The sequence below is a fragment of the Podarcis filfolensis genome (assembly GCF_964270895.1).
Source record: "Podarcis filfolensis genome assembly, chromosome: 17".
NCBI lineage: Eukaryota > Metazoa > Chordata > Lepidosauria > Squamata > Lacertidae > Podarcis > Podarcis filfolensis.
The window spans coordinates 29,525,428-29,813,785 of record NC_139621.1 but is presented as its reverse complement, the minus strand read 5'-3'; the positions used below and the strand labels follow the sequence as shown (position 1 = coordinate 29,813,785).

Below are 288,358 nucleotides of genomic sequence, written 5' to 3'. Positions count from 1 at the left end.
ACTGTCATGGCTGTAATGACAGACCTTGCATTCTTTGGAGGTATTCCAGGACTATGCTTCTTCTGAGAATACATGGTGCTAATCAGGTCTATGTACTAGAAATTATCTAAGAAATTTGCTAAAGCATGTTCTCCTTCATGGAGAGCACGGGTTGCGGTGGGGGCCGACAAGACACTCCAAAATTGTGGGGCGGGCTAATTGATCATTGGCCACTGTTGTGATTGGGCTTCCCTTGTTGTTGGGAGGAAGTTAATGTTGCCATTTTGTGATGGACTGCTAGAAACGTTAAAACTCCCTGCACAAAACGTAGAGCTTCCTCTTTTCGCTCCGTGCATCGGATTGCCTGCCCCCCCTCCCTATATTTGGGGTTGTTCGCATTGACCTTGCTATGCCTGTCATGGGGTTGTCTGCTCTTGGGGCAGGGGCCCAGTAGGAATTTTGTCCATTTGGCTGATGCCATTTGGTTTTTGCCTACTGCGTAGCAAATCGTCACAACTTGTAAGGTTGCGGTTAGGCATTGGTTTTTGGTTTGGTTGGTTGAGGGGCATGGATTGGCTGTGCCTGCCCCTCTAATGCTGCTGCTGCAAGGGTATTCCGTTAAAGGAATACAGGGGCTCACCATTGCTTTTGTCCGAACCCTGTCAAGGGGCTAGGGCCACGCAAGAGCCCCTGGTTGCATTTGGGGAGGGCTGAGGGCAGGTTCCCTGCTCCGTCGCTATCCCCAAAATGTATTCCCCTTTTCTGACTTTCGCAGGCTTGTGAAATGTCAGTCTGTCCCCACCAGGGGCAGATAGTCGCAACCAATGCCTAAGCAACCACTCACATTTTTGTATTTTAAGAAAGTTGTGGCCAAAATTATGCCAAAAACCTTAAACAAAAATTTATGTGTGATGTGTGAGTTATTTGGGGTGGCTTGGGGACCTCGACACACAAATGTTTAACTAACTACGGTTGCAATCCTACGCACAATTTCTCTTTGGAGTCAAGGGAGTTCTCTTCCGAGTAGACATGTCATACTAACTTAAACTTCAGTAACTATAGAGACAGAATCCAAATAGCTGCTTAAGTTCTCACAAGTGGCCTTGTTTTTAGCACAGTGAATTGTTTTATATACCCTCCTCTCCCACACCATTTCGCAAGTAGTTTGTCTAAAGTCCTCAGGCTCACAGAGCTACCTTTGTGATTTTAGCTAGACGATTTTAGGCCCCTGGATTTAATGGTTTGTTTGGGGGGGCAGGTGGTCTTAACTGGGGGGGGGCAGGCGGGCGGGCGGAGAGCACTGAGATGTCCATGTGTATTATTTCACTTGTGAAGCAGGTTAAAAAAACATTTCTCTTCTCTCTGCCACACCACCATTTTGTGCTTTGCACTGCCTTCAACGTTCCATGATGCAGCAAAAATTAAGCAAAGAAACAGTCTGCCAATGCTTTGCTTTTTTTAAAAAAGAATACCCTGAGCACATACAGTTTCATAGATTAAACTCACTTAAAAGTCACAGACCATCATGACTTCAGGGGTAAAATGAGGTGTGCTTCTGCTGACCTGAAGAAGGAAAGAATTACAGACACACACATGTATGTATGTATGTATGTATGTAAAAGTAATAAAATGAGCACCTGTAACTCCAAATATGTAACCACATCGGGCACCACATGACATAGCTTTTCTTGCGAGGAATCCTATTCGGAATAAGGGAATTTCCCTTAAAAAAGGGAAACGTTGACAGCTATGCCACATGACTCAGCATTGTTGAAACCCCAGTCTCTGGCAAGCAAAACTGTCTGGCTGAGAGAATGTTCTTAATAGTGTGATACTGAAATCCAATAACATGCTTTTCAAAAGAAGAAGTGTGCACCCTAGTGTGCCCATGCCATACCAGGTGCCGAAGCAGGAACTGTTTTCCACTGCCCCTATCAACTGCTGCTCCCTGGGTGGTCATTCTGGGGTTCCTGTGCTGCAGAGCTCTGAGCTTCCTCCCAAGGTCTAGCCTTAGTTGCACCACTGTTTTTAATTCTAGCCCACAACGGCAGTTCTGCGCAACATTTAAGCTGCTTAAATCTCCCTAGATTCCATAGGTTTCATAACTGTGTGCAGGATCACAACCTTTATGATTCAAGTGCTGTCTGTCCCATATGGATTGGGGATTTATCTTTCAAAAGCTTCCAAGTTAACAAGGCAGGCTTCTTAGTCATGCTCTAGAGCAGGGGTCAGCAAAAAGGAAAAGTCTTGTTTGGTATTGCTGGTCCAAGACTAATGTCCTTTTACTCTTGACTACTATTTGCTGGGGGGATCTGCATGGATACAGGTCAGACCTCTCTAGCTTTTGTTGCCAGAAGAGCTTATGTATAAATCCATCTAAGATAAGCATCTCGCAGGAGCCAATCAGGACCCAGATGGTGTTTATTCTTATACTTCCTTGGTTAATACATGGGACTGTGTTTCAGATTTATTTTATTTATATTGGAAAGAACACTAATGCTACCATTTTGTGCTAAACATTCAGATCATCTGCCACCTGAAACATTTTATTCTCTTCATATGATTTATTTGGGACAGAAGTTACTATAATATGAATGATCTGGTAAAGGGACCCGGCAGAATATCATTGTTGATCGTGATTTTTCACCAAACAGAAACATAACATATTCTGGGGTGCAAGTGCTCTTCAGAGTTAGAAAACTGGTATTAGCAAGGGGACTAGAAAATGCATCATGTAGATTAGAATATAATGGAAGCTGATGGGGCATTTTAACAGCTTTGAACCAGGAAATTCCCAATTCAAAATTTGCCTGTTATAAACTCACTAAGTAGCTACAGGCAATCTGCTACCTCAAAGTCCTCCCTGCCCCATCAGAATCTTAGCTTCTCATCAGAAACATGGCAATAACAATGCTAACCTATTCTGCATAACTATTGTAAAGATTAGTAAATGTATGTGAAATGCTTTGAACTCTCTGAAGTGCTAGGTACTATTATTCCACCATAATACAGATACAGGATATAACAATAGATAGAATACTCTTTTGTGAAAAGAGGCCAAAGTAGATAAGATGGCATGTGATAATGCTGAAACTATTTCAGCTGGAGAGCAAATATGCAAGCTTTTAAGTTTCATGGATGTAGCTAAATGTGAGCCTACACAGAAGCAAGCAGAGGTAGAACAAGGACACATAGTCCCCTTCAGACTGTACGCAATTATTGATTTCTTTGCCAAATGTTATGCTAACACCAAAAACCCAGCTCAAGCTTGTCTGCTGGATAGGATAGGATAAATAGGATAGGATAAATGTGAAATACTGGAAATGCTGGATAGGATAAATGTGAAATGGAAGGAACCTCTACAGCAAATTGCAGAGGGTCCCTCTACCTCAGGCACCCCCAAACTTGGCCCTCCAGCTGTTCTGGGACTACAGTTCCCATCATACCTGACCACTGGTCCTGTTAGCTAGGGATGATGGGAGTTGTAGTCCCAAAACATCTGGAGGGCCGAGTTTGGGGGTGCTTGCTCTACCTGCACAAGCCTCTCGTAGACTCCACTTTGGTATTAACAAGGCGGCCAAGGTTTGTGTGCAAGAGAAAACTCATAACATTTGGCCTGACAACCACAACTTTCATTTTAAAAGAAAAAGAAAGAAAGTATATCCAGGGTTTCACAAACTTGTTTCTCCAGCTGCTTTTGGACTACAGTTCCCAAATGATCCCTGAACACTGGTGCTGCTAGGTAAGGGCAATGGGAGTCGTAGTCCAACAACAGCTGGAGACCTAAGTTTAGGAAACCCCCTGATGTAGCGATTCAGATAGCAAAAGTGTGTGAAGCCTAGTGAAGTCAGGAGAGCCCTAAGAAGGCTTGGTGGGGTCTTTAGGAAAATATATGTAATATATAGGGTTGTATCCAAAGTGTTGATGTTTAGTCGTTTAGTTGTGTCCGACTCTTTGTGACCCCATGGACCAGAGCACGCCAGGCACTCCTGTCTTCCACTGCCTCCCAAAGTTTCGTCAAACTCATGCTGGTAGCTTTGAGAACACTGTCCAACTATCTCGTCCTCTGTTGTCCCATTCTCCTTGTGCCCTCCATCTTTCCCAACATCAGGGTCTTTTCCAGGGAGTCTTCTCTTCTCATGAGGTGGCCAAAGTATTGGAGCCTCAGCTTCACGATCTGTCCTTCCAGTGAGCACTCAGGGCTCATTTCCTTCAGAATGGATAGGTTTGATCTTCTTGCAGTCCATGAATCACTGCCTTGTTGTGGCGAAGGGGCTTGAATAACTCAGAGAAGCTATGAGCTATGCTGTGCAGGGCCACCCAAGATGGACAGGTCATAGTGGAGAGTTTTGACTAAATGTGATCCACCTGGAGCAGGAACCAGCAAGCCACTCCAGTATCCCTGCCAAGAAAACTCCATGGACAAAAACAAAAACAACAGGCGTATCCAAAGTAGCAGTAAGTATCTCACCGCATGACTTCTGCTTGTACAACAGACCTTCCTCCACCTCACTATTTCTGTTGTGGGTTTCTCCCCAACCCTTTGGAGCAGATTTGGAGATGGTCTAGGGGAGGGGTTGTCAACCTGGTTGCTACTGCCCACTAGCAGGTGTTTCAGGATTCTGGGTGGGCGGTAGGGGGTTCCAAGGCACAAGCTGAATCCTCCTTCCATTGAGCACTGGTGGGCGGTAAGGAAATTTTACCATCAAGAAAGATGCATTAGTGGGTGTTAGGTATAAAAAGGTTGACTACCCCTGGTCTAGGGTGTGTGCAGGGGATGGAGAGGGGAAGTCCCACTGCACAGGTAGAAGTCATTCCACTCGTGAAATTATTCAACTGGATAATAAATCACAGAGGGAAGACTTCACTGCAAAACAAATTAGGCAAATTTATTTGTGCATGTCACAGAATTCAGCTTCTTTTGATTTACAGTTTTGATTGTTATGTTCCTCTCCCCAGCTAAATATACATGCAACCCTAGGCAAAGGTAGTTTGCAAATTGCACCTGTAGATCTTTAGTACAGATGGGCTACTTTTGAATCAGGCAGCGCAATGCTACTCCCAAGAGAATCAATTTTAGGCTTCCAAAAGAAGTGATCCTCTAACTTCCTTCCCTTAACAACCTGCCAATTATTTGTATTTATTATCACTGCAGTGCCCTTACAAAATACAAAAACAGAATAAAATCAAATTCTGTGGCACTCAACATGGGACAGTAAGGAAAACACATATTCTCCTGCACCAGGACCTAATTACCAAGGGACAGTTTGCTTTCCTCCCTTCAGCTGATAAATTATAGTCACATCCCTGGAATCACAAATAGTCTAAAAGAATTGCTTGCCTTCGAGCTCAATTTTAAAACTGATTGTGTCCCCAGAGAGTGTTTAATCTTAAAAACAATTACAATTAAATAAAATGGAAGAGAAAAGTAACATGTCATGTGCTCCAGGATTATTTTCTTTCTCTCCGTAGTAATCTTTGTCCTTTGTGTGTTTTTTTTTAATATGCCATTGTACCTTCACATTTGATTGCAATAATTATGGTAAAACCCTATTGCTTTCAATGTACGGTGAAATCTGCCCCTCTAGACCCATTAGGTGGAACTACTTTGTTAGCTGCGATATTTTCCACAGCTGTTTAAAGCATTATGGCTGTGTTTCTCCCCAGAAAACAAGAGGTACAAAAAAAAAATGGGTACGGTGATGTTTTTGTTTAACAATTTTCTTTTGGAAAGAGCATGGAAGTATTTTATTTATTTATTTATTTATTATTATTATTATTATTATTATTATTATTATTATTATTATTATAAATCTGAGAATATGTTAAAATAGAAATGCTGGCCAAATATTGATGGTAGACTCTCTTATTATTTGACTGTGGTCAAATGTCGAATATTCTGAGAATGGCACTGTGTAGATGGCAGATAACCTTTATCATTATGGTAGGAGAATAAGAAACTGTCTTATACCAAGTCAGGCCATTGGTCTACCTTGGTCAGTATTCCAGGGTTTCCCAAACTTGGGTCTCCAGCTGTTTTTGGACTACAATTCCCATCATCCTTGGCCACTGGGATGATGGGAGTTGTAGTCCAAAGACAGCCAGAGAGCGAAGTTCGGGGAACCCTGGTCTACATCGACTGGCAGTGACCTACTGAGGTGTCAGGCAGGAATATCTCCAAGCCCTACCTGCAGATGTTGAGGAATGAACTTGAGACCATCTGCATTCAAAGCAGATGCTCTCCACTAAGCTACTATCCTCCCAAACAATCTCAAGTTTTCCTGAAAGATTTTGTAAGGCAACAGATTAACATTTTTTGAAAAGTTGTTCTTTTAACTAACCCTTTGTAATAGTCAGAACAGTTATCAGTAAGAGCAAAATAATAACACAGCAAAGGAATGCACCGTTAGCTAAACCTACACAAGACTGTTTCCTAACCTAGCCAGTGCTTATACATTTGCAGCTCCGACTTCAGCTCCTGAGCCCATTTGTGGTCTTCTCTTTCTTCTACAGAGCTGCAAGTGTGCTGTAAAATACTTTACTCTTCTTTATGAGAGCCAGTGTGGTGTAGTGGTTAAGAGTGGTGGACTCATAATCTGGTGAACCGGGTTTGCATCCCTGCTCCTCCACATGCAGCTGCTGGGTGACCTTGGGCTAGTCACACTTCTTTGAAGTCTCTCAGCCCCACTCACCTCACAGAGTGTTTGTTGTGGGGGAGGAAGGGAAAGGACAATGTTAGCCGCTTTGAGACTCCTTTGGGTAGTGATAAAGCGGGATATCAAATCCAAACTCTTCTTCTTCTTCTTCTTCTCTTCTTTATCCCTCAACCAAGTCTTCTCTATTCACCCATAAGATTCTCTGCTCCCCTCCTTTGGCCAAGCAGGGTGCGATTTCCATTTCTCCAAATCTGTCAAGCTTCTCACCCACCCCCCTGTTAAACCTTTCAGATCCATTTCCCCATAACTACCCCAAGTTCCTGTGTTGAACTTTCCATCCCTCTGTAAAAGTTTAAACCTCCTGGTCCAAACAACTACTAAAACAGAAAGCAACATTTTTTCCTTAACAATACAGAACTCAAAAAGTGGCTGAACAGTTCACATTGCTTCACCTATTCTGAGGGCTGGATTGGACAGGGATGGGTGCAAGAGTGGGCAGGGGCAATGACAACCCCTCCCCTCTCCATCCCTGCTCTGGCATATTCATCCTTCTTCGTCACCCTCTTTGCATATCTTTCTCTCCCTTTCTCAGTCTTTTTATTCCTCCCCTACTTTTCTGTATAGGGACGCAGATGGCGCTGTGGATTAAACCACAGAGCCTAGGACTTGCCAATCAGAAGGTCAGCGGTTCGAATCACTGCAATGGGGTGAGCTCCCGTTTGTCGGTCCCTGCTCCTGCCGACCTAGCAGTTCGAAAGCACGTCAAAGTGCAAGTAGATAAATAGGTACCGCTCCAGCGGGAAGGTAAACGGCATTTCCGTGCGCTGCTCTGGTTCGCCAGAAGCGGCTTAGTCATGCTGGCCACATGACCCGGAAGCTGTAAGCTGGCTCCCTCAGCCAGTAAAGCAAGGTGAGCGCCACAACCCCAGAGTCAGTCATGACTGGACCTAATGGTCAGGGGTCCCTTTACCTTTACTTTTCTGTATTCGTCCCCCTTTCCCTCCTGGCTGCCTCCTTTGCATGCCCCCACCTGTCAGTGCAATTAAGTTTTGGGGAAAAGTTCCCTGGAACTTTTTTCTAAGCCTAATTACCATATGGACAGGTTTTTTGGGGGGGTGGGGGTGAATCAATTCACAGGGAAGGATTAATCCTTTTCAGAAAGATCAAATTGCATAGTGCCTCCTCGGCACCTGCCCCTCCAAAATCTCCCCCCACATAGCACTTAAGCTTAGCAAATGAGATCCCATGTACATCTCTTCTGCTAATTGTGTTACACAGGAGGGTCAAGGAAGGGAAGACACAGGGCCCAGTACCAAAGAGGTTGTATCCTGTCTACAGGGCAGCAACTGCTGATCCCTGCATTAAACCATACAGTGGTACCTCGGGTTACAAATGCTTCAGGTTACAGACTCCGTTAACCCAGAAGTAGTACCTCAGGTCTAAGAACTTTACCTCAGGATGAGAACAGAAATCGCGTGGCGGCAGCGGGAGGCCCCATTAGCTAAAGTGGTACCTCAGGTTAAGAACCGTTTCAGGTTAAGAACGGACCTCCAGAACGAATTAAGTTCTTAACCAGAGGTACCACTGTAGTTTAATAATGAGATGAGCAAGTTGAGGCAAGCCTTCCCTCTCTGCTGATACCAGGAGTTCAGAAGTTTCACTTGCATTTTTGCTTATCCACTGCAGCTTGCTGTGTCACACAAACTGACAAATGGTGGCTAATGTTAGCTACGGTCTGTTTGAAACAAGCCAACTTGAAATCGTTTTGACATTTCTAAATGCAGTTGTATGGAATAGCCTGATCTTTTTTGGTGGGGGGGGGGAGGAAAGAGTCCATCTGTAGAGAAGGGAGGCAGGAGAAGATGCTATCGCAGAGAGCAGAACTACTGCAGCAGGTGGGAAAAGGTGTGGTATTTTCTACAAAAAAATTACTTGTGGATTGGAAGGTGGCATCTATAGGAAGCAGAACGTTCTTGCCACCTCTGCAGTCATTGCCTTTCACCACCTTAGATAAATATTTATAGTGATAGGAGAGAATAAATTCTGGTGATGGCTTCTGGCTTTATGCAGTGTGTAACGCACCCTTCCTCTGAGCAACTCTGGACAGCATATGAGAGATTATCCCTTTATTCTCAAAACAAATCTGTGATGTAGGGGGTTGGACTAGATGACTCCCGTGGTCCCTTCCAACTCTACAATTCTATGATTCTATGTAGGCTAGGTGACACCAAATGACTTGCAGAAGGTCTCTCAGGAAGCTTTATTGTTCAGTGGGAAACACCAAGGAAGCCAATAGGAATCCTATGAAAATCATGTCCTTGCAGGATTAAAAGTCTTGCTCATACAGTCTTAAAAGCTCTTGACAGGTAATTGAGATAGGAAATAAAGCTGATTCATAGCCAGCATTAAGATTTCATAGCACAAAAAGATTAAAATTAGAACCTGCCTTTAAGCTAACCAAGGATTTAATTTGTCTTCTCTCCTATTTCTTTGAAAAATTAAGAGCTCTGAAAATTATAGATACTTCAGCAATTTGTTCAATTAAGTGCAGTTAGCATGCATTAAAAACCCCTTTTCTCTACACTGTTTATAAAACAGACAGAAAGCAATCTTAAGTAAGAGATATTTCAGCAATAATAAAAAAATGCATTATGGGCATGACTATTTTTTGTGTGCATACAGCTGTTTCTTGGAAAATAACAGCATTTCTAACAAATTGAGCATGATATAGCTATCATGCACAAGGTTCTTAACTAGCAAATTCCTAATTTGGAAGAGTTATTTAAGATTGCAGGGGAAAGCAGAATTGAATTGTGCGATTTTGGAGTCAGTATAATTTTGCATGCATAGAATTCACAAAATGTGTTTAATTAGAATGCAAGCTTCACTGCACTCAGTGGGACTTACTCCCAAGTAAGCATGCATAAGGGTATAAACTGGCTTAATTTCTGTCAGTGGGGCTTCCTTCCTGTACTAAGAATCCAGATGCTAATATGCTAAGAATAATTAACACCAGAGCCATAGGTGTACCACTTCAAATTTGAGGGAGGACCGTGCTGCAACTGCATTTTGTGTTTGTACAAAAAGTTCACTATAAGTCTGATCTGAAATAAGATGAGAGGATAACAAGGAAAATAGTGGACTACAATAATTTGGCGGCAGCACCTGACTGTAAAAGGTGAGTGAACCACAAATGACAATTCCAGTGAAGGGTTGGTGTGAAAGCAACTCAGCACCTATTTATTTCCATTCTTAGTTTTAGATTTATTTTTAGACACCACCTCCACTGAATAATTATAAAGTTTTCTTTTAGTACAGCTGAGCTTGTGGAAATATGGGGGGGCACTGGTGTTGCCAGTGATGTTGAGCAAACTGGTCAAAAGAGATGAAACAGGGATTTGGGTATATAAATTAATTACCCTTTTACTAATTATCCCAATTTAGAAAGAAATGGGATGCTATTTTCTGTAGCTGACCTTCTAAGTATTCATGGGATAACTCATGTAAAAAGTATGTGATGAGCTGCTTTGAAGTAGGCTAGGATATAGGAAAGTCTTTTTTTTATTAGGTCTGCCTCCTCATGCAACTATTTATTGCTTGTTGGTCTGACTCTGAGTGTGCATTTTGCTTTTTTATTGTATAAAAAGAAGATAAAACACTGTGTATGGTATCCAAAATAGCTATTGTGGACGTAGCCAGGTAGATGTTAGGCTTTTTGCCTTTGAACAGCAGACATCCCCCACAGCACAAACTGTTTTTGAAAGTTGTTCCAGCATCAAAAGAGGATGCTGTTGAAGGTTGCTAACTTTTCAACTGCCCTTTGTTCTTGTAGTAATTAGCAGGTGACTATTCTCTATGCCTTGGAAAGCTTCACCCGCTAATTCCCACATATCAAGCTGCTGTTAAAGGTACCAGGACATGACATTGTTTTTTGTAAAACAGCACTGCTATTTGGCAATCCTAATGCCATGGGTCATGGAGGAGATTGTTGTCTGAGAAATGTTGTTCCTCAAAGAGCATGGAGCTCTGCTCATGTGCTTCTTAGGACCCAGTAATCTCTATGACTACAGTATTCACTATGAGCAATAATCAGATATACAGTGGTACCTTGGGTTACAGACACTTCAGGTTACAGACACTTCAGGTTACTAACCCAGAAATATTACCTCGGTTTAAGAAGTTTGCTTCAGGATGAGAACAGAAATCACGCGATGGCAGCAGGAGGCCCCATTAGCTAAAGTGGTACCTCAGGTTAAGAACAGTTTCTGGTTTAGAATGGACCTCCAGAATGAATTAAGTTCTTAACCCGAGGTACCATTGTATTGCCATATTCTGAAGAACAAAAAAGAGGACACATTTGCTGACTTCTGCTTTCAATTATGGATGACTCTCATTTTACATACCCATGAAAAAGAGGACATGTCCTGGAAAAAGAGGACATATGACAACCCTAACAGCCTGCATTACACCCCCCCCCCTTTTAAAACCATCTCTGCTACCTTACAGGAGGCCTCACTCAAGGTCATCCTCCATTGGCACTGAATGCCAACCAGGCTGGCAAAAATGAATCCCTCCCTTTCTCCTTCATGTTGGAAGGATTGTGGAAAACTTGGTTCATTTATTCACATTTAATAGGAATGTCCCCATGTTAAAAAAAACCTCTTAGAATAAAGTATTCTCCATTATACCCATAATTACAAGCCAACCTCTTTCTCCAAATCCTGCCCTGGTCCTACTATCTTTGGACCTAGACTTAGGCTCCATCCTGCACCACAGAGAACTAGTAGGCTAACTAGTAGAATTGTTACTCAGCGCAGCATGATTAGGGATAGCTCAGCAGTGGAAGAACCAGACTGAAGTACTCCTGAAGATATGAGGAAATATTATCTGGGATGCAGGAATGTCTGGGCATCTCACCAGACACAAAAGGCCATTAAAGCTGTAATGCGAAGAGTCACTTTCCAAGAAACTTGAACCCCTTTCTTTAACTATGTTAATGACCCAAATCAAGACTTTGTTATAGCAACTGCTCCATCTTCTCAGTGGAGAGGTTATGTTAAGCAATAGGTTTGAACACTGAATGTGTGAACTTATGTCTAAAGACAGAACAAATGTACTAGATGTACTGCTGAATAAATGTTTAATGGTTCTTGTGTTTGTTTAAAAACCAATAAATATTTCTTTTTAAAAAAACAAATAAATCCAAAATGCATATCAGACAGCTACATATCACTTTTACCAATATGGCTAGATACATTTCTTAGAGGAGTTCTGCACACTCTGGAGTCTTAACGCTTCCCCTTATACTCTGTAATGAAGAAGTATGAACAATGAGAATTAGAGGAGTACCAATTACCGCTTATCTTTATATTCCCTGTTGTTGTCTGCGGAAACTAAACAAACACAGGCTCCTCTCCTGAATAACAGTTAGCCAGGAGCCAAGGTTTTGCTCACGTCCCCACTGCAATTCATGCACTACTGCGACCTCCTTGCATTGCTCTTTGCCAGCATAAATGATGCTTCTGGACAGATCATGACTGGTGTTCCTACCAAAGGAGACCATCTGGAAATGCAATCAGAACCCACAACCTCAGGGGATTACTGAAGCCAGCAGAGCATGAAAGGAAGGCCTTGTGCCAACCACGTTTGGGCTGTGTCGTGACCTTGGCTCTGTGCAGCAATTACTTTGACCTTTTAATATAACTGTGTCAAGTGCAGTCGGATTTGCGGGCGCCGGTTCAATCAGCCGTCACCAGGGAAGCACAGGCAATGCATGCCAGCAGGTGCCTTTCCACCTTACGGCATCAGAGCACTGCAGAACAAAAAAAACTCCCACAGACTTAACAATCACTGGTTAGCATGTTAATTAAGCAAAAGCCACCATTAAATTGGCTTTGACTTGAGCAACAAAAGAGAGAAACAGCCTTGCGAGATCACGACCCACCTAAAAGCTTGGCCTCTGTTAAAAGAAAGGCGGATTGTTTGGGTGAAGTATTTGAGAAAGGGGGTGGGAGTGGGCAGAGGCTGCTTTCCCAACATCTGGGTATACCTCTAGATGTGAGCTTTATTTATTTTTTAAGGTTAATAGAAGATGTTGCCTGTTCTGGTGTTCTAGTATTGAATTGTTGGTTCATTCATTTCTGAACCTTATTTTGTTTTTGGCCAGGGTGAAGGGTGGGGAAGGGAAGAATACTTCCAATAAAAAATTAAACAAAAAAATACAAGAAATGCTGGTATTATGATTCCTGGCATGGCTATTTTACAGGTCTACACTGATGCCATCATGTACTGTATTGCGGTATATCTCTCTCTCTCTTTTTTAAAGCAATCAAGCACCATGACGTTGCACAAACTTCATTTACTGATCAAATGACAAAGGCCTAGTCTGTAACACTGAGAGTTTGTTGACATTGCAAATAAAGCATTATATTCTTGGATAAGAGATTTAGAAAGCTTTCAATCCTCTGCATGTCTGCTCAGAAGCAAGTTCCTCATTTCAGTGGGGCTTATTCTCAGGTAAGGACTGCAGCCTAATTCTGTTATATTGGCTGAACCTTGTCTAAGCTCTAGTGCATAAATGTGCAGATTCCTGGAGAGGAGTTTGCAGTCACTATGCTCCTCCCCAGTACCTTTTTTGCTGCTGTGCCACACCAAGCTAAACCAAAGTTTGGCTTCATGCACGGCATGGGGAACTAGATCTGACCAGTGGACCAGATCCTTACCCTCTCCTTCCACTTGCAGGCCAAATCTGACAAGCGTGTTGCCATGCTGTCAATCACATGATGTCAGATGATGGGACACTTTGAAGTGGAATGCAGCACGTGCAAAAAGCTCGTGGGCAACGCATTGAAGTACCACCAATAAGCTGAATGCGAAGTGCTGAGCAGGCCTCCCCTTGCAAGGGGAACTCACTGAAGAACTCAGTGACACAGCCAATCCCAATTCTAGTCTTTGCAGTCTTCATGAATTGCTACAGCGAAATTCAAAAATTGTTGCATTGATTGTATCATGTTCCTGAAATGTTAGCCTTCCCATGAGTCTTTGACCTGGGAGAATATTCCTCCACACTCTACAGCTGTATCCTAAAGTGGCACAATCCTGGGAGACACCTGAACTGTATGGTTTTCTGAACGTGTTTAATATATACATTTATAATAAATGGTCCTATTTGGGTCTGAGAAACAAACACATTTTATGACTGCTTTCTGCTTTTATGACAGTTCCACTACCCTGACAAACACCTTTGTTGTTGTTGCAATAACAGAATGTAAGTAACAAGAGCTGTCTAGACAAATCACATGCTTGTTCATGCTCTTATCTTCCACGTATCTCTGCTTATAGTTATTACAGAATGATTCCTATACTGGCATTATCTTAACCACATAATTATCCAGCACTCACAACTAATAAAACACAAAGCTTTCAATTCATTATTGCAGACTATCTGGGGGTTTGCCAATTTCCTTCAGCTATCTCATACTGCTTAAAAATAACCAGCCAGAATAACCTTGTGTAGAACAGTTCACATTTGCAGTAGGGTCTGGCCCACACATGAGGCAAGGTGAGGCGACTGCCTCAGGCAGCAGCATCCACAGGGGTGGAAGATGCCAATGTAGATCTTTATTCCCCTCCCCTGCTGTTCCTGATGTAGATCTTCACTCACCTCTTCTTCCCTTGCCATTCCGTGGTTCGCCCCAGAAGCCAAAATGTATTGAGTCGGCCTGGTTTCCAGTAGTCATACTGGGAAGACTAGAATTTGATACAAAGTCTTTGGGCAGTATGAGATAATTTGACCCAGTTCAGACTCAACATATATTGGCTTATTACAGTAAGAATTATCCTTCTATCCAATCGCTCCTTCCTCATGGCATCCCTCCCCACCTCACCCACACAATTGAGCAACTGAGAATTTCCTGGGCTATGTCATCATTATTTCGAAGAGAGTTGACAACACCATTTATCGAGAACCAGGTGACTACATTTTCACAATCAGAATGCACACAATGCCAGTCTAATATAAAAATCAAACTTGCAATAAACTTTTTAAAGTGACTGTTCCCAGGATACGCATATATTTAGAGGCACATAATCTTCACTAAAATTAGTCTGCTAACAGTTTTCGGTGCCTTCACTTTTGGGATGTGTGTGTGTTCAAATTAAATGTGAGGAATGGGTGTGCTATTGTGCTGTCATGTTTTAAAATATTTACAAGTATTCTCATAAAAATAACTGCCAAGTAAAAGTTTGAATTTGTTTGGATATGACATTTCAACCTCACTAAATGCATGGGTTTTTTTATTTAACCCCCTCCCCGGTCAAATGTTTCAGATTTTGTTTGTTTGCTTGCTTGTTTCGGGAGGAAAAATGACCATCTGGTGAAGTTCCACTCCATGGGGGCCTTAGGATGCATGTCCATACCTAGATTAAACTCTTTGTGCATGAAATCCAAATGTTTGCCGTGGAATGACCCATCCTGCCTCAAATTGCTTGTCCTTTCTTGGGAGGTTTGTAACATAGACTTACTGATTTATTTGAAACATGGATTTTTCTTGTTGTTGAGCCCTTTATCATGAGTTCCTGTTTATGAAGTAGATGTTGCAATTGTCCCTTCATGACTGATCTTCACCAAAGCAAGCAATTTGTACGTAAATCTCTTGTAAAGAGAGAATTACTTTAATCTGGTCTAAAAGAACCAAATGCAGATGGTTCGTCTGGGGGGAAAACAGACAGAAGCTGTGCAATCATGATCTGGTAGCTTACAAATAGTATTATTGCACATTACATAAGCTAAACAATAATTAAATACAAAAACCAAAGAAACTGGACAGTGAGGATAAATAACAATGATTCTTTTAATCTGGTACAAGATGATATCCACTAGGCTAGATATGTCAGGCTCACAGTTTAAGATTGGTGTGCCAGCTAGTGTATTCCTAGGCACATTTCTGTCTCCAGCCTCTCAGTTCTTGCCATTTGAATAGCAGAAGCCAAAGACTGTAAGTTAAGTTATACAGTATGATACATATTGTGTATCAAGGTAAATAGATAGCAAATGCATATTGTTGAAGACTAAGGAAGGTCGGTAATAATAATAATAATAATAATAATAATAATAATAATAATAATAATAATAATAATTTATTATTTCTACCCTGCCCATCTGGCTGGGCTTCCCCAGCCACTCTGGGCAGCTTTCAACAGAACATTAAAAACAGAATAAAACTTCAAACATTAAAAACATCACTAAACAGGGCTGCCTTCAGATGTCTTCTAAAAGTCAGATAGTTGTTTATTTCCTTGACATCTGATGGGAGGGTGTTCCACAGGGCGGGCGCCACTGCTGAGAAGGCCCTCTGCCTATGGAAACTTAATAAAAATTATTGGGGGGAAAAAGAAGAGAGAAGGCCCTCTGCCTGGTTCCCTGTAACCTCATTTCTCACAGTGAGGGAACTGCCAGAAGACCCTCGGCGCTGGACCTCAGTGTCTGGGCTGAATGATGGGGGTGGAGACACTCCTTCAGGTATACTGGGCCAAGGCCGTTTAAGGCTTTGAAGGTCAGCACCAAAATTTTGAATTGTGCTCGGAAATCTACTGGGAGCCAATGTAGGTCTTTCAGGACCAGTGTTATGTGGTCTCGGCGGTATTGTCAAATTCAATGGATGTTCTGCAGAAAGAGTATTTCTACTCAGCTCTCATCAAGACAGCTGTTCGCGGATCTCCAATGTCCCATCTGGTTTGCCGCTTATTCATATGCAAACTGCTGTTATCCTCCCTAATATGCTAGGGTGGGACTGTAGATAATAATAAAAAAAGATAAATATCTCCTTAATGAACTGGATCACAATGCAATGTTCAATTATGGGGGGGTGGAATGTTTTAGGATTTTTTGTATGTTCCCGGCATGGTGGAGATATGGCACTATTGGGGATACTATGCCAAAGGTACACAACTAAGGCAACTTTATCCTGGCATATCTGCACTGCCGGTATAATTTCATCAACCGAATGGCTGAAAATAGGCAGACCTGGAAGACATCAAAATCTTAAAGCTTCCTTAGAACCCACTCCTGGCTATTGTGGCATTATACTGATAAATGAGGTGGCCTACAATGCATCAAGTTCAATGCAGAAACATCTTCTCCCACACCACTTTAGCAGAGCCAATCACAGCACTGCAACACTAAATGACTAACAGGGGCCCCACAATTCAGATGATGGGGCAAGTGGCATGGGGATTAACCTCCTTTCCCTCCGTGGCTCAACTGGTGGTTTTTAAAGGCTATATTCCTACCGTAGCCAACTGAAGATTTCTTTCAGTACTAATTGAAGACGCACATATTTACCCAACCTAGCATCTGACAGTAAGGTTTTATTTATATTGTTCTTTTCCTGCTTCGGACAGTTTTATTTGTTTTGTAAGTGTAATGGTCTTTATTGGTTTTTATAATGGTCTATTCTAACATTCTAACCTGCCCTGGGACCTTATGGTGAAGGCAGAATAGGAAATTTTATAAATAACAGTGCGGAGCTGGTTTTAGGGTAGTGCGACTGCTTCGGCTGCACAGGGCGCTACACTGCAGAGGGCGCCACAACCATATTGTAGAATAGAGTGCAAGAAGAAGAGGAGGAGGAGGAGTTTGGATTTGATATCCCACTTTATCATTACCCTAAGGAGTCTCAAAGTGGCTAACAATCTCCTTTCCCTTCCTCCACCACAACAAACACTCTGTGAGATGAGTGAGGCTGAGAGACTTCAGAAAAGTGTGACTAACCCAAGGTCACCCAGCAGCTGCCTATGGAGGAGCGGTGAAGCGAACCCTGTTCACCAGATTACGAGTCCCCCACTCTTAACCACTACACCACACAGGAAGGAGGCGCTGAATTTTAGTGTTGCACAGGGTGCTGCTGAAGAGCCCAAAGTCCACCACTGAATGGTGCTGGTGGGAGGCTCTTTTGGGGGTGGAGGGGAGTCGTAGCTTCTGAAGGAAGCATTAACCTTTCCCTCTGCAGCTGGGGACCCCTCCACAACTGCCCTTTAGTGCTCACCAGTTGCAATTAGGCTTGTAAGAAACATATTGGCTCTACTGGGAGGCTTTCTTAAAAGCCCTAGCTGTTGTGGAGTTGGTGAGCTTCCTGGAGATTGCAACCAGAGATGGAAGGTAATTTCTTGCCTCCCCAGCTATATTCTTCAGGAAGATCACAAAAAAAAATGAAGATCCCTGCCAAAAAAAAAAAAAAGGTTTGGAAAATGTGAAAACTCCATTTTCAAGACTAATTGCTGCTTAGGGGTACATGTGTGGGATGACCACACTTGCAGGTGTTTGTGTGTGTGTAGTTATGGGCCATGCATGGTTTGCAGTGTGTGTGTGTGTGTTTGTGTGTGTGTGCGTGTGTTGCTCAGGTGAGGCATCTTCCTGAAGTCTTCCTCAAGGCACCACAGGAATCCTGAAACAGGAAGCATTTTGATAGAGCAGGCAAACCAACTCTTTCTGCCTCATGTTTCCTAGTGCAACATCTGACAAAAAAGGCCAAGCACATTTCAGCTGCGTCTCTTTCTTTCCTTGAGTACATTGACATTCCACACCTGACTCACTCATCAAATTGACAACACAGAGTACCATTCTCACATAGGCAGTTTTTCACTGAAGAATTCTCACAACATTCAGTTGAAGGAAAACAAATAACAAGTTGTGCTGTTTTGTATTTCTGGCTCATGCTTCCTAATTCTCCCTTGGCATTAATGGGCTTTCCTCCACCTCTAGAATCTCCACATTAAAGGGTCATGCTCTCTTGTAACTTCCAGTTATATTCTGGAGATCAGTATACCTTGCTCTTTGAGTGTGCTTGATTGAACTGGGGCAAAATGACCTATTGTGATAATGATCAAACTAACATATTATAAAAAAGCACAAGTTAATCAACCAACAAATTGACTTTTCCTTAATGCTTCTGTAATAAAAGGTTTAATGATAATTTACAACCACGTTGCTTTTAATTTATTGTAATTTAAGTGGGTGGTCTTTATGTATTATAGATGAGCTATACAATTTAAAAATAAAAATTAAAAGTTACTATATGTTTTTAAAATCTGTATTTTTAGACAACACACGTATTCGAATATGTATTTAAATACAAACATTGATATGATTTGTGCAGTGGAATTAGGAGTAACAGGAGCGATAAGTACCAAGAAATGCTTCATCTCTCAATATAACGTTATGGGTTGAATCCAGAGAAGAAGTGGAACTCAGTTCAAGCAACGGAGTCCAAGCAACAGAAGTTTCCTAGCTTCTCATTCCCACTCCTGTCCCTTTCAACCTTCCTCAAAGTCGCTCCTGAGGGTCCATGGGGGCTGCATTGAGTGCGGACTTTGGTAGTGCTGCTTCGCACAATCAGAAGCATCATTCTTCTTGCACAAGACCACTCTGAATCCATAACACAATCTTCTGCTCTAACAGAGCATGTTGCTTGGAACCCCAGATAGATAGATAGATAGATATATAGATAGATAGAGGTTTGTCTATTGTGCTTAGTCCAATTAACATAATCAGAACAGATAGATTACATTTTATTTTTTGAGTTGGTGAATGATTCACTGATTGTATTGTGAACCAAACTGAGTTTAATTGGACATCTTTAAACTTTCTAATGGCAGGGGAAAATGAAGAAAGATGCATCTGGAATAGTTTCCTGACAAAATGGCTGCTCAACTTCATTGCAGGTCAAATCAAAAGACGCATACAACAATAATGATTACATTTACAATTGCATCGGAAGGACTAAAATAATCTTTTATCTAAAATTGGCAGAACACAATAGTGATAAGAAAATTCGATATATCAGATAAGTAAGCTGAAGATTAAAAGAGAAAACGGCAAAATAAATTGGATGATCTGGAAAAGAAACATTATCATTATTTGTAAAATGGAACCAGGAGAAACAACATGATAATGCAAGGTTTCCCTGAGGGATTATATGGGGAGCAGCTTCTGCAAGTAGAAGTCAGAAGGCAGAGTGATTCCAGTGCTAAGATTGACATCCATCCAACAGACATCATTATCAAACTATTTAATAATGTTTCAAATAAGTTGATAAACCACAATTACCTAATTTTATGACTGGTAAATTTGGATGTCATCAGATAATAATATCAGATAATATCAAATGTATCACCTAGAACTTTAAGAATGTGGAAATTGTTAAATGAGGCCATCCCTATTTCATCAATAAAATATTGTTTTTTCCATGAAGTAGACAATAACTTAAATTATTGTTTTGTAAGTCATTTTTCAGTGGTTACTTATTCTTGCAGCGTGATTAATCTTTCCCAAATTTTTTTTTAATGGAGTACATTGTAATGGTTATAGGGGTTGCTCGTGCGTAAGTTACCTGGCTAGGTTGCCTGGTTAAATCTTTTCTGTCTGGACAGCCCTTCACTTCGTGGCCGTTTCAGTCGCTAGCAGAATCCGTCAGTGGGCGTTTCTTGAACTTCTTCCAGCAAAGAAGTTCTTTGACGCCAAGTCTACACCTACTTTCGCTGTGCGGAAGTCTTCTGCGCAGGGTGGGTGTGGGTAGCGGAGGACCCGTGCTCTCCCCGCTGGTCTCCGGCAAGGAGTCCTGGAGCCCCCTCGCTGATTCCCCCATCTGCCCCCCCTTTATCCCTGGTGTTACGCTGATTTCCTTCCCCAGCCGATGAGCTCCCTCTCTCCCTGCTGGGCCCTTCTCCAGCATCGCTTGAGAGCCTTGCCTCCACCTCTGGCTCCGATGTCAGTTCCCTGACATACGTGTTCTTTGGGTCTTTGTATCTATGCCTGTACCGATATTCAGATCTGAATATTATTCAGATCTGAATATTGTAAAATGAAATGTTACGATTAAGCTCCAGTGGTCCTTTTTATATTTGAAAATAATAAAGAGTTCTGATAAGGTTGGGGTTGTTTGTTTGTTTTGAAAGCCTCAAACATATTCTAAATTTGGGCTACTTCTATCACAAGTTTCCCACTGATAGTGAGAGAATGGGTATCACTGGGGTGGGCACTGGGGAGAAACACAGTACCCATCTATGCAATTTGCCTTGCCCTTGCCTCGCAAAAGCAACTGTAGTTCTCAGCCAGGTAACAGTACTGGGAAGGACTGAGGCACAGTGGGATGGCACATCCCTTGCATGCAAAAAGGTCTCAAATTAAATGTCTAGCATTTTCAGTCAAGGGTGAGAAAGAACCGATCTGAAACCCAGGAGAGCCACTGTCCATCGGTGTAGACAATCGCTGACTAAGTGGACCTATGACCTGACTGAAGCTGACGGCAGCTTTCAGTATTCATAGCTGTACCTGCTACTCCCTTGCCAGTGTCCCCACAGACCCTTGTATCACTACTACTGCAGGTGACTCTGAGTCCTTGTTTAAAGCTGAGATAGCTTGGCGGCCCTGTTGTTTCCAAGCAAGCAAACAGGGTTTGCTGGGACCAGGGTGACTGAGGAACTGCTCTTCTACACCTTTTATCCTAGTTTCAGGAGAGGACCAGCAGTCAGTGTTGGAAGTGGGATAGACAAAGGTGGTCCAAAGCAAAGCCCAAGCAGTCCCAGCAATGTCCTTGGTTGTTTAATTGCAAAATTAGTGCATCAGTATAAAAATAAAAAATCTAGTGCCTCATTTACTGCAGAAGTGTTGCAATGGCAGAGTTCTGCAACATCCCTAATTTCAGATTCCACCGTGAAGATGGTTAATAATTTTTCAAACTTACTAAATATAAGAAAATAAACATTCGTTTGCACATCGCTCTTGATAGATATCTCTTTCAAGCAAGCAAGCAAGCAAGCGCGCACACACATGCCCTGTCACTGCAGCAAAACCAACTTCTTTTTTTAATTCCCTGTTTACAGCAGGCACATTCCTCCCTTCTGTATTGAGAACTTTTTATCTCCAGGGACCTGCCTCTTGCTTGCTTGTTCATTCCAGCATCTGGCAAGCTTTGGGAATACACACAATTCAGCAAAAATAGATTGGCTTCAACCTACCAAAATCCTTCAGAAGCCAGGAAATTGAATCTTTTACATTGCAGTTTTCCTTTCTCTTGCTATAAGCTACTGTGGTAATTTTCCTGATGTCTGTGTCAAGGCTGATTTGTCACCTTGTCACCAGGGTTACATTAGAAACTTAATAGACTCTCACATAAACATTTAGGAGAAGGGGGGAAAACCTTCTGAATGGCAGTATTTTACAATATATACATTTTTCAACTTTGGTTTATAGAGTCACAAGCACTTCCTAGTTTGATGTCAAGATGCAAGTTTAAATCATAGCCATGCAACTAGCTAGCCCGAGACAATTTCCTATTAGAGAATGTCACTAATTGTAATTTCCCACTTCTGATGTGAACATTTGATCACCATCTATTAGCATGCCGGCCTTGTGTCTAGCTAAAAATACGAAGCTGACGAACGGAACTGGATGATTGGTTGTTCAGCTCAAGTAACGCTAGTCTATCTAGCCCTAACTGGCAACAGTTCTCTATGATTTAAGGTCATGTTTCTTGAGATCCTTAAACAGGGCTGCCTTCAGATGTCTTCTAAAAGTTTTTTCCTTGACATCTGATGGGACAGGTTTTTTTCCTTGACATCCACGGGGCGGGTGCCACTACCAAGAAGGCCTCTGCCTGGTTACCTGTAACCTCACTTCTCGCAGTGAGGGAACCGCCAGAAGGATCTTGGCGCTGGACCTCAGTGTCCAGGCTGAACGATGGGCATGGAGACGCTCCTTCAGGTATACTGGGCCGAGGCCATTTATAATGTGATCTCCTACATGATAATAGAATCTGCTAGACCACAGAGGTGCTACTTTGGCCATGTGATGAAAGAGATCCTTAGGAACAATTATAACTTTTAATCTGGTTTAGAGAAAAATTAGGTTAATCTGTAGTGCCGTTGTAAACATATAATTATCAGAAATGTGAAATGCATCTCAGCAAAGACATCACGGGCAAACATTGCATAATCCTAATTAGGAACAGACTGGTATAAAACTGTTTCCCTTTCTCTGTTTTTAGATCCCTGTGGTTAAAATCACAATAATTCTACATGGAGAACTGTGCCAAAAAATCAACTCTGTTTCTAAATTATTGGCATTCATTTGTATAACCTCTGACCATGCTATAATCTCATCCATTCCAATCTTATCCTGCCATTGCTGTGTCGACATGAAAATTACTCACCAGCTCTAAAAAAGAAACCAACTCCAAATTAATGAAGCATGTCAGGCTAGTTCTTAAAATATTTTCATTTTAACATTTAAGCTGAGAGTAAAATGGACTTGAGCACTTGAAGAAAAGGTTGCACAGTTTCCAGCACTACAATTCTATGAATCTATTCGTCTATAAGTTTAGGGGGTTTTGTGTGTGAAAATGCATGAACAAGGAATTATATGACAGTCATGTCTCAATGACAGGTTGCTGAGTTGACATGGGGAATGAAAATGAGAATATACCATTATTAAGACAGCATTGGGTCTTTATATCTAGTAAGGGATATGGAGGGAGTTTAGAATTTTAGACTTGCAAATTCTTTCTAATTTCCTTGTAGTTTTCTGAACCATATACTACTACTGCATGTTCCCCGGAGAGAATATCTTCCCTAGCTTTCAACCTTAATAAATTGCTTTGACATTGAACACTCAACAATTATGAAAAACTGAAAACTATGAAGAGGCAAATGCAAGTGTTTTATGCAAGTGTATCTTTGCTATAAAAGCAAATGCTATTTGGTCTCGCTTGCTTGTTGGCCAAGTATTCCTACTTTTATTTACAAAATAAACTCAAAGGGTTTTCAGAAATACACAAAATGCAGTTTTTTTTATTAAAAAAGTCAAATTACAATAAAACAAGGAAATTTAATCCACATTAAAAGCTTGGAAAAATAAAAAAAGTTCTTACTAGCCCACCTGGATCTTAAAAGAGAATTATGCTAAACAAACTTCTCTAGGGAGGGAGTTCCACAACTTGTATGCTGGGACAGATAAAGGGCCTGTCTCACATCCTAATCAATCAGATTCCTAAAAGTGATGGGAGGCCTCACATGTTAAATGCATGTACAGAAACTGGAGCCCCACACGCTTCCAAAGGGTTCCACAGCAGAAAACGGAAATCATTACTCATGACAAATCCAGGGGTAATGAAGGCTTCTGCACGACAGTTTTTGAGATTTTCTGCTGATTACATGCTAGCACTATGCATAATTTGCAGCTAAAAAAAACCCACTTAGAATCATAGAATGTATGGTTCTCTAGTCCAACCCCCTGCAATGCCGGAATCTCAACACTTTGATTACAATACAACCGGATTCTGTGCACTGTACAGTTTATGCAAATTTGGCCAACGTGCATGGCTCCTCTTATTCTACAAATTTTATTTTATTTTATTTTTTTATTTTATTTTATTTTATTACTACTTCTCGGTGAATCGTTTTTTGTTCAGCTTCTGCTTAGTCCTTGGGGAACAGGAAGCAACTGTACAGGATACTGAAGTTCAGCCTAGTGGTGGCGCAAGCCAATGGGGTGCGTGGGGCGGCGTGTGTGCCCTTCGCCCAGGGGCAGGGCCAGCAAGCCGAGGCAGGACACTCCGCGGGGCCTCCAAGGAGTCTGCCTGCCTCCTCCCACTCACCTGCCCTACAACTGAGGGGGAGGCAGCAGGCAGGCCGTTTGGGGCAGCGTGGAGCCTGTGGGCACACTGCAGGCCCCTTGGTGAGTGCTGCCTGGCATTTTGACACCCCCCTCAGTGGTGACACCCAGGGCGGCCCGCCCCCACTGCACCCCCTTCCTCCACCCCTGGTTCAGCCTCATTCACCACAAGAGGTCTTACTCAGCATCTCTAATAATAATAATAATAACAATAATTTATTATTTATATCCCGCCCATCTGGCTGGGTTTCCCCAGCCACTCTGGGAGGCTTCCAACAGAATACTAAAATACAATTAAACATTAAAACAGGGCTGCCTTCAGATGTCTTTTAAAAGTCTGGTAGTTGTTTTTCTCTTTGACATCTGGTGGGAGGGTGTTCCACAGGGCAGGTGCCACTACCGAGAAGGCCCTCTGCCTGGTTCCCTGTAACTTGGCTTCTCGCAGTGAGGGAACCGCCAGAAGGCCCTTGGCACTGGACCTCAGTGTCCAGGCAGAACGAGTCACGGTCAAGCGTATATTGGCAACAAGTTCAAAAATAATGAAAAGAAAAGCTGATATTTTCAGGCAGCTAAATTACGCAGTGCCACATTCTACAGCTATTCCGTTGTAGTGAAAATAGTGAAGAATACTATAGCACTTAAAAGGAAAACCTATGGATCCAACAGAAATAAGATAATAAAAGTTCAAACTGCACAATCCTATGCATATTTATTTGGGAATAAAGCTGATGGAATACAATGGACTTGTTTCTTAGTAAACATGCTTTGGATTGCACTGTAAACCATAAATATGGACAGAAGGTAGATGGGATTATCAAACCAGAGTATTTTCCAGTGTATGTCTCGTGCTTAAGCTGCAATCCTTTACCTACTTTATCCACTTTAGACAAACACGCCATTTACGTGCTGAGATTTCTAAGAGTTCCATAAAGCAGAGAGATGTGGTTTCCTTTTCATTAAATGGACAGAAACCTTGGTCTACCTGCCACAGTCTCTAAGAGCCACATTACGTGGAGAAACTGAACAAAAATTGGCATCCTTCAATAATGTTTCATATAAAGAAATGGACAGAGTTTGAATGGAATAGGCAACTCATTCTAATGTCTACAATACACATACGGAGGGCAAGTCCAGACGGTTGCTGGTTTTGGGTGGAATTAAATCACATGAAGACAAATTCACTCTTGCACAACAAGCCCCCATCTCCCCACCAGACTTTTCTGCAGTAAGGAAAGTGACAGGAGAACACGCTGGAAGATGTCGTCGATGCAACATCCCCACATGCAAATGAGGATGGATGGATGAATGAATGAATCTTTCTTTGCATCAGCCACCAGCCATAGCAATAAAACAAACAAAATGTGGTATACAGAGGATAAAAGTAAAAAGTCAATTATATAAAATACATTTTGAGCGTTAGGGTCAATAGTCAAATAATGGATCTTATTCTAATTGCCCCAGCTAAAAACCTTGCAACCTTTGCTGTTACCTGCTCATCTTGATCTGCCAAGAGAAAGGACACCGTAACAATGGTTGGGTGACCCGGAATGGATAATAATAGAGGGGTGATAACCTCACTCCTCAAATCTTTATAAAGAGTGCAAGCCAGAAGGACATGAGCCAATCAGGATCAATGCTCAATGCGCAGGTCATCTGGAAGTCACAGCACTTGCACACATACAATCACACAGGCAGAGATAAAGAATGCAAAACAAGCACATTAACTTCAGTGGGAGCTGCATCAGCAACTGCCAGGGCTGAACCACAGGTAGCACTGTGAGATGAGCTGGGTTTCAGGGCTTGCACCAGGGAATCAGAGTCAAGGGACAAAGTCAGCAGCTGGGCCCAAAAGAGAAACCAAAGCCAAACTCAGTTGTAGTGAATGGAAGTTCACAGCTCTCTGGCCCTGGTGGACCACTGAATTCTCATAGTAAACAAATATAGGAAGAATTCGTGTTCTCTTATGTTGAACAACATGGTCATCCTGTATAATCACACCCCCCCCCCCCGGTCCTGCCTTCTGCCTTCTACATAGTTCTGCCTCCTTTTTGTCCTTTGGCCTCCACTATTGGCTTTGATCCCCTGGTGCAACTCCTTTTTCCTGGCTCATCCCATATGAGCCATCCCATAAACCTGTGGCTTACCTCTGGCAGCATGCAATCTAGCTCCCACTAAAGTCAGTACAGCTGGTTTGCATTCTATATCTTCTGCAGATTATGAAATTCAATCTAATCTATGTTCCGCAAAGTAAATCCTTTGAGTAAATCTGAAAATCAAGTTAAAGCAGTCACTGTTTGTTTGTTTGCTTGCTTGCTTGCTTGCTTGTTTGCTTGTTTTTAAAATGAGCAGGAGAAATAGTCCTCACCCTTTAGGTTTTGTCTCATTTTAATTTGGCTGTGTCAGGGAAATGAAGCACGCTCATTTCCTGATGTAATTTTTCTTCTACAGCAATTTAGGAAAGCCTTGATCATCTGAATACATTTGGATATGTGTGAGGTTATTGACTAGCGATTGATTTAGAGCATCTGAAATTTGTTTTTAGTTGCATTTTGAGCTGATAAATTAATAATTACCGGGAGATATATGCGCACACATTTCCTTGGCTTTCAAATATCAGTGTCATTTATGGACATGAATAGCTGACAAACAACTAGCTGAACTTTGACTGACCTTTGGCTAAAGATTAGAAAACCCAGCTGTGATATTTATTTATCCCCAAGGGAAGTCCGAGAACAAAGTAAGTAAATACTTGTATCCCATTTGATGCCTTTACATATGTATGCATGAATTCCTTTGTATGTTTCAGCAGCTACATAAAAACACATGGATTTGAATATCAATTTGCATCACCAATTGAAGCTTATGTAAGCGCATCATTTTAAGTGGTGAAACTTAATTTTTGCAAATTTATTCAGTGACTCTTAAATATATGTTTTGGGGTGTGAGGAATTCAAATCTGCTATTATTTTTGTGATTGGACAACATTTAGCCTGGTAAGTCTATGTTTGATGAAGTACATATACAGTACTGCTTTTGGAAAACCAAATAATTTTAATTTTACCTTCTAAAATGATCAGGTAAATGCAATATAATATAATAACATAACATAACATAACATAACAACATAACATAACATAACATAATAGATTAAGATTAATACAAGTACTTGGTAATAATTTTTAACTATTTCTATGGAATTTTACATACATTTTCCTTACAAAGCAAAGCTGATTTATATTAATTTAGCCAAAATATATTTTGAATCCCCAAGTCATGTTGCAACTTTTTAAGCACTCCTCATTTTGGGAATTTGAAAAATTCAACACGCCCTAATACGGCAGCCACTTATTTATCGCTGAAAGAAGAAATACATAACCCAAAGCCTCTTGCTGTGAATTTCTCCTAATGCACCCATTTGTGCATGCAATTTTCCCTAGTATAATTAATTCTCGTATGTTGTTTTTACTGATATATGCATTTCCATGCATTCTTTATCCTAATATATGCATTTTCTACACCATACCTGGCTGGAGAACAGCCGGATTTGGAGAAGTGTGAATTCTCCTCTCTTTTGACTCTTTCCATTTAAATTTCAAGTGGACAGCCTTTCAAACAGAAGATGCCTTCAAAGAGAGGACTGTCCTCTACACATGACCACCTTAGCCCTGTGAAAAATCATGATGAATATTTGTGGGGGAGAAAGGTGAAACAGGAGCTACCATCAGTTAGTTGCCAGAGTCTATCCGACTCCTAATAGCTTTTCATGGAAGCTCTTAGAGGAAAACCTGGACTATCCAGCATGAATAGTGAATAGGCATCTTCCTAGCTTCCTAAGGGCATCTCTCCCCTACTTCCTTGGAGGTTCTCCAAGAGGGGTGAATAGTCTTAGGATTACTTAGCATCTTGTAGGTCTTGACTGGTGGTAGGTCTTACCTGCTCCTTAAGGCTGGTGTGCTCCTTGCATTCTGGTCCTCTGATCTTTGCACTCCCAGACATGTTGTTAGTGGCTGTTGCTTATCTGAACCATAATGGTTAGAGTGTTGGACTAGGACCTGGGAGAGCTGGGTTCGAATCCCCACTCAGCCTTGAAGCTCACTGGGTAACCTTAGGGCAGTCTCCATCTCTTAGCCTAACCTACCTCACTGTGTTGTTGTGAGGATGACATGGGAATATAAATGTAATAAGTAAATAAAATAAATAAAATAAAATAAAATAAAATAAAATAAAATAATAAAATAATAAAATAAAATTGAAATGAAATGAAATGAAATGAAATAAATAAAAAATTGTCCCCTAAGGAACCCCTGCTGCATCTGTGGACACGTCTACACTATGGACTTGTATCTCTTTTATACCAGTTTAATAGTGATAGCTTATGAAAGAAGAAACAGTAGCTTATGAAAGGAGAATAAGAATTTGGCCAGAGGGCTGAGAATCCTTTGCTGGGTATCCCAAACTCCCCTACATCAGAGAGCTGCAGCTCAGTTTCCAAGGCTCCTTGTGAAGGACTGTCTACTTGAGGTGTATGACCCAGTTGGGCTTCAAACAGGCTTTTCTTCTGACTGTGCATAGTTATTTCAGAATAAGGCCCATTGAACACAGTAGGACTTGCTTCCAAACAAACATGCATAAGATTGTGCTGCATGTGACTTAATTAACAAGGCAGCTCAGTTCAAAGACCAGTGGGCAGTAGAGATTGTTTAGGTAAAATTCCAACCAACGAGACGGAACGTATTGCCAAGTAGGAATCTGCAAATATTTCTACTAAATACATCTCACGCCTCATAACCTTATAAACCTAGACATAGGGAGCATATATAATGAACTTTATTATCTGAATTGCACTGAACTACTTACTTATTTCCACGAGAGACCGTACCATATTTTAATATGTTTCCTTGAGGAACATCTAATGCTGTAGAATTGCAAGACTTCAGTGGATTCACTTGAAAAATCACATCTATTTAATATAAAGATTCTCAGCCCCTCCAATATAATTTGTGTGTGATTCTTTCCCTCTCTAGAATAGAGCAATACAAGTCTCATTATTCTGTCTGCCTCCTGGGTTCTTTTTAGGGGGAATAAACCAGTCATAAAATCAAACTGCTGTGAAATGTAACTTCTGTGCCAGGGTGGGGAACCTCAGGCCCAGGGACTAAAGGCCTTTCTATCCATCCCACATAATTCTCCCTTCACCTCACCGCAGGCCACAGTTTTCTTGGTTAAGCATTATGTCTACACCAGGCCATGCTCTCACTAGGTGAATGTTCTGGGCAGTAGAGTTAGCAACTGGCCATGTAGCATCATGGCCACTGCTTGTTGCCTTAGCCCTGTGTTAAGATCTTGAGTTTATAGTGAGGCCTTAGTTTAGCTTGTTAGAACACACACCTATACAGAGGTACCTCTGGTTATGAACTTAATTCGTTCTGGAGGTATGTTCTTAACCTGAAACCGTTCTTAACCTGAGGTAACACTTTAGCTAATGGGGCCTCCCACTGCCGCCAGAGCACGATTTCTGTACTCACCCTGAAGTAAAGTTCTTAACGCAAGGTACTACTTCTGGGTCAGCAGAGTCTGTAACCTGAAGCACTTGTAACTCAAAGCGCTTGTAACCCGAAGTACCACTGAAAATGGGATATACTGGTAAATGCAATCAATCAATCAATCAATCAATCACCCACACCCTCCATCCAATGTCCAGGCAAGGAAGAAGCATTATTATAGCTCAAACATACATTCTAGACAGGCAAAAGCACCGCCAGGAGGGTACGGACCAGGACCAGTGAAAGGTGTGTGTTCTGATGCTAAACTTACCATTAGAACAGTTTTGTTAACAACTTGCTAAGATGGGTAGGGTTTGGGGTGCCAACTCACGGTGTAAAAATATAACCTAAACCCACAAATGCCATTTGCCATGTCAAATGTTAAGAGAAATAGTCTGATCTCCCGCTGCCCCGCTACATTAACAATGTAGGTTGCAATCCTATAGTCTCTTACCTGGGAGTAAGTCTTGTTGAATTCAGTGGAGCTTATTTCTGAGCAGACACGTATAAGATTGCATGATTATTAATTTTTTGCTGTTTTGGCACAATAGTTTCAGCATTTTTAAGCCCTACTACTAGGGAACATGAGTTTAGACACATGAGTTTTAAAGAAAGTGAGGGTAAAGATTCCTGAAATTTTAACAAAATTTCCAGGAGATCTTGCAGGTTTTGAATTCAGGTCTGGCATGTATCCCTGAATTAAGTAACAAGTGCTTGCTGAATTGGCATTCTACACATTAACAAACATTTTGTCATGAAAAATATAATTGCTGCATGCAATATAAAACAAAGGGAAAGACAGGAACAGCTCAACTGGGGTAGGGGAAGAATAGTAAATTATCAGTTTCAAGAAAGAAAGAAAAAAGCCTGTGGTCGTTATTTGAGATTCTGCCATCAATAACAGATGGGGGAGAGAGATACACAACTATTTATTATCCATTGATAGTGTAGCACAGAGGCATATAACCAAGCAATAAAAAGCAAGTGTTGCAGGTCTGTAATTGTAATGCAATAACGTTTCTGCTTCTAAATGTTTCCCTATCAATCATCCCTTGAAGAACAATTTTTCCATGAGATAATTCCATTGAGGAGCAGTGCCAGCCAATAATATGATAGCTTGGATGCATAGCTGCCTGCAATTGGCTCTGGACATGCCATCAGTTGCCACAGTGTCTGTTAGTCAACACCCTAAAGTTCAGCCTTCACTAACCAGGTGCCCTCCAGCTGTTTGACTGCATCTCCCATCAACTTGAGCTGGCAAAGGCTGCTGTAGTATTTTGATGTCCTGGGGTTTATTGCAGTTTGTGAAGGCTGTCTTGGCTAATTCAAATAAGTGTACAATCTTCACTGTTTTTGTTCCAAATCTATATGTTTTTCCTCCCAAGACAAGCTCTGGGGGGGGGGGGGGGATCAACTCTGCAGCTTTCGAGAGTGTTTTGAATTTAAAACCGAATAGCTGGATTTGAACAGCACCAATTGGCTAGTGCCTCTGACATTGCCTATTCATCCCTCCAAATAAATCGAGGGCAGTCTTGTAGCTATTTATTTTCTTTAAATAAAAAAGTAGATGAAGCATGAATGGCCACTTTAAAAAAATGCAGACGGCCTAAAGTAGGAATGGAGGGTCCAACTTGCTGAAATTCAGGTGTACAAAGTACATTGTGAAGAGACACTCACACTTTGAGTGAAGAATCCATTGTGACCCACTGTTAGAATGTTACACGCTTTCACAATTTATGTAGCAGTCATATTTGCTGAGGGTATTACAGTATAGGTATTACCCCAGTGCTTCCCATGGCAAATACATAAAGTGTGAATGACAGGTACAGTGGTACCTTGGCTTAAGAACTGCTTAGTTTATGAACAACTTGGATTAAGAATGCTGCAAATCCGGAAGTAGGTGTTTTGGTTTGTGAACTTTGCCTTGGAAACAGAACATGTTCCGCTTCCTGCTGAGTGTGTTCCATTTGTAAACTGAGTCCCCCGCTGCTATGGGAAAGCACGCCTTGTTTTAAGAATGCTTTGGTTTAAGAACGGACTTCCGGAACGGATTAAGTTCATAAACCAAGATACCACTGTGCTGCCTTTTAAGTGATGGTGACTAAGAAGAGTTTGGATTTGATATCCCGCTTTATCACTACCCTAGGGAGTCTCAAAGCGGCTAACAATCTCCTTTCCCTTCCTCCCCCACAACAAACACTCTGTGAGGTGAGTGGGGCTGAGACTTCAAAGAAGTGTGACTAGCCCAAGGTCACCCAGCAGCTGCATGTGGAGGAGCAGGGATGTGAACCCGGTTCACCAGATTACAAGACTATTGCTCTTAACCACTACACCACACTGACTAGCCTGTGGCCCAATGGGTGCATGCAGATTTTGGTTTAATTAGGTATGAGTGGAGGGGGAGCAAAAGGAGCAAGAGAAAGAGGAGGGGGGAAGCTGAAATGGATGGAGTAGTGAAAGGAGGGAGAGTGGGGGAAGGCCCTCTGCAAACCATCATTTCAGAGCCAGGCCACCAGCTAGAGTGACCTGTTCCCGCCCCCGCCCCCCCAGTCTGTTGGGTGTGAAAGAAGAGAAAGGAGTGGCAAAGAGTTGGCTCTGGCCCTCCCACCTCCAACATGCTAGCCTTGACAGATTATGCCTCAGAGAATATAACCCTCAACAGCAAAGAAGATTCTCCACCCACACTTTAGTTCAAGGCACCAATAATAGCTCTAGTAAGGCAAAGTGATTTTATCGGGGTGTGGGGTGGTTGGGTGGGTAGACACAATAATTGGAGTCACTATCCCAGCAAAAAACAGTAATTAATTTCTGGTTTTGTTAACAACTTGCTAAGATGGGCAGGCTTCAGGGCATCAACGCACAGAATAAAAATAAAATCTAAACCCGCAAATGCTGTTCACCATTCCTTTTTTATCTGCTTCTACACTCCATTGGCATTTAGAACAGCAATGCATTTCAAAAGCATTTTCCAATTCCGCGTAATGAACTCAGCCACAAGTAGGTATTTTGCTATAATGTCAGGCAAGAATTATATGAGACAAATTAAAAGGACCTGCCCGTCTCTCCTTTTATAGTCTGGCAAAAGAGTCGCAGAAGCAGACCACAATGTACAAAACACCAAGCAGTCTGCAACAATGATTCCCAAACCACATGCCAGGCCATATAAGTGTGCCTCAAGATGGCACAATAGCGCCAGTATATAACCCAGGGTTCCTCAAACTTGGGTCTCCAGCTGTTTTGGGGACTACAGTTCCCATCATCCCTAGCCACTGGTCCTGCTAGCTAGGGATGATGGGAGTTGTAGTCCCGAAACAGCTGAAGACCCAAGTTTGGGAAACCCCTGATCTAGCCTAACCTCCCTAATCAATTTTAGGCCTAGGAAAGCAGTAATGTTGAATGCCTCTACCAGGCATTGATTGTGTTCCCTACCCTGCTTCAGCCACCAATATATGGCTAAGGAAATCATCCTTGAGTAAAGATGAGAGAGAGAAACTTGTGTGTGTGTGTGTGTGTGTGTGTGTGTGTGTACTCAGCAGGAATCACTCTGATTGCACATAGGACTGGAGAGGTAAATAATTTTCTCATTTAAAACAACACTGTACCACAGCACCGGTTGCCTTTCTCAGCCAGATGCAGCTTCTGTCCCCTTTCCTACAATTGAGCTAACTGAGGCACAAGGGACTCACCTACATTAGTCAAAAAACAGTGTTTTGAATGCGTTATAAACATGTAACACCAGATGGCGATGGAGAGCAAATAAAATTTTCCATGGAATTTTCCCTAGCGGGTTTTTAGTTTTGGTTTGTTATGATTTAATTTCTGACTTATTTATAGTGGTCTGTCCCCCGTCCCCCCAGTGTATAGATTCACCCAAGGTCAGAGAGTTGCATTGCCTGAAATCATACAGTGCCTGAATCATTCTAGCAGTGGATAAATTTTAATAATGTTTATTTTAAAAAGCTCCTCTTGTCATATAAGATGACTCTTCTCCCCACTTGTTCCAAGTATTCATTTTGAAAAATGTCCTATATACTTTTCAGAAATCTATAAAAAATAATCTGCAATTTACAAACCATTTACTCCTCAGTTGCCTTGCGGTCTCCCAAAGCCTTTACTGGAATTTCACCCAAGGATATTCTTGGAAAAAGCAATTTGCAGATTGCACATAATAATTGGGACACCAACATCTAGCATATATTTGCTGGAGTCGTATGCAAGCATTCATTCATAGCAGCAATATGCACAGAAACGTGCACATATAGATGGACATCTTCCAGTGTTACAACTGTAAGTATGATGTCTCCTTGCCTTAAAATGCTCACTCCTGCCTCCCATTTGGTGTTATTTCCTCTCTGTACATTTTCTGTATTCCTATCCAATACTTGAACACCACTGAGTAGAATGTACCCTTTTCCTCATCTCTGAAAATCAGCTTATTAATGGCTTTGAAGGTCTGTCCCTTGAAACACTTTTACAGACATAAGGATCACTAATGCCTGCCATGTGTTGAGGGATGTTAAGGAGATTAAACCCAACAAATACCTCTAATAAAACAATGTTCTGCAATCAAAATGCATTGATCCAGCGACTTGTTCTGGGAACAACATACAAGGTCACTCTTTCTCATCTCAGTATGGGAGTAGCATTAGTACTAACACATACATACATCAATTAAACAGATTATGTTCTAGGAAGAAAAGCAAGAGAGGCAGTCTCTGTATAAGAATCTCTTTGGTTACGGACATCTAGGAGAATAAAGATGTAAAGATACCTAGCCAAGCAAAGACTACAATATGTTGAATATTCTGCTGTGGATTTAATTTGTGTAGTGGGGGACTTCCGGGGTGGCGCCATCGGCAATGGCGGACTCCCTCTGAACTGGAGGGACCAGCTCCGCGCGAAACGGGTCATTTCCGCTACGGTGAAGCGGGGACCCTTTAAAAAATCACAGGCAGGTGAAGCCTGTGACCATGGGACTCGGCGGGCACCTTTAGCGCCCCCCCAACCCGCAAAGGAACCCATTAACGGGCTCCGAAGCGAAGAGGGGGAAGTGGCGCGGTGCTGTGAGTCTACTGCTTTTTCCGTGGAGCGAAGCCGCATAGCCGTTGCCGCATAGCACTGCCTTTTTCCTGGGACAATTTGGCATCTAAAGAATCACCTGTGAGTACTTAAAACTTGAACAATTGGACTTTAAATAAGGACTGGCCAGTAGAGAGGAATTGGACTTAAAATTTACTTCAATTTGGTACTGAAACGGGAAGGTCTAAACAGGAAGTCAGCCTTCCGTTTCTTTGTAGTCAGAATAAAGCAAAGACAACGTAAACTAGAGCTTAGAAAATTACTTTTAAAGGATTGGCTTTCATCATTTAAAATCGTGGAACCCCCCTTCGGTAGCAGGAGAAGAAGGGGGATCTCTTTTTGGACTGTTTGAACCTGCAGAAGTGAGTTTAAAGTAAAGTAACTTTCCACCGTCCTGATCCTGGAGCGGAGTGTCAGGACTGACGTTTGAAGCTCATTGACCAGAGACAAATGTTTTTGACAGACAGCTAAAAGAAAAGTAACATAGTGACTCCATTGTTTCCTTTCGCATTTCAAAGGAACAAATATTGACTGAATATCTTAAAAAAGAAACTTTGTTGCTATTGTTCTTAAAAGAAAGAATAAACAGAAGTTTTCCCCCTAGAGGGAGACTGTGAAATTGTAACCAACTTCAAGAGCTTGCAGCTGTTACAGATTACAATCGTGGGAAAGGACTTGTGACCTTGTAGGACAATGTTTTCAGAAGCTCTGTTGGGTGCTTTCTGTAAAATAAATGCCCTATTGGATCAGTTAAGCCAGAAGATGGATTTGATGACTAATGCGGCCAGAAATTTTGAACAGGCAGTAGGAAACTACATGGAGCCTACCCAGGAACTAAAACAGGAGTGTGCTATGACAGCACAGATGAGAGAAGAGGATACTGCTGAATCCTGGGTGCTAGAAATGGAGGGAGTTGCAGCCCTGCAGGATCATGAGCCTTTGGATTTGATAAATGAATTTGGAAAAAAACAGATTTGGAAAGATAAAGTTTGGTTTGGTTTGGAAATGGGGGGTTGGACTGACCCTCCCATGCAGGGATGTTTGGACTTTCTGAGTCTGGTAATGGGCCGTCAGATGTTTGGAGCTGTGGGGGCTCTTAATTTTGGAGGGAATCTGAAACAGGTGTTTAAATATCACATGGAGTTTAGTCTGGACTATGGAAATGGGGCTGATCTGCTGAAAAGGGTCAAAAACATTACTAAGCTGGAGTTCCCACGAGTGAAAGGAAAATATGAAGAAGAGTCGCGGAAGGGAAGGGACATGGAAGAGACTTGAGGGCCTCGGATATAAGGATACCAGGTTAATGCGCTAGATTAATGGGACAAAAAGGACTGACAAAATCCGGGACCAGGAGGAAGGGACGCTGGATGAAGATTGGATTGTTTTACTTTTTTTTTCTTTTATCATTAGGACTGTTTTAAAATAATTGATGAATGTTAGAAAATTGTTGAAATGGAACTACTTGGTTCTAGTAAAAATGTTTAAAGAATTAGGTTAATGATATGGTTATGAGAAGTTGGTAAAAATAAGATTTAAGATTTAAGTTTTAAGGTTTGCTATAAGACAAGATGAAAATAGATTAAGATAATGTAAGGACAAAATATTATGAACTATGGAAAGGATTTGCTGTGATAATTATTAACCAGGATACAAGAAAGGGGAGGAGGAGGAGGTCAAAGAAAAAAGGTAATGAAAGTTAAAAATTTGAGAATGATGGATGTATTTTTTCTTTCTATTTTTCTGTTTTGTCTTTTTTCTGTTTTTTATTTTTTATAATTTTAAAAAATCTTTAATAAATATTATTTAAAAAAATAATAATTTGTGTAGTGGGTTTAATCTGTGGATTTAATTTCCAGAAATGGGACTGCAGTCAGTAATAAGAAATAACCCTTGTGGGTTGCATGTGGCAAAATCGAGCATGGTGTGAAACTGCAAGGCTACTGATGGGCTGCCATAGATAAGGGGATGGGCAGTCTTCAGCTAGGTAAGTTACATGACAGGTGAGGCTCTGTGGATTTTTCCACCATCAAGGGAAATCCAACTTGCTGGAACCTGGAAAACATGTTTCTTGGTGGTAAGATCCTGACTATGGAATGAGTTAGCCTATGAAATTATGCAGTCTCCTATGGTACCTGAGTTCTGACAACAGCTGGAAATATTTTTATTTCATCAAGCCTTTCTGTCTATAGTAGCAGAAGAACTCTGTCTTTTATCAGATTAGAGGTTTGTATGTTGTCTTTCAGATGTGTATTGTGTATATGTAATATGATATACCCTTTTTTAATGTATTTGTAGGTGGGGAAGGGGGTTATTGGTTTGTTTCTGTTCTTGTTTTATTTTGCATTTTGTGTTCTGATTTTGCATTTTTATGTTGTGAACCATCTTCAGATGGGGGGCAGAATACATATTCAATAAATAATAATAACAACAGTAGAAGAAGGCCCTTCAGCTTGCAATGTGCTCTGCAATTTGGATGAACAACACAAATGCATTCTAAGTTTATGTACACATTACCAGCTTAAAATGCAAGTAGGTCATTCATAAGAAATGACAAGATAGATACAGGATATGTGTATAACCAGTGCTTTTTTCTTTAAAAAAATGTTTAGGGGTACTCTCATTTTGACTCAAGAAAATCACCGGGAAAGGAAATGAAGCCGCCGTTGGAGGGGGTAACAACGAAACTGACCAATTACCATGCTAGATTCCAACTCCTACTTCACACATTAAACGCCCGCTTCCGTCTGAAACTCAGGAAACACCATGACAGGAAATGAGGCTGCCATCAGGGGTAGCAACGGAACTGACGATTCACCATGCTATTCAACGGAACTGACAATTCACCATGCTAGAGAAGAAACTAAAACTTTTAGTTTCTTCTCCTATTAGATTCACAAAATGTTTAGAGGGTATGCATACCCCTGCGTACCCCCAGAAAAAAACCACTGTGTACAACTCTTTCCAAACCAGCGGTGACAGCAGAGTAAAAAGAAGTATATACACAGCCTAAATGAAAGCCAGAGAACTGTGATACGAATAGAAAAGATAGGGCTTGTTGCTTTGTTTATTTACATTACGCCTGCACAATATCTAACCACTATATAGGAAGCAATTCATCACAGTGGCGTCGCAATGGGGGGGGGCGGTGTGCCCTGGGTTCCATGTCTGCGGGGGTGACAAGAAGGGGGCTCGGGGCGGCGTGAGTAGCCATTGCACCGTCATAGCCGCATGTGGAGGATCCTCCGTTCGTTGCTGCAGCTGCAAGCAGAGGATCCTGGCGCTGGCGGCAAACCACTAAGTACAGCGCAGGTGCAGCATCACACAAATGCACTGTATGAAGCGACACCGCACATGCGCTGTATAGCGGTTTGCCGTCAGCGCTGCTCCAGCACCGTACAGATGGTGCTGGGATCCCTCTGTCGCCGCTACAGCTGTCCGTACGGCACTGGAGTGGCGCCGGTGGAAAACCGCTATACAGTGCATGTGCGGCGTCGCTACATATGGCGCACGCGTCATACGTAGTGACTCCGCCCATGCGCCCTACGTAGCAACACCCTAATTCATCAGCCATCTTAGTAGGCTTATTACAGTCTGAAAACAAACTGCCCTAATTTTTAAAGAGCTGTGCATTTTGATAATAGCTACAAAACAGACCCAAACTCTAAATCTGTTTTAACACAGTTTTTAGAAATTCCCAGATACACCTGCAATGAAAAGGAGCTGCTTGTCTGAATTTATTTTATTTGGTTTGGTCAAGGGTCAGACATAAAAGGTGTACTAAAGGTAAAGGAAGGGTGGTTACAAAACATAAAAGGAAAAAAACAGAGCAGAAGGAGGTTGGAGGTTACAAACAACATAGCTTTTAAACAAGAAAGGTACTCCTGTCAGAAATTAAATTTAGCTAAAACCACCTTAAAAATGTATGATACCTTAAATATTTGATGCAGTGTTACTAGAAAGGGCCAATCCATCCTTTAACAATGACAGTACCTTTTGTTTTTGTTTTTTTATTTGAACTGAAATTTCATTTTGTTTTCACATTATTATTTTTTAGGTGTGTTTATTGAATTTTCAAAAGCAGCTACATACAAATAATACAAGCAATAAGGAAACAAAGGACAGAGGCTTTGTGGAGCTCACTGTTGCAGTTAGAATGAAATGAAGAGAGGGTTCAAGTACACTTTTGCAGGCAACATAACAAAATAGATTCCGCAATGCGATGTTTCGAAAGTTAAGAGTCACATATTGGTAAGATAGTCTTGCCACGTGGTTTTCACTTTATTTTTATACTAGTTCATGAGAGTTGCATCCATTACGAAATAACTTTTATATAATCATGGCATTGTTACATTGCTATTAGATGTTGTTACAAAGAACAGCACAATTTTTGATCCATCAATCTAAACTTCAATTCATCAGCCATATATGCAGCAGCCCGTTAGCATCCTCAGTCCCTTATGTATCTCATCCTGCCCCAATGGCATGCATCTTCACCTGCCCCAAAGAGGTGTGTCTTCCCCTGCCAGTGAATTAAGGCATGATGCACCTTAGAGGTGCGTCATGCCTTAATTCACTTGACGCTTTTGAATTATGGTGCTGGAGGAGACTCTTGAGAGTCCCATGGACTGCAAGAAGATCAAACCTCTCCATTCTTAAGGAAATCAGCCCTGAGTGCTCACTGGAAGGACAGATCGTAAAGCTGAGGCTCCAATACTTTGGCCACCTCATGAGAAGAGAAGACTCCCTGGAAAAGACCCTGATGTTGGGAAAGATGGAGGGCACAAGGAGAAGGGGACGACAGAGGACGAGATGGTTGGACAGTGTTCTCAAAGCTACCAGCATGAGTTTGACTAAACTGCGGGAGGCAGTGGAAGACAGGAGTGCCTGGCGTGCTCTGGTCCATGGGGTCACGAAGAGTCGGACACGACTAAACAACTAAACAACAGCACCTTGGAGTGGAGGTCATTCAAACATCCAAATAGAAAGCCCTCTCCCATAGTTCCTCATGCTATGGTCCTTCATAGACAAAAAGGCTTCTTCTGCAGATCTTAATACATCATCATCATCATCATCATCATCATCATCATCATCATCATTATTATTATCATCATTTGTACCCCGCCCATCTGGCTGGGTTTCCTCAGCCACTCTGGGCGGCTTCCAACAAAGATTAAAAATACATTGAAATGTCACACATTAAAAACTTCCCTAAACAGGGCTGCCTTCAGATGTCTTCTAAATGTCAGGTAGTTGTTTATCTCTTTGACATCTGATGGGAGGGCGTTCCACAGGGCGGGTGCCACTACCAAGAAGGCCCTCTGCCTGGTTCCCTGTAGGTTTGCTTCTTGCAGTGAGGGAACCACCAGAAGGCCCTCTGCGCTGGACCTCAGTGTCCGGGCAGAATGATGGGGGTGGAGACGCTCCTTCAGGTATACTGGGCCGAGGCCGTTTAGGGCTTTCAAGGTCAGCACCAACACTTTGAATTGTGCTCAGAAATGTACTGGGAGCCAATGTAGGTCTTTCAGGACTGGTGTTATATGGTCTTGGGGGCAGATTAGTATGGAGGAAGGCATTCTTTCGGGTATCTGAGACCCGAGCTGTTTTTATCTGTGGTTTTATTATTAGTGGGATTAGTATTATTGATTAGCTTTCTGGCATTTAAATGATACTTACACAACATATGCAGAACAAAAAGATATCTGAACAAGGACACCTTAGAACTAGAACAACAAGGTATATTGTGGCAGCTTTAAAGATGGGCAAAATTATTAATGCTTAAACTTTCACAGACTTATCATCTACGTTGTCAGGTGCATTATGTGGTATCCAAAGTTGACTGGTACATATACACATAGGTATATATTATACGGGCATGTAAATAGTGGAACAAAAGATGTCATTTCTCTGTAGAGGCCAAACATTTTCAACCAAAGTCCAGATGAGATTTCTCGATTGTGTTTCAGGGTCAGTGGATTATTAAATTTATTCAGTGGTCTTTAGTGTTTTCATTTGAGCCATTATGTTCTAAAACACCATGGATGTTTATTTCCTTTCTACTTCTCTTGTTATCCATGAAATTATAAAAATGCACAATGCAAACCACATTAACATCTCAGCACACTGAAGTACAACTGCATATGATTAATATTTATAGAATTGTAGGAAGGAATGAAGATTCCTTCTCGAAAAGCTTTTACTAGGTAACAGAATTAGGCTCAGGGTAACTGAGAGAAAGGAAGAGGGAGACAAGCCTGGGAGGTAACCAAACGAACATCAAGTGCACAGTAAAAGGAAATAAAAATAAAACATGAGGGCAAAGACAAAATACAGCTAAATATATTATGCCAGTGATCCAATTTTTTTAAAACAAAAACAAACCACAATTATTTCAAATCGGCCTCAGCAATATAGCATGCATTGTATTGTGGGCAGCAAGGATGAAGAAGACTTTCTGAAAATAATAGGCTTACTGCATGAAGACAAATAGATGGCAGTTTCTTGATATACTGCTAGATCTTTGCCTCAGTCATTCACTCCAGGCAACTGGGCAATGCTATAAACCATTCCTCTGATACGTGTGTTAAGGGTTCAATGGTAAACCAGCAATCACTTGTGGTAAGGATGGTGCCAGCCAAGCTATGGGGAATGTAGCCCTCCATATGCTGTGGTCTGCTAGGTGCTTGGCAACTGCCTCTCATTTTTCCAGTCCCAGAAGAGGTTTATAGGGCCCCCAGTGAGCTGCCATGTGGTTGGCACACTGGATTTGGCTTGATAATTCACAAATTGTGCAGACCTGAAAAACATGGCTTGTGGGAAACACCTTAAATCAGGATTTTCTGAGAGGGAAAGGGAAGTGTGTTTTGTTTTTTTAAAATTCTGTGTATCTTCTTATGACCTAATATGACACCACCGTACATGTGTGATCTCAGCTTCCTTTGTGACGTTTCCTCAAATGACCATTGCTAAGCAGTCTGATTTGTGGAGTTTTTCCACCAGCAAGTAATAATAATAAAACCACACTGAGATCAGACTGGTTTACGATAAAAAGATTCATGCTTAGAGCAACTCCAGTTCCTGAACCTGTCAGGATGCTGTCAGTGGATCCCAGTTGGTTGCCTAGGAAAGTATAAAGACAAGGAAAAGTTTCTTACTGTCCTTTTTTATTTGAATCTTTACAGAGAGAGGCTATAGAATCCAGCCTCTTGGATAATGGCATTGTCCCAAGTAAATCTCCACCCCTCGTCTCTCCCACTTCCTCATTCGTCATTCTTATTGTTTCCTCTACGGGTGCTGCTACATGCCCTCTGTCTTTGAGCTCTTTGCTGTCCTAGTTTTAAGGCTCACTGGGTTCTGGGAAATGGAGGGTCTGGAATGCTTTCTAATGACGTGTCAGCTGGCTGCCCCATGATTTCACAGCTTTCCCCCTCATCTGTCTCTGAGCTGCTACCTCCCTCAAACCCCTGCTGTAAATCTATATTGTCTTCCTCTTCCTCCTCCCTGGAGGAGTTAGGATGGGGAGGCGGTCTCTACCATTCCTCCTCTGCCCAGTCCCTGACAGAACCCAGGCCTTTTAGGATTGCACATCATTTCCAGTTTCCTAAACTGCTACCTATTAAAAAGGCCTCACTTCTGGAGGGAGATGGCAAGGATTGCTTGGGTGTTTCTAATAAAGATTTGGAAAGGTTGGGCTAGGCTGAAAGGTGAATGGTTTCACAGATAAATTAACAGGAAGTATTCGAAACCTGCGGGACCAGAGATTCTTAGAAGACTGGAATAAATATATGAACTATTTGAAAAGCAATTGTAATGAACAGATTACACTAGTAGGACTGCAAGAAATTCTGTAAGGAGGACTATTTGAAATATTGCAAGAAAGACTATGAAGAGAATTATTAGTTAATGATAATTAAGAGTAATAGAGAAATTAAGAAATGTAGAATAAGTGATAAAGAATGGAAAATCATCACAGGTTGTTGACGGAAGTCTAAAATATTGTATAAGTTAAGAAGTTATGTTAAATGATTGTTGGAAATGATATGTAGAAAAACCTATAAAAATTTATAAAAACAAAAGAAAAAGAAAGGTGAATGGTTTCACGGGGCTTCCTCTACTCCACACTGCTTTTCCTTAAAAGTAAGGGTTTTATGGCTAGCACTTTTTTTCGGGGGAGGGGGTGTCTTCAAGCTTAAACTGCTGAACTACCCATGGTGCTGAAATCTCAAACTGCAACTAGGGATTGTTGTTGGGGCATGGATTGATAATCTTCTCTGAGAAAGTACACCTGATGGGTGTTAACTACTATACCTTAAAATGTGTGAATACAGTAAACAAACATTTGCAAATAAATTTATTATTCAGGTATATTAATCGGGGAGAGAAAACTGACAGCAGCTCTCTGGTGATCAAGTGCCCAGCATACAACTCGTGACGTCATCAGGAATTTTTCAGCCTAAAACCTATGCCAGGCAGATGGATTCCAGCTGGGTTGCTATAAATGTAGTGATTCGGGGGATATGGCTATTCGTTTATCTGTTCAGCCCCATCTTTGATATTCCTTGATCGTTTGGAACTTCCAACATAAATTCATCTTAAGGTCCTGTGTGGCAATAGCAATTGCTTGCTTAAGTGACCCCAACGGCAATTGCTTGCTTAAGTGAAGCAATGGGGACTACCTTCCAGCACAAATAAAATAGATGTTACTCAATTTGCAAATGCTCATAAAGGGTATTAAATTCTGTGTTGTTAATTACCATGAAATAAAGAGAGAAGGTACCAAGTATCAAGATAAAGTATATTGGGTTGCCCCAAACATTTCAATTAAATCTTTGTTGGTGTGTCTTCTATGGCAAAAAAGCAACAACATTAAAAGATAGTTCAGCCTTATTTAAGTTAAGACAACATTTGTCTCCCATTGTTGATTATCAAGGAAATGTGCCTTACTATGATGAGAAGCATATTGTAGTCATTAAAAAATAGCAAAAAGAAAACTAACATTAATTAACACATAATCTTTTAAACACTGAAATGAATGCTGTGAACAAATTTGCTGAAATTGTTTCTTTTGATGAATTGAAGGAGAGGGGTAAAACAAAAAGGCCCCCCGTGGGATGGTAATTTGGGGGGGGGATAAAAACATAGCAAAATCTCCACAATTGCCTTAGTTATGTATATGTAGTGGGTTGAATGCCAGTGGCTTCCTATTTCTCTCCCTTCTGTGTTGGTGTGTGTGAGAGAGATAAAGATTAGTTAGTCAGCCAGCAAGAGCTCTGTTGATGAGCAGCTGGCCACTGATAGATGAACAGGGATGGACCGGCTACTGAACACTCATTGGCAGGCTGGTTGGCCAGCTGATCTGCATCATTCACCCCCAATGACCAACATGGAAAGCGGGAGAATTAGGAAGACACCATAGCTGCCCATCACACTACATATATAACTGAGGTGAAATGCACAACTTCCCTTGCCATTAATTTTTTAGCTGCTATGCTCCCCCTGCAGATGGAATGGTGTGTTGTGGGGAAACATTTTGCAACAGGGGAGCAATTAACTGTATTACTTTGCATATGCATGTTGAGGGTTGTCACAGGGTGCAGCGCTCTGTATTCCACCCTCCCATCTTATCCATAGGCTAGGACACAAGGAGGAAACTCTTCTCAAAACTTTTCACACTCCATCTAGAATATGCCCAAGGTATCAGGGATATCTTTTTCTTTCTTTTTAAGAACAATAAAGTTGTGTTTTGTTTTAATCTGCAGTCATGGCACAAAGAAAAGCCGATAGAAAGACTGCAGAAACATGCACAGAACAGAGGATTGAAAAACAAACTTGAAAATGCATGTTGATTCAGAACATGACACCTAACGAGATATTAAAGGTTGTTTGGTTGTTGTTTTTAAATAAAAATGCCTTTTGAAAATTTTCATTGCATGATTGGATCTTGTTCCACACATGCATACCCCACTCGGCTTCCCTTTGTGTAAGGATGACCAGGTCAGTTAAACAGGGTCTTCAAATGCAGGCTTTTTATTTATTTATAAATAATACCTTTTCTGATAGCAGATGCAGTGGAACAGCTACAAAAAGATATACCTGTAACTCAGAGTAATGTATCTGATGAAGTGGGCTTAAGTCCATGAAAGCATCTGCCTTGATAAATTTGTTAGTCTTTAAGGTGTGCGGGTGGTGCTGTGGTCTAAACCACTGAGCCTAGGGATTGCCAATCGGAAGGTTGGCGGTTTGAATCCCCGCGACGGGGTGAGCTCCCATTTCTCAGTCCCAGCTCCTGCCAACCTAGCAGTTCAAAAGCACATCAAAGTGCAAGTAGATAAATAGGTACCGCTCCGGCAGGAAGGTAAATGGCGTTTCCATGTGCTGCTCTGGTTTCACTAGAAGTGGCTTAGTTATGCTGGCCACATGACCCGGAAAAACTGTCTGCGGACAAAACGTCGGCTCCCTCGGCCAGTAAAGCGAGATGAGCATCACAACCCCAAAGTCGTTCGCGACTGGGCTGAACTGTCAGGGGTCCTTTACCTCTTTAAGGTGCCACAAGATTTATTTTTCAGTGCAATGTACTAATGAGGCTGCTCTTCTGGAAAATGCTAACCAGGTTTTGCATTTATACAGCACACTAAGAGTATTTCGTGAAGAGTGGTTCATGTATATTAGCTCAGAAGTCCTTGTTACAGGGCTGAATCATCACCCACATAATACTGATGAAGTGGAGGCTGAGAAAGAGTGGCTTACCTAAGTTCATATAGTAAGTTCATGGCAGAGATAATATTTAAATTGTGACTGGTCCACAGCCATGATGCTACACAAGTACCAGAACGCATGCAAAAAAGCTTTATCACCCAATGTGTTCAAATTAAAACCTAGCCTAGCCCAGTTAGCTGGATACCTTCTTCTTTACCAGCATAACAATGATCACCAGCCCCCTTTAAAAATCACTAGAGATTATATCGTATATCATTTAATGTCAGGAAGAAATTTGGCTGCATAAAAGCCCATGAATATTTAACATCTTTGTAAAATGCATTTCACATAGAGTAGGATATTCATAAAACCCTGATGTCTGGCAAACCCCTGGTCCACTGAGAATGAGAATGCGGTTTCTGTTGCCTTAACAACAGTGGAAAATATAAAGACTTTTTATTCTATGGCTGTAAAGCGCAGCATAAGCTAACGTTTTAACACCTATCCAAAGGGTCCTGATATTTGGGATGAAAGACCAGTGTTGGCTCCATCTCCTCACTGCCTGCATCGCTTCTAACAAGCCTGATGGATGGCACACGATGTGTTAACTGTTAAGGGCAAAATCCTCTGCTTGTCATTTGAGGCCCTGTCAGTTTCAGTGGCATGGATCACCTTCTAGTCCTTGCTAATAACCAGTGCTAGTGCACCAACCATGGCACTTCCTGCCTCAAAACTGGACTACTGCAATGTATTGGACACAGATGTGTCTCTGAAGACGTCCTTAAAACAAGCTACCAATCCTTTCCCAAGCTCAGTGGCTCCCCACGAGTGGAATGCTGTCCCCAGGGAGGTTCAGGGAGAACCAGTGTGGTGTAGTGATTAAGAGTGGTAGACTCGTAATCTGGGGAACCGGGTTCGCGTCTCCGCTCCTCCACATGCAGCTGCTGGGTGACCTTGGCCTAGTCACACTTCTTTGGAGTCTCTTAGCCCCCCACACCTCACAGAGTGTTTGTTGGGGGGAGGAAGGGAAAGGAGAATGTTAGCCGCTTTGAGACTCCCTCGGGTAGCGATAAAGCGGGATATCAAATCCTAACTCTTCTTTACCTGGGAACTTCATTACATATAGGTACCAAGCAAAAACATTCCTCTTATCCCAGGCGTTTGGCTAATTAAATTATGTGGAGGTTAGAAAATTATTGGCAGAAGGTTTATATGCCTGTCAACAAAAATATTTTTCTCTACTGCAGAATTTGCAGAGAGAAAATATGCAATAAGAAATATTCAGATAATCCTAAACCTGAGATACTCAGAGTTTGGCTCAATAGCAGCCAATTAACACTGACTGGAAACAGGGGAATAAAAAGTAGCATAATTCCTTACTTATGAAAAAGTTTACAGTGGTAAAAACTTGACTGTGGTGAAAGCTGTCATAGCAGAGAAAGCAAACAATACGTTAAAGCTAATGTAAATTACTGCACACCTCTTTAACCTCTCTTTTGACACCTGAGATGTGTGTTTTTCAGGAGCCGCCATATTCCTGTGTCTGTAATTTGTTTTAACTGTTTTTAATGTTGCATTTTAGATTGTCGGAACCCACTTGGGACCTGCTAATGAAGGGCTGGTAATAAATGTAGTAGTAGCCGTAATAATTAATAATAATAATAGCACAACTGTAGCATAAACAAAGATCCACAGCTCCCTGTCCAGTGTATATGGCAAATTCAGGTATTACTCTGTGTAATGTATGAAATGGCTCTCTGTCAGTACATACCTAGGGAAATTTATGGTTGCTAGCATGGAAAGAAAATAAATAAATGATTTAGTGTATTTTTGGTTTTCTATGGAAGCCGCCCAGAGTGGCTGGGGAAACCCAGCCAGATGGGCGGGGTACAAATAATAAATTATTATTATTATTATTATTATGAACTGGTCTCAGTGCTTTAAAATGTGTGAAAAGCGGTTAATCACAGAATCAAATGAGTAGCTAAGAATTTGTAAGCAACTGCTCATATGCTCATTAACTCAAAAATGTTCTTAATTTTTCAAAACCACTCTCGTATGTCAAGAAAGGTACAACTTCAAAATAGGAGAAAGCAAAAGCAACAGTCTGGACTGGAAGCTCAGAGAAACTGTAAACATCAGCTGAAAGGTTCTTTTTGCCACACATGTGGGACTAAACCCATTCCACCTTAAGAAAAAAGGAAATCCATTCAGTATAAAGAATGTTGAATCTAATATGACTCGACACCTGATCTGTTTCCCATCTTCCAATCCAAGGTTTTTAATCTTGGGCAAAAAGCAAAAAATAATTTGACGTAATTCTCCCAGTATGTGCACGAGTGCTTCTTGGTGGGCTGAAAGTGAACCTCCTCACTCTATTCTACGCAATATTGCTAAGATCCTTTTTCTGCCTTCCTTTCAACACACGATTGTCCTCTCCCTGTTTCCAAGGGGCATGAGTCATAATCTTCTCCTTGCTGTCCCCAAAGTGTCCCATGTCAAATCCATTTAAGAGCTTTCCACCTCACTGCCTCTTTTGTCACACTGATGTTCTTCAATATGCACTGCATCAGGCACTGCAGGTTGCATCCCATTAAATTCTACTCAGAGAAGACCCACTGAAATATGCAAACCTAAGTTAGCCATGGCCATTAACATCAGTGTGCCTATTCTGGGTATTCTGAGCCTCTTCACATATGAACCTGATAAGTGGCCAGTGTCAGAAGAGCGATCAGACTAGGAGGTGCTGGTGTCAGAAGCTGAAGAGATGGCAGGTTTTAGTGAGCAGGAAGAGTTTGTGGCAGAGAACAGTCCAGAAGAGGAGGTTGCAGAGCACAGGGGACCAAGGGGTATATGACTCAAGCTGGTGAGGAAGCCAGGCTGTCTCCCCGTCCTGTGGAGACCAGCTCCCTCCCTCTTGATCTCCCAGAATCTGAAAAGGTATGAAGAGGATGAAGTAAAGACAGGCAAGATGACAGAGCCTCAGGTTGCTTGGGAGAAGGAACTGTGGGAAGGCGGGGACTTTTAGTCCTCACAACTGCCTCATCAGGGCAAGTTCTATCAGGAAGAGTTGCTGTGCTCTCTAGGCTTGGCCTCTTGAGCTGTCTTGTTTATTTGATTTAACTTCACTGAAACCGTGTGAGTTATTGCTGACTTGCTCCTGGCATCTGATCCTGGCACCACATGATGACAAGCACATCAATAATAATGCCTCCAAGATAGGGGTGCATTGTTCTTCTGCACCATTTCTTGGCCATTTCTGGTGGTACTTTACTACAACAGGATTCTGTCTGGGGTGAAAACAGGAGCAGTACACAGGCTGTGCGCTCCATCTCCCACTCCTCTTACAGCGCAGGTTGTAGGTCATGGGTAGGCAAACTAAGGCCTGGGGGCTGGATCTGGCCCAATCGCCTGTGGACGGTTCGGGAATCAGCGTGTTTTTACATGAGTAGAACGTGTCCTTTTATTTAAAATGCATCTCTGGGTTATTTGTGGGGCATAGGAATTCGTTCATTTCCCCTCGCAAAATATAGTCTGGACCCCCACAAGGTCTGAGGGATGGTGGACTGGCCCCCTGCTGAAAAAGTTTGCTGACCCCTGTTGTAGATGAACCAGGAGATCCCAAGTCATAGGAGAAATAAGTGAAAGCACACATGAATCTCACCCATTCTCTCATGCAGCGTAGAATCCTGTGAGGAAAGGAGCATCCGAAACTAGAACAAAATGTTGGTACAACAGCCTTTTTGTACATCTTTTACCCTACGGGTCTATAATCCCTGATTATTTCTTCCACTATCTACAGAAGAACAAATAACAAAGGATTCTGAATCTATTATGTATCTTAAACAATATTTTCACTACATTTTAGCCTTTGGTAAAAAAACAGAGTGTAATTCTATTTTCCAAGGACAGCAGTTTTTGACCTAAAGCCATGTTTCGAATCGCAACAAAACAAGCAAACATACTTATTGCTACTGTTTGCTGATATTACAGCTTTGTTCTGGTTCATATAGAAACCTGCAGTCTTAGGTAAATGATGAGAAAGAACTGAATATTAGTGCCTGCTCTGATATTAAATATTGATTGAATTTTTTTGAGAAGAATAATAAAGGAATGTGTATAGCAAAAAGAAACTAGATAGATCTGGTTTGAAAGGTTGCAGAAACAATTCCAGTGGTTTCTTTTTACAGCATATTATAATTAAATATTGAAGTGAAGTCTGTTAAGTTTTTGTTCACACCACAGCTATCTTTTACACATATTTTGAGGTTTCTCATTGGCATGGCTTTAACTGCATCATTCATAGGGCTGAATGCTAATTAGCAAAGCTGTTTTTCTTGCCACCCAAGAAAACAAAAATATGACTTTCATTGCTTCTGCTTTAAAGTTGGTGTTTATTTTTACACACTACTTGGCTGCTTTGGAATATGTATAACACATGTGTGTGTATTTAGAGTGTATATAACAACAGTATATAACAAATTACAAATCTGGGCATGATCTAGTTCAAGTTAAGCAAAGTTTAAAAAGTCCACTGATTTCAGCAGGTGAGCCAAGTGGGAGGTTATAAACTGCCCTTCAAAGTTAAACAAGCAGAATGTCTTACAGAACTTCAGAGCATACCTATACTTTGAAAATCTTGAAGGGATCGAAATTTCTTATCTGTAATCACACACTGACTTGTTTATACAGTGGTACGTCAGGTTAAGTACTTAATTCGTTCTGGAGGCCCGCTCTTAACCTGAAACTGTTCTTAACCTGAAGCACCACTTTAGCTAATGGGGCCTCCCGTTGCCGCCACGCCGCCGGAGCACGATTTCCGTTCTCATCCTGAAGCAAAGTTCTTAACCCGAGGTACTATTTCTGGGTTAGCAGAGTCTGTAACCTGAAGCGTATGTAACCTGAAGTGTATGTAACCCAAGGTACCACTGTATTTTAATCCAAGCATTTGCTTCTGGTCCAAGCTTTCATCACTTATGTTAACCTACAGATCTCTGTATTTCCCCAAAATGTCTAGAGAGATACTGTGTCTGGGACATTATGTGTGTGTGGGGGGGGGGGGGCAAAATGGTTGCTGGGCAACCAAAAAGCAGCATTGCTTCAGCCGCCGCTGCCACAGCCATCAGCAAAAAGTAAAAACAAAACAAAAAAGCCATGCACAATCGCACTCTGAAGGTGCCAGAGACCGTCTCACTGAAGCCTTGCAAAAAAACTAAACCTGCTCTCTGTCTGGCTCATTTCCACCTGGTCTGGCAGAGTGGGGCCCTGACTGACTCCACCTGCAAAGGCTGCTCCTGCTGCCCAAAGTGCCTAAAGGCCATCAAGGTGGGGAACTGTTTAGGGGTTGTTGCTCAGGTCAAGGTTTGGTTATGGAGATGTTTTATTTTTGCTGTTGTCTGGGTTGTGTTGTTGTATTGTTATTATGAATACATTTATCAAGGTGAAATGTTTTCATTAGCTTATTGTTCACATGGCTATTTAAAAAAGTATGTACTTCGTCATTGTTAGTGAATTAACCTACTTAAATCTGTTGATGTTCCAAGCTGCGTTGAGAATGCATGATTTATCATGTAAAAGTGGCTGACAAATCAATGATCATGAAGATATGAGCCCATGTGTTAAAAAAACAAAACCCACTGTTGCTATTATGAGTAGACTACCACTGCCCACCCGCCCACCCTTGTTTCTGTAGCTTCTAAATTTTGCTCCACTCTCAGAATTCAAGTCAAAAATTATTGGGAGGAAGGGGATGCCCTGAAGAGTTTCCCAAAAAGGTTGGCCACCCCTGTGCTAGGGTGTACACAAGAGAATCTCCAACCCTGAAAGGGTGCATCCTATGGATCTGTTTCAGCCAACTTAGGTGAGATGATGTAGTTTTGAGTTTAATGGGAAAATCCATAGAGGAGAATTGCCAGTGAATTGTTGAGATACCTGCAGGCTGTGGCCAAAAATGCAGACAGATCAGGGTGTGATCTTTGGTGCTTTGGATGTAGACACAGGAGTCCAATAGAGAGTTGATTCCCCAAGGAAAAAGCTTTCTTTTTTTTTATAAATAATTTTTATTATTTTCCAATACAAATATACAGTTCTGCCAAATTTTCACAATTTTAGTTCTTTTTGGACTTCCTTCGGCTTCTCTGACAATCATCCATATTTATCTCTCAATTTACGCATTCCTCTGTTTATATTGCCATTAAACTTCCCTCCCACTCCTGTTTCTTTTTAACAATATATCTCAACTTTCACAGTGCTTCTTGAAATCCCACCAGTGTTGTTTGCACATCACATATTCTTTTCAGGTATTCGACAAATTTCCCCCAGTCCCGATGAACTTTTGGTCTCGGAGGTATCTAATTTTTCCGGTTAGTCTGTCCAATTCTGCATCGTCAGTCAGCTTCAGTCTCCATTCTTCTATTGTCGGTATTTCCTCTTGTTTCCATTTCTGGGCCAGTAGAATTCTTGCTGCTGTGACTGCATATTGAAAAAGTTTACAGTCTTTTCTTCTAATTTCATTCCCTGTAATTCCTAAAAGAAAGGTCTCTGGTTTCTTTACAAATGTATATTTTAACATCTTTTTCATTTCATTATAAATCATCTCCCAGAAACCCTTCACTTTCTTACATTCCCACCACATATGGTAAAACGTACCTTCTTTTTCTTTACATTTCCAACACTTGTTACACGTCTTATACATTTTTGCTAATTTTACCTGTGTAATATACCATCTGTAAAACATTTTCATAACATTTTCTTTAAGTACCGTACAAGCAGTAAATCTTAGATTCTCTTTCCACAGTTTTTCCCAATCCTCAAACTGAATATTATAACCAAAATCTCTGGCCCATTGTATCATTACCGATTTAACTTCTTCATCTTTGGTATTCCATTCCAACAATATTTTATACATTTTTGACAAAATTTTACAATTGTTATTAATCACATCTGTCTGGAACTTCGAATCTTTTTTTGCATAACCTCTTTCTTTAATATCTTTTTTAAACATTTCATTAACCTGAAAATAATGCAGCCAATCATATACATGTTCTTTGACTTGTTCATATGGTTTTAATTTCCATTTTCCTCCTTCTTTGATTATCAATTCACCATATGTAATCCAATTACCTCTCATATTTATTTTCTTTACACTCATAATCTCTAATGGCGACAACCAGTGTGGAACTTTCGGTTCTAATAGGTTTTTATACCTATCCCATATTTCAATTAGTGAACTCCGAAATATGTGGTTCCCAAAACCTTTGTGAATTGTCTTCTTTTCACACCATAGATACGCGTGCCATCCAAATCTGTTGTCAAATCCCTCTAAGTCTAATAGTTCTTTATTCTCTAATTTTATCCACTCTTTCAACCAGCAAAGACCCCCTGCTTCGTAGTAGATTTTCAAGTCTGGCAGGGCGAAGCCTCCTCTTTCTTTTGCATCCGTTAGTAATTTAAATTTAATTCTCGGCTTCTTGCCCTGCCAGATATACCTTGAAAGCACTCTTTGCCACTCTCTAAAGATTGCTACCCCATTTAATATGGGGATAGTTTGAAATAAAAATAACATCTTTGGAAGGACACTCATTTTTATCGTAGATATTCTACCCCAAAAAGATAATTTCATTCTTCCCCACACCTCTAAGTCTCTCTTTATTCCTTTCCAGACCAGTATATAGTTGTTCTGAAACAAGTCAATATTCCTAGGAGTTAACCAGATTCCTAAGTATTTGACCTTTTTCACCACCTCTATCTCTGTTCTATGTTGCATTATTTCTATTATACTTTGGTCCATATTTTTTGTAATTATTTTGGTTTTCTTCTTATTTAATCTGAACCCTGCCACACTTCCAAATTTCTCAATCTCATCCAAAACTTCTTTTACACTTTCTACAGGTTCTTCAATCGTAATTACCAGATCATCTGCAAAGGCTTTTACTTTATATTCGTTCTGACCAACTGTTACCCCTTTTATTAATTCATTTTGTCTCATTGACCTCAGGAAGACCTCTAGGACCATTATAAATAGTAATGGCGAGAGTGGACACCCCTGTCTAGTTCCTTTTGTTATTTTTATATCTTCTGTGGTCACATTGTTTACAATTAACTTTGCTTTCTGCTCTGTGTAAATTGCCTTTATCCCATTAAAGAACTCATTCCCCACATCCATAAACTCTAAGTTCTTCAACATGAAGTCCCATACAATATTATCAAAGGCCTTTTCTGCATCCACAAACATTAATATAGCTTGTTTCTCATTCCTTGCAGTCAGATATTCCAAAATATTAATTACATTTCTTATATTATCTTTCATCTGCCTGCCTGGAAGGAAACCTGCTTGATCTTTATGGATAATTTCTTTCAATATTTTTTTCAATCTATTCGCTAAAATCCCTGCGAATATTTTATAGTCTGTATTGAGCAGTGAGATAGGCCTGTAATTTTTCACTTGTGTTAGGTCTGAGTCTTGTTTAGGGATCAATGTAATGAAAGCTTCTTTCCATGTTTCTGGGATGTCTCTTTCCTTTAAGATGTTGTTCATTACTTCTTTCAATGGTTGCATTATAACTTCTCTCATTTCTTTATAGTATCCTGCTGTGAATCCATCTGGTCCTCCCCAAGGAAAAAGCTTTCATCAGGACAATGTCTGAGCAATTGACATTAAAAGAATAAGGAAATAGAGGGACTGTTTGCAATGAAGCAAAAGCAGAAAGCATTGGAGTGGACAGCTTAGTTTTGACTATACATTTTGCCCGCCTGGAAGGAGCTCGAAGAGCCAGAGCTTTCCCGCGCAGCTTTATCTTTCATGCTCAGCTTCTTAACTGCCAAGTATTTATCTCACCACTAAGCCAGCAAGGGGCACCTCTTAGCTTGCTTCAGTGTTGACATTAATGCACGCAGATGCTGAACTCACAATGGATCTGCAATCATTGGTGGCTAATGGCCAAGAGCACAGGAGGCCCAGCGAGTGGTATCATTTCATCCGCTTCAATGTTGACATTAGTAGTGCATAAATTCTGAACTCACAAAAGGTCTGCAGCACTTTCTGGCTAATGGGAGGATAAAGATTGCAGAGACACTCAGACGAGTCTCTCTAGAAATTAGCCTTCTCATTAAGAAACTGCCCATCGTGATATTGCTTGCTCCTTCCTTTCCTGCTCTTGTTTGGGGAAACTTTTTTTGACAGAAAGAACCGTGGATGTAGGGCACATCCAAGCAAGCAAGATATTTCCCATACCCATCTTTTAATTTACAAAGAGAATGCAAATTTTGCTTCAGCAGCCATACCACGAAGTTAAATTATGAAAATTATTTGAGATCAAGGAAGTTGAGGAAGGATTGCAGAAACATAGAAACAGTTTAAGAAGCTGTATGCTAACCTGCCAATAGCAGAAAAAGGAAAGATAGATTTCCATAATTCTTTTTATAATTTTAGATAATTTGAATTGTGTTGTTTTTACTTTATTCTGGGTTTTAATTGCCTTTATCTGTTTGTACATTATCTTGTTAAGTCGCTTTGAGGCTCTTTTTGTATAAAGCAACTGGCAAATGTAAATACTGCTACTATTAACTCAGGCTTTATATATATATATATATATATTTAAAAAACCTTGCTTTTATGTATATTGCACAGTATCAAACTACATGTTACAAGTTTTAAGATTAGTGCCTGTTTATTGCATGGCGATGTAACCATATATTACATAATAGGAAACAATTAAAAATGGGCCTCATGCCACGTAGTAGGGTTAAAGAAGGTGCCATATAAAGCGCTGGAGAAGTTTAAGATTATTATTTAACTGCAGTCTCCACCTTCTGAGCTGCTCTTGGAAGATGCATACATGAACAGGAGCTGGAAACGCATGAGCAAGATTGCTAGAAAGGAATGCCATTCTCATACATGCAAATAATAATAATAATAATAATAATTTTTCTTCCTCTCACTATTTCTTTGCTGTAAGCTGCTTTGAGCATGATTCTTTTTAGGGAAAAGTGGCGCAAAATGATGGTGATGATTTCCTCACCATTGAGGCAGATCATGGCAATAAGCTGGGGACGGTAATCTTTTCTGCTTTTTTATTTTATTGTAAATTTTATTCCTGCAAGTTTTTAATTCTGTCTTACTCCTTACCCATTCAAATAATTGAAGCATCATTGGTGATCATAAAATTATCTTCCCTGTTCCATCCCCATTAGTTCAAGAGCTCAGCATTTGATTTGATGCTGGTTCAGCAATACATTTCACAGATCCACAATTTAGTTTTTGACACAGTATTCTGTTTGAATGGTTCTAAACATATATGTCTGTATGTTGTTGTTGTTGTTGTTGTTGTTGTTGTTGTTGTTGTTGTTGTGTGCATATATATATATATGCACACTCCTCACTATTCTCCAGTTGGAAAACATAACACAGTGGTCAGGCAAGCTTTCACTATGTTCTCTATAATCCTGAATAGCAAACTGCCCTGCTAATTCCCCAATGCATTCTAGCTTTGCATCCGTTCAGTTTCACTGGAATTACCTTTGATCTGTAGGAGAGATACGTATGCATAGTAAAGCCTAATTTAACAGTGGATTACCTGGTAGACAGAACAGAGGTATGAATCATAGTAAATATATTTGTTCCTGCTTAAGCTGGTTGCCAGAGTTCAACACATTAATAATCTACTTCAGGCTTGATTATAGCAGTTAGCCTAAGAACATGGAGCAGAAAGCTCTTGACCAGATATGATGAAAGCACCAGACCATTAATTTTCACATCTAAAGCTTCTACATGCATGAGAGGGAGGTGGGGGGAAAGAGATTTTCCATCTTCCAGAGACAGCCTTTGAAATATATAGAGCAATTCTCTGCTATTGGGGATGTAAGCTGCAGGCAACATGGCTATGGTACAAAGTTTTGGATATATTAACGTTTTTCCACACCATAAAATCCTCATGCAAGGCTGAATGCGTGCCAAGGCCCCCAAGGGGGAGTGCTGGGCTGACCTCAATTTATTTCCCCAGGGGCGGACCCAAGTGATGCCCATGCCCCTGGGGAATCCCCAGGCTGGGGCCTGCCCACCATTGGCCAGTCTGCAGGCAGGCCTGCAGTCCTCCCAGCCAACCAGCCAGATTGCTGACATAGGGCCCATGGACAGGCTGCAATGCTGCCTGACCACTTAAGGTATTATTTTTATTACTATTGTTTATTAAATCTGTATACCGCCCTATACCTGCAGGTCTCAGGGCAGTTCACAACATAAAATCAAAATATAAAAACACAGAACACATAATGAAAAGAAATGCAATAATGCCCCCCTCCCCAACACATTTTAAAAGGGAACTGGTTGTCAATCGGCCAAAGGCCTGGTGAAAGAGTAATGTTTTTGCCTGGCACCTAAAGGTGTGTTATGAAAGCATCAGCTGAACCTGCCTGGGGAGAGCATTCCACAAACGGGGAACCGCTGTAGAAAAGACCTGTTCTTGCGTTGTGTAAGGTAAGTGGACTTCTTAAAACCATAGCCATGGCATGGGAATCAGTTCTGCTTTGTACAGTGGTACCTCGGGTTAAGTACTTAATTCATTCTGGAGGTCCGTACTTAACCTGAAACTGTTCTTAACCTGAAGCACCACTGAAGGAGCATCTCCACCCCCCTCATTCAGCCTGGACACTGAGGTCCAGCTCTGAGGGCCTTCTGGCGGTTCCCTCACTGCGAGATGTGAGGTTACAGGGAACCAGGCAGAGGGCCTTCTCGGTAGTAGCGCCCACCCTGTGGAACGCCCTCCCATCAGATGTCAAGGAAATAAACAACTACAGTGGTACCTCAGGTTAAGTACTCAATTCGTTCCGGAGGTCTGTACTTAACCTGAAACTGTTCTTAACCTGAAGCACCACTTTAGCTAATGGGGCCTCCTGCTGCTGCCATGCCGCCGGAACACAATTTCTGTTCTCATCCTGAAGCAAAGTTCTTAACCCGAGGTATTATTTCTGGGTTAGCGGAGTCTGTAACCTGAAGCATATGTAACCTAAAGCGTATGTAACCTGAGGTACCACTGTATATTCTCATTCTGCATCAGGAATGCCTCCAACCTGAAACCATATGCAACAGATGGGTTACACGGGTACTTTCCATGTCAATGTTGGCCAGAGAAGTAAATCACCTGCAAAATTGCTACTCTTGGCATCTCTAGGAACCAACGAAGGCTGGTCTGCAAGGGCAAGTGGGGGCACTGCCATAACCAGTTCAGCTTGCCTTCAGCCTGCCCCCACCTGCCTACCTCCTTACTGAACAACCAGTCTAGGGAGTGCTACTGGATCTTGTTAGCCTCCTTCTCCTTAGACTCAGTACTGCCCGTGTAGAAACTCAACATGGAGAAGGATGGGGCCAGAAGAAGAATGAGTTGGCTCCACCTATCATTGGCTCAAGCTGGCATCCCCTGGCCTTTTGCCCTACTAGTCCTAATAAAAACCAGCCTCTGCTGCTAGGAACCATGCAAAAACAACGCCCAAGCTGCAACAATTATATAAGAATCAGCCCTAAGTTGACCAACACTGCCATCAACAACACAGAACAGCGTTAATATTCTGTTCACGAAGAAAGTGTGATACATATGACTCTTGGTTCGGGGCTGAGTCAAAGCCACCCACGTACTCCATTTGTGATACCAGTGCAGAGATAATGTAGTGGGTGTTTTTTGTGTGTGTGAGAGAGAGAAACCACATTACTATTCTGCAAGGGGGATAGGACAGGATACATGAAATTCATTATAAATTCATGTGGAATTGTCTTTTCTCCTACTATCACTGCATACCATTTCAGTACTGTACTATAATTCACATTTTCTGTCCAAATCAGGAATATTTTAGATAAGAACAAACAAACAAAAAGAGGGAAAAGTTGTTCCAGCTGAAGTGGATAGAGAAATATGATTTTCAGAGTCAGTCCGGTATCTAGTTAGGTATAAACACAAATGTAAGAAATTTAAATGAGAAAAGTGTGATTTTTATATCAGTTTTTTTTTCAGGTTTGCAAAAATGACAGATTGCAAGGAAATTTACTCTTATGTAAGTGTTTATAAGATTGTAGCCTTGTTCACCTACATCTTTTGGATACTGCAATATATCAGTATAGAGCCTGGTTTGTGATGTGAAAATAAGGCTGCTGCTGGAGTCTCTTCGGAAATTTACAGCCATGTGTGTGTTTTTAAAACTGTTAAAAGGGATTAAGTGGCCTAGAGTCTCAATGAGCACAAGACGGAGAAATTTGAAGGAAGAATTGGCAATGTTAGGAAATTAGTTTGGTTACATAAATGCTGAGTGACACATGCAGCAATAAAGCAGTCAGACCAAGAAGCATGCACCTCCTAGAAGGATTTGACAATTCCAATAAATGATGATAAATGGTGATGTTGAATAGCAAGTCCCTAAGCTGCCACTGCTTCTTTCAAAGGCATGTATTTTAAGAACAATTTTCCCTGTGCTTCATACTTGAAGAGATATTTTGACTGAGTGCCATTCTCTGCATGCCCAGATATATTGATATTGCCTTATTAAAAGTTAAAATTGAAATGCTTTCAGCTTTTAAGCAAAATATACTTCCCTGGTGGCTTTTCCCTCCTGATGCAACAGTGCTGCTTCACAGTTCAAGTTGTGTCTGCAATAAGGTAACCAGGAAGATTTTGTTCATTTATTTTTACTACTCGGTTATGTATAAGTAAGACTGCTTTAAATTTTTGATTTCAAGTCAAAGAAATAATTGTGTAACTGATAGGACATGCCAAAATATTTCATTCCAAGTTGATGGAGCACTCTCAACAAGTTCAACTAAACAAGTCAACACCAAATATTTAAGGGGAGCTGTTTTCGCCTTTATTTTTTTATTTAGAAAAACCCCATAGGCTTAATTACTATGGTTTGGCTTACCTCCATGGTACTCAATGTGGCATAGATGCAACACACCCCCCCCATTTTAAAACAATCCTGTGAAGTAGGTTTAGTGACTAGCCCAGGGTCACATAACGAGTTTCCTGACCAAGGATCTTAACTTGGGTTTTCCAAGTTGTTGTATGACATTCTATACAAAGTAGTTCTCTTTAAAGTTCACCTGACATCTTTATTCATCACTTACAAAGCATATGCACCTTGAAATACATGCAGCAAGTCATACTGAGTTTACAAAGCACAGGTGCTCTTGAAATAAATGGCAAATAAAATGGCAGCCAGTAGACAGAAGTTCTGACCTAAACATTGCCAATAAGCATCTCAATTTAAAAGGTACTTTGCTTCTTATTATTTCTTACATAAATCAAGAAACTACCTCTTTTTATTTGCTTCCGTTCTTTATGACTCTAGTAACTTCCCATGCTCCATAGGTAACTGGACCAAGAAGAAGCTCATGGGGTGTTTTTTAAATAAATACGTAACAAATATATTTGTTGTGATCTGATGCTTCTGCAACTGCTAATCCAGAATCCGCAGGAAGGAAAACAACAACAACCACCCTCCTACGCATTAATTATGTAATGCAAAATTAGCTAGGAAGGACAGGTCTGAATAAAATGAAAAAGCAGGTATTTCCACCAACTGCTGAATACTTTTAAGATGTTTTCAGCAACTGTTTTTCAGTTTTGTGCCCCAGGCACAGAAGTAAAACCGACTGATTGCAAGGCAATTTACCATTAAACAAGGGTTTGTAGGATTGCAGCCTTGTTCACTGGGTATTTTGCAAACTTGAAGCCTTTTAGCTATTATAATTGAGGGATGTCGTAAAGGGATCAGCAGTCCTTGACAGCACAACAAAACCTGGTTGGAGACTGGTGATACTTTGCTCAGAAGTGAAGAAAGCAGAATTGTTTCTGACATATACAGTCACATTTCTGTATCATTCCTAGGAGGCGAGACTTCCAATTTCCTCCACAGATTTAGCAGTTCCAGTTTACCTTGCATGGCCAAGGAGTACCACCCACATACTTGCCTTCTGCCATTATTACAGCTTGCACTTCCGGAGCCTGAAAAGGGTGTTATGTACGTCAGTATGAATGATTCTTGAAATCCTGTATGCAAATCCCACAAGAACCCTGTGTGCGATACTCAGCTTTCATATATAGACTCCAGAGCCAAAGTTTTCAATTCAGATGTTAAACATCAAGGAAAAAATACTGTGTGCACAGATGCCCTTTTGAACAAAAATATACCCATTTGTCTTAGCAGGCCGGGGAAGAGAGATCTCTACTGTTAGATGGCTTTGGGATTATAGCTGTCTCTCCAGTGAAACTGATAAAAGTGGCCCATCGGTTTCATTGCTGTCACTTTCTTTTCTTCTTAAAGAAAAGAACTACTACCTTCACCATTGCTGATGCCCATATATGCCCTCTGAATGAAAATAAATCTGAAATCAACCTTTACTCTGGCTAAAACTGATCACATAGGTTATCTGACGGATGGTTTCTTTTCTTCAGGCCAATGGCTAAGCTCATTGTCAGTTGCAAGCCACCTGAAGCGCTAAGAAAACCACTCAAGAGTAAATACGTGTGCAGGCACTGCAGTTTCAAGAGCTCCTATTCAACCGCTGTTGCCCTCCCATCTCTGTGGGGACCTCTGCAGGCGAATGCTGCTTACTTGAGCAGTGGGCAACTTTGCAGGACAGGGACAGCCCACTACCACAGCCAGGAAATTCCTGCTGGGAGAGAGACACTGCAACCTCTCTCCCTCTGGTTGGTTACTTAGAACTCAGCCCGCCTGCAAGACTGGACCAATGGCTGGCAGGCTTGGGGCAGGCTTACTCTGGGGTGTAGGGGCCTGTCTGGGTCCACTGAGGACTCCAACTCAGGTCTGCACCCCGGAGATAAAACGGCACCCGCCTCACACCTGTCACCACAGTACCTTTTTAAATCCCACCCACCTACCACTCTCTAGTCATGGTCCAGAACTGGAAATGGTGCCTGTGATTCAGCATAGATTGCTACAATTTGGAGAGGGGGCAGAATCTGGAGGGAAGCTGCAGGTGGAGGTAATAAAGGAGTGAGGCAAGCAGTACGCTCTTAGCTGTGAGTCCTGGAAGACGTGCTCCCTGAACTTTAGTTCAGATGGAAGTCACCAGAGCATGGGCAACTGAGCCCAGGCTACCCTAGCTGGTAAACCAGCCTACGTTGGGCATCGGTACCCCTAGCCACATAAGCCACCTTTAGGCTGTAGCATTAAACTGGAATCCAGGAGTAAAATCATAGAATCATAAAGGGAATTGCTGTAGTTACATCTCAATCTCAATACGATTGAGAATTTCCAGAAATTGTGTAATACTGGGTTAGGGTTCCTGCCAAAATACAAAATGAAGTATCAGAATGCGATGAACAAAAGAAATGGAGTTACTAACAGCTGAGAAGCAGTGGTTGAAAAATAATCAAAGAGAAGTATAAGTGGTCTACACAAGCAATGTTGGCATCTATAAGATGCTTGTTTTTGTTGTTGTTGTTGTTTAGTTGTGTCCGACTCTTCGTGACCCCAATGCTTGTTTTAATGTGGTATTATAAAGATAAGGACTAGGGCATGGGATGAGGCACAAATCATGTACAAATACACAAGAACAGCCACCCCAAGATTGCATCTCTCTTGGTATACCAGCATGCCAAATGACAGAATTACTTGGATGTATGGAAAAATCCCTAACTGAAGGGTGGGTGAACAGAATGGAAGAACAAGATGTGCATAAATAAGGAGATCTAGATAGACAAGAGACATGTGCTTTAGGGATTAGTAATGACCTAGTTCAAACAGAGTGATGTGAATCAATATACAGTACAACTTTCTAGTTGGAATGCTATGCAAAGTGTTACTCAGAAGTTAGGTAGATTATCAGAATGGCTTTGGGTTGGCCTAAAGAAAACGAATCCTTCTTTTACAAATTCAAAACTCCACAGTCATGCTTCTGCCTCTTCATAAGCAAGACCTTGATTTGAAATTCATGTCAGCAATAAACAAACAAATACAGGCGCACAACAATTTAAAGCTTTGTCATCCTTTCCACCGGTTAGATGCACACCTATATGCTTCCCTGGCAATGACAAATCTTTGTAATAATCTTTGAAACAAGCTACAAAGTACTAAGGATGTTGCTAAATTGCATCTTCTGTTATGCCGATTTCATCTAACCTTATACTACTCAGTTGTATTATGAATGAAGCACCATTTACCTGAGAGGTTTTCCTCCAGCTTGGAATGTTGGATTCTTGCCATGCATGCATACAAAAACCCCCACATCTAATAAACCAAGCATCCAGGTGATGCTGGCGCTGTAAAAGCAGGACTTTGTAGAAGTCCAGGGCCCCACACAGTGCAATGTGCAGCTCATTGTGAATTGGAGCAGTGCTGGCTTAAGTGAAATAAGACATGTTTCCATCTAAAGAGGGGGACCCCTGTAAAACTACTATGACCAGAGTCTAATGTTATCTAACTGCGCTGCAGGAAATTATCTGCATGGAAGTTCTTTAATGCATTGCTAACCCTTTCCTCTTGATAAGTGTTTCCTGGATTGCTGTGCGAAGTAAATGACCAGATTACTGGATAAAGCACCCTTTATGCTTAGTGAGCATCTTCTGTATTTGGGTCCATCAACTTTCCTGCAGGCATTTTGTGGGGCTGCTGTCCTGCATTCAGATCTAAAACCTTCTCTTGTCTGCCCCCCCCCCGCCCACCACATTTTGCTCCTTTGTAGTTGATGCTGTGTGGTTAATGCAGGGCAGATAACACCAAACTACAGTTCCTAGGGGGCAATGAGATAATGTGCACACACTAACATTATCAGCTGGGAGAAAACTGTCAGGAAACACTTTTTCTTTTTTTAATGCTCTCTGAGACTTGTTTTTAATCAAGCGTAGAGGAGTTCATTCACCCATAGTGCAGCTTACTAATATTAGACATATAATATATTTATGACATTTTAAAAAATGGACTTCCAAGCAAATAAGCATTTAATGAAGGACATTTTCCCATTAAATGGTTTTAAGAATGAAGGACACAACTTCCTTGGCTATTAACAGAGGGATCATTATAGGACTTTCCTTGGCTATGCTTGTGTGATGGCCTGGGACTCAGGCTCGGACTCGGAACCGGAGGAATCTCGGTCCGCATCGGATCCTCTGCCTCAGGTGGCATCTGAACCAAGTCTGGGGCCTGATTCTGAAGAGCCCCAGTCTGCACAGGTTCCCCTGCAACAAGCACCAGCTGAGCAGAGTCAGGGGCCTGAGCCTGCCCTGGCTCCAGATGTGGTGATTACCTCGTTGCCCTCTGCTGGGCAATCACGTGCAGCTGCTCCAGATGGGTCAGGAGAGGCTGAGGCGGCCTCTGGGTCTAGTAAATCACCAACATCTCCCGAGCTGCAGAGACTCAGGTCTGAGAGAAGGAGAGACCTGAGTACTCGCAGGAGGAGTGCTCGCCTTCAGGCGAGACAGGGAGATTAGTCACCGGGGGATCAGGACCGACCGTTACCCTGTCAGAGATAAAAGGCTGCCAGACCCTGTCCCAGGTTGCGGGCGCAACATTGCTGCTACCTGCCTGTTACCCTGTGCCTGACCTAACCTGGTTTTCCTGCCTTGGCCCTGTTGGACTGACTTCTTGTGGAATCCTTGGGTTCGGGACTGGACCTGGACCGCATTGCTCGGGTTAACCCCCGGGCCCAGCACAGTTTGACTATACTGGCTATTAACTGGAACATGGTGTGCTTCCTGCCCCCCCCCATCCAACCTGGGGCTCTGAGGAGGAAGTCTACGTGAACCTGGGGAGGCACATTTGTTTTGTGACAAACAGGAAGAACCTAAAACAAGCACAGCAAATTTGTGACATTCACTATTCATACCAAAATTAAAGATATTGAAACAAGAATGTTCAGAATGTTCATGATGGATCTCTTCATTCATTTTCATTTACCCTAGCAGCAGCTTGCCTGTGCTGAGTTTACAGGAAAGAGGAATTTTTGGTTGTGCTTGGGAGAGCAGGTGGTTTGCTGCTGCCTATAAACTGGCGTCTTCCATTCAAGGCCCTGAACAATGGTCACTGGTGTCACCTTTCTCTTACTTCGGAGCCGATATGAGATGTGGAAGACAGGTAGGTAAAAGCATTTCCATTTTAAAGGCACGTGTCCATTAAGTGCTATTTGAAAGACATCCTATTTCTTGGACGGTGGAAGATGCTCATAGACAGCAAACCAAACAAAAAAGCAACAGTCACCATGTGATTTTCAGGGTTCTAAAGGCTACTGGACAAGCGTAATTATACCCACAAGCTTGGGAGAAAGAGGGTGTAAGGTCCCATCATCCACCCCACCAGGCTCTTAGCTTCTCACTCATATCACCCTGGTGTGTTGTTGTTGTTGTTGTTGGTACGTGTATTTGGCAAGGTGTCATTGACCCAACAATAGTTCATTGCTGTTGGATCTATACTGCACCATCCACAAATCATTCCACTTTATTTCATTGTTCTAATGAACCCTGTTACCACATTACTGCTGTCTGGAGGGCCATTCTTGCACTATAGCACAACAAAAGCGTAATGTTTGTGGCATAAAAAGTTGCAGCGTTTCAGCAGGGAGCTACAGGACACGCACTGAAACAAAGCATGATGTCCATCCAGAACCTTTGGCCGGTGTAAATAGAACTGAAAGTGGGATCACATATAACCAACCCAGTATGACCATGAGCACAGGTCATTATGAGTGGACAATGATAGGGCATTGGAAAGGGTTCTCAGTTGATTTAGGCATGCCCATCAAAAAGATCCCAAGTATCAAAAACAGAAGGAAGGGGAGACCTCACCTGGAACACAAGAGTGACAGCAACAGTCCTAGCAGATAATATGGGACTAATACTGAGCTAAACAGAGAAAGGCTCTGACTTAATGAGACAACTTCATATGCTTATAAGAATGGGAGACCCTGTGAACACATTCACATTGCTTCTCCTGCAGCCTCTTTCCCTTAATTAACAAAATTGGAACACAGATCATTATTGTTGCTGCTCACATTCAAATTTTCAACAGGATTTTACATTTTAAAAGCCTCTCTTCCAGCAAAACATGTTGAATGCTTTTCTAGAAAGCCTTATGCAAAATTGTGTTGCTGTTAAAAAAATAAAAATAAAAATCTTGTTGGCATTTTAATGGTTGAGTATTCTGTAATTGCAAAACACACTGCAAATAATTACCTGCCTGCCAACCTCATAACTGTTTTCTGTTTTTTTTTAATTGTCACCCATACTGATGAATGAACATTATGAATTATCAAGGAATCATAGGGCATATACACAATATAATTTATTCCTGAGTAGTTAACCCTTAATACACTTGAAGTGTCGTTCCCCCTACCCCACAATCATCAGAATGGTTTGGAAGTGGCAAAATAATGGATTGTGTATAATTTGCCAGTGGACTGTAGCAATGTTGGATGTTTAGTCACTGTACAAGAGAACGACAGGCAAAAATATTCCATTAAAAATGGCAACTCACAGGAAACATTTGCTGAATATTTCACCATCCCAGAACACTCACCCTTTAATAATAATAATTCCACTAATAACCCCTTGCCCTTTGCTCCTCAGACCTCCTTTTAAACCTATGCTTTAAGCACACTCGCATTTCTCATTTCAATGCCTGCTTTGCCTCTTTCCTTCAGTAATCCTGACTCTGGCCTCACTTACTTCTAAACTATCATCTGAGAGGTCTTGATATAAGGAGTCCTGTGGCATCTTAATCCATGAGCTATCATTGCAGTTGCAGTCAAAGGGAGTTTCTAGCCCATGCTGCCTGGCAGAGGATTGGCAAGTTGTAGTGCTTTTAGTTCCTACATTTCTGCCGTGCAGCCTCACTGTGACATCAGTGAAGTTCAACCACTAATCACCGCACCAGTACCCACCATAATATCTCCTAGGACATTACTGTATAGATGGGATTATCACATTTTAAAATAATGTCTGGGCTGGTCAAAGTCAGTTGGCGATACTTAGAGCAAATATGAATAAAAATATCTGCAATTAAATCAACAAAGCCTACTACTCACATCTTTATATTTGGGAAACAGTTCTTAATTTTAAAAAGAGAAGCAAGCAGCAATCTGGGCCCATGCAAATTTCAGAACATTGTCGAATCAGAAAAACTGTTCCCTGGACAGATAACTGAGTGACAAAATAAGATTTTCAAGGTATGAAGGCAACAAAGCAACCCTTATACATGATGGAAAGATTCCCTAGCCCACATTTCAATATGCTTTCCCACCATTTGGTGATCATTCTGCTACTATTAGGGTGCCTGCTAGCTTGTTAGGTTGGGACCAAATTATTGTTATACACCAGATCTGCACCATTTGCAACCAACAAGCCAAACAGAGGTCAAAACTTATGTTTGGTGGTCTGTCTTCTTTTTGCAGGGCTGTTATGTTCTTGGCAGACCTGAATAAATGACTGGCGAGGTTCAATAACATTCGCAAATCAAAAGTTGTGCTAGTATGTTATAAACAAACAAGAAAAAAGGCATCCCAAACCAGTAAATTGGTCAGATTATGCTTGAAAGGCACATCCTCCATCATTGGATTAGAGCTAAACATTTCCACAGAGATGTCAAGGATATCCTTCTTGGATTTGTCTAGTAAGAAACATGGAGGAAAAATTTGGAGGAAAAATAAGCACGGAGGGTCATATTTCCTCTAGATCAACTCCCATGAACCCATTACCATAGCTGACCTACTCTCTTATCTTCTCTCCCTTCTCAAGAGTAAAAATTTAAAACCTTAAAAATAAAAACAAGAACTTCAGAAATTGCAGAGAGGGTTTACTAGGAGCAGGAGCAGACTTCAGCAAGACATCATCCCCTCCCCCAGTTGTGAACTCACTCACATTTCTAGTTTTAATTAAAAGGGAATAACTGTGATCACATCTCCAAGACTGAAAAAGGAGATATTCTCCTATCCCTCCACACTATGTCTGGAAGTTAAATAGACTGCTATGCCACTTGAAAGGGATTTCTCAGATCAATATCTTCCCTCCAGCAATCAGGAGGGGTTATTCTGCATTAGTAATACAAATATTGATATAACCATATATAGCCAGCCTGCCTCCCTCTTGAATATTCTTAGTTAAAAACCCTATTGTACTGAAAATCTGTACATATTAAGGGAATGGATACGTTCTTGCTACAAATGGCACTAAGATGTCAACTTTCCATGAAGACTAGTGATGTGGGATTGAGAACGTATCATTTTTTTGTTTTGTTTACTGGAGTTTTATTTATTATTTATATTTTGTGAGTGTGTATTTAATTGGGAGTTATTTTTGTTTATTAGCTGCCCTGACTGAGACGCTTGTTAAAGGTCAGGATATAAATCTTTGAAATAAATATATGCTTTAAAAGAACCTCAGGCTAGGATAAATTACAGCACTACAACGAAGCACAAGCTTCTACTATAAGGTATCACGTCACAAAGATTGACAACTTATGACTGCACATTGTTGGGTCAGCTCTCTTGCACTAGCAGCTGATAGAAAAGGAGGAAATTGTCAGTCTTGCCATAGCCTGCCCTTGACTCATGAGCTTTTTCGCAGCTCAGGAAAATCATGGGTGTGAAGAAATATGGCTTGCACTATAGACGTCAAAGAAGAGCCAGGCAATAGGACCCAAGTTTTCTTTATGGATGTTTATAAACACTTGCAGCCGGAAGTGGAGAGAAGGGGGTTCTGTGGTACCTGACTCCCAGCAAAGACCTTGAACTCAGCTACATTAGTCAAAAAAACAGTGTTTTGAATCTGTTATGCATTCAATGGTCGTGCAACACCAGATGGCACTGGTGGAAAAAAATATTCTATGTGGTTTTCCATAGCGTTCCCCCCCTTGTTATAACGATTTAATTTCTGACTTGTTTATAGTGTTCTTTTCCCGGTGTGTAGATCTACCCCTAGCTGGTACTACAGGCAGTGTGTACTGTTGAACCTCCATCCTTATAGAGTTACTCCACTCATGCACTGCCCTTGCGCCTGCGCTACTTGTCTTGAGGACAGTGTCTGATCTGACATCACAGTGAGGCTATGTTAGAATTCCCCAAGAAGCCTGGTTCTGGGCTTGCAGGCTGCACTGTCATTACAGCTGCTCTGGCTGCTGTTGAATATGAAGCTATGGTGTCACAGAGGACTAGAGCTAAACAGCTGATTCATTAGGATTGAAATGTAGAGTCCAGAAACCAAACAACCAGTTTCAACTTCTGCTAATGTCAAGCAAATCTTGTATTTGTTGACATTGCCTTCTGATGGTGCAGGGTGTTTTGGTGGGGGTTATACAAAGAGCAAAAAAACTTTATTATTATTATTTTTAAAAAACCAACCTTATATACCACTTTTTAAAGATTTATAAATCTCAGAGCTGTTCACAGTGCACATAAAAACCACTAAAATCAATAAATAACTGCAGTTAAAACATCCAAATGGTTGTGAAACTTCAACAACTACAGCAGCCAGAACAAAAAGAAACAAGAAACAAAACAAAAAAAGCTCGATATCAGGAACTTCCAGGGTAAACAGAGAGGTTTTTTGCTGTCTGCAAAAGCCACACATCATTAGTGCTTGCTTGATGTTCATTGGGAGCTAATTCTACAAAATGGGAGCACAGTGATGCAGAGTTGTATACCTGAAGGAGCGTCTCCACCCCCATCGTTCACCCCACTGAGATCCAGCTCCGAGGGCCTTCTGGCGGTTCCCTCACTGCGAGAAGTGAGGTTACGGGGAACCAGGCATAGGGCCTTCTCGGTAGTGGCGCCTGCCCTGTGGAACGCCCTCCCATCAGATGTCAAGGAAATAAAGAACTATCTGACTTTTAGAAGACATCTGAAGGCAGCCCTGTATAGGCAAGTTTTTAATGTTTAATGGTGGCTGCGTCAAGGGCTGGTGTTTATTGGCTGTCGCTGCGTCAGTGGGGCAGGGGATTGGCGGTGGGAGGGACGCTCGGTGGCTTTAGTGATGAGTGCGAGCGGCAGCGTAGGTCAGACGGGTGAGCAACTTTCAGCAATTTCCCCTGAAAATAGCTCAACAACTCTGGGCAATCTCCCCCCATTTTCTTAATTTTGAATCCCCCAAAATACGGGGCTGTCTTATACACGGTGGCATGTTATACACAGAAAAATATGGTAAATAATTAAAATCTCATTCTCATGGTTTGGCTACCAAAGCATCTTCAATACTTTTATACAGAAAATAAATTTGGACATCAAAATCTATTTATGTCCCGCAGATAATCGGCACTACTTGGTGTCACGTGTATCAAAAATCCCTTGGATTGCTTTTACATTTTTAAATACATACATACATACATACATACATACATACATACATATATACTAGGTTTGCCTAGAGGTCTTTGTTTTTGTTTTGTTTTTTACAAACCTCCTTTTTGGATCTAGTATGCCTGAGCAAAAAACAACAAAAACAGGCTGGCTCTTTTGATAAGATTTAGGTGCCCTTAAATATGACATCCGGGGTAAGCCCTTTTTAAAGTGTGCATCTATCAGTGTAATATCAAATACCTAATCTTTAGTGGGTAAGCTCTTTTCTTTGTGACAAGGCACCACTCTTCGTATTTAATCATTCTTTTGGAAAATATCAGTCAGTTTGAGAGAGCCTCGTCTGTCAGCTCCACTGATTCACTAACTTTGTCAAAGCCATTCTGTGCCACTGCAAAAATACTCCCTCTCTGACCTGTCTTTGTTGCATGTGTCTTTTATTGGAGCTATTATAAAAGAGCAGCTCAGACAAAAGATTTCCCTGCCTCACTGGAGGAAAGTGATTGTGGCAAGTAAGTGATGACTTTCACCAGTTTTGAAAGCCATTCTATTTACTGTCTTTCCAAAGAAGAGTTTATATGTATTACTATGCCATCTTCTGAATATTTTTCAAATATAATGTTTACAACATTTTCTTCATAAAAGCCCCAGTGGATTCAATCACATGGTCCTTTGGAGAGTGTCCTAGTGGGCATCTTGATGTTTTGCCCATGGAGAGGGCTGTCCATTGTCAGAAATTCTTCCTAGATAGCAACAGAGTTTTCTGCCACCACAACCAGTGAGGTCAAGGAGAGGGTGGCTTGGAAATCCTGATTTAGAGCTTTGAATATCAAAGTGCTCTGAACTGGGTTCAGAAATAAACTGGGAATCATTATACAGTCATACCTCATGTTACGTTAGCTTCAAGTTGCGCGTTTTCAGGTTGCGTCCCGTGGCGACCCGGAAGTACCATAAAGGGTTACTTCCGGGTTTCACCGCTCGTGCATGTGCAGACGTGCAAAATGACATCACACACATGCACAGAAGCAGCGAATCGTGACCCGCGCGTGCGCAGACATGGTTTGCGTTCCTTTCAGGTTGCGAACAGGGCTCCAGAATGGATCCCGGTCGTAACCAGAGGTAACACTGTAGTTGGGAAAGTATTGTAGTAATAAGCTGCAAATAATTGCGTCCTAGCGCTACCCTGGCAGAAGCGTTATGCACCAGTTGCATTTTCTAAATGCTCTTCAAAGGTAGCCCCAGGTACAGCAGGTGGCCACAGTGTAGTCTGGCTATAACCTGAGAACGTGTGACAGTGGTCAGAAATCCAGTGTTGGTACACCTACCAGAATTGTGTAAAAGCACCTCTCCTAGGCTAGCACTTCGTATCTGGATATCCAAGAGCAAAGCTGGGCTCAAGAGAATTCCCATGCTTTGCACCTCACTCAACGAGTTAGTGCCAACTCATCTAAAACAGGGTAAATACCCTTCCCCACGTTATGGTTCTTACTGTCCAAAAGCATCTCTGCCTTGTATGAGAGTTAATGTGTTAACCATATTTTTAAGAGCCTAGGTTAGTGGCGGAGCGTATCTAAATATAGCCCAGGTTGGGCATCATCATCATCATCATTTTAAATTTGTATACCGTCTTTCTATCTTACAATACTCAAGGCGGTTTACAAGCTGAAGAAACAAAAAATGTACATCTTATAACACTCTAATGCAATACAAAAATGTGATAATAAAACATAACTTTAAAATAGGCAGCCTACATCAAAAAAGTAACATTCAACAATCATTAGAATAGTATAAAATAATAACATCAACATATAAAAGTTAAACAGAAATCCACTCAACAGTTACAATAAATAATATCTAAACTATAATCAATAAAACAACAGCAAGCCACAGTACATAAAACAATACAATACAAATTGAGAAGCAGAGACTAGAGGGTGGAGCAAGGCAGGTGGAAGAAGGCCTTGCCTGATGGAGTCTCTCCCCTCACAGCTCTTCCTCCAGGACCAGCTCCCTTATGAGGACTCCTAGGGTCGGAGGGTGGGGCAGGGCAGGTGGAAAGAGGCCTTGCCTGATGGAGTCTTTCCCCTCACAATTCTGGGGCACGGAGGATCATGTGGCCAGCATGACTAAGCCGCTTCTGGCGAACCAGAGCAGCGCACAGAAACACCGTTTACCTTCCGGCCAAAGCGGTACCTATTTATCCACTTGCACTTTGACGTGCTTTCGAACTGCTAGGTTGGCAGGAGCAGGGACCGAGCAATGGGAGCTCACCCCGTCGCGGGGATTCAAACCGCCGACCTGCTGATCGGCAAGCCCTAGGCTCTGTGGTTTAACCCGCAGCACCACCCGCGTCCCTTCAAGAACTGGTATTTTGCCCATTATCTTGTTTACTAACCCAACTGTAAGTATTAAATGAACGAAGAGAAGAAACTTGCAGCTTTCTTTTTTATTATTTTTAATTTTGAAGCATGGGAGCCTCTCGCAACTCTCACAGGCAACAACCCAAAGGGAGGGTTGTAAGAGCAGCAAGGGGAGGGGACACACACGCACAGCCGGCCTCCCATCGCAACGGTGTGTGTGTGTGTTCCTGAACACATAAGCTATAACTCATTCTCTGCAGATGTGGACTCTTCGCTCAGACCGACGGAGGGGAATCTGGAGGAGAGAGCGACACTTGTGCAAAACACACACACACACATCCCCAAGGAAGGACATTTCTCACACGCAAAGTGATGGGGACACGGGAGTTGTGCAGTCAAACCCCCCCTTGCCCCAGAGAGAGAAGAGCGGGCGAGGGGAGGGCCTCCCCTCGCCCGAAACTTGCAGCTAATATTTGCAGCAGTAAATATCTGCATATTAATATCTATATGCCTTTTGAAATATTTACATTAGACGTTGATTGTATAACTACATATTTATTGAATAGTAAAATAAAAAGGGGAAAGGAACACCTAAGTGGAAATAGTAAAATTAAATTTAAAAATCTATTGGGGATGTCAGATATTTTAAGTTCCCAAATGGGATTTTTACAGCTGAAGAATAAAGGGAGACACCAAGAGTGTTAACTGAGCCTTCCATAGTTCTAAAAAAGCGGGGCAGTGTTCCCAGAGAGAGCTTAAAATCACAACCTTCCTTCCGAAAGGAGTAGGTAATTTGATCAAATTGGCATTGAACTGACTGTTTGAAGACACTCAAACTCGGAACTCAAGGCATAAATGTACTAAGAGGAAGGCATGCCTGGCAAATCCACACCGTGATCAACTCCTGCCCAGGAACCAATGTCCCCACTGTGGAAGGACGTGTGGGTCCAGAATTGGCCTCCACAGTCACTTACGGACTCATTGTTAAAACCATGTTTATGGAAGACAATCTTACTCAGCTACAAGTGATTGCCAAAAAAGAAAGAGTTCTAAAAAAACAGGGCAGTGCTCCCACAGAGAGCTTAAAATCACAACCTTCCTTCCTACAGGAGTAGGTAATTTGATCAAATTGGCATTGAACTACTCTGTTTCTAGTGGGCTTTGCAAATTAACGTCCAGCTTAGCTAATATAATCCTTTTTGTGTGCTGCTTTATCTTGGGGGGTGGGCAACATATGCCTGCACACAGTATGTGGCACCCAAGACGCGTTTGTGTAGCCTGCAGGCTTTTGAAAGGGAAGAAATATTGAGAATGCCACTTTTCAATCCTTTTAAAGAACTTCTGTGATCCTCATAGTTGCTGAAATAAGATGGAAAACATTGATGGAAGTAAAGTGAGCAATTCAGGAACAAGAAGAAGCGCAGTGCACTACATAAACTCCAAATTTCATAGTTGAAAATGTCGCAAAATAATGATCGACCTTTCAAGTTCTCCAGAACTCTCTATCGGGGGGATTACGGGGATGTGGGACTCTTTCCTCATAAAAGTACCAAAAAAAAAAAAAAAGTTGTACGTTGTAGCCTTGTGATCTGCATTTAAACTCTTTCAAAATGGGGGTGACAGATCTTATTTGTTTCTGCTATGTATAGCAGGCATTAGGTCTGGCATCTACAACCTTTGGCCTGCCAAATGTTTTGGACTACAATTCCCATCATCCCTGACCACTGGTCCTGTTAGCTAGGGATCATGGGACTTGTAGGCCAAAACATCTGGAGGGCCACAGGTTGGGGATGACTGCATTAGGTTATATGTAGAATTTAGGAATAAAGAGGCAGTGGCTGATCCCTTTTTAAAAAAAAACAACAACAACCCCCCTAAAGGCCAGCTGTTACCCAGTTCTCTCACACACCTTGATCAAAACATACTGGTTCCTGATTAGGTAGAGTTAAAGTTTTATTTCATTACTCCTAAAAACACTTCCTGTAACATGAGTCTGAAACCAGCTCTTTCGGGGTTGGGGAGGGGAGAAAGAGAAACGAACTGCAACTCAATTAACAGGATTTGCCCTCAAGAGAAACCAGGTGATAATCAGCAAGCCTGATCATAAAAAAATGAAGACCACTTCACCCTCCACCTTTATACAGTTTGAAAAGACAACTTAGAATTACTCTAGTCAGTGCTTTTTTCTGGGGGTACTCAAGGGAATGCAGTAATGGCACTTTTTTCTTGAAGAAAAGCAATGGTTAAAAGTATGGCACTTACTGTAACAAGCTCATTGGTTTGGTGCACTACTGTTAATGTGGACAAGCAGTGTTTTGATGCTAGAGCCTGGCTTGTATCCTGGCAGTGCAGCAAAAGAGGAATGTACTAATAACTTGATATGAATCTTTTATGAAAAACTTTTCAGCAGTGTGCAGCCCAGACACTGTGGTCCAGCGCCGAGGACCTTCTGGCGGTTCCCTCACTACGAGAAGTGAGGTTACAGGGAACCAGGCAGAAGGCCTTCTCTGTAGTGGTGCCCGCCCTGTGGAATGCCCACCCTTCAGATGTCAAGGAAATAAGCAACTATCTGACCTTTAGAAGACATCTGAAGGCAGCCCTGCTTAGGGAAGTTTTTAATGTCTGATGTTTTATCGTGTTTTTAATGTTCTGTTGTGAGCCACCCAGAGTGGCTGGGGAAACCCAGCCAGATGGGCAGGGTATAAATAATGTTGTTGTTGTTGTTGTTGTCGTCATCAGTGTGCTGTGTGTCAGGGCTTGCAGCAAGGAAGGGGGTACAAGGGTACACATGTGCAGGCCCCGAGTCAGCACAGCTCTCAGACTCCCAGCATTCATTTCAGTCTCCACATCTATGCAGAGGTTCCCTCAGTGAGCGGAATGTCCCTTTTGTAAGTGGAAGAACTCTCCCTAACTTAGTGCAATATCCTTGCATGAGAAAAGAGACCTGAAATATGCACCTGTCGGCACAAGCACCGACCAATTTCTTGCACAATGTCTGCAAGAACAGGAAACTACACCGCATCTCAAGATGTAGGCTTGGTGCCAAGTCCATGTTGTGAAAAGTATTCTACGAGCTCTTATGCAACCATTTGCACAACAATGCTGCTGCCAGAATTTCCTTTACTGGTATTTCTAGCCCAAACCCATGACATATTTCAATAAAATATAAACAAATAAAATTAATTAAAGCCAAATTTAAAATGACATACAATATGAGGTTGAAAGTTGGTATGCACACCCACAACACAATTTTACCATTCAATTTCAGACCCTAGGTCAGGAATGGAGAACCTTGTGACCTTCCTGATGTTGCTGGACTCCACCTCCCATCAGCCCTAGCCAGAATGACCTATGGCCAGGAGTGATGGGAACTGCAGATCACCAACATTTGCAGGGCCACTTAGGTTCCCAACCCTGACTTAGCTCAACTCCCATTCACTGTGAAACATGTAAGCAACTCAGGAAACATGTGAGCAACTCCATAACATAACTTAAACAAAGCCTTTCAACATGCTGTGTTTTACTATTATTAATTTTTATTGCAGAGTGTTTATAATATCATACCCTCCAACATTTCTCCAGTGAAAGAAGTGCCCTATTTAACAACAACAACAACATTAATATTTTTATTATTTATACCTCGCCCATCTGACTGGGTTACCCCAGCCACTCTAGACGGCTTCCAACAAATATAAAAATGTAACAAAACATTAAACATTTTAAAACTCCCCTATACAGAACTGCCTTCAGATGTCTTACAAAGGTTGTATAGTTACTTATCTCCTTGCCTCGGGGATTGCATAACTCCAAAACCTCCAACATTTATCTGATGGAAATAGGGATGTCCTAAGGAAAAGAGGGACCAAATCAGGGATCAAATCAGAAACCATGACAGCTTCCGTAAATCCAGGGCTGTCCCTGGAAAATAGAGACACTTGGACGGTCTGTTACATGTCACTTTTCTAGACATATTGCATCCAAAGTGACCTACAGCAATAAATAAAAAAAACCCAGTTGATTCAGTCATGGTTTCTTACAACTGGAAACGTATATTCTTATTTAAAACCAGCTTGTGGTGGTTATGAAAGTTATAAAAGAAATCTTAACTACTTCATTGCATCGAGTCAGTTTTAAACAATACACAGCTCTTACTGAAAACTCATTTATGCTGGTTGCTTTCTCAAGGTCAAGATCTTAAATTAGTTCTAACTCTTTCCCTTATCCAGTTGGCAGTTATCTAGATCCTGTACATTTTCTCTTACGAGTCTCTAAGCTTTGAATACAGTAGCATTAACTGTTCTAACAGCAGCTTCTAATGAGGCAGTTTAGCACACTGCTAAATAATAAACCAGGAAGAGGGGACAAGGAAAAAGATGGTTAGCAATCATGTTAACAACATAGCATCACAAGAGGATGGAGTGTGTGGAGGTAGCTATTAAAGACATTTGCTGTGTCTCTATTCTTCAGTTCTGAGGCTCTCCTTCAACGCAAGGAGAGAGGTGCAGTTGCTTGCACAGATACCCATTAAAAACAAAAACAACACAACCACTAGAGAGCATCCTGACTGATATTAACTGGGTTATAATAAAAATCAATATTTGTCTCAACGTAATAGAAAAGTTTAAATGTATATAGAACTACCAGTGTATGAAAACTCACAATGAGGTACATTTACAGCAGTCGGCGTGTGTATGGCTAGCATTTAAAAATGTCATAGGAATTAAATGATTTAATTTATATGGTAATTTTGAAAAGCCTAATTGATTTACAACAACAACCTAAGTATCAGTAACTGCACAAAGACATGAACCCCCACTTTAGTAGAGAAATACTTGAGAATCTGCAATTAAAATTATGCTAGAACATAGAAATTGAGGCGAGGAGGAGTATAAGCTTCCTTTTCTCATTGCCACCATAATTTCTGAGGGATAGTGCTATTTTAAATATTGTTAAATATTATTTTTGTAACTACATATTTCCCCTACTGCTAATGTTTAAAAGAGGCCAGTCTATGGCAGTATCTAGGTAGCATCTTACTCAGTGGATGATTTTTAGAAAGTGTTTTAGGAACCAGCATATGTTCAAAGGGTTGTGGTGCCACGGGTACATGGTTGCACATGTGATGGGGCTGCCCCCAAATGAGAAAAGTTTGGTTGGAGATTTCACGTGTAATAGGCATAATTTATATGTACTTGTTACCAGATGCTTGAGGCCTGTTACTAATGGGCTACACCCTTGATAATATCAGTTGTGAAGATCATGATTTGATTCAATGAGTGATTGTGTCAGAAAATATTTGTACTGCTGATTATGAAATATACCAAGAATTATGGAGTTGGTTGATTAAACTATGGGATATAGCAATAATGCAAAAAAAGCAAGTTATTTAAAGCTAAAGTTAACTACCAGAGGGTTATATTTTCATCTAAGTGATATTCATTTATTATGTTTTAAATAATATGGGCAGATATACAGCTTGGAAAATATGGCTGCAGGAGAAGAAAAATATTTCAGTTTGGTGCAATGACATGTTTTCCCCCCAGATTTTTCCAGTTCTATCTTTGCTTTTATTTTTGTATTATGCATTTTATACTGAAAAACGTAAAGCAGGGACAGTTCTCCTTTGTAACACTAACTGAACGTGTCCATTCCTACCATGTTTTTGTTTCAGTTCACTGTGATAGGAAATGAACATTAGAAGAACCTGCTATATCAGGCCAATGCTCTATCTAATCCAACACCCTGTATTCACAGGGACCAATGAGATACCTGTAGGAACACACAAGCAGGACTCAAGCACAGCAGCACTTTGCCCAACTTGTGATTCCTAGCAACTCGTATTCAAAGGCATAATGCCTGTGACAGTTGAGATAGAACATCTATTGTTTAGTTTTCTCAAAGGTCACTTGGGGAGGATTTTAATCATTGTAAGACATGTCTGCTTTTTTTCCTATACAGGTGACTGTTGCATGTTTCTTTAAATAAGCTTTGGAATCTTTGCAATAACCTGAGTGGGTGTTTCACTCTCGATGACAAAACATTCTGTTTCAAACATTTTGTCAATTATCAGAACAATAATCTCACCATTGATCAGGATAAAACACAGCGGCTCTCTAAATTTACTAAATAAAATAAATACAACTGCATAGTCAAGGGTGAACTTTAAATATTGATGCAACTTGCTCCAAGAGATGAATTAAACATATAAGTTCCAGAAAGAAGTGAATCTTAATATATTGTTCCTCATTAAGAAGCGTTTGTTCTACACATTCTGTAGTACAATTCATTTTAGGTGTTTTAAGATAGTCACTCATGTTGTCTATGACTCACATTTTTTTGTTGCAGATAAAATAATCATGGCACATTGTAATTTAGATTCTCATTGCTTTTCTAAAGATAATCTTGGCACAAGGAGAAATATAGTACTGCAGTTCCGGAACATTACACAATAAAATATGACTTATATGTGGCAATAGACATAGAATAAACACTCGGAATCTCTAGATAGATAATTGCACCCATTATCAGAAAGCCTTAAAGGTATATTTTCAATCAAAACTAAATTAAACAATTGTGCAAACAATGGCTTTGAGTTTCCACACTATTCTAAAGTCTCTTTCTTTAATCCTTATTCCTTTCTTCCCAGTAAAGAAAAAGAAATCTGTTTTCATATTTATAATTACTAGTGATAATATGAATGTAGCAGATGGCAGCTTAACTGATTAGCATTGTTTGATTCGTAACTGGACAAAGTAACTTGCAAAACGTTTTCTGGCTTAAGAACCCTATTAGAATTGTTCCTTAAGACCACAAAAACTCCATTGACGTATCTCTGCAACCACTGCACATATGAAACAACATTCAGCTGGTTTTATTCAGGAAACTAGGTCTACTGAAATCAGTGAGCTTATTTCAGAGGTAGAGACACAAGTAGCCTGCACTACAGTCATGTAATCCACTCACTTAATCAGCAGTAGGATTTACATTCTTTAAAAAGTGTCTGTACAACGTACTGACAAGCAGTGTGCACTGCAATCTGACATTTCTGTTACCTAGGGTACATCCATATGGTGCTTATTTCAGGGATCAGATGTACTCAAGCAGCATTATGAGACCCACACAGTGCAGAAATGAAAAAAGAGGCAGAACACAGCAGCAGTATCTGCTCCTGGACTGGAGACTCTGTAGGATCCCAGCACATTTAAATATTGGATATCAAGAAGCTAGCTAGCCTAGAAATTTCCCCCTGTCATGCTCATTTTCTATTCACAGGGAATACATATATTGGGGCATTCAAATATTCAGTCTCCCTCACCAATAACCTGAGCTGGTACCAAGCTTAAGAGAGATGATTTGGAGATCTGGTCCATATGTTCTCTTTTTGTGATTTCTCCATAGGATACTGTGAACATAAAAAACAATTAAAAATAGTATCCTATTTTAATGTGGGTGATATGAGTTATGTACATATTCCCATAATGTACTCAGTGGCAGTAAGTTTCCTTAGATACTCTCCCCTTTTCTTATTTTTTCTATATTTTCTTATATGTATTTTACATTTGCACTTTGTTGGAACCAGTAACACACACACACACACACACACACACACACATACACACACACACACACAGAAGCATCTTGACTCTAAAATGTGGGACCAACTTGGACCCTGCTGAGTCTCTTTCCTCTTGTTGGTATGGTGATGTCCTAGATGAAATAAAATGTATCCCTCTTTTCTGGGTAGACTTCTCGCTGCTCCCACTTTTGAGCATACATAGCCACCATATGATGTACCCGTTTGTTTATGTTTAATATGGAAGCAATATTTAACTAAAACAACTCAGATTGCCAGCTGAATTACATAACTTTTAGTTGACTACTCCTCTACCATTTAACTGACGAAATGATGATCGATTACATTTAAAATGAATGTACAAAAGTGGCAATATATATACCCATTTTGAGATAATGAAGATAATTGAAGATTATTTAGAACTGAATGAGCTGCAGCTACCAGCCATTCTTAGAAAGAAAAGTGATCTGTTAATATTGTCTTTTTCATTTTGTTACAGCTGGGGTAGGGAACTTTTTCAGCCTTAGAGCTACACACATTTCCTCACAGGGAATGTTTGGGGCATCATATTCCAGTGCTAAGTGGGGCCTGAGGCAAAAAATGGGTGTGGCTTCGTACAATAGGCTACATTTCAGTCACACAAGTCAGAGACTTCTACAGCTGTTGACCCACCCACCTGCACCTCTCCATCCTTCTTCACCCAAGCATGCAGGAGGCGTTATCACAATTAAATGGCACAATTACAGTAGAGGTAAAGAAGGGTTCCGTGCAGGCCTGGTAAGGCATGTGACCTGGTGAAAGTCCTAAGGTTTAGACAGAGAGGCCTAGAGGGATGCATTCGGACTCTAGACCTGAGGGTTTTTATTTTATTTTCTTTTATTCATTTATTAAAGAAGACGAAGAAGAGTTTGGATTTGGTATCCTGCTTTATCACTACCCGAAGGAGTCTCAAAGCAGCTAACATTCTCCTATCCCTTCCTCCCCCACAACAAACACTCTGTGAGGTGAGTGAGGCTGAGAGATTTCAAAGAAGTGTCACTAGCCCAAGGTCACCCTTCAGCTGCATGTGGAGGATCCCCGTGACGGGGTGAGTTCCCATTGCTCAGTCCCTGCTCCTGCCAACCTAGCCAAACTTGCTGGCTTGGAGACAGTGATTGGATTTTTTCAAATGAATATGCACACCTCAGGCAAGGATGCTTCTCTCAATTTCCTTATCTGTCTTCTGTAACTCCAGGCTCAAAATCTGTTACTGGCACATTTATTTATTTATGGGGGTGGTGGTGGGATGGGGGATGGGGTGCATTCCAAATGAGTGTGATGGGAGATAACTTCTGAAATGTTAAAGATCTTTAAAGAGTTCCTTTAAAAAAACCTCTCGTGGATAACTATTGCATTTGCATGGAGCTTGTTCCAGCCAATCAGAAGGTCAACAGTTCGAATCCCCGTGACGGGGTGAGCTCCCGTTGCTCGGTCCCAGCTCCTGCCAACCTAGCAGTCCGAAACCACATCAAAGTGCAAGTAGATAAATAGGTACCACCCCGGTAGGAAAGTAAACTGCATTTCCGTGCGCTGCTCTGGTTTTACCAGAAGCGGCTTAGTTATGCTGGCCACATGACCCGGAAAAACTGTCTGCGGACAAACGTCGGCTCCCTCAGCTAGTAAAGCGAGATGAGTGCCGCAACCCCAGAGTCGTTCGCAACTGGACTTAACTGTCAGGGGTCCTTTACCTTTTTATACATATTTACCTAGGAAAGAAGCCCACTGAATTCCTTGGGACTTGCTTCAGAGTAGACATGCCTAAGCTTGCACTGATTTAGGGACAATGATATTTACAATATGCTCTTTTGAGACTTGTTTTGTTTTGTAAAAAAGAAAACAAGTTTGTTAACCTCAAACCTCCTGAGAACTGCATAACTCCTGTGTCTAGGAAGGTATGTATGTCACTTCCATTAGTACTGAGTCTGTCTAACCTAGTATATAGAGATGAAAATATACTCCCCAGAGTGGGTAAATAAGGAAGTGAACTATTTTTTCAGACAGCTTTTCAAATACATTTAAAATTGATTGTACATAAGGTTTCCCCAGGTGACTATATTTCAAGTTTTACTCTGTTAGATGAGACAGGATTGGGGGGGGGCACCCAAATAACTGTCTTGATAGATACTGAATCTGAAAGAATGTAAGAAGTTAAGTAAGTAATGAAGGCCCTCCTTTATGTGGCTTTTAGCAGACTCAATGCACACATTTAAACATAATACTGATGCACATGCAGGCTATCTTGGCTATTGGCTAAGTCTGCTTCTGCACTCTTATATGTAAAACAGGCAGTAAAGTTATTGCTATTCTTAAAGCTTACCACTTAATACAGCTTTATAAGAAATCTCTTTAGCTCTGGACAGAAAATCCTTTGCAGCAATATTTTATGTAAATGGAGGCACATAGTCAACATACACTGACAAGCGCAATGTTTTGCTTTTAGAAATCCCTCACAGTAGGTAAATGAAACAAGGCAACAAACTACAAGAAAGAAATAGAAAATGCAAATGACTGGATGCCTCAAAAACAGCAGATCAATAGGCACAAAGGGAATCAGTTCTCCAAATACCTGATATATATGAACACAAAGCAAGTTCATGCATGCTATTAATTAATCTTCTCCTGCAGGCCAAATCAAAACACGTAGTACAGAAAGAAGACGCCAACTTTAATTTTGGCTGGACTTAAGGCTGCTTTGCACGATTCAAGAGAGAAGTACACAGATGTTTCTTGGCTCATTTAGAGTCCAATCAAACAAACCCTGGGCCAGATGGTCCCCTGTAATCAACTGCATGGCATTCCCCTGCCCGTTTTTTCTTAAAAAGGACCCAAGTAGAAGGCACTGGAATGTATGTAGGACAAAGGAACGGGAGCCATCCACAGGGACTAGGAAGCTACACTGTATGAAACAGATAATCAAGGGATATGTAAAACATCTGTGTATAGTGGTGTGCAGTAACAGCTGGTCAACAAATTATGCAGACTGAAATGGTTCTACTTCTCAGCCATAACACTTCAGATTGCAGGTGTGGAAGACATGCTTCTGAATGCTTCTCCACAGACCAAACCGCTCCCCCCCCCCCATCTATGCTAATATATCAGAGAAAAGGGTTTGGTATTGTCTGATCCCTGGTTTATTACACAGAGTGAGCTTTTTACAGGTTGAGTCTTTTAAAAAGGCCCCGTAGAACATGTGTACTCTGTATCCACAGGGCCTCTTTTAAAGGACTCACCCTATATATCTGAACTTTCAGGAAATATCACACACACAGAGAGACATGTATAGTCTAATGTTGTACAGTCCAGAATTCTAGCACTTCGGTATTGGTTTTCTTTTAGGGTGGTAGTCAGCGCTGGCCAATAAAGCCCTAACGAACTGCTAGATGCAGCTATCAAGTGATCAAGATTGGGAGGAGAATGCCCACATTTACCAGTAACTGTTGGAAGGTGGCAATGGAGACAAAGGGCACTTCTGCCAGCACAGGGTAACTACACTGATATTGATGGGCAAGCCACCCCCAAAGTTGCTATATCAGTGCGGGAAGGGGGCCAATCAACAATCTAACACTTGCACATGGCTGCAGTGCCCACCACCTGCTTTCAATGCCAAATCCTAATGATTACCAACCAGTAAAGGAAGGAATTGACATCCCCCCCATAACTGATTGCCCCCCAGAAATGGCTGGCATTTTCCTCTAGCTTGACCAGCTGCTGCCAGTGTTAGAGAAGAATCGTAGTAAAATATGCACTGCGTGGAGAATGTATGGTAGCTGGCAGCATCTCTGATATTGGAAGCATATGATTTATATAGTGTGGACTTTATGCAACTAATGAGAGAGTAAGAGTGCACACAGCTAATCATTTGTACATTACAAAACAGGCAGATAAACAGCTTCTCCTTCATTAGGCAGCTTGTGTAAGTTTTACCGCAGCATGAAAAAAGAGCTTTATCTGACTGCTTTGATCTCTGTATAATCTATAACCCATGATGTCAATAGAACATCTTATTTTGAGTAAGGAGCAACCACATCATTAAGGTTTACAGTCTTTATCTTTGAGTTATGTATTACTCCTGAAATGCAAGTAACTTTCGTGATGGTTGAGATAATACCCCTTCTTCTGTGAGATTTTACTTCAAGTCAAAAACCAGTTTTCTCCTACAATCCTGAACTGGGAAGTGCAGGGGGGGGATCCTCTATATTTAAAGTATGGTGTGTGGGGGGGAGAAGGTTGCTATTAAAAATTACACTTATAAAGAGAAAGGATTCATTCCTTTCAAAATTAAGTAAACAACAACATGAAATTAAGAACTTTATTGATAGATGAAATAAAACATACCAATCTATAAATAAAATCTCCCAAGCATGAGACCTAGTTATCTAGATTCAGAAGTTGGCCTTTTGAATATATGGTAATGGATGTTCTCTGTAATTAATACACCCTGACAAACCATATCAACCACTAATCATATAGTGAATCTATTCTAACAGACCTCACAGCTAAATATAGATTAAAACTCAAACTATGGGTACAGCTTCTCAGTGTGCAAGCAAAACATGGTTACAGTTATTCATCAGCTTTAATTTTACGTATGCTCAGCACACCAATCACTAGATGCAGTGGCCTCCAAAGGCAGCAGTTTCTATCTTCTGTTAATTCACACATCATAATTAGTACAAGCAATAATTTACAAGCCTATTTTAAACATTGTTTCTGATTCCGAACTGCTGATCAATAGCAATCCATGGTTTATCTGTTCAGGCATCACACTAAACTGTAGTTAAACTTCCATTAGTCATGATTCAGCATGGTATTAGAACTGAACTGCTGAGTTTGAAGCTAGAGATTTTAATGCCATCTGATATTCCATTTAACACTTCTCCACCATTATTCACTAAATACTGTTATAACAGATGGTTTACCCTAGTCCTTGACTTGAAAAAAAACGTTTAGGGCCTCACTGCAGTGTCTAGAGCATTTGGAGCTCACCAGGTTTGACTTTTATGGAAGTCAAAGGCTGTCAGATGCTGAGAAGTCGCAGCAGCAGGGTAAATTCAGTTTATTACAGACTAAGCAAAAGGGGTGGAATCCTATCTTAAGATGAAAGGAGGCAGTAATCCTGACTCAGTAACTGCCTTAGATAGATGGTAAATATTTTAAATACATAAACAAGCATCAATTTATGGACAGAAAGGGAACTGAGACATCAGCAATGATACATCAGCCATTCTCTCATTAATTTTTCTGGGAATGGCTAAACTCAATATGGTTAAGGCAAAAACCTGCTGAGAGCCCCCTCCACCTCACCAAAGGGTGTTATTCACATTTTATTACCTAATCAACAGCAGATACACACAGTTAACCAACACCACAACCTACATTTTAAAATTCAAGTTCTGCAAAAAAAAAAAAGAGAAATTGCCATCTTTATGTTTTCACATTTCAAGCTGAGAAGAAACTCGGTCATGCTGTATATGTTCATTTGCATACTTCAGGTCCACAGCAGGAAAAAGGGAACAAAAACATTCCACTCTGGTTAACTCTTATACGTTAACTCGCCTTTGCATATTTCCTCATTTTCCATAGAACGCCTCAACTACTGAAGTATTCAGATTTTTAAACACACACACACGTGTGTGTGTGTCTGTGTCTCAACAACAACATTGTATCCTACATGTAATGGAATATATATTTCAAGTTAGCTTGCAGATCACAGGAGCCTCAAAACTGTTGTGAATGAAAGTCACAGGAAAAGCAGAAGCTTTATTAATGTTAACACACCTGTGAGATGTATGACAATGTTTTGGAATAGACAAGAATAAACAGGATTCTAATACTCCCATAATTCTTCCCCCACACTTAATTCATATTATGCCAGTGTCTAGTTTTGTTTGCAGCAGCCCAGTTCATTGTTGTATCTTGTTTAATCACACCAGAAACCTTACTACAAAGGATTGATAAAGACATGGTCTTTTCTCACTGCACCATAAGAAAAAAACAACCTGATGTAGAAAAATGTTCAGCTTTTATATCAGCCAATATGTCAGGTCCCCGCAGAGTATTTCCCTTGTTTTACAGTGACATCTATCCGCCAGTCCTGGGGAATCCCGACGTCATTCACTCAACATCAGCACCGTTTAATGTGGACAGCTCCCTTCTGCAGCCATTCTGAAGTAATTTGGCACAGGGTAGCTAGAAAATGCCGAAATGATTATGGTAACAATTACGAATTAAACAAACAGGAAAACAGAAACCGATTGAGTTGAGGTGAAAGTACACAAAATGAAAAGGATCACCAGGATTCATGGATTTGGTTGGTCAGCCTCAGCAGCTCTGCCTCCAACAACCATTTACGTTCTCCCAGCCACAAAACAAAATCATCTTGAAACCCTCACGTTAACAAGAGCTGACAGACTGAATTTCAGGTGCTATAAAACAAGACAGGGCACTGCATTTGCAAACAATCCAGTTAAATCCAGTGGCTTTCATGAGTACTAACACATCTAGAATGGGAGGGCAGAATTACATCCAGAGGGCTGTTAACATTTGGCAGCCACTGAAATTCCAGAAGCTGGGGGAGAGAGAGCAATTGCTTCTTTTGTTGAGGGAAATGATTTTGGAGGCATCAGAAGACTTTAAGGGTGGACACAACGTGAGCACTTGAAAAACGGCTGGGCCCTGCTGGATTTATTTACAATACATATCCAATTCCCATATGCCAGAGGAGATCCAGGCAAGGAAGTATTCGCCACGACCAAAGAGCAACCTTTCCAGATACAACATGCAACCAAATTCTTCCTTCGTTCTTCTTCAAAAGCCTACAGCTTCATCTAAAGTTACACATCCAACAACATACCAACGTAAACAAGGGTTGGCAAGCATCACCCCACCAAGCACTTTCCTCCTTCTAAGAAAGCAAACACAGACAAACAAACAGCCAAGGCCTTTATTCAGGTGAAGTAAAGACACCCTGCCCGGCACCAAGCAGCCTTCCAGTTCCCTCCCTCTTTCTTGATGGCCTGAAATGCAGCCCTCCCTTAGCAAACTAACTAAAAAATAAATCGGCAGGAGAAAGAGAGGCTCCATTCTGTTGCAGTAATATACCCACTCTCCACAACCCCAAACTCGTAGCCTGCTTGTTGCTGTGCGTATAAGAGAGGGAGCTTTCGCAAAGTTTCCCACCCATGGCTGGCACCCAACTTGAACGACCTGCGATCCACATCCACCTGCAAATCGCTCCAAAGAGGAAAGACCCAGCGCGGGCCACAAGTCCCACACCTCGGGGACGGAGGTGGCAAGAAAGAGGGCGAGCAGCGAAGGAACGAGGAACCAACCAACCTCCTCCTTCTCCCCACCTTCGTCCCCCCACCTGCCCCGCAAAGCGGATGCGGGCCAGCCCAGCGCAGGCACCGCTCCTCCTTCACCTCCCGCAAGCCAGCTCACTTACCACATCCCCGGGTGCACAGCGCCCTGCTGACCTCCTTCTTGAGACTCCTGCCCGTCTCCAGGGGCGGGGAAGACGCCCGGAAGAGCGGCGAAGGCGACGGCAGCAGCAGCGAAGGCGCCCCAGTGCCGTTGAGGCTGGAGGCGGCGACGGGCTCCATGAAGAAGATGTAGCGGCTCTCTTCCTTGAGGCTGCTCCCGCAGGCGGAGCCGCGCTCGGCCAGCAGCACCCACAGCAGCCCGTCCTTGCGCAGCCCGCCGCTTTTGGCCGGCCACACCTGGTGCACGCGCACCCGAGTCACCCAGGAGACGGGCGGCGGGCTGGGGCTGGGCACCAGCGCGCGGGGAGCTGGCGAGGGGACTGTCCCTGAGAAGGTGGTGCTGGAAGCAGAGGCGGCGGTCGGCTGCTGCTGCTGCTGCTGCTCCGGCAGGGTGAGGAGCGGCGGCGGCGGCGGCGGCGACGGCAGCAGCAGCAACAGCGACGTCGCTTCTTCCCCTCCTCCTCCTCCTCCGCCGCCGCCTCCGCCTCCTCCTGGCTCCACCACGCTGTGAGCTAGCACCTTGCCCTCGATCACCACGGAGGCGCGCCGGGCCAGCCCCTGCACCGAGTCCACGCTGGGCGGCGAGGAGGGGCACGGCGGGGCCGCCCCCGCCCAGGCCGAGGCGCCCAGCAGCAGCAGCAGCAGCAGGACGACGACCGGGCGCAGCAGGCGGATGCCACAGCAACAGCGGCGGGGGGCCATGGCCGGCAGGAAACGGCGAGGGCAGCCCCGAGCTCTCTTGGCGCCGGTGGCCGCCAGCGTGCTCCTCAGCCTCGAGCTTCGCCACCTGCGCGCAGCCTGGCTTGGCCGAGAGGGAGGGTGGGAGGGGGAGGGTGCCGCTGCTGCCGCCGCCACTGCTGACTGAGGAGGGAGGAAGAGGAAGGCGGGAAAGCGCCTGAGGGGCGGGCGGCGCGGGGGGGGGGGAAGGGGCCGCTGTTCTCTAAGCCCCACGCGCCTCGCCGCCGCCGCTGCGCGCAGGTGGCGACCGTGGCCGGGGAAGACGCTGCTTGATATTGCCCAACTGTTAGCAGTCCTCTCTAGCCTCTGCCGCCAGGAGCTGCTCCTGCAGTGGCTGAAGTTGACTGACTGAGGAGGCAGCGAGAGGCCGGGAGGCGGCGGAGTTGCCGAGCTGCTGAAGGAGCGAGGCCACCAGCAGAAGCAGCAGCGCCGGCAGCCATGTGTTTCCTGGGCTCTGTTTACGTTGCGCGCGGGTTCTGCGGGCGCCCTCTTTGGCGCGCGCTTTTACCTCAGCTGCTTAGGCTGTAGGGGAGGGGGAGGGGCAGCATGTTTTCCCCTCACGCGCCACGCGCCAGTTTTAATGCTTCACCTGCATAGAAGCTCCTCCCCTTTCTGCCTTAGCCTGACCCCTCCCCCACTTCACTAATACAGGGATGTGTCTGAGGATGCAACGTGATGCCTGAGCTTAGGTGCTGAGTACCTCTGAAGCATTGCCTTCAGTCACCACTACGGCCCCTTGGAGTGTGGGCATGATGACACTATTCTCCCCCACAGTCACGTGGGGTTATTTGTGTGCAGCTTGTTTATATGTGTGCGTCTTGAGAGAGATGCCTTTCAAACCCATCGCTGATGTGTAAACTTGGTCAGGCGACAAGTGTGGGTGCAGCTGAACCACAAATTAAACCCCGGGTCTGTACCACTACCCATGAATGCTCATCACCTGACGACTGTCTTGAGATGATGGGCATTCATGTGGGTCCATCATTAAGACAGCAATCGTACGTCCACTCTTGCCTAGGAGCAGTGCTATTTTTTTAAGAAAAAGAGGTGTGGGAACTCAACACGAACTCCTACCTCTTTCTCTTAGAATGGTAATGGTCAGGCCCACCTGAGAGGTGTCAGAACTGAGTTCCTGTGAATTTTGGCAGAAAAAAAGTCCTAGAGCAAGCATCATTTAACTTGGAATTACTCCTGAGTTGGCCTGCATGGGCTCTGCATAGTGAATGATGCATCGTCATGTGGTGCCTTCATGCGACAATGAGAAATCGTACAACAAACACCACAGATGGAGCTCATTATTACACTTACGCTGTGTTCATGCTCCAAAGCGTTCAGAACACCTTACACGTGGTTTCCAGGTGAGTTTGGGCCAAAGCTGCTTAGCTTTAGGGGAACTTCAGTGGTGTCAGGTGTCTCCATTTCAATGGAGGTGATTCATACATTCATGTCCATACGAATCTGAACATATGTGTTGTTCAGCCCTTAGAATGCGGACCCATAACAAGCAGCCATCTAATCTGATGGAATTATGAAAAGATATGTTTGGCAACAGTTTGTACTCGTTTGTATATAAACAAGGAGGAGAAATAGAATGTGTTGGCAGGGCTTTTTCCCCCAGCCAGAACTCAGTTCTGGCACCTCTCAGGTGAGTGCCATTGCCATTCTAAGAAAACAAGGGAGATGTTCATGGTGAGTTCTGGCACCTCTTTTTCTAGAAAAATAGCACTGTGTGCCATTGTAATTAGACATGCATCTCTTGCTTTTCATCTCCCTTCCCTTTCCTGGTTGACCACTGAAGAACCACAACAGAAGCTTCAGCTATATTTTACCTTCCCCCACATGATCTTAGGAGCTTCAAAGTAATAATGTACAGTTCATGCAAAGAGCTCCATAGTGGGAAAACTTTTATCTGGATGCCTGTGTTGACATGAAAGGTAGTGCTCTCCAGACAGCAATTGGGGCAGAATTCCAGGGTCCCACTCAGCAAAATGAGCAGGAGCCCCACTACCCGCCCCCAAAAGCAGCAGGGCTGATTTACTACATTTTGAGAATTAACTGAAGTAATAAACATTACCATCTAAAGAGGTCCCTGCTCACACACAAATGTTATTTGAAGTAATGCCCATTACTATCTAAAGAGGTTGGAGAGGCATAAAAGCACTGGGTCCAGAATCTAAAATTACTTAACTGAACTACTGAACATGAATTATTTCTCAGTCCATATGCATCCATATATATTGTTTTGTCATATGCAGAGAGGGGCAGATAAGAAGCGATATGAAGAATGCATTTTGAGTTATGCAACTTAACTTGTAACCTCCCAGCTGAGCAAAAAGCTATCTAAATTATTATTATTTTTTAAAAGCTATTTATAAGCAAACCTGCCGTATAGAGAGAGAAAGAGAGGGACTGATCAGGATTTTAGCCAAGGGAAGCATATTCCTTCCATTATTTTGACAAACCCACAAATATATCTTATTTGATTCAAATAATTAAATTGTGAGAACATAGAGTGGAACATTGTGTTATAGTGGTACAACCCCCCACCCCCAAGCAAAACTGTAGCACATTACTTTGTCATCCTAGCAGCAAATAAAAATCACTTTAGGCGAAACTCTAAAAATCTGTCCCTGGCCATGGTAAGCTCAGCTGTTAAGAACCAAGCTACCCCCTGCCTGCATAGCCTCTTCCTGGATCACACTAGTGCTTGTAGGAAAACTAGGAACTTGATTTCAGAAATATCAGGTTCTGCTTAACAAAAAGACGTCGCTTTCAGAGCCTTCTGGATCCTGAGGTTCTGTAGCATTGTTTTGAAATGTTTTTCAGGAAACATTATCTGGAGGCATACCGTTCCTAGTTTTCTACTAGGGCAGCAGAGCAGCCTCTGCTGACAAGTGGCTGTAGCTGCGTTTCTCAGCCACTTAATGAGAGTAAACAGCCAATCAATACCAACTGGGCAAGGATGGAGGGAGAGCCTGCCCATCACGGCTATTGCATAAATATGTCCTCACTGCCTCTATAGCTAGCCAGATGTCTCAAGAGTCAAGAGGCAGTAAAAATGCCTGCTTTCCTTTAAGACAAATCTAGCATTTTCTTTGCTCTTCTTTCTCCCTCGCATTTCATCTGCAACAAAAGATCCCTCCTAAAGTGGATTTGCTGTATGTTTATGTGCAGAATGTGGCCGCCCGATTGGTCCCTAGTGAAGTACCAAATATCAGGGCGATGCCTTCTATTAAATCAATGTGTGCTTATGGAAGAATATGCAAATAACAGAGGGAGAACCTCTTTGCCAGGCATCTTACAGATAAGTATAATAAAGCACCGGGAACTTGTTCCATTATAACAGTATCTCCAAGCTTCATACAAATAATAGCATAATACAAGATAATTAAATGGGTTCAAATGATAAGAAAGGAGATGCCAACTAAACATTAGGAATAACTTTCTGACATTAACAGCTGTTAAACAGCGAAATGGACCCCCTCAGAAAGTGATGGGCTCTCCTTCACTGGATTTTTTTTTAAAAAAAAGGTTGGATGGCCATCTGTCAGTGATTCTTCAGCTGTGATTCCTGCCTTGCAGAGGGTAGGAGTAGATGTTCCTTGAGGCCCCTTCCAACTCTGCAATTGTATGATTATAAAATCAACTCACAATATGAAGAACAAGAGTTTGGATTTGATATCCCGCTTTGAGGGGTCTCAAAGCGGCTATCAATCTCCTTTCCCTTCCTCCCCCACAACAAACACTCTGTGAGGTGAGTGAGGCTGAGAGACTTCAGAGAAGTGTGACTAGCCCAAGGTCACCCAGCAGCTGCATGCGGAGGAGCGGGGAATCGAACCCGCTTCACCAGAGTACGAGACTATTGCTCTTTACCACTACACCACACTGGTAATAAAATCTTAAAAACGATCCCTTGGTCTAACCACAAAAAACAAAACAAAAAACCAGCCCCAAGGGGCGAGGGAAATATTGACTGCAAAATGCTAAGCACATCAACCACTCCATGTAGTGTATTTAGTTATTTTTTGGCGTAGGTCGCCCCCATGTATATTTTAGGAAGCATGCTAAACTTTGCCCAAAGCAACAACATACATATTAAAGTTAGAAAATGAAACTAGGGGTTTTTCTATCAACCAGAAAAACAATGTGTTTCCGTTTAGTGTTATGGGAGAGAACCATGTCAGCCTTATTTCTACAAATAATCTCATTAACACCCCGCTGTTTTTGCAAGGTTCAATCTGACATAATTGAGGACATTTTAAGAGCACAAGCTGAATTAAGATGCATATGGAGCCAAAGTGCCCAAAAGGCAAACAAGACATTTGGACCAGATGTCGGCCTTGGGGGGCATTAAGCAGCTCTCTGCTGGGTGCTCCCACTGCTCCCAGAAACTCGCTTCTATGGAAGTCCACTCAGTAATCTTCCAAGGTTGACTTATAGGTGACATGAGGACTTTGTTCTATAGTTGCCTGGCAACTGAAAGACGACAAGCACAAACACTGCTTTATCACAGAATAGCAAAGTGGCCAATTAGGAGCTTGACACAGGCACAAGTGCTGGTAAGGTTCACCCCCACCCCCCAAAAAACCTGGAGAGGCAGCAAGCCCTTAGAAAAGAAGGAAGCTGCCTGCCTGTGTTCCATTAAAGATACCCAAGTAGCCCTTTCTCCAGACAAACTTGCCCATACAAAATGAATGGAGCAGAACTTGGTGTTACAAAGCAGGCAGTGGCTTGGCTCAGCTGTCTGTGACTATCTGATTCAAAGGACCAGGAGGACTCTGCTCCGTGTTGCTAGCATTCTGGCTTGAAATGGTTGAAGTTCTCTTCCGCGATCAGCTGCTCTGGTGGCACAGAGAAGGGATCATCAGCTGAGGCTGATGGAAGCAGGAGCCCAACCACATCTGAAGGAACACATGCTCCCTGACGTGGCTTTTGGGTTAGCAGTGATACACAACAGTGATACACAAGAAAGATAAACAAAGGTGGTCAACAAAAGAGGTTTAAAGACTGTCCCAAGGCAAATTTTAAAAAAATGTAGTATAAAAACACCAACAATTGGGAAACACTGGCCTGCGAATACTCCAATTGGAGACTTTACTAAAGGTGTCATGGGCTTTGAAGACACTCAAACTCAGGATGCAAGGGAGAAACATTCTAAGAGGAAGACACGACTGGTAAATCCACACCGTGATCAACTCCCGCCCGGGAACCAATGTCCCCACTGTGGAAGGACGTGTTTATGAAAACCATGTTTATGGAAGACAATCTTACTCGGCTCTGAGTGATTGCCAAAGAAGAAGATGACATGCCACAAGATCTTGGGGTTGGGGAGGAACTTGAGGCTGGGGTGCAGTACTGTGCCATGGGAGGTACAAAATTTGTTGAGAACAGGTTTCCAAGACATCAACACATTGGATGCCATTATAAAGCTTCCTACATTGCTTGGGGTGAAATAAGGTGCCACAAAACCAGACTATGACCTTTCTTTCATTTATAAAACTAAAGCATTTCCCACTTCCATGGCTGCAAGGATAGATTTGAAAAGGTAATAGCATAAGGACATAAGAGCTTTGCTAGATCACAGTAAACATTCTCTCTAGGTCAGGAGTCTGTTCCTTCCATTTCTTATTCTTATTCTTGATTCCTTTCCTAATGGTCTCCAGCATGGAGCCCATCTTTTCACAGTGGACACACAGTGGGCGTCAAACTTTTCATTGAGTTATCCACCATTAAGATCTCTTTTCTGGACAGTCATTACCAACTCTACCCTCTGTCTTGCAGGACATCTTGGGGAGAAGAAAAGGCTAAGGAGAAAACCCTACACAAATCCAGAGTGGAGTTCCTAAGATGGTTGGATGGCATCTTGTATGTCTCCTTCCAGCAACTCCTGTAGCCAACCTGAGAGGTCTTGCTATATGGGCAGCCCAAGGTCTCCATATACACTTTCCAGGCTTGCTCCCCAGAGAGGTCACTTAAAGGTAAAGGGATCCCTGACCATTAGGTCCATTCATGGCCGACTCTGGGGTTGCGGTGCTCATCTCGCTTTATTGGCCGAGGGAGCCGGCGTACAGCTTCTGGGTCATGTGGCCAGCATGACTAAGCCGCTTCTGGCGAACCAGAGCAGTGCACGGAAACGCCGTTTACCTTCCCGCCAGAGCGGTACCTATTTATCTACTTGCACTTTGACGTGCTTTCGAACTGCTAGGTTGGCAGGAGCAGGGGCTGAGCAATGGGAGCTCACCCCGTCACGGGGATTCGAACCGCCAACCTTCTGATCGGCAAGTCCTAGGCTCTGTGGTTTAACCCACAGCGCAGCCCAAGGCCTCCATACACACTGCCCAGGCTTGCTCCCCAGAGAGGTCACTTAGGTGCTGCTAATGCAGCGAAACCAATTTGAGAGGCAACAGTTACGAGTTACCGGTCTCTGCAGCCGCAGTGGGCATTGTGATTCTCCAGTGGTTTGACATCACCCCTGGAGGTGCACTCCATTGTTTCTTGAGACAGATGGATGCCAGCAACAACTGCCAACTCAGTGCCCATCAGTGTATATGCAAAGTTGAGATTTGCTTTTCTTTAGAATGGCTCACTGATGTTGAACTGCATTTACCATACCAATGTTAATTGGTGCACGTTGCATTGTCCTATATTACCCCCTCAGTCACCACGGAGGCCCAATCAAGCACTGAACTGCATTCAGAATCCTCATGCTCCATTGACTTGCATGTAGACTGCTTGCACTTGTAAATGTTCCAAAACTTTTTTTTTTTTAATGCAAACAGGGATGCCTGTCTTTGGCACTAAATTTTGTTTTTTCAACCCCCTCAGCCACAGACTCCAGCAGCATATACCATTTTGCTGCAGGTCTCCAGCTGAATCCCTCTAGCAATGTGTTCTATTCCAGCTAAACAGAATGACATCACACAAGCAACATTGTCTGAAAAGACATGGAAACCAGTTTTCAAAAACAGAGAGATATGGTTTGGTCATTTTCTCTTCAGATTAACTTGAGAGGCTTCAAATATAATACACACCAGTGGAGAGCTGAATAAGGTTGATAACTCTCCAAGAATTTGTTCTTTCAGGAGCATTGTTATATATTAGCATTTTAAGTCAGTTAGTACTATTTAATTTGCAAGTGTAGAAACTGTGCATTGTATGTATCTAATCCTATTCTGAATCTTCATATACCATTAGCCTTCATACTGTCTCTTGGCTGATAACGAGTTCTACAGGATAATTGCATGCCAGGTGAAAAAAGCTTTATCCATTGGTTTGCTAAGATAGGACCTCCCGTCAGAAACAGAAGGCTTAGAATAGCCTCTGGGTTTAGTGATGGGACTGAATTAGTTGTCAGCATGCCACTTTATTCATACCATCTGCTTATCTTAAAAGAAGGGGAAAGACCACCTCTGTAGTCTTGGCTCCAGTGGGCTGCCTCCAATTATATTGCTCTTCTGCTTCTTGTCTTAGCCTGAGGCCCAATTCATATATGAGCTCAGCAATGTGGTTGCCACCTGCATTGAAATTATGTGGGCTCTGCTCCATGTGGCAAAAGTGATGTGTGAAACAAAACTGCTATGTAGTGGTAGCAATTGGAAGTGGCAACTATTAAACAAGCTGCCTCAAAAAAGAGAGGTTGCTTTAGTGCAGGGGTCAGCAAACTTTTTCAGTCCACTGTCCCTCAGACCTTGTGGGGGGCTGGACTATATTTTTTTTGGGGGGGGGAAATGAATGAATTCCTATGCCCCACAAATAACTCAGAGATGCATTTTAAATAAAAGCACACATTCTACTCATGTAAAAACTCCAGGCAGGCCCCACAAATAACCCAGAGATGCATTTTAAACAAAAGGATACATTCTACTCCTGTAAAAACACGCTGATCCCCGGACCGTCCGTGGGCCAGATTTAGAAGGCGATTGGGCTGGATCTGGCCCCCAGGCCTTAGTTTGCCTACCCATGCTTTGGTGTGGCTGCCACAACTGTATGGGAGGTGCCTTACTCATGGGTTGAAGCCAGACGGACTCTTAACCTTTGCATTATGGAATTACACGGGACGGATAAATAGTGTGAAAGTCTCATCAAAGTCCCACACCCTCAAGGAGATGCAGGAACTGTAACCTGGCAATTCCATGTGCTTCCACTGTCCAAATTTAACAGAGCTGCATGTCCCCCACTTCTGTGGGGAAATGGCAATGATGGCACACCAGTAGGAATACTGTGGACGTTACGCTTACATCTTTCTATCACTTTACTCAAGGAAGCCTCATTTGCTACGGTGGTGCCCAATCTTCAATTATGAGAGATCCTTTCAGAGATCTTCACTGTGCGCTTGGGATTTCACCACCCTGAATGAATGAATGAATGAACAAGCAAATATATTTATGTATGTATGCAACCATGTATATATGAATAACTGTATGCATGCATTACGTTTATATCCTACCAAATAGCTGTCAAAAGACTCTCAGCTAAAGAAATCAACACAGGAACGACGGCAACCATGCAGTGGACCTTACCCCGTAGCAAATGTGATTTGAGGCTGGAGAATTTGCCCAATATCATCCACAGTGATGACCACTGCAAATAATGCAATTTCCTCATTTTCCTCCAGTGATCCTTTCACACATTTGTGGCCTATTAGTGCAACTGCTGGCTGGTTTCCTCTTCCTAATGCATCTAAATAATGTTCATAGTTTGTTTTCATTATTTCCTCAAGTTATTTCTTTCTCTTTTGCCACTTGCCTTATTATCCGCATGTGTGTGTATTGCCAGGTTCCATTATAGTCTTGTCCATGGGTAGGCAAACTAAGACCCGGGGGCCAGATCCTGCCCCATCGCCTTCTAAATCCTGCTCACGGACAGTCCAGGAATCAGTGTGTTTTTACGTGAGTAGAATGTGTCCTTTTATTTAAAATGCACCTCTGGGTTATTTGTGGGGCATAGGAATTCATTCATTTTTTTCTTTCCAAAATATAGTCTAGCCCCCCACAAGGTCTGAGGGACAGTGGACTGGCCCCCTGCTGAAAAAGTTTGCTGACCCCTGGTCTTGTCATTTGGGTAAGAGCCAGCTTGGTGTAGTGGTTAAGAGCAGTAGACTCGTAATCTGGTGAACCGGGTTCGCTTCCCTGCTCCTCCACATGCAGCTGCTGGGTGACCTTGGGCCAGTCACACTTCTCTGAAGTCTCTCAGCCTCACTCACCTCACAGAGTGTTTGTTGTGGGGGAGGAAGGGAAAGGAGAATGTTAGCCGCTTTGAGACTCCTTCGGGCAGTGATAAAGCAGGATATCAAATCCAAATCCAAACTCCACTGAAAGAAGCTGCCTTGCCTTTCATAGCATCCTAGGCTATGCACACATCAGCAGCACAAAACATAGTGAAGTCATTTCCCCCTACTGTGTTTCAAGTCTCAGTTTCATGTTGCTATACATGCCAGAGAAGGGGCCAGGATGTCTTTACCTGGAGTGCATTACTTGCTTGGTTTCCCTGTTCCTGCAACCCCCACCTCCTATTCAATGAAGCTGCAATATCTGCTGTCTACCACTCATGTGCAACTGTTGTCTCAAATGTACACACCCCTGCTCATCTGCAAAGAGAATGTGGCCTAAGTTTTCAAATCAGATGAAAGCTGGTTTGAGGGGAAATACACCAAATAGCAGTAATTCTTAAGAAACTACAGGATGGCTTGTGGCTAATGTCATGTGTCCTCATCTTCAAACACCATCAGTGGGAGTAGACTGGAGCCAGAGTAAATGGTAATGTGTGCCTAGCCATTGATTGCTCATTAACCATGCAGGTTTACTTGTACTTTCTGCATTAGATACTCTGTCTGAGCTTCTATTTGTCTGGGTTTAAATACCCTCAAAGTGCCCTGAAGAGATTTAACCAACTTGACCCTTCCTTTCAAGCAGGGATGCCAACTTGAATAAAATATTGGGGGACAGGTAAGCCCCACCTCGCATCATCGATCACCAGATGTGCCACATACACACCATTTGAAGGGCAACTTTTGGGATGCCCCCCTCAAACCTTTGCCTCTAGGAGTTGGTGTTGCAATGTATGGAAGCACTCAGGAGTCAAGCTATATTTGAAGTAGGGCTTCATTTCAGTTGCAGTCTTCTTACATCCAGGAATCAGCATACACAGGTGGGATTACTTACAGGGGAGAAGCCAGCACAGGAAAGTCAACCATACCACTTTATAGGTAAAGGTAAAGGGACCCCTGACCATTAGGTCCAGTCGTGGCCGACTCTGGGGTTGCGGCGCTCATCTCGCTTTATTGGCCGAGGGAGCCGGCGTACAGCTTCCGGGTCATGTGGCCAGCATGACTAAGCCGCTTCTGGCGAACCAGAGCAGCGCGCAGAAACGCCGTTTACCTTACCGCTGGAGTGGTACCTATTTATCTACTTGCACTTTGACGTGCTTTTGAACTGCTAGGTTGGCAGGAGCAGGGAGTGAGCAATGGGAGCTCACCCCATTGCGGGGATTCAAACCGCCGACCTTCTGATCGGCAAGTCCTAGGATCTATGGTTTAACCCACAGCGCCACTAGCTGGCTATAGACCAGTTAGGCAACTCTCCACTTGTCTTGTGATGCTGACTCATCACATGATGCTGAGTCAGCATTTCCACTTAGCACAGAGTGTTAACTCCTTGATACCCACAACACTCCAACAGCTGGCTCCTATGTTTTAAGTGTATTTCAGCTGATGCTCTAACACTTGAGAAGTTCCCTCTTTTGAAAACTAAAAATGATCATGTTAGACTTTCTGGGCGATTTTTCATTCAGATTTATATTGAATTGGGTAGCATGTGATCACTGTTCCCAAGCAGTTTTGACAGCGCTTACATCTTACACCAGATCTAGGACACAAATCAGGATTAAGTTCAGGGTCATATCCTCTATAGTTGACTTCATGAATATGTGTTGAAAAGTACAGTAATTAATTGTATCTCAAAATATTATTTCTTTGTCATAACAAGAACATAAGTCATTGTGAAGATAATTTGTTATTACAACATTTTCTTTCTTTCTTTCTTTTAACAGCAAGTTGCTTTATGCATCAGACCATTGATCTATTTTTTCCATATTTTTTATTAAATTTTCTGTTTTACATTTTAGAATATTCATTTAAACAACCTTAAAATATCAATGACTTCCCTTCTCCTCTCTCCATGGTTCATTTTGCATAACATAAATCCCTGCATATTTTATATAAACTAAACTATTAAGTATCCCATTATTACATCCATCAAAACTTACTTACACTGTTGAATTTATCTTAATGCTGCCCACATTTTCAAATATACACAATTCCCCCCATATATTCAATAAACATTTTCAAATATTCTTTAAACATATGTTCTTCTTGTTCTCTTATTCTATATGTTAGGTCCACAACATACATTCCATCAGTTTAAGTTGCCATTCTTCTTTAGTTGGGACTTTGCTCGTTTTCCATTTTGGGGCTAACAAAACACGGGCTGCAGCAGTGGCATACATAACATTTCCACTATCTCAATATGTAGTTCAGTAGTACTTCCAACCAGTCTGAAAAGCACAGCCAAGCAACTGCCTACTTGCAAGGATCCAGTGAATCAGAAGTGGACAGTGATTTGTTTACACGTTGATGAGGACCTTCTGTGCTGTCACTTTCAAGAGACGCTATACTGAATCCAGATTTGACTTTTTCTTATTGATGCTCAATGGGGCTGCTTCCAGAAAAGAGGCCAGCTACACTAGAATTTAACTCATCAGGCATCTCAGTGAAGCAAAGAGGTTTTGCAATGGACTTTTCTTCCTTCATGGTGGCTCAGCAGTTATGCTCCCTTCGGGGGGAGCATGACCTACTGTACTTTCCTGTCTATAAGACACCCCCATGGATAAGACGCCCCCTAATTTTTGGGACGCAATATCAAGAAAATGGGGGGGGGGAGAGATTGTCCAGAATGGGAGGAATGCTGAAAAAAAGCTCACCCAAATTCTAAATGCTTGCGATCGAACGCAACACAGTAGCCTCCTATAGTATTTCCAGTCGATACCAGCAGCTGCCAATCACACGCCCGATTGCCGCAGCAGAGCCCAATCACCAGCAGCCATTGTCGCAGTAGCGACCAATCGCCAGCGGACATTCTCGCAGCAACAACCAATCACAAGCAGACATTGTGGCAGCAGCCTATCACCCACAATAACACCAGTGACAATCTACTACTCAAGACAGAAATCATTTCCACAGTCCCCTCCCTCTGCACTACTCATGTATAAGACTACCCCAATTTTTAAGCATTGTTTTAAGGTAAAAAAAACCACTGTCTTATAGATGGGACAGTATGGTAGGTGCTTAGGAGTGACTTCGAACTCTCCAGCCTTGTTCCTTGCCTGTTCACTCCTTGCTAATCCCAACTCACAGAGTGGAGAGGAACAGCAGGCCAGGAGCAATGGTTTTCTTCTGTGTGCAAATTGAGGATCAAGCCCTTGGCAATCACAAAAAGAAACGAATAATTTGCAAAATCTACTGAGGATTCAGCTTTGTTAAACGGCTCAGTAATTTCCACCAGCATTACTACAATGAGGTCTGATTCGCAGTGACATCCAAGCTTCAACATTGCATGGCTTGCCAATTATTTTAGGCTGATCTGAATGTGAATCTGAAAATTTCCCTTTATGCTACTATAGCTCTCCAAAACATATACTGCCCCAACAATTAAAAAGCGTTCTCTCTAAAATGTCCCCAGGCAATACCATTTACGTTGTATGTCAACTCTCTTTATATAAAAGAGTGCACTGATTATTTTGCTTAAAAGTTATACCATGTTTCCCTCATAATTGCATGTCTTATTGAATTCCACAATTTTTTGGGGTAAATTATATCTGCAATGCTCCACTAAAGATTAAAAATGCAACAATTAGGGCGACCCTATTCAAAGTAGGGAAAAGGTTGTGTATCTTTAATATGTGTATATAAGATGGATTTTATTATCCACAAGTGAAAGGGATGCTGGAAGAATTGGACCTTTGCATGTTCCTATATCAAATGACATGCTCTGCACTTTTTGGCACTCACTGTGCAGATGGAAACTAGACCGTCCACCGGATTTCACACATCTCTGAATATTGCAACACAATTCTCAGTAGTTTAAACAAACACATTTATTTGAGAGAAAACACATGCTTTAATATATATTTTGAGGGCATAAATATCAGGGGTATATGTAAAAGATACAGAAAGTCCCAAATCAAGAAGTAAAGCAAGGCTGCTTGGGACAGTTTTAAAGCTGTCTATGCTGTAGCAGGATCTCTCCCAAGTGCCTGAAACTAAAGTGTTAGTGTATATGTGTGTGTGATCCTATTGATTCTTCTAGACCTCTCAGCAACCTTCAGTCATAATCTACCCCGGCATCTCATTCTTCTGGGTCATTTTGCTGAAATGGGCTTGGAAGGCACCGCACTGAATCACTTGCCAACTATTTTATGCTGAACTGCATGTGAATCTGAAAATTTCCTCCCTCAGTTGTACCGTCTGTCTGTCCATCTATCCATCTGTCAATCTATCTGTCCCTCCCTCCCTCCCTCCATCCATCCATCCATCCCCCTTTCAATGCTTTTCAAAACATTCACCTGTAAAACACATTCACATGTAAAACACATTCACATGTGCCTTGTGTGTTCATCACTTATGTAAAGCCAGAAGTGGCTGGTGAGGAGGGGAGGCACCACACGCCTGGTCTTCCAGATTCTGAGTGCCTGCCACGTATTAGAAGAGGAGCGACAATGTGTCAGGGAGGTCAGTGTTGTGTTGGTGCATCAGTTGACCTGATCTGGTGCTCCCAGTGCACTGACACAGTGCTGACCTCCTTGCCACCTCATCGCTCTCCCTCCCAGTAAACAGTAGCGACTCAGCTGTCAGGAGGATGGGTATGCAGCAGTGTCCTTTCTCACTCACCACTCTTATATAAAACACACATTTTTGGGGTGCCCCCTTTTGTACACCAAAAATGCATTACAACATTCAGTCATGTGCATAATGTGTCTAGGAGCTGCATTCCAGTTCACAAGGAAGTTAGGGAGCATTGGATGAAGAAGTGGACCAAGTGTATCTTGTCCAGCCCTGGTATCAGGAATACTCATAGGTAGTACTATACATTGTCACTGCTAGAACTATACTGAATGTCCTCTAATTTTCTGTATTTGCCTCATATACAGTGGTACCTCAGGTTACAGACGCTTCAGGTTACAGACGCTTCAGGTTACAGACTCCGCTAACCCAGAAATAGTACCTCGGGTTAAGAACTTTGCTTCAGGATGAGAACAGAAATTGTGCTCCGGCGGTGCGGCAGCAGCAGAAGGCCCCATTAGCTAAAGTGGTGCTTCAGGTTAAGAACAGTTTCAGGTTAAGAACGGACCTCCGGAACGAATTAAGTTCTTAATCCAAGGTACCACTGTATAGTTAATCTAATGCAACTGATCAAACTGCCCATAGCTCAGCCCCTCAATTCATATTTGTATATGATTTTTTATTGTATAATTGCTGCCACCCAGTGCCCTGTTGTCATCCTGGCTGCTTTTTGGGGAGGCATCATAATCATCCCTCTCCTTCTTTACTTTTGTGGTTTTGCAAATACCGCTATTTAATCATGTTGACTACTCTTAACACTCTTGGGATGAGTGTGTGTGTGTTTGGGGTTTTTTTACATAAAAAAGATTGCAGAATGTGGCGAGTAGCCCTGGCTTTTAAAGTTAGAGGTGTATATTTTTAGGACTTGTCGTGAGACTTTAGGCTGAAGGGTGAGTATTAAACATTAAGCCCTAAACATTAAGGGTTGTATTCAGTGTGGTGTTATGTGAATTTTCATAGTGCATTTGTTCAATGGAACATTCTCCTCCTCTCCTCCAAATCTGATCTGATCTAGGAGTTCTTCTCATCCTCTGCAGCAGTTTTGGTGAGGACCTGGGACATGCACTTGGTGAGAAGGAGGGCAAATCCCTTTAAACAAGTGAAAATCCTTGCATAGTTGGTAGCAAGTGGGAGCTGAATACCATCCTAAACATGTTTCCTTTTCAGACATACTGAACAGATGAGTCAAAAAGAAGCCCTTTGTCCACCTCCCATGGATTAGAGCGATGTTTGTAAACTTCCGTGGACAGCTGAGATCATTCCGACAGAGTTTTCCAAAGGAATTTCCCTGTGTTCTCAGCCACATAATTTGCTCAGTAAAACCGGCAGCAGAATTTATGGCTTATCTTCCTCTGTTTCATTTAGCATTATTTAAAGACATGCTTATAATTCCATCGAAGCTAATAGGATTTCTGTTAAAGTATACATTGGAGTGTTTTGCTGAATCAAAGCCTTTGAATAGAACTCAAAAGCAGCATGTTTGTGTTTCAGCTCAGAATACTACTTTAAAAAGTGCCGCTGGATGAAAGATGAAAGCAGGCAGATTTGAAACATGCATTGGAAATGTGACTTTAATTGACTGCTATGATGACTTCGGCGCATCCTGGTAGGATGTTACATATGTCACCTGAATTGGGTAATTCATATCCTTTGATCATTGTTTTGGATAGCATCACCACATATCTGCAGTCAGCTTGTAGAACATGGGTTTCTGTGCATTTTTTTTTTTTAGCTTGACATCCCATTTCCAAAATTTACAGCCATTCTATTTGCTACTCTGTGTCATGTCTTCCTAATGTTTCTATTTGGATTAAAGGAACAACTCGCTTGGAAAATGCCATTTAAAAAACAAACAAAAAACCATGCTCATTTGCATAATCTGAATCATTACCTTCTCCTGCACAGGGTACCATAGCATTCCTGCTAATAATCTGCAAAAAATACTTTCAGCCAAGCAATTGGCCCATCAGTAGAACAGACTGTATTTGCCAGAATGCAGTCAAAGCTACATTTAGATCCTTACCATTATTTTCCCTCCCTATGCCTTGACACTTTCAACACAGCTTAACCTTGTCTCAATGCAGCCTCATCAGTCATGATTCATGTGTCTTGCCAGGATTCTAGCCCAGTAGGCTTATTCTTGAACAGGCAACTGGAGCATGCAGGGATTTGGTCTGTGCACCACTATGTGGCTCTTATCAAAGAGGGGGCTTCAGGGAAAACAGGCACATCAGCAAGGATGCATATTGACATTGATTGGAAAGGTAGTCCTTCCTAACTCCTTATAAGGGAGTTCGGGTCATGACTGCTGTTTGCTGATCCACCTGCACAGCTCTGACTCCATCTGCCTTTTCTAGGTTTCACAAAATGCTAATTTTCCAGGCACATCAGAAAACATATATTTTCCTATGGAGAATTAATAGGAAGAACACACTATTCTTGCATCAATACCTATCCAAATGGTTAAGGTAAACTGTAGAGCCTTATTTTGAGGGAATACGTTTTGGATTAAAAGTAAAGGGTGGCATATCTCAGGGCTGATTTTTATCCATGCTGCTCCTGCCCACAAGGCAGCTGCTGTGTCAGGAACGTGCCCCCCCCCCAGAGCGCAGTGGAAGACTCAGCCTCAGAAATTGAGCTAAGTAAGCAGGGGGCTGACTCTGCAGATGAGAGCTGGCTGTCAGAGTCTAGAAAGAGCAGCCTGCCCCCCCCCTTCTTCCCAGGGAAGATGCTGTTAGCTCCCAAGGAGAGGAAGAGTTGGAAGGTGATCAGAGCATTGCCAAGCAACCAGCAGATAAGCCAGAGTCTGAGGCTGTGTCTTCTGGGAGTGGGGAGGAGACAGGCCAGCCGTTCAGTCCCCGTACTAGGAGACTGGAGAAGCTCAGAGAACAACGGAAGGGAAGGAGAAGAAAGGCGTGGTTTTGGTGTTGTTCCTGTTGGTGGATGGACAATGATTCAGACTGATCAGCTACTGTTAATGAGAGCAGGTGGGGAGCTGATCTCTCAGTGTGTTTTTCTTGTAAATAAACTTACATAAAACTGATGGAGAGTCCTTGCTGCTTATCAGGCTGCTTGCCTGCCAGAGATCATTATATGCTGGTGTAAAACTAAAAACAACAACTTGAATCTCCATGCATAAAGTTGGAGAGCCTCTTCCCCGGTACATCAGTCCACGGCATGCAAGCACTTCCAGTATAATCCTGACATGGAGCTGCTGCATGAATTTTGGACAGTGTACAAAGGGGGAAAGGCCTTAAAAAGTTATTCTTGGCCTGTTACATGGAGCATCACCATAGGATTTTATTTTTTTTTGGAAGCCTTCTGACATCATCTTTAGCAGCATTGGAGCTATTGGGTATATCTCCTTTCCATACTGCTCATTGGACAGCCATGTAGGAGTGTCAGGCTTCAGGGAATCCAATCCCTCCCCCGGTGGCAGCCAAAAACCAGATAAACAAGAAGAGTTCTTACCATGTAATTTATTCAGTAGTCACAGAGAGAGAGAGAAAGGAGACAATGAAATAACGGCGTTGATCCGAGTAAAGTCCAACCCCCTCCATCTCTTCTATTCTACATCATCCCTATGCCGGCTGATCTGAGCTTTCTGTCTCTGCGCTTTCTGTTCTACTGCTCTCAATGCCCTCCTAGTCCTGGGAGAGGGGGGGCTCAGAAATGCTTTCCAAAGATACTCAATCTGTCAGCTGTCTCTCCTCCGGTGCTGCTTCTTCCTGCTCTTCCTCTCCTAATATTTCCCAGCTTCCCCCCTCTGCAACTTCTGAAATATAGCCTTCTGGAAACCACTGTTCTAAATCTATACTGTGTTCCTGTTCTCAGGAAGGTTCAGGAGAAGTGGGGGGGGGGGCTCCACCATTCCTCCTCAGTCCAGCCCCTGACAGGGAGGGATGCATAGTGTGGTTCTTTCCCACACAGGGAAATGGGGCAATACACACATGGTTTAAACCAGGCATAGGCAAACTCGGCCCTCCAGATGTTTTGGGACTACAACTTCCATCATCCCTGACCACTGGCCCTGTTAGCTAGGGATGATGGGAGTTGTAGTCCCAAAATATCTGGAGGGCCGAGTTTGCCTATGCCTGGTTTAAATCGAGTAACTCCAGCAAACTGAGATAGAAGCAGCACTATTTTTCCAGAAAAAGAGATGCCGAAACTCACCATGAATGTCTCCCTTGTTCTCTTAGACTGGCAATGATCCCCACCTGAGAGGTGCAGCAACTGAGTTCCTGCGAGTTCCAGCTGAAAAAAGCCCCTGATAGAAGTAGCAACTGGCATTTCTATTTAATTAAACACATTAACAAAAGTGTATTGCCTCACAAGCATTTGCCCAATTAAAAATAATAATATTTATAATGGTTATAAACATAGTTATTAATTCCTTCTCTAGGCAGCATGAGCTAGCTTGCAGCATGCTCTCTGAGGAAAGTAAATAGAGACATTTCCACAGAAAGCATTTGCATTCATTTCTAGTACTAGCTGTACTTTGCTTTGTAGAGAATGTTAACTGGAAAATTGGTCTCTCTCTCTTTTTTACCACTGTCACACTGACATTTAGAAAGAAATTAAGTGCAGATGCTGAAGAAATCATCTGGATGAGAAGTAATTTTTTCTTGATATGCAAAACTGAATTGATAAGATATTGAATAAGCACATAAATTACTTCTGCTAGGAAGATCTTGCCTTTTCAGGAAGGCTGAAAAGAAAGAAAATCAATATATAAACAAATGAAATATTCACACATAAATCTTAATCATTAATAATCTTTCTTGATACATGGCTGAAACATATTAACACTATGCCGTATATTTTATTATTTCTTTTTTTACAAAGTGTTTTAAATTGTGGAAAAGGATTATATTAATTTAGTGGGTATGTGTGAGTGTTCTGTGATAATATATTTTGCTACTGTTCCAGACTGCAGTTCAAACCCCATCTACCTGGGAGTCAGCCCCATTGAATTTTGCGTAAGTATAATTAGGTTTGCACTGTAAGTCTCCCTTTAGACTAGGTCTTAACAACATGTGATACGGCCAGTCAACATGTGATATGGCCAACATGTGATATGGCCAGTCAAATAGGCAACCCCTCTCCTCTGTTTATGCAGGCTGAGACAGGCAGCAACCTCAAGTCCTTGGTGGTGGACTTGGCTGGCCAACCTCTTTGGGTTGGTTCATAAGTTGTTTGGTTCAGATTTAGACAAATTCCAGGAAATATCTGAGCCCACAAGTGATCCCCAACTAATGCTCAAAATGCCAGAAGACAAGGTTTTCAAGTAATCCATCTCTTCTTAAGTCATACATGTTCTAAACAAAAATCCAAAACAACTTAGCTGTTGCAGGGCTATCAGTGTTATGGTCTTGCAGGATATTTCTGCATGACCAACCCCCCCATCCCCGAGCTAGTGAAGCAGTTTAAAACCTCATTCATTCGTTGAGAGGGGCTTAAGCTTGAATTCATTAGGAGTTGGGATCATTTACTGCTAAATCCCTATCAAAATGGAGACATAGCAGACAATAAATAATAATGACATTAATGCCGCAGTATTTACTCTGAACCATTTTTAAGTGAATTGAACACTTCCCCTTCCAATTAAAGGGAGGGGGGAAAACACTTTTGAAAGCCAGGAAAAGTAAGAAGGAAATGAAAAAGAAGGAAGAAGCTGGTGGGATGAAGAATGGGGCAGCTCCAGGAACAGATGAGGGCCACATAAAATGAAATCAGAGGCCATGTGTGGCCTCTCAGATGCAGGTTGCTCCCCTGTGCTCCAAGACATGTGTTAAATTGTTTCTGCTGTGTTAGAGCACTGGGGCTTGGGGGCCCTCAATGGGGTAACAAGTGCAAATAAATACAGCGGTACCTCGGGTTACATATGCTTCAGGTTACATACGCTTCAGGTTACAGACTCCGCTAACCCAGAAACAGTGCTTCAGGTTAAGAACTTTGCTTCAGGATGAGAACAGAAATTGTGCTCTGGTGGTGCGGCAGCAGGAGGCCCCATTAACTAAAGTGGTGCTTCAGGTTAAGAACAGTTTCAGGTTAAGAACGGACCTCCGGAACAAATTAAGTACTTAACCTGAGGTACCACTGTAGTTAGGGAAGCTTAAATTTCATAGGTTGATTTGAACCAACCAGCCAATTCTTTGGCTACAAGCTTCTGGTTAACGTTTAATCCTTTCCATTGCAATCTATGATGCAGATTTAGAACAAAATGCCTGTGTTGTGTTGGTTGGCTTCTGATGCAAGCTCCCTTTCCCCTGACCATGGGAGACATGGTTAAACATAGAGATTTTAGAAGAAAACTAATTTCTGACTTGATTTTGCTAGCATCACTTAACAACATTCCCCTCATTTAGCTGGATGGGAATATGTGTGAGACAGCCTGCCCAAATGAGCAATTCACAGCCATGGTCTTTCATGTGTGAAAGAAGGCTCCGTAGGGAGGTATGAGGACTGAGTGCTTCTCTCAATGCTTCCTTAAACCAGTGAGCGTGCTTGCTTGTGCCTGTATCTACGTGGATACAAAACTTGTTTGTCATTAACAGAGAGACTAAGCTTTTGTACAACTGGTTTAGACTAAGATCTTATACCAACACTTTAGCTAGCTCTTATCTCACCCCTCACACCACTTTGACATTAATTATAATAAGGGTGGCTTGTCAATGCATCTCCCTCTTTTTTGGAAATGCATAACAGGCCCCCCAAAAAAGAGGACAAAAAGGACATAGCGTTGTATGAAATTTGCATTTGCTAATTTAGTTACTGATGCAAATCTAGAAATAACAATTCAAGTTTTAATCAAAGTATTGTACATTTCTCCATATGAGCAATTACTCTGAACAGCCAACCACTAGGCTTCACTAGTTCACTAGGTTCAGTGGTAGGCAACTTCAAGGTTTCTCTTCTCCATTCCTAAGATTTTTTAAAATATTTATATCAGTCTGAATAGCACTTCAAATATAGAACTCATTTATATAAGTGCCTGTCTTCTGTAAGACATGACCACCCTCATAATAATAGCTAGCACCAATATTGTTAGGTAGCCATTATTTCATCAATATAGAGAATGTGCATTATTTCATGGTTTCAAGCAAGCAACAAAACTGCCTGGTCCTTGTGCTCATTTGCACACCAGAGGAGGAGTTGGGAAGCATCCACTGATTTTAAATGACCCATTGTTTCCTGTGACATCTGAGCTTGGGAAACTGCCTTATTTAAACTATAGTGAAAAAAGGTCACGATCAAACCATGGTTTCAGAACCATAGTTTAAACAAACCACATTTTCCCAAGTTGAATGACACAGAAAACTGTGGTTAGTTTAACATCAGAACCGGATGCTTCTGATTCCCTCCTCACAACATGCAGAAGAAGAGGTGAGGCAAGGCGAGGGATTTTGTGAGCCTGAGACTTGGTCAGGCATACTTTCCCATTACATCTGAACTGGGCCTAAGTGCATAAGCATTGTTTATGCCCTGGGCAGTCCTGGGCAGTTACTGTTTCCTGTTGCAGGAAGTGAAATGCAATAGATATGTAGCAATAGTAAAAATATATTATGTTAGTCCATAAAAAGGCAAGCCTTTTGGTTAAAATTTCTGTGGACAAAGACTTATTCAGTTCAGCACATCACTGAAATTTAAAGCAGGGCGTATTTGCAGCTGTGTAAAGTATGTGTTTGTTCCTATTCAGAAAATCTTCCTACCAGAAAAGGAAGCAGGCTATTACTTTTTCTGCTAATTCATGAAATCCATACATGGCTGATGACTCTATAAGCAATATATGGCTTCTTATAGTTAAATTCTTCAGAGATAGTCATGGATAGATTTCTGTTGACTTTCAGAGCTATAGTCTATTTCACATTTCAGTGATCTGCTTAACAGGGTGTTGGTTTCTAATAATTTTGTGTCAGACCAGAGCTTTTTATTATGGTCTGCTATAACATGTTTTATTTTTATTTTTATCTGATCTGTGTACCCAATGCATGTTTTATTGTTGATAATTTCACCTAATATTTCACTTTATTCTTCTAGTTTCCTGGGGAATAACTGTGTGTGTGCTCAATTGCAATGACGAATATATATGGTACAACAGATACATGGAACTGCTTCAGATGTGATGTCACTCTTTGTTTATATTTTTATTATATTCTTTAATTCTCTGGGTAACATACAGACAACTGAAACCAATTGAAAAGCATAGAAACCCCACATGACACAACACAATACTAAAATCAAATTAAACCAACCAACCAACACTAAAACAGCAAATAACCAAATTATACATAGAACTAAAAGAACCTTAAAAAGGCTAAAATGCACCCTAACTGCCATCAAAACAAATGCAAAAATGCAATATCAATATTTAAATGATATTATGCATAGGTTTAAATGAAGCTAAAGGGATATAAAAATACAATGCTGAAAGGCCTGGGAATAAAAAAAGAATTTAAAAAGCCATTGGCACCAAAAATACATTAGCATGGGCACCAGTCTAGTCTTTCTAGGGAAAACCACCCTCCAAAATGAGAGGGAAGGCAGAGAAGGGCCTGTGATGGAGATCTTAAGGCTCTGGTAGGCACATATGGGGTAAGGTGATGTTGATACTGAGGTCCCAAGCCACACCACCACTTTAAATTAGGCCAGAAATGGACTAGGAGCCAATGACAGTGAAGAAGAAACGCCACAATATGTTCTTAATTCACATTCCTATCAGAATTCTTGCTGCTAAGTTCTGCAACAGCTGTACTTTCTGGATCATCTTCAAAGGCAGCACCATGTTCATAGAAGATAGCTCAGTCTGAATACAAGGGCCATGGGTTTGAGTCCCATGTTGGGCACAAGATTCCTGCTTTGCTGGGAACTGGACTTGATGACACTTGTGGTCCCCTTCCAACACTACAATTCTAGGATTCCATGTACAGTGCATGACAGTAATTCAAGTGGGCAGTGCATGAACCACTGAAGAGTCTAGTTGGAAAACCAGTCTAAGCTGGTTAAAAGCACTCCATGCCACAGAGACCACATGAGCCTCTAATGACAGTGATGAATCCAGGAGCACCCCAGCAGGAAAACAAACAAACAAACAAACAAACAAACAAACAAGCAAACAACAACACCCAAAACAAACAAAACAAAAAACAGCCATCTGGACAGAGGAGCCACCTACTAACAGTGCCTCTGTCTTGTCTGGAACGGACTGAGCTTCAGTTTGTTGGGGGATCAGAAGGGGAAAGTTGGTTGCATCAGAACTGCTGTCCATCTCAGCTTGGTCCTGCTTGAGGGATGAGACAGAATCTTGACGTATAGATACGTTTGGGTCAAGCAAAGATCTGCCAGTGCCACCTTCTGGAAATGGCCACCTAAATATGAACACAAACTCTGCAACATAGTGCCACCCACACCCTAATTGGACAGTGTCTCCAGAAAGATACCATGGCTGGTGGTTTTGAAAGCAGCTGGGAATCAACAGACTCACACTCTCCGTCTCTCTACCGGAACAGAGATCATCCCAAAGGTGGCCAAGGTGGTTTCAGTGCCAAACCACATCAGAGTATTTTATTGATATATAACTTTGTGTTTTTACTGACATTGTATCACACTTTGGGACTGCTCCCCCTGAATGTGCACTCCCAGGAGAGTGCTGTGGTGCTCAGTTCCTGCTTGGAGGCATTTTGTTGGCCTCTGCGAGAGGAGGATGCTGGACCAGATGGGACCTTGGCCTGACCCAGCTGCACGGCTCTTCTTATGTTCTTATGTTCTTAGTGAATGAGAAATGTGTAGCAAATAAAGGGAAGGAAATAAATAAAAGCTAAGCTATTATGAAGAGAAAGAAAATAGAGAGGAGGAGGAAAGAAATAAGAATGGCACTATTAACTGGGCTATCCCTTGCTGTTGCAGTGGTGATGGCTGCCCATTCATCTGAAAACTGCTCAAGGATAGATGTATTTTTATGTAAGTAGGAAATGGAACTCCAATTTTGATCCAGAAAAAAAATCCCCGAAAGCCACCTGTGACCCAGGCATAAAAAAAATGGGAAATGCAACTCTGTCCTTTGAAACTACACCTCATTTTTAGGTGCTTCAGCTTTCCAATTAAGGATGGAAATGAAACATTGCGACAAATGAAGAGGAGACAAAATGTCTGCATTTATGACAAACAAATCTACGGCGAGAGAAGAGAGGTAATTTCAGTGACTGATGAAATCATCCTTTTATGATGAGCTGCGGGGTCTTCACTTTTGCACATGTGCTGTTTTATAAGAAAATGGGTCTTTAGAGGAACAATTTAGCAGGGATTAATCCCTGTGAAGTCTGAGTGAGTCATTGTGAGCTCCTGTTTTCATAGCTTACTTCCAACATTGAAAAACATCTCTCCCTCCTCACCCCGGCCTAGCTCCCAGTTCGCCATTGCACTTCAATGAACTCAAGCATTCCCTGGCATTGTTGGTCAGTGTATGCGTGTGTGTATATATAAGACTGTGCAGTGAAGATGCAGCTGCTTTCTGAACTCTCTGAAGTTGTTAAAGGTTGACGGCTACCTTACGGGTTGTCACAAATAGCCTGTCATGGAAGCTGCATGATTATGGCAGCCAATTGCAGAGAGCATCATTGGCTAATTTGCACGGTGGGCAAAATAGATAGGGCACTCATCCTCGTAGTGTCCTCCATCAAATGCGAATGTTCTGTGGTCCCTTGGAGTTCACATGCATTGCTGAGCTGCCCTGGTTTTGCATTTAAGAGTCCCTCCAGTAGATTAATTTGTGGACTTAAATTATTGCTTCACGCTCCCCCGCTTCCTTGAGAAGGAGGATATTTTAGGAGCAGCCATTACAGTGCTATCACATTCATGTGGAAAAGTACTGGAGGCTCATCTAATAGGTGTTTATTTACAAATTTGCAGGATATTTTTTTTTTAAAAAAAGAAATCTATAGGATGACAAAGAAAAATAGCCAGGCACTCAAGTGAGGAGCAGCAGTCAGCAGCAGCAGTGACAGTAGCATTTGTAGGGCATTTGCAGATCTAACCTCAGTCTCTACTTCCTGAGAACTGGTTACTAATCCAGCACCCAGTATCCAGACACACCTCCACGTTCTAAAATGGCAGGTACAGTGGTACCTCTAGTTAAGAACTTAATTCGTTCCAGGGGTACAATTTTTTTATTAAAATAAATAAATAAAATGTGTGTGTGTGTGTGTGTGTGTGTGTGTGTGTGTATAGACACATACATTTTTATTAATTTTTTAACATATCATTTCCAACAGTCCTTTAACATACATTCTTATCTTATACAATATTTTAGACTTCCGTCAACTACCTCTGAAGATTTTCCGTTCTTTATCACTTAATCTGCATTTCTTAACTTCTCTATTACTTTTAATTGTCCTTAACTAATAATTCTCTTCATAGTCTTCCTTGCAATATTTCACCGAATCCTCCTTACAAAACTTCTTGCAGTCCTGCTAGCATAATCTGTTTATCACAATTGCTTTTCAATAGTTCAAATATTTACTGACATATAAATGACACACAAAATAAAATAATGGCAAAAGTCCAGGAAATGACAGGGATACTGAGAACAATCGCCTTACATTTTCTAGTGACGGGCGAGGGAGAAGGAAGCAGCCAAGAGATATCAAATGTCTACACATTTCTGCTACTGAGCAATCAGCCTTGGAATCAAGATACATAGATGTTGTGAATGAACTAATTCTCTTTTTATTTTTTCCATGCAGGGCAAGGAATTTGTGAAGCCACTCATTAAGTCCAAGAGGCCAAGTGATGAGTCAGATTAGACATTGTGAGGAATGTAGACTGTCATGTAGGGCAGTAGTCTTGCATAAGTGCTCCTCATGCTTCCCAGAATCCCCTGGACCTCCAAGGTACATTATTGGCTATCACTTACAGGGGCCAAGGATAGTCTGAGCACAATGATGTTCAGTCATGCATCATTCTTTTACGAGACATCGCTGGGAAGCTATGAGGAGCACTTAAGCAAGACTACTGCCCTACATGACAGTCATACATTCCTCACAATGTCTAATCTGGCTCATCACCAGACCTCTTTGTGGGATGTAATCCATTGGTGCAGTCAAATGCAACATTCCTTATTCCTCCCCTCCCTGCATGTGATCTGGGAGATGGGCATGGCTCTGGCTGACTCCATAAAAGCGCTGAGTCATGCAGCCATTTTCTCAGTCTGTTTTGCCTTTCTATTGTCTTGATTCTTGCTGTTTTGTTGCTTCTCTCCTGCAGCCATTTTGTTGTCTTAATGTAAGTTTGTTGTCTGCTGGCTCTCAGCTAGAAGCCCATGAATTCAGTCTCCATATGAGATGAACTCACAGTTTCTTTGTGTAACTACCAAGGAAAGTCTGCCTTTCAGGGATCAAATCGTGAACTGAAATGTGAGTAAACCTTTTGTTACTTTACTCAGAAAGACTCTCATGTCTTTATGCTTTTAAGAGGGATTAAAGGGGACATCAGGAAATAATCTTAACTAAGAGATTCAAATGAATCTTCAAACAAGCTTCCAACTACCGTACTTTTCCGTGTATAACACACCCCCATGTATGAGATGCCCCCTGTTTTGGGGGACTCCAAATTTAGAAAATGGGGGGGGAGATTGCCCGGAGTTGTTGAGCTCCCCTCTCCGGCAGAAGCAGCCAAGCACCCACCTAATTGCCCCAGCAACAGCCAATCAACAACACAGCTTGCTGCATCCACAAATTTGGCATCAACCAATCCCAAGTCCACATCAAGGCACTACCCATGTATAAGAAGACCCACAATTTTTCACATACTTTTTTTGGGGGGGGAAAGATGGTCCAATACACAGAAAAGTTCGGTATACAGTGGTACCTCGGGTAAAGAACTTAATTCGTTCAGGAGGTCTGTTCTTAACCTGAAACTGTTCTGAACCTGAGGTACCACTTTAGCTAATGGGGCCTCCCGCTGCCGCTGCACCACTGCCGCGCGATTTCTGTTCTCATCCTGAAGCAAAGTTCTTAACCTGAGGTACTATTTCTGGGTTAGTGGAGTCTGTAACTGAAGCGTCTGTAACCCAAGGTACCACTGTATTGAGGGGAATTTGCTCTGCTACATCACTTCACTAGTGTGAGTGAGGGAAGGATAATACTTATTCAATATATCCTTCCCTACTATCTTTAACATTCCCACACTCTTGTCAAGCAACATGTCTTCTTTCACTGGGCATGTGGGAAGGACACATGGGATTTCTCCTTAGAACATCTCAACCCCTCCCAGTAGCTCTCACCCTTACAAGTGCATGAGTCTCTCTTTCTCCCCTCCCCCACATGAACAAATAATTCTTTTTATTTATTTATAGTAGCACAGAGGACATACAGGGTGACTCATTTCACATCTACTATTGTATAAAGTTGCCAAATGACTGTAATAAAATAAATCTCCACGAACATAAATATATTGAGACCAGAGTAGATCACTGCGGTAACATTTAAATGTCAATAGCTGTTACAATGAAATGTGCTTATTCAGAATAAATTTCCTAACAGGTGACTGGTGAGAGCTACACCTGTGAAATGCATTTGATTTGAATCAGAAAAACCACTTGACGCAAAGGCTGTCCAAGGTAGGGCATTTGTGCACCTATGTTAAGCAAATCCGTGCAAACATTTATTGTATCATAATATGTAATTATATTACTACTAGTAATTTTGCATGCCCCGAAGCATTAAAAATTAAAAAGAGCCTGCTGTTTCCCCCTGCATTTATAAGCTGCATGTTAATAATAGGCTGAAAGAATATCAAGAACATGTATTATTCCTTTGTTGATTTGCAGCTATTCAAGCCATTTGAATGCACAAAGCTAGCAAACATGTTTCTAAATTGTCCAGGCAGAAAGCTCAGCATTACACCTGAATTCGTAGAATTGCTTCCCATTATCAACACTGCAGAAGAATCTAAGTGAATGCTGAAGACAATCTGTTCCTCAACTGCATGGGGAATGTAGCTTATTTTAATGTATTACATATGAAAAGGAAGTGGGTGAAATTGTTCTTTTTACAGCTAAACCAAATTTGGGGAAATATTAACTACCATATCTTTAGGGAAACCCATGGTAGTTTTCTCCCATAGTAGATTGAAACAGGACTTAGAAATTAAGGCAGCAACTGTGATGTGACCCCACTTATCTAGGTGTAAGCCCCACTGAATTCAATAGGAGTTATTTCTGAGTTGGCATGGTTAGGATTGCACTGCAAATCATGAATTTTAATTGTAATGTAGCATCACACATTCTGTTGTAATGTTCCAGAAAACACACAAATATGCAAAAGCACTGGTCCCAATGCTGATCCTTGGGGAACCACGTTGATTGCATCCCTCCATCATAAGAACTATCCATTTATTCTCATTCCCTGGTTACTGTTCTTTAACTAGTTAGCAATCAATAAGGAGAGTCAGCCTTTCAACTCTTCTTAATTTAAAAATTCCCTCCCTTGTATTTGTAACGGTTTCACCCATTTAGCCCCTAACTTCTGAACTTTTTGCATGGTATCTGCAGCTTCTGGGCTCTGGCAGTCATTGTGGATGGTGGTGAGAGTGGCAGAAGTTGGTCTTACTCCTTCTCACCCTCAGTCTCTTTCTTTCATTTTGTTTTCCTCATCCTCCCCATTCCTGCAGAACTTGGAATTCTGCTATGGCCCGTGACGACAAGTGAGCATATATGCTTACTTCTGTATGTTTGGCACAAACACATGGAAGTGTTCTTGAGAAGGAGTGAACCTGCTTATCCCCTAGATTGTGGTGTGTGAACCAGCCCCCTAAACCCAGCTGATTTGCAATTGTAATTTTTAGCCTCATCTTTCTTGAGAGCCATTTCATGCATTTGGTATTGAATTCCTGAAGAGTGTTTAGGGACATTATAATCTGAGCCAGAGAAGAACCATGGAGGGCAAGAGTGGAGGGCAAAGAGCCATGGAGGCCCAGCTCAGAATATCAGCATGTACTCAACCACATCTAATTAGTATTCTGAACCAGGCAGTTATGAGACTCTGCAACATAACTCTGTGCAAATGAATTTGTTATTGGCCAGCTGACATGTGCTAATATTTAGCATCTGATAGCAATGCCATGCTTTTCTTTTTTTAAAAAAATAGCTTATAATTGCAGAATTATTAAAGAAAGAAAATGGGGAAAGGGGGAACCAGCAATGGGAAAAACACAAAGAAAAGGGGATGAAATTCCATCAGCAATGCTAAGCAATATGTGATTGATTACATTTTATAACAATTTACCTTTGATGCCTCTTAAAATCAAAACGATAAAATGACACCGAGACGTACAAAGCATCCAGATTTCAAATTTGGGGGTTAAGTCCGTGTTGAAAATGCAAATTAGAATGTCAAAAATTAACGTTTAAAATCTGACTTTGAAAACTGGGCAGATTTTTAAAAAAACAAACGTGCAAAATATTGATTTCAGCTAAGGTGGAAGCAGTCACAGCTCATGACTATGGAAATCTAAGTTTCAAGCCATTGGAATGTTTCACACATAGATATTTGGTTCATTTACTATTTCGGAGCAGAGCTGCACTTATCTCAAATGTGTGATTCCCTTCTGCTTTTGGTGCAGCCATACAATTTCCCCTGCTAAGCCCTGGAACCTGTAAAACCTCTCTCCCCCTGCCTCTTTTAACCTTTTGAAAACTAGACTTATGGCTTCGCCAAGGTATTATCATTTCCTCCCCCCCCCACCCTTTCTTCCCTTGTCCTGAGGGGAGAGAATTATAACCCAACATTTCCCCCTACAGCTATTCATAAAGAATAAAAGCAATGAGGGAGGATATAAATATATTCATGAATTAGTGCTATTAAAATTCTATCTGCATTAGATGGAAATAAATTGCACTTATCACACCCCCTGCAGCTGCCGGCCGTCACAGTCAGCTATGGGAAGCAAAGAGAAGGGCAGCGAAAGGAAGATCCTATCAAATTGGGTTGGTGTGAAAATAAATACACACACACAGCCCTGGAATCAGAATAATGAATGGTCCATATGTTTGCTGTAGGGAAAATCCTCTTCACTTAGTTTCTTGCTATCTATAAATATGTACCTTCCTACTTCACTTTGGTGCTGTTTTTACCTCATTCCACCCTCTAGCATACCTGAGTGGCTATATCAGGCATAGCTAATGTGGTTCCCTGTGGATGTTATGAACTACGACTCCCATCATCCCTGATCATTGGCAATGCTGGCTGGGACAGAGAGGAGTTGTGGTTCACAACATCTGGAGGCTACACGATGATGTGGCTGTTGTAAGGAAGAACTCAGATATGGACCAAAAGTGGTGCTGAAAAAAACAGCTGATCCGGGGTGGGAAGAGACTCGCTTTGGAGTTTTGCTCCAAGGCAAGGTTCTGTTTTTTTTTTTTAAATATTTTTATTCGAGAATTTTTTCCATATAGACATAACATACATAAACATACAAAGACAAAAACAAAACAAAAAAAACATGTACCATTTCATATCCTAATTTCTTGTACCTTTCTTCCCCGACTTCCTCATGCCTCCCTTTTCTGTATTCCAAATTCTTATCAATTACTCAGCAAATCTTCCCTTATTTTAATTTAGATTTAAACTAATCTTCCTTATTCTCCTTGTCTTAACCATTGCTAATAGTAACCATTTACTTTCCAGTCCAACATCATTCTAACTTTCATTAACTTTGTAATATTTCTTTAAATAGTCCTTGAATTTTTTCCATTCTTCTTGCGCTGCTTCTCTTCCCTGGTTTCGGATTCTGCTCGTCATTTCTGCCAGGCCCATGTAGTCTATCACCTTCATCTGCCATTCTTCCAGTGTGGGTAGCTCTTGCGTCTTCCAGTACTTCGCAATGAGTATTCTAGCTGCTGTTGTAGCATACATAAAGAAAGTTATATCCGTCTTTAACACCCCTTGGCCGACAATACCCAAGAGAAAGGCCTCTGGTTTCTTGGAGAAAGTATATTTAAATACCTTTTTAAGTTCATTATAGATCATTTCCCAGAATGCCTTAATCTTCGGGCAAGTCCACCAAAGATGAAAAAATGTACCTTCAGTTTCTTTACATTTCCAACATTTATTGTCAGGCAAATGGTAAATCTTTGCAAGCTTGACTGGGGTTATGTACCACCTATATATCATTTTCATAATATTTTCTCTTAAGGCATTACATGCCGTAAATTTCATCCCGGTGGTCCACAACTTTTCCCAATCAGCAAACAAAATATTATGACCAATGTCCTGAGCCCATTTAATCATGGCTGATTTAACCGTTTCATCTTGTGTATTCCATTTCAGCAGCAAATTGTACATTTTTGACAAGTTCTTAGTACTGGGCTCCAAGGCAAGGTTCTGAGGAACATTCACTGCATGTCATGACTGTGCCCCCCTTTGGCACCTCGTAAAAAATCAGCAAAGAGGATGGTGCATTTCACATGGGGGAGAAAAATATTCACAAAACCTGCACCTTATTCTGACTCAGCACTCATCTTAATGTCTTTTGTTACTGTGTACACACTAATATTTGTAAGCCTGTTACCTCATCAGGACATTTATATGCCACATGTGATAAATGGCTCTTGCTTTCAGAGCAGGTAGGCATGAATATTTGTTGAATCCCTGGTAAGCATGGAGTGAAGGGTCCATTTAGTGTTTTTCCTGGAACAAGGGGAGCTAAACTGTCAGGGACTGGGCAAAGGAGGAATGGTAGAGACCCTTCCTGACCGTCCCAGGGAGGAGGAAGAGGAAGACAGTATAGATTTGCAACAGGGGTTCGTGGGAGATCACAGCTCAGAGGCAGATGAGGTGAAAAGTTGGGAAATCATGGAGAGCCAGAGCAGCAGCTGGCTGGCATGTTCTCATTAGAAAGCATCCCAGACCTTTCATCTCCCAGAACCCGGCGAGCCTTAAAAGTAGGAGAGCAAAGAGCTCAAAGACAGAGGGCACATAGCAGCACCTATAGAGGATTGATGAGAATGATGGTGAATGAGGAAGTGGGAGAGATGGGGGTGGAGATTCACTTGGGACAACGCCATTATCCAAGAGGCTGGGTTGTATAACCTCTCTCTGTAAAGTCTGAAATAAAAAAGGATGGTAAGAAACTTTTCCTTGCTTTATACTTTCCTGGACAACCAGCCAGGAGCCACTGACAGCATCCTGACACAAACCATGAAACACCATTCTTCAAATAATGTCATCAGGTTAGTGCAGCTGATATCGCTCTTCAGAAACAATGCAAGAAAAATTCCACAACTGGTGGAATCTGAGCTACCTTTTAAGAAGATAGTAGGATCTAAAGGAGATGTAGCACTAATTTCTAAACACAGAGAGAAAGGTAAAGTATTTGGGTCCAGATTCTCTTGAATTAATTCATGTTTTCAGTTTGCACAGCTGAAATAAGTGGTTTCTGATTTGTTTGGGTAGACGGGGCATTGCTGTTTCTTTCTTTCAACCAGTCAAAGGGGTGGCACTGTCTATCAGCTTCCTTCTCCTTAGTCTCAATGTTGCACTTCTAGAACTCAGCAGACAGGAGGAAGATGGGGACAAGACCAGAATTATTTGGCTCTGTCTAGCATTGGCTCCCACACTGGCTATTTTTGTTTGTTTGTTCCCTGCCTTCTGCCCTATCCATCACAATGGGTACAGCCACCATTGGCTGCAATATTCCACCACCATAATTTTTCTTATATGAATTCTTCTTCCCACGGCAGTATCTGTAGCACAAGGCAGAAATGCTAATACACCACAGGACTTTAAAGTTTGCTCTCTCTACCCAAGCTGTCAAAACTTAACTTGAGTCTTTTGCACTTTGGCACCAGTGATGCTTTTTGTCCTGCTATAGTTTGGACTTACTGGAAGAAAAGCAAAATAAACAACAACACTGGCATCCACCAGTCTGTGCTAAACTCTTGGCAACAAACTGATTGGTGATGAAGTAGCTACAGATGACATCATTGTTAAGTGGATCAAATGGGATGAATTCTTTCCAGATCCTTCTTGGCATATGTTTTATGAGATGGAATTGAAGGTTGTAGAGTTGTAGAGTATATCTGAGACAGGGCTAGTAGGTTTGCTATCAAAATGCTTGGTACACAGTGTCCAGGCTGGTGTGTTTCTATCTTTAGATGGTATGAAATAATCACCTTCATCATTCCACCTGTATTCCACCTGGCTTTAGCAGATGAAGGGATCGGAAGCACATCCCACTTGATAGGCTCTGCTGAAAGACAGCAGAACTATTTCCATTCAAGCAGGTCATTACAGGAACTGGGCAGCTTTAAGAGCTGGGGTCAAGCTTTGCTTTTCCCACCTTCCCTTTTGCATTGTATTTTTTAGTTTAAGCCTGAACGCAGGGACTGTCTTGTTTGTACTGACCTTACTAAGCTGGGTTTTTTTCAGCCGAAGAGCCTGGTAAAAATGCTTTTAAACAACAACAACAACAACAACAACAACAACAACACTATTGATGTAATGCTTTGCAGAGTAACATAAGTTAATTATAGGTCCCTGCCTCGAGTTTGTAAGCCTGAGCACAGGGACTATCTTGTTTGTACTATCTTATTATGGGACGCGGGTGGCGCTGTGGTCTAAACCACAAAAAGCCAGGCTAGCTTCCTGCTGAGGTAATGTCCCTCAAATTATGAGCTATTAAGACAACAAAGGAAGTGGCTCTTGGCAGTATGGCAAATGAGTGGACTCCCTTCCCTCAACTCATTGGTAGTTAGAAAGACAAATTAGTTGAAGTGTGTGCTACCTAGAAGCCACTGAAACAGGGCTGCAGGCTAGGCAGTTGGGAGAGACAGAACCATGCCTGATTTCTGCAGGAATCAAAGGCTATGGCTATGGGAGAAGCAAGGCCATATTGAAGTGTTAATGCTGAGAGCCCCTCATTTGTAGGCTCAGGTTGTATATATGTGTAAATAAACCATATATCATAAAGACGCCACAGTCTCCACTGTCCCTATTTCGAGGAAACTGAATCCTGGTTAAGCACCTGGGACTCCTACAATCTCACACATCTCAGAGTTTGGCGTATGTGTGCAACAATGTGCAATAAAGCAAGAACGATTGCATCAAACAGAGACAAGGGCAGAGAAATAGCTGCGGGCGCTCTGTTGTTTAGTATACAGTCAATATGTAGGCCCATATAAACTTCTGTAACAACTGTAGAACCAATATGTTGGCCAGAAATATAGGTGTTCTGGACAACTGCGTATTGCAAATGTGGGAGGAGGCATACCCACCCTCTCTAAATCATTCCTCTGGGAGCTAAGTGTCAAGCGGCAAATCGCACAGCAGCTGAGTAATGGGTACACAACTCAGCAGCAAGGATTACAGCACCTTGGATAGCTCCATATGGGAGCTTTTAGCTGCAGTTCGGCTGCACTACTTGGCTGGCTCATATGCTCCCTGCAATCAGGATCAACCTGGCATACTACACAGACACAAACCCTATATGCCCTTACTACCAGGGCCTATAGAGCCATCCAGCCTTCATCATGGGGTTCAAGTTTGCAAGCCTTTATCAAATTAGTTTTCCCAGTGCCTCTCTTTCCTGATAAGCATTTTCAGGCCTTTTTAAATATAACATAATTTGATGGATGGCACACACTACTGATAATGGCCTAGTTCTTATAAAGAGGTAAGACGGTAATGGGAGGGTAAAGGGAGAAAACTTATTTGCAGAAGCTACTCTTTCTTGCTTTTATGAAGTGCTTCTTTTTCTTTCTGTCGGTATCTGCTCTGCATTCCATGCAATATTTTTTGGACACCTGGAGCAATGTGCCATATCTCTCCTCAGTTTTTACACATCTGGACAATCTGTCTGGTTTCACTTTGCCATTGCAAACCATCCTATGAATAAGTATCATCATTTGAAGCTGTCAGAGAGGCTACTACTGGTCGGCATATGAAATAGGCTAGCAGATATTGACAAAACATTAAGATGGGGCTGGATCAATTTGGATGTGCATTGATTCATGCAAAAATATTTCTAAAGGTCCATATGACCTTTCCAAGCATCTCAGTATAAAGGAGATAACTGGCTTTAAATAGACTTTTATTGTTTTGTTTAAAGTAGACCTGCAGTGGCATAAGGAAGAAGAGATGAAGAAGAGTTTGGATTTGATATCCCGCCTTTCACTCCCCTTCAGGAGTCTCAAAGCGGCTAACATTCTCCTTTCCCTTCCTCCCCCACAACAAACACTCTGTGAGGTGAGTGGGGCTGAGAGACTTCAAGAAGTGTGACTAGCCCAAGGTCACCCAGCAGCTGCATGTGGAGGAGCGGAGACGCGAACCCCGTTCCCCAGATTACGAGACTGCCGCTCTTAACCACTACACCACACTGGCGAAAGGTGAGACAGCTCAATAACATTCCCTAGTTGTTCACCTGGACAGTTACAGTTAGTTACCTTGTATTTTCCATTGGAAGAAAACTGAAATGGTCTCAATGCAAATACAGTCATACCTCTGGTTGCGAATGTGATCCGTGTGGGAGGCACACCTGTAGCAACGTGTCTGCACGCGCATGATGCCATTTTGTGCTTCTGCACATGCGTGAGTGCCGAAACCCAGAAGTAACCCATTCCAGTACTTCCAGGTTCAGTGAGGTCCACAACCCGAAAACGCGCAACCCACATCATTCATAACCCGAGGTATGACTGTATACTATTAAAACCATATATCTGAAAAGGCAGCTTACACACTTCGTTGATGAAAAATCTGTATACATGAAGCAGAGATGAAAGGAACTAAGTGATATTGTCTGTTGGTAAAGACAACACTTATCCTATTTTGCACCATCTTCTTTTCTGGAGCACAAGAGGGGCAGGGAATGGCATGAACTGACAGTCTCCTGTGCAAACTCTGGCTAAATAAATTAGAGACCCAAAAGAGCACAGCAGACAATGCTCTTGGTTGTAATTACTGGATTCATAGCCTGCCTTTTCTCCAAAAAGCTCAAGATGGGGTGTGTGATTCTCTCTACCCCCAATTTAATTCCCACAGTTATTAGCCAATTAGTAGCCCAAAGTATGTCACTGCTCCCCAAGCCAGGTTTACTCTTCAAAATAACACTTTATCAGGTGGATGTAGGACTTGCAGAGCAGGTGTTGGCTCTCCACTCTCTGTGTCGCTGCCTGGGCTCCTGGCAAGAGGAGGCAAGGTAGGCAGTTCCAACTGGGATACTCACAGAGATTGCCTTCACCTGGCAGTCTATTCCATTTTTATGACACTTGCCTAACCGTAAATTTCTGCACTACACTTGCGCTTTCACACGGCATAAAAGCTGCTTTCATAAATATAGCAGAAGACAGTGCTAATTTAGCAGTCCTTACTGTGTTCTTTGCTTCCAGAGGACAAAAACAAGCACCAGTTTTCAAATAACATGGAAATGAGTATTAAAATTGTGCCATATTCTGCTATATTTCCAGAAGTGGCTTTTACTTCATGTGAAAGCTCAAACACAGCACAGAAATCAACAGTTAGGGAAACATCAGGAAAACAGAATAAAGTGCCATGTGAATGTAGCCATAGCAGCCACGAATCCTCCTGACCTGTGGAGGCTGGTGGTACTGGAAAGCTAGCCTGGTGCCACTGGTTTCCAGATCAGCTACCTTCTTTCTCTTGGGGTGGCATTATATATTTTTTATTTATAAAATAATTTCTAAACCACCAAATCTATCTATCTATCATCTATCATCTATCATCTATCTATCTATCTATCTATCTAATCTATCTATCTATCTATCTATCATCTATCATCTATCATCTATCATCTATCATCTATCATCAATCTATCTATCATCTATCTATCTATATCTATCATCTATCTATCCATCTATCTATCTATCATCTATCTATCTATCTATCTATCATCTATCTATCTATCTATCTATCATCTATCTATCTATCTATCATCTATCTATCTATCTCTCTATCTATCATCTATCATCTATCTATCTATCATCTATCATCTATCTACCTATCTATCATCTATCACCTACCTGCCTACCTACTTACCTACCTACCTACCTATAATCATCATCTATCCAGAGCTTTTTTTCAGCCAGAACTCACTGGAACTCAGTTCCTGCACCTCTCAGTTGGGCACCATTGCCATTCTAAGAGAACAAGGGAGTGTTCATTGTGAGTTCTGACACTTCTTTGTCTAGAAAAATAGCACTGTACTCTGTCTCTGCCTGTCTGCCTACTTACCTACCTACCTACCTACCTACCATTCATCCCAGTTTCCAAGAACATGTTGCTTAGGGAGGCCACTAGGCTCTTCCTCCATGCCTCCAGACTGTTGATCTTCAGCTTGCCCTCTGTCTTACCAACTGCTGGCAGCCTGAACTTGTCAGGCTGCCTGTCCAAAGTATTTTACCACCCTGGGTCTCAGCACTGGAAAACTGAGGAGCAAACCCAGTTTCCCAGCATCTCTGATGGCAACAACATCCACACTCGCTGCTCTTTCCCCCGCTTCCCTGCAGCCTATTATTTAAGCATGTAGCAGCATGTTTGGTTCCCATTTGTCAGCTATATGTAAGAATTAGCCCTGAGTCGCAGTGTTTTGACTGATACTGCTATGATGTATTGCCAAACCTATCAGTGTCAAACGGCTGCCTAGCTCACCTTCCCTTCAAGCCACAGTTTTCCCCCTTACTGCAGTACACACAAGTCGAGTGCAAGAGGAGCTGAATTTTAATACGGAAATCTCTGTGGCAGGCTGTGGTGTGGAAACCATACTGTGAGGTGGAAAAGGTTCCTCCCAAAACAAGCATACCAGAACAATGTGTTCCTCCAAGTAGCAAATAATTACTGTTCTATAACTCTCACAAAGTGCCCACCATTATGATGGCTGAAGTGTATATCTGACTTGTATACTGCAAGGACCCTGGGTGTGTGCAAAAGGCATTCTGCTCACAATTACAAGGTATACACACCCTGCAGAGTTCCCACCAGTGAATTCCAGGCCACTCAGCTCCATGTTTGCAGGGTAGATTTTGCTCTCTCACTGCAACTGAGTGTCCGAGAGAGCCAGTGTGGTGTAGAGGTTAAGAGCAGTAGACTTGTAATCTGGTGAACTGGGTTCGCGTCTCCGCTCCTCCACATGCAGCTGCTGGGTGACCTTGGGCTAGTCACACTTCTTTGAAATCTCTCAGCCCCACTCACCTCACAGAGTGTTTGTTGTGGGGGAGGGAGGGAAAGGAGAATGTTAGCTGCTTTGAGACTCCTTCTGGTAGTGAAAAAGCAGGATATCAAATCCAAACTCTACTTCTTCTTCTTCTTCTTCTTCTTCTTCTTCTTCTTCTTCTTCTTCTTCTTCTTCCGAGTGCTGTGTTTCTGCAGCCAATCAAAAGCTGCACCTTGGTTTTTGAACTGTTTCAGGAGTCAAACAGATTCCTGGAATGGATTAAGTTTGACAACCAAGGTATGACAATACTGTGAACTGAAATAAACAGAAAAGCAAAGGTTTTGCCGGATATCTTGTCATAAAGATAGAAGGCTGCTTAGAATAACTTATGATCAAGTTTTGGAGCCTGTGGCCTTCTCCAGATGTTGTTAGACTTCAGCTCCCATCAACTCCAGCCTGCATGGCCAGTGGATGGTGGGAGTTGTAGTCTTTAAATCAGGGGTTGGGAACCTGTGTCCCAATGGGAGAATGGGAGTTGTAGTCTAACAAAATCGAGAGGGATACAGGTTTTCCAACCCTGCTTTAACCAAAAGATTTAAATCAATCTTTGTATCTTTCTTACAAAATATTTCCCTTCAAAATACATCACCGGCAAGAGTCCTGGATGAAATTGCTTGTGCCAGGTCTTCAAGCAGCTTAACATGAGTTGATAAAGTCTTTCAGAGCTTTGGTTTATGCACAAAAACATCATCTGTGAGCTATATAAGAACACCTTCCATTTGAGGGAGGGGGAAAAGGGGGGAAGCAAAACAGAAGTGCAGTCATGTGCAGCAAAACACAGACGTTTCATTAAAGAAAAGGCAGGCACATTATTACAATTTAGCTGTAATTTGTCATAGAGCTTAGAGAGCTAAGTTAATATTCTTAGCACAGAGCACATTTCTTTGTCACAGTAGTGTGGAGGGATACTGATGTTCCTCTTTTCTTGTAAGAAGAAAAATGTTTCAAAGCTATTTTTCGAAATGTTATCATGGTTGTGTCCTAACCTTCCTCCAAGGGACTCATTTATCTGCCCAACAGTCCTAAAAGGTAGGTAAGTGTGAGAGATGTGGACTGGGCCAGAACCACTGTTTCTTCCTCAGCACCTGAATCTTCCTCAGCACAGGTCTGCTACATCACAATTGCCATCCCTACATCACAATTGCCATCCCGCAAATCAAGTGAGGACATTGTGCTTGGATCATTCAGTTTACAGAGAGGGACAGGGAATTTAAGGCAAATTGCAGGGTCAGTTCTAAATGGTGTGAGGTCAGGGCTTCAGGAGCCCCCTACCCCACCCTAATGGAGCTATCATCCTTACTTTGCATGGAAAGCAGTGTGTGAGGATTCTCAGTTTGCTCATCATATTTTTTTCCATATGAAGAGAGCCCACTGTGGATGCCTGGCTCAAGGGCCAATCAAAATTCTGGAGCCAATGAGAAAGTGGCGCCAGATTTGTCCCTGCTTTTGATGACAAGCTTATAAGAAGTAAACCTTGAGATATAAGATCTATATATTATCAATAGGAAAAGGTTTATAATTCAATTCATGAAAAAGAAATGACGCAGTCTTCAGCATAAACGGAGGTAAAAGTTACAGCAGTATTCTCTGTCCAGCTTCTGCTGCTGGCCTTGTAGAATGTCAACCAAATATATGAACAGATAAATCTGGGGAACATTGCAGCACTTTGTTTTCCGTGGCAGGAGATGCAAAGCAAAGTAGCAAAAAGGGCAGGGTTGGGAGGGGGCGGGAAGTTCATTTTATTGGCTTATAATTCAGCAAGGTTTTTTATAGTTCAAATCTAAGTGATACCAGAGAAAGAACAGAAGCCTCTCTCTCTCTCTCTCTCTCTCTCTCTCTCTCTCTCTCTCATTCATATGTGTGTGTGTGTGTGTGTGTGTGTGTGTGTCACTGAGTAAATAAAATAATAATGATGTTAATAATACTAATTCTGCAGAGGCATGGCTAACCTTCTGAAGTTAAAATATAATATATATGTCAGCTTTCATTCTTAAAGTTTGCTAGAGGTAACACCAATAAGTGTTTTAATAACCAAATGGTAAATTGGCAGGGAGGCAGAACACTAGAACTGGTAAAGTATAAAAGCTCTATAATAAAATGCTGAATTCAGTACATACAAGGGCATTTAATTTTGAAATCTACAAAATCTAGATTTAATGATGCTGTGAATAGTGGGACACATGTTAATATCTTGCCACCAAATATCTGAATTCTGAATCCACCCAAGTTTGTAAAGATTGTATGAATTCGACTTTTTGAGATATAAGAAATTGTGTGATGTATGCATCTATATCTCTAGACAGACACACACACACACAATATTCAACAGTCTTAAAATACAAAAATAGGTTTTCAACAACAACAAACTAAATAAAACATCAGTAAAAACCAACAACACTGTTGTTGTCTTCATTGTTCATCTAAAAGGGCATTCCAGCTGTCCTCCTCAGCTACTGTCAGAGTCCATTGTTGAGCAGGACATCATGTCAGAGGCTACAGTGTCACTGGTTGGGCACTGAACCAGGTTTCTGCCTCTGACCCTGATGGTAGTGACCAGGGGACTTCAGAACCTGAGGTGGGCAGAAACCTGCTGAACTGGATCCCATAACACCAGGGTCCATAGAACCAGAACCAGACTCATGGGTCTAAGAAAGTAGGTACCTCCCAAATACCTCACTGGTCCAATGACACAGGAAGCAGGCCATAGTATGAAGAAGCAGGTCATGTTCAGGCTAGATGCATGGCCCTTTCTCTAGTTCTTCAACAAAGAGGATGGAGCATTAGAGTGTTAGAGCTTTGAAATACATCTGTTCAGCTTCAGTGAGTTGCTCATAAGAGCTGTCCTTGGTGCTACTATGTGCCTTGTCCCATGGGCTCCTCCTGGGGAGCAGCACAACATAGCCACAAAAAGGCCCTGTCTCATATACCCACTAACCTTGCTCCAGACAGAGGAGGAACACAGAACAGAGCCACCCCCAAAAATCTCAGTGGGTGGGGAGAATCAAGCAGGAGCCAGCAGGCCTTTCAATTTTGGAGCCAAACCAATAACAGCTCAATAGGTGATGACCATCACTTTGAATTGGGCTCAGAAACAAATTGGAAAGCAGTAGAGGTTGAATAATATTGGAATAATATATGCTATGAATAATGGGCCCTCAACAAGGCTCTGACAGCAGCATCCTACACCAACCTCAGTTCCTGAACGTTCTTCAAATACAGTTTTTTGAATGGCAAGTTGTAATTCCTGAGATTTCCTTTTCAATTAAAAGATACTTGCCCTGTCTGTCTAAGCATTGGGCCCCTCTAGAGGAGGAATCCAGTACCAAATCTGGTCTTATTTTTACAGTGTAAAATGTATGCAGTGTAAAGGGATTGTGCCAAAATTAATCAGACCTTTTGGGAATTGCTTTGCCAGATTTTGGCTGTTTCCTTCATCATCACCATAAGTTGCAATGATGTCATCCTTAAGCATACAGCACAAGGACACAAATGGGTTGCAAATATTTTGCAGTACCCTGTCCTGAGCATGCACAACTATAACATCCCACCAACCTCTCTGCCTCCCTTAGCTATTCCAAGTCAACCACCTTGGTCTCAAGGAAACAAACTTGTTCCTGGAGAGCCAGGAGTTCATTGCACCTTGGACATACCCACGGCTTCTGTCCAACAGGGAGATAGTTGTACATGTGACAGACAGTGCAAAACAATGAAAAGCATTTATCCTACCCCCACTAGCATTCTACCTGCATAATTGTTTCTGTAGTTTAAGTTGCTTTATTGAGAGCTTGGTTTTGCTTTAGGTCAAGGGATAGTGGTGTGCCCCAGCTTTGTTGCCCTGCTGCTGAACTTGAACATCTGCTTAACTCTTCTTCACCCTTTGTCAGATGGAGCTAAGGCATTTCATCAGCTAGGACTCCCTATAGCTCATGGAGGAGGCTCCCCTTGCTAGGCTGCTCTAAATTTATTTGCCTGGCTAGTTCCTCACTAGGTCAGGACGTATGGCTCAAATTCTGTTTATCCCTCTGGGAGTGGGGAATGAGCAATGGGTGCTGATTGAATGGGGAATAGTCAATGATTATTGAGTCACCTGGCAGTTGGCTCCAAGGGGGGGATAGGACTTCTTTCCTTACTGAGAAGGGGTCCTGTTTAAAAACTTTTAATAGTGCTTCTATTTTGTTTACTGGCAACAATATTCTAGCTCGAATAGAGTAGGCTGAGTAGACTAGCTGTGGCCATGTGGCATTCTTGGATCAGACAGATATCTTTTGTGATACACACACACACACACACACACACACACCCTCCAGTAACACCCTGAACTTCATAATTATGAGCATTCTATGGGGCCATGAAAATAATGTAATGTACTTATGCACAAATATTTTCCAAAAAGCTTTTGGTTTGCACATTGCTTGAGACCCAGAGCAATTTGCAGTCATCTCGGTGATCGCAGCACAACATCCTTGTCAGCAGTTTAACAAAAGGAAGACTTCATACGGTCAGCAACACAATGCCTGCAGTTCACAGCATTTCTTGTCTGTAATGTCTGCTAATTAATTTCTTCAGTTAATTGAAAAGATTGTCAACATAAAGCCAAGAGTTCGTGTGTGAGTTGAAGATTGGTGCCAAGATCTGCCTTAAATCAATTACAAAACTCTCCACACTATTAGAATAAAAGGAAGAGCAGAAATCGCTGTCACATAGGGTTTTTTTTTTAATAAGACTCTTTAAATGCTGCATTTTAAAGTGTACGCTTGAAAGGTACAATGCAAGCTTATACATATTTACTCAGATATAAGCTCCATTGCGTTCAAGGAGTTTGAAGTGTGCCACAAACCCTCATGTGCTTACAAGGTAGTTCTAGAACATCAAGGGAGGGTTCACCCCTCCTTGTAGTGAAATACAGTTCAATTACAATCTTAGAGGTCAGCCAACCTCCCACTCAGACACCACAATGACTGATGGGTTCTTATTGCCTATAACTAGCCAATTGGAATGTTTTATCATTAAGGTCCCATCTGGACTATATATTTAAGGCAGTATTATGCCAGTTTAAACAGTTATGGTGTCCATCAAATAATCCTGGGTGCTACAGTTGTTTGGAGACCATTATTTTCCCCAGAGAGCCACAGTTCCTAGAGTGGTTTAGCTGTCAACCCCTCTTTCCAGGGAACTCTTGAGAATTGCAGCTCTGTGGAGAGAATAGGGGTCTCAACACCATTAACAAACTACAGTCTCCAGGATTCTTCAGGGGAATCTGTAACTGTTTAAAGTGGTATGATACTGCTTTAAATGTATAGTGCGGAAAGAGCCTGCTGGCAAGTTACGATCCTGTTACGATCTCTCCTACAAAGATGTTCTTTTTGAGCAATACCAAATAAATGGTATGTGTCACTGTTAATTGCTTTACACTTCCAACATACATTGCTTGATCCCCATAAATGTTGTCAAGTCATGAAGCTATTGATCTTTAATAAGGACTTTATTAACATTTCCTATCTTTAACATCTCCTAGGGTGTAAGTACCCACACTGCAGTGTTTAATAAAGACTGTAGCATCAGTTCTCATCAGCATTCATGCAGCCAGGGAAACTCAAGCCAGAGAAGAGATTGCATGGATGCTGCAACACCAATGAGAATTTGTATTTAGGCTCAGACTAATTATGAAGAGAGTATACTTTTTGGTAATTTTTGGGCTCAGCTTCCAATTAGCCTGGAAGCTCCGTCCTGGTAAAATTTTGTACTCCAGACCCTCAAGTCCTGATCATTGGCTGAATCACCAGTTGAATCTACACTTTAAAGAGAAAAGTGGGAATTTGTGCTTCTTAACAGTATGAGCATACGTAACTCATGCTGTTATAGAATAGCACACTTTAGTTTTTAAGAGGTTTCGCCTTCACAGCAACCAGCCTAGGAGTGCAACCCCATAATGTTTTGTCCTTGGCAACAGATTCAGACCCTGGACCAGTTTGTACTAAGTTTGCCCCCCCAAAAATGGGGGGGGGGAGTTTAAAAGGAAGACTTGCATTAATTCAAGTCAATGATTTGGAAACATACAGGCCACAGTTTTTGCTTGCTTGTTCTTTGCTGGCCGCCAGATATATTTTTAAATTATGGCTGCCATGGTGGCTTGAAAGGCTTCTTAACAGAAGCTCATGCTGCCGCAGTTACTGTGTGCTGCATCCTGCAAGTTGAAAGGAAAATGGAAAGCGTTGCTAGGTAGCTGCTTGGCATGCTTAGGTTTGTCCTTGGAATGGGTCTAGCCACTTGAAATTCAATCTGGAAGTAACTCTGAATGAAGCGCTGAGAGGCCCAAATGTTTTATGGATGCTCAACAAGCTGAATCCAGACTCCAGACTGGATCTCTCTTGGGTCCCTGGCAAGAGGTGCTAGGCTTAAAGGCTGAAAACTCTGTAGCATATCAAAGACAACTGGTGGTTCCAGGATCAAAACAAAAAAATTCACTGGCCTCCTAGACAGTTAGATATTATATGAATACCCCTAACAATTCTCCAGCAAGTTAAAGTTTTGCCAGGTTTTTCACTGGCTACTGCTCCTCTGCCTTGAACTGAATTTTTTAATTGCAGGCATTTGCAGGTGACGATGCTTATATCCTTGCTGTGTGGAAGGCACTGTCTTCTAGTCAAAAGAGAAAGCCAGGCCACTTCTTTAGTTGGCAACCATAGTCAGCGGCGGAGCAAGCTGTTTGGGTGCCTGGGGTTGCACGTGTGCCCTGCACCCGGGGGCGGGGTCAGCCACCCATGGGGCGGGGCCCACCAGGGTAGGACACTCCGTGGGGCCACCCAGGAGTCTGCCTGCCTCCTCCCACTCAGCCGCCCTACAGCTGAGGGGGATGCAGCGGGAGGACCGTTTGGGGAAGCGCAGAGCCTGTGGGCACTCAAGCCACTGTGTTACTCCTAGGAGAGATGTGTGGCTCGGGCGCACTGCAGGCCACGCGGTGAAGAAGAAGAAGAAGAAGAGTTTGCATTTGATATCCCACTTTATCACTACCCTAAGGAGTCTCAAAGCGGCTAACAATCGCCTTTCCCCTCCTCCCCCATAACAAACACTCTGTGAGGTGAGTGGGGCTGAGAGACTTCAGAGAAGTGTGACTAGCCCAAGGTCACCCAGCAGCTGCATGTGGGGGAGCGAACCTGGTTCACCAGATTACGAGTCCTTCACTCTTAACCACTACACCACGCTGGCCACACTGGTGAGTGCCACTCGGCATTTTCTCACCCCCCTCAGTGGTGACACCTGGGGTGGACTGCCCCCACCTCACCCCCTTCCTCCGCTCCTGATCATAGTAAAATAGGGACTATGTCCAAAGCAGAGCTCCATTGGTGCTGAGCCACTTCAGTTTCCTCTCCTCCTGCTGCATGCTGGAATCAAATCTGCTAAGGGTCCCTCAACCCCTTTGAGCTGATTTTGAGATATAGAGGAGCTGCCAGGGAGAGTTCCATTCTGCTAGTGCAAGTCTCTTATGCTAGTGGAATAGGAGCATTGGAGACTGGCCTAGGGATGTTTGTATCCCCTTCTTACACCCCTTCCTCAAAAACATACTTACTTGACAGTAATTTGCATTGAAATCAACTATCTGCACAATCCTATGCACACCTACTCAGAAGTAAGTCCCACTGTGTCTCTAAGCAACTTTAGTATTTGAGGGGTGCAGACAGACATCCTATATCAGAGGACAGGGAAAGGAATAATCTCAGCTGGAAGGTGATGTAGGAGGTTGTGCTTTTGGTACAACACTTTTATTCTACTTCACATTATATCCTGGAAATCTAGGGCTGGCCCAACAGAAAGCAATTTAGGTAAAGCTTAAACTGTGACAGGAAAGACTGACATTTGCTTATAATTTCCGTGGACAGTTCATATTTTGAAAACTCTCTCCATAATAAGGAGAAAGCAGAGCATGAGTGGTGTTTGCTCACATGTTCAATGAGCAAACTGAATTGTGTGTCCAAAGTAAACATTCTTTGATCAGAGCTGCTTTCATTTGCAGGAACACATTTTTAAGGGCAAATGGACAGAGTTCTTCTTCAAAAGCAGCAGAAATTTGCTAAAATGTGAGTGTAGGATAGAATTAGGGGGGAAAGGGGATGGGGTGCTGAAATTTTATTTATACTGGTGTTATCTTGTCTGTTAACCACACTCTGGAAAGCTGTACAGTGGTACCTCGGGTTAAGAACTTAATTTGTTCTGGAGGTCTGTTCTTAACCTGAAGCTGTTCTTAACCTGAGGTACCACTTTAGCTAATGGGGCCTCCCACTGCCGCCGCACTGCTGCCATGTCATTTCTGTTCTCATCCTGAAGCAAAGTTCTTAACCTGAGGTACTATTTCTGGGTTAGTGGAGTCTGTAATCTGAAGTGTATGTAACCTGAAGCGTCTGTAACCCGAGGTACCACTGCAATTGCTTTATGATAGCCTTTTCCATCCTGGTGTCCTCCAGATGTTTCAGGTTACAATATTGGTTGGGGATTCTGAGAATTATATCCAAAACTTCTGAAGGGCACCAGATTGCAGAAGGCATATTATGGGATAACAAGGAATTTGTGGCTAGATCTCAAGCTCTGTAGTTAATCACTAAAATAAAATGTCGGCAGGGTCCCAAGGATGATATTTTTCACCCTGAGATGTTCTACTCTGCCACAGTGAGTGGCTGACTGAACTGTTCATAAGCTGGCAGGCTAAAAAGTGTCAGCTCTAAGTGTGAGAGTCTTCCAGATCTCAGTCCCAGAACTTGTTCTCAATGTCCTGTATAACATACAAAATCATCCTAAGGGAGAGTTCACCTGAGCATGCTCAGAGGCCATTTCTTGTGAGCCCTATGCATAGAAAGGCTTTCAGGTGTGATGATGTGCTTAATAGGTAGAGATGGGTGAATGTGTCAGTTTTGGCTTCCCTTGGTTTCTCATTTGCCCATTCTTTAGTTCTCTACATTTTGGCATCAATTTGTGATATATTAAAAATGTCCTGGTAAAAAATGGTCAGCATTTTAAAGTGAACTTCTGCTAATAGACACCCATGTGTGCAATTTTGCCTAAGACAAACAGGTTTGCAAAGCAATTTCCCAAATATATTGCTTTTTTGTATGTCATTTTTAATGAATACGGTATATGCATTCATATGCTCACTTTACCGTAGCAGATGGACTTTTCGTACACATTACTAGAATGCATTGCAAAATTCACGTAAGGGCAAATGTCAAAGGATGCTTGTATTCCAGTTTGCATATTACTTGGGAAAGTGTGAATTAGGTAGGTTCACCTTTCAAAGTCAACTGCATCAAATTTCTCCTCCATCCCTACTTAGAGGGAAATCTTGAGCTCTCAACAGCAAGTTATTTATTCAATTTACAAATTAAACGATTTAATCTATTTAATTTACAAATAATTTGGCTGCATTAATTGCTGCTCACAAGTTCCTCTTAGCAATAAATAAGGAGCAGAATTATATTTTTTAAAGCCTGGTTGTTCCCTTAGGAAGCAACCACTTATTTTGTTTCCTTGTACAGTGAGGCATTCTCTCTCCTTGCTACATACAGACAACAAAGCCCTCCTCCAAGCTCAACTGAAGGCTCTGGTTGCTCTGGAAGAAAGGTGAAGGCCAGGCAACAGCGGGTTATGCTGTTGTGACTCTCTCCCCTCCTCCCCACCCCGCTGCCGCTTGCCATGAGTGGAGAGCTTCTGGGCAAAGACAAACCCTGAGAACTTCCATCCAATAACAAGATGAGGAGGCTTTCCCTGGATACAGTGCATTGTAGCAACCTGAAAAGGTGTGTTTGTGTATTGCAGAGAGAACAAACAAACGAGGTGAGTGCATTGCTGCTCTTTTCGTCCCCGCTTCCCTGCTCAGTTGATCTTGAGACATTTTCTAAATTATGCTTGATCTTTCCTTTCAAGGTGTAATATTATATGTGAGGCAGAGCTGTCAGTGTGGGGACTACTTGCTTCAGAACTGCAATCTCTCTCTCTCCCTCTTTGTCGGAGTTCTTTCAAACGGATTCATCAGACTTGTATGTGGGAAGAAGGGGGCAAGGGAGTCCTTTGTTTTGTTTCAGGAAAAGTGCCTGGGAGCAGCAAGACTGACATAGGTTCCTCAGCCATTTCTCTGTCTCTCACTTCAGGCAATAGCAACCCCAGGCATATCTGTAACTTCAACTGCTTAAACTAGTTTAAAGGAGCAGAGCCCCTTCTCTCTCTCTCTCTCTCTCTCTCTCTCTCTCTCTCTCTCTCTCTCTCTCTCTCTCTCTCTGCTTTCTTCCCTCCCTCCCCTGGCAAATCTGCTTTCCTGCAATAATTTAAAAACAACAACTCTTCAGCCATTTCCCCAACAGCATTGCCAGAGGTGAGAAGCAGCTCTTGTTCCACTGAAGTGGGAAGAAAGAACATGCCTCCACACTGCCCCATTTAGTATCTGCAGGGGTTACTTCTGCATAAGGAGGGGAACTAGGCAGTGGAACTATTTCAATGGGTCCAGGACAGCAAGAAAGTGTGGGGCACTAAATTGGGGGTGGCAAATTTCTAACATCTAGCCCCCCTGCTCCAGTGGCTAGCAACCACTGCCACCACTGCCAGTGTTTGAAGAGAGGCGCATGGGTGTATGTGTGGATGCAAGGCCATCTAAGGCTTTGTTTTTGATATTAACAGCAGCTTGGTATCAGGGTACACAGTACCACTTCCAGGGTATGGCCTGCTGCAGGTAGTGGGGGTATCTGCAAAGTATTGACTCAGAGTATTTCTCTTTCGGGTTATCCCTTCAGGGAGCCACAGGGCAAGACCACTCCCTAAAACCTTTGTTTCTTTTTGCCACAAACTCAGCAAAGCTGTGTCTCGAATTAATTCAGATTGTGAATTAACATGATGACCTCAAAGTCAGAAGTACTTTTGCTATAGTTTGTTACTAGTTTGGCTGGAGAAACACAGGTCCCTACCTACACCCAAGCTCTGAGGCATCATAGAGTATGGGTGGTATGTTTCTCATCCCATTCTATTCACATGTTTTTGTTTCAAAACAACAACAACATGTAAACTTGCTGGCTTGGAGACAGTGATAGGATTTTTTCAAATGAGTATGCACACCTCAGGCAAGGATGCTTCTCTCAATTTTCATATCTATCTTCTGTAACTCCAGGCTCAAAATCTGTTACTGACACATTTATTTATTTATGGGGGTAGGATGGGGGAGGGTGGTGCTTTCCAAATGAGTGCGATGGGAGATAACTTCTGAAATGTTAAAGATCCTTAAAGAGTTTCTTTAAAACCTCTCATGGATAACTATTGCCTTTGCATGGAGCTTGTTCCAATTTACCTATTTAGTAAATGATACTTTCTTCCTAGCATTAGAAAATAAGTAAGTAAGTAAGTAAGACTTGAAATAGAACCCTACTGGATCAGAACAAAGGACCAATTTGTGCAGCATCCTTACCCTATTCTCATAGTGGCCGATCATAGGCCTATGGGGAAGTCTACCAGAACAATTCCCAGAAACTGGTATATAGAGTCCTATCTGTTCCTGTACTGGAGATGGAATACAGCAGGATTTCCCAAACGTGAGTTTCCAGCTGGTTTTGGACTACAACTCCCATCATCCCTAACTAGCAGGACCAGTGGTCAAGGATGATAGGAACTGTAGTCCAAAAACAGCTGGAGACCTGAGTTTGCGAAACCCTGTATACAGTCATCATGGCTACTAGCAAACTGTAGCTTCAGATGCCCTATGTTTAATTCACATAATACGAATAGGTCGTGAAAAGATATATATCCAGTCCCCTAGTATGCAAGGCCCAAAAAGTCAATGGATTTTTTTCCCTGGCAAGCAGTAGAGTCCTACAGCCAAATTATTCTGTGAACCACCCTGAGACCCCCGGGTATAGGGCGGTGTATAAATTCAATAAATACCATATTTTTCGTTCTATAAGATGCACCAGACCACAAGACGCACCTAGTTTTTGGAGGAGGAAAAGAAGAAAAAAAATATTCTGAATCTCAGAAGCCAGAACAGCAAGAGGGATCGCTGCGCAGTAAAAGCAGCAGTCCCTCTTGCTGTTCTAGCTTCTGTGATAGCTGCGCAGCCTGCACTCGCTCCATAAGACGCACACATATTTCCCCTTACTTTTTAGGAGGGAAAAAGTGAGTCTTATAGGACAAAAAATATGGTAAATAAAATAAAAATAAATATACCAAATCTTATATATTTTCTCGGAAGGAAATTCCACTGATTCCACTGCAGCTTACTTCTAACCACATCTGTTTAGGATTCCAAACTTAGTTTCCCCCAAAGCTGGGAAGACTTGAAACAGGACTATGAAGGAGCCCATTCAAAATTAACAGTTAACAATGCAGGAAAGAAAGGAGGGCGTTTGTATAGAACCTAGCCTAGTGTACTTACTGTAGGTAAAATATACATTCCTCACTCTGCCCACACCCACCACAGGCCTTTTGTCTCTGAAAGGTTGCCCAGAAGGAAATGAAGCTATCACACTGAAAAAGTGCCCCTACTCTGCTCTAGAATAAAGTGAGGATTTCTAGTTCTCTGGTTTAGCAGAATCAAGTTCTTCTTACAGTAGTTTACCGCACTGCTTCAGGTTGTAGGATTTGTTTGGACTATGGGAATCTATGCCAGTCACTTCCAAAAGAATGACGGTCAGATCCTTACGGCAATTACAGATCCATCTCAAGCCAACTGGATTGCGATCCATGCCGACACCTGCAAAAGTAAGAGCATCTCTTTTTTTTAAAAAAAAAAAAGCATCAGCCACTGCTGTGACTCACACCTTAATCTTCTCTCTTGGCCTTTGAAGGATAAAGTGCTATTTCTGTCCACACCAATAATTGCTGAACACATTCCTGTAATCCTTCTTACAGTACAGTATTTGCATGCTTAAAAATAATGTATCCCTTCATAGTGACTTCATACAGCGCCTTTTACCCATTAAGTAGCCAAAATAAGTTTAATTAATGGCATATTTATGGTGATATTATTAGCGGCATAGTTTCTCCATGTAATAGACTGTGCTGGTTTGAGCCATTTGCTCTCCCCTTTAAAATCTGTTAGTTCTGTGAAAGGAATGGATAGAGGCCCAAGTAGAAAATCCTCAGCACTTTGTCAGACTTAAGTTCCTAGGATTCCTTGAGGAAATAATGATGGTCAAAGTGGGAATGAACCCAGCATAGGTTTGCAATGGAAATGGGACCTTGGCTTTGGCTGGATGGTTACTCAAGGCAACTGTCCATTTCATCAGACCTTACACACCAATTAGACTACGTATAAGGCACCTTCCTATGTTTTTGCACTTTTCACAAGGGAACAATTTGAAACAGTTGCCCAGTCAGTCATGACTTATCTTTGCTGCCATGGCATGAGGGCAGAGGGCCTTCTTGGTAGTGGCGCCTACTCTGTGGAACGCCCTCCCATCAGATGTCAAAGAAATAAACAATTATCTGATGTTTAGAAGACATCTGAAGGCAGCCCTGTTTAGAGAAGCTTTTAATGACTGAGGTTTAAACGTATTTTTAATCTTTTGTTGGAAGTCGCCCAGAGTGGCTGGGGAAACCCAGCCAGATGGGCGGGGTATGTATGTATGTATTTATAAATAAATATTATCTAGACCTAGTCACTATATTCCCCACCCCCCAGATAATATGTCTTCATTCTAGTGCCACTGGTTTGTGGTAGAAACTGATGCTGGCATGGAGATACGTGGAAGAATGACATGCCGCCCAGATTCCATGTGTGATATCATTATAGTAAGGCTAGCACATGCTGTGTTAAGTCTGTTGTGAACACAAACTAACAGATTAAAATCCAAAAAAAGTAAAAGCAAAATCTTAATGATTTACTAAGAAAAAACAATGATTTTGAACTTTTGTTCACGTGACTGCAGCTGCCACATTAATTACAAACCCAATTTTAATATAAAAGAGCAGATTTTGAAATGTCCCATGGAGAGAAGCGATTTATTTTTACATCCAATAATAGGGTTACGCACACCCTACACGTAAAGTAGAGCGCTCTGCCTTGGGATAGGGTGCAGTTTCCATCGCCTGAAGCCTACAAAGTGATTTTGAACATGGTTCCAAAAAGAGCTGATGTTGCAGGCCGTTTGTCATCGGAATGAAGCAATTGTTATGCAAGATTGTGTGGGCAAGATTATGGAATGAGGCAGTGCATGCGGTTTGTGGTAGACATCCATTTAAGGCATCCAACCCACTTTGCATTGTACACGCTTTTCCTGTTAGCCATGTGGTTTGGAGAATGTGCAAGTCCACAGAGCCTTCAAACAGTGATGATGCTGAAAAACTGCAATGCACAAGGTTTAATGCACGTGCTTTAATATTGCATTAGATCAGTTGATTGTGCCAGGGCTGAACCCTGTCTTTACCATCTGTCCACAGTGCTAGGGGCAGATGAAGGAATAATAGATGAAAGCAACCCTGCACAGGTTCAGGGTGGGTTTCCTTTCTCATAGAGTAAGCACAGAGAGCCCCCACCCCACGCCTGCTGCCAAACATACTGGGGGTTTGCATACAGGCTTCCAGCTGAGAGTGCTATTTCCAGATCCAGCATCTCTTGTTCTGGAAATTAAGCACTTATTAGGACCCACTCCTTCCAACTCATCAACATATCCATTTCCTCTGCATCCAATAAACAGTGAGGCAACAATGGACAAGTATGTACTAAATCCTCAACAGCTCTCTTGTGATGCGCTAAGTTACTGCACACATGGGAAGACCAGAGGGGGTCTGGAAAGTGTAATAAAGTGTGAGAAACATTGCACAGCCACAAGGAGAATTTATACACCTAGGTACTGTATTTGCTGATTCCTCCCTTGCTGGGCAGCTTAATGTATCTGAGACATTTTCTGATTACAAAAGGTGCAACTTTTGATGGGAAGATGGGACAGCGAGGGAAGTGGCAATGTAGCAACACAGTCATTATGAAATGACATTTCCATATGGTTGTGCCATCACACACTTGGTTTATTACATCTGATGCCATTTATCGTTGTTTTATTCATTTATACTATACTTTTCAAGAGCAAATCTTTCCAACCCATAAATAGGTATTTGTTTTAGCTTCTGATACATTTTTTTTTTTAACTTTCCAGCTTCTTACAAAACAAATAATCCCTCCACCCTGAAGCAATGGCTAGTGGTGGCTTTGAGTCCAGCTGCAATCAGTAGTTTTGCTGAAGCAAGAGGGCACTGAATGTATTCCTTTCCAGGCCTGCCGTTTGCCCCATCAGCAAACCAATCACAATTATAAATCGTATGGAGGGAAAGAATTGCAAAACAAGACATTACACACTATGTCTAGTGTCAGGCTTTGGTGAATCGGATCCCTCCCCTGGTGGCAGTAACTAAGCGGATCAAACGAAAGGAGTGTTCTTACCAGATAAATTCTTTAATAATCACAGCGAGAGACAAAGGAATGCACATCTCTCTAAAAAATGGCGTCTCTCCCAATAAAGGTTTACCCCCTCCGTCCCCATTAATATATGTCACTCCTACATCGGGTAATCTGAGCTTATTGCTGTTGCGCTTTCTGTTCTATCCCTTTCCAAGCCCATCTAGTCTTGGGCGAAGGGGGGGGGGTCAGGAATGCTGTCCCAGGACACTGAATCTAACCAGCTCTCTCTCTCTTGGCGCTTCCTTTTCTAGCTGTTCCTCACCCAGTATTTCCGAGCTTTTCCCCTCTGGGCTGTGCCCTTCTGCAAACTACTGTTCTAAATCAATACTGTCCTCCTGCCCTTGGGAAGCTTCAGAAAAGGGGGGTGGGGCTCCAACCATTCCTCCTCAGCCCAGTCCCTGACATCTAGTCATGAAGCAGTAACATTGCCTTTTGAAATCGTTCAACTTTGCAACCAATTTTTAGATTAACACTTGACTCCTCTTCTTGAACTCTCCACAAAGATAAGAGGAGAATATTGGCCAGTTTTTAACATACAATCCTATACCTGTCTATGCTACTAAGTTAAGTGCAATCTTATACAGGTTCACTCAAAAGTACTGGTAATTGTGCATAGGACTGAAGCCCAAGGTTCAACGCACTCTCAGCCAAAAAGTTTGTTCTGTTGCCTTGGGCAAACCACTACAGTCTCTTTCAGGCATTGTGTTGTTGTTGTCGTTGTTTAGTTGTTTAGTCATGTCCGACTCTTCGTGACCCCATGGACCAGAGCACGCCAGATGCTCCTGTCTTCCACTGCCTCCCGCAGTTTGGTCAAACTCATGTTAGTAGCTTCAAGAACACTGTCCAACCATCTCGTCCTCTGTCATCCCCTTCTCCTTCACAGCATCAGCTCTTTCACAGCATCAGGGTCTTTCCCAGGGAGCTTTCTCTTCTCATGAGCTAACCAAAGTATTGGAGCCTCAGCTTCACGATGTGTCCTTCCAGTGAGCACTCCGGGCTGATTTCCTTAAGAATGGATCGGTCTGATCTTATTGCAGTCCATGGGACTCTCAAGAGTCTCCTCCAGCACCATAATTCAAAAGCATCAATTCTTCTGCGATCAGCCTTCATTATGGTCCAGCTCTCACTTCCATACATCACTACTGGGCTGTGCTGGTCCAGGGGGGAGGTTACCGTGGGGCGAGGTCCAGGACCTGAGTCGAGGGTCGGCAGACAGTCCTCCACGGGCAAAGCGGGGTCCACAGCGAGGAGCCGGGCAAGGACAGGAACTCTGGGGGAACCGGACTGGGTGTTGGCCGAAACAGCTCTTCAATGACGTTGCTCCCGCCACCTGGGACCGGGCTGACTGGCCTTTATCTTCTCTGAGGCCAGGGGCGGTCCCGGCCCCCAGGAGACCCGCCTCTCCTGGCCTTAAGGCGAGCACTCCTCCTGGGAGAAACCAGTTCCCTCCGCCTCTCTGCCCTGAGCCTCTGCAGTTCAGGAGAGGCTGAAGGGTTACTGGACCCAGGGGGAGACTCACCTGTAGGCACTGAGTCCTCAACCACCTCCGGAGCCAGAGTGGATTCACCTGGTGCCTGCTCCTGAGGATCTGGCACAGGTGCAGGCGCTTCAGAATCAAGGCCCTGCCCCAGTTCAGCCGGCCCTGGAGGCGGGGACTCCTGTGCAGGCTGGGATTCCTCCGGTTCAGCCTTTGAATCGGATTCCCAGGCCATCACATGGGGAAACCATAGCTTTAATTATATGGACCTTTGTTGGCATTCAGGCATTGTACTCATATGTCAAAACAACATGTAAGTATTGATGAGTATGCTAAGCTCTGTCTGCTGTTGCCACCACCCTCCCTAAGTTGGAGGATGAACTTCCAAAGTGGAGAGATTATGGTACTTGTGGAAGGTCCCTTCACAACTGGAACCCTCCGCAAATACCAGAAGGTCATAGAGTTGTAGAATTGAAAGGGACCTTGAGGTTCATTTAGTCCATCCCCGTGCAACACAGGGATCTTTTGCCCAATGTGGGGGTTGATTGCACAACCCTGAGATTAAGAATCTTATGCTCTACTGACTGAGGAAATTCATCTTCCAGCTGACACAGGACAACAGGAACAATGCTTGGCATACTTGGCCCCACTCTCCCAACTCACATGTTGCATTTACACATGAGTAGAACGCCCAATGCAGTATTTATTAATTTCATTCCACCTTTTGTCCATAGACCTTCATAGTGGCTCATGACATAAGCTAAAATAATTCACACTGTATGCTTAGTAATAATTAAAAATGAACCTTTTTTTAAAAAAAATCTTGTGAACCACTTTGAACTGCAGATCTTTATTGATGATTTATTAATCAATCTGTATTTATGACAATAGTAATGCTTGCAATTGATACTGTTGCTTGATGTCTAGAAAAGCTCTACACTACCTTCGGAACTGAAAAGATTAGCAGTTTTATTGATGCTGAAATGCAACTAAAAATGCATGAATTGACTTGAAAGCCAAAAACAAAACCCCAAAAGATGTCCCTTCTTTAGGACAAGGTGTAAACCAACCTGCTGTCTCCCAGATGTTGTTTGAATATAACTCCCACCATCTCTGACCACTGGCCAAGTTGGCTGGTGCTGATGAGATTAGTAGCCCCAAACATATTGAGGTCTGGTGTAGACACACTTCTAATTCAATTTACTTGACTTTTTGTTACAAAAAACAAAGCAATCGTTCTTCAATCTGGAGAGAGGGGGTTGTTTAGCCTTGCTTAGATTCTTGTCTCTCCAGAAAGCCCTGCAAGCCGTCTTCTACCCAGGGTGAATATCACATCAGCATTTCTTGATGCACATCTCCAGACAGAATTTAGTAATAAAATGAGCAATAAGACTCCTGTAGCTGAGAAAGGGAAGACAACATCTGTCTTTCAAGCACATTCTTGTTGCACCAAAATTCTCTCAAGCAAATAACAGGTGAAGCTTCACTGACTCAGAACCTCCTTTGAAAACTTGTGCTGGAGTGGGGAAAAAAAACACTTTCTGTTTTTGCAGCTGAGTTGGAATCTGCCTTGACAAAAATGCCAGCACCCACCCAGCACTCGTAGGAAAATGTGGCATGATCTCTTAGCGTAATCAAATGAAACTTTAACACACGTCATGATAAAAGTCTGTAATTTTATCAGGACAAGTTACTTGATGTTTACTGTTGTAACGATTGTTTTCTCAAAATTTATCTTCTGTACCATCAAAATAAATAAAAACAGTATTTTTTTAAAAGCCTTTTTTCCCTTTCTCAAACAGTGCTATTTTCAAAAACTTTGATGGTAGTGGCAGTCTGGGGCCATTTTGCTTTCCTCCTGGCTGTTCTTTGCAGTAGGGTGATGGTGGGAGCATCCAACTTGAATAAATACGGGTCAAACTGGAGCTGACACCATGCGGTTCGCAATGGCACGAATGGCTTTTGAAAAGTGAATTGGAGGGGTGGCAGGCACTACCTTGGCATGGGTGGTTCCTCAATCTTTTGACCCCTCCCTTCTGGTCCCAATGGCATCCCGATCCAAGCTTGGCCTTGAGAAGGCTTGCTATTAAAGACTACAGTTGCAAGTAGATATTTGTGGAAGTAGAAGAGGAAAAACCACCCATATTTTGCTCATATCTGTGTGATTGTAAACGAGGGAATACACGGCCTAAACTCTGCTCTCGCTGGAGCTGGAGGAGCTTATCTCCAATGGCGTCACTGGTATCCTTCCCTCCTGATAAAAATAGCAAGTGGGGTGGGGAATTTTCTTGGACTATGGCAGGGGGGAAGGGGTTAAACGTACCCTCCCCCACCCCTGTGTCCCCAGTGCTGACTGAGCTGCTATTTACATTCTTTAAAAATGTACACATTCACCACATTAAACGTCTAGCCTGGCCTTAATCTAATATCACTCAATTCATTCGAGGGGTTTTTTTAGTGCAGGAGTGGGAAACTCATATTGGCCTGAGGGCCACATTCTCACATGAGCAAACTTTCAGGGGCCATATGCTAGGGATAAGTGGCAAAAGTGAGTGGACCTCTCTATCTAAGCTGGGAAGATGCACTGTCACAGTTAAGCACTTAAGGGTAGAGTTGAGCAGAACCTGTGATGGGTGTGGCTTGGGAAAATTTCATGGCCTAAGGAGAGCCTCAAAGGTCAGAGAGACACCAGAGACTCCTCTCCCTGCTTTTAGTGCAAATATGGTAAGCTTAGGTTTTTGAGATTTGAGGACATCCACCTCCCATACAGGGACGTGGGTGGCACTGTGGTCTAAACCACAGAGCCTAGGGCTTGCCGATCAGAAGGTCGGTGGTTCAAATCCCCGCAACGGGGTGAGCTCCCGTTGCTCGGTCCCAGCTCCTGCCAACCTAGCAGTTTGAAAGCACGTCAAAGTGCAAGTAGATAAATAGGTACCACTCCGGCGGGAAGGTAAACGGCGTTTCTGTGCGCTGCTCTGGTTCGCCAGAAGCGGCTTAGTCATGCTGGCCACATGACCTGGAAGCTGTCTGCGGACAAATGCCGGCTCCCTCGGCCAGTAAAGTGAGATGAGCGCCGCAACTCCAGAGTCGTCCGTGACTGGACTTAATGATCAGGGGTCCCTTTACCTTTACCTCCCATACATGGTAGTAATTCTGGTTATTTTACATTCAACAGGGTTCTGCAGCCAATCACAGCTACCTGAGCTACCAGCATACCTGTATAACACATATTTGGCATACCCACACAATGTTACACCTAACATGTAATTAAAAATAAATAAATTTCTGGGATGTACTCTTAAAAACGGTCAATATTTTATTTGCCTTCTTTCCCTGAACAGTGCCAGTGCCAGAGGTTCAAAGATGCTGGAGTAGGTTCCTTATGTTTCAGCCAGACCAGAAGGGGAATGTGCCTCGAATGCGCCTCCTGCAAAACAACAGTCCTTTTGGCCAGAAGGTACAACCAGCAGCCGCTGGGTGAACTTTCCTGCTCTTTCGCTTAGATAGGGCCTGCCCAGCAATAAGCAAGGGAAGAAAGGAAAGTCGTCCAGACAATCATTAGGAATCTCACACACTTGATAGAGATGTCACTGCAAAAGAGGTGCCCAGAAAACTTACGTCACGGCTATACATGCATCCTTTCTGAACAACATTGGCTTCAATTGGCTGCTCAGGTTTTTGGCTCCAGGCTTAACTGAGTAGCAACTGCAAATCTTTTTTTCTTGCATTCATTTTTCAGTTGTGGATGTCCCTCTTCTAGAATGCTCTCCCAGGGGAGACATGCTTGGCAACCTCCATGCCCTTTCAGTACCAGGCAAAAACCATCTTATTTTCCCTAACATTTCCCTTGTAATGATTTGTTCAACTGATGGTAGGTTATTGTTTTTATCCTACTGTTTCACTTGTTGTTGTTGTTGTTGTTGTTGTTGTGCATTGATTTGTCTTGAATGGTTTATATATATGTTTATTATTTTGTCAGCCTTCCTGGGAAAGTTTTGTATTTAAGGGCAGGGTATAATGGTAGAAAATGAAATGGAAAAGCTGTTTTTAATAAAGGGGGGTGGAAGAAGAAAACATTGGGTGATATTCAGTTAAGTTTTACTCAGAGTAGACTTATTGAAATGAATGGATCTAACTTAGTATTTTGCTTGATTATAGTATTATTATCTTGGAATGGCAATGCGAAGGGATCAAAATGTAAGCTAAGAGTTCATTTCTTCTTAGAGTGTTAAAGCCGCTAGTTGGTGCAATTGCAAGAGTCACTCATGGTAGTTGAGCTAATTGACAGCTAATTAAGAGCTCCTGGGGGGAGCCAAAGAAGTTTCCTTCAGCCTGAGTTTCTTGAGTATAAAAGAATGTCCAGTATGTTCTAGTTGCAGTAATACATTCATTTATTTTTAGCAGAGCAGAGCAGATTAGGCTTCTGTCTGACTGCTAACCAGACGACTCTGTACGTTCTTATTTATAGCCATCTTGCTGCTAGAGTTTTGTTCAGCCTAACCCGCTTATAAAGTTTGCCAGCTTCTTCACTTTCTGGATTCAGCCTATTTTATCCAAGCCACTTCTATGAACAATAAAAACTTCTTAAAGGTCCCAGGCCGCAGAGAGGTTAGGCTGGCCTCAACCAGAGCCAGGGCTTTTTCGGCTGTGGCTCCGATCTGGTGGAACGCTCTGTCACAAGAGACTAGGGCCCTGCGGGACTTGACATCTTTCCGCAGGGCATGCAAGACAGAGCTGTTCCACCAGGCCTTTGGCCAGGGCACAGCCTGACACCCTCCTTTGGCAATCTTCACAGAATCTCTAGCCCAATGGTTGCCATCAATTTGATTTGAATTAATTTTATAATGAATGATTTTAGAATGTTGTACTATTTTATTGTTGTTAGCCGCCCTGAGCCCGGCTTCGGCTAGGGAGGGCGGGATATAAATAAATTTATTATTTATTATTATTATAATTACCCCAGGGGTTCACAGTTTTACCTGGTCTTTTGTACTTGGATACTGCCCTTCCTTGGAAAGTTCTAGCAGAAATAGCCATTAGGTAAGGGTTATAGCTCAGTGGCGCAGTAGGTCCCTGGTTACATCTGAGCATTTTCCTGGGAACCCTGGAGATCTGCTGAGCTAGATGAGCCATGTCTCATTCTGTACAAGGCAAGCTTCCCATCTGTAAAATGTTGGAGTCTATGTTTTCCTGCCTCTGGCACCAGCAGCACTGGCTTCAGCAGATACTGAAGCAAAGCCAGGACATGGACATTGTAATGATGTTAGAAGAATGAATACGCTCAACTAAACAGTTAGCGGGGTTGGGGGAGCTCATCATGGGTTTGTTTTTGGTTTTTGCCCCCCTGCTCTTTGCAACTTATGTGGGACTCCCAGTGGTCTCCTACCCAGGCACTGATTAGGTCCACAGCTGCTTAGCTTCAATGACGCCACAGCCCTGCAACATGCTTTGCAATGTTCTCTGACCATTCACTTGGCTCCAATAAAGGTCTATTGGCTGCAGAGAAGCTGCAGTCTAGAAAAAACAACCTAGTTTAAAGAAGTGCTTTTTAAACCCAGGGGGCATCACTGTGCTGGCTTCGCTCCCCCGTAGACAATAGCCTTAAGAAAGAAGAGGCACTGGGTCATTTTAGCTAGGACAGAGAACATATTTTTATTAAGAGAGTTAAAAACCAAGCATGAATGTTTGTAGCCAGATGAAATAATAATCAGAGGCAGCGATTGCCAGTTGACCTACTCTGGATAGTTCCACTGCTATTAATAATTGACTATAAACAATAAAATCTCTCCCCTTATTAAAATGAGACAACTGCAGAATAGCCTGTTATTGCATAACGTCTTAATTGTATTAAGACATGAGAGCCTCAAAGGTAACATCATTTTATCAGCATCCCTTTAAAATATCTGGACTGGAATATTATGACACATACACACAAAATAATCTTTGTCCATTGTTAAAGGACTAGGAACTGCTTTTGAAAGCTGACTTAGCTGATACATTGCAAATGTGTTGTCTGATTATAAAAGCACATATTTAAATTACAATTCTTTTAGAAACAGGCCAACAATTTTACCTTAACATCAGTGATTTGTTTGTAGAACCTACTGGTTTATCAGAGGTTTCCACCCAAGGTGAGCACGATAATAAATATTTTTATTTGTTTGTTAAATTTGCTATTAAAAAATAAAGAAGGAAAAAGGAAAAAGGACAACAAAAACTTCAGCTCACATGAAATAACCATCAGCACATCCATCTTAAATTAAAACATAAAAATTTATATAACCCATCCAGATATCTGAAGAGTAAGGGCAGTGAGGTCCTCAGACCATTATGTAATAGACAGTGGGTGTTTATCCTTATTAGCTCTTAGTATAAGTCTGGATCACAAACATTTTAAAATAATAAATAAATCTGATGTGAACTTTAATGTGTGGAGCAGAGCCTCAGAACCATGAGAGGGTCTTGACTCATCTCAGTTTCATTTTTGGATGTGACCAGATAAATGGGGCGATTATCTTTAATATTTCAAGGCGGATGCAGTTCACTTACTAGCTGAAGGAGGAGTTGCTGAAGGAACAAGAAAATGTGGCATGATAAGGTGGGGTCTCTAGCTCATGCACAGTAAGGCAAAAGTATGCGATTTAGGATCCAAGCAAACTTAAGAGCATTCCCCATTGCCATAGCTGCTGTTCCTTCTGTTCCCCACCCGCTTCCGTAAGTTGACATGGTGGGCATCTGTGTCTCCTCAGGGGGAAAGATTTGACAGTTGCATATGCATAACCTACAGCAGCGATGTTCAACCACTCGATGTTGTCTGTTGGTGTTTTGAGAAGAATGAGGTGAGCGGTGTATGCTATTCCCCCTTAAAAATATATCATCCTCCTGAAAAAAAGCTCAACAACTCTGCTCCCCCCCCCAAAAAAGCTGAACAACTCTGTTCTCCCCCCCTCCCAAAAAAAGCTGAACAACTCTGGTTAATCCACCAGCCAGCCTGGTGTAGTGGTTAAGAGTGGTGGACTCATAATCTGGTGAACCGGGTTCATGTCTCCGCTCCTCCACATGCAGCTGCTGGGTGACCTTGGGCTAGTCACACTTCTTTGAAGTCTCTCAGCCCCACTCACCTCACAGAGTGTTTGTTGTGGGGGAGGAAGGGAAAGGATGATTGTTAGCTGCTTTGAGACTCCTTCAGGTAGTGATAAAGCGAGATATCAAGTCCAAACTCTTCTTCTCTTCTTCTTCTTCAATGACAATGGGTACATCACTGCCAGTTCTTTTTATACTGGGAGTAGATCACATTCTCTTGGGAGCTGGACAGGCCTGACCTACAGCATTTATCATGGGAGGAGAGGGGCATTAATGAACTAGATAGTCAAATGGAACGAACAGTTCCAAGGAGGTATCCAGTGGAAGAACTCGGCTCATAAATCAAAATTAATATGCATAGATTTTGAAAACATACAGCAAAAAGATAAACCTACACAAGATGCGACATGCCTGCCACTTGCTTGCAGATTATAGTGTCTCCTAATGGGAAATATTTCTCATTAGTGCAGTTTCATTTACTGTAGATATATTTCAGTGGAAAGAAGGCACAAATTGCAAAACACCATTTTCTTGTTGAGGTACATTTTTCCCCCCATTGTTAAACAGAATGCTTTGCCTATGGAACATTTACTCTTCACTGCTTTGCAGCTAATAAGGAAACGAGCTTGATATTCATGACAATAAATTGAAATCCTTATTCCCCTAGTGTGTCTTTAATAGTGTTTTGGAAACCTATCTGGTTTTTAATTAGAGTCTGAGGAATTTATAATTGCTTTGCTGTCTGTGAAGCCAAGAAGTTGTTTCTTTCTAGAGATACAGAAAAGCTCCAGAGCCAATCAGCCTACAGATCCACCCTGCAATTGAAAACAAAGATATTGGAAATAACATAGTTGAACTTTTCCACAGGTTCATAATTCCATAAACCTGCCGCAAATCAAGGTCATGAAGAAGAGCAACAGCGTTTCAAAGCTGTTGGATCAATTGTATATTTATAAGATGTTACAGCCTCAAGGGGTTTCAACAGGATTCCGTCTGCTGTGAAAGAACAAAGTCCAACAAACACAGAGAGTTTGTTTACTAGGGAAAGGACCATTCTTATTTCTGACATGCAGAAATTGTGAATTTCACTTTGCGATAGTGAACAGTTGCTTGCATTGCAACAGAGAATAAGCCAAGCCACACATGAACTACAATGACATGAGACGAGACTTACCTCTTTACCTCCTTCAAATAGCATTAGATTAGAAAGGGTATATGTTATGATGTTATGAAGGGTATATGTTAAAAAGCAGAGACATCACCTTGCCAACAAAGGTCCGTATAGTTAAAGCTATGGTTTTCCCAGTAGTGATGTATGGAAGTGAGAGCTGGACCATAAAGAAGGCTGATCGCCAAAGAATTGATGCTTTTGAATTATGGTGCTGGAGGAGACTCTTGAGAGACCCATGGACTGCAAGAAGATCAAACCTTTCCATTCTGAAGGAAATCAGCCCTGAGTGCTCACTGGAAGGACAGATCCTGAAGCTGAGACTCCAATACTTTGGTCACCTCATTAGAAGAGAAGACTCCCTGGAAAAGACCCTGATGCTGGGAAAGATGGAGGGCACAAGGAGAAGGGGACGACAGAGGACGAGATGGTTGGATAGTGTTTTTGAAGCTACCAGCATGAGTATGACCAAACTGCGGGAGGCAGTGGAAGATAGAAGTGCCTGGCATGCTCTTGGTCCATGGGGTCACGAAGAGTCGGACACGACTAAACGACTAAACAACAACAACAACAACAACAACAACAACAACAACAACAATGTTATGATCCTGGCCTGCTTGTCATGGCTACTATAGAGCTCAACAGCCAGTTTGGGAGCCAGGAAACTGTGTGCATCCTTCTTCTCGTTTGTGTTCTGTTGTCACCTAGACAACCTTAGGAAGATGTAAGCCTTCCTGACTTAGCTAATGGCTCAACATTTTACCGTATTTCATTCAAACCAAATGCGTGTAATATAGAGAATGGAATCTTTATCTTTGAATAAGCTTCCCTTGTTCGCTTTGCACAAGCTTCCCTTCTCGCCATCTCTGCGGACTTGCAAGATTAGCTCCTGCCATAAGAGGTGGGCAGTCACCTTTTCCCAAAGGCTTTCGTTGTTTCAGGGCTGAATTCTTCATTCCAGGGGAATTCAGATTCAAGCTTCTACTTGGAATTCTGTGGTCACAGTCCTAGTCCTGCTTTTTGTTCTCTGATCACGTCCTTGAAAAAGATGGAGAATTGTTGTCCACCTCCTAGAGACTCTTAGACTCTATTAAAGTGGCAGGCATGTGGTACTCATGTCCTCCATTCGACTCCAACAGGGTGGAATTTAGTTTTTTTAAATAAAAAAAGTCTTGTTTTCTTTTATGTTTTGAATGAGATTGTCAGGGGCTCGGGAGCAGGAGCACAGGGGAGAGAGGAAATGGAGAGCGAAGGGGAAGAATCCGAGGGCAGCGTAGGGGAGTATGACAGTGACCCGAGAGATTCCATGAGCTTCTCCAGCGAATCAGAAGATTCCCAGAAGGGGGCGCCGATGGTCAGGGCAAGGGGGGTCCCAGGGGGGACGCACCAGAAACAAGGAGCCAGCGGGGACCCCCAAAGCAGCAGCGGGGGATCAGGACCAGTTTCCCCACCAGAGCGTAGTGGGGGGGAAGAGTCACATGTGTCAGGACCAGCGTCTCCTCCAGAGGGGAGAGAAGATGAGTCAGGGCTGACCACGCCTCCATCGGAGAGTGGGGGAACGGAAGGGAGGTCAGTTGCAGCTAGCCTCCCCGAAGGGGGAAGTAGTGACAGCAGCAGTGAAACGGTCAGGAGGAAAGTTGCCGGCTGGGCGTGCGCGCCAAGTTCAAATGTACAGGCGCGAGGGACAGCAGGAGACCCGGATTGGGAACCAGCTCCTAAAGCCCGCCGGAGGGAGGGGGAAGACTCAGGGGAATCAGCGTCAGAAGAGTCTAGAAAGGGCGAGACCCCGACGGACAGGCGGAACCAGAGGAGGAAAGAGCAGAGGAAGAGGTGGAGCAAGGCTAGAGTCTTAAACTGGTGTCTGGGGGGAGGAGATTCAGATGGAGCTTCAGCGGTCTAGAGTTTGAGACGTAGAGCTGCACGCTGCGGCTGTGGAAGTGAAACTGAACTTCAATAAAGACTTTCGTACTTAACAATGAAGCCGCGTTGGTCCTTTGTGAGCTGGGATCTCGGGCAGCTCTGACAGAGATCATACAGCTTGAATGCTTGCATCTATTGGACTAAATGCTTTGATAACACTTCCACTTCCTGCTTTTTAAAGAAAGTTTTCTTGGGGATTTTAAACAGGGATTTGTCCAAGGAGGGGGGAAATCCTTGCTTGGCCCTGGATGCCCCACAGGAGAACATTTGCAGTGGAAGCCAAGAAAAATATGATATTTATTAGATTTCTTACCCACCCTTCACCATAAGGTTCCAGGGTGGGTTACAATATTATTATTTTTATTTTAAAAACGCACTGTAAAATAGACAATGTTCTATGAAAATAAACATATATCTCTATATAGACAAAGGTTTATTTATGAGGCAATAAACAATATGCTTGCACTTCACAAGTGGAATTTCTGCAACAGATAGAACGTCTTTTGGGAGAACCTAATTGCAATGAAAGTATGAAAATAGTACATTTTTTTTATTACAGCCAGCCTAATATTTTTGGTCAAACTAATAGCGAAATGGAAAGAAAACCCGTCTCCAAACTGTGACTGAGCAGGAGAATTTTCTAAGAATTTCAGGGACTGAAGTGGGGGGTTAGCTTACTTCACAGACAAGGTGATCAAGGACAGTATTCCCCCTCCTTAAAAGAATAATAAAAATGTGAAAAAGTCTTGCTGGTTGTTCATCACAGCCATCAAGACTTATCAACCTCATTGCCTTCTGGGGTTTGTTCCAGCAATGGTTTCTCCTCCTTTGCCAGTCTGGTCCTCCATGGTGTTTCCATGGAGATTCTTGGCCCTCTGAAGGTACGGTAAGTCAGCCCTCATCCCTGAACATTCCTTAGAAATTTGCTCGCTACTCACAGACCTAGCTGTTCACAGAACCCAGTTGCAGGAATGTGTGCGATGCAAAAGGTCTTGCAAATATGAGAAGAACCTCCACTAATCGTTACGCATCGTTAAAAACTTGGAACTGTAAGCCTACTATATATTGGCAGCCAGGACAAAACACATGTGGCCGAAGGCATAAAAGTTTTTGCCTTCATTCCACAGATTAAGAATGGGAAGATTTGTGGTTGGCGGTTGAAAGTGGAACAAAAGAAACAGGGAAACCGCTGATTAATGATAAGGAATATTTATTCTATATATTGGAGACTTTAAACTCGAGTTCTCTCTCAGGGGCAATTTCTGAAGAATAGTTACAGCACATCATCCAGATGATATATTATAAGTATTGTTCAGCAGTGACCCCCCAAGGAAGAGCGTGTTAGAAATGTGCATAGCAACCAATCTATAGAATCAATATTTTATATGAGAAAGCAGTGATTCTCTCTCCCCTGTTCCTATGTGCCTGCTGCTGTAGAAACAACACTTTTGTTTTGGTTTTTATCCTCTCAGCTTAACCAACCTTGGAGGGTTGTTGTGAAGATTAAATATTGGGGGGGGGAGAAAATAATGCAAGATTCCAGCATTGCACAGGGTTGGACTAGATGACCCTCAATGACCCTTCCAATTCTACAATTTTTGGAATCCTTGGAAGAAAGGTGGGATGAAAAATTAAGACGTATAAGTAACCATATTTTTATATTCTGAAACATGATGAGTCTTTAAGAGAACAAAGAGCTGTTAATTGGCAAGTAATATAAATAATTATGTTTTGAAGTCAGTTACAGTTGGCTGCCTGGTGCTTTTTAATATATTTGTTTAACCTATTTAATGAAAGGAAGCAAAGAGGCAGGAAATGTTGCTTGCTTAAAATTTGATTCTAGTGCTCCCTCCTGTGGCAAGGGGAATGTATGTCCTGTACTCTTAAAATAGATATGTGCAAAGCATAATTGGTGCAACAGTCAAAGCTGCTGCCAGTCACTTCACATAGAAGAAATTAGCAGATATTGTTTTCATTCTCAATCTTACACAGTGATGATGCTATAAATCTCCAAAATAAGGAACTTAATTGTTAGTTATATGTGTACTATAGCAAAAACTGGGTTCATCAATCCTAAGCATGTAACCAATGGAGAATGCAGATATTTGTATTGCAATGAGCGTCTTGCTCTGCATGGAAAACAATGTCATCAATACACAATGGATCGCTCAGTACTAATCTCCACTTTTGCTAATATTTTGGGGTTCAGGAAGGTAGACAGCCCGTGTGGCACATATAGCTGTGTCTTCTGACAGAGGAGATCAAATAGGGGGCTCAGGAAGAGTTGTTGGGATGGCTGCTGCCGCCGCCCCATAAACACCTGTCATTTGAGGCGATTGCCTCACTATGCCTAATGTTATGGCTGGCCCTGCATGGAAATTTAGGGAGAAAAATACAGTGGTACCTTGGTTTAAGTACTTAATTCGTTCCGGAGGTCCGTTCTTAACCTGAAACTATTCTTAACCTGAAGCACCACTTTAGCTAATGGGGCCTCCTGCTGCTGCTGCGCCGCCGGAGCACAATTTCTGTTCTCATCCTGAAGCAAAGTTCTTAACCTGAAGCACTATTTCTTGGTTAGCGGAGTCTGTAACCTGAAGCGTATGTAACCTGAAGCATATGGAACCCGAGGTACCACTGTATTTAAGATAGAGAAATCATTTATCTCCTTGGTTTTGAATAAGTTTGTCTGTTTGTTTCAGCTGTTAAAGCAAATTCCTGTCACGGATGGTGACCAGTTAACATTCCAGACTTACTGTAATGCTTTGTCATGGCTATCTAAAAGCAGCTTGGAGACTAAAGTAAAAGGTAAGACATAATTCCAGGATTTATATTAGTCCTCTCTGTTTATTCAATTGCTCTTAAGCACAACATTCCGTTAGTTTCAGTGTTAAATCTTGCAGTAGACACTATCTGCTGACACATTCGACAGAGGCCTTGCACGGCACAGTATTATCCTTGTAGAGTATGCTGGCATCTGATCTTGAGCTCTTATTTGCTGTCACAACAAATGTTAAGATACTGTCCCTAGCTGGGTAAGATAACAGCTGGAATATACTTAAGAAGCAGATATGCCTTTAGACTTTTTCCTTTCCTTCTTACCGCTGTTAAACATATAATAAGGTTAGGCTACTGAGAGATCCATTCATGTCATATCTAAGGAGGGAGGAGAAATCCATTTCAATTTGCATTTTGAGGGGAACCTGCCATATTCACACTTTCTGAAACAGTGCATGAACCAAAATGGAGCCATCCTTTGAACTTTGCATATCTCTGAATTTTGTACACAAAGTAATGTGCACAAATATGCATTTACTAGGGGAAAGTTTGCATAAAAATGCAGAAATAGATGAAAATAACACAAAAATGCATTACATTATGCACTTTGCAAAAAATATGTATATTAGGCAGAACCTGTGTACATAAGGAAAAAAATTCACCCTAAAATGCTGGTGAATTTTCAAGAGTTTTAAAAACAAATCACAATCGAATGTGGAAATATGGAGAACTGAACAAGACTGGGAAAATAAGAAACTGAGTGAAGCTTAAATTGACAGATTTATCCAACAGTCATTACGATGAATCTATATGATACCCAATCAAGGGTTAACGTTCTTGAGGAAATAATAACTGGGGAAATGATTAAGACTGATATTTTACTCACAAAACTAGTTTTTTTAAAAAATAAAAGCCACCTATTGTATTCTCTGCATTGATTAGGAATGTAATTGCAGAATGTGCTATTAATGTATAAAACTCTGTCTGATGTGTGTTATATCACAAGTCCTTATTGTTATCAGAGCAGTAAAGAAGGTTGAAAACAATCTAAACATTTCAAGAGATTCATTTTTTCTTCTTTATGGAAGCATCTTCCAGAATTGTGGCTTTCGTCATGACACCATCACAACTCAAATAAATGTGTTTGTCATCCATCAAAGGCTGCTAGCTTTGATGGCTATGGTCCATCTCCACAAGAAGCAGGAAGTCTCAGTTGCTGTTTTGCTCAGATCCTTCTTACTGGCTTCCTATAGACATCTAGTTGGCTACTGTGAGAGCTGGATGCTAGACTTGATGGGCCATTGGCTTGATCCAGTAGGCTCTTCTTATGTTCTAAGTACTTAAAGAATCTTCTACAAGGTTGTCTTCTGGCCCAAACAAAAGAAACCAGATCAGAGACCATGCAGAATAGACCAAGCAGGCACTATATTATGACAAAAATAAATGAATGAATGAATGAATTGAATTCACAGCAAGGCAGAGCCTTGGAAGAAAGAGCAGAGGAAAAAGACCTATCTATTCAACAATGAAGATTTGTATAGGTGGTTGCACCCATATTGGTTGTAGCCCAATTCCCGCCTCCTTGTGGACAAGTTTATGGCCTGGGACATCAAATGAGCAAATGCCCTGTGCTGCAAATGAGAATGAATGTTTGGCTATTTCAGTACTGCAGTCTGCAACCTATTGGCAGACTAAGAGTCTGAGTAAGATATGGGCTTTGCGTTTGTAAATCAGCCGAGCTCCGGTCAAGTCCAGGGAGGTTTGCTTGCTTGTGTGGGATGATTATACAGAAGCAGTCGTGTGTGGTAGTTTTGTCGTGTTGTCGGGGGATATTCTTCTATCCAGTATTTTGTTCTCCAGGGATCACTATCAATTTTCTCTGTAGTTTAGTATTCATGAAAAGTTGTGTCTTGTGACTCTTGGAAAGCGTGTTCTCACTAAAGGAGAGCACGTGTTGCGGATGGGGCCTAGCAAGACACCCCATAGTTGCCAGGCAGTATAAGATAGAGGGGCCTGGCAAGGATTGGCTGTTTGAGTTGCTGGGATAAAATGGATGTTGCCAATTTGGGGGTGGGAACAGGTTATTTAAACAAGGTTCACAGCAAGCTGCTTTCTCTTTCAATGTGGGAACCGGATCACCCGCCCGCCCTCCCTTTTGGGCTTGTGCTTTGACCTTGCTATGCCTATCATGGGGTCGTCCGCCTTGGTGCGGGGGCCTGGTAGGAATTTTTCCATTTGGCTGATTAGTGTGTGCCATTTGGTTTTTGCCTACTGCGTAGCAAATCGTCACAACTTGTAAGGTTGGCGGTTAGGCATTGGTTTAAATTGGTTGGTGGAGGGGTATGGATTGGCTGTGCCTGCCCCTCCAATGCTGCTGCTGCATGGGAATTCTGTTAAAGGAATTCAGGGGCTTACCATCCTCTCGTCCAAACCCCTGGAATCGGGTGCGGGCCGCGTAAGCTCCTGGGAGCATGCGGGGAGAAGCTGAGGGTCTGTGTCGCAGCTCCAGTTATCCCTGATCTTGTTCCTCCACACTGGCTCTCGCTGGAATCCGGGAGTCAGTGCTGTCCCCCAAGGCGGGGGGGACAGCTAGTCATAACCAATGCCTAAGCAAGGCGGTTAGGCATTGGTTTAAATTGGTTGGTGGAGGGGTATGGATTGGCTGTGCCTGCCCCTCCAATGCTGCTGCTGCATGGGAATTCTGTTAAAGGAATTCAGGGGCTTACCATCCTCTCGTCCAAACCCCTGGAATCGGGTGCGGGCCGCGTAAGCTCCTGGGAGCATGCGGGGAGAAGCTGAGGGTCTGTGTCGCAGCTCCAGTTATCCCTGATCTTGTTCCTCCACACTGGCTCTCGCTGGAATCCGGGAGTCAGTGCTGTCCCCCAAGGCGGGGGGGACAGCTAGTCATAACCAATGCCTAAGCAACCACTCACAATTTGTATGTTTAATAAAGTTGTGGCCAAAACTATGCCAAAAACCTTAAACAAAAATTTATGAGTGATGTGTGAGTTATTGGGGTAGGGGTGTTTTGGGGGACCTCAGCACGCAATGGAAAATGCCATTTACTTTTTGATGGCATCTACAGGTTTTCAGACACAGGTCCCATTTATTTCAATGGGACTTCCTTCCAGATGAGTGAGTAGAGATTGAAGCCACAGGATTTTCTAGTTTACTTGCTTTTTGCATACTAATTCATTACTGGCTTGTAGTTCAGGGTTTACTCACTTTCTCATGTGTATTGCATTAGGTTGTTTTAGTCCATTCTGCTGTAGATTTAGATCAGGACTTTTATCAGAATGGTTTTATACATCAACTATCTTTCCTAGGCATGGGGCTGGATCCTAAAATGGTAATCTTAGTTCATGAAATTATCATCCTCTCTTCTCCCCTGCTGCCCTGTAAGGTGACTATGTGTTCTACTTTACAGAGGTCCTCTTCAAGCTCCAGGGAGGGTCTCCTCCTGTAGTTGGTTAATGATACATTCTATTGGATTAGCCTTCTTGGGAAATCCAAGAAACAGGTTGAATAACATTATACTCAGGCATCACATTGCTGTAGGTATAAATCTGTTGCCCACGTTCAGCTGCTCTGCATTCAAAATGAAATTATTGATTCATTACCCAGGCTTGGAAGGAGTGAAGAAGTGCTGAAAGGTTTTGCTTTTGAAATACCTGATGGGATTAGCTGTCTCAATTGAAAAACCCAGGAATACCAGTTTTGAAGTGCAGAGTTCATTTGATTAATTAAAGCAATTACAGCACACAGTGCATTTCCTGCAGATTAATGGCCAGATGGGGGAAACTGATATTCTGGAATTTTGCTTTGTTTTGGGCTATTACCTCCAGCTGGCTGCTGGACAATCCTTTGCTGGAACGACTATTATTGCTATTAAATCATTTTGTTTAAAAACAACCAAACAGGAATAACTGCTCCTTTCTTCTCAAAACTCCAGCCCCAGGCACACACCCAATGCTTTACAGAAATGATATAGCTCTAAGGGGCTTGGTCTTCTCTGTGAAACAAAAGACTGTAATCCAGTTCTTATCTCACAGCATTTTCTAAAATTATTTCGCCTACAGTCATGGGAGAAAGGAGCTTTGATTGAAAAATATGGACGTGAATTTCTTAGGAGTAACTTCAGTTGTTTTGTGATTTCTATAGGTTATGACATGTAAAGCCCTAAGTGGCTTAGAACTGGGATATCTGAAGGATCATGTCTTTCCTTATAAGCCTAACCATCAAACTTCATTTGAGAGCCAGTGTGGTCCAATGACTACTTAGTGTGTTGGACTAGATGCTGGAAGACCAAATCCCCACTCAGCTACAAAGCTCATTGGGTGACCATGAGCCCACAATTGCTTCTCCACCTAACCTACATTACAGAGTTGTTGTGAGTAGAAATGGGTGGCTCTGTCATTAAAAAAATAAAAAGATTCAGCAGATATACATCTTAGAAAAAGAGGAAAAACAAACAAACAAAACACACAGATGTTATGGACATGGTAGGTATATGAGAGAAAAATAGCATAAATATAGATTTTACAGTACTCAGTATATAAATACTGTATTTTTCTCTCCATAAGACTGACCATAAGATGCACCTAGTTTTTAGAGTAGGAAAGAGGGAAAGCCCCGGTTTTTTAAGGATCAGCTCAAAGTTGTGCAGCTTCTTTTGCAAAGGGGAAAAGCCTTTTTTTTTGAGGATCAGCTCAAAGCTGTTGAGCTTACTTTGCAAACGGAAAAAATCCTGTTTTTATGGGGTTCAGCTAACAGTTCTGCAGCTTCTTTAGGAAAGGAAAGTGAGCCATTTCTACAATTTCCAGACAGATTATCTAATCAGCCAGTCACATGTCACTGGGGAAAGAAACAGCCTCCATCTGCAGAACATTCAACAATGGAGGCCTGGGCAAGGGGACGGGGCCGGAAACGGAGCCAGCGATCGACTACACATTCGCCCCATAAGACGCACAGACATTTCCCCTTACTTTTTAGGTAGGAAAAAGTGTGTCTTATGGAGCAAAAAATACGGTAATTTGCGGGCATCCATCTGTCTTGGGAGACAGTGGAGGAGTGTGCCTTTTGGGGTGAGTTCAAGCTGTTGGACACTTGCAGCGCCTGCTGTGGCTGTAGAGACTGATATGGGAGAGATGCTTTGTTGCAGCTGGGGCAGATGAAGGTATCCAGTTATGCTGCTGCAGATGCATCACAGCGTTCCTTCTCTCTGCTCTCCTCCCAGCGGTCCTTTCTGCTCTGGCCACTACTTTGTTTACACAACTTTACTGCCTGTCTCCAGGCACTGTGGTCATCTGCAAGGGATTCCCAGATGGCAGGGTTGATGTTGCCAGCAATGCCACTGGGACTAGATGACCCTCGGGGTCCTTTCCAACTCTATGACTCGATGAGATGAGACATTCTAGCCAGACAGAAACAATCAAGGAGCAAAGCAGGGCCCACCAGGAGTGTGGCCTGGGAAGAGTCATGAGTGGCAGATACAAAGGGCATTTGACTCCTGAGCCTGAGTTTCCCCACTCCTGCCCAAGTAAATATGTCTAGTACAGTGGTACCTCGGGTTACAGACGCTTCAGATTACAGACTCCGCTAACCCAGAAATAGTTGTTGTTGTTGTTTAGTCGTGTCCAACTCTTCGTGACCCCATGGACCAGAGCACGCCAGGCACTTCTGTCTTCCACTGCCTTCCGCAGCATGGTCAAACTCATGTTGGTAGCTTCGAGAACACTGTCCAACCATCTCGTCCTCTGTCGTCCCCTTCTCCTTGTGCCCTCAGTATTTCCCAACATCAGGGTCTTTTCCAGGGAGTCTTCTCTTCTCATGAGGTGGCCAAAGTATTGGAGCCTCTGCTTCAGGATCTGTCCTTCCAGTGACCAATAGTACCTCGGGTTAAGAACTTTGCTTCAGGATGAGAACAGAAATCGCATGGCAGTGGTGCTGCAGCAGCAGGAGGCCCCATTAGCTAAAGTGGTACCTCAGGTTAAGAACAGTTTCAGGTTATGAACGGACCTCTGGAATGAATTAAGTTCTTAACCCGAGGTACCACTATACTAGTTCCTCCTATACCATATATTCACTCAATTTTGGTGCATTTCTCCTCATATATCAACATATAATAAGAAGACACCTGGATCTTCCTAGCTAGGTCAGCGTCAAAGACTTATGAGTGGTTCACTTCATTCTAGAACATGTCCGTAGGGCTTTAAACTTTCATGTACTGAAGCAGTGAGTCTGAAGATATTAAATGATATATTAAAGACCTCACATCACCATCATTGACAGGAAAACATATTAATGAAGGAATGGTAGGGACTAGAATTCAGGATTTCTACTTCTTTCTTTTTAGCAAGGGTCGTTGCTGTGCGGCTTGCATGCTTTAGGGACCCATGACTGTGTTTGAAGCTGTTTGCTGCAGCTATTGATCCAGACGTGGGTGATAGATCAGACTAGGATGTTCTTGGTTATCAAATTGTTAACAGCCGCACTAGATGCTTGATGGGGAAATGTTAAGGAGTATGGTGTTTGCCTCCTAGGTGGGTCATAAGGAAAGGGTTAAATGAGTGTGAAGTGATTGGCCAGAGAGAAACTGATAGGAGGAGTTAGAGTTAGTTGGAGTTGGAGAAGGAAGAGGGAGAATAAGTCTGTGGGTTGGTTGAGTTGTGTTGTGAGAGAGAGAGGAACTGTTAGGTGGAGTCAGATAGATAGTTGGGATAATCGGTTTGAAGTTGTTAGGAACATATAGGTCAGTAAATAAGATTAAGAAACTGCCAAGAAAAATTAACTGAAACCATAAACTTGTTCATGCCTATAAAATAAACTTGATTATTTGTTAATGTTAACAACTGTCTAAGACTCTGTGTGTACCCGAGAGAAATGGGTTAGTGGCAGTGAAGAAAGCAATCACAGTGGTGGCACAGGGATCAAACGTCCAGGGACTCTGTGTGATCACCACAAGGTGCAGCGAGGATCCACCTCAGTAATAACACTTTTGTAGTTTTGGGGTGCTAGATTCTGTGACTGTTTTCTTTTCTCTTGGAATAAGATGAAGCTTGCTTGGATTCTTGCAAATCTGTGACAATGAAACAGCAACAAAAACAGATAGCTACAGAGCCCCCCAAGGGCCATGACAGATACTAATGCATCTTTCCTGCAGGCTGAAGAATTATTCAGATGTGTAGCTAGCAGCTGACGTCCGAATAAAAATTCATCAGCCCGACTGTACTAACTCTGGTCACAGAATAATGGCATCAAAAATAGATTCATCAGTCACTGTTAGGCATTGCTTGATTCTATAGAGTGGCTATTTGAGAATCCCTGATAAGGTTTGTCGGCAAGGCCCAGCATTTCTGAGTAGAGCAGAGCATTAGTCCGCAGTATTTGCGACACAGCCTGGTATCTCTGACCAGCGTTGAAATGTGGGCTTGCATCATGAGACTTAAACCATGAAATTGACTCTTATATTCCAAATTAATAGGAATTTTGGATTACTGCCAGGCTTGCAGGGAGATTCACACTTCAGTAATCTAGATATCCTCTGCTGAAGGCTGTTTTTCAATGAAGAAAACTGAGCTGTGGGGGAGAGAAATAGAAAAGAGAAGCTTGGGAGTATGGCAACAGTTTAGCGACGCTGGAAGATTTGGGCAGCTGAATAAAGCAATTAATAGAAAGGAAAGAATACTCATGAGTAAACAGAGAGCTGATCACACTGCATTTTAATTTCTCTTAGTTTCCATTGACATCAATGGAGCTTACTTACATCATGGCTCACTTGGCCCAATGATCTCAATGGGAATGAAGTACAGTTTTCTTACTTTGGATCCACCACTGTGTGTTAAAGTTACTTGCAAACCATTTTAAAATAAAATTTAAAAAAACGAATGCCTTTCTATCATGCTAGGGCCTTTGTTATCATTTTCAGAACACTGAAATGATGAAGCAGGGTTACTTCTTATTGAGCAATTGGGTTGAATATTGCCTGTATGTTTCCCCTTATGTCTCCAGAAAATAAACAACAACTGAAAAGGTTTAAGCTCAGTCAGGCCAGAGTTACCTGCTTGATTTCTTTGAAGGGAACAAACTCAAAACACAAATGTACTTTCCTTCCTTCTTAGAATGTTGATCTTAGAAGGGGAATGGAAGAACATCCCAGAGGCCAAGCTTTCATGGCTTATCTCCTATTACTAGCTAGCCCTGTTATAATAATAATAATAATAATAATAATAATAATAATAATAATAATAATAATAATAATTTATTTCTACCCCGCCCATCTGGCTAGGTTTCCCCAGCCACTCTGGGTGGCTTTCAACAGAACATTAAAAACAGAATAAAACTTCAAACATTAAAAACTTCCCTGCCTTCAGATGTCTTCTAAAAGTCGGATAGTTGTTTATTTCCTTGACATCTGACAGGAGGGTGTTCCACAGGACGGGTGCCACCACCAAGAAGGCCCTCTGCCTGGTTCCCTGTAACCTCACTTCTTGCAGTGAGGGAACTGCCAGAAGGCCCTCAGCGCTGGACCTTAGTGTCCATGCTGAACGATGGGGGTGGAGACACTCCTTCAGGTACAGTATACTGGACCGAGGCCATTTAGGGTTTAAAGATCAGCTTGTGACCTTCCCAACATCAGCAATGCCATGCCTAGGGTGTGTGTTTTTCAGCCAGAACTCACTTCTGGTGCCTCTCAGGTGGGTGCCTTTGCCATTCTAAGAGAATGAAGGAGGTGTTCGTTGTGAGTTCTGGCACCTCCTTTTCTAGTAAAATAGCACTGGTCATGCCCACAGAAAAAGTGCCAGGTTTGAGCTCAAGAATAATCATACACAGTTCTTGTATCTTTTGAGATCCTGCCCCTTAGCTCAATTAACTTGCTCCAACATGGGAAACTTGAGAGAACCCCCTTTGCAGATTGGCTTTGCTTAAGAAGAAATCAATGCTTATTAGAAACTTCAGTTATTGACAGGATTTTGGGGCACATCTGGCTTTTAAACCAGCCAATACCTTTTTGTTTGTTTTTACCACATGAGTGGTAAGCCCTTTTGTTCAAATCAATAAATTACCATCATTCCACTCTAATTCCCGTGATGCATGCAAACAATGCAATTATCCCAAATGAAGAGGATACAGCATCTGTGATTTCACCGAACTCATAAAAATGATAATGACGCACATCTAAAGATTTATTGATTTCCCAAGTGCATGCTTTTCTTTTTTCCTTAACAAAATTGGTGGGGCAGAGGGTGTTCTGGATTGTAAGTGTCATTGGTACACAGGAGTTTAGCTTTATAAAAGTGGCATTCTGATATTGTCACCAGAGAACAATATTGTGAATGCTAAGCTTGTATTTGCCTTGAGGCCAAAGTCAATTCTTCTTGAACCCTTTTTGGCTAAATCTTCTTTCTTCTGTCTTTGTGGTATTGGATAAATATACTTAAGAGAAGATTCTTTTCCTTGCTTCCTCAGACCAAAGTCCCATTAAATCCATGATTGAAGCCACTACCACAGAGGAGGGAGGAGATGCAGAGAGTGGCTGTGGGCTAGACCCAGGGCCAGCCCACCCATGAGGCAAGGTGAGGTGACCACCTTGGGCAGCAGGATCCATATGGGCAGTAGATCCAGTCTCCAAGAAATTATTCACCCACTGCCACTGCTGTACCTCCTTGTCCTGCTCCCAAAGCCGTGTCTACAGTGGCCTCTTGGTGAATAGGCAACTCCTGCTAAAACTGGTTACTTGCAAGAGAGAAGTAGTTTCTGTGGTGGTGCTGTTTGGTTGCTTCAGATTCCATAGTGTGATGTGGAAAGAACCTGACTGTTGATGCCAGGTTGCTGGCTAACATCATTGCACCCCTTCTATGACTTCCTGCCCCATCTAAACCATGGGTAGGCAAACTAAGTCCCAGGGGCCAAATCCGGCCCAATTGCCTTCTAAATCCAGCCCGCGGATGGTATGGGAATCAGCATGTTTTTACATGAGTAGAATGTGTGCTTTTATTTAAAATGCATCTCTGGGTTATTTGCGGGGCATAGGAATTCATTCATTTCCTCTCACCCCAAAATATAGTCTGCCCCCCACCCCAAGGTCTGAGGGACAGTGGACCGGCCCCCTGCTGAAAAAGTTCGCTGACCCCTGATCTAAAATGTTCAGAGATCTAGACGGGCTTTTTAATCTGACCCAAGATTTCAGTCCTGTATCCACAAGATTTTAGCCTCCACTACTGCCTAGCAACTTGTTAGATGGAATCCATGGCACAAAATCATCCTGTTCACTCTGTAATCCATGACTGGTACGAATTCCCCATGTGAATAATCTTGAAAGGTGGAAGTATCAGTAATTTGGGGGGAGGGGATGACGACGTCAACAGGATTTTTTTACTTCCCCAAAATGGCCAGTAATTCTAACTAAAAATAAAAACGGGGAAAATATTTGGAGCAGATTTAGAAAATAACCTCCAGTTTGTTTTTCATCTCCCTTGCTTAGGACTATACCAAACATTATTCTCTGGCATTGTTGGCAAGGAACAACTCAGGCGTTTGCTGCATGACTTATATCCTATGCAAAGTTGCAGTGCCATTGATGAACTTTCTGCTACTTTCCTGAAGGAACTGGATAAAGACAATCAAGGTAGTTTGCTGACTTTTTGAGAATATTGATTGAAGAAATGTGCATTCCAGAGTCCATGATGTGTAGGATACCATGTTAACAGGAAACTTAAATTGACTGAAAGAAGATCAAAAACAATGTATTTTTTTCATAAAGGATGTGACACAGCACCATCTTGTGGATTCTTCGTTATGTGGCAAACAGAAATGAGGGGGAGTTTGCAAAGAGATGTGGTTTCCAGGATTATTTTGCTTTTACATGACTCAACTGAAGTCAAGCTGTTCCTGTTAATTCCAATGAGACAATTAAGAATGTACTCACTTTCTCCCAACTGAAACCAATGGGGCTTAAAAGTGCTTAACTATGGCTAGATCATGTTTATTATTTTAAAACCAAAGCATCATATACCGTCACTGCTGGTTCTTTACATACATAATTTTGCAGTAAGTATTTATGTATGAAATAGTAATAATAATAATAATAATAATAATAATAATAATAATAATAATAATTTTTTATTTATATCCCACCCTCCCCAGCTGAAGCCGGGCTAACAACAATAAAATAATACAACATTCTAAAATCATTTCATTATAAAATTAATTCAAATCAAATTGATGGCAACCATTGGGCTAGAGTTCTGTGAAGATTATGTAAATACATAAATTACTCTGTGATCCAGAGGCTATTTTCTATGCAGAACCCCAATATGCAAACAGCTTTCCTGCATCCACGACTTCCCTATTCATGACAATTCCAGATAAAAATATGTACCCATCCTCATTGCACTCATGTGCAGCTATTGCCCCTGACAATTCAGTGAATAGGGAGTCCTGCTCTTCCTAGGAGTCGTTTCTCCAGCTCTGAATATCTGAAGAGATTTGGATCAGAGCACCTTTTAAAACCAACCTTCCCTAGTAGTAGAATATCCATGATGCCTTGGGAACTTCCAGACTGGGCTACAGTTATGTGCTCTGTGTGGGGCTGCCACTGACGAGTACTTAGTAACTTCAGTTACAGGATGGCACCCATTGTCTTGCAGATAAATAGCATTAATGTAAGAAGAACATTTTCTCCTTAGGGTATATCTCTGAAGATATGTTTGTTGCCTGGGTTCTATCCTTTTCAGAAGAAATAGTCAAATCTACCCTAGATTTTCCAATAATACCTCCAAATCTGACGCAAATTGAGCATCCTACTTCTTATCTGAGTGTAAGTAGACATTATGATTTATTTTTAAGATTTCCCTTTTAAAAAAACCCAACTTGTCACTTTTCTTTAATAATAATTTGTGGGAGAAAAGGTGGTTACCAATCCACATTAAAGAATATGCACGTGACGTATTATACATAACACGTAACAAGATTATATCTGTTGGACTTTTAATATCTCTGCATCTAACCAGCAATATGAGTACAGTCAACATCTCTTTCCAGAATTCTAATAAGTCCACATATTTGCAAAGCTCGTATCTGTTAAATACAGAGAACCGCAAAATGTCAAGGCTTAGCAGCCTTCTGAATGGCATTCTTATTGGTCTGGCTTTTGAAAGATCAAATTAATTCAGAAGGATGCGCGTGAGAGAGAGTGCAATTCTAAATTGGATGCTTCTGATCATTGTCAATTTTGTATAAATTCTAAATCGCCTGCTTTTGATTTGTGTATCTATTTGAAGTACATTTAATCTGACCCGAGGGCTTGAGATGCAGTAGTCTAGAAATGGCAGGTAGGGTTGTTTGTATGGAGAGCATATGGAACATGTCTCAAGATTGTACTGTAACAACATCCAAGGAATTAAGCTGTAGAATAGATGGAATCAGAATGCTTTAATGGGTTTAGCAAGGTCATTTAAAATATAACTTTATGTTGTTAACCAATCAGAATAAAGTTCTAACCAGAAGCTGAGTCCATCGAAGACCATGTGGCTCACTCATGGAATGCAGTTCTCTAATAATCCACTTTGTTTTTACAGTTCACTGCAGATATTCAGGATAAAGAAGGAGTGAGTGACCTGCAACTTGTTAAGGTGGCCACAGAGATAGCCACAAGGAAAAGAAACTGGGGGCTTCTTGCTAGTAAGCTTAGCATTACAGAGAAGGACAACTTCCATTTGGGGAATGAGCATGGGAAAACAAAGGACCAAGTAAGTCAGATTTGGTGTATGGTGTGGATGGGTGTGGAATCTTTTGCAAATGTCAAAACCAAATAGAGTCAGGAGCTGGGGAACATGCAGTAATTATAATAAAAATGCAACAGCCATATTGAAAGACAAAGAGTGGCATACCTGTTAGGTTGGTGGAGAAAGCCATGTATTGAAGTGGTAAGAAAGTTGCCTGTTCCGGTGGCAGGATACTTGGGCACTAAGCATAATCCAGAGGGGCATAGCTGGCAGCAAGGTGTCCAATATAGCCCATGTTGTTTCAAGAGAGTGTGGCATTCAGATGAGGTCTTCTAGAAGAGATGGAGAACCTGTGGCCCTCCAGATATTCTTAGACCCTATCAGCCCAGACCAGCATTGTCAGGGACAACAAGAGTTGGAGAGCAGTAACATCTGGATGACCATGGGTTCCACATCTCTACCTCCTGTCCTGATGGAGGAGTTGATGACTTCTGAAGCTGTACCCCCCTTAACAGAGAGTGGAGTGGACTCAAAGGGGCTGTGTGCTAACTTGGAAATGTGAACTTCCCATAGTAAGCTCACAAGGGGGATCTGAACACAGAATCTTCCAAATGTTTCTGTGAAAGATGCTTGGTTTTGTAATGTAATGAACATCGGGAAACTGCCTCAGACAGAGTCAGCCCATTGGTCCACCTAACTCAGTACAGATGTGGGAAACGTGGGCCTTCCAGACATAGTTGAACTGCAACTCCCATCATCCCTTGCCATTGGGCATGGACTACCAGATACTAGGACTGCTACTAGGGCTGATGGGGGTTTGTAGTCCAGCAACATCTAGCAGGCCAAAGGGTCTGAACCCAATCTATACTAGCTGGTGGAGTTTCTCCAGAGTTTCCAATAGGAGATATTCTCAACTCTGCTGGGAGATGCCAAGGATTAAAATTAGGGACTTCTGCATACAAAGAAAGTGCCACTGAGCAGCAAGGCTCCCTCACAAGCCCATCAGTTTGTAGCTTACAGGAAGTGCCCCTCACTTTCTCGCAAACCAGCAGGCTTGAGGCTAATGAAGTGAAATGAACAGATACAGTACTGATATATGAGATGGTATATGGTAGTTATATGGTAAAACCAACCGTATGACTGTCATAAGATTTTACTGCTTTTCTATAGCTGTTGAGAAAGGTTCAGGGTAATATTTTGCTCCCCTCTTGTTTTTATGTGCAGATCCTGAAAATGTTACTGAGCTGGCACAGAGCATGTCAAGGAGCTCCTCTTCCCATACTTCAAGCAGCCCTGCGAGAAAGTGGCAATGTAGACATTTGTAACGAAGTGTTCCACTTGAGCTTTTAATATATATATATTTGCTAGGAGAGGATAGTTGTTTGAAGACAGGGTGGGTTAGCTTTCCCAGCCTAAGGATGATGTTCTCTTTTGTGCAATGCTATTGTTATATATTTGTGTAAACCCCTCCTTTTCCCCTGATATGGACTCAAGACAGCTTACCGTAGTGCAGTGGTTTTCCACCAGTGTGCCGTGGCACCCTGGGGTGCCTTGAATGGTGGTCAAGGGTGCCATGGGCAACACTGGCCTCTGTCCCTCTTTCTTTCTTTCTTTCTTTCTTTCTTTCTTTCTTTCTTTCTTTCTTTCCTTCCTTCCTTCCTTCCTTCCTTCCTTCCTTCCTTCCTTCCCTCCCTCCTCTGCTGTCCTCTCGTGTCTCTACCGCCCAAAGAGCTGCACAGCTGTTTGTTGCAGCAGCTCTGGCTACAAGCTGTGCAGGCGAATGGTGCCTCTGTGGCTGGCCAGGGGTGCTGATTGCCAGGAGCTGAGGAGTAGGCAAGCAAGCAGGCAATGGAGCCCAGCCAGTCAGTCCACCAGCCCTTGCTGTTGGGAATGGACAGACAAATCCTAGGCCCTTATGGGGCAGTTTGAGGAGACACCTCTCTTTGGGGCGGTGGGGGGGGGCAGCTCAGAGACCAGGGGTGGCAGCGACTCTCAAGGAGATGGGAGAGGAGAGGAGACTGAAGGAACACTCCACAAGGAAAGGTGTTTGAATAAGGGTAAGAGGCTGCCAGCTCTGCAAGCAAGGGGGCCCCTGAGCCCCACAGGGGTGCTGCAGAAAGAATGCAGTTGGTCAAGGGAGCGTCTCCACGCCCATCGTTCTACCCGGACACTGAGGTCCAGCTCCGAGGGCCTGCTGGCAGTTCCCTCACTGGGAGAAGCCAAGTTACAGGGAACCAGGCAGAGGGCTTTCTGGGTAGTGGCACCCACCCTGTGGAACGCCCTCCCACCAGATGTCAAAGAGAGCAACAACTACCAGACTTTTAGAAGACATCTGAAGGCAGCCCTGTTTAGAGAAGCTTTTAATGTTTGATGCATTACTCTATTTTAATATTGTGTTGGAAGCCGCCCAGTGGCTGGGGACACCCAGCCAGATGGGCAGGGTATAAATAAATTATTATTATTATTATTATTATTATTATTATTATTATTATTATTATGCCATGAACTCAAAAAGGTTGAAAACCTCTGCCATACTGGGGGGATGACAAGAGGCAAAAGTAGGTGGAGCAATGGATGTGACTCATACTTTTGTAGAGTTCCATTCTAGAAAGGCAAAAGTCAGAGTTGTCTACACACACCTCTTTCCATCCTCAGTTTCACCATTTGGCCATCCAGCCCAGTGTCGTCCATACTGGAAATGTCAGGGATTGACCTCCTGCACGCAAAGCGGATGCTCATCCCCTAAGCTCCTGCTTCTTCCCAAGAGTCAGATGGAGAGATGTCAAGGGTTGCATCCAGCCCACAGGCCTTCCTTGAGCTAGAGGTGGCTGGAACCTTGGCATTTAATGAGTTGCAAAAGGGGAAATGGCACTGGCAGCTTTCACAGTTGTGTAGTAGATGGAACTTGAGCAGGTGCAGCTTTTCATGCAAGCTACACCTGCTGAAATCATCTTTTTCACTCAACAATCAAAGCTACAGAAGCCTGATCCTCTTTTTCACTTCATCAACCAACATCTTCATTACCCTGGAATGTGTGTGTCCACTGCAAATGGCCCCCTGCCACACAAAGGATTGCAGAAAGTTGATGCACGTTGCCATTCAAATGGTATCAGTGCATCGCCTCATGTGATCAATTATGCAGGGCAGGGCTTGCCTCCCTCCCCATATCTGATTCAAGTTAGCACCCCTGGGCATAAGTCTCATTAAACCCATTGAGGCACGCATAGAAGCAGGCAGCAGCCACCCAGTTTTCAGACACAAAACCCACCTTTAGTCCAAACATCCATTTGGGGACATGTGTCAGGAGCCCAAGCTGCCATCTTGATAACACAGCGCACAAGTCGTAATTAGCTTGAAGATTTATTGCAATGCAAACAATTAGCCTTGGTCGTCTAACCAAACGTCTGCGGCATATGAATCAGTTGACCCTTCTGAAGAATGCCTCCTGGTTCTGCAGAATATCCTGAACCTATGACCCTTACATTTCTGGATTTGCTTCCTGTCTAATACCTTTCCAATATGTCGACTCTTTGGGCTCAAATGATTAATTGCCTCCTCTTCCGGTGAAGAAACGCTATTCCTCCTGCTTTGCAAGTCTGCTAGTGCTTCTTGAGCGAGCTGACTTCTCACCCTCCCATTCTCTGCTAACTCCTTATCAACATTCCATTCTGTGTCAGAGAGGGAGGAGGGCTGCTCCCAGCTGTCTGACTGCTTGCTAACACATGCTGTATTTCTCTACTTTCGGCAGGTGTGTTCATGACAACATGTATCAAAAGGACAATGCCTTAATGCAAGACATCCAAGGCAGAATAGGCTAGATCTGTCCACCTTTAGGTTTAACTAAGTCCATTGAAATCAGCTCTGTGTGTGGATTGTTGTTACCATGTGCAAGACTGCAGCCCATCCTGTTTGTGTACACATAGCTCGGGGGCAAAGCACACACTTGGTATGTCCAATATCCCAGGTTCAGTCCCCAACATCTGCAGATACAGCTGAGAAATACACCTGCCCAGGACTCTGGAGAGATGCTACCAGTCACTGTACCAGACAATAGCAAGGTAGATGGGCCAGCTCCCTGACTATGTATTAGGCAGTTTCCTGTGTTCCTGTGCTTTTAGTGTCCCGTGTGCTTTAATAACATTTTAATTGCCTTCTGAAGGACAGAGAGGACCATTATCCCCATGTAACCTGACATCCTGGTACTTCTATTGTTGGATTAAATCAGCGCCTCTTACATTTAATTGGCTTTAAGGTAGTACTAAACCACTTTGCTGTCTCCGGGACTATATTACATCATATCACTGGTGAAGCGACGGAGACTGCTGTTTTCCTTGGAAGCTGGTTAATTATGCTATTTTAAGAGCACCATTAAACCCTGCCAGTTTTGAATTCTGAACTTCTTTAAACTTGTGACAGTTTAATTGGCATCTTCTGCGATGAGAGACAGAGCAAAATGGAACCAGGAAAATGCGCCACACAGACATGAAGGGAGGAAAAGTGTCCATAATAAATGCACTTTAATGTCAAGTAAATGTTCAGAAAAGAAGGGGAAGATTACATTTGTTTCAAACAAGTAATTTGTGCCCCAGTAAGGAAAAGGCGTGATGATGTTTCCATAACGTTGATGGTGTTGCCGTTTTGAAAAGCATTGTGCAAAGTGAAACCAGCAGGGAAGGAAAAGGCTTAGTGCATATACATAAGGCCCTATTCAGAGAGCCAGCAGGATTGCACACACTGAACATGGGCATATTGCGACATCTCAGACCAGTCCCACACTACTAACATGTTGAGGGAAGGTCTGAAGGGGAGAAGTCTGCCAAAAGTACATAGTCCATCTCTCTCTCTCTCTCTCTCTCTCTCTCTCTCTCTCTCTCCATTTAAATTCTGCGTGCTTCCAAGAGAATATTTGGGGAAATAACTTCCCCACCCTCACCCATCCCTATGACCATAATTTGTTTTAAATTGTTTTTAATATTGAATTTTAAATTATTGTAACCCACCCTGGGACCTGATGGTGAAGGCAGATAATAAATCGAAATATATTAATAAGAATTTCACCATCCTCTGCAAACAGGTTTTGGTAAAGGTTACCAGACATCCCCATTTCCCGGGGACAGTCCTTTGATTTACAAATCAGTCCCCTGACAAAATCCATCTCCGGAATGGAGACGTTAAAAAGTGTCCCTGGATTTATTGGTGGGGGGAAATCTGGTAACCTTAGGTTTTAGAGAGTTTTGGGAGCCCATTTTGGTTGAGTCCTACAGAAAACCAGAAGAAAGGTTGAAGGTTAGAATGTTGAAGGGTGAAATGCCAGCTGAGGTTTGAAAAACCAAATACCAAATGACCTACACAAACTATCTACACAGTTCAGCTGTTATTTCCCCCTCTTTTTAATTATGCAATTATGTACGTTCCATTTTCCTGCATCTGTGCTCTGAATGTGCATGCCGTTGTCATTTTTTAGAGATGCTGTTTTCCAAACTTGAAAAAAGGAGGTTCTTTAGCATTTCATTTGTTTGGGAACAGTAAACAGTCCGGTGTCCGTTCCTTTGCTTGCTCAGCCAATTCTTCTCCCGGGGATCCGAATTTCAATGGTGCTTCTTCTATATCATGAGATGGATCAGTACTAGAGATTGGCTGTGGTACAGGTGGCACCATGATGTTTGGCTTCCTGGTGGGCAATGGGTTATCTGGATAAAACTGATCGTGCTGCTGATCACCAGATGGAGCTCCCGTGCTGGATAAATACTGCTTTAACCAGCTTCCAAAGCATGGAGTCCTCTTGAACCCAAGTGCTGCGCGTTCTCCTTTCCTAACATCTTCACCATCATGAGCTGCACTTCTGATCCCTTGAGGTGGCGGTGGTACATCTTCAGGAACAAACTTCATAGAAGCTGCCCTTTCAGATTCTCTTTTGGACTGATTTTCCCCCACGATCCAAGCAAGGACATTGTGTCCGTCACCTCGGATGCTGCTTCCATAACAAGGTGTGTTCCTTGGTACAGGTAGACCAGTTTCATAGTTGGCTTCAGGTTCATTCTGTTTTCTTAGGTGCGATTTGGAGCACGGTGGACCAGTCTGTAGGCCTGCTATTTCCTCTCCATATGCATCCAAGTTTTCTCTCTGTGATTTTGTTTTCCCAGTCTTTAGAGAAATATCCCTGTGATTAGTCTGAATGCCGGCTGGGTAGGGGGCATGCCTGGCATGCTTTGCATGGTTGCTCTCTGGATATGTCGAGCTTCCTTTTTGCTCCCATGAAGCAAACTGGAAATGAGGAGCACTTTGCAGTGGTGCCAGTAAGTTTTCTCTTGGCACTGGGGAGTCACCTGCACAGCACAGGTGGCTGTCAGTCGTGTGTGAGGTGACAGTTCTGGGTTCTCTTGGGTAATCACCTGAGTATCTCAGTGTGTCAGAATGATGTCTTCTTTCTGCAATATCAATACTGGAGATTGGTGCTCTCCCATGCATGGCTCCCTCTGTGTCTTCAGCATGTGCTGGGTTTTTCCTGAAGTCTGTGGGGTAGGTATCAAAGTAGTGCGAAGTTTCTTTCGGAGCAGATGGGCCCACCATTTGGGGGACCCAAACATCTCTTTCAGGATACTGTGGTCTGCTTTGGAGGAGAGTGCCGCTTTGTAATGGAGAACGTGGTGCTTGGTTCTCCAGATTCCTTTCTCTGGGTCCGAATGCATTGTTTACGCGATATGGGGTGTTTTCTGTTTGTCTCAAGCGTTCTGCACCATGAACTGGAGAATGTTCTTCTGGAGTCCACCGGTTAATTTCCTCATATGGCAAATTACTTCTTTGGTTGGCTGGATTCTCCATAGAATATTTTGGATATGCATGGTGTTGAGTTGGATTGTATGGAGGGTTTCTGTATTCTCTGTCAAGGTCAAGCACCTGTTTTTCTTGGGTCCATGGGTTTTGCCTGGGATATGGCTCACGCTCCTGCAGAACGTTTCTGTGATAGGTGTTTCTTTGCAGCTGATTTGAAGGCAAATCTGGAGAATATGGTGGACTTTCTCTTTGGTTTGCTGGGCTCATTGTGGGTGAATGTTCTCTATCCTCCCATCCTCTGGGATAAAAGGAATGGGATTGTTGGGCATTGAGATCGCTTTCGGAGTAAGTGGAATGTCCCGTTCGTTGAAAAGAACCAGATGAATACATTGAGTTATACCTGGGAGGAGCATCTCGGAAGACCTGTGGATCTTCTTGGTTGTTCCACCTCCGGTTTTGTGAAGATTGAAATTGTTCTCTTTCACGATCTGGATGAATAAAGGGCTTCTCCTTCCACTCATACCACCGGGCTTCTGTTTCAAATGGAGTTCTGCTTGTGGCTGAGAATGCTTCCTGATGGGAAAATGCACGTGTTCGGTGCATTCCAGAAGGCTGATGCCGTTCAGTGTATTCTCTTTCATTATAGACATCCTCAACTCGTCCTGCTGTATTAAACTGCGAATCCAGGGAACGGCCTTCAGATGGAGAATGATTTAGACCATTATCCCTGTAGACTGGAACTTTATTCCACTGGCCTTGTGGATCAGAACTAGGAAAAGGCACTCTTTCTCTTTGACCTGATGGGTTCCTCTCAAGATAATGGGGTTGCTCATATAAGTTAGGTCTATTGTTTACTGAGGGAGGGTTGCTGTTTGTATTCTGGAGATTGCCTCTGTGGTTAGAGTACTCTCCATAAGTCAAGGAATTTTTTGGGTTTTCAGTTTGGGTAGAGGGGTTTCCTCTAGAAATCAAAGCATTGTGCCTTGTATCTCCCATATCTGGTTGGGGCTTATAGACATGTGCACCATACCCTGGGGGTTGTTGGCCCCCTGAAGGAAAGCTTTGAATGACATTGACATCTGGAGATGGAGGCCTTTGACTTGAGGGATCAATGCCATTCCATGTTGCTCCATTCCTTGCTGACACATGAGCTGTGGGTGACGGTGTTGGGATCCCGTTTCCACTGAGCAAGTTCCTCTCAAGGCCTGGCGAATTAGCCCCATTGCCGGCTGAACTGAGCCCAGAAGCAGTGCCATTCGCTGCCTGGCTTGGTTGATTAGAGATGGTTGAATTTGTTTCCAAGACCGTTGAGTTGGTTGCAGGATCAGCTGTTGGGCTCTCTTTAGGGGTTTCCTTTTCTTTTGCCTCTTCAAAGTCTTGCTCAAGCATTTCTTCAGAATACGGAGCTCTGCCTCCCATCCCAAGGTAGCCATATCCATAATAGGGGGTCTACAAATATAATTAAGAGAGCAAAATAGTTTGATACCACCCAATGCAATAAAATTACTAGCAATTGTGAATGAAATGTTATTGTTAATAGAATTATAAAAGTTATTTTAACTGTGGGTTAAAGGCCTTGACCTCAGAACTGCATTCATCACTCAGCAGTCCTGAGCACTAGAATCAGGAAACATTAAAGCCATGTGGTCTGTGCATCCTGACCTTCCTGAAGGTCAAGGGAAGGGAGGGCTCCCAAGTGAACATTATAGCAGGAGAATGTAGAAGGATGCCTCTGACGTCCTCTTTCCTGCAGCTTCATATACAGTTTAGCTCACACCATCCCAATTATATCAAATTGTATTTACCCCTTCTTCATTGCTGGCAGGTGGCTGTCCAAATGGCATACGCTGGAGAAAAAGAAAATCGAGTAAGTTTGGATAGACTTTGCGGGGAGGGCATAGAAATTAGATTGCTTAGCTATTCTAAAACATAAAGACCAGTGTCTAAGCACACATGATGTGTTGAAATTTGCAAGGTTCTCCCTCGCTTCTCAGACACGAGCTATCTGATGAATAATGAGGGACAGATTCATACCCACCCACCACACTACAAAAAGTGCTTAACTTCTTCCCCCTTTGTTCTACTGAATTCGTTTCTTTATATTTCTAATGGAAGAATCAACATCATTTTGGATTCACTGTATGGATCTATATTAGTTTCACAGGGCTTGTTTATTTAGTTTTATAACTTTTTCAGAACCACAACAACACAATTAAAACATCCATAATCTTAAGAATATAACACAATCTCTAGCAGCCCATGGAGATACTAATAGAATTCAGACAAAGGCATTGTCAATCAATCATTCCTGATTAAACAAGCCACTTTAGCTATGGGATAGAGCTAAGTGGTCCCCAAAATTGTCCCCACTACCCCCAAAGCCTTTAAATGGAATATCTTACTCCCTGATATGGACCAAATGGTTGCTGTTGGAAGCCTCCATGACCAAACATCTACAATGCAGAAGAAAAACAGCCACGTTAGCATAATTGTAACTTAACGAGGAAGTGGCACCAATTCCATTCATCATCCATCCTTTTATTTGTATACCGCCTTTCCATAGTTAAATCAGTGCTCAAGGCGTCTTACAACATGACAAGATTTATGTAATTACCAACACAACAAAAGTCATACACAATAAATAAAACACATCAAAAGTACACTATGAAATTGAAAACAATTTCCACATAAATCATAAAATCTAGGTAAAAATGTTAAAAAGGTAAAGGGACCTCTGGAGGGTTAAGTCCACTCAAAGGCGAGTGTGGGGTTGCGGCGCTCATCTCGCTTTCAGGCCGAGGGAGCCGGCGTTTGTCCACAGACAGCTTTCCAGGTCATGTGGCCAGCATGACTAAACCACTAATTAATATCAACCACAATTTAAAATGACATAGATAAAAAATAAAAGCATTTTTTTAAAAAAACAAAACAAAAACAGGGCCCTCTCTGCTGAGGAGCAGCAGCAACACTCCTTTATGGAGCCTGTCAGGCCCCACCCCAAGCCAGGTGGAGAGTAGCAGGGCAGGGCCCTTCAGGCTCCCAGCAGGCCAGCACCAATTCCCACTTCCGCTTCTAGCTCTAAGTGCTTTTCAGAGATCAGAGCATCTGAACAGCATCAGAGTGACCAAGAAGATAAGAGAGAATGGGGAGAGATCTAGGAGACACAATGATACAAAAAAATGCAGCCCCCCCGATACTGCTTAAGTTTTTCATGGATTCTTCCTTCCACCCCCATCACATGACAGATCATTTTGGCACCTGTTGACTCTGCCATAAGAACCACAGATCTGGTGTTTCCCATTGTTTTCATGGTACAAAAACATGGAACTGCATAATTTTTACATGGAATCTCCCCAAAATCACCCAACCACAGGCGTGGTTTCTGATTTATTGGTGGTTCGCTTGTCTTCCTATGTAAACAAAAATCACAAAGATCTGCGAGGAAGCATGCATTGGACCAATGCTGTCGTGGTGCTGGCAACAAATCCATTGAAGAAATCTTAGTAGATTAACCATGTGAGTTTTCAGTGATCAGCTCAATCTGCATACAGTATTGACTCGACGACACTGCTGAGGGGGTAGGCATTCTTTCAGATAAGGTACATACGTGTCACAATGGGGATCATTTTCAAAAGTATGATTACTGGCAGTTAATGATATTAATGAATCCATCAATATACTGCTTAATGCCAAAATGAGTTTCTAAGCACTTCCTCCCATGTTTGAGAGGAGAAAGCTTTGGCTGCCCTGAGAAAGCATCTTCCACCTGTGAATTTAGAAGAATTTAACTTAGAAGCATTTTTATTTTAAGGAGAGATCTGCTGGCCAATTAATCAGAAGTCCTTTTTAATCAAAAACAAAAAAAATACCCCACAACTGTAGCCCTTAAAAGTTTTCTGCGTGTGTAAAACAAGGAACATCCATTCACCTGAGGGAAGTGCCAAGGTCCTTGTTGCTGTGGTGGGAATGCCTGGAGAGGGAAAGAGAAGGTGTCATTATGACAAAATCTAACACTCCCTGAAAAAAAAAGTCACTATGCAATGATTACAATAAAAAAAAATATTGTGATTCCACCTACATTTCCAGCTATCATTGTTTTGCCTAAAATGACCACTGAGAGTAGCTTCTGTTTTGTTGGTTTGCCTGACACCACATAACACATCCCCCCCTTTAACGTGGAAAATGTCCAAAACTAAGGTTGTGTTCATACCATACATTTAAGACATGCACCCTTCCGGAAAGAAACACGAGAACTGTAGTTTACCCCCACACTGCGCCCTTAACAAACTACATTTCCTGGGATGCTTTGTGGGGGGAAATGTGCTTTAAACGTATGGTGTGTACAGTCCAGTGGTGGCACATGTGCAATACTTCACATGCTCTCAGTTTTCTTCCTCTTATACCCCTCCTTTCTGATGCGTATGCCCTATAATCATAGCCTAAAAAGGAAAACTAGGGTCGCCACCTGTGTCTTTTTCCTGTGTCTTTAGGGTGGGCACTTACGCATGGGCAAAAGAGGGCACAATTTAGACATAATTTTTGTAATTTGCATAGAAAGAAAGTGAATCTCCCCATAGCAGGAAGACTGTGACCAAGTGACATTGGTGCCAGCTCAGTCTGCCATCCAAATACTAATTTCAAGGCCACAGCTCTCCCATCTTGGGGTTCTTTATTTTTAACCCATATACGGGCAGAGCAGTCCTTCAAATAGAGAATGCCTTCAAATATAGGACGCCCCCCCATAAAGTAGGCTAAGGGGTCACCCTAATATTTTGTGACAGGTAGACAATTTGCAGCTTTTTTCCCTGACCTGCAAGTGCAGCGATGGGAGTAAGGGTTGAAGGCCAGGACTGACCCAAGACATATTGTTGCCTGAGGCAAAGGTCAATATGGCACCTCCTCTCAGCCCTGGTCCATGTACAGAAGCTGACTGGACTGGCAGCCGGCTCTTACTTCAACGGGACAGCATGATCCGCCACCCACCTGAGCAAAACAAATTATATTAGGAGCTTCAGGAAAGGTTGTGTGGAACTCACAGCTCTGTCCTCCAACAGAGGGAAGTGTTGTGTGTGTGGCTTCCACTGCTGCCCTACAACATCTGCTGCCTGAAGCAGATCCTTCATTCTGGCTAATGATAGGGCCATCCCTGCTGATCCCTTGCACTGGCAGACGGTGAGATGCCGGAACATTGGAGCAATTTCCCCCCAGATCAAACTTGCTTGTTTACCTGAGGCTGTTGCTGCTTCCCCCTTTGGGGTTGATGAACCAGCACTTGTTGGTGAGTCTGAGAAGGGTAGGTATTTTGAGGCTGCTTTGGTGGCGGCTGTAATCGTGGTTGTGGCTGCGGACGCCTCGGAAGTTGTGGTTTTAACTGCGGCCTTGGCTGTGGCCTGATGTTTGGCTGCCTGGCCACTGGAGTTTGGTGAGGTTTGCGTGGAGGCAGCCTGGCGACTTGATGCACTGGTGTCTGCTGTGGCCAGAGGAGAAATCTCTGCTGGGGCAACATAGGCTGCTGGGGGAACATCTGCGGGAAACCCGAGCGGTAGCCATATAAAGAAGCTGCCAAATGAGCCAGCTGAAATGTGATCAAAAGAGAAATAAAAGCAGCACATAGTGAGAAAGCATTTCTGACTGGAGTGTTGATCTAAAACCAGTGAAACCCAGGTTCAAATACCTTCTCTGCCATGAAGTTCGCTGGATGGCCTTGGGTCTCCCTCAACCCTACCTCACAGGGTTGTCATGAGGATAAATTGAAGGAGAGCCATATACGCCGCATTGAGATCCTTAGTGGCAAGGCAGGATATACATGTTTTTAAATACTGTATTTTTTGCTCTATAAGACTCACTTTTTCCCTCCTAAAAAGTAAGGGGAAATGTGTGTGTGTCTTATGGAGCGAATGCAGGCTGCGCAGCTATCCCAGAAGCCAGAACAGCAAGAGGGATTGCTGCTTTCGCTGCGTAGCGATCCCGCTTGCTGTTCTGGCTTCTGAGATTCAGAATATTTTTTTTTCTTGTTTTCCTCCTCCAAAAATTAGGTGCGTCTTGTGGTCTGGTGCATCTTATAGAGCGAAAAATACGGTATGTGTTGGAAGCTGCGCAGAGTGGCTGGGGCAATCCAGTCAGATGGGTGCAGTACAAATTATAAAGAAATAATAATAAAAACATGTAATAAAATCATGGAATAATAGAATTGAAAGGGATCATCTATTCCAACTCTCTGCAATGCAGGCATCTTTTGTCCAATGCGGGGCTTGAACCCATAAGCCTAACATTAAGTGTCTCATGGTCTACTGACTGAGCTATCCACTGAAGTATAGAAAGTGTATGTTTCAAGAACCAAGAAAAGAGTGAACTTACTTGTGGGGAATTCATGTAGCCATACGGACCAAACTGCATCATCTGTGAAGAAATATATCTGTCAGACTGTGTTTCATTTGAATCTGGCTCTCCGTGAACAACAGTATTTAAACAGAACCGGTTTTCAGTTGAATCAACTTGATTCTAGTCCCGCTGGCTTCACTAGCACTGTGGGAGGGTAAATTATCCCTGGCCCGCATCCTGTCAGTCATTTCAAAATTCTGGAAGTGATAAATTATTTTCCAAGCCTGCCGAGCCTCACATGTTTTCAGAGCTGCCTAGACCATGGGTAGGCAAATTAAGGCCCGGGGGGTGGATCAGGCCCAAATGCCTTTGAAATCTGGCCCGCGGATGGTCCAGGAATCAGCATGTTTTTACATGAGTAGAATGTGTTTTATTTAAAATGCATCTCTGGGTTATTTGTGGGGCATAGGAATTCGTTCATCCCCCCCCCCAAAAAAAATATAGTTCGACCCCCACAAAGTCTGAGGGATAGTGGACCGGCCCCCTGCTGAAAAAGCTTGCTGACCCGGCCCTAGACAATAAGCTGAGAACTACAGCTGTACACAAGCAAACTTGAAATGGGCAAATTTGAATTCTGGAGGAGGAACGGAGGAATTCTGCCTAGGGTGGACGGTGGTAAAAGAAGTCAGGGCTCAACCCCCCCCCCCCACCTGACAAGCTACACCTGCTGAGTTTCAGTCTTCTACACAACAAACAAAGGTGCAAGAGTCCTGTCCTGTTCTGTTTTTCACCTGGCCACTCTAATGCTGCCAGATGTTGAGTTCATCAAGGGAAAATGTTTGCATAAGAGAGTGTGTGAGACTGTTGCTTCTCTTTGGGGATGGGGTGTATATACAATGCTTCAGAAAAGAGATGAGTTGGACTCTCCAGAATTTCAGGCAGGGGTTTTTCCTAGCCATACTTAGGACTCAGCAATACAGCTGGAAATATAATGTTTTAAGTACATTATACAGATGTAACCTTAGGTGGCGCTGGTGAGCTAATGGCAAATTCCATATATATTACACTTTTTTAAAAAAAGCGTTTTTCTAATACCTGTGTAGATTCAGCCCTGGATATGCCAATGATTGAATCTCAGACTTTCTCTGTCGCTATGGTCCTTCCCCTTTATTCACCTCTGGCTTTGGCCATCTCTGAGTCAGGGTGCTCCATTACGATGAAGCAGTGTTTACTAGTTGAAACAGACTAAACCACCTGCGAGGGGCTTGGATTATTGGGGGACAGAGTAGCCCCTGGAAACACAGAGCTGGATAAATCTGGTTGAATGAGAAAAATGGAAGGAAATTTACTTACTTCTTCACTCTTACTTCCAAATCCCGCCTTACGGGGTTTGCGCAGCTACGGTAGAAAGAAAGAAAGTGGTGCTGAGTGATCACACAGAGGAAAATTTAAAAAAAGGGGAGGCCTAGCAAAATGGCTGGATCTGAAATGCTCACCGACATGGCAAAAGCTGTGCCCATGAGGCAAAGATACAGGACGGTTAGCTTCATCCTTCACCTTTTCCGGCCTATAAAAAAACATACACACAATCAACAGTCCATCACATATATTGGGCCATTCATTTTAGCACACTGCCTTGATTATATCATGCAATAATTTTAAGAGTGGGCATCTTCAGGCATTCTTTACTGTAAATCAGCAGCCTAGTCTTCATTCTGGTTACATGACTAGGGGTGGAGGAGACATTTGTGTGGCCTGCATGTTAATCATAGAATCATAGAATCATAGAGTTGGAAGAGACCACAAGGGCCATCGAGTCCAACCCCCTGCCAAGCAGGAAACACCATCAGAGCACTCCTGACATATGGTTGTCAAGCCTCTGCTTAAAGACCTCCAAAGAACGAGACTCCACCACACTCCTTGGCAGCAAATTCCACTGTCGAACAGCTCTTACTGTCAGGAAGTTCTTCCTAATGTTTAGGTGGAATCTTCTTTCTTGTAGTTTGGATCCATTGCTCCGTGTCCGCTTCTCTGGAGCAGCAGAAAACAACCTTTCTCCCTCCTCTATGTGACATCCTTTTATATATTTGAACATGGCTATCATATCACCCCTTAACCTCCTCTTCTCCAGGCTAAACATGCCCAGCTCCCTTAGCCGCTCCTCATAAGGCATCGTTTCCAGGCCTTTGACCATTTTGGTTGCCCTCCTCTGGACACGTTCCAGTTTGTCAGTGTCCTTCTTGAACTGTGGTGCCCAGAACTGGACACAGTACTCCAGGTGAGGTCTGACCAGAGCAGAATACAGTGGCACTATTACTTCCCTTGATCTAGATGCTGTACTCCTATTGATGCAGCCCAGAATTGCATTGGCTTTTTTAGCTGCTGCGTCACCCTGTTGGCTCATGTCAAGTTTGTGGTCAACCAAGACTCCTAGATCCTTTTCACATGTACTGCTCTCAAGCCAGGTGTCACCCATCTTGTATTTGTGCCTCTCATTTTTTTTGCCCAAGTGCAATACTTTACATTTCTCCCTGTTAAAATTCATCTTGTTTGTTTTGGCTCAGTTCTCTAATCTGTCAAGGTCATTTTGAAGTGTGATCCTGTCCTCTGGGGTGTTAGCCACCCCTCCCAGTTTGGTGTCATCTGCAAATTTGATCAGGATGCCCTTGAGTCCATCATCCAAGTCGTCGATAAAGATGTTGAATAAGACCGGGCCCAAGACAGAACCCTGTGGCACCCCACTAGTCACTCTTCTCCAGGATGAAGAGGAACCATTGATGAGCACCCTTTGGGTTCGGTCAGTCAGCCAGTTACAAATCCACTGAGTAGTAGCATAGTCAAGACCGCATTTTACCAGCTTCTTTACAAGAATATCATGGGGCACCTTGTCAAATGCCTTGCTGAAATCAAGGTAGGCTACATCCACTGCGTTCCCTTCATCTACCAGGCTTGTAATTCTGTCAAAAAACGAGATCAGGTTAGTCTGACATGACTTATTTTTCAGAAATCCATGCTGACTATTGGTGATCACAGCATTCCTTTCTAGGTGCTCACAGACTGTTTGCTTAATGATCTGCTCCAGAATCTTCCCTGGTATTGATGTCAGACTGACTGGGCGGTAATTATTTGGGTCCTCTCTTTTCCCCTTTTTGAAAATAGGGACAACATTTGCCCTCCTCCAGTCTGCCGGGACTTCGCCTGTTCTCCAGGAATTCTCAGAGATGACTGCCAGTGGTTCTGAAATCACATCTGCCAGTTCTTTTAATACTCTTGGATGCAGTTCATCTGGCCCTGGAGACTTGAATACATCTAGACTAGCCAAGTATTCTTGTACTATCTCCTTAGTTATTCTGGGCTGTGTTTCCTCTGCTGAATCATTTGCTCCAAATTCTTCAGGTCGGACATTGTTTTCTTTATCGGAGAAGACTGAGGCAAAGAAGGCATTGAGGAGTTCAGCCCTTTCTGTGTCCCCTGTTTGCATTTCACCATCTTCTCCTCTGAGTGACCCCACTGTTTCTTTGTTCTTCCTTTTGCTACGAACATACCCATAAAAGCCTTTTTTGTTGCTTTTAACCTCTCTAGCAAGCCTGAGTTCATTCTGTACTTTAGCTTTTCTGACTTTGTGTCTACACGTGCTGGCTATTTGTTTGAATTCCTCTTTGGTGGTTTCCCCCCTTTTCCATTTTTTGTACACATCCTTTTTTAATCTTAACTCAGTTAAAAGTTCTTTAGATAGCCACCCTGGCTTCTTTAGGCACCTTCCATGTTTCCGTCTCATTGGTATTGCCTGAAGTTGTGCTTTTACTATCTCCCTCTTAACAAACTCCCAGCCATCATGAACTCCCTTTCCTTTTAGTATTACTGTCCATGGGATCTCACCCAGCACTTCCCTAAGTTTTATGAAGTCGGCTTTCTTAAAGTCAAGAAATTGAGTCCTAGTATGCTTGGCTGCTCCTTTCCGCTGTATAGTAAACTTCAGAAGAGCATGAGCACTCGCGCCTAATGGTCCTTCCACTTCTACCCCACTAACCAGGTCATCAACATTGGTTAGGACCAGATCTAAAATGGCTGTTCCTCTTGTTGCTTCTCCCACTTTCTGGACAATGAATTTGTCTGCAAGGCCAGTGAGGAATCTGTTTGACCTTATGCTCTTGGCTGAGTTTGACATCCAACAAATATCCGGGTAATTGAAGTCCCCCATTACTACTATCTCCCTTCCTTTTGCATGCTTGGCCATCTGTTCCAGGAAGGCATCATCTATGTCTTCCGTTTGGCTTGGGGATCTATAGTAAACTCCCACAATGAGGTCACTGTTATTCTTCTCTCCCTTAATTTTGACCCAAATGCTCTCACTTTGGCTTTGAGGTTCTAAATCTTGGGTCTCTTCACAGGTATACACATCCCTGACATATAACGCCACTCCTCCTCCTTTCTTGTCTGGTCTGTTTCTCTGACATAGATTGTATCCCTCCATTATTACATTCCAATCGTGGGACTTATCCCACCAGGTTTCAGTGATGCCTATTATGTCATATTTAGTTTGCTGTACCAAGAGCTCAAGCTCATCTTGTTTATTTCCCATGCTTTGCGCATTAGTGTACAGACATTGAAGTCCATTAATCATTCCCCCGTGTCTCTTATTTAAGGATTTTTTCCTCCCACCACTAGGTCTGTGTGCTGTTTGCTCCATTCGGTCTATGACATTTGGATGATCATCTTCATCAATTGATAGACTCCTACCTTCAGGAGCACTGTCTCCCTCCCCCACATTAGTCAGTTTAAAGCCCTCCTGATGAGGTTTCTGAGATTTTTTGCAAAAACATTCCTCCCAACCGTTGTGAGGTGCAGCCCATCGCTTGCCAGAAGTCCATCTTCAAGAAACTGCATTCCGTGATCTAAGAATCCAAACCGTTCCTGTTTACTCGTTCCTGTTAATACAAACCTACCTAAAAGGCAGATAGTAAGACACCAGGTTATGGAAGGCTGACATAGCCTAGTTCTAAGATACGTAGAATAGTTGAAAGTGAAGCAGGGATAGATTTTGGCATACCTCAGCAAACAGATCCTGGCATACCTGATGTTGACTATGTCTTGAAAACGTCGTCTCCTTTACCATGGAGGCTCAGAACTGCACTGCGTAAGAAGACACCCCACAAACGACACCTGAGAGAAACGCAGGACAGTTATTTTTTATAATTGCCAAGCACAGGGGTGGGAAGCTGCAAACCTCCAGGTGAGGATGGACTCCTGTCACCCCTAATTATTACATACACCTCAACGGGACATCTCAGAATTACAGAAGCCATCCCAGCCTCTGACTGGATCCTGGGATGTCCTGTTTTAGCGCTCACGAGAGCACGGCCCCCCAAAATCGCTCGTTAGAGCCACCTGCAAGACCCCGAGAGTTGTGTGTTCCAAATTTCCTCTGCAGCATGTAATTGGCCATGCAAGCTGGGGCTGCAACAACATCTGAAGGGCCAGCTGTTCCCCACCACTGCAATAAAAAGGTAAAGGGGACCCCTGACCATTAGGTCCAGTCGTGACTGACTCTGGGGTTGCGGCGCTCATCTCACTTTATTGGCCGAGGGAGCCGGCGTACAGCTGCCGGGTCATGTGGCCAGCATGACTAAGCCGCTTCTGGCAAACCAGAGCAGCGCATGGAAATGCCGTTGACTTTCCCGCCGGAGCGGTACCTATTTATCTACTTGCACTTTGATGTGCTTTCAAACTGCCAGGTTGGCAGGAGCAGGGACCAAGCAACAGGAGCTCACCCCGTCGCGGGGATTTGAACCACCAACCTTCTGATCGGCAGGTCCTAGGCTCTGTGGTTTAACCCACAGTGCCACCACCATTGCAATAGGGTTCTGCTAAATAATGCTTTAGGGAGCAGCTGTATCTTTCCAGCCTGTCTGCTGTGGGGCTGCTTGATCCTGTGAAACCCCCCCCCCCCGTTAGTGGAAAGTGCCTCACTGGGGTAGCAGAAAGGTCCATCACCATTACTCCTCTGGCTTGCAGCTGGCATGGGTATTTTCCTCCTGCTGAAAGCAACAGGAGGGTGGGGATCAAGAAAGTTATACTGGGAAGGAAGGGGGAAAAGAAGACACCCAACTCTTTCCCCGCTGACTGTCCTGGACCTGGCAGGGTGTAGGAAGTTCTGTCTCCTTCCCTATGTGTGTGGAATCCCTCCTGAATTAACTTTATTGTATGTCCCACATATAAGACATTCTCTCTCTCTCATGCATGTGTGTGCATGCATGCACACATTCTAGAGTGCGGGCTGAGTTGCCCCACACAATTTTTTTTTTAATTTAACTGTTTTCACATAACAAATTATTCCAACAATCATCTTCATTATATTTTCCCCCATTTCCCCCCTCCCTGCCCCACATACCCTCCCTCCCTCCCCCCCTACGACTTCCCTCAGCTCCTCTCTCTGATTTTTTAATACATATTATTCTCTGCATGTGGCAAAAATGTAAAGATCCTTCAGTTATCCATCTATTATATTAGCAACAATAAATCTGTGTATGTTTATTCAAAACCTGCCAAGGAGTCCAGATCATTTTGTTTGGTTTTTTTAAGTACTTTGTAAAAGGTTCCCATTCTTCTTTAAAGTCACAGTTGTCCTTGTCACGCAGTTTGTACGTCAATTTCGCCAACTCCGCATAGTCCATCAATTTCCCTTGCCACTGATCTTTTGTCGGGGTTTCTTCGTTCTTCCATCCTTGTACTATTAAGACTCTGGCCGGAGTTGCCCCATACACTTTTAAGCTGCTCTGAACTCAGAGACAGCGCTTCTGTTATATATGTGTAGCATAATAACCCATTTCAACCATGGTTGTTCATTTACTAGCTATACAATACTTTACGAATTTTCTTTCTGTCCCCAAGGTGGTATACTGTTTAAAAATGTGCAACATAATAGTATAAAGCAGCAATACAGATAATAAAAAACCCCAGTAATTACAGAACTGAGCTATGACTTCAATAGGGAGCAGGGCTGAGGGTGGTGGCCCAAGTCTCTCCCCCATTCCATAAAGTGGACTGCCAGAAAGCTCAATCTCCACAGTGGCCAGTCTGTCGCCACACACTTCTCTTTCCTTGGAGTTGACATCTGGAGGACCAACTGAAACTCTCTCACCCAGGCGCCTTCAGTGGCCAATACCCAGTTCATAATTCCATAACTTGTTTAATTTCTTGTCTTTTTACCCTTTCTGAAATGGCATTTACAGCCAATTGATGGTTGCCTCCTTTAAATAATTTATTTGTACCCCATCCATCTGACTGGGTTGCCCCAGCCACTCTGGGCACTCTGAGTCTATTGATGACATGGATTTGAGTATGTGTCATCTGATCCATGTGTTTTCATTGGTTTGATTCCATTCAGGTTAAATGTACTTGTTACCTGGATGTAGTAGGTATATAAGACTATACAGTGTTTGATAAATATATTCCCAGAAGAGGCACAGGAAGATATGATGCCTCTGCTATTTCACACCCAGGGTCGGATTTAGGTTTGATGAGGCCCTAAGCTACTGAAGGTAATGGGGCCCTTTATATGTCCAGCTGTCCTTTGTCACCAACAAATTGTCGCTGTTTTTTGTGTTGCATATATGCTATATGGTAATTTATGGACCTACAGTGGTACCTTGGTTTGCAACCATTTTGGATTACAACCACGTCAAACCGGAAGTGCATGTCCCTTTTTTTTGGATAACAACCCATTTTTTAAATTACACCCCCCTTTTTGGGGGGGGGGCAATTGGTGAAAGCACTCCTTGGGTTGCAACCTGTTTCAGTTTACAACCGGACCTCTGGAACGGATTATGGTTGTAAAGAAAGGTACCACTGTAATAGGTACCTAAAGCCATTTGCACATAACAAAATATGTATTTTATCAAAGTAATTGTTGAACTGAAATACAATTAAGAAGAAGTATATTCATAGTGAGATACAATTAAGAAGAAGTATATTTTGTGGGGGGCAAGAGAGTGGGGCCCTAAGCTATAGCTTGTTTAAGGTAAAGGGACCCCTGACCATTAGGTCCAGTCGTGACCGACTCTGGGGTTGTGGCGCTCATCTCATTTTATTGGCCAAGGGAGCCGGCGTACAGCTTCCGGGTCATGTGGCCAGCATGACTAAGCCGCTTCTGGCGAACCAGAGCAACGCATGGAAACGCCGTTTACCTTCCCGCTGGAGTGGTACCTGTTTATCTACTTGCACTTTGATGTGCTTTCGAACTGCTAGGTTGGCAGGAGCAGGGACCGAGCAACGGGAGCTCACCCCATTGCAGGGATTCAAACCGCTGACCTTCTGCGAGATTGGCTGCATTATTTTCAAATAAGAGAGGCCTATAATTCGGACAAAAAAATAGGTTTCCAGGTGGAAAAATCAAAATTGGAAACTGAATTGTTAGAACCCAAAACTAAAACACTTTCAAGAATGTATAACTTGCTGCTAAAATGGAACACGCAGGATGAAACAGTTCAATCTGCTATGATTAAATGGGCACAAGATTTCGGTTATAACATAATGTTTGCTGACTGGGAACAGTTGTGGACCACAGGTATGAAATTTACGGCATGTAATGTCCTAAGAGAGAATATTATGAAAATGATATACAGGTGGTACATGACGCCAGTCAAGCTTGCAAAAATCTATCATTTGCCCGATAATAAATGTTGGAAGTGTAAAGAAAATGAAGGAACATTCTTTCACCTTTGGTGGACGTGCCCAAAGATTAAGGCTTTCTGGGAGATGATATATAACGAAATGAAAAAAGTATTTAAATATACATTCCTTAAGAAGCCAGAGGCCTTTCTCTTGGGCATAGTCGGCCAATTGGTACCAAAACAAGATAGGACTTTTTTTATGTATGCAACAACAGCAGCAAGAATACTTATCGCAAAGTATTGGAAGACACAAGAGCTACCCACCCTGGAAGAGTGGCAGATGAAGTTGATGGACTATATGGAATTGGCGGAAATGACTGGCAGAATCCGAGACCTGGGAGAAGAGTTGGTGGAAGAAGACTGGAAGAAATTTAAAGACTATCTTCGGAAATATTGTAAAATTAATGAATGTTAAAATTATGCCTGGATTAGCAATAAGTGGTAATTAGCAACAAAAGTTAATAAGATTATGTAAAAAAAATGTATTGATAAATGGTTGAAAATATTGAGTTATATTATGTTATGACACAAAGTTAAGATAATTGAAAAAGGGTAAGAATTTGCTGAACCAAGTATCTAAACGGGAACACAAAGGGGGGAGGTGTGAGGAGGTCAAGGATACAAGCATATGAATTTGAGGATATTGAGAAAAATGGATTTGTTTTACTTTTTTAACTTCTTTTTTAATTAGCTGTTTTTTGTGTATTTTTTGTGTTTTCTTCTTTTATTGTTTATTTCTATCTGTGGTTTCTTTTTTTATTCTGTAAATTTTTTTTTTTATTTTTTGTAAAACTCTAATAAAAATTTATTTAAAAAAAAAAAACCGCTGACCTTCTGATCGGCAAGTCCTAGCTCTGTGGTTTAACCCACAGCGCCACCTGCATCCCATAGCTTGTTTAGCTTATACGTAAATCCGGCACTGTTCACACCCCACACCCTGCCCCAAGGAGAAAATAAGTCAATAGCTGGAGTAGAAGTTTCACCTCTCTGGTCTTCGAGCCTAAGAGATCTTGCATAAGTAGAACACTGCAAAATCTACAGATCACACAGAAGAGATTAACACATGCCCCTAGGGAAGTTTATGCACATTTACCCCCAGCAGAAGTTCCACATCAGATCTGCTACTGTGGACAACTCCATCTTTTAGGTTCAAAAATGAACACATTACAGTGGTACCTCTGGTTACCAACTTAATTTGTTCCAGAGGTCCGTTCTTAACCTGAAACTGTTCTTAACCTGAAGCACCACTTTAGCTAATGGGGCCTCCCGTTGCTGGTGGCTGGCGGCGGCCGATTTCTGTTCTCACCCTGAGGTAAAGTTCTTAACCCTAGGTACTACTTCTGGGTTAGTGGAGTCTATAACCTGAAGTGTTTGTAACCCAAGGTGTTTGTAACCTGAGGTACCACTGTACCATATAGATAGAAGTAATGAGCTTTATTAATATTTTAAAACATAATTGGGTTGCAAATCTCAAAACACAGTGAAAAAAATCTAAATATTTTGTATCATACACAATAGACATTGGGAAGATCAGGCAATATACATTACAACAAAATCCCAAGAAATATCACATCACCAACCATCCTTGTTTTCAAACAGTTTAAATAAAAAAGGCAAATTACTGACATTTACGAAGTTGATACAGCAAAGGAATCATGGCAAAAGCCATACCTAAGAATTTTCGCTTTTAGATAGCCCCAATTGCATGTTGGATTGGGTCCCCACTGCCTTTTTTAACATTGATTTACAGTGCAAACCTATACCTGTCTACACAGAAGTATGCCCCACTGAGTTTGATTGGATTTATTCCTAAATTAGTAGGTCCCATGGATGAATGTTTAAATCTCTCCTGTGGGAATCAGTGAGGCTTGTCACATAACTCTGATTGGACTGTGCTGTTGTTATTATTATGATTTTAAATCTAAAGCAATATCTATCTTGCTGCACAGTATTTTCAAAGTAATGAAAAAAATGACACATCAATTAATACGTAACACGGTCACTGATTGCTTGTTGTTCCTTTAGCAAAGTAATGCTCTTTAGCAAAGTAAAACGCAAATTTCAAAAATCAAAATGAAGGGGAGTCATATGAAATAGAATTACCTCTTAAATGTGGGGAAGCATTCTTGGGATCCTGAGATGGGATGAGGGGGGAAAACAACTTAAGACTGAAAATCGAAGCAATTTGCTCTCCATTCTAAAATCATCTGCAGGGCAACATTTAAATGTTGTTTTTCCAAGGTTGGAGCCAATCAGGGCTCGTGAGACATTTGACGTCACTCTAGGCTACAGCCAGGCAGTTGATACTGTATGTAAGGTCTTGCATATGTTATTACAGGAGCTGCCAAATCTCAAAGTCTCTTATTATGTTTAATAACAAGTCATGGGGAGGAAAAGCTTACAGTGCAATCCTATACATGTCTTCTCAGCAGTAAGTCCCTTTGGGTTCAGTGGAGCTTATTCCTTAATAGGGATGGACAAAGCTGTCATTTCTGCTTTCTCTCATTTTCCTAATCTTAAACTGAGTTCTTCATATTTCTGCAGTACTTTGTGAGGTTTTATTTTTCAGATCGTTATGAAAAATTGTCAGCATTTTAGTGTGAATTTCTTCCAATAAACACAGTTTTGTATGCGGTTTTGTTAATGTGCATATTTTTGCAACCAATTACCCCTTGTATGGGGACGCGGGTGGCGCTGTGGGTAAAACCTCAGTGCCTAGGACTTGCCGATCGTATGGTCGGCGGTTTGAATCCCCGTGGCGGGGTGAGCTCCCGTCTTTCGGTCCCAGCTCCTGCCCACCTAGCAGTTCGAAAGCACCCCTAAGTGCAAGTAGATAAATAGGTACCGCTTTATAGCGGGAAGGTAAACGGCGTTTCCGTGCGCTGTGCTGGTGCTGGCTCGCCAGAGCAGCTTCATCACGCTGGCCACGTGACCCGGAAGTGTCTTCGGACAGCGCTGGCTCCCGGCCTCTTAAGTGAGATGGGCGCACAACCCTAGAGTCGGACACGACTGGCCCGTACAGGCAGGGGTACCTTTACCTTTACCTTTTTACCCCTTGTATAATGCATTTTTGTATGTTATTTTCTAATATACGTATTTTATGCACACATTATCCTCGTGTGTACATTTTGGTGTGCTCCCATTACTTGACCAGAGAACTGCATTGCAAACTTCACAGAAGTATAAATTTCAAAGGATGGCTAAAATATGGGGGATGGGTGCATTTTGGTTCATGTGTTGCCTTGAGAAATGCAAATTAGGTACAATGCAAACAAATTGAATTTCTCCTCCATCCCTACTCCCAGGTAAATGGATATAGAAGTGTAGCCTTGGAACAGCAACTTCAAGAAACTACACGACCATATTCAAATAATAGTTAAACTTGCATCGAAAGAGGGTTCGTGAATTGCACTGGAAAAAAGAAGCTTTGAGAAAGCACTGTTTTACAGAAATCAAATAATTTATGTATCAAGCTAGTAAAGCATAGTAAATAATATGCACTGCTATATGTGCATCCATCCATATAAGCCTATGCAGCCCAATAGCCTTATTCGTGCATCACTTTAAACCGTAGTTATACTAAACTATGGTTTAAATGAAAACTTTTAGCATGGTGGCGTAAGCTGCTGAAATTGTGGGCACTATCTTCTTCCCCCACTCCTGCTGCTACCACACTGCTGGGAAACAAACCATGGTCTGGCTGGGTGGTATGTCCAAACCCAGGTTCATAGTTTGTTTTTCCTGATTGAAAAACAAGTGATTTTCACCAGTACCATATGCAATTATGGATGGATGCTGAATGTACTCTTTGGAATAGTCCCTGTTCACAATGGGTAAATAATGCGTTCAGCTCTACGGTATTTAATTGATTAGTTCATTGGATTAAAAACACTTTAATCTGCTAAAAACATACCTCTGATGAATTGGTCAGCAGGTTTTTGTTTTTTTAATGCAATTATTTTTAAAGCTCATGCATTCAAAAACTGCAGGCACAGCCAGTCAGGGCCGGTGCAAGACGTTTTGGCACCTGAGGTGAAGCACAAAATGGCACCCCTCCTCTCTCGTCAGGGAAGGAATGAGTGAAGATCTAGATCAGGAGCAAGCAGGGAATGAAGATCTACATCAGAATCTGCTGCCCCTGTGGATCCTGTCATCCAGAGGTGCCAGGGCGATGGGGGGGAGGGGTTTCAGTGTCACACGTGTGGTGTCCCAATGTCCCAGTGTTTTGTGTGTGATGTCAGGACATTGGGGGGAGCTGGACGGGGGAGCCAAATGTGGTGGCTGCGTGGCTTCAATGGCCAGTGACACCTCCACCTGGTGTCAATTCTCTTTTCCCTCTGCTGCAGGAGGAGAAGGAGCTGGCCACTGGAGCCCTGTCAAGGTTGGCTGTGGCTATGCCTCTATGCTTTTTGGGCATTGGGAGCCCCCCTGGCCCCTACCCCAAAAATATAGGGGGGGCAAAGGGGAGCTGGTGTCCCCAGGAGCTGGTGCTCCTACTGCCATCTGAGGCAGTCACCTCACCTTGCCTCATGAGTGGGCTGGCCCTGCAACCAGTGTTATCCTGCAAGAGTTAATGCCCTCTTATATTTCAACCTGGAAGCAATTGCTCTTCTAAGAAGATGCATGCTGCGAACTGGTGCGCATCACCTTAAAAACAAAGAAGAGATGCTTTTCTTTGTAGAACTGTTGGTTTTGTCTCACATGCAAGACTTCATGCAGACTTAATTGATTCATCAGCTTAAACCTGTAATCAAACACAGTACAAAACCTATACAGAGGTAATCCTCAATGGGGTCAAATAGATTTATTCCCGGGTATAATGGGTTATACCCTAAGATTTCTGGTTCCGATGGTGATGTGCAGCCATACCCTATGTGCTCTGTGCATGCCCCTGACAATATTCTGTCGCATGCTGTACACTATTGCATTCCAGCAGTGCTCAGTACTGTCAGATATAATAAACTAATGTATCGTGTGGCACCTTGAAGCACTGAGATTTACTATGGCATTTTTGCAAACTACAGCCATCTGATCTATAAAGGTGCATTCCATAAGAAATTACCGTATTTTTCCGTGTATAAGGCTAGGTTTTACTTTTAAAAATATGTTTAAAATTGGGGGTCATCTTATACACGGATACAATCTCTCCCCCCATTTTCTTAATTTTGAGTCCCCAAAAACAGGGGGTGTCTTATGCACGGGGGCGTGTTATAGACGGAAAAATATGGTGTTTGGTTTTTAAAGTGCTGAGGCATGACTCTTTGTTGCCTTTGCTTCAACGGACTAACATATGCCTCTGGGGATTGCCAAATACCATTATTACAATTCATGTTAGTTTTCCAATACTATTAAAAAAACAACCAGCTGTCAATAACAAATACTAGTATGACTATGGGTGCCTCTACTCTATACATTTAAAGCAGACGTAATGCCCATTTAAAGCACATGACTGCCCCAACGAATTCTGGGAACTGTAGTTTTTTCAGCAGCGTTGGAAGCTGTAGCTCTATGAGAGGACAACTACAGCTCCCAGGATTCTTTGAGTGTGTGGGGGGGATCATAGAATTGTAGAGTTGGAAGGCACCCTGAGGATCATCTAGTCCAACCCCCTGTAATACAGGAATATGCAGCTGTCCCATATGGGGATCGAACCTGCAACCTTTGCAATCATTTGCTTTAAATCTGCACTGGATGTGCTTTAAACGCATAGTGTGGATCTGCCCTGGGTGCCGAACAGAAGCACCCAGCAAATAATCAGAGACTACAATGCAAACATTTGTCATCAAAATTTGCAAATGACCGTTTTGAGGTGATTTTATGTGCACAAATCTCCCCCCCCCCCAGCTCGTTCTAAAAGGTCCATATAGTTAAAGCTATGGTTTTCCCAGTAGTGATGTATGGAAGTGAGAGCTGGACCATAAAGAAAGCTGATTGCCAAAGAATGGATGCTTTTGAATTCTGGTGCTGGAGGAGACTTTTGAGAGTCCCATGGACTTCAAGAAGAACAAACCTATCCATTCTGAAGGAAATCAGCCCTGAGTGCTCACTGGAAGGACAGATCCTGAAGCTGAGGCTCCAATACTTTGGCCACCTCATGAGAAGAGAAGACTCCCTGGAAAAGACCCTGATGTTAGGAAAGATGGAGGGCACAAGGAGAAGGGGACGACAGAGGACGAGATGGTTGGATAGTGTTCTCGAAGCTACCAGCATGAGTTTGATCAAACTGCAGGAGGCAGTGGAAGACAGGAATGCCTGGCGTGTTCTGGTCCATGGGGTCATGAAGAGTCGGACACGACTAATCAACAACAACAACTTAGTTCAGGATTCTTACCCATCCATTGCACCCAGCATACAGAGCCTTCTTATGCTGATCTTTTGGAAAAAGCGGCAGAAATGTAAAATTATGATTGCAGTGTCTGCCATGATCCTAGTGTATCATTCTGCCTTGTTTTTACATGTGTAAAAACAACAAACCCTCTCCTTGTTATAAACAGCCCTTGAGCGCATTGAGAACTCTTTACATTGCACACCTTTCCTGGCAAAAAATGCTCCCTCCCTTCAGCTTGTTTTCCCTGGTATGAAATTATCCATCTAAGAGCAAATGAAAGTAGAAAAGTGCTGAACTGTAATGAAAGATGAAAGGAAAATACAGAAACCATCAGCAGAACCAGGGTACACGTCATATTTCCTGATTATTCCTTTTAGGCTCCAGAGGTCTGGCACTGCTTCACCACTGTCTGAACGTTTCTCCTAGGCTTACTTTGTTTCTGTTTTCACAACATATATTTACTACCAAACATCAGGCATTTTTAAAGAAAAGAAGTATAGCTGAATTGCATTTCGCTGGAAAGGATTTCGAGGACTGGTCTGGACAATCACCGTCATGTGCTGTCTGGCATTTATGGAGTGGGTTAGTATTTTATGAAACAAAGAAAACACAATTCACAGCAAATTGTGATCACAAGATTTTTTTTTGGGGGGGGGAGAGGGGAACCAGAAAGGGTAATAGAAATCAGTGCATAAATATTCAGCTGACTGGTCCAGGGACTCTTAGACTGCATTCTGGTGATTCCTTGGCTTGGAAGGGGATTTATAGATTCGAAGAGTTGGAAGGGACCTTGAAGATCATCTAGTCCAACCCCCTGCAATGCAGGAATATACAGCTGTCCCATATGGGGATCAAACCTGCAACCTTGGCGTTATCAGCACCCATGGATAATAAACACAAGACGTAACTGGCTGTACTTTTGAGTAAATAAAGCATACTATTCATTGTATCAAATTGTAGATTTCAACGGAAGTTTCATACATGTACTGACTAGAGAATGAACTGATCTACTGGGTCTTCTGCTTTTTTCATTGAACTTTATGAAACTTCTGTTGAAATCTACAATTTGATACAAGGAATAGTATACTTTATTCAAAAGTAAGCCAGTTACGTCTTGTGTGTCTATTGAGTGTGTTTCACATAACCATAGGTTTGTTGTTGTTGTTTTGCTAACCCATGGGTAGGCAAACTAAGGTCCGGGGGCCAGATCTGCCCCAATTGCCTTCTAAATCTGGCCCACGGACGGTCCGGGAATCAGTGTGTTTTTACATGAGTAGCATGTGCCCTTTTATTTAAAATGCATCTCTGGGTTATTTGTGGGGCCTGCCTGGTGTTTTTACATGAGTAGAATGTGTGCTTTTATTTAAAATGCATCTCTGGGTTATTTGTGGGGCCTGCCTGGTGTTTTTACATGAGTAGAATGTGTCCTTTTATTTAAAATGCATCTCTGGGTTATTTGTGGGGCATAGGAATTCATTCATCCCCCCCCCATATAGTCTGGCCCCCCACAAGGTCTGAGGGACAGTGGCTGGCCCCCTGCTGAAAAAGTTTGCTGACCCCTGCCTAACAAGCTGGGCTATCCAGTCAGTACTTCTTGGTATGAAGATCAGCAATGATAGACAAGCTTACCTGAAATACCACTTGCTTATCGCTACTGATGTTCCCTTTCAATATGAAGATGAGGGGGAATATTGAGTAAGCTTCAAGCTGGGGGTGGGGGGGGGAGAGAAATTTGGTTCACGTTTAAATGTGAAATTACCAATTTCACACTTCCCAAAACCTAATCACAATTATCCCTCAAACTCTGCACCTCTCTGAATTTTGTGGTGCAGTTCTCCAGCAAAAACATATTAACACAAAGGTGTGGATTAGGGGAAAGTCTGCATAAAGATGCATGCATTTGTGAAAACAAAATATAACAGCACCTCTGGAACATCTCACTGCTTGGAGAAATGTGATCATATGAGTAGTTAATTGCACAGCCTGTTTCAGTGGAAATCTTCCTCAGCAACACAAGAATACAAATTGTTGACTTGTTCTTGCAAGGTTTTCTTCCTTCCTTCCTTCCTTCCTTCCTTCCTTCCTTCCTTCCTTCCTTCCTTCCTTCTCTTTTCTATTTGGTGCTGCCCTATTTTCACCCTCTGGGAATATATTTTCAAGTTACATTCATAAAACTGTAATGGGTTTCATCAAAACCTTCCAAACACCTTGAACAAATCTTTCCATATTTCTCTGTGCTCTACAGCTCATAATATGCCTCCTAACTGTAAATTTTAGTGTGTTGTGCTGTTCAGTGCACATGGGGCCAATGTCTATCCAAACACCGAGTCTCAGTTGTTAACAGAGCTCTGTGAATTCACAGTAGTGTGTATTTGTCTAGGACTTACAATGTTGGATATACAGATCCAAAATACAGGCGGCCCGGTCATTACTTTTGTTTGCCCTGTCCCATCCCTGCCCCATCCCGAGACATCTTTAAGAGATCTTGGTATCTTTGGGGGATTCAAGGAAGAATGAGGTCAGACTCTCACTGTGTGATGAGATTTGCAGACTCACAGAGGCAGAAGAATTGTTCTAACTGCCTTAGAGTGCCTTCAAAGCACAGCACAAAATAAGCCATTCACTCATGTTTAACAACAACTTTATGCACCATTTCATGCCAAAATAGGCTTCTAAACGGTTTGCAAATTATTACAACCAGTTATACAGACATTAAAATATAAACACCCATGATTAAAATATACGTTAGAACAACACATCAATACAAACAGGAGATTTGGATCTAAAGATCATGGGAATGCCTGTGTAAACAGTGCAATGCCAATACAGATTGGACCTTTCATATTTCATCAGGGAGTGCATTCCAAAGCACTGATGCCACCAGTGAAGAAGCCCCCTTTTGAGTCACCACAAGTAATGTGTGCTTTGAAGACACACAGAATCAGGCAAGAGAAAGAGGCGATTGCTGCATTGCAGCGCAGGGTCCTGGTGCTAAATAAGAGGTCGACTCTCTGCTCCTCATAATCTCCTAAGAATCAGGTTGTCAGTCCCACCAGGCACAAGACATAACCCTTCCCCTTCTTTACAAAGGCTTTTCCATGTGCGGGGAATTCAGGGAAGGAGGGGGTGTTCATGACATCACATCATTCTGAGACTGGGCTCATGGTCACAAGGACAGGATTCGTTGCTCATGGCAACAGCATTTTGCAACGCTCCCAAGATAGCTGTGGAGGCACAGATTTCTTCTGGAGTTCTGAGTACTAAACTAATTATTCTCCACACATCTTTCCAGGCAAAAGCTCCTGCCAAGCAGCTCCAGAATATGGCCTTGTTTTGCCTCTGGGGCCTTACATATTCAAAAACTTAAACGTGTATGTGGTTCATTTCTTTCATTTTTTGCAAAAAATGTTCACGCTGTCCCAAAGGTCCAGTTCAAAACTTTCTAAGATTGGTAAGAATCCATATTTGCCAACACATTGCTCAGCTGTAATAATAAACGACACTGCCTCTGTGATGGCTGCCAACACAGTTTGGATTATGAGGCCTCTGTTTATGGTAAAGGCCCAGTCCACTGCCTGGTCCACCTCAGTACCAGCCAGTGGGATGTATTTGTAGGAGTAAAGCTCCTGTGTTCCTTGCACACCGAAACCCTACAAATGTCAACATGACTGCTCCATCTGTGTGACCTCTCATAATTTGAATTTGTCACTTCTTAAAGTACAGCTACAGGGATTCCCAGGGCAAAAATCCAGGACAGTACATCTCGAAAAAGGCCATGTTCAATTAGGGTGGATGCCATGTGCCAAATTATGGAGGACTATCCCCTTAGGGAGGATACTGTTTACCTCAGGGAGGTTTTCTTTTTAGTTTTCACATCCCTTATGAGGACCCACAGCACCCTCTTTTGCAAGGAATCTGAAGTCGGTATTAGGCATGGAAGCTCTAGCCTGACAGAACATAGATAAGGAATTTAACAAAGGCAAGGTATTAGGCCCCTTTTCTGTCCCTCCAATGCCCTGTCTTAGGGTGTTGCCTCTAGTTATAATGCCCTAGAAAGCTCCAAGTGAGTTTAAGCTTATTCACCACTTGTCCTATCACTCAGTCATCACAACCCAGATCAGTTGTGCACAGTTTCCTATACCTCCTTTGATCTGTATGGTTCAGAACTGTGTTAGTGAGTCCTTGATGGGCAAATGCGATATTAAATCTGCCTTTTGCCTGTCAGCCCTGGGATTTTTATTTGTTGGGCCTAGATGGATGGCTCTTCTTTTGTTGACATAGCTTTTACAATTGGCTGCTTGGTACATGTTTGGTACATTTTTTGGAGTGGGTGGTCAAGAGGTGATCAGGTCTGGCACAGGTGGTCCACTGTTTAAATGATTTTCTCTGGCACTTCAGATTCTGGGGAGTGCCAGTTTTTTGATGGAGCAGTTTTCTCAGTTGACCATTGATGGCCAGGCTCATCTTCGGCTATGGTTGTTGAAGACGGACCAGTGTTGCAAGGATATAACCATCTCACTAGCCCAGTGGGTGAGCTATGGAGGAAAGGGGACTAAATAGAGATTTGTCCCCTTTTGTGGGAGTTCAGGTATGGGAAGGGGAGCAGCTGTGTTTCAGCCTGGTGACCCCCTTTAGGCACCTTTCAGGGTGATGGGTTGCCCTTGAGGCTTCCTGTCTGGGCTTTGAGGTGGGATATGGGCTGCTTCGGACACTAAACTGCTTCATCAGCCTGAAGCTATGGAGCCTTACTGGTGGAGCAGTATAGGCCTTCCTACACACATTCAGGGTATAGTCTAGAAGTAGAATGCAGGCTGGACAGCCATGCTTCCAGCGCCTGCACTCTAGAGACTGCAGTTAGGTTCAGGTTTGCTCCTGCACCAATAGCAGACCCTCCACGGGTTCCTATTTTCCAGCTGTCCTGGTTTCTGATATGATCCCAGAATGCCTTGCTTTTCCTTAGGACATCTCTTTTATCACCAGAGAAATGTTAGAGGATATGAAGTTACGTTATGTGACCCCCGAGCCAAGGAGATAAGTAACTATACCTTTAGAAGACATCTGAAGGCAGCCCTGTATAGGGAGGTTTTTAATGTTTAATGATTTATTATTTTTTTATATATGTTGGAAGCTACCTAGAGTGGCTGGAGCAACCCAGTCAGATGAGCAGGTATAAATAATAAAATTGTTGTTGTTGTGAAATGGGACATCCCTATTTTCATCAGAGAAATGTTGGAGGGTATGCAGTAGTGTTGCCCTCTGCAGGGTTTCTGTCGGTTTTAATCTTATATAAAGAGGCTCTAGTTCAGGGGTCAGCAACCTTTTTCAGCCGTGGGCCAGTCCACCGTCCCTCAGACCATGTGGTGGGCCGGACTATATTCTGAAAAAAATATGAATGAATTCCTATGCCCCACAAATAACCCAGAGATGCATTTTAAATAAAAGGACACATTCTACTCATGTAAAAACACGCTGATTCCTGGACCGTCTGTGGGCCAGATTTAGAAGGCAATTCGGCCAGATCCGGCCCCTGGGCCTTAGGTTGCCTACCCCTGCTCTAGTTCAACCCAGACTCTGTGTCAGACTCTTCATTTGGCCTTCAGGTCACAATGCAGTAATTTATTACACCAGTAAACAATGTCTGTGAAGGCTGGTGCAACCGGCAGTGGGAGAGCAAGTTCCTTCCTTCCTTCCTTCCTTCCTTCCTTCCTTCCTTCCTTCCTTCCTCTTTCTTTCTTTCTTTCTTTCTTTCTTTCTTTCTTTCTTTCTTTCTTTCTTTCTTTCTTTCTGCCAAATTAATAAAACCAGTTCTAGGTAAAGACAGGTAACTGGTTTGAGGTGTCACGAAAGGGCAGCAAATAGTCTGTCAAAATAAGAAGAGGGTAGTGCTTGTGGGATATGTTGCCACAGTTCTCAAAACACCTTAGTGCCCCTTGAATAGTTTTGTACTTTGACTTGGGTCTGACGGTGGCAGTAGCAGGATGGCCTCTGGCAGCAAAAGGTATTGGATTGAGCACCAGAAATCCTTCACAAAGTGTGTTGGAAATGCATGGACATTTCCCAGAGGAAATTGGGCTGGCCACTTTTGAAAAGAGAATGCATGGACCCTGCTCTGATCCAGCATCACATGTCCCTAGCCTAGATTATGACAATTTGGCAGTTCAAGATCTGTGCTAGGAAAGCAGCTGGAAGCCCTTGAGCTACACCTAGCTTCTCCAGTTGCAAATCTATATGCTAAGTGAGGGAGTTGCATCTGTAGAATTGGGTGTGCCAGCAGTTCAGTTTATGGGGTTGGTAGGCCCATGAGGCAGGGTAAAGAAGCCACCTTGGGCAGTAGAATCCCATGGTATGGTGCCTCTGTGGGTACCCTGCCTCCCTCTACCACTGCTGGGGGGCCACAGAGAGATTTCTGGCTGGCTTCCAGAGAGATTTCACCAGAAGCTACTGCCCTGTGACCCTGGTAAATGAGACTTCAGCTGTAGGCAGGGACAGCACTTTCCCATTCTTCATCAGGCAGCGAAACTAGATGGGTTGCCCCTGGGGATTAGGGACATGACCCATCAAGTGACTGAAGACTCAGGGAAGAGTATGAATGGGGGACTTTGGTTTTCCCCAAATTAAATCTGGTTACCTGAAAGTTCTGCTTGTAATGTGCAGTAGGCAAAGTATCTGGGAAGGAAAAGGCGACCCAACTGAGGGTTAAGAATTGCTTATGTTTGCGAACAGCTTTTGCATAACTGCGCTGTCATTTACTCGACATTTTAAGAAAAGCAAGCTGCAAGAAGAATTAATATGGCTAAATAAAAGTTTATTACATGCTGCCTACATAAATCAATGCAACACAGTGAGCCTTCTAATCAGAATCAGAGACACACACCAACCGTAAGCTCCAGATTAACACGCAACTGCTTATAAATCTTGAGTGCATTTCTGGTTTCTAATGCCAAAGGTTTCATAAATAATAATCATTCTTTAAAATATCAATCAGGCGAGGGCTTAAAGCATATGAAAGCTAAAGTGGCATAAACAAAAGGGAAGGGAACCTCCGCAATTGCCAGCAGAAACAGAATTCATTTTTTAGCCATTAATCATCTGGCACCTCCGTTGCTTTTCCAGACGTGAAATGTAAGACATGGGGGGGGGGCGGGGAGGTGGGAAATTACGCCATCACTGCCACAAGCTGCATACACTGATTAGCACATTTAATGCTTTGGTGCTCATTGTGTAGAAGATTAATAGTCCTCCTAAGCCAATGCATCAAGCACAGGAAATACCTGAAGAGCAGGTGTGGGCATGCGTTCCTTAAGGGCACTCAAGGCTCTTGGAAATGCCACATATCTTGACCTACTTGTGGGTAGCCAGCTTCATTTCCTGCATTGGCTGTGGATACGGGGAACATGGTGGGCTCCAAAGGCATGGCAGCGTCAGCGTTAAAAGGCATGAAACTGTCAGGGAGCCCTTCAGCTGCCGGAGGGGCTGCTGTGGCCTGGGGTCCACCTGCTGGTCCTTTGCTCTGGGCCACAGGGTTTAGCAGGTTGCTGTTGGCATTGGGCAAGGCACCACCCTGGGTGCCATCTAGGGAGATGATGTTGCTCCCCTTGCCTGAAGGGTTAGCTCCTGCGTTGGCTCCTCCTTGAACTTCAGGCTGCTCTGTTATTCCAAGCTGGTCGTCTTCCACAGTATAATCACCTGGCCCACCGAGGTTTGGTTGCATGTTTCCATATCTAGCATCCATGGCAAACAGGTTTGGGCCCGGTGCGTGATAGGCTGGTGCGCCAAATCCACCACCCTGGGAGAGAAAAAATTTCAGAGTGTCCCATTACCACGACTGCCATAAATTCCCATTGCTAAGTTTTACCCTGCTATGAAAAACAAATGTGGATTTTGCCAAAGTTAGAATCTCAACTAAGATATTTCATAGAATTGTAGAGTTTGAAGGGACCCTGAGGATCATCTGCCCTGTAATGCAGTAATGTGTAGCTTTCCCATATGGGGATCAAACTTGCAGCCTTGGCATTAACAGCAGCATGCTCTAACCATTTGCACTGGTATTTCCATTTGTACCACTGGTGTCAACCTCCCAGTAATATTAGGAGGAAAGGTGGTCTCCAGGGAGCAGTGCTACATGTCCATGAAATGAAAACCATGTCTTAAATCTCTGCCCTTGCCCACCCCAGTAGCATTTAGCAGAGCTCTTCCAATATCCACACTGGCAGCAGTATTTTCACATTACGGTAAGCTATAGTTAATATAGCTGTGAATGTGCAGGGGACTCTCACTTCACTCCTTGCTTTGCACAACCCCTGGCTTAGTGTTATACCCAAACTGGAGACTGTGGTTTTCACTCCCTTCCTTTGCTCCCTTTCGTTTGTTCTTGGGCTTACCAGCTGTGGCCTGAGTGAAACAAGAGAACAGTCCCTGGTTCAGATGAAAGGCTAAACCAGGGAGCATGGTTTGTTGCTGCTGCTTGTGCCAGGGGAGGAGAGAGGCATCGAGCAAACTGAACCAATGCATGTTTTCCTGCTCCACATCATGGTCTGTTACTAGTGGGGGCTGTGACTTCAGTGCTGAAACATTTGCTCTAGATGTTTTGGGATGAGAAGGGAGTATTAAAAAATAGGGCTGGCATTTCTGATGCCAGGTATGTGTTTAATGGAATATTCTGGGCTTGATTCTCATTCACCTCCTGGTGAATTAGAGTCTAATGTAGGATTTTAGTGTTGGGGATCACTTACTGATTCAGACTGGAGTAAAAGGTAAAGGGACCCCTGACCATTAGGTCCAGTCGTGGCCGACTCTGGGGTTGCGGCGCTCATCTCGCTCTATAGGCCGAAGGAGCTGGCGTTTGTCCACAGACAGCTTCCGGGTCATGTGGCCAGCATGACTAAGCCGCTTCTGGCAAACCAGAACAGCGCACGGAAATGCTGTTTACCTTCCCGCCAGAGTGGTACCTATTTATCTACTTGCACTTTGACGTGCTTTTGAACTGCTAGGTTGGCAGGAGCAGGGACCGAGCAACGGGAGCTCACCCCGTCACGGGAATTCAAACCACCGACCTTCTGATCGGCAAGTCCTAGGCTCTGTGGTTTAACCCACAGCGCCACCCGCGTCCCTTCAGATTGGAGTAGTTTCTTTTAATTGAGGGAAAATGTTTTGTGTCAAAAAGGGTGTGGCTGCTTATTCAAAGGCCAAGCTTTTTTTTTTAACCCTCCTTGGCACTGACAGGCTTAAAGAAAGAAAAAAGAAAAAGAAACCCTGTTATATATTTGTTTCTCCCAAATATTTCTCTTCCAGCATCAGTGGTAAACTGTATACATCACTCAATATTGGTGAACCTGTACTGTGATACTTATCTAGCCATGTAGGAGAATTACGGAGATCTGCTGACATTACAATCCTGTAATCAGCATTATATCAGTTTGAGGGTAATGACCTCTCTAAGTACTGTCAATTTTTTTGTGAGGTAACCGAGAAATGTTCCTTAGCAACTCTGAATGCCATCACTACAATTCATAGAGTCCCTTGAATGGTAGCTATTATAATACTTCACTTTTAATGTTTATAGCATAAGACAGCCATCCCCCAACCAGCTGTCCCCCAGATGTTTTAGGGTAAAAACCTCCCAACGTCACTGACCGCTGGCCATGTAGACAAGATCTGATGGGAGCTGGAGCCCATCAAGATCTGGGTGGCACCAGGTAAGGGAAAACTGGCAAAAGGTATCTTTGTAGACAGAATTTGCTTTTTCATTCATTCACAGTGTAAATTAATGTAGTAATTAAGGAGGCATATTTCAACTTATCATGACTCACCGGCATTTCTTCTGAGCTTACTATTCCTAGTCTTGCAGGAGCCGCCTAAGGAACATATAAGTAAACAGCATATGAGGACCAAATCATCCCAGGCCAATACACGTACAGTGGTGGGAAAACACCCTTCATTTTAAAGCATATTATACCCATTTGATTGTACTTCATAAAACATTTCTGTCTACATGGTTTAAAAGTCCACATTGCTGCTTATATTATTTCCTTCCCTTTGAAACATTAGTGTATCATAAACAAGTTAATGAGCTCTGGAGTGTTTTGCTTTCCTTCACTGAAAATTCTTCCTGTGTTTTGAAATTAAAAAAATTGCAATGTGTAGCTTCCAGGGGTAGGTTTATGATCATTCCCATAAGCGTGGTTCCTCCTTCCCTCCCTCTCTCCCTCTCTCTCTCTCTCTCTCTCTCTCTCTCTCACACACACACACACACATTTGAATAGCTAAATTAGAATGCAATTATTCTTTTGCAAGCAGTATACGGAAAAATCATTTCCTTGATTCTATCCGTTTGTCATATTTTAGTGTGACTGACAAAAAGGATGAGACTATGATGATGAATTGGTTGAGATGTGTAGATGGGTGGCAAGTTAGTTCTCAGATACTCTTGTTGAGCTTTCTGAGACAAAGTAATCAAGCTGTGATAAGGAAAACATTGGGTGGGGAGGAAAGGGAGCGCTGGAATTGGCCGTAGTGGAAGGGCAAGCTCTGCCCCCACTCAGGTGGCATCTCTGAGTTCCTTCTCCATTCATTCCTATGAGGGAAAAGTGCTGCACTTAGATACACTTTGCCCTTTGGTTCTGGTGCTAGCTGGCCACAGCTTCTAGTGGGGTGACAACCATATTGGTGTTGCCAGCATTCTCATACTGTGTGCAGAGCACACAGAGATGTACTGCACCCCAGATATTCCTTTAATGTTTTGGTTGTCTCCCTGACATGATAATGATAAGGATTTCATTGCTTGTAAATGAATGCAACATACTTACTCCTTGGTTGCCTATGTAGGACATGTAATGCAGACTGGGTGGCATCTAGACAAAGGAGAAAACCAATTAGCAGTAGTTTTGCTTTCAGGAACAGTACTCTTTGTTGTTTCATGAAAAACAGTGAAGAGCTTAGAATCAGACCATAGGCCCATCAGCATCTTGTTCTCAATGGTAAAGGTAAAGGTAAAGGGATCCCTGACCATTAGGTCCAGTCGTGACCGACTCTGGGGTTGCGGCGCTCATCTCGCTTTATTGGCCGAGGGAGCCAGCATACAGCTTCCGGGTCATGTGGCCAGCATGACTAAGCCGCTTCTGGCTAACCAGAGCAGCTCACAAAATTGCCGTTTACCTTCCCGCCGGAGCGGTACCTATTTATCTACTTGCACTTTGATGTGTTTTCAAACTGCTAGGTGGGCAGGAGCTGGGACCAAGCAACGGGAGCTCACCCCGTCCCGGGGATTCGAACCACCGACCTTCTGATCGGCAAGTCCTAGGCTCTGTGGTTTAACCCACAGCGCCACCCGCATCCCATATTCTCAATGGTAGACTTACCAAAATGCCCTAAGACATGGATGGAGAACCTTTGAGTTTCCAGGTGCTGCTGGACTCCAGATCCCATCAGTCTAGCCAACATGGCCAATAATCAGGGATGATGGGAGTTGTAAACCAACTACATCTGAAAAGCCACAGGTTCCCAATTCTGGCTCCTATAGTTAGCACCTACACTGTCGACTTAAGTCATCACCTCTTCTATAGAATCATATAAATGTAGGGTTGGAAAGGATCCCGAGGGTCATTTAGCCCAAAGCTCTGCAATAAAGGAATCTTAACTAGATCGTACATTAAAGATGGCCATCCAACCTCTGCTTTAAAACCTCCAAGGAAGAAGAGTCCAACACCTCTTCTGGGTGAATTAAGGTACTGCAATAATTTTACGTGATTCACTGTACTGATGGCTTTTCTCCAGATCAGTCAATAAATCCTACTAGTAAGAATAATAAAGAAAGTGGGATTTCCTCCCTGTATTGCCTAGTCCAGGCATCCCCAAACTCAGACCTCCAGATGTTTTGGGACTACAACTCCCATCATCCCTGAACACTGGTCCTGATAGCTAGGTATGATGGGAGTTGTAGTCCCAAAACATCTGGAGGGCCAAGTTTGGGAATGCCTGGCCTAGTCCTTTACTGCCCTGCCCAGACTTGTCTGTGAGGTCAATGTGGCGTGTGCATGTGGGGTAGCGAGGCTGAAAGGAAAACACTTGATGGCTGCTTTTGCTTTAGATCTCTGTGTTACCATGCACTGCTTTCCTTCATGATGGATGGTGCAGAAAGCACCTATATAAACAGAGTTCTTGCATAGCTTAACTTCTCAGAAAAGTCACTTTGGACATAAGCTCATTTTTAAACCTGTGCAAGATACTTACTTGATGCACTCAAGGTAGGACTTTGCATCATAAGTCCAGGGCCAAACTCATGAGAAGGAGCAGGAGCCCTTCCCCCCACCAACCCACAAATATGGATGGGTGAGATGTGTGGTTCAGTTTAAAGGGGACTGCATCAAATTCGCAATGTAAGAACTGAAACACATGGATATTTCAAAATTGACTCTTATCCAAATTTTGCAATGCTCCAACATTTACAAAAATTAATATATTAGGGGACAGTGTGTGTAAAAGCTAATATGTCAATGAAAATATCATTAAAATGCCTTATATTATAGGTAATTGCTTTAAGAAAATGTGTACTTGAGACAAAATTGTATGAAAAAATGTGTTTATTATGAGAAATTCAAATTAAAATGCTGAGGGGTTTTTTAAGAATTGCAGAAATGTGAAGAACTAAATTTAAGAAAAATGAGAAACTGAGAGAATTGAAACTGACAGTTCCTTCCACCCTTAGCAGAAAAACTGACCGACCACATTTTGGAGTGATCAAAGTAATATGTATTACTGTCTCACACCTTCCCTCTACAGTGGTACCTTGGGTTACAGACGCTTCAGGTTACAGACTCCGCTAACCCGGAAGTAGTACCTCGGCTTAAGAACTTTGCTTCAGGATGAGAACAGAAATCATGCAGTGGCGGCGCAGCAGCAGTGGGAGGCCCCATTAGCTAAAGTGGTGCTTCAGGCTAAGAACAGTTTCAGGTTATGAACGGACCTCCAGAATGAATTAAGATCTTAACCAGAGGTACCACTGTAATACCACAAAGTTCTGAGCCTGAAAGCACCTAAGTTCACCACTGTGGTTTCATGTTAAGAGAGTTCAGCTATGGGAATCAGTGTGCTGGCAGCATGACTGTTTTGAGAATCAACATACAGATCTATGCTGTGGTTGTTGGGCTGTTTCTTGTGGGGTTCCAAGTAAACCTGGGTAGAGCTTTGCAAGAGAAAGGAGCATAGAAACATCCAGTGAAATGCAATGCAAGGCAAAAACTAATATATATATAGAATAGGTACTATAATACGTACCCAAGAAAAGTATCAAAGAACTATGGGCGCTGCCTATTTGTGCATAGAGTTCAATGTTAATTTTTCAAGGCGATGTGAAATAAAATTCTATACTGACTGCCTGACCTAATGTCCCTGAGTATTCTTGTACAGCGGGTAACTGTATCTATCAAGAAAACATTTAGAGATATAAGACTAGGAGACGCAAAGTGAAAAAGAAAAGCAAAGACAGACCTTAATCCTAACTTGCAGTTGAGGCTGGATGCTTTTACAGCACTGTTTCAGCTGACCAAGCTTGGATGGAAATTTGAAATTCTATGGAAGAAAAATCTTCCAAAAATTCAGAAACTGGCCTTTGGTAGGAAAATGAACCTATCATCTGGGGGTGGGTGGAGCTCAGGATTCAAGCACTGGAGTCCCTGAAACCTGTACTGGTGGTTTTGGGACTTAGATGTCACCTGTTTATAAAACTGACCTGCTGAGGTTGTCTCTCTGATGGCTGCTGTTGGACAACTGGCTGGTTTCCCTCCGGCAGCAGAAACGGCTTCTGCTGGAATGGTGGCTGCATATCGTACTGCTGGAATTGGACTTGCCTTGTAGGAATGAGATTTACAACCTGGAAGACAGGTTGCTCTTGCAGTTCAGGCTGCTGAAGCAGAATGGGTGTCTGCTGAGATGGTAGCGGAGGAGGGTGTACAGGCATGCTGATTTCATACTGTAGAGAGGAGCGTGGGAGGACAAATAGCCAGAAGGAAAAGGGTACAGTCATTAAGAAGTTATGTCCATGATACCAAAGGCAGTGCATGCCTTTTTAAAAAGTATCTAATGTATTAGGCTCTTGCCTGCAAAATCTCACGTGCTTTCATTAGTATTCAAGATGCCAAATAATTAGCAAAAGATGCTAATGACTGAGTTGTACTGAAATAAAGATGATCTCTTTAAATGCCTATATAGCACAATCCTTTATCATTCCTTATGTGTTCCAAGAGGGCTTTCTCCCTATAAACTGTGCCCTGACAGCAAACAGAAAATTGCCATTCTTCCTAGCAAATATCTTGGGGAATAGTTTGGCTGTCATCATTTAAGAGACATGAAAGCGATTGCATCACATCCAGATGCCTTGTTTATTCAGCATTCATCCTGATCTTTTTGCCCAAAATAGACTATGACTTGAGTATTCATTCCGATATGTTATTTGACAATGAACATTTATCCTCCATCCACCCTGATTCGCTTGCAGGCTGTTTTGCACATCTTCCTGGTAATATTTCATTCTCCTCACACTTTTCAATGCATTTCCCCATTGCTTTCCAAACCACAAAAAGCTGAAGGGGTTTTTGGCCTTTTGTTTTTTTTTAAGGATTTGTTGCACTCAGGCTTTAGTCCACTTTAATTGGGCAAACCTAAAGTCCCAGTAAGTGACTGAATCTCTCCCGCAAAATTCTAATGCCCTGGAAGCACCTTATTTTTAATCCTCATTATACTGAGTACAGTTCCCAAAATTATTGTAGCACAAGCAGCTTACCTGTTGAGTTTCATGTTGCTGAGGTCTTCCCCTTAACCAATAGTAAGATGAATGTGGCGGAAGAAAGTTGTGTATCCACAATGTATTAAACGGATCTGCATAGCTATAAGGCTGAGCATACTAAAGAAATGGCACAAATCAATGCAGATATTCTGCAGCTGCAATTCACATTTTAGCATTCTTAAAAACTCGCATTAGAATGTGGCATCATAAATAGTTGGAAATGGGTTTTCTTATTGATTTCTGTTATGTTGACATGCCCAGTTCTTTTCTGCTCGATAATACAGCCATATATTTCATTACAGAGAGATAGAGGCAGAAGAGGAAGGTGGAACAAAGAAGTATTTACAATTATTCCGCCTTTGGGTACCCAAGGAACCCTCAAGTTAGTTTACAAATTAGTAAAGGAATACAGACAACGTAAACCCATATCAATGAATAAAACATAAAGCCTTTCTTACAAGAGCACAACAGGAGCATTAAACTCTAAGACCTCCAAATGCCTTCTGAAATAAAAAGCTCTGAACTTTTTATCCATAGTCCTCTAGATAAAGTTAGTTTGTGACCATACGTAGCTGCAATCCTAGGCAAGTTTGCTTGGAAGTAAGTACTTATTCTCTAGTAAGCATATTTAGTCTTGAGTAAACATGCATTAAAATAGGCTGCATATCCAAGGTACCAATGGAACAAAGATAGCCCAGGCTAAGACTGCAGTCCTATATGAATTCAGCGGGATTCACTTCTGAGAAGACATGTAAAGGATAACACAGTAGATTCCATTCCTCTCAATGTGGAACAGACAAATCCTTTCTACGTTTACTAAGCTATATGTCACACTGAACATAAAATCATTGTAGATTGGATTGCAGCCTTTGTCATGGCCAACTTGAGCCAGAATGTACCTTTCCTTTGTCTCTTTTAATTGACTTTTAAACTGCTTGAGGATTGATCACACACTGCACAGCCTACAGGCCCAAGTTGTCTCTACATATGCACAAGTGTTTGTGTGAAGCAGTGCAATTCATTCATCTGTACATCTCAGCTATTGTGTACAGAGATACATAGACTGTACACTTGTTGAACAAAGTGTACAGCGCAACTATCTGGGTACACAGGCTGTGCGCATGTTGAACACAATGTGATTGTTATAGAAATATAGAAATACTTTATTGTCATTGTACCACTTGTTTACAGTGAGATTAAATGAGCCTCCCCTCCCTCCCACAATCTCTCAGTCCTTATTATACTCTGTGTGCTGTTGTACGACCACCAACCCTGAACATAAGCTGCAATGTTGCTGTCTTCCATTCAGCAGCCTCATGACCCACGGGTAGAAACTGTTCTTTAACCTGTTGCTGCGGCTTATCATGCTTCTATATCTCCTGCCTGAGGGCAGGAGATTTAAAAAGTGCTGGCCAGGGTGTGAGTCATCCCTGAGAATGTTCCTTGCTCTTCTGAGGCAATGGTCTCCTACGATGACATCTAATGGACTCAGGGGACAGCCCATGATATTGTGTGCTGTCTTCACCACCCTCTGTAGGGACTTTCAGTCCATGGCTGTCAAACCAGCGTACCACACCGTAATACGGTATGAGAGAACACTTTCTATCGTGGACCGATAGAAGGAAATAATCAGTTGTTGAATATTAAGACAAGATCCAACATCATGCCAGCAGATAGGATGGGAATTCTCCTTCATCTCCTTCCCCCATGAAGATTTGGGCCTCCGCAAATCTACTCTAGAGGCATCCCCCAACCCTCCGGATAACTTTTTGGAGATGCAAGCAGACATCTGCTGAGCAAGCAGGATATTACAATTGGGTTTCTATTGCCAAAGGAACAATAGGTTTTTTGGGTAGTTTGTCATATAGGAAAATATTCTAGAATTGCATCATGTATTTTCTATTGCAGTTACATTCACTTAGAAAGAGAATTTTTCAAAGAGGGTATCTGTAGTTAGCTGCAGTTACCTGCGGGAGTACACCTGCCACGTTTGGTCCCGCCAATTGTCTCATCAGCTGAAAAGAAATGAAAAACCCACAACATTAATACCAACCATTTTATCTTCGCAATATTCTTCTCCTTCTTATTGCCCCCCCCCCGCCCATTTCTGATGCTCAGAATTGGTATTTAACTCAAGGTCCTTATCTTTTGATGCCAGAGATAGTGCCTCGAACACAAGTAATAACACTTCTAAGCACATGCAGAGAGCCTACTTATTATGGAAGAACTCCCTGATATTGTAGAATGCCTGTGTCAGATCAACATAAAAGAACCTTGCAGGATCACACCCAGATCACACACATCCAGTCTAGGCCAACATCCTGTATCCAAATGCAGCCAGCCAGATTCTTTCGGGTAGCCCTCAAACGCAGCATGAAACCATAGCCCTTCTCGACTTTTTGCGCCCAGCAGATGGTATTCAGAAATACGTTGCCTCTGAAAGTGGAGGTTGCTATCACAGCTAGTAACCCTTGGCAGACCAATCTGTATTAAAAAGGTCTGTTCCTCTTTGAAAGCCATCCAAACTAATGGCCGTTGTGGCAGCAATTCCCACATGTTGCTTATGCATTGTGCACAGAAGCACTTTTCTTTTATCTATATAGAAGGATCTCTATATAGAAGGATCTGGCAACTTCTGTTTCAGTGTATCTGAAGAAGTGTGCATGCACACGAAAGCTCATACCAAGAACTAACTTAGTTGGTCTTTAAGGTGCTACTGGAAGGAAAAAAAATTTTTTTGTTTTGACTATGGCAGACCAACACGGCTACCTATCTGTAACTTTTCTTTTATCTGTTCAGAATCTTGTACTGGACAGTTACATGGGATGGCTCGAATCATTAGCGTCCAGGAAGAAGAAGAAGAGTTTGGACTTGATATCCCACCTTTCACTCCCCTTCAGGAGTCTCAAAGTGGCTAACAATCTCCTTTCCCTTCCTCCCCCACAACAAACACTCTGTGAGGTGAGTGGGGCTGAGAGACTTCAAAGAAGTGTGACTGGCCCAAGGTCACCCAGCAGCTGCATGTGGAGGAGCGGAGACACGAACCCAGTTCACCAGATTACGAGACTACCGCTCTTAACCACTACACCACACTGGGTGTAGGAAAAGGGTGGTGAAAATCTGTAATCTGTAAAATTTTCTTCTTTGCAGGTTGTGCGAGTCTTTAAGGTCCAGAGACATCCTTGTTATAGAACAGGGTTTCCCAAACTTGGGTCTCCAGCTGTTTTTGGACTACAATTCCCATCATCCCTGACCTCTGCTCCTGCAAGCTAGGGATGATGGGAGTTGTAGTTCAAAAACAGCTGGAGATCCAAGTTTGGGAAACCCTGTTACAGAGCTTAACACAGTTTCCCACTGCTTGGCTGAGATCGAGATTTCAAATTCTTTATTCTGCTCCTCCCTTAATATATGTGCATTGAACTGGTTTGCTGCTAATAAACATTTCTATAAGGTAATAGGGTTTTTCCCCCTTGTTACATAATAATTAACCAGCTGTTTTAATATCTCTGGGGTCTCTGAGGTTGTAAAAGCTGTTGGTCCATAAGTGGTAGTTAGCAAATGCTTTTTCTGAAGATATTGTCATCGAGCATTTAAAGGTAATTCATATTTAGCTCTTAACACAGAGTACATTCATACCTTGGTTCCTGAACGCCTTGTGAGTCAAACATTTTGGCTCCCAAATGCCTCAAACCCGGAAGTGTGTGCTCTGGTTTCCAAACGTTCTTTGGAACCTGAACGTCTGACATGTCTTGCGGGGCTCCCTGCAGCCAACTAGAAGCCACGCCTTGGTTTCCGAACATTTTGGAAGTCGAATGGACTTCCGGAACAGATTCTGTTCGACTTCCGTGGCACCACTGTATGCATAAAATTCATCCTTCTCATCTATCAAATGGTCCGGGGAATATATGACAGGCAGAGATAACTAATTCTACTTTGGTCCCCATCCTTTTCTCTGCTGACATCTGCAAAGACAATGCTGAGATGGTGGAGGGGGGGGAGAGAGAGGCTGACAGCCAGTGCCACCCCCTGGACTGGATGTCTGTAAGAAGGCAGGCAAGCAGGGGCTGGCAGAGGGCAGACCAAGGTTGTTGGGGGCACTGCCACATTTGCCCTAGTGCACCAACCTCCACTAGCAGATTGTGCATATCAGCAGCCCAGCAGGTGTTTGCTGCATGCCAGTTCTTAGGTGATGTTGAGATCAACTCTTGTAACCATCATTTGTTGCAGGTGATAGAGAGAGTAAATAATGACAGGTACAGTCCTGGGTGGTGAATTAGTTATAGAAGCCCATATGCAACAGAATTTATTTGTTCCTAAGCATCACAGACGCGGGTGGCGCTGTGGGTTAAACCACAGAACCTAGGACTTGTCGATCAGCAGGTCGGCGGTTCGAATCCCCGCGATGGGGTGGGCTCCCATTGCTCGGTCCCTGCTCCTGCCAACCTAGCAGTTCGAAAGCATGTTAAAGTGCAAGTAGATAAATAGGTACCACTCTGGTGGGAAGGTAAACAGCGTTTCCGTGCACTGCTCTGGTTCGCCAGAAGCAGCTTAGCCATGCTGGCCACATGACCTGGAAGCTGTACACCGGCTCCCTCGGCCAATAAAGCGAGATGAGCGCCGCAACCCCAGAGTCAGCCACGACTGGACCTAATGGTCAGGGGTCCCTTTACCTTTAAGCATCACAGAAAATATACTGGAGAGAGCCAAAACAATGGTGGCACCTCTGGTCGTGCTACGCAAAAGCTGCCTTTGGTTCTGGGTCAACCTGTGGGTGTGCCAGGGGCATGAGGGAGTGTTGGCCCCATGATCCATGGCTACCCTGACGTGCCCCCTGAATGCCTTGGTTTGCCCACCCACACTGCTAGTGGAACATCTTCACTTGCAGGGCTCTCTGTGCCAAGGCCTGTCTGTAGATCTCCCTCTCTGCTGGAGGATGGCATTTACAGCTTCCTAAGTCAGTTTCAGCTAGCCTTTCACCAGCTGTAGCACTGCAGCCCTGGCTAATTATTCATTACTGCATTAATGATTTAAAACAGCAAACACCATCATTCAGAAAAGCTTATTTTAAGATGCTAATTGGACCGGCTCTCCTTGAAGGTTATCATAATGACTTCCGGATATTTTAGAGATACTTGCAAGTGCAGGTGGGGGGTAAAATATACCTCAAGGCTTATACCACCCATTCCAGGTATCCCAGCCTGTTGGAGAAGCATCTGCGGACAAACAAAATATCTATTGACTCTCTCCCCCCCCCCACCCCTTTGCAACACTTGCATTTGGGAAGGTGCTAATCACCTGTATTCAGAAAAGGGAGAAGCAAGTTTGCCATTACTGACTTGCTCTTTTGCGTGGAATTTGTATTGTACTGAGGCTTAGGTGTCATAAAATGGCCACAGATTCACCTTTGTGCAACCACACATTGTTGACACAAAAACGAATGGGCCCGATCCAAGCTGGGTTAGGCATGACGTAGTGCTGATTAAAGTAATGGGACTCCTCATCACCTAGGCTGCACCTGCACTGCACATTTAAAGCATCATCATATCACTTTAAACAATAACGGCTCCCCCTCAAAGAATTCTGCAAATTGTCGCTTGTTAAAGATGCTGAGAGTTTTTAGGAGATACCTATTTCCCATATGAACTTACATTTCCCAGAGTGGTTAAACAGTCAACCCATTTCCCCAGAGAACTATGGAAATTGTAGCTCTGTGAGGGGGATAGGGGTCTCCGAAGAACTCTTAGCACCCTTAACAAACTACATTTCTCGTGAGTTTTTGAAGGAAGCCATGTCTGTTTAATGTTGTAAGACTTGCAAACAATAGTTTTCAGCCCTGGTTTGCAATGCCCATGGCTTCTGCTGCTGCTCATTTGAAGCAAAATTTAAGTTAATGTTGGGAGAAGAAAGGAAGGGGGGGAATTTCTCTGGATAGGGAAAGAGGTTGTGTGAGGAGCAAGTCATCAAGCCCATAATCTGCTCCCAGTCTCAGCAGGGTTGTAGCAACACTGGGCCTTTGTCATATAAAATTCAAACCATTTGTGAAATGCCTTGGAAGCCATCTCCATATTTATAATGTTATATTTCCCTCCAACATGAGAAAAAAACCAGAGGATCATCTACTCTGGAAAGCACTGTGCATGTCAAGTCTCCAAAATAACAATCTATACTACTAGTAACAAAACAAAACATGAAACAGGTTCTCCTTAATTTGACGGACAACAGTTTGAGGTAAAATTGTATTATTTACCGGCATTGCAGAGCAGATTCCTAACAGGACTGAGATAAGGATCCATTTTTTCATATCTCTGATGTTATGTCTTGAGTAAAAAAAAGGACCTGGGAAGAATTTCAGAGGATGATGAGGTCCTGGAAATGAAATATAGTAAACAGTGAAATAGTGGCATAGTTAGTGCAAAGTCCCCTTTGACAAATGTGGTTTGCCTTCCAAGCTTGAGGTGCTTAATACCCAAGGCCGGTGAAGTTCTTTTATCAGCTGAAACAAAAACCCCACATCCCTAGGAGGATGGATAAAAACAATCATTATGCAACATTACAATACAATGTTAATACAATGCTAATAAATCAAATAATTTATTTTAATCACTAATTAAATGGATTTAATTGCTGCTTTTTCACTATACCCCCAAATCATGACATCACACTCAACCTAATGGTAGAGGGAGCCCTTCCCATGATGCTCTGCAAGTCTAAGGATGCTTGGTCACTTAACACTGTTGCCAAGCAGTCAGAAGGAGGAACGCAAGGCATTTTTGAATCTTCCCTGTTGAACGGAGTCCTGCTTTTCCAACAGGAGTAGCTTATGGAGAAAAGGAGAGGTACAGGAACTAAATGAACAATGCCTTGTGCCAGTTGTGTGGCAGGCAAGCTTTTTCTGGTACTGTAATGCAGCTATGGGGGAATCATTACCTGTTAATATTCTGCCTGTGGTGCTGTGGGTTAAACCACAGAGCCTAGGACTTGCCGATCAGAAGGTCGGCGGTTCGAATCCCCGTGACGGGGTGAGCTCCCGTTGCTCGGTCCCTGCTCCTGCCAACCTAGCAGTTGGAAAGCACGTCAAAGTGCAAGTAGATAAATAGGTACCGCTCCGGTGGGAAAGTAAACGGCGTTTCCGTGCGCTGCTCTGGTTCACCAGAAAGCAGCTTAGTCATGCTGGCCACATGACCCGGAAACTGTATGCCGGCTCCCTCGGCCAATAAAGCGAGATGAGCGCCGCAACCCCAGAGTTGGTCACGACTGGACCTAATGGTCAGGGGTCCCTTTACCTTTACCTATTCTGCCTGTCAAAAGAGCTTATTACATGTGTGCAGTGGCGTAGCGTGGGTTGTCAGCACCCGGGGCAAGGCAAGTAATTTGCGCCCCCTAACCCGTGGATTTGCGTCCCCTAACCTGTGGATTTGCGCCCCCTAACCCTAACCCCCAGATGTTGCGCCCGGTGCGGCCAGCCCCCCTGCACCCCCCACGCTACGCCACTGCTTGTGTGCATTTACTGATTTGATTTCAGACCCTACACTTCAGCATAGAAGCAGGTGAGGATAAACTTTTTATGAACTGAAGAGCTTGGATGAACTGGGAGTGAATTTGTTTGCTTTGTAAAAGTGCAAACTTTAACTCAGACAAGTTCATTTTTGGATAAGAGGAACTTGAACTAAACTTGTGCCTTTTAAAAATGGACTTTGCAAGTACATCCAGTTGCGGACGGGATCCATTCCAGAGCTCCGGTCAGATCCTGAGGTTTCCGCAACCGGGGGTGTCGCTTCTGTGCATGCACGTGGCACATAGAGCGCTTCTGCGCATGAGCGTGGGGCGAAACCTGGAAAAATACTTCCAGGTTTGCCGTGTACGTATCCCGAAGGATACATAACTGGAGGTGAACGCAAATAGTACTCATTGTACTCATGAGTAAACGCCTCTCTGGTTCCTGGTGGCTCTGCTGCTTATATATGTTTTGAGCATACACTAATCTCCAATAAGAATAACGATGCAACTGTCTGAAACTTTAGTCTACAAGATAATGAGGGTTTTCATAACAATCACAATCAGGCCTACATAATATACACCCTGTGCCAAACATTTTTCTTCCCTAAAGAATAGCTTGTGTCATATGTTTATAGCCTAACACTGCAAAAAGTAATTTTAGGCTGAGAGTGCACAGAGATATAAAAAGCAATGCTAATGAATTGATCCCAAGCAAGCTCTCCAGCACAGCGGGGCCATATTCCACAAGTGGCAGGGCTTCTAGATTAAATACACTTGTCCTGTAATTCACTTACAGAGGAACGGAAGACAAATGTGGAAATTCTTGCTTGGGGAATTGGGGGTGGCTCAATATATTTTGCTGCCTGAAGCAAAGCAGCAAATGTTATGTGCCCTTCCCAGTCAACACACACACACACACACACACACACCACAAAATGTATTTTGTACACACAGCCAGTCAAGTTACTTTAGCACCTGAGGTAGAAAAGTGCCTCTCCCTGGGAATAAAAATACAGCAATAACAAACCCCAAATCAGCTGCCTGTGGTGGCCATTACATTCTGCCTCATGGTAGCTGAGGGAAGATGAAAGGGTTTCTTGACGATAAATTTTAGGGAAGAAGTTATGACAACCCATTGCAGCAAAAATCAAAACCAAAGTAAGTTATTTGGCACCTTAAAGACTAAGGTTGTTTCCTGAAGACTGTTTACATAGCCTTCAACATTTATCTGATAAAAATAGGGACATCCTATTGGACAACAACAACAATTTTATTATTTATTCCTCGCCCATCTGACTGGGTTGCCCCAGCCACTCTAGGTGGCTTCCAACATATATAAACAAATAACAAAACATTAAAGATTAAAAAAAACCCTTCCCTATACTGGGCTGCCTTCAGATGTCTTCTAAAGGTTGTATAGTTACTTATCTCCTTGGCTTGGGAGTCACATAACTCCATGTCCCCCAACCCTTCTCTGATGAAAATAGGGACATCCTAATGACATTCCAGGATCAAATCAGAAACCAGGAGGGCTTTTGTAAATCTGGGACTGTCCCTGGAAAATAGGGACACTTGGAGTTTAGTTAGTCTGTGTTTAGTGAGCATTTGTCCTAATCAACTTGCACAAAGTTTGCAGGGCGGTGATATGAAAACCCCCTACTTTTTGAACATTCACTCTGATTTGTTTCTGAGGAGGCTATAGGACCTACTTCACGCAATTATTATCCTACTTTCCCCCAGTGCTTCCCCTCACCACTTCTTTCATCATAAAAGGCCCATTGTTATTTTTTTTTTGAAAGGGGAGTGGGTTTGTTCTGCAAGAGCACCAAATCCACTTTAATTGCCCAGACTAAAGTTGTCAGTGTGCAATTAAATCCTACCCACAAAATAGTGACTCTCTGGAAATGGCCTAGCACACTTGCCTTGAGCTCTCGTAATGTAAGATTTGTCACTTTTTTTCACAGGGTTCTTCACACACACACACACACACACACCACTAGCCTGAGGCAGAACCAAAAATTCAGGGAAAAGTGTGCTGTCGTGACTGCTTTCTTTCTCAGACAGAACTCTTGTCTGTGATGGAATACAGTCCCCTTCCTCCAAGCATATCTGTCACAGAAGATGGAAAGAAATGTTTACCTCCACGCTGTCTTGAAAATCCCCCAACCCTTGTTGTCTTGAGGCAACTCGAGAAATCTTCAGAAGATAAAGCTTTCACAGGAATGATTTGTAAACTTCTCTCTCTAGAATATAAGCCTTATTGAAATGGCCGGCTAACCAATCAATACCGAGCAAAAGGGCAGGGGAATTACAGACTTCCACCAAGTTCCCACCTACCCTTACCACAGCACATAAAACTCAAAGCCATGATATCTCATTACTTATAATTGCATCCTCAAGTCTATATTTATAGAAACCATTGTCTAACACATAGAAAATGAGCACAAAAACAGAATGTGTGCAACAAAGCAAAATGGAGATGAAATCTTGTTTATGACACCAGGTGTCTCGGCGGTCACCCTCCCCATGCCCCAACAGAAGTGTTCTATCTGAAACGGCTCCATTTTAGTAGCTGTCCCACAGGTGTAGCTTTCTACCTTGCTTCATCTCTAGAAACACTGCCCTGTGGAATACCTACCTGCCACTCAGCTGTTCAAGTTGCAAAACCTGTATCAAAACATGGACACACTGCAAGTACAAAATGAACTAAAACCAGGAGAAAATGTTGATTTAAGGACATAGCCTCATCTTCTGGTAAGAAAGAAAAATATATATGAAAGCAGCTGAGATTTATTTAATGGTTTATAGTTCATTTCATGTTTTCTTCCAGTGTCAACATTATATGTTAATCTGACAATCCAAAAGCAACATGGTGGTCTAATAATATGATTGCAACACTTTTATATCACTACTGAATTGTATCTTAATTTACAATCAGCGTACAATATATACATGGTGACACCACCTAATATGAGTTAAGAAAATGTCGCAAAGTAAGGGATTTTTTTGGCTAGTATAACTTCACAAAGAATCACTGAAACTTGAGGCAACATGCCTTCCAAGGTAAGTGTAAAATCAGACAAAGCGCAACTCATGCAGTGTTTTGCAGGGAATAAGTTGAAGGATGTTGGTGCTCCAAAAACAGCAACAGCAGGACAGTCCTTCCAGGATAACCGACTGTTTTAAATGTTCTTCCTCAGCTGATAATAATAGCTAACACTGTCAGCCAATTACACTGATTAGTGTAAGCTGAACCATTTGTATACTGTGTACCCTTTCCGATGTTTTACTTGGTAATGTACCTCTTATTGTGTAATAACCATTTGCAGACTGTTCAGGTATATCGTCTCATTTATTGTATTTGAATGTAACTGATTTTATTTGGTGGTCTCAATGAGTTGCCAGCCCCCCCCCCCCCCCAGGTATGGCCAGGAACCTCCAGGAATCAACCTTAATCTCCAGGAATCTCCTGAGGCTAATCCTGGAGATTTGACAAGTAACCAGTGCTGTCCCACATTGGCAAGTGCTGAAAGGGCACATCCAAATAGGGCCATCCTATTCCATAATAATAATTTTATTAGTTATACCCTGCCCATCTGACTGGCTTGCCACAGCCACACTGAGCTGCTTCCAACATATATAAAAACGTAATAAAACATTAAACCTTCAGATGTCTTCTAAAGGTTGTATACTTACTTATCTCCTTGGCTTGGGGATCACGCCAACCTTCATGCCCTTCAACATTTCTCCAATGAAAATAAGGACCTCCTAAGAAAAAGCAGGACATTCCAGGATCAAATCAGAAACCGGGATGGCTTCTGTAAATCTAGGACTGTCCCTGGAAAATAGGGACACTAGGAAGCCCCGGGGAATGTTCTCCAGCAGTGAAGCAAGGCTGGGTAAAGTGGCTACATGGGAGTCAAGAGATCTGATCAGGAAGCTGCAGGAGATACAAGCAGGTGGGAGGCTTAGTAAAAAGAGGGGGAAAGGATGGAAACCAATCCTGCAAAATATTCAGCGGTTAAAAGAGGTCATGAGACAGCCTAAGTATCTGGGCATTCATTCAGATTCATGGCTTTCGGGATTCATCAAGACTCCAGTATTTGGGGATTCACTCAGAGTCCCAGCTTTGGAGATTGTGGCATGTTTACAAGCACCATCAGTGTAGTTCTGGAGAAGTTTTGAAGCACTTTTCTCTGACTGATGACTTCCCAGTTTTAGAATTTCTCCAGGAATTTCCCCAGTCACAGTAGGCGATTACACATAAGCAGTCACATGTATGAACTCACCCACTTATTGATGTGTAACTGGGCCCACAGAAAATTCTGTTTGAGCCAGGTGAAATTAAGGTATTCTGGAAGGAAGTTTCATCAGTAATGAGGCACAATATACCTACAGTTATTATCCCACCAGATTTGACTATCATCTGAAGGCAGCCCTGTTTAGGGAAGTTTTTAATTAACTTCTAGTTGGAAGCCTCCCAGAGTGGCTGGGGAAACCCATCCAGATGGGCAGGGTATAAATAATATATTATTATTATTATTATTATTATTATTATTATTATTATTATTATTAGCTCCATAGAAGGAAGTCACAGATATCCTCAGTGCTTTTTTCTGGGGGGACGCAGTGGGATGCATACCCCTAAACATTTTGTGAATCTAAGTTTGGCCTCATTGAGGGGCAGAATTTCAATATGAGGAGGAAAATGAGAGTACCCCGCCCCCTCAAAAAGCACTGGATATCCCCAATTAATTATCATTGATTTAATGGCAGCCACAAGAACTTGGATATGCCCTGTAAATAGGGGGATCAGACAGAGCAGGATATAGAAGATGTTATGCTTATGTTGACATCAACACGTCTGATGAGAGGATGTGTTGGATCAAAAATGAAGGAAAGGAATAAACAAGATAAAGAGACATGATGATAATGGGAATTGGTTTGTGGTCTTTAACCAGAAACATTTCGTTGACGATGTTGACTTTTCAGATAAGAAAGAAAGATGTGAGTGCATTGTTGTACACAAGTATGAAACGAAAACTTAGATTTGTTTTGTAATATTTCATCTCAAGAAATTTAATAGCAAAGCAAAGGTAAAAGGTAAAGGTAAAGGAACCCTGGACAGTTAAGTCCTGTCAAAGGCAATTATGGGGTGCGGCGCTCATCTCGCTTTTTATTTTATTTTATAAATATTTTATTAAATTTCTTTTGTTATAACAAATTGCAAATACAATTATCCAATTTTACATTTTACAATCCCCACCCTCCCCGCTGACTTCCCTCATCTTCCCCTTCTGGTTTGTTACATTATTTTTTATCGTCTGCATATTAATATACTTTAGATGTTATTGCATTGTTTTTCTTCATATTTTACTTAAATAAGATTGTGAATGTTTATTCAAAACCTGCCAATGAGTCCATCTCTTTTTGTTGCTTCTGTAAATAAGCTTTTTAGGCTGAGGGAGCCGGCGTTTGTCCACAGACAGCTTTCTGGGTCATGTGGCCAGCTTCTAGGGCAACAGGACATCATGATGACTGCCAGAGCGCTCGGAAACGCTGTTTACCTTCTTGCTGCAGTGGTACCTATTTATCTACTTGCACTGGCCTGCTTTCGAACTGCTAGGTTGGCAGAAGCTGGGACAGACCGACAGGAGCTCACCCCGTCATGCAGATTCGAACCGCTGACCTTCAGCAAGCCCAAGAGGCTCAACGGTTTAGATTATAGCACCATGTCAGATCCCTTATTGAAGGGGGAAAAAACACCTTTACTGAAAAAATGTATTTAATTTTAATTGACATCATATGACTGGGATATGTTAGTAGAGCATGAGACTCTTAATCTCAGGGTCATGGATTCAAGTTTCACATTGGGCAAAAAGATTCCTGCATTTCGGGGGGGGGGTCGGACTAGATCAGTGTTTCCCATCCTTGGGTCTTCAGCTGTTTTTTAACTACAATTCCCATCATCCCTGACCACTGGTCTTGCTAGCTAGGGTTGATGGGATTTGTAGTCCAAAAACAACAAGGTTGGGAAACAGTGGACTAGATGACCCTCATGGTCCCTTCCAACTCTACAGTTCTACGATTCTATGGTGGTTCTGTATGAGGTGATTATTTTGTGATGGTTCACACCTGTGAGTCACTTAGTTGAATGACTACAGTGAATGAATGTTGAACATACCCCTGCATTAAGAACAGGATGCTCCCATCCCCAAATCCCATGGATTCTTCAGAAAATATAAAGTCATATAATGCCCCCTAAAAAAAAAACCCTAAACCAAACCAAAAAAACCCCTTCAGGACATGGCATCCAGATAAAAATCATTGAATTCAAATCACTTCTTCACTTGTTTTCAAAGGGGACATAGAATTGTCACATGACCATTTTTTAAAGCTCACCTACAACCAATATTGGGACGCAGGTGGCACTGTAGGTTAAACCACAGAGCCTAGGACTTGCCGATCAGAAGGTCGGTGGTTCGAATCCCCGTGACGGGGTGAGCTCCCGTTGCTCGGTCCCTGCTCCTGCCAACCTAGCAGTTTGAAAGCACGTCAAAGTGCAAGTAGATAAATAGGTACCGCTCCGGCGGGAAGGTAGACGGCATTTCCGTGTGCTGCTCTGGTTCTCCAGAAGCAGCTTAGTCATGCTGGCCACATGACCCGGAAGCTGTACGCCTGCTCCCTCAGCCAATAAAGCGAGATGAGCGCCGCAAGCCCAGAGTCAGCCACGACTGGGCCTAATGGTCAGGGGTCCCTTTACCTTTACCTAAAACCAATATTAATGCTCCAAAATGGGAGATTTGAAATACTCTATATATTTAAAGTAAATTTCTGATAAATGAAGTTAGAATATATGTACCTCACACCCATTCTGAATGCCTCCCTTAACATAAGGCCTTTACATCTCGATATTCCTTTTAAATATACCCCCGTGTCTAAATGAAATTACAACAATAAAGCTGTCTCTGTTTCCTGCTGTGGCACTATTTTTCTTTCACTGAACTTTTTCTCTTAACTTGGAAGAAAGGACAAAACCAGCAGTCAGGCGTTTGACTTCCACTGTGATGTGATTTGACTTGCTTTCATCCTTTAAATTAAAGGCTCGAGGCAAAATTACTTTGTCACATAGCCAGATTCTCTGGGGAAATTTTGAAAGTGCCTAAAGAATTTAGGAATTGAATTCAAGAGAATGTCAATGGAAATTGTATTATTTAAGTGCTCCAGATATGTTCAAACAAGGCAGAAATTCGTGGCAAAGTCAATTTTGTCTCTACCATCTCCTGCTTCCCTTGCAGTTGGGAATAAGGAGGCTATGGAATATATTCTTAGTACTTGTTGCATCTATGATGGAAGAAAGACAAAAAAGACCAAAGAAGAAAAAGAAAAGGTTTTGGAAAGAATTTGCATGCAAACAGAACTAAAGTGAGCCAGTGTGGTGCACTGGTTGGAATGTTGGACTAGGACTCATTAATGGTTCCTTGTTATCCTGGGAAAAAGTGAAGAGTGAGTTGCCACAGGGTTCTGTCCTGGGCCCGTTATTGTTCAATGGCTTCATAAACAACTTGGATGAAGGAATTGTCAGAAACGTCTTGCACGCACAGACATTCTGCCAAGTGTGGTGTTGAAAGGTGTGGTGGTGCCTTATGTTGTTGTTTAGTCGTTTAGTCGTGTCCGACTCTTCATGACCCCACGGACCAGAGCACGCCAGGCACTCCTATCTTCCACTGCCTCCCGCAGTTTGGTTAAACTCATGCTGGTAGCTTCAAGAACACTATCCAACCATCTTGTCCTCTGTCTTCCCCTTCTCCTTGTGCCCTCCATCTTTCCCAACATCAGGGTCTTTTCCAGAGAGTCTTCTCTTCTCATGAGGTGGCCAAAGTATTGGAGTCTCAGCTTCAGGATCTGTCCTTCCAGTGAGCACTCAGGGCTGATTTTCTTAAGAATGGATAGGTTTGATCTTCTTGCAGTCCATGGGACTCTCAAGAGTCTCCTCCAGCACCATAATTCAAAAGCATCAATTCTACGGCGATCAGCCTTCTTTATGGTCCAGCTCTCACTTCCATACATCACTACTGGGAAACCATAGCTTTAACTATACAGACCTTTGTTGGCAAAGTGATGTCTCTGCTTTTTGAGATGCTTTCTAGGTGGTGCCTTATAGTGACGCCATTTTGGATGGAAGTCATTGTCAATATCAGCTTTGTCCTTGGAAAATTCCTAAAATTCTAGGATGCACACAATTTATATTCCAATACTGTGGACCTTGACAGAAGGGTAATGTAAGTGGTCTTTGTGCACCCAGTTGGTGGCCAAAAGGCTGGCGTTACAACACTGGAAGGAACACTTTTGATGCCAAAGTGTGTGCTGTGCCTGAAGCATAACCCCAGAGCTAGAGAGGGAAACCTGGTGAATGTTGATGAGTTTGTTTCCATTTCATCTTGAATATTCAGATGGCAGCCTAGCCTGAACCGTAGGGTGACCTCTGCTAGTACAGGCAAGAGAAGCAAATTACCCTCAGCAATGCTTGTGAAAGGGGCTGGAAATGGACCAAGACAGACTTTGACTCATCAGTTGTCTGAATTATGGGTGGCTCTTGAAGAAGACAAAACGGCTGAAAGTTGATGTTTCTGGGCAGGTGTTGAAGAAGTGCCTGTTTTGATCTCTCTGCACATTTCAGAAGGCTGGGTTATGTGTGAAAGTGAAGTAGTGTCTCAGATCAGAATGATGAGGCAAGACTTTCTGAAGCTTTTGCAGTTCACTGTTACACAAACGGTAATTAAAATGGGGCAGACAGAGCACACAGTGTTGAAATTGCTGGTAATGGATGGTGCTCTGCTTGCTGATACACACAAGCACGATCTGTGGTGGTTAGAAAAATATAGCTTTGCCTAGAACTCAGCAAGGCAAGCAGAGATCTGGCTAGACAATGGACATGGCCTAAATGCCCTGCGGTATTGGTGGCTGTCTGGCTTCTGGTGCAATATTCCCAAAAATAAGTGGCAATGGTGGAAAAGAAGCCATAATATGTTCCAGTAACTAAGAAAGGACTTCAAGCCACCTTTGTTGTTGTTGTTTAGTCGTTTAGTCGTGTCCGACTCTTCGTGACCCCATGGACCAGAGCATGCCAGGCACTTCTATCTTCCACTGCCTCCTGCAGTTTGGTCAAACTCATGCTGGTAGCTTCGAAACACTATCCAACCATCTCATCCTCTGTCGTCCCCTTCTCCTTGTGCCCTCCATCTTTCCCAACATCAGGGTCTTTTCCAGGGAGTCTTCTCTTCTCATGAGGTGGCCAAAGTATTAGAGCCTCAGCTTCAGGATCTGTCCTTCCAGTGAGGACTCCGGGCTGATTTCCTTAAGAATGGATCGGTTTGATCTTCTTGCAGTCCATGGGACTCTCAAGAGTCTCCTCCAGCACCATAATTCAAAAGCATCAATTCTTCGGCGATCAGCCTTCTTTATGGTCCAGCTCTCACTTCCATACATCACTACTGGGAAAACCATAGCTTTTACTATACAGACCTTTGTTGGCAAGGTGATGTCTCTGCTTTTCATGGATCAAGCCACCTAGTAATGGCTAAATCATAGAATTGCAGTGTTGGAAGGGAACCCTGAGGAACATCTAGTCCAAATGCCTGCCATGCGAGAATAGGCAACTGTCCCATATGGGGATCGAATCTGCAACCTTGGCGTTATCAGCATCACACTCTAACCTACTGAGTTACCCAGCTTCTCATTTCTCCACTCTTAAGTTCAGTTCTCCACAATTCTACATCAGTTTGTGTTTTTTCATATAGGAAGTCCCATGAAAATCCAGCAGCGCTTTAGTGTGAATTTTGTCTATTACACACAACTTTGCAGGCAATTTTTTCCTAATGGGCACATTTTTGCAAGCAAGCATCCCTAATAGTTATAGGCATCTTATTCAAACTTTACTCTACTACATGCATTTTTTGTATCCACTACTTTGTTTTAGTTGCTGGACTTTTAAACACTTATTTTCTGGGTTTTGGGGTGCTGTAAGGAGAAGCAAATCCACTTCCTGTATGAACCGAAGTTGGGTTTCAGAAAGCTTTGAAGATTGTGCCAAGTCCAAAGACTGGAGGGAGCAAAATAAATGATGGCTAAACATCCTTGAATACATGGATCATTCTTCCCACCATACAAACTTTGACATTAACAGAGAGATGGACACTATATTTTCCTTTGAATATAGTTTTGGCTGACAGTTTTCTGATAGCAGCACCAAAGGAATCCCTGGAGAAGAGGATTCTGGTTACTCCCTATTCTAATTAAAAATGAGTGGATTTATCACTGTGACCCACTCAAGCCTGTTCTGGAGCAACACAGAATTGTTGCTTAATTGGGAATGAAATATCTTACTCCTTTCATCCATTTGTATCTTTAGGTACCTTTTGATGTTACACAATGTTTGTTCTGAATTTGAGAGTTACCTATGTCTCTCCTCTTTTATTCAGCTAGGAAGCAGCTGTTCAAGGAAAAACACCCCAATTATAAACTATGGGATGAACTTTGGGGATATAAGATATGAACTAAAGTTGTGTGAGTGATGACTTCCCCTGTTGTCTGGAATTGCCCAGGTGTGTGCCTTTATGTTTGTTAAATTGGATTGTTTTTATTTTAACCAAGTTTTTCATCCCTGTTTAGAGACAGAAATCTTGTTTGGGGCAATTAGTTTGAGGAATGAGGGTACAATCTTAGCTAGAAACCAGGTGATTTCAAGGTTTTACTTCCAGGCTTGGAGGAGAATTTATGGCTTAAGTTTGATAAGGACAACTGGAAAACTCAGAGTTGCAGAAAGAAAAAAAGAAAGAAAGAACACACAGAATCTTGGCCCTTTTTTTAATGGGAAGATTATTTAGGGGTGTAATGAGAGATAGCCAATCCGATTTGAATTGAGAGGGTTTTTTATTTTGGCGACACACACATAAGGGCTAACTACTCTTTATTTTGGGACACAGATGGCACTGTGGGTTAAACCACAAAGCCTAGGACTTGCCGATCAGAAGGTTGGCGGTTCAAATCCCCGCAACAGGGTGAGCTCCAATTGCTCATTCCCTGCTCCTGCCAACCTAGCTGTTCGAAAGCACGTCAAAGTGCAAGTAGATAAATAGGTACTGCTCCGGCGGGAAAGTAAACAGCATTTCTGTGTGCTGCTCTGGTTCGCTAGAAGCAGCTTAATCATGCTGGCCACATGACCCGGAAGCTGTACGCCGGCTCCCTTGGCCAGTAAAGCGAGATGAGCGCTGGACCATGGCCACGACTGGACCTAATGGTCAGAGGTCCCTTTACCTGTACCTTTTTACTCCTTATTTTACACAGCTTTCCACCCTGAGCAATTTTCCATTTCTTACATTGTCCCACCCTGCAACACATTTCCTATATCTCATGAAGGCATCCTGGCTTGGAGGTTTTTGGGAGATAAAGGATATGTTTGTGATTTTTGCATGTTGCTTTTAGCCTTTACTCATTACTCCCCAACACCCTTAAGTCCACCCCAAAATTAAGAAATAATATCCCACATCTCACTTACATCTCACAAACTAGGGCGAGGTGTCATCAGCATACTGGTGGCCCCTTGCCCCCTATCTTCAAAAGACTGCCCCCAGAGGCTTCGTGTAACTGTTAAGTAGCCTTGGGGACTCATATCACCCTGCCTAATCCACTGCAGGGGTTGAATCACAGTCACCCAATACTATTTCGTGAAACCAACCGCATAAGTAGAAGTGAAACCAGCTTAGAGCAAGTGCTTTCCCTTGGAGTCTTTGAAGAGCTGGAGCTCCAGACTTTGTCTGGTCTTCACAGGATCACAGAACTGTAGAGCTGGAAGGGACCCTGAGGATCACCTAGTCCAATGCCCCACAAAGCAGGAATATGCAGCTGTCCCATACAGGGATCAAACCTGCAACCTTGGTGTTATCAGCGCCACGCTGTAACCAACTGAGCTATCCAGGCTTCCTTCTTTTAGACACTGGCGGAGGAAGAGGAGTGGGGGGGGAGCGCACTGCCCCCAGCAGCACGATCCCAGTGGGGTGCAATCACGGCTGCCCCCCGCCCGCGCTGGGTGCCACGCCCCCAGGATGCACGCCGCGCCCCCAGGACACATGCCACGCCCCCAGGACGTGTGCCAGCCCTGCCCCACCTGCTCTCCACCTCCCCGTGCCGGAGCATGAAGCTCTGCCACTGCTTTTAGAGGCAAGCAATCTCTGCAGTGAATGTATTTCTAGCCTAGACTTTGCCAGTGGAAGACTTTGCCAGTGGAAGATCCAGAGAAATATTTCTTTAGGGCTTTGAAATGGAAATACGTTTCCATCCTAAAATAGTTTGCTTTCATATTCTCCTTGCAAAGACTGTGTTTCAGATTCCATGCATGTCCGAGAAGGGGCAATTCATTTAAAAAGAAGTAAAGATCGCACAGGATTGGGGAGCGCTTTGATCTTTCCAATCAATACTGATTAGCCTGGGGAAACGTTTGAGCAAATATTAATTACAAAAAAGACCAGGAGCTGCCATGAGCAACCTAAAGTATTAGCAAATTACCCAGCTGATGTCTCCTGCGTACCCAATACATATAAGTGGCTTCTGAAGAGACCAGATGGGGCATTTGAGCAAATAGGGAATCACGGTTAGCATTGCAAAGTGTTCAGAGCCACTTACATTCCAGCTGCACTAACCATTTAAAATGGGCGACAGTTCATAAATTGTAATAATGTACAGGTACCTCGTGCCTTCGTTGTAAGGAGGGAGTTCCGGAAGACGGATTGAAATGGCAAAGGAGTAAACGGAGAAGAGAAGAAAGGGAGAGAAGTGGAGGAGCAAAGACTTGTGGAGAGAGAGGCAGTAGTTACCTGTCTCGGCAGTTGGTTGGAAGAAAGTCTCAAACAGCAACAGAGCAGGATGGCTGCTTAAACAACTGGTGACCTATCACAAGTCACACAGTCCACTAAGCTATATGATGGGCCAGCTGTGGAGCTGCATGACTCTTGCTGCTTGCCTAAGACTGCAAAAGCTGGGGAAAGTTTGTCATACACCTGGAGGGCTGTAGTACATGGCCAATGAACTAGAAGCATACAGAACTGCCTTACACCATATGTCCATCTAGCCCAGGGTTTCCCAAACCTGTGTCTCCAGCTGTTTGGGGACTACAATTCCCATCATCCCTGACCACTGGTCCTGCTAGCTAGGGATGATGGGAGCTATAGCCCAAAAACAGCTGGAGACCCAAGGTTGGGACACCATGATCTAGTCCAATATTGTCCCCAGACACTCTCAGGCTCTGGGGTCTTTCGCAGGCCTGACACCTTAGATTGTTTTTGCGGGACAGCCTAGGGATTTCACCTTGCAGGAGCTTCACAACTCCCCTGTTTTTTGAAGGGTGTGAAAGCTTCTCCCAGACATGCTTTGTTCTCAGGTTAACAGATCTCAGGAAAACAGAAAAAGCACACAGGTTGTGCTACAATTGCTGGCATTTTAGTGAGGGTTTTCTGCAACAAATCACCAGGGCTGTGTAAGCTTCTGCAGCAAGAAATAGTATGTGTGTAGAAATAGTAACTGGGTAAACAGACACACTGTGGTCGGTGAGTCTGTGAGAGAGAATGCTCTTCTTGTCATGATTCATGACCTTGCAGTGTTTGGCAGAAAACTCTGGCGAGGATTCAGGCTACTTCCTCTGGGTGGGGTATGGGAGCATCCCGTTGCCTCTCCATGGCCTCTCCTTGGCCGCCACCACTAGCCTCCTCTCTTGGGCAGCTCGTAGTGGCTTCTGGAGAGCAGGCCAGGAGGGGGAGACATTGAGGTCCAGCCCCACATGACATGTCAGCTCTAAAATATGTACCACCCTCGGTAGTGGCGCCTGCCCTGTGGAACGCCCTCCCATCAGATGTCAAGGAAATAAGCAACTATCTTACTTTTAAAAGACATTTGAAGGCAGCCCTGTATTGGGAGATTTTTAATATTTAATGCTGTATTGTGTTTTTAACATTCGGCTGGGAGCCGCCCAGAGTGGCTGGGGAAACTCAACCAGATGGGCGGAGTATAAATAATAAATTATTATTATTATTATTATTATTATTATTATTATTATTATTATTATTATTATTATATTATATTATATATAGTGCAGGCAGAGGGTAGGGCTGCCCTGGGTGGGAAGAAAGGAGGTGCGGAGCAGAGTGCAAAGGAGTCTCGAATTTTTTTTAATATGCTTTGTGCGTCAGTGTCTCATCTTGCTCCTTTCTAAAAATTATTTATTGGTGTGTGTTTTTCTTTTTGTAAATCTACCAAAGAATAAAATAAAATTGGGATTAATGGGTTTTCTTGGGATTACTGCAAGAAGAATGATAATCAGACAAAACTAGGAGGTGGGAAGAGGCTCCACCAATAACAGTGTAGCTATTAAAGCTCTAGTTTGGATTTCAAACTATATTAGATTTTGTTAAACTCAAGCAACGTTTGTTATGATATTCTTGTTATCTAATGAACCTCCGCTTATGCAACAGGGTTTTCCCCTTGTGTCCCTAAAGTCGGGGTGTGTGCATGAGGAAACCCCAGAACAGGACATGGGGATGAGGGGAGCTCGTTCCATCTGGCAAGCTGTTACATTTGCGCAGGCGTAATATTTGTAATAGCATGACAAACAATTCCGAGCAACCATAAAGAAGAAATAACCAGAGCAAGCTTCATATTGTGAATGGAAAAATTTCTCATTCCCTTTAATATGATTAAAACCTTCAGCTGGAATAGCACACTAAATTCAAGCCCAATCACATGCCTCTGAAAAGATATTTATTGACTTATTGTTTATTATGCATTGCTGCCAGAAATTACTATCAGATGCAATATGGCACAATGAGGAAAGGGACATTTGTGGCACACTGTTCACCAAGTCATGTCAAATCGTGAAATATAATGAATGTGTTCTTTGATGACCAGTCTCTCATTATCTGATATCTTCGGCAGGATACATTTATCTCCCATGAATTTATAATTTGGTGTTTTTTTGGCTTTGCATCATATAAGAAAGTGGATGAAGCATTGTTTCAAGTCTTAACCCTAGCAGGCAGGAACTGGCATGTGGCCCCTGCAGACTTAGTTGAAGACAAAAATAGCACAGAGGACATCATGCACCCACTTTTGTACTTTAAATGGCACCCTTTTACATGTGATTTGGGCAGTTCCTATGTTTAAAAACTCACGTCTTCTTCCCACATGTGTAATTTGGCCATTAATCATTTATCACAGTAGCCGCTCAGTATATGGAACTTGTTTGCAGGCTACGGATCTGTGCTTCCAATGAATTATTGCACAGTGTCTGGAAAAGGGAAAAGGGAGATTCTGGTTGCCTTCCCTAAATGGAACCTCTGCATGTGAAGATTCCTCCCTGTATATAAGAGAGAATCGTTATGAAAAAGGATCTCACTGTAAAGAGGCATGAAACTAAATAAAAAGATTCTCACGATAATCTTTCTTAAAATATTTAACACCCAACTCAACCCCTCGTCATTAAGATCTAGAGCCGGAATTAAAAGCTGCTAAGCATTGTTAAAAGAGAATTTCCCTTTCTGGAATGGGAATTCCCAAATTTTCCAACTAGTAAGGTTGTATCCAACTAAGACCCACTAAAGTTGAGGGGCCTAAGTTACTTGTGTCCATTAATGTCATTGGGTCTCCTCTAAGTAAGATTAATGTTAGATACAATCCATAATGATTATTATTTTTTCAAAAAACAAAAAATCCTCCAACCACCCCTAGCCCAAATTTTAACTCAGTTACTACACACGTTAGCATCTGCATACGATATACAATATACAGAAGACATGATAATTGAGAGGTCTCCCTTTATGGTTCTTTCAATGGCTTACTCGCCACAGTGCTTAATGGCACGTAGCTGTCTCCTCTCACATGTGACCGAGACAGATTGTGCTGCTGCTTCCCATTATTGTCCTTATCAAGTCTTACGAGAGAGGTAGGCGGTTCCCGGAGTTCACTCGGCTCCATATTCATGCCAGCAGTTGGTTCAGCAAACACACCATTTGTCACAGGGCCTGGCTGTCTGAAGCCCGAGGGGGTTGGGTATAACCCGCTTGCAACCTCGCTCAGACCATCACTTGCTGTTGGAGAAATCTTCTGGATGGCTGCTGCTGTGCCCTCTGGAAATGGTAGGTTGCCCTGATTAGAACCAGCCTGGTTTGCTGGAAGAAGATCTTCTTGACCTTCAGGAAGGGCCTGGCCCAAAGGAAAGAATCCTCCTCCAGGGACTAGAACCCCAACAATCTGCGACTGTGGTGGCTACAAAGGGAGAAGACAAGCAATAGAACACTTGTCAGGATGTCTGACGACTAACATCAACATCACAGAGAGCCTCTTTGGACATTAGAGAAAGAGAAAGGAAGGAGGAGGAGGAGAAATGTATCCACAGTGCTTGAGTTGGAACTTCTGCATCTCCCTCAACCCCATGGTGAGATGGGAGAATACCAAATTCTGCTCCAAGAAAAGCTGGATTTGGTGACGGGTGTACTGTCATGCACATGAACCTTTTTTTGTTTTGGCAAGCCTACCCACACATCAATCCTTGTTAGTTATTATTGGGCCAGATCCAACTAACAGAAGCCCCTTTACATTCCAGTCTTTTGGTCAGAGCCAAAAGAGGGCGAGGCCAGAGTGTGAGGGTGTGGCCAGAGTGGGTAGTCACACAAACCCACACCAGGAAGTTGCCTAGAGTGTGTTGTACCTAGAGCATCATCACGTGGGGATGGGGAGGGGATGGGGAGGGGAGGCCAAGGGAGAGTTCCAAGCTGTCCAGTTTTGGCCCTCAGTCCAGAGTTTTCATATACCTTGACTAAATGCTTCCTCACATTCAAAACTAAAACTAAAATACTCAGGGATACCGAGTCCTGAAACCAAGACTAAATTCTGACACACCCTCCCCCCCCCTTGACCCAGGATCTTGGAATGGGTGCTTCATTGTTCTCTTATGTAGTGGAGGCCACAGAAGTAAGGGGGCCACACTAACAGGGTGGGCTTGAAACACCTCGGTGGTGATTGCTGACCAACTATTTTGAGAAATGAATATAAGAAATTAAGGAGCGAGCTACTTACCATTTCTTCAGAACTGAGCACTGCACCCTAGAGACCCAAAAAGGAGAGGGGTGAGGTAAGTAAAAGCTAAATTTGCAGAAATATTTTTATATATTTCTAAATGATATCTTTAAGAAGGTACACAACATACTAACACCAGCAGGCTTTGTGGTTGTTGTTTATTTCATTTAGGAGTAGTTTGCCATGAGGCATCCCAAAAGAAATTTACAATATGCCAATAACAGATATGAAACTATTCAGTATATAAAAACAATAGAAATGGTGTGTGGGTGTGGGTGTACACACACACACACACACACACACACACACACACACAAACACACACAAATGTCTATTCAAATTCAATGCCAACTGGGTAGTATTGGTAGTAATAGTAGCCTAGTAGTCTTATGAGGCAAATTACTTTATGGCAGAGGCAACGTACAAAATGGACTTCCTTGTTCACAGCTCGGTCTGTCAACAAACGTAGCCACTATGCAACACCACCAGTTCCTAGCTCTTTAGCACACATCTACGCCATCCTGTATCTGCCTCTGTGTGATTCTGTGCAGGTTTCATTGGAATTAAAACACCTTGCCAGATCCAGGACAGAGAAATAATCCCCATGCTTTCCACTTGTGTGTTTCTCTCGAGAGCAAAACGTGGGAAGGAAGCGGCCTCACATTGAGCCAGACTGTTGAGCTCATTATTTTGTATCTTTCCCAACCCTACCCAGAGATTCTGGGGGAATGAACATGCAGCCCTCTGCTTGCGAGGAAAATGTTCTGTGACTAAGCTACATCTCCCCTTGCTATGAGAATGAGCATCTCTAATAAGCTAGAGCCATATTCCCTCACGCAATTAACAATAATGTCAGATTCTAGGAGAATGAGGGAGGTGTTCATGGTGAGTTCCGGCTCCTCTTTTTCTAGAAAAACAGCATCGGACGTCCCTATTTTTCCCAGTGAAATATTGGAGGGTGGGCAGGGAAAGCGAGGCCATGGCCATTAGCCTCCCCCCCCCCCCCCCGCTACCATACCCCTTGCTAGGCCATGGGGGAGCTAAATCATGCAGGGAGCCTATATGTGTAGTACAGGTTCACCAGACCTTCCACCAGCATGTGGAGAGTAGATATGGCAGGGAATGTGAGGTCACTCCTTTCCCTCACCCAACTGCTAACTAGGTGCAATGAGAGAACAGGGCAGTGATGAGGACCCTATGGTGCTTCAGATGTTGTTGGACTACAACTCCCATCGGCACCAACAAGCATTGCCAAAGGTCAGCAATGATGGGAACTGCAGCTCAGCAATATCTGACAGGCGTTCACCCCTCATTTTTCAGGCAAAAAGAAAAAAAGAAAGGGACAACTATACTTCAAGAGCCCAAGAAATTCAGAGTGGATGTCCGATGGATGGGGTATAAATATTATTATTATTATTATTATTATTATTATTATTATTATTATTAAAATAATTTTGTCTAACTTCTTACCTGTGGCCCCATTTGCGCAACTATAATTGGAAGCATCTGCAAGAAAAGTTGTCATAATTGGTACCTCCTTGACAAATCTAAAATACGCACCATACTTTTAAAGCACATTTCCTACCCAAGGATCCTGGAAGCTGTAGATTACCCCTTACAAAGCTACAAGTAATCACAGAAGTTATTGGGACATTATTCTCATTTGCATTCCAGTTTCCAATCTCTAGCTGTGCTGTCTTATCTAGAAGGGTGAGTGCTGTTTTTTTAGTGTTGCACCAGTATCTCTTCACTAGCACCAACATAAATTCCCAAATCGCGAAGGGTGAATAGTGTAGACACTATTAGCCGCCATCCTTTGCTCACCTTGGAGCAGACTTATAATAGGTTTGCACCATTAGTATGTTTACAGTGCCATCTTATAAGTGCATGCTCAGAGTTAAGTGGGATTTACTGCCAGGTAATCAGAGCTATGGTTTTCCCAGTAGTGATGTATGGAAGTGAGAGCTGGACCATAAAGAAGGCTGATCGCTGAAGAATTGATGCTTTTGAATTATGGTCCCATGGACTGCAAGAAGATCAAACCTATCCATTCTTAAGGAAATCACCCCGGAGTGCTCACTGGAAGGACAGATCCTGAAGCTGAGACTCCAATACTTTGGCTACCTCATGAGAAGAGAAGACTCCCTGGAAAAGACCCTGATGTTGGGAAAGACTGAGGGCACAAGGAGAAGGGGACGACAGAGGACGAGATGGTTGGACAGTGTTCTCAAAGCTACTAACATGAGTTTGACCAAACTGCGGGAGGCAGTGGAAGACAGGTGCGAAGAGTTGGACACGACTAAATGACCAAGCAACAAATCTGGTATGAGATTGCAGCCTCAAAGTGCTATAAAATACTTACCGATTGGGGTGGCAGCAGCTGTTGTGGCATAGTTGTTCCAACGCCCGCTACAGGCAGCGTCTGAGGAAGTGTCAATGCCCCCAACAGGATAGCAAGCTATGTGAAAAGAAATAAGGGTTTGAAACTATCAGGGACAAATACAGAAAGAGAAGAAATGCTCCATTTGAAATGAATTATGTAAAATCTGATTAAAATTTCTCAGAACCATAAATATTTTAATTCCAAACACAGCAGATGACAGGGACATGAGCTTTGTTGCCATAGCAGAGGCCTTCAGCCCAGGCCAGCTCATGATGGGTAAGCAGGGCAGCCACAATACTGCCAAGACAATGTTGAGTCCGTTTGAAGAATGTCGTTTGCATCATTTGACAGGCAGCGTGCAGACCTTCCAAGTGTCCCTATTTTCCAGGGACAGCCCTGTATTTACAGAAGCCAACCCAGTTTCTGATTTGATCCCAGAATGTCCCACTTTTCCTTAGGATGTCCCTATTTCCATCAGCAAAATATGGAGTTATGTGACCCCCAAGCCAAGGAGTTATGTAAAAATACAACCTGAAAGCAGCCTTGTACAGTGGTACCTCGGGTTATATATGCTTCAGGTTACATACGCTTCAGGTTACACACTCCGCTAACCCAGAAATAGTGCTTCAGGTTAAGAACTTTGCTTCAGGATAAGAACAGAAATCGTGCTCCGGCAGCGCGGCAGTGGGAGGCCCCATTAGCTAAAGTGGTGCTTCAGGTTAAAAACAGTTTCAGGTTAAGAACGGACCTCCGGAATGAATTAAGTACTTAACCTGAGGTACCACTGTATAGAGAAGTTTTTTTTGTTTTTTTTAAGTGTTTAATGTTTTGTTATGTTTTTATGTATGTTAGAAGCTGCCCAGAATGGCTGAGGCAACCCAGTCAGATGGGTGAGGTATAATGAATGAAATTATTATTATGGAATAGGAAGTTCCTGTTTTCATCAGAGAAATGTTGGAGGGTATGAGTGTGTGGCCTCAACCTGAAGCCCTGAGAATTGGGCACTGGCTTTTTTTACTCACAGCACCAACCACAGTTTGGAACAGGGAACTACAGCAGACAGAAACCTCTGAGAAGAAGGTGTCAGTTTAGGAGCAGATCACCATGGGACATTGGAAGCCCTTTGGTTGTTCTGTTGCACCTGTGCCTCTGGTGATCCATAGATCCTCTTCCACTTGCCTGCTAAACGGGGGCACACAGGGCCAAACACCATTTTACTTTATCTGCAGCGTTTTAAAAAGTGTGCTTTGACTTTGAAGACATGGAGTCCCGTTTTAGACAGGCAACCTATGTGAGGTTCCTGCTGAAAATTCCCTCTCCTCTCAGCTGTTATTTGGGGGCAAAAAGCAGCTGGGTGGAGGGTGCTGCTCAAGCAGGGAACTGATAGAAACTACATTCTGGATTAGGGCTGTTTTCCCTCAAAATACAATCTTCAGCAGTTCAGTTCAAGAAAGAAAAAAAGAAAAATTCACAACATTTATCAGAAAATTGTTTTCAGAGAAATTTCATTCCAGCTTGAACCTGACCATGAGGTCAGTGGGTGGGCAGAGCCAGCACACTAGTTTCCTGGCAGATGAGTCACTGCCGCTTATTGGGACAGTGGCAGGGAGGTTGCGGGAGCACCGGATTGGCTCATCTGGCCCATTTGCCCTGCACCCAGGTCTCTGGCACCTTGCCCCTCCCCTCCCCCTCTTTGTAAGCACCAGCACCTGCTGCTACAGGGTTGGGAGATATTATATTTTGTGTGTGTGCGTGTGTATTTCTTAGAACCCCAAAGAGCAACAACTTTAACAATTCAAAAAAGAAAAGAAAGTCATTGACAGTGGCTTGAAAGAGAGATGTACCAGAAAAATTGGGACACATCGTGCTTATGACATTATATTTTGACTCTTTTAGATAAATAGAAGTTCTGTAATAGGAGCAGCAATAATGGTGTCTTATTACATCAGAACACCTTCAGGTATAACAAAACTTCCTATAGAGCAAAACCAGAATGGTTTCTTCAATTTCTTTTTGTTAAAAAAATAATAATCTTGCAGTGATGAAACCAAATATAGAACATGGCATGCTTAGGAAGAAAAATAACTTACAGAATTAAGGTCCATTGGGAGCATCTGGGTGAATGGTAGTATATTATAGCCAGGAAAGTTCTGTAACACAAAAATGACTGAGGTTTTTTAAAGTGATTTATGCAAAAACATTGAAAGTCATTGTATATAATACATTTGCTAGGCAGAATATTACTTTGTATTCTAATGTTCAAGGAGTATTCTGGATATCAGAGCAGTGTTTGCTGCTCTGGGAACTTTTCTAGGCTGCGGAATAGGAGAAATCATTCAAATCAATAATAGCAGCTCTAGAATATTTAGGTTAGCCCTTAAAGATCAAACCATTTGAAATCTCATTTTTAAGACTTACTGTTGAGTGACTTCACAATGAATGTTTCACAACAGTGAAGAACTGATGGCCTGTTTCACATACCACGTTAAGTGAAACCATGGCCTAGCATGACTGTACTAACATGGGGATTCCTGCTGCTGATGTTCTCCTCTACAGTTGTTTTGCTGCTGAGCTGCACTGCACTGCAAATAAACCATAGCTTGGCTTATCATGTCATCTAAACATGGGCTTGTGGTTTAGCCCTCTACAGACTAACTATGAGCTTTAAGGTTTGTCCTGTGGTTTATGGCTTGTGGAGAGAGTCTGGGAGAGCTACATCATGAGCACAGGTTCAGAAGACATCTTAAGCCAAACCATGGCTTAGCTCAGCACAACAGGAGAATGGAATGAAGTGGCTGAGACCTCAACACACATGTGCTTAGCCATGGTTGGCTCGTTGTGATGTGTCAACCAGGCCAATGTATCCTTCAGTTTTATTTAAAAACACTGGAAAAGGTAAAACAAGGTCCTAGAAGAAGGTAATAGGAGGAGGACCTCCAAATGTTGCATCATCCCCAGTAAGCATAGCCTATGGTCAGGGATGGTGGGAGCTGGAGATGAACAACATCTGGACTATATGCTGAAATAAAGTAATTCATGGACTATATGGAGAAATAAAATAAAATAATACTCAAATCTCTGTTACAAGTTAGAAAAGCACAATGCATTTCTGATCTGCTTTTAAGATGGCACATAACCCTTTAAGAAGCTTCCTTACTTGCATGTTTGGCCCTCCCAGTTCTGATGGGTTTTGTGGGAAATTGGAAGTAACTGGGAAATTTGCAAACGTCCATTCAAGTGGAGCAACCTGCTAAAGGGTGACAAAGAATCACATTGATCAACATGCATTTAATAAATATAACCTGGAAAGCTGGTTATGCTGGAACAGATGGACAGTGCAGTCCACTCATAATTCAATAGGAGTTAACCCCATTGTGTACAGAATTTTAGCCAGAGTAAATACACCAGTGTGGTGTAGTGGTTAAGAGCGGTAGATTCGTAATCTGGTGAACCGGGTTCGCGTCTCCACTTCTCCACATCCAGCTGCTGGGTGACCTTGGGCTAGTCACACTTCTTTGAAGTCTCTCAGCCCCACTCACCTCACAGAGTGTTTGTTGTGGGGGAGGAAGGGAAAGGAGAATGTTAGCTGCTTTGAGACTCCTTCGGGTAATGATAAAGCGGGATATCAAATCCAAACTCATCTAATATGGATAAGCATAGTTTGAATCAAGATATTGGGCATGAGATATGTCAAATTTATCTCCCATATTCTTAGTTGAAATCTGAGCCAGAGTCAGCTGTGGTGAAAAGTCTTTGTACGTAATCCCAAACACATTTATTCAGAAGTAGGTCCAGTGGAAAAAGATGAGACTAAGGAAATGACTTCAAAACAAGGGTATTTAGCTCTGAAACACACAAGAGCAAGAGCATTTGGGACTCTCGAGGTCCATTAGTCCCAGTTCTGATTCTGAATAGGATTGACCCACCAGTCCTACACTTGCTGCTGCAGGAATGTGAACTAGTATTGCCACAGACCCAGAATCATCATTATTCTTGTCAGTCCATAGACTGACCCCTTCATGTGCAGTACAGAGGGACCTAGCTGGAACCACTTACTTGGGTTTAAGAAAATGTATTTCTAACCACCTCACTTCCTCTCTGCACAGTCAATTTAGTAGCACAAATAACACCAGCGGTAAGAGAGAAATGTCTTCCCATTCAGCGCCCAGATCTCTTTGTCTTGAACCACACAGAGCAGATGTATATGCAGCCTTCCATAACAGTAACAGAAGCCTCATCTGTGAAGGCAGTCAGGCACCAGACTCCCTCTAGAATGTGAGCCATTATATCAAATCTGCCTGCTGCAAACTTTTCTCATTTTTGCCCTCAAACCATAAGGCCTGGGACTTCTAAGCTCCTTGCTTTCAGCCCACCTGCAGCATCTTGTTTAATGGACCTAGCCAGACCAGTTCCACTGGGTCATTCCCCCATGAGCCAGAAGGCCTGCAATTTGCAGTCGAGCAGCTGGCATTGATTTCTCTGTCTGCACTTCTAAAATAGCGGTACCCACTACCATGGAAACGCATTACACAACACTGACTTGTGAGATGAATTATTTCCAGCTTACCTCATTGGGCACCTGGTTTACTGATGGATTCTGATCTGGAACCAGCTTTGCTGGAGGCAGTCCAGGCCCCAATCTTGGCCTTTGCTACCATCAAGGAGGGAACACAAATTAAGGATGAAGTATGCAATTTGAACGTTGTTTTTATTTTATTTTATTTTAAGGATCAGGTTTATGTTCTCTTATTGCTTCAGCTCTAAAAGAGAGATGGCCTCTGTTCGAAATAAAGAAAAGCACTCCCAAAGTGTTGCTACTGCTCCAAGATTTTCTCTTTCTAATGATGAAATTAATTCTATATTGCACTGAGGTTGTACTAGTTAGCCACTGATACCTGTTGGAAGATCCAGTATGGATTGCCTTTGGTTGAGTCTATGTCTTCCTTCCTCTTTCCTTCCTATCCATTGCTGTTCTGGGCTCCTGTTTTGTTAACTTTGATATCGGTTAGTTTTGTGGTCTTTTATGATTTTAATATAAATTGCACCTGTTTTTATTGTGATATTTTTGTAACTTGCCCTGAATCATTTGGTGAAGAGCAAGCTATTACTACCTATCATCTATCATCTATCTATCATCTATCTATCATCTATCTATCTATCTATCTATCAATCATCTATCTATCTATCTATCTATCTATCATCTATCTATCTATCTATCTATCATCTATCTATCTATCTATCTATCATATTTGGGTGGGAAGTGTATCAGAATGTTTGCAATTCAGTATCTGTGGATCTGTGAAGGACAGCAATGCTGTCAGTTTGGCTGGGGTTAAAACCACACATCAGCTTCTAGGGACAGAAATAGCTTTACTGGGGATGCTGAAGATTGGGAGGAAGTCCCATAAAGTAGAGAGAGAGCAAGAGGCTCAGAGATAAGGATACTGACAGAAGTCTATTTGAGTAGTGGTGCCAAATGTCCCTTTGAGGCAAGAATAGACTCCATTAGTTCTCCTGGATTATAACATGTGCAGACACTCTCCTATTTGTCTCAAAAAACCACCTGGGTTTTGGAAGCATTTCTACCATGTACTCAAAAACCTTGAAATGTTCACAATAAACACTAGCAAAACTCAGAATATAGACACCCTCCCCCATTACTCCCCTCCTTATTAGTTCTGCACCTCCCTCACTGAGCAGAACCTAGCCTTGGTTGCCATATGCAGCTGAGGATTGTGGGTCTTGTACTCAGTCTCCAGCTGCAAAGATTAGAGGTGCTGTCCAAGCCCAAATCTAAGTTAGGAGAAGCTTAAAGTGGGCTTTGCACAACTTGAAGTGGGACAGCCTTGTCTGACAAGGAATTGTTGGCATTCCAAGCTCCCTCTACTCCATTTCTCATTCCACTGCCATTTGACCTGGATGCTTCTACTGAGCCATCAAATTGGCCTTGCACACAGGAATACAGAACTAAACTTATGACCTAATTCTGAAGCAGTTAAAGATTATCTTGAGAAGTCACATTCACAAGAACAATGCAGTTAAAACTTAATTTTTCTTTCCCAACTTGTTGCACCTCAATTACTTTGCTTTTAAGGTACCTGTGTTTGCTGTGGATTGTTCCCCATGGCTTTGTATCTTTGCATCAGTCGTAGTATCTGAGGATTGAATTACAGAACAGTTTCTTGCAAGTGATAAATCTGAATTATTCATCATTGGAGAAGTGATGTAGACTATTCATATACTATGATATATAGTAATTTGCTTTCCCTTGTACTGTGGATGTTTTCCTATACACACATGTACTTAAGCTTGGGAGGCAGTTTATTTTGACTGAAAACTATTCAAAATGTCCACAGCAGTTAAACAAAATAGAGTGTTTCGATGAAGACTTTTAGGAGATGTTCGGATTGGTACAAAAGGAGGAAAAGAACAAAATGGCACAATAACACCCCCCACACCTTCACCAGCCCTTATGGAACATTTGTCACCAGAGCTGATAGTACATCAGAGAAGCCAAGTATTTGCAGGAAACACAAAACTCCTGAACAGAGGTACTAGCTTGCGAGGGCAATGCGGGGGGGGGGGGGGAGAACAACATCACAACTGCAAGGACACAAAGTTATGCATTCTTTTAACTTTAAATGAGAGTGTCTTGCATCGTTTCTAAATGAGGGAAAATAGAATGAAAGGGTTAGATAACCCAGGTCTGTCTTCCGCATACTCTGCAAATAGGAACCACAGTCTAATTCCCACAGAGATCATCTGTTCAGCTTCCTCTACTGAGCATTCGCCCTCAAATTCACCCCAAAGTGCACTCTGGCTTAGTGCTGAACAGTGCCAAACCTTGAGAAACAGGCCCACCTCTGCTTTGGCCAGAACTAATAGTTTGGGGGGGGGCGGCTGAGGCTGAGGAGCTGCCAAGGGAACCCAGCAACTCACAATATGTATATAGGGGGAAGAATCTGTGCCGGTCTCCAGCATCACTGCCATCTTGATAGGCATTTATCTAGCTAATTATCCAGCTTGTAAAAGCGAGGAGGAAATACATAGTTTAAAAAACGCTTTCCTAACAATACAAAGCATGCACACAACCACACTGCTTACCTCTCTGCTGTTGCTTGTAGCAAGGATTCTGCCCATTTGGTTCACCTAAGGAGGAAGCAAATGCATTCCAGATGAAGTACACCAAAATGGATTGGCGTTGCAAGCCAATCAGGCGCCTGGGGTGGTGCGTGTGCCCTGTGCCCAGGGCAGGGCCAGCTGCCCACTGGGCAGAGCGAGCTGGGGCAGGATGCTCCATGGGGCTTCCAGAGTCTGCCTGCCTCCTCCCACTCAACCGCCCTACAGCTGAGGGGGAGGCAGTGGGCAGACCGCTTGGGGCAGCGCGAAGCCTGCAGGTGCACAAGCCACCATGTCACTCCCAGGAGAGACGCATGGCTCAGGCGTGCTGCAGGCACGCGGTGAGTGCCGCCCTGCATTTTGTCACCCCCCCCAGTGGTGACACCTGTGGTGGACCGCCCCCACCGCACTCCCCTTCCTCTGCCACTGGCATTGCATTTCATTCGCTTTTCCTATAACAATTACCTAGTTCATTTTTCTAGGTTCATTGCAACCTACTCAAAATGAAATAATGGTAATGCAGTAGTTCCTGAATGCTTATGATTGATAGGTCATGTCGCACCAACTGCTTGGGCAGTGCACCGTTTACCGCAATGCATCAGGGTAGTAACATCTCCCCAGCACCATAGCTTGAAGTTTCAGAAGTCTACAGAAACAGAACACAGATCTTTCTGCGCAATGAGATGGGCAGAGATCAAGCATCAGCAGAGCTTTGTGAGTTGCAGCATTATATTTATGGCATAAATTTGCACATAAAATTCACTACTCTGCGTTTGCCAGGTGCATCTGCACTGAGCTGCTGCTGAACTTTTTAGTGTTGTGTTTACATGTGTAAATATTGTTACTCTAAGGGAATATACACGGAACTGCTTATTCTTTCTTGGGTATTGTTTCCAAGCGTTTAAAAATCTCTCCAAGGCCTCTGGTAAAGGATTCACAACCTCTGCTACCCAGTCCTGCTTTAAACTGGAGACATTCAGGGGTTGAACCTGGCACATAGCAGAATGATCTATCCTTGGAGGACTAGGGTTGCCATATTTCAAACCATGAAAATGTGGACAGAAAGGTTGTTGAGGTTTTTTTTATCAAAACCGCAAACAAAATTAACGTTTCTGAACTATTTTTTATGGGAAATCAGCAAAAACGACACACTGCCAACATCGGTTGCCAGATGTCTGGATTTTCCTGGACATTTCACCAATTTTCGCCCAGACACTGCTGCTGACTACGGTATTTCAAATATCTCTGGGAAAGTCCAGACATGCAACTCCAGGTAAGATTCATACAGGATACAGATGCCTCAAAAAGCAAGGTTGAGAGCACTTCTCTGTGTGGGTAGCTCTTTCTCATACATAAAAGTAAGCTTTTAGAATTTCCTTTGAAACCGATGCATGTCCCTAATGTTAATTCAGGATTTACATATTATTATTATTATTCAAAAGCCAAATGTGTGTCAGCTATCAGAAGTTTGGGAAACACAGAAATGGCACAATCAATTCACGTAGTGCTTTGCAAACTAACATGAGCAATGAAAGGCAAGCAGCTGCCTTTAGACAAAGGAAACCTTCCACCTCAGGCAGCTGATTTGGGACACCACAAAAGGGCAGCAAACTGTTAGTTATTTAAATTGTTGTTGTTGTTGTTGTTGTTGTTGTTGTTGTTGTTGTTGTTATGCCTACCCTTGAATTAAGCAAGCCGGCAATCTTTCCTCTGCATATAAATCTTTCTAAACCTTCTCATTCTCTGAAAATGTACACATATACCCCTTACTGTCTGCTTGGCTCACTTGAGAAATGAAAATGAGTATTTCTCAGTGAGCTAGAGCTCTGAAAATGGGCACACGTAAAGTTCAGTGGACCCCAATTACTACAACCCCCCCCCCTGAAAGCAGGACGTTTCTATGTCTCGCCTTCAAATTGGGGTGTGTGTGTGTTACAAATTGTAACCCATGTGGTTAAGGTATTTTGCCACACAGAAAGCACACACATAGTCTGGGACTAGTTAGCAGGAAAAGGCTGAAAAGAAAGACATTCACAGGCCTGCCCCCAGAAACATTATACCCCCGCTGCTGAAAATACTTTCAGAAAGCTAGCATGTAGCATAGGCAAAGCCCATTGCAGTCTCCTGATTACTAGCACAGTGTGAAATTGAGACATTTGTAAGTCTCTCCCTAGGAAATGGGGGGGGGGGGAGATAAGGGTACACACACACACACACACACACACACACACCCAAAAAATACTTCCAACCAACTGAAATTTGGTATGTGCAAATGCTGATTACAAAAAAAAGAAGTCTGAAAATGAACATTTTCACACCTAAGCGTCAACATTTGGAGCATGAAGTTGCCTCCTTTTTGGTAAAGCATTGCAGCACAGAGGAAGCCAAGTTGCATGTGGGATGGTGAATTTCACTGCCCCTGCAGGCTTGGATTTAGGGAGAAGCATGCTGTGCCATTATCAGCTAGAAGCCCAGAGCTATGCCGTACATTAAGTGTACCTTGCTGTAGCTTGCTAGGTATGCATGCGTCTTACCAAAACAGCCAAGCTTGAGTAGATTAAAAGCTACTTACTGGTAAAGAGATTGCCAGCCCCAGAAGAGAAAGGAGTAGAATTACAATCTTCATATTTCAAATTGGTACCTGCATGAAAGAATCAGAAATGAATTTTTTCCCCCACTGTCTTTCATTATTCACATTGCAAATTTCAACCTTGGCATTACAAGGAATTCTTACCATGTGCTTGTATGGCAAATTCAGACGAAACAATGGCTTGGTCCTCCTGCTGCTTTGTTGAAGCTCTTTCCCCAGCTGCTGAAGACTTTTTGGGATCTGCCAGTCTCCTGCATGGAATTTAAAGTCTCTTCCAAGTGGGCAGTGATCAAAGCCGAACCCACACACAGTCATTTGTGTTTCACGCAATGCCCAACATCTTATTAGCAGCAAGTATCATTATGTCACAGAAAGTCTGTGGTTATTGAGGGAAGTCTTTTCTCACTGAGGTGGAACACACATGGAATGAGCTAAACCAAACCAGACCCACTTCTCTGAGGGGTGGAACAGAGCTGCCTCTGAGAGAAGGCAATTGACCACCATCACCCCACTTTCAGATCACATGTCATTATTCCTCAGGAGCACCCATGTTGTTGTTTGTTGTTGTTTAGTCATTTAGTCATGTCCGACTCTTCGTGACCCCATGGACCAGAGCACGCCAGGCACTCCTGTCATCCACTGCCTCCTGCAGTTTAGTCAAACTCATGCGGGTAGCTTCGAAAACACTGTCCAACCATCTCGTCTTCTGTCGTCCCCTTCTCCTTGTGCCCTCCATCTTTCCCAACATCAGGGTCTTTTCCAGGGTGTCTTCTCTTCTCATGAGGTGGCCAAAGTAGCTTTGAGAACACTGTCCAGCCATCTCATCCTCTGTCGTCCCCTTCTCCTTGTGCCCTCAGTCTTTCCCAACATCAGGGTCTTTTCCAGGGAGTCTTCTCTTCTCATGAGGTGGCCAAAGTATTGGAGTCTCAGCTTCAGCATCTGTCCTTCCAGTGAGCACTCAGGGCTGATTTCCTTAAGAATGGATAGGTTTGATCTTCTTGCAGTCCATGGGACTCTCGAGAGTCTCCTCCAGCACCATAATTCAATTCACCATAATTCAATCCTCCAGCACCATAATTCATAATTCAGGAGCACCCATATCCTGGGTCAACTCGCTGGTTCTTCAGATTGATGCCCAACTTACAGAGGGGTCATGTACACTCAGAAGGCGCTTCTGCACAAACATTTCTAGGCTGCACACAGAATATTCAGAACACATTTAGAGCACATCTTGGGCATTGTAGTTAAGGGTGCTGCAAATTGTAGCTTTGCGAATCCTGAGAACTGTAGCTTACCTCTCACAGAGCTGCAGTTCCCAGCACCCTCAATGAACTACAGTTCTCTGGATTCTTGGAGGGGGCGAGAATGTGCTTTACATGTATGGTGTATGTGCAGCCCTAGCTGGGTGACAGATTACATGTGTTCTGCAAATGTGGTCCCTCTTCTGATTCATTCTCTGGGTCTGCATCCATATTGCCCCACCAGAGCCTGTGTTGTGGCACCTGCAAGCATCACTACATCCCTCCCCACCACGTGCCCATTAGGCTCGCTCCTGCCCTTTGTTCTCTTCCTGACATTTGCAGGGAGAGATCGGGTTTCTTCCCCAGTGTATGTGTGTGTTTTCCCTGGGGGGATCACAAAGGCAGCTGTGTTATTGGTCCTGGTGGTGGTGGTTGGGAGATGAACAGGAGAAATGAGGTATAAGCTGTGTCTTTGCTTCCTATGTGGTTCAGGAAGGGAGTAGAGAAGCAACAGAAGATGAATCGCTGCAGTTACTAAGAAAAGGCTGTGAGTGGGAGGACCAAAGGGATAGGAAGCCCAAGAGATGGGTAGTAGCTGGAGTGGGCTCGACAAAGGCTTCCTTGGAGGGTTTAATGGACTTTGCCCTTTTCTCTGGATTCTATGACACTACACTCCAAATCTCTAGACAACTTATCCAGAACTTTCATGCATATATTAAATAGTTTGGGGACAAGGTAGAAGCCTAAGGGTCTCATAAACCAGGAGTGGGGAACTGGATTTGCCTGGTGGACTGGATCCTAATCTCTCCCCTCCCCATGAATCCCTTTGACAGGTCGGTGTGGCCGTCAGAGATGCAGCATGAGGATGCAAGCCCCCCTGTCCAATTCCAATTTCAGTCTCAAAACCAGGCTGAGAGCCAGAATAGAAATAGATCCAAAAAAATTAGTGTCTTCCAGGAACACCTGAAGCTGAGGTGTCACGCATCTGACTCACAGATGGAATGTATAGGCCAGTAGTCATTTAAAATGGTGGGGTCAAAAAAGAGTTCCTTCTGCAATAGTCTTGCCATGCTTTTCTTCCAAACCTTTGGCACATTGCTTTCCTATAAAGAAGTGTTTATTGTCTTGCCCACCCAGCAGAACATGCTACCTCTGGTTACTTTAATCAGCTAGGCAAATGCCCTTACAACTCCGGACATTCTGAGCACATCCTTAGGCTGAACAAACTGAACAGTAACCATAGAAACAGAGGTGCATCCAGATACTCAACCATATATAGTGTCAGTTCAGATGAAATGCAAAGAGTTTTGCAAATTGGACACAGCCTAACCCCTACATATGTTTGGGTGGAAGTTAATGTCACTAAACTTAGTGGGAAGTGCCCAGAATAATAAATATATTTAGGACTGGGCCTAAAACTCCTATTTTTAGGTCATTCTCTCTCTTTTGAAATTCATTCTTTTACACGAGCAATACATTTCTAAAAATACATACGTTAACTCACCCACTTTTTCTGATCACCTCTTGATTTCATGCTTTCCTCCTTCCCCACCTCTCTCTTAATTACGCAAAGAAAGAAAAAGGAAACAAAAAGAATATTTATAACAAGTTACTTCTTGCACCAAACCTACACCTAATTCTGGAATTGGGTAACCTGACCATCATACCATAATTAATGGTTTAGACAAGGCAAAAATGTCCTCAAGATTATCTGTAGTAGAGGTGAACACAGCATCAGCAAAACAGAAATGATGGTTAATTAGATTGTGATAATATAGATGAAAATGACAGATCAACTGGTGGTATATAATTTTACTTCTCCAACTTTTCTCTACAGTGTGAAGAAACTAATGTTTCCCATTTAGGTTAAGAATTACATGTAATAAATGGGCTATTTTCAAAGTGTGCAGTAAGCAAAAATGTGATTCATAATAGACTTAGCATAAGTAGACATAATGAGCAAGAACCAATGCACACATTTGATTCAAAAGGTGCTCCTAATCCCATACTGATCTCCTAAAATAGCTTTGGATTTGTGCTGCCAGTTAAGGGCTTCCTGGTTGTCTGGTGACTAGTAATGTAACACCAAACTCACCTTGACTCACAACTGAAGTTGCCAAATATCAAAATCAGTTGGGCTGGCAGTGCAACATATTGAAAGGACACAATCCACACTTGCTCTTTATTCCTGGGTGTCTAAGGAGAATGAACTCCCCCTGCAGAACACTCCTAAAGAGAAAAAAAGCCTCCTCTTTTCTCAAGATAAAGCAGAGGTAGGTTCCAAAATCTTGCCGACAAAGGTCCGTATAGTTAAAGCTGATGTTCCAATACTTTGGCCACCTCATGAGAAGAGAAGACTCCCTGGAAAAGACCCTGATGTTGGGAAAGATGGAGGGCACAAGGAGAAGGGGACGACAGAGGACGAGATGGTTGGATAGTGTTCTCGAAGCTACAAACATGAGTCTGACCAAACTGCGGGAGGCAGTGGAAGACAGGAGTGCCTGGCGTGCTCTGGTCCATGGGGTCACGAAGAATCTGACACGCCTAAACGACTAAACAACAACAACAAGGTTCCAAAATGGGGAGAGCCTGCAGAACCCCCATTCTCTTATTCACATTTGCTGCTCCACATAAAGGAACCATTGATTCAACTCATCCTTTGCATGTCTGTGCACTAAAAATTTTATCTCTCCGTCCCTCTTCTATAGGGCTTGTTTCTCGTGGGGCTTGGCAACCTGGGAAGGAAGCCCATCTATGAGGAGGAAAACTCTGGTCCTAAACCTCTGCTGCCTTGTGGGACATCTTCAGGAGAAGAATAGGCTAAGAAGTAAACCCTACCCCAATCCAGAATGGAGTCCCTGAGATGGTTGGTTGGTGCCTTGAATGTCTCCTGGCAACTTCTGCAGCCGAGCTGGTACCACACGTATTGATCTGCTTTCCTTTGGACCACATCAGTGAGGTCGAGGGGGAGGTCTTGTCGCCTGGGCAGCCCAGGACCTCCATACACACTACCCAGGCTTCCACCCCAGAGAGGTCACTTTGGTGCTGCAGTTTGACTTCACCCCTGGAGGCACACTCCATTGTCTCTTCAGACAGATGGATGCTGACAATAACAACATTCCTGCTCCAACCCTAACCTCCTAGCTAGGCTGCTTCTATACCTCCATCTCCTAAGTCAGGTGTAGAGAACATTTGGCCCTCCAGATATTGCAGAACTACAATGATCATCAGGCCCTGCCAGCATGGCCAATGGCCAGAGATTATGACAACTGCAGTTCATCAACATCTGGAGGGCCAAAGGTTCCCCCGATACCTGTCCCAAGTATTTACCTAGGGTTTTAAGGCCTGGTTTTAAGGCTAATGTGGTGCCCCTCCAATGTTTTGGATTACAATTCTCATCATGTTCTACCACCAGTCAAGCTGGCTGGAATGGTGGGAGTCGGAGGCCAAAACCTCTGGAGGATACCACATCAATAATCCTGATTTATCCCTGTCCTCTGCACAAGGTGACACCACTATGCCACAGTAAGGATGTGCTGGTCCCGGGGGGTTACCGTGCGACGTGGTCCAAGTCCAGTCCGAGGTCGAGGGTGTGGTATGGAGGCTGTCCATCAAGGCTGAAGCGGGGTCCAAGGCAAGGAGTCAGGTGTGGTCAGAAACTCTGGCAGAAGAGCAGGACAGGGTGCCGGCAGGAACAGGCTACCAACAATTCTGCTCCCGCAACCTGGGACTGGGCTGGCCAGCTTTTATGTGCCCCGAGGCATAGGGTGGCCCTGGTCCACAGTTGACTCGCCTCTACTGGCCTGGAGGCGAGCACTCCTCCTGCGAGAACTTAGTTCCCCCCACCTCTCTGCCCTGAGCCTCTGCAGCTCAGGAGAGGCTGGGAGGGTTACTGGACCCAGAGGCAACCTCACCTTCCCCTGACGGGACTGATAGTGGAGCACCTGCAGGTAATGGGTCCTTGATCACCTCCGGAGCCAGAGCAGATTCAGCTGGAGTCTGCTCCTGAGGATCCGGCACAGGTGAGGGCCCTTCAGGTTCAAGCCCCAGCCCCGGCTCAGCTGGTCCTGGAGGCAGGGACTCCTGTGCAGGCTGGGATTCCTCAGGTTCAGCCTCTGAGTCCGAATCCCAGGCCATCACAAAGGATTTCAGAACAGTTCTATGATAAAGGGCCACTGGCAGAGAAAGGGGGTGCGGTGGGGGTGGTCCGCCCTGGGTGTCATCCCAGGGGGGATGAAATCGCCACGTGCACCCCCGGGAAGCTCGCCCCCGCTGCTAGCCCTGCACATGCTGCTCTGGGTACCGGAGCACCTAGCTCCTCCTCTGTAAAGGGCCTCCTTGCACCTGGTGTCAGGGCTAGTGCAGGTCAGCAAAGGGACTCAGAGATGAGCAGTAAAGTTGATTCTTTATTAAGGGAAACAGAATACAAACAGAGAAACCTATGGGCAAGACTGGCCCTGGTAAAGCAGTTGCCAGGACCGATGGTCTGTGCCTCCCACTTCCCCCAAAGTCTTCTCCACCATCCAGCTGTTTTCCCAGCAGTCTTAAACTCCATTGGGGAGCCCCACCCCCCGTGCTCTCTGCTCTGCTACATGCAAAACTCTCCCTGCTCTTGGAGACAAGGAAGGAGGGGAGCTGAATATACTAGGATCTGTAGGCTCCAGGGAATCTGTTCCAGCCTCAGCCCCCTCAGCCCCCTCAGCCCCAACCTCCTCCTCAGCTGTCTGTCCTATGTCTGCAGTGCTTTCTGCCTCTTCTGCTTCCTTTCTCTCACTCAAGCCTGTTGTTTGTTCAGCACCTAACCATTCTGGCCCCGCCCCCTTCATCCACTGACCTGTCTTCAGTGTCCCACCACCCCTCCCTTGGCTCTGAGCAGAGCTTTTTGTTCAGCTGGACTGAGCTGGAACAGTGTTCTGGCACCTCTCAGCTGGTCCCTGGAAGTGTGGGGAGAGACCTGACCAGCCTCAGCAAAGCCTGGCTGTGCTTCCAGCTCATGAGGAGACCCTCCCTGGAGCCTGAAGGGAACATTCTCTACGCACTCTGGAGAGGGTCTCCTCGTGAGCCGGAGGCACAGTGGAGCTTTCCTGAGGCTCTTCAGCCTCCCAGCCCAGCTAACAGCTGATGCAAGGGGGAGCCACACCTCAGCTAAGCAAACCCCCGTGCTGCTCCGGCTCATGTGAACCGGAGATGTAGGGGGCATATTAAGGTGTTCAGCTGAGGTGCGGAAGCATGTATGTTTTAGATATAAATCTCTGTTGAATTTTGAAATTCAGCTCAAACCCTAGACCTATTTGGGGGGTATCATTATAATTTAGCTCAGTCAGATGGGCATGGTACAAATAAAATTATTATTTCTTCAACCCTTAATATGTTAAAATATCTCTAAGCTGTGTGCCAAAACAAAAACCAAAAACACCTGGAGCAATAGCAGACAACTTAAATTATTACAGAAATGCACAGTTACATATACAGTGGTACCTTGGTTCTCAAACTCAATCCGTTCTGGAAGTCTGTTCAGCTTCCAAAACATTCGCAAACTATTGGCTGATTGGCCCCAGAAACAATGCTGACAGCCCAAACAGATGTTCGGCTTCCAAAAAAACATTTGCAAACCAGAACACTTACTTCCGAGTTTGCGGTGTTCGGGAACCGATTTGTTTGGGAGCCAAGCTGTTTGGGTACCAAGGTTGTTGTTGTTGTTTAGTCGTTTAGTCATTTCCGACTCTTCATGACCCCATGGACCAGAGCATGCCAGGCACTCCTGTCTTCCACTGCCTCCCACAGTCTGGTCAAACTCATGCTGGTAGCTTCGAGAACACTATCCAACCATCTCGTCCTCTTTCGTTCCCTTCTCCTTGAGCCCTCCATCTTTCCCCACATCAGGGTCTTTTCCAGGGAGTCTTCTCTTCTCATGAGGTGGCCAAAGTATTGGAGCCTCAGCTTCAGGATCTGTCCTTCCAGTGAGCACTCAGGCTGATTTCCTTCAGAATGGATAGGTTTGTTCTTCTTGCAGTCCATGGGACTCTCAAGAGTCTCCTCCAGCACCATAATTCAAAAGCATCAATTCTTTGGCAATCAGCCTTCTTTATGGTCCAGTTCTCACTTCCATACATCACTACTGGGGAAACCATAGCTTTGACTATACGGGCCTCTGTTGGCAAGGTAATGTCTCCGCTTTTTAAGATGCTGTCTAGGTTTGCTATTGCTTTTCTCCCAAGAAGCAGGCGTCTTTTAATTTCATGAACCAAGGTACCACTGTATTAATACAAAGTTACTAATATTTATATATAAATCAGCTCTCTCAGTCTCTGGCTTCTCACCCAGGGTCCAAATAAATTCTCAGCTCACCCAAAAAAATCTCACAACAAGAAGAGTTCTTGGAAAGTGTAGACATCACCCTAGTCTCTCACTTGCTTTTATGGCTAGACCCAAGATGGATGGCCCTTCCTCTGGCTGCTCACAGCTCTGTCCCCTTCAGCTGCGCTCTCCACACCCTGTTCCAGGTGCAGCAGGTTTGTTAAGTTTCCCAGGGGGTCCAAAGGATGGGCAAAGGCTCCCTCTCCACTAACAGCTCTTTCTTCCTCCTCTGTCCTCTCCTCCTCCTCCTCCTGCAGTTGCTTTGCTAAGAAGGGTTCACAACTGCAGGAGCCTGTACTGAAGTTCCAGCAGAACTAGGCCACTGAATCCAGGGTGCCTCAAACACTAGGACTGTATTGTGTGGCACTTGCTGTTGGATGATTCCGAGCAAGGCTGGATTTAGGTTTGATGAGGCCCTAAGCCACTGAAGGTAATGGGGCCCTTTATATATCCAGCTGTCCTTTGTCAACAACAAATTGCCGCTGTTTTTTGTGTTGAATATGTGCTATATGGTAATTTATGAACCTAAAGCCATTTGCACATAACAAAATATGTATTTTATCAAAGTAATTGTTGAAGTGTAATACAATTAAGAAGAAGTATATTAAGAGTGAAATGCAATTAAAAAGAAGTATATTAATAGTGAAATAATTATTCAGCTCTAACTTAAAATGTTTTTTTATTCATAACAAACTTAATAATGCAAACACATTGGCATTTGGCAATAACAAAGGTTCCTTTAGATACACAATTTACAAAGACTCATAATCTAGTCTCTAGAAACTTGCTATAACATGAAATAAGAATAGCAAACAAGTGATATTTTAGGAAGGAGGCTAGCAGGTTGGGCCCATTACTTACGTCAACACATTACTTACATCAACACATTACTTACATCAACCTACACAACACAAAACACTGTTGCTGTATGTACGTTTTATTTTATTTTTTTATCTTATATTTTGGAAATGTACATCCAGGTGTGTTTTTTTCCTTTAAATTTTTTGGGGGGCCCCAAGAGAGTGGGGCCCTAAGCTATAGCTTGTTTAGCTTATACGTAAATCCAGCACTGATTCCAACTCTGCACTGTCGGTTAAAATAGACTTCCTTTTCTCTGATTCTTGGTGAATGCAAGATACAAGTGCAAGATATGAACATCACACCTACTTCTAGCACCAAAAACAGCTCAAGGTATTATATTTGCCTTTCTTATATTCATTTAGAAGATTACTACTGATGTTTCCAATCGTTTCCTTACAATTCCTGATCTTAGAAATTGTGTTGAACTCAAAACAAATGTCGTTTATTTCTCTCTTATGAAGTTGTTTTTAAAATATAAAATAAAAAAAGATGCTATCCTGTAGTAGCTTGTGTTTTTCCTCCCTCTGGTGTCCATTTTAGGAAATACAGCAATCATGCCATTTACAAAGATCAGGTTGGCTATTGATTTGTTAGCTAGACAATTGTTTGATTGGTTCAGCTTCACTTATTAATGCAACATACCATCCAACCTATTTCATCTGTCACAGTTGATCTCACTGTTCTGTTGGTATACAACATGTTATGATTTTAATATGTGGTACAGAGATGTGAAGATTGAAGAAAACTATTCCGTGTTGGGTTTTTTAAGCCAGCACTTTACAAATCAGACACTGTGGTCAAAGAGTTTTGAACTTAAGCACTATTTAAGCACCATGTCAGCCAAGCACTATTTTTTAAAAAATAAAATATCAATGGCATGATCTTTAACATGGATTTCCAATTTAATGTAAAAGTACATATATATATTAAATGGTTACAGAAGTCATAACCAGCTTTCAACCAATAAAAGATAATAAAGATGATTTACCAATATACAGAAAGAAAACAAATCTGAAAGAAACTAAGGGACTATTGAGTCTTTGAGGGGAACAGGAAGAAAACAGAAATAAAAGAAAACACAGCTAAGGTCAATATTTATCCTTCTTACTTTTCCCTTCAGCAAAAAAAAAAAATCCCCTAAAAGAACCAAAACAAAAAACTATACCCCAATATGAATGCTAACTCAGTTTGAGATCTCTGTAATTCCTTTTGATTACATGGTGTTTCATTTCAATTCTGTGCAGCATCTGAGGGCTCAACAAAATGAGAGTGCAGAAGATTCATGACTGGTTCTCTAACAGTTTCTTTAAAAAGAAAATACAGCTGGAGGGGATTCAGAACCACTGTTAACCCTTTCCTCTCATGCCATTTACCTGACCTAAATCCCGCCTCCCACCCCACCCAACTGCTATTTGTGCTAAGGCGTAAAGCATACTGGAGCCCGTATAGCGTCTGTATGTTTTGCCTCCCAAAGCACAGAGCAGCTCCAGAGAGCAATTTAGATCAGCATAAAATGGCACTGGGGTGGGGAAATTAAAGCCCCCTTCTCAACACCTAATCTGCATGACACACACTCGGCTGCATTCGCCTTTTTGAAATGCAGGAAATCTAACCGTGGACTCCCTCAGCAATTCAATATTGACTAGGTGTGACCAGGGGGGGGTCACTATCCCCTCTTCCCATGTTCCTGTCTCCTCTACCACCAGTTCCTGTTTCTGAACCCGGTGTTGTATTAGTTCTGTTTATATCCGGAACTCTTCCAGGTGTCACAGGTTTCGCATTACCAGAGGTCACAGAGGGCTTCTTGAAAGACACATAAACCACCACCACATGAGGTGGCAGCCTGGGAATTCCTGAGAACCACCAGTAGCGAAGACCAAGTGTTGGCCTATACTTGGTCCAAGGTCCATTTCTAGGCTGTGAAAACAAAGCATGTTCTCATGTACGCTGGTGATTTCATTGCACAATGAAGACAAGTGGAAACATCTGTTTTGATCTGCTAGGGTCTTGGAGAGAGATCAGAGAAGAAGGTCACACCTACAACACACATTTTAAGTGCTCATATCACGTCAACGGTTAATGCTTCCCGCAAAGAATCCCAGGAACTATAGTTTGTTACAGGTGCTGGGAAGCTTAACCCTGTAAGGGAGTCTCCAGACAGCTCTCTGCACTCTTTAGAAACTGCAGTTCCTGAGATTCTCTGCGGGAAGCCGTGGTTTGTTGAAATGGTATTAAAAGTGTTTTGAATGGATGGTTTGGATGTGCCTGGAGACCAGATTCTGAACATTTCCTTTCAGAATCATAAGGGCTGTTCAGCCCCACTGAGCCACCACCAAATGAGACATTCCTCAGTTCTGAATGGACATATCCCCCTACCATCCAGATTTGACCAGGACACCCCAGAATTACAGAAATCATCCTGGCTTCTGAATGGATCCTAGAATGTCCCGGTTTTTTTGCTCCGCACTCTCTCGTGAGACAGCAGGACCAAAAGACATGTGTTTTTGCATGGGGCTGGTGTGTGTGTGTGTGTGTGTGTGGACATGCGCCCCACAGCACTGGGAGGAGTGGGGATCTGAGCCGATCGGCTCCTGAAGAATGGAGTCTCCTTGCGCTGCTGGTCTCTGGCTCCTGCTTTCCGTTGCACTGTTGAACCTATGCCCCCACCAGAGGTGAGTCCTGGCTGATGCTTTGGCCCAGGGGAAGCCCCCCCCCAATCCAGCTCCCCTGCTCCTTTTGCCCCTGTTTGGCAGTGGGGAGGGGTGGTGCAATTGCCTCTGCAAACTGGATCTGGGGGTCCCACATCCCGTTTTTCATCATCTCCGATTTGGGAGGGTATGCTGTGAACTGGCTGATCACACATAAAAGACAGTGTACTTTAGTGTCACATGCACCACTCTCTTGAATGGTGCGGCTGCCCTGCATCAACAGGAGGACCGGCCCATCCATTAACCTCAGTGAGGCAGCAGACTGGAGGGGCAGCAGATCCAAGCTCCCATGGAGGAGGATGCTTGCCACCTTCTGCACTTGCCACCCGCTGGCATCACCTGGGAAGAGCAGAACCTGCTTCCCTCTGGCCTCCCTTTTTCTCCTCCGCTGTCTTCAGTGTGCTGGGGCTTCCTTGGGCCACCTCCAGTTGCTTCAGGCAGCAGAGGAGAAGGGCAATGAGGTGGTGAAAAAGAAGGTGGCAGGGAGGGAGGATATGCCGTTTTCTGTTTTGCCTCAGGCGGCAAAATGTCTTGGGCTGGCCCTGTTCAGCAGTTTTAAAAATTCCTTCTGCTCTATCAAACGCCTTTTGTGCTAACATTAAGAGGCACTAGGGAAAACATTTTTTTTTTGCTGAATATGCCTTGGCAAGGTCCACAGGCAACCAGCACAACACAGCAGAGTGCAAAGTTTAGGCTGTGACTTCAATTGATTGGACAGACAGATCAAGCTGTTAGATGGCGACTGTTGAGAAGTAATTATACTCACTCTGCGCACCGAGCGAGAGGAACCCATGGTGACAAATAAAAAGAGCAGCAACAGGATGGCGGGTCTCATCTGGTACAGATGATTTCTGTTGGGAGAGAAACCAGCTGAGTGACATGAAGCAAGTGCCAGTTGCACTCCAGGGTAGAAAAAATTGTCTCAGTCACATACCAGGATAATATACATATATAAGCTGGAGCCTTACTCTCATAGCCAGTCTCAAAGTTCAGTGGGTGGGGGACACCAACAAAGTGGGGGGGGCAGTTTTCCTTATGTACACATTGATTGCTTTACTTGTCTTCATTAAGGATATTATTCATGAGGATAATAATGTTCATTATTATTATTAACATTATTAATTAATTAATATATTATATATAATATACAGTGGTACCTCGGGTTACATATGCTTCAGGTTACATATTCTGTTAACCCAGAAATAGTACCTCGGGTTAGGAACTTTGCTTCAGGATGAGAACAGAAATCGTGCTTTGGCGGTGCGGCGGCAGCGGGAGGCCATATCAGCTAAAGCGGCGCTTCAGGTTAAGAACAGTTTCAGGTTAAGAACGAACCTCCGGAACGAATTAAGTACTTAACCCGAGGTACCACTGTAAATATAATATTATATTATATAAATATAAATAATTAATATATTAATAGTAACAATAATATTATTGTTACCTGTGCAGGCCATCTGGCAGTGGTAGGCCAGATCAGAGGGGAGCACAACACCCTCCCATTGCCTTTCCATCTATTTTTTTCCATCTTTGTTTTCATCCTCCCTCCCTACCATCCTTTCCTTTTTGCTTCCTCAGTTTCCCTTAGCTCCATTCACTTCCTTGTTCCCTTAATTCCCCACCAACTCATTTCTTCTTTTTAGCTTTTTGCTACTCTTCCCCCCCCTCCTTGCTTGCCTTCCCTGCTTTCTTTTCTTCCACCCTTCTCCTCCATCTCTCACTTCTTCCACTTCTTCCCAGACACCATCCCTTCTGTGTTCACACTTCCTTGCCGCCTCCAACCAACACAGTGCTTGCACTTCCTCTCCCACTTTCTCAATAATTTTAAATTTCTCCTTCAAAGGGACAACCACCTTATGACTGCCTAGTGTTATTACTGATCTTTGTAAACAGCTCTAGAAACTTTTGCATTCATGTTGAGCCGAATATTCAGCCCACGTGAATTTCATTAGTTTCAGGTTGGGGTAAAAAATGTCCCTCGAATATTGAGTTGAACTTTAGGGGTTGTGAGTGAACGCTAATATTTTTTTACTTACTTTATGTGAGATGGCAGAAGGATTTGTTTCTTTCTTTTAACAAGCTGAAGAATACTTTACTGCAGGATCATGTGGTGACTTGCTGAATTGGAGTATGGCTATATCGGAAGTGTTAAAAAATTGGTGAATATGGAGACTTTGCAAAAAAAACCTTCTTGAAATATGACAACCCTATGTAGTGTTGACGCGGTGGGACGCGGGTGGCGCTGTGGGTTAAACCACAGAGCCTAGGACCTGCTGATAGAAAGGTCGGCGGTCTGAATCCTCGCGGCGGGGTGAGCTCCTGTCGTTCGGTCCCAGCTCCTGCCTACCTAGCAGTTCGAAAGCACCCCTAAGTGCAAGTAGATAAATAGGTACCGCTTTATAGCGGGAAGGTAAACGGCGTTTCCGTGTGCTGCGCTGGTGCTGGCTCGCCAGATGCAGCTTCATCACGCTGGCCACGTGACCCGGAAGTGTCTCCGGACAGCGCTGGCTCCCAGCCTCTTGAGCGAGATGAGTGCGCAACCCTAGAGTCGGTCATGACTGGCCCGTACGGGCAGGGGTACCTTTACCTTTACCTATGTAGTGTTATTGCCTGGAGTATTCTTGGGAGGAAAAGGTGACTAAAAGGTGGGGGGCAGGGTAAAGGATGATTAAGTCCAGTCAAAGGCGACTATGGGGTTGTGGCGCTCATCTCACTTTCAGGCCGAGGGAGCTGGCATTTGTCCACAGACAGCTCTCTGGGTCATGTGGCCAGCATGACTAAACCGCTTCTGGCACAAAGGAACACTGTGACAGAAACCAGAGCGCATGGAAACTCCATTTAACTTCCTGTCACAGCGGTACCTATTTATCTACTTGCACTGGCATGCTTTTGAACTGCTAGGCTGGCAGGAGCTGGGACAGAGCAATGGGAGCTCACCACCGCAGCAGGGATTCAAACCACTGACCTTCTGATTGGCAAGCCCAAGAGGCTCAGTGGTTTAGACCACAGCGCCACTCACATTGGCACTGTGGCTATCCCCATTGTTGCTGGTCTGATAAGAATATAGGAGCCCTAAGCTTCTGTGCGTCTGGTCTCCATAGTCCTCGCCAAACCAGTCATTTCATAGGTGGGTGCTATTTCTTGAAAGGTTGACTGTTGAAGCAGAACAGAGAAATAGGCCATAGGAACAGAAATTCAGTGTGGCATAGTGGTTAGAGTATTGGCTTTGAAGTGGGGAATCCAGATTACAAATCCTTACTCGGTCACAAAGCTGATTAGGTGACCTTGGACTAGCCGTTATCATTCAGTCCAACCTACCTCACAGGCTTGTTTTGGAAAAATATGGGGAGGACACGGCTTTTTTTTTTCAACCAGAACTCACTGGAACTCAGTTCCAGCACCTCTCAGGTGGGCACCATTGACATTATAAGAGAACAATGGAGGAGTTCATGGTGAGTTCCAGCACCTCTTTTTCTAGAAAAATAGGACTGGGTGAGGGACATGGAAAATCTTGTAAGCCCTGTTGAGCTCCTTGAAGAAAGAGTGGGATGTTTTCAACAATAATAATATTCATAATGGAAAAATATCAAAAAATCAATATGTTACTTGAAAAAAGAAAATTTCTGCATTACTATACTGTTTAAGATAGGCAGAAAGATAGTTCACAAAGAGGGATCAATTCCAGATGCTTCAGTCAGTGAATTTCAGACAATGAATTTCACAGGTTCATGTGTTATGAAATCATATATTTTCTCAAAGACATGATCCCAGAAATCACTGAGTTATGGCTAATTTAAGCCCATGGACCCTTCTTCCTCTCTTGTAGTCATTTTAGGCTATTCTTCACTCAAATTTCATAAATTCATCAAGGGCCTGATTAAGCCCAGCTTCCACTTAGAAAATAATAAGTGAAAGCAGATTTAGATCTTAAGTATCACTCTATACGACAAGGAAAAATATAAAGCAACTTTGATTAGAAAAACAGATAATTTACCTACCTGTTGACTATTCCTTCCTAATGCAACACTCCTAGAAAAAGTGGTTGTGGCACCTTGGACCGGGTGTCCCACGGCAATCCACATTATTTATACCTGACCCCCTTTATCACCCAGCCTATTGGCTTCTCCAAAGTTGCATTAGTCACAGCAAAGGCAGTATCGCTGTTATCAGTGCACATCTTTCTTTTTTGAAAAATAAGCCCAAAACCTCATGTTTGATTCATGCAAATGTGTTCATGAATAATGATGTTTGTAGGGTTGAGATAAGAACTTAAGTCTGAAGGATCTGGAAACAAAAAGGATTTGTTGCCTCATCAAGATGAGCTTTGTGGTTCGGCTGATATGAATTGGAAGGAAAGGAATGACTGGGTTTTGTTCTTAAAGTCAACTATTGTGTGATGATAATCCTTTAATTTGCTTTCATTGTGCTTTGGTTTAGGAAGCCCCAGAGGCTGAAATGAGAGGTGGCCTATATGTTGCTGTGGCTTATGATGACAAATTGCCCTCCCAACACACCCACACTGACCATAACAGAGCACACCGTGTGGTCATGGGTGTCATCTAGTGAGTTTTACCATCCCCACTGGAAGCCACTAGGTCATGGATTTGGAGCAGAAAACTCATGGTGAGTTCTGCTGAAGAATAAAACCAGGAAGTAAGTATGAATTTTCAAATCTCCCTGTGGAATGCCAATCTCCTTCCCATGGCATATTTGCCAGTTTCGTGTTATGCCCCAAGTGATCTTCCCTAACCTGGTTAAACATGGGACTGTCATCAGACTGGGACCAATATCCTCCATTGTCCACAACCACCAGTCTTCAATTCACAATAAGGTTGGTGGGACTTACTTTAATGACCAGCATTAAAGTCAACGGCCTTGACATCCTTCACAGCACCTTTCTCTTTTTGCCCCATCATCCTTGCCTTGTGATGCATCTTAGGCTAGTTTTTCCTTGTCTCCAAGGCTGATGTCAGGAGTTGGCTTCTTCAGGTAATTCCCAATGCCCACAACCTCAGCAGGGACCCTGCGGCTACTTCTTCTGCCACTGCTGCCAAGAGGAAAATTTGTGGGTGCTAGGAGCAATGAGAAGCACTAGCAGCTGTTGCCACCTGCTCACCTCCTTGCCCTTTCACCCTAAACAACAGTGGGAATCAGATTCGAGGAAGAGTTAATATGAACCTAAGACCTTGGGCCTTCATCTGAGGCCCTCCTCAAGGTAACCCCTCTGAGGAAGATTAAGAGGATGGCAACATGGGAGAAGGCCTTTTCAGTTGTGGCTCCCCACTTGCAGCTCCCCAGTGGAGTCCACCAGACACAATCGTTAACACCATTATGGCCCCATGTGAAAAACTCTCGCTGCTCCCAGGCATTCGACAAATTGTGCTAAATATTCTGCTGTTTGTAGCTAAGTTTCTTCTGATGATGTTGTTTTTCTGGGTCTGTTTACGTGTCATTCCGGAGGAAGGGCAGGATATAAATTTAAGAAATTTAGGTTGGCTGCAATGCATTATTTTTGTTTTTATGTTATGCCTTTGAGTCTTTTTTTTTTTTTTTTTTGTATGTATGTAGCTGTCAGGATGCTGTCAGTGGCTCTCAGCTGGTTGCCCAGGAAAGTATAAAGACAAGGAAAAGTTTCTTTTTTATTTTAATCTTTATGGAGAGAGGCTATAGAACCCAGCCTCTTGGATAACGCCGTTGTCACAAGCGAAAATCCACCCCTCCCCATCTCTCCCACTTCCTCATTCGTCACTTTTCTGGATGCTGCTACGTGCCCTCTGTCTTTGAGCTCTTTGCTCCCCTACTTTTAAGGCTCTCCAGATTCTGGGAGAGGGAGGGTCTGGAATGCTTTCTAACGACACTGTGTCCGCCAGCTGCTGCTCCAGTTCTGCCTGCTCCTCCTCTCCCATTATTTCCCAACTTTCCCCCTCATCTGCCTATGTGCTGTGACCTCCACAAACCACTGTTGTAAATCTATACTGTCTTCCTCTTCCTCCTCCCTGGGAGGGTCAGGGTGGGGAGGCAGTCTCCACCATTCCTCCTCTGCCCAATCCCTGACAGTAGCTTAGAGAACCTTTTGTAGTGAGTAACTAATAAGTGAAATACACAAATAAATAATAGGACAACAACAACAACCCAGTTTGCAGCACCGCCTAGACCATGGGCAGGCAAACTAAGGCCTGGGGGCTGGATCTGGCCCAATTGCCCGGATTTTTACATGAGCAGAATGTGTCCTTTTATTCAAAATGCATCTCTGGGTTATTTGTAGGGCATAGGAATTCATTCATTTTTTATTTATTTTTTCCAAAATATAGTCCGGCCCCCCACAAGGTCTGAGGGACAGTGGACCGGCCCCCTGCTGAAAAAGTTTGTTGACCCCTGGCCTAAACAGTGGAGAAGGTGAACTAAGGGAGGGAATCACAGCTGCTGTGAGCCAACCAACCTCCCCTAACTCAAGGGAGTTGTTTCACAGCCTCACTTCCCTCTCTTGGGGAAGAGGAAGAAGCACCAAAGAGTGACGTTTAAGAAGGAAGGAGTGTACATCAGCACCGGGTAAAATTGGGGAGTGAAGAGGAGAGTGAAGATCTTCATCCTGATGCTGATATCCATGCCTCCTGCTCATTTAAGATGCTTATATTGACTCCCTCCCCTTGTTTCCGATGCTCATCTTGACTCTCCCATTTCCAACATTTCTCCTGTGTTGTCTCCAGTGCTTTTTTTTTCTGGGGGGACGCAGGGGGATGCGTACACCGAAACATTTTGTGAATCTAAGTTTGGCCTCATTGAGGGGCAGTATTTCAATATGAATAGGAAAATGAGAATACCCCTAAATATATTTTTTTAGAAAATAAAAGCACGGGTTCTCTCTCCCTGCCCTTGTTTCTGATGCTGATCTTCTCACCCCACATACCAGATACCAGGGTTCCCCGTTAAAGGGGTTTCTGAAGGGAGGCTTTGACCATACGCCGAAAGGTCGTCATTGCTCTCCCCTGCGTCGGTGGCGTAACGGGGGCGGCTATCTCTGTTTGAACATATGTTCTCCAGAGCCGGCCCATCCCCCCCACACACACACTGGATAACCCTGAAGCTCCCTAGGTCCCCGGCTGGGGACTGGGGAGGGAGAACGCCCAATGCCTGAGCCAAGGTCTACCCACATTTGAAATTTAATAAAGTTGTGGCCAATTTAATCCCATAGCACGTTGTCTTGAGTCGTTATTCCACATGACGGGGGGGACCGCTCGGGATCTGGGGACTCCGCCTGTCCACGCAAATGGAAGCAATTACTTCCAGGTTTTCGGCGTTCGGGTTCTGAATTGTCCGGCTTCCAAGACGCTCGAAAACTGAGGTTCCACTGTATTCCCCAAGAGAAGATCAGCATTGGAAACAAGGGGGAAGCAAGGGGTGCAGCATCAGGGTGGTGGGGCGTGAGGGGCCTCAACAGTATATAAAAAGTACGTTTAGCTAACTACAATTGGGAGGGTTCAGGGGTGCCAACTTGAATAAAATATTGGGGGGGGAGGTAAGCACTGCTCCACATTATTGATCACATGATGCAGTGCACCCACACAATTTGAATGTCAATACCCATCAACTTGGAACGCGGGTGGCGCTGTGGGTTAAACCACAGAGCCTAGGACTTGCCAATCAGAAGGTCGGCGGTTCGAATCCCTGCGACGGGGTGAGCTCCCGTTGCTCGGTCCCTGCTCCTACCAACCTAGCAGTTCGAAAGCACATCAAAGTGCAAGTAGATAAATAGGTACCGCTCCAGCGGGAAGGTAAATGGCGTTTCCGTGTGCTGCTCTGGTTTGCCAGAAGTGGCTTAGTCATGCTGGCCACATGACCTGGAAGCTGTACGCCGGCTCCCTCGGCCAGTAAAGTGAGATGAGCGCCGCAACCCCAGAGTCGGTCACGACTGGACCTAATGGTCAGGGGTCCCTTTACCTTTACCTTACCCATCAACCTGGGGGGCTGGCCCCCTCAAATATTTTATAGGGGGTGCAAAGTCCCCTCAGCTCCTAGGAATTTACTCCTATAGGAAGGTTCTAATTTTTGATTTGCCTCAGGCGCCAAAATGTCTGGGGCCGGCCCTGACAGGGAAGAGAGAGAAAGGAAGAAACAACCCACCGGAAACGTAAGTAGATGCTGGACATATTTATTCAAAGGAATATATTTCAAAGCATAATTTTTTCCAAAAATTTAAATCTTGTATCATGCATTATATCAGGTGATTCATGGCAACAGAAGGAAAATGTTTCTTAGACAGCCCGTCTTGAAGAACGCATCTCAGAGAGACCTGTTAATTGAAAAGAACAAATCGGTAATAATCAAATCCATAAGGGTAGAAAAAGCTCTTTTCAGCCCCAGGTTATTCAGAACACATTCACACACAGACACAAACCAAACAGAGCCTGCTATTTTTATACTGGTTTAGCCAGAGAATCACCACTTGATTTTGTGTAGAAGATCAGTGAAGATCTACATCAGGAACAGTGGAGGGTAAAGATCTACACTGGGATCTGTTGCCTTTGGGGATCCTGCCGCCTGAGGCGGTCACCTCACCTTGCCTCATGGGAAGGCTAGCCTGGTCAGGTATACAACCACCAAAAACTGTTTACAAAATGTTTAGGGTTTTGTCCTAGAAACCATTCATGAAGTCATGAATCCAAGTTCTTCAGTGAAAAAGACAGAAGCTGGGCTTGAACCTTCATTGCAAGCAGTCACTGAATGACTGCTCAAAACAGCCCAGCTCACCTGGTCCCTAGCGGAGCGGCAGAAAACTCAATCCTTTACTACCATTTTAATGGACACTTACCTCAACCGGTAGCGTTGACAGGGAGAAAGACATAATAATACTGTGGTTGTGAGAAATATGGATTCTGTGAGGGGTATCCATAAGGCCCTTGTGCAAAGTATGGATTCCGTGCATAGGAAGGGAAGTAGGCTGGTTGTGGACGGAAGCCTCTCCAATACCTTCTTTCGTTGCTTCCACTTCCACTCTTGCTAGCCTGGGAGGACAGAGGAGACAGAGGAGAACAATGGAGAGTTGGCATAGACATTGGTAAACATAAATGTATTTAACTCTGTGCTTATTCCCGTGGTGAATTAAATAAATAAATAAAAATATTTCCCTCTTCCTGTGCCATTACTTCATTTGTAGATATAAGGAGCCCTTTATGGCAAGTCAAAGTTCATCATCAATCAAACCGCTTATCCAAACATGCAACTCTCCTAGCGAAATGCAAGCCAGCATGTGACCAGCCAGTCTACCATTTCTGCTGCCTGCCCAGAACTGCAAAAATGGGCCAAACAGGTGCCAACTCAAGGGGCCCCTGACATCCACATTTTTTTTTGTTGTGGGTGCCCAGCCTCCATCCCCTGCCACCACTGCCCCCTGCCACCGCTACTGCCCAGCGTTCGCCCGCCACTGCCACATGCCGCTGCTGCCTGACCTTCGCCTAACCCCCACTTCCCAGCCCTTGCTGCAATTTAACGGCAACTCTCAATGCCTACCTCAAAATGAGCAGTGAGGGCCAGAAGGCAGGCAAGAAGGATCAGAGTCTTCATTCTGCTGGTTTGATCCCTAAGAGCAATGAGCAAAAACAATCTCATAGAGTCAACACTGAATGCTAGCATTACTAAAACTGAACTTAGGTATTCACATGTGGACTGTGAGAGACAGGGAGAATGGGCAGGGGCAAGAATTAAGAACGGAAGTGGAGTGGAAGTGAACAATGTGGCTATATTTGACCAGAACATTCTGGGTATGTGGCATCTATCTCACTCCCAAAGTTGTTGTTGTTGTTGTTACCTATAATTGGTGGTCCTAGCAATATTTAATAAACCTCTTTCACCAGCTATAGTTTCACCTGGAGATTTTCCTTTTATATATATATATATATAAATTTTTATTAGTTTTCTAACATATCATTTTCAACAATAAACATACTTTTACATCTTATTCAGTTTTTTTGACTTCCATCAGTCCTGTCCGAAAATTTTCCAATCTAATCTCTTAGTATGCATTTCTTATTTTCCCTATTACATTTCAAACTCATAACCAATATCTCTATCTTTTTCTACTTTGTAACACTCCGTATATTTCTCCTTACAAAACTTCTTGTAGTCCTACTAGCGTAATTTGTTGATTACAGTTGCTCTTCAAATAATTCACCTGGAGATTTTCCAACCATATTACAGTCAACAAGCCTGGGTGGATACCCTGTGCCATTCAGAAGACCCATACCATAACCTGAGATACTGAATCCAGTATGAAAACGTGGACAGGATCCAAAGTCAAGATTTAATTTGGGTTGTGCTTGTCCAGTTTTATTAGAGGGAGGCCATAGTTCAAGGGCAGAGCCCAGGCTTTGCATTCAAGCAATCCCAGGCTCACCTTCTGGCATCTCTGATTTAAAAAAAGAGCACAGGTAAATTAAGAAAGATTCCAGTGAACTAGGAATTTCTGCCTCTCAGGGGAGACGGTCCTGGACTCTGTGAACTTATTCACTATAAGGAGATCTCATGTGGCTGCTTTAGTTTGGGTATTAGGAGGATGCTATTGAAAAAAGAGGAGTAAATGCTCATTTTTTAAATTTATTGGTTATAGCTATTTTAATACTGTCCTTCGGTCACATGTTCTTAGTGTGGTTTACAAAAAATAATAATAAAGCACCATGCATTTAATGACCATCACTAACTATGCAAACTGATAAGAGTAGAGAGCGCACACATTTTACAGGACATCAGAATTATAGAAATTATAGAAATGGAGCGCTAAGTCACAATAAGTCATTTGATTTTGATGTGAAAGATCAGGAGATGCTACTTCCACTGAACTCAAGGAGCTTAAGGCAGTTTAGATTTTGCAAGCTGGCTCTCGTCTTACTTTTCAACCTACCTATTATTCCTATTTACCATAAAAGTACAGACAAAGACACAAAACACCTATCAATGCACGTACTATTGCTTACCTTTTTTTTTTGGTCTTCACTTAGCAGCTTGGACTTCTCTCTTGGCTTGATACCTGTAATGTATCTGCAGCAGTTATATATGCTCAGAGGCTTCCTGGGATTAGGTGGGAAATCCCGCCAAACATCTTCTGGGATTAGAACATTTCAGTTTAATCTGTTTCTAAATGCATATGCAATACCTTTAAATCATCTGTTTTGAAATATTTTGGAGACTGCAAGGACTATTGTATTCAGTCCTCACCCCCAAAGGAGAGGCTTTTTCACAAGGGCGCAAGATCAGCACTATAAGAGATATTTATCTTAGATATTCCCCATCACAGCCATTTTCTATGGCAACTTGGTGCTTATTTGGTTCAGTGTGGGGGGCTGGGGAGGCGAAAAGGAATTAAGGGGACATCAGCTTTATGGTTTAAAAGTGCACACTGCTAAAAAATTCATGTACCGTATTTTTCGCTCTATAAGACGCACCAGACCATAAGACGCACCTAGTTTTTGGAGGAGGAAAACAAGAAAAAAAATATTCTGAATCCCAGAAGCCAGAACAGCAAGAGGGATCGCTGCGCAGTGAAAGCAGCGATCCCTCTTGCTGTTCTGGCTTCTGGGATAGCTGTGCAGCCTGCATTCGCTCCATAAGACGCACACACATTTCCCCTTACTTTTTAGGAGGGAAAAAGTGAGTCTTATAGAGCAAAAAATACGGTACTTTGCTTCTCCCTCGCTTGCTTCTGGCTCTGTTGCTGAGCAGCCAGGAGTAAAACCATGGTTTAGGCTAGCTTTATGCCTGAAGTTGCCTTTGTGGTTTTCTTTCTCTCCAAACAAGCCCTAAGCAGCAACTAAGATTTGTTTTTGACTGACCAATCAAAGTACAGTCGTACCTTGGTTCTCAAATAGAATGCCTTCCAGGAGTCCATTCCGGAACTGTTCAAAAACCAAGACGCGGCTTCCGGTTTTCGATTGTTTGGGAGCTGAAAGGTACAAGTTCCAAGGTGTTCAGCAACCAAGATACGACTGTATTTTTGTGAGAAACAAACTACAGGCCTGGATTCAGACATAAGTCTTTTTTTCTTTTTTAAATTTAAATTTTATTTATTTTACATGCAAACAAACAAACATAATCAGAGACATTATATAACAAATGAAAATGAAAAAAATAGCAAAAACAAAGGAAAAACAAAAAAGGAATAACAATATTAACAAAAAGAACCATAACAAAAATAAAAGTGTACTGTACCTGAAAAATACCCTAATGGACAGTATATTTTAACTAAATTTCAAATCCATTTTCTTTGATGACTTCCTTCATCCTCTACACGGGTCTGTTATCAACCATAATAATCTGCTTCCTTTTATCTTCTTTTTAACTCTCTTTATATTTCCATTTAATTATTTATATTCTAACCATAAATCAATTTGCAAAAGTTAATTAAAACAAGTCCAACTAGTAATTTGCGGGCATTGCCTTTTCTGGTAATCGCTATATTTCTTCCAATCTTCTTGAAATTTTTGTTTGCTGTGACCTCTGATTGCATCTGTCAATCTTGCCAGTTCAACATAACTACCGGTAAATAGTTTATCTTGCCATTCTTGTTTTGTTGGAATTATTTCTTTTTTTCCAATTTTTCACAATCAGGGTTCTAGCCACCACAGCATACACAGACATAAGTCTAAGCCACACTATGGCTTCGTTTCTGGCAGCAACTGGAATGGCAGGAGTAGCATGCGGTTTAACTATGGTTTAATGTGAACTGCAATGACAAACCTAGACAGCATCTTAAAAAGTAGAGACATCACCTTGCCAACAAAGGTCTGTATAGTAAAAGCTATGGTTTTCCCAGTAGTGATGTATGGAAGTGAGAGCTGGACCATAAAGAAGGCTGATCGCCGAAGAATTGATGCTTTTGAATTATGGTGCTGGAGGAGACTCTTGAGAGTCCCATGGGCTGCAAGAAGAACAAACCTATCCATTCTGAAGCAAATCAGCCCTGAGTGCTCACTGGAAGGACAGATCCTGAAGCTGAGGCTCCAATACTTTGGCCACCTCATGAGAAGAGAAGACTCCCTGGAAAAGACCCTGATGTTGGGGAAGATGGAGGGCACAAGGAGAAGGGGACAACAGAGGACGAGATGGTTGGATAGTGTTCTCGAAGCTACCAACATGAGTTTGACCAAGCTGTGGGAGGCAGTGGAAGACAGGAGTGCCTGGCATGCTCTGGTCCATGGGGTCACGAAGAGTCGGACACGACTAAACGACTAAACAACAACAACAAATGTGAACTGTGAACCAGGCCACTGTCAGATTCAGACAACACCAAAAGTTTTTTTTGGGGGGGGTTGCTGTTTTCTAGAGGCACAAGCTGGACACCACTAAGAAGGGCCCCAACACAGCCATGTCCCATGCTAACTTGGTGCTCATTTGGGGGTAGAATATGGCCACACAATTCCAGAGGCATAGCATGGGGGGAAGTTAGGGGGACTGCGGCTCTGGGCACACAATTTTGAGGTGGTGCAAACCAGGTGCGCCCACGCAGGTGCCAGCTTCCACAGTGTTCCCTGTCCTGTCCATGTGTGTCTCTGGGTCCCGAAGCCTGCAGTCAGGGACTGGAATCAAGAGGAAGATGAATGGTGGAGATCGCCTCACCCTTCTCCTGTAGCTGACAGGGAGGAGGGAAGCCAGTCTGAATTACAGCCGAGCTGGCATTGTTGGGGAGGATGTTAACAGACAGGATTGTAAGTTGTTTTTATATGCAAAAACAGCAGCAAGAATATTATTGGCACAAAAATGGAAGCAAGAAGAACTACCGACGAAAGAAGAATGGCAGATGAAATTAATGGACTATGCAGAATTAGATAAATTAACAGGAAGGATTCGAAACCTGCGGGACCAGAGATTCTTAGAAGACTGGAGTAAATACTTGAACTATTTGAAAAGCAATTGTAATAAAGAGATTACACTAGTAGGATTGCAAGAAGTTCTGTAAGGAGGATTATGTGAAATATTGCAAGGAAGACTATGAAGAGAATTATTAGTTAACGATAATTAAAAGTAACAGAGAAACTAAGAAATGCAGAACAAGTGATAAAGAATGGAAAATCTTCAGAGGTTGTTGATGGAAGTCTAAAATATTGTATAAGATAAGAAGTTATGTTAAATGACTGTTGGAAATGATATGTTTAAAAATTAATAAAAATGTATATTAAAAAAAAAAGAATTACAGCCGAGCTGTGAGGGAGATAATGAGGCAGAGACTGATGAGCTGCCAAGTTACGAAGGGTTAGAAGAAGTACGGGGAGAGATAGCCCAGCCAGCGGACACTTCATTTAACAGCATAGATGATCCGTCTGTTAGGATATAGTTCCATTCCACCTTAAAAGGGTACAGGCATGATGTTTGTGTATCACATGCCTGTTTACTCCCAACTTAATAACAATATAAAATTCAAGCAGTTAAAAACAATTAAAACTTGTGTATTTTGTGCGGATAAATGGCCAGTCATGTGTGCATGCTTTAATTCACAAGTTTTGTCTCTACAGTGGTACCTCGGGTTAAGTACTTAATTCGTTCCGGAGGGTCGTTCTTAACCTGAAACTGTTCTTAACCTGAAGCACCACTTTAGCTAATGGGACCTCCCGCTGCTGCCGCACTGCAGGAGCACAATTTCTGTTCTCACCCTGAAGCAAAGTTCTTAACTCGAGGTACTATTTCTGGGTCAGCGGAGTCTGTAACCTGAAGCGTATGTAACCTGAAGCGTATGTAACCCGAGGTACCACTGTATTTTGTACTCAGGTGTGCATATCAATAAAAAAGGTGATGTAACCCATACTATAATACGTTCTTCAATTTAGTAAATATTTCTTGCCCTTTTGAAAGGACTACATGCATTCAAGGGACACAGGTGGCACTGTGGTCTAAACCACTGAGCCTCTTTGGGTTTGTTGATGGGAAGGTCGGCAGTTCGAAACTGCACGAAAGGGTGAGCTCCTGTTGCTCTGCCCCGGCTTCTGCCAACCTAGCAGTTCAAAAGCACACCAGTGTGAGTAGATAAATAGGTACCACTCTGGCGGGAAGGTAAACGGCGCTCTGGTTTCTGTCACGGTGTTCTGTTGTGCCAGAAGCGATTTAGTCATGCTGGCCACATGACCCAGAAGGCTCTCTATGGACAAACACCGGCTCTCTCAGCCTGAAGCGAGATGAGCGCCGCACCCCATAGTCACCTTTGACTGGACATAACCATCCAGGGGGTCATTTACTTTTACCTTTACATGCATCCAGCTGAAATCTCTGTGATGACAGACCTCGTCTCCCACACAATCTGATTTGCTTAGGACATGGTGGTGAATCAATATGGCTTTGAATGTGGTGCCCTTTGTATTATATCTAGCTAAGCCTTCTGCTGGCTGTAGGAAGGTGAGCTAAGAAACAGAAACAAACAAACACACCTATACCGGATGACTTTCACCACAAAGGATCGCCAGGTGTTGCCTAAGGATCAGCCTAAAAGCCCCAAAGCCTATCTTGTCAATTGCAGCTTAAGAAATGAAAGATTTCTCTCCACCCTTGGGCTTCTTCCTTTCCTCACTGCAGCGTATCAGGGGTCACATTCTTTCTGCATCCTCCGCTGTTTGCACTAGTCCTATCTGGGCAGCTACACCGCAACTGAGGTGGTTGTCCAGGGGGTGATCTCATGTCATGTATGCAGTGAATGCAAACTGCTCCTCTTTGTAGCTTGTTTGTGTTGTGATGTATCCAAGACAGTGTAGAATACTCCCTAGGCGGACTTCCGGTGGAGCGCGAGCCCGACACAAGCGAGGGATTTCTCCGGGAGGGGAACCCTAGCTATTTCAGCCAAAAAGGGGGGTTTTTTTGGGCGTAAAACCCCCCCGTCAAACCTCTGGAGGGTGTCCAGAGATCCAGGTTCCCGGCGGTGCCTGAAAGCTGCTCACCCGGCCGTCAGGTAGCCTCCGAAAAGGAGGTGAAGAGTACGGCGGTTCGAGACAGCTGGCTATCGGGAAGCCATTGCTGCGGCTGAATAGCGAAGCCCCGAGCTTGAAGGGAACAGCGCTCCGCTCTCAACTCAAAGAAATTCGGACTTGCAACATATAAATTGGATTATCGGCTTGGAAATATAAGGGAAGTCTCGAATTAATAAGGGAAGATTCCGAGTTCAGCGTTCGTTTGGAATCAGTAAAGACGCAGGACGGTAAGCAGAGCCAGAAAGCGAAAGTGATCTGCCGCTAGTGGCTATTGTTTCCGTTTCTCCCTAACAATAAGAAACTGTTGCAAACAAAGTTAAAGAGTAACTTTGTATAAAGTTAAAGGGGGCAGAAGAGGACTGTGAGGTGAAGGTCCCAGATGTATCTGAAGCTTTGAGACTTTGAGCTAATTTTTCGTTTATATTTCGGTGAATAAACTGTTACGCTAAAGAAGATCTATCGACGCCATATTAACCAGCTACGCAGAGTATTTTTGTAGAGGAAAAAAAAGCGATTAAAGTGTCTTTTTGGTGGATGTCCGGTTATATATATATATGGTTTTTTTTTGCCTCCTTTGTTTAAGGACCTAAAACTGAGAAATTAAAAAGAAGATAAGGGATTTGAAGTATAATTTGGAAGTAAAATAGAAGAAGGTCTGACTCCCCCAGTGGATATTCTGTGACAGTACAATTTGTTTTTCTCTGGAAATTTTCCATTGTGGAGGCTATAGAGAAATAACTGCTTCCTGTGAGATCTCCCTCTCCTGGATATGTTCTGAATTCTCCTATTTGCAAGGGACGGTCGTTGGAACCCCCTATAGATAATTGGATTATAAAATTGGACTACAATCTGGGACTTTAATTTAAACTTTTGTATTATTTCCCGCATTATTTTTTGGAGTACAAGTGGGCCCTCAAGTTGGACTATAAAAAGATTTCCTCTTTGGTCTGCTAAGGATTAGCCCGAATGGGGGCAAGAAGATAAATTTATAGAATTAGTTATTTTCAACCTCATATTTGGTGGAAGCATCTCCAATTAGAAAGTTGACTCGACAGTCTCCTAATATCGCCTCAAAAACTTTGGATTAATATTTTGGACATTTTGTCATTTGGAAATTGTATTTTGGTGTTTTTATGTATTTTGTTAATTGGTTGTATAGATAATACTGGCTATTTTGAATTGAGATTGGAAAAGATGTCACATGTGTCAAAAAAAGGGGCGGAGGGGGGGACCCCAACAGATAGGAGAGCTTCAAAACAGGAAACAGAGTTTAGAACGGAAATATTGAAAATGTTTGCAGAAATAAAACAAAGTGAGAAGAATTTGGAGACAAAACTAGAACAGGTGGACAATAAAATTGGGAAAATGGACAAAAAAATTGATGAGACAGTTAATGAACTGAAAGGTCAGATCAAAGAGGTTTCGAAAAGAGTAGATGAGGGGTTAAAGAGGACAAAGCAAGAAATGAAAGATATGAAGCGGGAGGAGGAAAAGATGAAGAATGAGATGGTGGAGTTAAACAAAGCACAAGAGGAAATAAAGGATTCCATTGCTATGAATGAATTGAGACAGAGGGAGGTAAATTTGAGACTGAGGCAAGTTCCAGAGGCGCAGAACGAAAATATAAGGGAGAAATTAATAAAGGAAATTGCACAGTGGTTGGAATTATCAGAGGAAGAAGTTGCAAAAACAGTACAAAATGCATTCAGAATGAAAATAAGGACAACTAAAACAAAGAAATTCCCGGGAGACTGTCTGATTACTTTTAAGGACAGAGAGATGAGAAATTTGATTTTACAAAGAAATAGAGAGAAAAGGCTCTATATAGACGGGAACTACATAATCATCTTTAAAGATATACCAGTTAGACTGTTGAAACGAAGAGAAGCGTACAAATCACTTGTGCAAATCCTTAAGAAGAATAAGATCGACTTTAGATGGGAGTTCCCGGAAGGAGTTTCGTTCTTTTATAAAGGTATAAGAAGAAGACTGACAAGCCCTGAAGAAATAGGGAAATTCATGAGAAGATATAAAGAACTACATGTGGGAGAGGAAGAGGTCAAGGGAGCAGAAGGAGGAGCAAGACTGCTAGGAGAAGAAGAGGAACAGAATGGGGAAAAATCAGAAGAGGAAGAGGATGAAGAGGAAGAAGAAGAGGTAGACAGATTGTAAAAAAAATAACTTAAATTTATTTAATTTGAAGGAAGAATGGCGTTAAAATTTTGGAATTGGAACATTAATGGGATGAACGATAAGAAGAAACGCAATAAAATTGAACAATATTTAAAAAAGAAAAATTTGGACATTATATGTTTACAAGAAACCCACGTGGCAAAAAGACACAGGAAAATTTTGATTAACAAAAGATTAGGGAATGAATTCATCTCATCTGACAAAGACAAAAAAAGGGGAGTGGTCCTTTACATTAAAAATAAAATTGAATCTCACCAATTGTTTAAAGATGAAGAAGGGAGAATCATAGCTGTTCAAATCAATTGGCAAGGCGAAAAGCTGATAATTGTCGGGATCTACGCACCAAATGGAAACAAGACTGATTTTTATAGATCATTGGAAGAAAAACTATCTGAATATGTGGATCAAAAAATTATAATAATGGGAGACATGAATGGTGTAGTATCACTGGAAATGGATAGGCAAAGAGAAGTAAAGAACAATGAAGGGAAATTGCCTAAGACATTTTTCACAATGACAAAAAACTGTAATCTGATTGACATTTGGAGACTTAAACACCCATTGGAGAAACAATTTACATATCATTCAGAACCAAATCAGTCACTATCAAGAATTGATCAAATTTGGGTTTCGAACGATTTGACTCCAAGAACCCAAAAAATTGAAATTCAGGCCAAAGTTATTTCAGATCATAACCCAATAGAATTGGAGTTAAAAGGTTTTGAAGAAAGAACTTTTAGGTGGAGACTGAACGACAATCTATGGGACGATCAGAAGATGGTGGAAAAATCACAAAAGAAACTTTCGGAATACTTTATGGACAACATTGATAAAGGTACGAAAATGAGTACTGTATGGGACGCAAGTAAAGCAGTAATGAGAGGCTTTTTTATTCAGCAGAACTCATTGAGGAAAAATAATAAAGAAAAAAGGACAAAAGAGATTTTAAGACAGATTATGGAAAACGAGCAAAAACTGATTAAAAAACCCAACAATTTGAAAATAAAGCAGGAAATAAGGACTCTACAAACCCAATTTGCAATGATAATAAACAAAGAAGTGGAATGGAACATTAAAAGGTTAAGACAAAAAAACTTTGAGTTTGCAAACAAATCAGGAAAATGGCTTGCGTGGCAATTGAAAAAGAGAAAGGAGCAGAGTACAATCAACAAAATTAAGATAAATGGAGAAGAGACAACCGATCCGAAAGAAATAAGGAGAGGTTTCTTGGAATTCTATAAACAGTTATATAAAAACAAAGAAAGGAACAATAAGAAGAAAATAGAAAGATATCTAAAAGAGAAAATGGTGCGGAAGATCCCGACAGACCAAAAAGACCAGCTGAATGCCCCAATAGGAAAAGAAGAAGTAAAGGAAGTGATAAAGGAGTTGAAGAGAGGGAAAGCTCCGGGTCCGGATGGGTTCACATCAAGTTATTATAAAGAAATGAAAGATGTACTGGTGACCCCGTTGACTGAAGTTTTGAACAACATTTTGAAAGAAAGAGACATTCCAGAAACGTGGAAAGAAGCATTTATTACATTAATTCCAAAACAAGACTCGGACTTAACTCAAGTTAAGAACTATAGGCCTATCTCATTATTAAATACAGATTATAAGATCTTTGCAGGAATTCTTGCGAAGAGATTGAAAAAGATATTGATAAAACTTATACATAAAGATCAAGCAGGCTTCCTACCAGGCAGACAAATGAGAGATAATGTAAGAAACATTATTAATGTTATAGAGTATCTGTCTGATAGGAGCGATAAACAAGCAATTTTAATGTTTGTTGACGCAGAAAAGGCCTTCGACAACGTGATCTGGGAATTTATGTTGAAAAATCTAGAATATATGGAAGTGGGACAAGAGTTTTATAATGGTATAAGGGCAATATATACGGAGCAGAGAGCGAAACTGATTGTGAACAATGTTATTACAGAAGATATTCAAATATCTAAAGGAACAAGACAAGGTTGCCCACTATCACCATTGTTATTTATAACGGTTCTGGAAGTCTTTCTAAATGCAATTAGACAAAACAAGCAAATAAAAGGGGTAACAGTAGGTCTAAATGAGTATAAAGTTAAAGCCTTTGCCGATGATTTGGTACTGACTATGGAAGAACCATTAGAAAGTGTGAAGGAGGTGTTAGAAGAAATGGAACAATTTGGAAGGGTGGCAGGATTCAGACTGAATAAGAGAAAGACCAAAATTATTGTAAAAAATATGGAACAAAGTACGATTGATTTGTTGCAGCAACGAACTGAGATAGAGGCGGTGAAAAAGGTTAAATATTTGGGAATTTGGTTATCACCTAAGAATATTGATTTATATCAAAATAACTATATCCCGGTTTGGAAAGGAATTAAGAAGGATCTGGAGGTGTGGGTCAGAATGAAACTATCATTCTGGGGAAGAATATCTACGATAAAGATGACGGTGCTACCGAAAATGCTGTTTTTATTTCAGACTATACCCATATTAAAGGGTACTGGAACCTTCAGAGAATGGCAAAGAGTGATCTCAAGGTATATCTGGCAGGGGAAGAAGCCGAGAATAAAATTTAAGTTATTGACGGATGTAAAGGAAAGAGGAGGCTTCGCCCTGCCAGATATGAGACTGTACTATGAAGCAGCATGTATATGCTGGATAAAGGAATGGATAAAGTTAGAAAACAATGAGTTATTAGATCTTGAGGGTTTCGATAACAGATTTGGGTGGCATGCGTATCTATGGTGTGATAAAAAAAGGGTTCACAAAGGATTTGGAAACCATATCTTCAGAGGTCCATTAATAGAGGTATGGGAAAGATATAAAAATATATTAGAACCAAAAGTGCCACATTGGTTATCTCCGCTAGAGGTACTGAGTGTTAAGAAGATTAACACGAGAGAAAAATGGGGTACATATGGCGAATTGGTAATCAGTGAAGGCGGAAAATGGAGGTTGAAGCCATATGAACAAATTAAAGAGCATATGAATGATTGGCTGCATTATTTTCAAGTAAATGAAACATTCAAAAAAGATTTGAAGGATAAAGGATATGTTGAAAAAGAATCAATTTTCCAAAAAGACATAATAAATAATGAGTATAAAATTCTGTCAAAAATGTATAAGATACTGTTGGAATGGTATACTAAGGACGAGGAGGTTAAATCGGTAATGATACAGTGGGCAAGGGATGTGGGGCACAACATTCAATTCGAAGAATGGGAAAAACTGTGGAAAGAGAACATAAGATTCACGGCTTGTACGTTACTGAAAGAGAATGTGATGAAAATGTTTTATAGATGGTATATGACACCTGTAAAATTAGCAAAGATGTATAAGGTTGATAACAAATGTTGGAAATGCAAAGAAAAAGAAGGGACGTTCTTCCACCAATGGTGGGAATGTAAGAAGGTGAGAAGCTTTTGGGAAATGATATATAATGAGTTGAAAAAAATGTTAAGATACACTTTTGTGAAAAAACCCGAAGCTTTTCTTCTAGGGATAGTAGGAAAGGACATAAGAAGGAAGGACTGCAAGCTTTTCCAATATGCAGTAACGGCAGCCAGAATTGTGTTGGCCCAGAAGTGGAAACAAGAAGAGATACCGACAGTAGAAGAATGGAGACTAAAATTGACAGACTATGCAGAACTGGATAAGCTAACTGGGAAAATCAGATATAGTAAAGATCAAAAGTTTATTGAGGACTGGGAAAAATTTGTGGATTATCTGAAAAATACATGTGGTATTAACACAACGCTAGCAGGATTTCAAGAGGCACTGTAAAAAAAACAAATAAGTATTGTTTATTAGAAATATTAGGAATAAGGAGGAATATTGGCAATACGAAAAAAGGGAATGTGTATGAAAGGTATAAATATGGATGATTGTCAGAGACGCTGAAGGAAGTCCAAAACAGTTATGATTTGTTATATTCGGGATGAAATGTATAATTTGATGAAAACTAATAAAATTTATTAAAAAAAAAATAAAAATAGAATACTCCCTAGGCTTGGCAGGTAGAAAGTCCCATGTTCAGTCACTGGCATCTCCAGATATGGCTGGTTAAAGACTATAGAGAGCTGCTGCCAGTCAGTGCAGACAATACCAATCTAGATGGGACAAGGGTCTGTTTCTGTGTAAGGCACCTTCCTATGTTCCTTCCTAGGATCCCAAGTCAATCTCATCAGCCTCATCACTACAGTATTGGAAGTTTTCCTTCCTTCCTTCCTTCCTTCCTTCCTTCCTTCCTTCCTTCCTTTCTTTCTTTCTTTCTTTTCTCTCTCTCTCTCTCCCTTCCTTCCTTCCTTCCTCTTTCTTTCTTTCTTTCTTTCTTTCTTTCTTTCTTTCTTCGCTCTCTCTCTTCCTTCCTTCCTCCCTCTTTCTTTCTTTCTTTCTTTCTTTCTTTCTTTCTTTCTTTCTTTCCTCCCTCTCTCTCTCTCTCTCTCTCTCTCTCTCCCTCCCTCCCTTCCTTCTGCAATCACCTTTTTTGCAGTGCTTTCTTTAAGCAGACACAATCTATTAGGAAAGGGACCAGAATTGTATAATTATTTGTTGTTGTTGTGTGTTTGTTCTCATAATGGATCTGATTGTACCTTTTTAAAAAATGAATCTTGAACATATTTGGAGACAATTAATGAATTAATGGTTTAATGGGAGGTTATGGGAGGATGGAGGCGGGAAGCATTTTATGCCCATTTGCAGATGTCCTACCAGCCGGCAAGGGCTCATGAGAGAGAAGGTGCACCTGTCCTCCCCTGTGATGATTTAATTACTAGCTCTCTACACTATCAATGTTTTGAAGAAGCATCCCTAACATTTCCATGAATGGCAAAATAAAGACAAAAAATAGCACTTAACAGAGGCAAGTCCCAGAAAATAGAGACAAGCCCTGGTACATAGGGTCAGGTAGGAAACCCTGGTGACAGTGTGCATAACCAGCAAGAGTCTTGCAAAAGCATCAATACAACCTAGTCAGTGTCAAAGCAATGATTTTTCAACATCAACTTCATTGGACTGGTCATGTTGTGTGGATGCCTGATGATCGTCTTCCAAAGCAACTACTCTATTCCGAACTTAAAAATGGAAAGCGTAATGCTGGTGGTCAACAAAAGAGGTTTAAAGACTGTCTCAGGGCAAATCTTAAAAAAAAATGTATTATAAACTTGGACAACTGGGAAACACTTTGCCTGCGAGCTCTCCAGCCTTTACCAATGGTGTCATGGGCTTTGAAGACACTAAAACTCAGGACACAAGGGAGAAACGTGCTAAGAGGAAGGCACGCTTGGCAAATCCACACAGTGATCAACTCCCGCCTGGAAACCAATGTCCCCACTGTGGAAGGACATGTGGATCCAGAATTGGCCTCTGCAGTCACTTACGGACTCATTGTTAAAACCATGTTTATGGAAGACAATATTACTCGGCTACGAGTGATCGAAGAAGAAGAAGAAGAAGAAGAAGAAGAAGAAGAAGAAGAAGAAGAAGAAGAAGAAGAACCACCTGCAATCTTGGTGTTTTGAGCACCAGGCTCTGACCAACTAAGCTACCCACTTGAAAGTTTTATTTATAGACCACTTTAAAGTTCTCAAAGAGGTTGACAGTTTCCTGAATACTAATCTCGTGAATGTACCCAGATTGCTCCTGTCATGTTAAGAATGACTGGTATTGTTCTGGCAAAGGCAGGGTTGTGTAACCCTGTGGCCAGCGACTTCCACGAGCTAAAGCCTAATATACCACTGACTTCCTTATCTCTCCGGATATAACATGTGAGATTGCACTACTTTAGTAACATTTCCCCCGTGATTGGTAAATGACTCATGGACCATTCTAAATTTCGCATATTTCCCCTTACCATCTATGTCTGAGGAGCATTAGAGAGAAGGGCAGGGAAGGAAACAATTAGCCTCAAGATTAAGCAACGTCATGTTGACAAGTTGATGGCATGCGTGAGTTAATACCGACCTGACTACACTCCTACACTCTCAGGCAAAGGCTTACCAAACAGATGAAAGATGACCCAGGTCTACAATAGGCTGCATTAGCAAGACCACATGCAGTTTCAGGCAAATGTTTTGATCAGTAAAATGGGGAAATATATAAAGCTTTAAGGATGGGTTATATAAACCTATTTCTCAATCTATAAGCAGTAGGAAACAGCTGAAAGTTCATGCGTCAAAAGCAGCCCATGGGAGAATGCTAGTTTGCCTCAGCAGCCTTATAAAAACTGCTGGATTTCATATTTTCAAAAATGGGGGATCAGTCATGATTCCTTTCTTTGTCCTATCAGCCTCCAGTGCAACTTGGGATCTGCATAACACTTTTTTTGTTGTTTAGTCGTTTAGTCATGTCCGACTCTTTGTGACCCCATGGACCAGAGCACGCCAGGCACTCCTGTCTTCCACTGCCTCCCGCAGTTTGGTCAAACTCATGCTGGTAGCTTTGAGAACACTGTCCAACCATCTTGTCCTCTGTCGTCCCCTTCTCCTTGTGCCCTCCATCTTTCCCAACATCAGGGTCTTTTCCAGGGAGTCTTCTCTTCCCATGAGGTGGCCAAAGTATTGGAGCCTCAGCTTCAGGATCTGTCCTTCCAGTGAGCACTCTGGGCTGATTTCCTTAAGAATGGATAAGTTTGATCTTCTTGCAGTCCCTGGGACTCTCAAGAGTCCTCCAGCACCATAATTCAAAAGCATCAATTCTTTGGCGATCAGCCTTCTTTATGGTCCAGCTCTCACTTCCATACATCACTACTGGGAAAACCATAGGTTTAACTATACAGACCTTTGTCAGCAATGTGATGTCTCTTAGTAGAGCCTAACTAAGGACTTACCCACACTTCTATTTGTCCGAGCAGTTTGCCGCTTGCCTCATGCTTTCTAGGCATGGGTCTGAGCTGTTTTGCTTTTGTCCCACTGCTTTCCCTTGGAAAACTCACTCTTTAATGCTAAATTGGAACAAATGACAATCTGCGGAAAATCCAATTGTAGTTTGTTCCAATTCAGCACTAAATGACAGGTTTCCCCAGGGGGAAGCGGCAGAGCAAACGAAAATGTGGATGTAGCTTCTTAGAGGACAGTCCTACGCACAACTAACTCAAAGGTGTCTCATTGCACTCAGTGGGGCTTACTCCAAAGTAAGTCAGTATAGGATTGCAGTCCCATTGACCTCTATGGGGTATATATGTCTAAGCAGACATGCATAGAATGTTAGCATTTTATTTATTTATGTATGTATTGAAATGTTTATAAAACCATACACACTTGTAAAGCAGCTTTTGGGACAAAGTTCACACAAAATGGCGCACAGCAGTATAAAAATATCTTGACAAGAATATACGTAACACCGTTTAAAAATCATCTGATGAAGACTTCTGCCAAACTTGGCACTTTGATCACTGTCTTGTGATAATTTAGTGGATCATTCTGACCGACAATAACTCTTTGAAGCACTGTTGCAAGGGTGGAGAACCTGTGGTCCTCTAAGAAGTTGATGAACTACAGTTCCCATCATCCCTGACCATCAACCATCTTTGCTGGGGCTGATGGGAGCTGGCCCAAAAGCCACAGGTTCCTCATCCATGCTCTATTTATTGCAGTGGGAGAGTTAAGCGAGTGCTAGAGATCCTTGCCTATCCCTTTAAAATAAATGCTGCGTTAAGTTATCCAGAATAAAAATCTGTATCATGGTAAACTCCATTCTCACAAATGTAATATTTTATGTTTTGTATCTATTATGCAAATGATATGTTTGACTATTTGCATGATTGATTCCGCATCTGCCAGTCAAGCAGAGCATCGGGTGTGAAGCACGACATGCATGCTCCATTCTCTGCCGAATCTCTCCTCTTTCATATCAGGTGATTCTGCCCATTTCCCATACTTCCAGCTTTACCTTTGCAGAAAATTGCAGAGGAAACAAAGCCAGGATGCTGAATTTTACATTTAACATCCATTTAGGACGCAATCCTGTCTACCCAGAAGTAAGCCTCACAGAGTTCAGTGGGACTTTTCCCCAGGTAAAGATGTATAACATTGCAGCCTTAAACCCTCACACAGAGCACAGGACACACAGTTCTAAGTGTGTCATGGGTTTTCTTTTCCTCCCCAGCAGGGGCGAAACTAGCTTTATATCACCCAGGTCAAAGACCCAGTTTGACACCCTGCCACTCACGTTTGCATACACACACACACACACACACACACACACACACACAGGCTGGGAGCCTCAATGGTGCTTCTCAGAAGGCTTCACCCAGCTAGCACCCCTGTAGCTATGGCACTGCTCCCTAGTAATGTGGTTTCCTTCCCTCACCCCCCCCAAAAAACCTTTTGCCTTCTTAGCTCTCTAATGTTGTGCAACAGAATGTGCTGGGCAAATAAGTACTCCGACTTGACCCCAGCGTAGCCATAATACATGCACAAACTGATAACTTCGGAGCAAGCTTTTCCTGAGTAAGCAGAATTGTGTACTAGGCAGCGGCAGAAAGGAATTTCAGAAGCAACTGTACATTGTTCAACAACCTCTGGCTGCAGAAGACAGATCCTTGTCATCACAAACATCCTAGCCTGACAAGGCCTCCATTGGGAGACGACTTGAGTAGCTAGGGGGGTTGAAATATGTAGTTTTGCAGTCCCTGAATGTCTTTCTTTTCCAGGACGGTAGAAGCCTAGCGAAACCAGTCTCCTTGATATGATACAGTTTTGCAGTCACCCCAGTCTGAATTTTTGAAGCCTCCTGTATTTGGGAGATATTTCATTGTTGATACATGATCCACTGCAGAACACCTCTGTGGACATTTGCCCTGGATTTCCTGCACTTTGTAAGGTGTCCTAGGGTTCAAAGTAGGATGTTGGCAGAGGATGTGAGCATCCTTGCACTTCTCCTTTGTGCCTCCAATATCGTGGGAGGACGGAAGAAGCACAGGGAGGATTGCAAAACGTGCTCCCTGCTTCAACCTCTGACGCTGCAGGTTAAAGGGGAGTGCAGGAAGGTTTGCAAAATACTTCCCTGGATAGCTCAGTCAGTAGAGCATAAGACTCTTAATGTCAATCTCAGGTTCAAGCCCCACGTTGGGCAAAAGATCCCTGAATTGCAGGGCGTTGGACTAAATGACCCTCATGGTCCCTTCGAATTCTACTCTTCTATGATTCTAAGAGGGCACCCTAGAAACCACACACACACACAGGAAAGATCCTCGGGGCACAATTTGAAATCCACTGATGGCAAGCAGAGATGGCCTTTGGTTTGGACTCAGTCTGACCCTTATGTTTCCCTCCCCTTATGGTTTTGATCTATGGGCTTCTTTTAAAATGAGGCTGCATTTTAAATTGCATTTTAACCTGTATTTTAAATTGCCCCCCTTATGTTTTTACTGTAATTTTACTGGTGTTAGCCGCCCTGAGCCCGGCTCTGGCCGGGGAGGGTGGGGTATAAATTATTATTATTATTATTATTATTATTATTATTATTATTATTACAGCAGGAGGCACTCAAGGAGGAAAAGATGATGCATTTGATGGTGTCTCTGATTTACAAAATCAAAGTTGTTCACTGGTGTTGTTGTTTTCTTGAAAAAGCATCCTGTGCACTAATAGCAAACTCATTCTTGGAGCATGAGTTTGCTTTTATAGCCAAAATGGTACCACGCAAAAGCGGCTTGCCAGAGAAGAGACAGAGCCACAACACAACCTCCTCTCAGGTAGGTCACTGTTGCTTACCAGGAGGGGCGACCCAGGTGGCTGCAAGGTCAGCGTGGTGCAAAGCACCACCAGGCGTGCCAGATTTGCATCCTTCTGGTAAACAGCAGCAAGCCAACAGCTTGCTATCTCCATCAAACCTCTTTTGGTACCATCCATGTGAAAAAGGAAGGAATCAGCAGTCTTAGGGGAACCCCAAAGTTAGTAGAAGTACAAAAAAAAAGAAAAGGTTTTTTAAAGGGGGAGGAAAACCTTGATGAGGACCGGTGGTATGCGGTGAATTTTTTCATAGGGGAACAGATAGGACCAGAGGTACCAGCTTGCAAGAGCTATTGGAGGGGTGTGGCTGGCTGATGTCACGCATGTGAGCATTGCACCTCCCTCCCTCAGCCAAACAGAAGCTTCCCAAACTTTGGAAAGGAGTTGCAAGCTTTTAATACTTGAATACTCTAATTTAACCGGAACATTTAAGGAACTCGCCTAGTCCCCCTAGTCCATTGACCACAAGCCATTGATGAGGACTGAACATCTTGGTGGGAGCAGAATGCGGTCTGTCTGTTGGCAGGGAGTAATGGGAAAATGGGAGGAGGGGAATGGAATATCCTGCAGGTGGTGATAGCCAGCTGCCTGGAATCAAGAACAGGAACATTTCCCATTGCAAACTTTTAGTGCACCTCACTTGTGGGTTTGGGGTTTGTTTTTAAAGGAATCTTAATGGACAGGTGCTTCTAACAACTCCACAAAAGACAGAAATCCAACCTCTCCAACTTTTCCTATCACCCTGTTTCTGTGCTGCAGAAAATATTTTCCTGTTGACTTTCTGCAACTCAGCAATCAACAGCTGGAAATCAATAGCTGTGGCTACACTGATCACTGCATCTCTTACTCTTGGGAAGGATTTGCCTGCTGATAACCCATGGAAGAGTCCCTGACCATTCAAGCAGAGGCAATTGGGAAAGCTGCCACCAAAATGTAATTTAAAACAGAAATTCACTACTGTCAAGTTTTGATTCCATTATC

General features: G+C 42.8%; 5 protein-coding genes and 3 long non-coding RNA genes across 19 annotated transcripts in view; 2 read left to right on the top strand and 6 right to left on the bottom strand.

Moving 5' to 3' along the window:
* Positions 1 to 87,579, bottom strand: part of NRG1 (neuregulin 1) — a 503,801-nt gene extending 416,222 nt beyond the window's left edge. For 6 of the 8 annotated variants that reach the window (XM_083593317.1, XM_083593316.1, XM_083593320.1 and 3 more), the window contains exon 1: positions 87,314 to 87,579. In XM_083593317.1, coding sequence (XP_083449443.1) covers positions 87,314 to 87,470 — 157 coding nt within the window. In that variant the 5' untranslated portion in view covers positions 87,471 to 87,579. The remainder of the gene's footprint in view (positions 1 to 87,313) is intronic. The other 2 variants (XM_083593308.1, XM_083593303.1) reach the window with 2 other exon arrangements.
* A 15,366-nt stretch (positions 87,580 to 102,945) lies between these two features.
* LOC310752374 lies at positions 102,946 to 103,316 on the top strand. The gene is made up of 2 exons (XR_014542923.1): positions 102,946 to 103,051; positions 103,150 to 103,316. It is a non-coding gene; the product is annotated as an uncharacterized lncRNA (long non-coding RNA).
* Positions 103,317 to 134,240: 30,924 nt separating this feature from the next.
* LOC310752810 (uncharacterized protein) lies at positions 134,241 to 171,234 on the top strand. Of its 2 annotated transcripts, XM_083593869.1 has the most exons (9): positions 134,241 to 134,276; positions 135,756 to 136,023; positions 138,798 to 138,927; positions 146,441 to 146,556; positions 155,970 to 156,075; positions 166,529 to 166,672; positions 167,733 to 167,863; positions 168,624 to 168,794; positions 169,995 to 171,234. In XM_083593869.1, exons 2-9 carry the CDS (start codon positions 135,940 to 135,942, stop codon positions 170,118 to 170,120), a joined length of 1,008 nt encoding a protein of 335 aa, XP_083449995.1. In that variant the 5' UTR covers positions 134,241 to 134,276; positions 135,756 to 135,939; the 3' UTR covers positions 170,121 to 171,234. The 2 variants fall into 2 exon arrangements, with proteins under 2 accessions (XP_083449995.1, XP_083449996.1); XM_083593870.1 differs by lacking the exons at positions 134,241 to 134,276; positions 135,756 to 136,023; positions 146,441 to 146,556 and having other exon boundaries at positions 138,796 to 138,927.
* A 420-nt stretch (positions 171,235 to 171,654) lies between these two features.
* ENAM (enamelin) lies at positions 171,655 to 192,846 on the bottom strand. Of its 2 annotated transcripts, XM_083592935.1 has the most exons (10): positions 192,641 to 192,846; positions 186,940 to 187,028; positions 183,362 to 183,432; positions 183,219 to 183,263; positions 181,902 to 181,943; positions 180,772 to 181,119; positions 179,473 to 179,514; positions 177,947 to 177,997; positions 177,350 to 177,391; positions 171,655 to 176,993 (listed from the first exon to the last, which is right to left on the bottom strand). In XM_083592935.1, exons 3-10 carry the CDS (start codon positions 183,413 to 183,415, stop codon positions 174,279 to 174,281), a joined length of 3,339 nt encoding a protein of 1,112 aa, XP_083449061.1. In that variant the 5' UTR covers positions 183,416 to 183,432; positions 186,940 to 187,028; positions 192,641 to 192,846; the 3' UTR covers positions 171,655 to 174,278. The 2 variants fall into 2 exon arrangements, with proteins under 2 accessions (XP_083449061.1, XP_083449062.1); XM_083592936.1 differs by lacking the exon at positions 192,641 to 192,846 and having other exon boundaries at positions 186,940 to 187,337.
* Positions 192,847 to 203,653: 10,807 nt separating this feature from the next.
* AMBN (ameloblastin) lies at positions 203,654 to 221,380 on the bottom strand. Its single transcript, XM_083593891.1, has 8 exons — positions 221,281 to 221,380; positions 217,892 to 218,010; positions 213,612 to 213,659; positions 211,642 to 211,761; positions 210,592 to 210,831; positions 207,671 to 207,715; positions 206,675 to 206,719; positions 203,654 to 204,651 (listed from the first exon to the last, which is right to left on the bottom strand). Exons 2-8 carry the CDS (start codon positions 217,943 to 217,945, stop codon positions 204,175 to 204,177), a joined length of 1,029 nt encoding a protein of 342 aa, XP_083450017.1. The 5' UTR covers positions 217,946 to 218,010; positions 221,281 to 221,380; the 3' UTR covers positions 203,654 to 204,174.
* Positions 221,381 to 234,984: 13,604 nt separating this feature from the next.
* On the bottom strand, positions 234,985 to 256,267 carry AMTN (amelotin). Of its 3 annotated transcripts, XM_083592559.1 has the most exons (12): positions 256,006 to 256,267; positions 251,090 to 251,153; positions 248,337 to 248,405; positions 245,750 to 245,794; positions 244,744 to 244,800; positions 243,213 to 243,296; positions 241,803 to 241,895; positions 240,736 to 240,795; positions 238,625 to 238,720; positions 237,733 to 237,768; positions 236,263 to 236,289; positions 234,985 to 235,452 (listed from the first exon to the last, which is right to left on the bottom strand). In XM_083592559.1, the coding sequence occupies exons 3-12, from the start codon at positions 248,388 to 248,390 to the stop codon at positions 235,003 to 235,005; spliced, it is 1,002 nt and encodes a 333-aa protein (XP_083448685.1). In that variant the 5' UTR covers positions 248,391 to 248,405; positions 251,090 to 251,153; positions 256,006 to 256,267; the 3' UTR covers positions 234,985 to 235,002. The 3 variants fall into 3 exon arrangements, with proteins under 3 accessions (XP_083448685.1, XP_083448684.1, XP_083448686.1); XM_083592558.1 differs by lacking the exons at positions 251,090 to 251,153; positions 256,006 to 256,267 and adding an exon at positions 248,499 to 248,593; XM_083592560.1 differs by lacking the exons at positions 251,090 to 251,153; positions 256,006 to 256,267 and adding an exon at positions 248,499 to 248,593 and having other exon boundaries at positions 241,803 to 241,892.
* A 1,987-nt stretch (positions 256,268 to 258,254) lies between these two features.
* LOC310753135 lies at positions 258,255 to 263,568 on the bottom strand. Its single transcript, XR_014543218.1, has 4 exons — positions 263,520 to 263,568; positions 261,558 to 261,655; positions 260,288 to 260,372; positions 258,255 to 258,730 (listed from the first exon to the last, which is right to left on the bottom strand). It is a non-coding gene; the product is annotated as an uncharacterized lncRNA (long non-coding RNA).
* Positions 263,569 to 267,654: 4,086 nt separating this feature from the next.
* Positions 267,655 to 269,318, bottom strand: LOC310753055. The gene is made up of 3 exons (XR_014543125.1): positions 269,029 to 269,318; positions 268,331 to 268,523; positions 267,655 to 267,811 (listed from the first exon to the last, which is right to left on the bottom strand). It is a non-coding gene; the product is annotated as an uncharacterized lncRNA (long non-coding RNA).
* Positions 269,319 to 288,358: the final 19,040 nt, after the last annotated feature.

What these genes read in the sequence shown, in the direction of transcription:
- AMBN (XM_083593891.1), bottom strand. Translation starts at nt 217,945, where the DNA reads ATGAAAAAATGGATCCTTATCTCAGTCCTGTTAGGAATCTGCTCTGCA. An exon ending in AGCAACATGAAACTCAACAG is followed by an intron (nt 210,832 to 211,641) that starts GTAAGCTGCTTG and finishes TCCTCTCTACAG; the next exon opens with TATGAAATCAGCATGCCTGT. An exon ending in TAAGCTCAGAAGAAATGCCG is followed by an intron (nt 204,652 to 206,674) that starts GTGAGTCATGAT and finishes TTTCTCTCCCAG; the next exon opens with GGTGGTGGATTTGGCGCACC.
- ENAM (XM_083592935.1), bottom strand. Translation starts at nt 183,415, where the DNA reads ATGAAGCTAACCGTCCTGTATCTTTGCCTCATGGGCACAGCTTTTGCC. An exon ending in GCACAGCTTTTGCCATGTCG is followed by an intron (nt 183,264 to 183,361) that starts GTGAGCATTTCA and finishes TTTCTACCGTAG; the next exon opens with CTGCGCAAACCCCGTAAGGC. An exon ending in GACCTTGGCACTTCCCTCAG is followed by an intron (nt 177,998 to 179,472) that starts GTGAATGGATGT and finishes TCTGCATTGTAG; the next exon opens with ATGTTTGGTCATGGAGGCTT.
- LOC310752810 (XM_083593869.1), top strand. Translation starts at nt 135,940, where the DNA reads ATGAGGAGGCTTTCCCTGGATACAGTGCATTGTAGCAACCTGAAAAGG. An exon ending in AGAGAGAACAAACAAACGAG is followed by an intron (nt 136,024 to 138,797) that starts GTGAGTGCATTG and finishes GCACTGCTTCAG; the next exon opens with GTTGTAGGATTTGTTTGGAC. An exon ending in CCATGCCGACACCTGCAAAA is followed by an intron (nt 138,928 to 146,440) that starts GTAAGAGCATCT and finishes TTCCCTGAACAG; the next exon opens with TGCCAGTGCCAGAGGTTCAA.
- AMTN (XM_083592559.1), bottom strand. Translation starts at nt 248,390, where the DNA reads ATGAAGATTGTAATTCTACTCCTTTCTCTTCTGGGGCTGGCAATCTCT. An exon ending in ACAATCCACAGCAAACACAG is followed by an intron (nt 243,297 to 244,743) that starts GTACCTTAAAAG and finishes CCTTGATGGTAG; the next exon opens with CAAAGGCCAAGATTGGGGCC. An exon ending in TTGCGCAAATGGGGCCACAG is followed by an intron (nt 236,290 to 237,732) that starts GTAAGAAGTTAG and finishes TTGGGTCTCTAG; the next exon opens with GGTGCAGTGCTCAGTTCTGA.